This window comes from Ascidia mentula, chromosome 6 (genome assembly GCF_947561715.1).
Source record: "Ascidia mentula chromosome 6, kaAscMent1.1, whole genome shotgun sequence".
Taxonomy (NCBI): domain Eukaryota; kingdom Metazoa; phylum Chordata; class Ascidiacea; order Phlebobranchia; family Ascidiidae; genus Ascidia; species Ascidia mentula.
This window is the reverse complement of record NC_138571.1, coordinates 19,123,838-19,347,199: the sequence shown is the minus strand read 5'-3', so window position 1 is coordinate 19,347,199 and position 223,362 is coordinate 19,123,838. Positions and strand designations below refer to the sequence as shown.

The 223,362-nt window shown below is 37.3% G+C and overlaps 27 protein-coding genes, 1 long non-coding RNA gene and 2 pseudogenes across 39 annotated transcripts; 23 read left to right on the top strand and 7 right to left on the bottom strand.

Annotated features, from left to right (window-relative positions):
- Window positions 1-1,471: 1,471 nt before the first annotated feature.
- Window positions 1,472-22,910, top strand: LOC145907480 (hepatocyte nuclear factor 4-gamma-like). 3 transcript variants are annotated; one of them, XM_082994884.1, is made up of 11 exons: window positions 1,472-1,630; window positions 14,315-14,530; window positions 14,764-14,878; window positions 15,082-15,176; window positions 15,870-15,976; window positions 17,847-18,002; window positions 18,458-18,567; window positions 18,631-18,761; window positions 19,845-19,950; window positions 20,390-20,520; window positions 20,870-22,910. In XM_082994884.1, exons 1-11 carry the CDS (start codon window positions 1,582-1,584, stop codon window positions 21,142-21,144), a joined length of 1,491 nt encoding a protein of 496 aa, XP_082851010.1. In that variant the 5' UTR covers window positions 1,472-1,581; the 3' UTR covers window positions 21,145-22,910. The 3 variants fall into 3 exon arrangements, with proteins under 3 accessions (XP_082851010.1, XP_082851009.1, XP_082851008.1); XM_082994883.1 differs by lacking the exon at window positions 1,472-1,630 and adding an exon at window positions 8,801-8,976; XM_082994882.1 differs by lacking the exon at window positions 1,472-1,630 and adding an exon at window positions 12,884-13,011.
- Window positions 22,911-24,469: 1,559 nt separating this feature from the next.
- Window positions 24,470-27,328, top strand: LOC145906098 (uncharacterized). Its single transcript, XM_082993482.1, has 4 exons — window positions 24,470-24,567; window positions 25,112-25,482; window positions 25,589-25,752; window positions 25,978-27,328. The coding sequence occupies exons 1-4, from the start codon at window positions 24,498-24,500 to the stop codon at window positions 27,152-27,154; spliced, it is 1,782 nt and encodes a 593-aa protein (XP_082849608.1). The 5' UTR covers window positions 24,470-24,497; the 3' UTR covers window positions 27,155-27,328.
- A 6,553-nt stretch (window positions 27,329-33,881) lies between these two features.
- LOC145906517 (uncharacterized) lies at window positions 33,882-37,956 on the top strand. Its single transcript, XM_082993949.1, has 7 exons — window positions 33,882-34,027; window positions 34,338-34,495; window positions 34,911-35,129; window positions 35,459-35,585; window positions 36,134-36,324; window positions 36,884-37,030; window positions 37,506-37,956. The coding sequence occupies exons 1-7, from the start codon at window positions 33,935-33,937 to the stop codon at window positions 37,753-37,755; spliced, it is 1,185 nt and encodes a 394-aa protein (XP_082850075.1). The 5' UTR covers window positions 33,882-33,934; the 3' UTR covers window positions 37,756-37,956.
- A 122-nt stretch (window positions 37,957-38,078) lies between these two features.
- LOC145906741 (ras-related protein O-RAL-like) lies at window positions 38,079-43,355 on the bottom strand. Of its 2 annotated transcripts, none has more exons than XM_082994195.1 (5): window positions 43,090-43,284; window positions 42,408-42,616; window positions 42,062-42,161; window positions 41,717-41,806; window positions 38,079-39,234 (listed from the first exon to the last, which is right to left on the bottom strand). In XM_082994195.1, the coding sequence occupies exons 1-5, from the start codon at window positions 43,201-43,203 to the stop codon at window positions 39,127-39,129; spliced, it is 621 nt and encodes a 206-aa protein (XP_082850321.1). In that variant the 5' UTR covers window positions 43,204-43,284; the 3' UTR covers window positions 38,079-39,126. The 2 variants fall into 2 exon arrangements, with proteins under 2 accessions (XP_082850321.1, XP_082850320.1); XM_082994194.1 differs by lacking the exon at window positions 38,079-39,234 and adding an exon at window positions 40,568-41,381 and having other exon boundaries at window positions 43,090-43,355.
- Window positions 43,335-44,427, bottom strand: LOC145906742 (actin-related protein 2/3 complex subunit 3-like). The gene has a single exon (XM_082994197.1). It carries the CDS (start codon window positions 44,391-44,393, stop codon window positions 43,854-43,856), a length of 540 nt encoding a protein of 179 aa, XP_082850323.1. The 5' UTR covers window positions 44,394-44,427; the 3' UTR covers window positions 43,335-43,853.
- A 513-nt stretch (window positions 44,428-44,940) lies between these two features.
- LOC145906130 (coiled-coil domain-containing protein 148-like) lies at window positions 44,941-51,671 on the top strand. The gene is made up of 14 exons (XM_082993540.1): window positions 44,941-45,111; window positions 45,331-45,399; window positions 45,566-45,631; window positions 45,691-45,818; window positions 46,150-46,239; window positions 46,503-46,668; window positions 46,791-46,906; window positions 47,378-47,635; window positions 48,012-48,192; window positions 48,879-49,001; window positions 49,328-49,458; window positions 49,829-49,946; window positions 50,291-50,431; window positions 50,842-51,671. The coding sequence occupies exons 1-14, from the start codon at window positions 44,989-44,991 to the stop codon at window positions 51,007-51,009; spliced, it is 1,878 nt and encodes a 625-aa protein (XP_082849666.1). The 5' UTR covers window positions 44,941-44,988; the 3' UTR covers window positions 51,010-51,671.
- A 1,296-nt stretch (window positions 51,672-52,967) lies between these two features.
- On the bottom strand, window positions 52,968-55,196 carry LOC145907404 (uncharacterized). Its single transcript, XM_082994820.1, has 4 exons — window positions 55,032-55,196; window positions 54,105-54,320; window positions 53,387-53,593; window positions 52,968-53,150 (listed from the first exon to the last, which is right to left on the bottom strand). Exons 1-4 carry the CDS (start codon window positions 55,194-55,196, stop codon window positions 52,968-52,970), a joined length of 771 nt encoding a protein of 256 aa, XP_082850946.1.
- Window positions 55,197-57,511: 2,315 nt separating this feature from the next.
- On the top strand, window positions 57,512-59,224 carry LOC145907403 (uncharacterized). Its single transcript, XM_082994819.1, has 4 exons — window positions 57,512-57,709; window positions 58,194-58,409; window positions 58,849-59,055; window positions 59,189-59,224. The coding sequence occupies exons 1-4, from the start codon at window positions 57,545-57,547 to the stop codon at window positions 59,222-59,224; spliced, it is 624 nt and encodes a 207-aa protein (XP_082850945.1). The 5' UTR covers window positions 57,512-57,544.
- Window positions 59,225-59,377: 153 nt separating this feature from the next.
- Window positions 59,378-61,474, top strand: LOC145907402 (uncharacterized). The gene is made up of 3 exons (XM_082994818.1): window positions 59,378-59,611; window positions 60,038-60,244; window positions 60,591-61,474. The coding sequence occupies exons 1-3, from the start codon at window positions 59,378-59,380 to the stop codon at window positions 60,780-60,782; spliced, it is 633 nt and encodes a 210-aa protein (XP_082850944.1). The 3' UTR covers window positions 60,783-61,474.
- Window positions 61,475-62,588: 1,114 nt separating this feature from the next.
- LOC145906569 (uncharacterized) lies at window positions 62,589-64,522 on the top strand. Its single transcript, XM_082994003.1, has 4 exons — window positions 62,589-62,753; window positions 63,428-63,643; window positions 63,900-64,106; window positions 64,340-64,522. The coding sequence occupies exons 1-4, from the start codon at window positions 62,589-62,591 to the stop codon at window positions 64,520-64,522; spliced, it is 771 nt and encodes a 256-aa protein (XP_082850129.1).
- A 1,536-nt stretch (window positions 64,523-66,058) lies between these two features.
- Window positions 66,059-71,041, top strand: LOC145905309 (cytochrome P450 3A11-like). The gene is made up of 15 exons (XM_082992472.1): window positions 66,059-66,129; window positions 66,246-66,357; window positions 66,426-66,475; window positions 66,622-66,718; window positions 67,152-67,231; window positions 67,477-67,611; window positions 68,192-68,258; window positions 68,374-68,458; window positions 68,686-68,810; window positions 68,970-69,039; window positions 69,175-69,335; window positions 69,582-69,670; window positions 69,856-69,993; window positions 70,179-70,335; window positions 70,744-71,041. The coding sequence occupies exons 1-15, from the start codon at window positions 66,059-66,061 to the stop codon at window positions 70,828-70,830; spliced, it is 1,524 nt and encodes a 507-aa protein (XP_082848598.1). The 3' UTR covers window positions 70,831-71,041.
- A 161-nt stretch (window positions 71,042-71,202) lies between these two features.
- Window positions 71,203-75,553, top strand: LOC145906560 (uncharacterized). The gene is made up of 5 exons (XM_082993994.1): window positions 71,203-71,304; window positions 73,723-73,914; window positions 74,500-74,715; window positions 74,804-75,010; window positions 75,371-75,553. Exons 2-5 carry the CDS (start codon window positions 73,750-73,752, stop codon window positions 75,551-75,553), a joined length of 771 nt encoding a protein of 256 aa, XP_082850120.1. The 5' UTR covers window positions 71,203-71,304; window positions 73,723-73,749.
- A 1,068-nt stretch (window positions 75,554-76,621) lies between these two features.
- On the top strand, window positions 76,622-85,331 carry LOC145905308 (cytochrome P450 3A11-like). 3 transcript variants are annotated; one of them, XM_082992471.1, is made up of 15 exons: window positions 76,622-77,414; window positions 77,881-77,992; window positions 78,052-78,101; window positions 78,348-78,444; window positions 78,695-78,774; window positions 78,880-79,014; window positions 79,422-79,488; window positions 79,546-79,636; window positions 82,953-83,074; window positions 83,228-83,297; window positions 83,488-83,648; window positions 83,723-83,811; window positions 84,266-84,403; window positions 84,568-84,724; window positions 84,891-85,331. In XM_082992471.1, exons 1-15 carry the CDS (start codon window positions 77,344-77,346, stop codon window positions 84,978-84,980), a joined length of 1,530 nt encoding a protein of 509 aa, XP_082848597.1. In that variant the 5' UTR covers window positions 76,622-77,343; the 3' UTR covers window positions 84,981-85,331. The 3 variants fall into 3 exon arrangements, with proteins under 3 accessions (XP_082848597.1, XP_082848596.1, XP_082848595.1); XM_082992470.1 differs by lacking the exon at window positions 82,953-83,074 and adding an exon at window positions 80,056-80,180 and having other exon boundaries at window positions 76,624-77,414; XM_082992469.1 differs by lacking the exons at window positions 82,953-83,074; window positions 83,228-83,297; window positions 83,488-83,648; ... (2 more) ...; window positions 84,568-84,724; window positions 84,891-85,331 and adding exons at window positions 80,056-80,180; window positions 80,324-80,393; window positions 80,541-80,701; ... (2 more) ...; window positions 81,622-81,778; window positions 81,931-82,897 and having other exon boundaries at window positions 76,634-77,414.
- Window positions 85,332-86,630: 1,299 nt separating this feature from the next.
- On the top strand, window positions 86,631-89,368 carry LOC145906626 (universal stress protein Sll1388-like). Its single transcript, XM_082994079.1, has 4 exons — window positions 86,631-86,843; window positions 87,838-87,927; window positions 88,240-88,346; window positions 89,090-89,368. The coding sequence occupies exons 1-4, from the start codon at window positions 86,789-86,791 to the stop codon at window positions 89,288-89,290; spliced, it is 453 nt and encodes a 150-aa protein (XP_082850205.1). The 5' UTR covers window positions 86,631-86,788; the 3' UTR covers window positions 89,291-89,368.
- A 3,281-nt stretch (window positions 89,369-92,649) lies between these two features.
- On the top strand, window positions 92,650-96,540 carry LOC145907399 (uncharacterized). The gene is made up of 9 exons (XM_082994816.1): window positions 92,650-92,675; window positions 93,112-93,240; window positions 93,422-93,566; window positions 93,930-94,058; window positions 94,442-94,503; window positions 94,741-94,871; window positions 95,304-95,420; window positions 95,900-96,035; window positions 96,339-96,540. The coding sequence occupies exons 1-9, from the start codon at window positions 92,650-92,652 to the stop codon at window positions 96,538-96,540; spliced, it is 1,077 nt and encodes a 358-aa protein (XP_082850942.1).
- A 426-nt stretch (window positions 96,541-96,966) lies between these two features.
- On the bottom strand, window positions 96,967-103,819 carry LOC145906494 (multicopper oxidase mco-like). 2 transcript variants are annotated; one of them, XM_082993922.1, is made up of 16 exons: window positions 103,742-103,819; window positions 103,467-103,571; window positions 102,520-102,880; window positions 101,953-102,137; window positions 101,588-101,689; window positions 101,348-101,479; window positions 100,957-101,150; window positions 100,419-100,571; window positions 100,076-100,280; window positions 99,484-99,734; window positions 99,184-99,280; window positions 98,705-98,840; window positions 98,259-98,413; window positions 98,005-98,110; window positions 97,534-97,621; window positions 96,967-97,454 (listed from the first exon to the last, which is right to left on the bottom strand). In XM_082993922.1, exons 3-16 carry the CDS (start codon window positions 102,626-102,628, stop codon window positions 97,397-97,399), a joined length of 1,971 nt encoding a protein of 656 aa, XP_082850048.1. In that variant the 5' UTR covers window positions 102,629-102,880; window positions 103,467-103,571; window positions 103,742-103,819; the 3' UTR covers window positions 96,967-97,396. The 2 variants fall into 2 exon arrangements, with proteins under 2 accessions (XP_082850048.1, XP_082850049.1); XM_082993923.1 differs by lacking the exons at window positions 102,520-102,880; window positions 103,742-103,819 and having other exon boundaries at window positions 103,467-103,586.
- Window positions 103,820-103,834: 15 nt separating this feature from the next.
- On the top strand, window positions 103,835-117,307 carry LOC145906495 (cytochrome P450 3A11-like). Of its 3 annotated transcripts, none has more exons than XM_082993926.1 (15): window positions 103,835-104,096; window positions 112,935-113,049; window positions 113,112-113,161; window positions 113,410-113,506; window positions 113,870-113,949; window positions 114,119-114,253; window positions 114,313-114,379; window positions 114,603-114,687; window positions 114,768-114,898; window positions 115,300-115,369; window positions 115,538-115,698; window positions 115,921-116,009; window positions 116,231-116,368; window positions 116,569-116,725; window positions 116,796-117,307. In XM_082993926.1, exons 1-15 carry the CDS (start codon window positions 104,026-104,028, stop codon window positions 116,877-116,879), a joined length of 1,530 nt encoding a protein of 509 aa, XP_082850052.1. In that variant the 5' UTR covers window positions 103,835-104,025; the 3' UTR covers window positions 116,880-117,307. The 3 variants fall into 3 exon arrangements, with proteins under 3 accessions (XP_082850052.1, XP_082850050.1, XP_082850051.1); XM_082993924.1 differs by lacking the exons at window positions 112,935-113,049; window positions 113,112-113,161; window positions 113,410-113,506; ... (9 more) ...; window positions 116,569-116,725; window positions 116,796-117,307 and adding exons at window positions 104,245-104,359; window positions 104,429-104,478; window positions 104,877-104,973; ... (9 more) ...; window positions 108,856-109,012; window positions 109,083-109,658 and having other exon boundaries at window positions 103,892-104,096; XM_082993925.1 differs by lacking the exon at window positions 103,835-104,096 and adding an exon at window positions 112,571-112,685.
- LOC145906496 (uncharacterized) lies at window positions 106,503-112,920 on the bottom strand. 2 transcript variants are annotated; one of them, XR_014402824.1, is made up of 3 exons: window positions 112,611-112,920; window positions 112,105-112,237; window positions 106,503-106,618 (listed from the first exon to the last, which is right to left on the bottom strand). It is a non-coding gene; the product is annotated as an uncharacterized LOC145906496 (long non-coding RNA). The 2 variants fall into 2 exon arrangements; XR_014402823.1 differs by lacking the exon at window positions 106,503-106,618 and adding an exon at window positions 109,674-109,796.
- A 1,927-nt stretch (window positions 117,308-119,234) lies between the features above and the next one.
- On the top strand, window positions 119,235-124,303 carry LOC145905409 (cytochrome P450 3A11-like; annotated as a pseudogene). The gene is made up of 15 exons (XR_014402737.1): window positions 119,235-119,328; window positions 119,553-119,667; window positions 119,735-119,784; window positions 119,979-120,075; window positions 120,282-120,361; window positions 120,977-121,111; window positions 121,171-121,237; window positions 121,387-121,471; window positions 121,537-121,667; window positions 121,825-121,894; window positions 122,112-122,272; window positions 122,581-122,669; window positions 123,165-123,302; window positions 123,367-123,523; window positions 123,594-124,303. The product of XR_014402737.1 is annotated as a cytochrome P450 3A11-like (transcript).
- A 291-nt stretch (window positions 124,304-124,594) lies between these two features.
- Window positions 124,595-128,859, top strand: LOC145905410 (cytochrome P450 3A11-like). Its single transcript, XM_082992598.1, has 15 exons — window positions 124,595-124,732; window positions 124,957-125,071; window positions 125,139-125,188; window positions 125,385-125,481; window positions 125,689-125,768; window positions 126,126-126,260; window positions 126,320-126,386; window positions 126,536-126,620; window positions 126,680-126,810; window positions 126,968-127,037; window positions 127,263-127,423; window positions 127,725-127,813; window positions 128,116-128,253; window positions 128,316-128,472; window positions 128,543-128,859. The coding sequence occupies exons 1-15, from the start codon at window positions 124,662-124,664 to the stop codon at window positions 128,624-128,626; spliced, it is 1,530 nt and encodes a 509-aa protein (XP_082848724.1). The 5' UTR covers window positions 124,595-124,661; the 3' UTR covers window positions 128,627-128,859.
- Window positions 128,860-130,370: 1,511 nt separating this feature from the next.
- On the top strand, window positions 130,371-135,177 carry LOC145907398 (cytochrome P450 3A11-like; annotated as a pseudogene).
- Window positions 135,178-146,480: 11,303 nt separating this feature from the next.
- On the top strand, window positions 146,481-152,385 carry LOC145906243 (cytochrome P450 3A8-like). The gene is made up of 15 exons (XM_082993670.1): window positions 146,481-146,551; window positions 147,591-147,705; window positions 147,776-147,825; window positions 148,038-148,134; window positions 148,481-148,560; window positions 149,150-149,284; window positions 149,500-149,570; window positions 149,722-149,802; window positions 149,967-150,097; window positions 150,316-150,385; window positions 150,633-150,793; window positions 151,062-151,150; window positions 151,305-151,442; window positions 152,067-152,223; window positions 152,299-152,385. Exons 1-15 carry the CDS (start codon window positions 146,481-146,483, stop codon window positions 152,383-152,385), a joined length of 1,533 nt encoding a protein of 510 aa, XP_082849796.1.
- Window positions 152,386-153,035: 650 nt separating this feature from the next.
- On the top strand, window positions 153,036-157,735 carry LOC145907397 (cytochrome P450 3A11-like). The gene is made up of 15 exons (XM_082994815.1): window positions 153,036-153,136; window positions 153,367-153,481; window positions 153,547-153,596; window positions 154,042-154,138; window positions 154,347-154,426; window positions 154,625-154,753; window positions 154,903-154,969; window positions 155,035-155,119; window positions 155,497-155,627; window positions 155,872-155,941; window positions 156,222-156,382; window positions 156,565-156,650; window positions 156,832-156,969; window positions 157,127-157,283; window positions 157,361-157,735. Exons 1-15 carry the CDS (start codon window positions 153,066-153,068, stop codon window positions 157,448-157,450), a joined length of 1,527 nt encoding a protein of 508 aa, XP_082850941.1. The 5' UTR covers window positions 153,036-153,065; the 3' UTR covers window positions 157,451-157,735.
- A 404-nt stretch (window positions 157,736-158,139) lies between these two features.
- Window positions 158,140-164,347, top strand: LOC145906242 (cytochrome P450 3A4-like). The gene is made up of 15 exons (XM_082993669.1): window positions 158,140-158,394; window positions 158,471-158,582; window positions 158,650-158,699; window positions 159,244-159,340; window positions 159,631-159,710; window positions 160,083-160,217; window positions 160,278-160,344; window positions 160,573-160,663; window positions 160,719-160,846; window positions 161,291-161,363; window positions 161,697-161,857; window positions 162,102-162,190; window positions 162,630-162,767; window positions 163,035-163,191; window positions 163,756-164,347. The coding sequence occupies exons 1-15, from the start codon at window positions 158,324-158,326 to the stop codon at window positions 163,837-163,839; spliced, it is 1,533 nt and encodes a 510-aa protein (XP_082849795.1). The 5' UTR covers window positions 158,140-158,323; the 3' UTR covers window positions 163,840-164,347.
- A 3,401-nt stretch (window positions 164,348-167,748) lies between these two features.
- LOC145906078 (galanin receptor type 1-like) lies at window positions 167,749-174,627 on the bottom strand. Its single transcript, XM_082993460.1, has 4 exons — window positions 174,104-174,627; window positions 170,530-170,659; window positions 169,080-169,316; window positions 167,749-168,731 (listed from the first exon to the last, which is right to left on the bottom strand). The coding sequence occupies exons 1-4, from the start codon at window positions 174,574-174,576 to the stop codon at window positions 168,093-168,095; spliced, it is 1,479 nt and encodes a 492-aa protein (XP_082849586.1). The 5' UTR covers window positions 174,577-174,627; the 3' UTR covers window positions 167,749-168,092.
- Window positions 174,628-177,064: 2,437 nt separating this feature from the next.
- Window positions 177,065-191,713, top strand: LOC145905781 (uncharacterized). The gene is made up of 18 exons (XM_082993067.1): window positions 177,065-177,148; window positions 177,344-177,465; window positions 177,891-178,069; window positions 178,491-178,696; window positions 178,945-179,085; window positions 179,403-179,589; window positions 179,985-180,084; window positions 180,294-180,392; window positions 180,555-180,645; window positions 180,783-180,956; window positions 186,897-187,058; window positions 187,385-187,574; window positions 187,813-187,968; window positions 188,459-188,643; window positions 188,986-189,169; window positions 189,369-189,481; window positions 189,696-189,789; window positions 190,274-191,713. The coding sequence occupies exons 2-18, from the start codon at window positions 177,363-177,365 to the stop codon at window positions 190,397-190,399; spliced, it is 2,490 nt and encodes an 829-aa protein (XP_082849193.1). The 5' UTR covers window positions 177,065-177,148; window positions 177,344-177,362; the 3' UTR covers window positions 190,400-191,713.
- A 451-nt stretch (window positions 191,714-192,164) lies between these two features.
- LOC145906065 (uncharacterized) lies at window positions 192,165-199,987 on the bottom strand. Its single transcript, XM_082993443.1, has 15 exons — window positions 199,393-199,987; window positions 198,981-199,141; window positions 198,049-198,774; window positions 197,609-197,781; window positions 197,164-197,291; window positions 196,517-196,710; window positions 196,023-196,226; window positions 195,425-195,575; window positions 195,105-195,199; window positions 194,850-194,979; window positions 194,400-194,480; window positions 193,862-194,087; window positions 193,365-193,468; window positions 193,111-193,233; window positions 192,165-192,823 (listed from the first exon to the last, which is right to left on the bottom strand). The coding sequence occupies exons 1-15, from the start codon at window positions 199,873-199,875 to the stop codon at window positions 192,431-192,433; spliced, it is 3,372 nt and encodes a 1,123-aa protein (XP_082849569.1). The 5' UTR covers window positions 199,876-199,987; the 3' UTR covers window positions 192,165-192,430.
- A 1,780-nt stretch (window positions 199,988-201,767) lies between these two features.
- Window positions 201,768-209,782, top strand: LOC145905985 (centromere/kinetochore protein zw10 homolog). Its single transcript, XM_082993360.1, has 18 exons — window positions 201,768-201,961; window positions 202,264-202,398; window positions 202,712-202,891; window positions 203,171-203,321; window positions 203,549-203,674; window positions 203,905-204,041; window positions 204,207-204,312; window positions 204,477-204,598; window positions 204,771-204,843; window positions 205,154-205,269; window positions 205,687-205,850; window positions 206,223-206,306; window positions 206,495-206,566; window positions 207,020-207,189; window positions 207,616-207,746; window positions 208,215-208,382; window positions 208,993-209,165; window positions 209,513-209,782. Exons 1-18 carry the CDS (start codon window positions 201,857-201,859, stop codon window positions 209,634-209,636), a joined length of 2,337 nt encoding a protein of 778 aa, XP_082849486.1. The 5' UTR covers window positions 201,768-201,856; the 3' UTR covers window positions 209,637-209,782.
- Window positions 209,783-211,283: 1,501 nt separating this feature from the next.
- Window positions 211,284-214,720, top strand: LOC145906281 (glutathione synthetase-like). 2 transcript variants are annotated; one of them, XM_082993699.1, is made up of 9 exons: window positions 211,284-211,472; window positions 211,705-211,850; window positions 211,911-211,980; window positions 212,264-212,691; window positions 212,756-212,825; window positions 213,082-213,270; window positions 213,473-213,554; window positions 213,813-213,999; window positions 214,058-214,720. In XM_082993699.1, the coding sequence occupies exons 1-9, from the start codon at window positions 211,344-211,346 to the stop codon at window positions 214,179-214,181; spliced, it is 1,425 nt and encodes a 474-aa protein (XP_082849825.1). In that variant the 5' UTR covers window positions 211,284-211,343; the 3' UTR covers window positions 214,182-214,720. The 2 variants fall into 2 exon arrangements, with proteins under 2 accessions (XP_082849825.1, XP_082849824.1); XM_082993698.1 differs by having other exon boundaries at window positions 211,705-211,859.
- A 770-nt stretch (window positions 214,721-215,490) lies between these two features.
- On the top strand, window positions 215,491-219,641 carry LOC145905993 (sodium-coupled neutral amino acid transporter 7-like). Its single transcript, XM_082993367.1, has 8 exons — window positions 215,491-215,872; window positions 216,028-216,226; window positions 216,434-216,569; window positions 217,121-217,271; window positions 217,568-217,682; window positions 217,843-217,990; window positions 218,195-218,394; window positions 219,106-219,641. The coding sequence occupies exons 1-8, from the start codon at window positions 215,624-215,626 to the stop codon at window positions 219,294-219,296; spliced, it is 1,389 nt and encodes a 462-aa protein (XP_082849493.1). The 5' UTR covers window positions 215,491-215,623; the 3' UTR covers window positions 219,297-219,641.
- The last annotated feature ends 3,721 nt before the right edge of the window (window positions 219,642-223,362 follow it).

Below are 223,362 nucleotides of genomic sequence, written 5' to 3'. Positions count from 1 at the left end.
AAGATCTTCCTTGTAATATAGCAACCATAACAACGTGCAACGGGCTGGAGTAGCCAAGTCGAAAACACTTTAGGCGCTACGCAAACTGTTTGATAACTAAACGGGCGGCAAGATTTTTGCTGGATTGCGCTGTTTATTGCTTTAAATGTATTTAATATTTATTCACAGTTAAAAACAAGGAATTGTTTTACTAAGAAACTTTAAAGGTACCATTGGTGGAACCGGAATTTTTTTTTTTTTATCTTACTGTACTTTTGTTTCTTCCGTCAAAGTAGTTGTTTCTTGAAAAAAACAATAACAAAAGAACGAGGTTTAGAGTTGTGACAAGGTTATGGGAATTTAACCTTTTTTGATAATATTTGCCAAGTATTTATTTGTTACGTGTAATCCCAGTTTTTTGTAATTGCTTTTGTTTCCACTTCCATAAAGTAGACAAACGAATATGGTTCCCATTTCTGTTTATGTGTAAGAGTGAAAATGAGTCAAACATTTCACATTTAAAAACGATTAGCTGCTGTATGACGTTGGTATGCCTACCATAATGTGCACAAATTAGATGTCTAAAATTTTGGCTGTTTGTAATATTTTTGTTGTACATAAAGTAAATTTTGCTGTTTAAAAAAAGAAAAAAATCATTTCATCTGTCTCTTGTAATGGAAGGTAATCCTTACCACACGGTACATAAATTAATTATAGGTACAGTGTCAATTGGATGCAAAGACAATTACAAGCCTTAGACACTGATACCTTATGTTGTCAATTTTATTTATAGGGCATGTTAGTTGGCAGAATATTCCCTGTCCGCAGGCCACTTATCATTACTGGTTCTGTTGATTGTATATTTTATTTATTTATTGTTGTTTTTTACTCTTTTGCAAAGTTTGCAAATAAAATTGGATTAATTGCTTGTATTGTATTACCCATTCTTTTATATAAACCCTACTTAATGTTAATGGTATACAAGTATAAATCTTGGAATATAGTGGGCATTTGATTGTTCTTGTCTGGTATGTTGTACCTTATTTTGGGAAAGGCTAAAATATTTATATTCTGGCACCACAAATGTTTAATAGGTACTTTTTAAGGTACGAATAATAACATCACACATAAAAGCACATTAACTTCTTTAAATATATATCTGTAAAACGCAGTGTGTTGTGCATTGAATGTGAAAACAGAATATCACAGTAAATAAACACAAAACACTTATACATTGGACCATATATTATGTGTGTAAAATGTTGTGTATATGAGATTGTGTGATCTGTTTTTTAATTTACACCAGTCAAGGTTGCAGTTAAATCACATTTGCTTGTATTTTGGGGTTCCCCTAAAACTGTGCAGAGCTTGGTTGTTTGTTAATTTATTTTCAAAAAACAACATTGTTTGGTACTTTTGGTAACCATGAATGACTTGTATAGCAAATGACATAAAAACATAATTGTAATTGAAATAATATTTTTGTAGGTTTGATTACAAGCTAGACCTGCACACTTTGCACTTAAATGATAATACCAGATTGACTTTGTTGGAAATTTTCCACACGAGGGAGTACAAGAGTCATCCTCAATTTGCATCAGCATGGAAGGCCAACTCAACACGGATGTGACAATAACTATACAATCTGATGGTAAGATTGAATAATTAATGTATATAGTTCTTACGTTGCTCCAAGGCCTGAAAACTGTTTTGTTTGCTTTTCACCTTCACAAGTCTTATTTACAAAAATATTGTTACCATATACTGAAGCTTTAATTCGGCAACTGTGTATGGCTGGATGAAAAAACTTTCTTTTCCGCAAGTTGATATAAACCGTCAGTTAGGTCCGCTCCATATAATCCTGGAGATAGACCAACGTCGTCATTTTCAACTGATGAAGACATGACCTCTTGCCGAAATGTTTTAAATGAATGAAACATGTCAGTGTTTTCAATAGTATGAGCCAGTCTCTTTATTCTCAGAGGTATTGGTAAAAATGAAGTTCTTATAATACAAAGTGGACTACAATCTATACATGCTGGTTATATACAGTTACTTTTCTTCACTATTTGCTTTTTTGATGACTAAAATTAATATTTTCTTGGTGTTTGTTTTGGATTTTTTTATAATTTTTTTGTCATAACTCCACAACCGAAAAAAAAGTTGGCTTCAACAAATCAGGAAATTTTCATTAGATGAAGTGAACTTTTCGCCTTTCCTGAGTCGCCAAACTTTCATAACTTTATCCTGCTAGGGTTCTTGCGCAACTTGTTTTCGCGGCAAAAGCTCTGCCCGCCCCACTTTGCCGTTATATTACTCAAACAAACACGAGATTGTGGCGTCAGCTGTATCGGCTCCACGCCGGCCGCTTACACAATGCTGCCATGCACCAGTGGCAAGTGACTCATTAACAAAGTACTCTTAACCATTCAGTGACATTATCGTTATGAATGCATTCAAATTATTAAGTTTATGCTAAACAATTTAGTTGTTGAGCACATTGCATAAAATGAAAAAGATCTTCAAGATATGTGCTTCTCGGGGCGCGTGCGAACATGTGGTTTTGTGACGTAAGTGCGGCTTGATAATATAATCATGTTGGTTGGTATCGACAATGCTTTCTTCAACGTTAACAACAGGAAATATTCTCGGTTAATTGCACATGAGATTCCTCTTACTTCGAAATGTTTTTGCGAGGAAGTTATTAAATTGTCTGGTGGCGAAACTTACTCATCTCACGGAAGGGCTGCGCTTTTGTTTTAACAAATAGTCTGGGCAAGAAAAATCACCACGCAATAGCTGCCTTGGCAAAAAATTTAATCATTGTCAGTTTGGACGTCTCGCTGATGTCCCGTGCCGTGTGAATGGATGACCTTTTTACAACGAGAGACAAATATTATTCACCCTGCATACAACTTTCATCACATCATAAAACGTGAGATGCGTTAAATGTGCGCCACCACATTCGGTTTGGGGATTCTGTGTATATTCTTGGATCTTGACTATATTTGTCCTCTTCCTGAAACTCACAACTGCTTAAATGTCGAAGTGATGAATATGTCAATCCCTAAACGCCCATTTGTAAGTGCTTGCATCAGTAGCGTCAGAAGCGCTAAACGTAAATGCCAAAACTGTTACTAATTTTCTGTTATGTGGTAATGGGGCAACGATATATTTTATAGTTAAGGATTACGTGGAACATCAAGTTTCACGACTTTGGTTTGAAGTAGCGTGTCTTGCGTTTTTGTATTAACATCCGTTAATGTGTCATAACATGGAACTGAGAGTTGTTCGAAACTGTTAACATTGCATCATTGTATGCACAGCTCAATGACAGATCTGACGACGGTCTACAAGCCATGCATTGCATAGTATGCAAAATGTATTACTGATGGCCATGTTGTCTGTCACTGTTTGTATCCATGAGTTATCGAGAGTAGGAGGAAATAACTCTCAGTTAACTTAATTGTGTTCAGTAAGCAATGCATGTTCATTATATATTTGCTTCCATAGTTTGTTATAAATCTTCGAATGCTCGTGTTTACGATATTACCGGTGCAGATCGGTAGAGCAGGTAGGTAGTGTATGTTTCACAGTGACTTGGTACCCAACAGGTTGACGCCAATGGCTTGCCTTGTCTGCAAAGTTAAAAGAATAGTTCCAGCATGGTTTGTTAGTTGGCAAGACTATTTTCAGGCACCAACTATTGCGCTGATGAAACCTGATACGTCAAAACAGTGGCACGGTCAGCTGCAGCTCACTGATCACCATTAGCCCATTTGCTTCTACAATGCAGAATGGTTTAAGAACATGTTGGACATTTTGTGCTTCCCCTGTCGAGTAGAGTATAAGGTTTTTGTCCGCGGCGAGGTTGTTAAATATTGTTGTTATCCCAAAGTTACCCGAATGGTTACAAGCCTGTTCGTGATAAGTTTACGTTGGTGAAAGTTATGTGCAATCCAAAAGTATTTTTTGTTGCTTGGGGTTAGCTGACTAATATGTGGTTTAAGTGGGTGTTTCATATTCTTATTGCGTTCAGTCAACTCCCCCTCCTGTGGCCATTGATTTGTCGGCCATGGGTGAAAAACCTTGTACATAGATACATGTGCTCTTAAAATATAAGGGAAGACAAAGGACACGAGCACAAAAACAAATTCGGAGACTTTCTCTATTCCCACGCAAGCCTTCGAAGTTGTCGCGTGTTGAAAGGGTTTAACAAGTTGGGATTACCACAAGTAATGTTTGCTCAAAACCTCCAATAAAATCCTTGTACGCGGTTGCTTTATTTCCCTCTTTTATGTGGATGGGAGAAACAGGGACTGGAAATCTTATAGAGTCGCGTAATATATGAAGAGTATCAGGTGTTTATCAAATGAATGAGGCGTTTTGTCAGGCGATAACATACTGTGGTAGATTGGAATATGTATCATGAAACTGTACAGTGTTATCAGCATGATTGAAAACTTATTTTGCAAACAAGCGACTAATTGAAGCTGAAGTGCTTGTAAGTCGCAATTTCATGTTAAAATAACGAGATATTACCTGCAATTATCCGCGATTCGTTGCCTTTAACACCGGGCAATTGTCATCCAATCAGAGCCCTTCGCCGAACTTGTTTTCGTCGACGTCACGACACGCCTGGCTGAGCACAGATCGCGTGCTGGTTCTTTGTTCATGTCGAAAGTTCCGTGGTATCTTTTTATCTGGACAGGTTGTGTTGTCTTGGCCTCAAACGGTAGCTGATAGTCGAAGATAACGTTGATGGTTGCGTCAGGCCAGAATTGAGGCGTTTGAACGATCGTTTGTTGCAAGGATTGAGACGTATCTTCAGATGTATTTTATAGCACGTTATGCTTGTCGTCAAGAAGTAGGTTGAGGCACAATTATCGTTTTGTTTTCATGTCAAGTTACAAGCGAGCTCTTGGCTGTTTACTTTATGCAGTACTTATTTGGAAGTTGTTCGCGTGGATTTAGGGTGAAGTCAGATCTGTAAAACCGGCTTTAAAATATTATCCGGATCGTTGAAGGTTAGTCACCATTGGAGTGATCGCCAACGTTTGTGTTTTTCTGTCACCACCAATGGTTGCAGCAATGCAGAACATGTTTCTTATAATCCTATGGGAACTCTTACCGCCTGGAATGCTTGTGGATAACAGCGACCGTATATTGCCTTAATTGTGCGCTGCAGCATTTCGGAGTGTCGCATTTTAGGCATTAAAATAACTCTCACAACAATTGCATTCTTAATTCGCAGTTTCCGCTGCCAACAAGGAAGAGAATGATTTTTGTTTTGCAAGATGGCTGTACGAGTGACGTCAGAATCACGAGTTATAAAGTGTTGCTCATATAGCCAGTGGCCATTGTTCCCGCTGACCTAAACGCATTGCCAGCGAAGATATAACGCTGTCAGCAGGATTTAATTCGTGCTGAAAGTGGTAACCACTCCTTGTCGTGACAGACGTCGCGTGCTAGTTGTTATTCGTTTTGTGTCACTGCGGCATTCTGCGGCGCCTTCGCTCGTTCTGATTAACTTCAAACGCGGATGTTGATGATATTTGTCAGATTATTGGAAAAGTAGACAAAATACTAGGAGCTTATAATTCTGAATATGAAAGCCGAAGCTCAATTTTGTCCTTGATGTAAATCTGTGTAAGTCTGCGCACTTTTTGCTGGGTTGATTTAATTTAGATGCAATGATCGTTTAATTCTTTCGTATCTGGAAAGGTATAGATTGCAGAAATTGGCGTTTTTGTAGATTTTTTTTCGTTTGCGAAATGACTCGTTGCAAACCGCCACCATGAGTGTAGACTTATTTGTGAGAATGGTCAAGTTGTCACCAAGCTTGCGCCACTAGGAGGCGCGTGCGTCCACTGGAGTTTGTGACTTGAGTGTGAAATATCACGTGGCTTTCATCAATGTTACTTTTTTGCCGCTTGTTTTTTAATGTGTCGTGTTTGAGTTTTCAAATTTTTTACTCGCCGATTGTGTGCCCTGAAGTTAAATCAAAAATGCCTTAAAACATTGACCTTCTATTCCTAAACTTGCCTCGTTCAGTAGTCGTAGTTGTTTCAGTGTTTGACGAACAACAACAATAATGTTGCCTACACTTTATGGCAAATTGCCAAAGGCTTCTCGGGAAAGCGTTCATTCGTAGCCCCGCCCACTGTAAGAAATTCCAAGGCTGCCCAGTGCTTAATTGCTTCCTATTCGGCTTCATTTCCATCCCGAAGTATTCCATATGTTCTCTGTGCGTCATGGATGTGTTAAAAGGTCATGTTTAAGATAAAAACTTACGTTTCTTTTCAAAACAGCACGGGTTGTGTAACTATGGCATCGCCAACAGTTAAAGTTTGCCTATTCAAAACGTATTTATAGAAACATAGTCCACGGAAAAGGGCCCGAAGCTAATTTCAGTGAAGATGGACTATAATCTCATGTGAATTTGTTGTGCCGCGTAAGCAGAACCCGCCGATATTTCCACTGGCGTCATCGTCAAACCGCCAGACCAACCGCGTCTCTCAGCACAGATTGCGCAAGTTTGCAACAACGAAGTTAAAAACAATGGAGAAATGCATGAGCCTTCCACATAACTAAATAAACCTAATATTTCGCAACAAGCATTTCCAACACAGCTCTGTTTTAAAGCTAGCTTTACTCAACTTACTTATGAAAACGTATGAGTTAGTTGATCAGCTTTACATACAACTGAAGGGTACCACACATTTATGCTCGTAGTGTCATGTCAAGGTCATAACACAAACAAAATATGCGGATGGACCTGGTTTTATTTTGAAGACCAAATATAACAGAATTTCAACCGAGACATTTTAACAGGAACGCTTGTGTAATTTCCCACAAATCTCGACATCTATCGATTGTGTTATGCGCCCACTTTCGCCCGTCGTTTATCCTGTTTGCTCGATCTTAAATGCAAACCTCGTAAAGATTTTACAATCTCACTTGCGCGCTCCCCGATCAGCTGAACGATATTTTCCGTCATGAGTTTATGGCATTTATGGCGGCTGTATAAAACACATGATATATGATAGAGATGTTTGGGATATACTTAACCATTTGTTACGTTTGGCGTTGAGACTTATTGTGGAAAAAAAGTGTTTTTTGTGGAATTGAACCAAATGCTCACAAAAGTTACACGTGATTGTTGATAATATATCGCTTGATTTAAAGCGTTGATTAAATGCTGTTTTGTGATCATGTCTAATGATTGACGTTGTAAATAATGCCAAACGCTAAAGGAAGGATTTACCTCGGCAGCAAACGTGGACTTTTTCCTTGTCAAAAGTGCTGCTCATTCTGACAATCTGCCGTCGGTTTATTAAGTCAATCTCAAGCGATCATTTCTCTCCTTTCACTGCGCGGGAATATCTGTCAATAGTTTTCGGTTTTCTGTTTCTAAATATATTCAGTGAACCCTTTGTTCTCACCTGGCTTTTGTTAAGCACGGCCCTTTGTAACATCGTTCATTTATTCTCGTTAGCCATAGTACGGCCGTATTTTCCGGGCGGTTCTCTATTTTATAACATTATGCTGCTTTATGCTTGCAAATGGAATAATTATGTTGCTGTTGGAGTTGGTAGCCGAAAGGAATAATCTTTATGTACGTGGTTACAGTGGCATATGTATTTTGTTTAAAAGTATTTCTCTTCACAAGACGAAATATAAATATTTAAGGTTCTGGTAAGGTTTTAATTCGAAACCAAGGGCAGCCCTGGCCCTTGTTGTACCGAATTAGGTACAGGCGCTCCCGTATGTCTAAATATATATGATGGATACTTGAACAGTGACCAGTGTAAAAATTTGTTGGTCCGTTGACATAAATATTAGAAACATTGGGTCAATTAACGTTTCAATTGATCTTTTTGGATGCGATTCGCCTGTGCTTTATCAGTTTCCATGACAACCAGGTAGAGAGAGTGTGTGCGTTCGTCTGTGCAGTTGTAGCACAAACCTGCTTTGCTCTCGATGTTTGTGAGTGTCACTGGATGGGCGAATATGAATATGATGCAGATCCAACTTGATTCCACGCAATTCTCCGTTTGTGTTGCATTGTGTCGCAGCCAGTCTGTCCCGACCCGTATCAGGTTGTTTGTTTTCGACATTTCTGTAAAACGCCTCGCCTGCTCTGCTCGGCAAACACGACCGGGTCCTGAAACAAACAGGCATAGTGTGTCAAGTGGATGATTAATCAATTGCCTGAGTAAATTTAGACAAAAGAAAAGGATGGAAGGGCCTTGCTGACTTACACACCCCCCTCTTTGCTAGATACGCCAGGTAACTCGTTCAGGTCTGAGGAAGTCCCTTGGTTTATGTGAGGGCATTCAGGATGGGAATTCTGTTGCCTGATTAAAATGTATTTTGCGTAACTATTTTTGGATGCAGGGCATTGTTCTGGACTTATCAGTGCAATTAGTTTGATTTTATCAAATCTGGAAAGTAGTTTTTATGCTGCTTAAGATTGACATATAAGTAGACAGAAACTTGCGCAGAAAAGAGAACTTTCTGTCAATTTACGTCATTATGGTAAAAGAGCTGATGGGTGACAAGGACATGTACCATTCTATGCACGTTTAAAGTCGTGTTGAAAAAATTCAGTAGACGTAATCATCTTCATATGGCGTGAAGTGAACGAGTCTTTGCATTTGTCGGCCTTACGAGTGTAATCTGCATGACTCCGGTGTTACAACTGACACAAATTTTCGGTTCAAAGTCCAATCCAACACATTTTGTTGTTGCCAATTGGGTATTTCCGCACCTTCAGAAAAAAACGATGACTTCTTACTCCATTTTTCATTCCAGCTGTATAGGCATTAGGGTCAACCTAAGCTTTGAGTTTGGTCATAGCGTGTTAAGTCTACGTCATCAAAGACGACGTCATCACAATGATGACGGAAGCCGACCGTGGTTCGGTATATTGCTTTGAGATGCCTGGCTATGCTGCTGACACACCGTACAGAGATATGCTGAATGGTATCGCAGGTAAGAGGTTATTAGTTGACATTTTTGCTTGTTTTTTGGCAACCTAAAGTCGACGATATGGTTCGTTGAACAACTTTGATCGTCGTTTTATGAACTGTGGTGGTTTGTCGCCAAAATTTACACTGTTTTTTAATACAACAAATAGTGCAGTTGGTGCTCTCAAGTGAACGAAGTGTGTGTAGATTCCTTTCAAATGAAAAACAAGACCTCGTCCTTAAAGTCGTTGAATATAATGTAATACAGGTTTATGGGGTCTTGTTTTTGCCGAAGAAAGGCAACACGGCTTCAAATAGTTAATTATTAACAAGTGATGACATTTCCCTGCCCCCACCGCCTATGTTGGCTTTGCACACAAGCTAATAATCAATGGCCCTTTATGTGACGTCACCACAGGTGACGCAGCGACTGCACTCTCACGGTGCTGAGATTTCATATGACCAAATGTATCCAGCATAGAAATCATTTGTGTACCCAGCTGCCACCTTTTCGTTCCGGTTTATTTTTATTTAAAAACGACAGAAAAACGCTCAAAACGGACGTTTTTCAAAATGTTCATGAGAGTTTTAAGTGATTGTTTATTTTGATTTTGCCGCCAGCATCGTTTTCTTAATTGGCGTTGATGAAACTGTTTGGTTGCGCGATCAAGGCAACTTGGCGGTTTCTTCATAATCCTGTGGTCAGATTAACTCACATTGCATAAGAGTTCGTTTGTTGGTGCAACAACGCGACAAACCGGCTTATGGAGTTTCTCGGGATCGATTTGTTTGTAAGTTAGACCTGATGGAAGGTGTTGCCCAGGGGTTAAAACTTGACATTACGTAAGCCACTATTGCTTGAAGTTTCATTTTTCATTAAAACACGACCATTGACCCGGGTTGTGTTGCGTAAAATTATATGTGGAGCAAACCTTCAAGTTGAAGCTGTGGTTAACAAATCACGTGACCTTCTAATCGTATGATTTTTTTTCTGGGAACTGCAAATTATTGCAGTAAAAAGTTTAAATGTTTCAATTATTTCTGTGGAAAAATGTGGTCTCTTTAGTATATTTGTGGGACTTTTACTCTGACAACTTGCAAACAGCACAATATCAAGGTTATTCTAAAGAATTTCTGGGAAGTTCTTATCGCAATAGATCTGGTTATATGGAGTCTGGCCCAATTTCCATTCGTGGCAAAACTTTGTGTTTGCGTCCGTGTTTCGGACGAAACAAACTGGTTAAAAATATCGCCAGGTTGGTGTTTGTTCTGGATTGTCAATCTGTGGGGATTAAAGTCGTTTGACCTTTTGCCATATCTTCCACTTTATGGGCGGGGTTTTCGCCAACGTGTCAGGTTGGTCACGTAACTTGCAAATATTCTTCATCTAGTTTTTCGGCTGTAACGGTTTCCAGTTTTTTTTTTTTTTTCAAAGCAGTGACTCCTTTTAAATGGTGCAGTAAATTTTTTTACTGCTTTTTACTTTTTTTACTTAGCTAAACGAATAAAAAATGTTCTTCTCGATATTAGTTGATCAAAAACCTGTTCAAACTGTAACAAATTTGGCAACTTTGAAAGGGTAAAAATATTGGAAGATACTCAAATAGGTCAATATTACAAGGCATTGTGTAACACTGCAACAGACGTTTGTGTTATGAGAGCAACATTCACTGGAAATCTCGCCGGTTTCGTTGAAATCGCATTAGCGCTCAATGCAATAATTCCTCCATTACTTCCACGTTGGTCTGACTCGCCCTGCAACATGTTTGTTTGTGGCAAAATCTTGGTCTGAATTTTGTGTCTTTACCTCGTGGAACAAACTGCAACATGATGTTGCAACATAACAGAGTTCCATACACGTTGAACGTGATTTCGGTTGTTGCTTGTTTTGCTGGCTTTGCACGTTTTGTTTAGAATGTCGAGAAATTTCTCTGTCGCTGCGGCGTTCTAGAACTGCGGTATAGCAAGATTCCACCAATCCATCACGAAGTATTGAAGTATCCCCGCCGATTAAAGGTTCCTTTACACGCTTCTCGCATTTAGTGATCGCCTCTATATCGCTGCAGCGATCTGGCGCACGCTTTTCTGAAACTTACGATAAAGATTATTGAGCAAACATAACTTTCCAGAACATGTTTAAACCCCATTTCAATTTATGTTCAACTTTATTTCCAAGTTATTTATTTCTGCTTGTTCGGCGTGTGGCAAAACTCTTACAGCGAAGTAACTGTTCAGTTATTAGCCAGATTATTAAATGTAAAACAAGCCTAAAGTTCAGCAATACAATCCGTACTTTTGTCCATTTTAAGTCACGCTTTTCGAAATTTAGTTAAGGAATGATTAAGCTTTTCCTTGGCCCAAACGATTACGTGCAGTTGTTTTAAGAACGTAATCACTTACTCCTGATCCTTTCGAGATGGTTTATCGTCGAGACTCATTGATCTGCAAAGTAAAAGGTCACCTGAACCACGAAGGGCGAGACTGCGCACAACAAGTATCGAGTCCTGTCACGCGCCAAAGAAACCGATCAGTGAAAAACATGAGAAGATTTACGGCGGGAATGAAACAAGCTAATACTCAGGCTGATATATTTACCAACAGCATCAGGTGTAGATGGAGTAGTTGTTGTGAAAGAAGCTTGTGACACAGATTACAATGCAGCCAATATGAAAAATTATAAGGTATCTGGGCGTAATAAACCCCACTGTTTATATTTCTTTGCATAAATTGTTTAAGAGAGACCTAACATCTCCAGGTACTTATTCTTGTTTGGCCAGAAATACGTAAATTTGTCCAGGGAATCTTCACAGATTTATATGTAGGTCCAATGTAACTTCTTTTGCAATGTTGAACAGAAACAGTTATAGAAGTATGATAGGCTTTCCAGAATAGGAAGCCGCTAGCGTCAAGCTTGATCATTACCACAACTGGAGGCCGTAAAGCAAAATGCTGACCATTGCACAGGTTTTTTGTACTGCAATAGACAACCACGTGTTGCAAACACCATACGTCGAAGTCCAAGTTTTGAGCGATTCAATTAGTGGTGTTTATAGAACAATGATCGGATGGATAAAACCGGCGAGCTCGCGCGTTCGTACTTAGCTTTGCCCTTCCTTTGATTGCTCTATTCCGGTGATTTTATGCAGCATTGCCCGATGCAACTCAGCTACATTAACTTACCCACATAATTTAATTTTTGCACACTTAGTAGAAGCGAGTAGTTGCTGCAGCAAGGCCAGGTTTAGTTAGAAAAAAATTTAGTGGCAGTACTAGTTTAGTTTTACTTATTGTTTTACAAAAGTCCAAATACCCTATTTCAGGTGTATGGGCCAGTCATGGTTTGAGTATAGGAATACACTCAGTTTCTCAAGAAATATTATATAACAAGATAGGCCTAGAGGCGCGTTGGTTGGTGATGACAGACTTCTTACTTATAACAAGATATGGTTATGCAACAGATAACAAGGCATACGTATCGAACGTGACAAATGACTGATTGATAAAATCAGAAGATCTGGATTTTTTCGTTAAAACTTCTATGAATTTGTTGTGCTGCTTATATAATATCAGGGAGGATTGCCGATTACAATCGCTACGTCGAGCGACAAACGATAGTTTGATCTTTAACGGTTAAATAAATAAACTCAGTTGAACTCATACAGAAAACTCTAACTCGCAAACGAAGCTTTTTCAGTCCATGTATTGCAATCATTGCAAACCTATCCTAAATGTCGCAGCATTCCGTTGTAGAAAGGGAAAGGTTAAACGCACAGTAGGAGTTCAAAATCCAACGACATCTTAACAGATTTTCACGAGGTTTTGTTGAGCTTTGACCGCTTCATGTGTTATTTGAATTTACCAAGGATGTTTGACGCAGATTTGTGTTGCAATAAACCTTCACAGTTTTCAATATAAATACTTACTGTGAGTGTAAAATATGTGTAACTGAAGGCAAATACGATGTGTGACGAGTGGGCAAGGTGCGGGCGGATGATGAATTATCGCAACTCCGCCCATTTCTACAGACACGTCCCGTTTGGATACTGGCCGGACCCGCATGGTATGGTTATTATTTATAACAGTGATTCCCAACCGGCGGAACACGAAAAGTTTAAATTATTTAAGAATCGGACATTCCTATATGGCCCGGTTCACAAACAACGAGACTAGGAAAAAACTAAATGTGCTTCAATCATTAGAGCCCTAATTTTTTTAAGGAAACGTAGGTGGTTCGTTGCAACTGTGCAGGACTTGAAAGGCGATATAATTCAGGTTGGAAACCAATGGTTTATAATCAACCACGAACCAATTGAAAATACGAGAAAGTGCTTGGATACGTAAAAATAAGTTTTACATTAGGCTTCTTTAATTTACTTTTTGTTGCAAATTTCTGTATGTGTTTACATAATGTTGCAAAGTTAAGAGACAATTTCCGATTTTCGCAGTCAGTTTCACATTTTGCAACTCATTTAGGTGTATCAGGCCACATCGTTTAAAACATCACCGTAACTAAAATGTAACCATAATTACAATTAGTTGTGCTGCATTACCGTCAACTGCACCTTTGTGTTGTCTCACAACTTCGTCCAGATCAAATCTAAACCATCTGTCTACCAGGCGCGCCAAGCTATATACCAAAACACAAGCCGAGTTCACTCTGTACCCTGAGGGTCTCCACGGTTGATTCTTTGCGGCTACTACGCGCAAAGTCCGCACGTATTCCGACCCATTCGCACCCACCGAAAGCCGTGAGGGGCGAACGTGTCTGAACTTCGAGTCCGTGTTCGATTTCTTATTCACGATCTTGGTTTTGCACAGGGCAGGAATGCGCGCGTGTTTAGAGGACAATAGAAGCAAGGTCGCTGTAGGTGTGTTGCCTGCTTACAAACAAGTGCATTACTCGGGTTCTTCTGCGCGTGCAATTTAGGCTTGGTTTCCTCTGATTCCTTCCTCTGACAAAAGCTGTTGTTTGTATCGAAGTATTGAATGTGTTCCGGATCCTGTGGTTTCGTAAACTGCCTTCAACGCATTCCAACTTTGCCTTTAAGCCGTTTTTGATTTGTTACGATAATAAACACTAAAACATGGTTCCAAACAACGCGATCCTTTCTGCAATGTCCTTTTATATGAAACTAAACAAAAGTTTTGAATCGAATCCAGTTTGGATGACTCTCTTTCTTCGATCGTTTCTTCTGAAGTCGTTTTTCTCCATTTGAAATGACTTCATCCTAATAATTTCGGATGTTGTTATCCTAAATTATTACATGACATCCAAACTCTTCAAAACTACAATTTACGTACCAACGTAGAACTCCATGTAAACCAACCCAACCACCTTTAACGCCAACCATTCCCACAACCAGATTCCCCTCCGTCGCTTCCCGGGGCCGCAGCCACCGTTTCAAGTTTTGCATTCGGCCATTCGACTCCCATCAGTCCCACCAGCAGCATGCACGGGGATGCCCCCATGATACCCATCTCTCCCGACCCCAGCGGCATGTCGGGTCACGTGATCAACGGTCACGGTAGTGATCACGATTCGAACCAGTCTGTACACGATGGGGATGGTGTGCGAGCTTGTGAGTATCTTGGAAGGTTTATTGTATATGGTATATTAAAACGCTTTCACATGGGTTTTTTTCATGTGGATTCTTTAAATATGTTGCTGCAGGTTTTACAGTGGTATTGGTTAAATCAAAGTGTTTGTCCCGTTTTAGTGAAATGCTTAACCAATGGTCCCCACTGCAACACTTTACCCGTTTAAAATAACTTTTTGTTAAAACAGCAACACTTTATAATGATGTTCTTGCAGTTTGTTCGATCTGCGGAGACCGAGCGACCGGGAAACATTACGGAGCGAACAGTTGTGATGGTTGCAAAGGATTCTTCAGGCGGAGTGTGCGAAAAAATCATCAATATCAGTGCAGGTATATTGAAAGTATGGCCACACTGCTCTTAACACAATTTCCCTTTTTATTAAGTCCCGTTTGCATTTTACGTTTTACAATTTTTTTTTAGGCTTGGTCGGTCTTAAATGACAATACAAGTTAAGAACGATAATGTGGTTTAACATTGGGTTTAAAGAAAGCACGACAAACCAGTAATTCTGATCTCAACTTGTTTGTTTTAGGTTTAGTAGGAACTGTACAGTGGACAAGGACAAACGAAACCAATGCCGGTATTGTCGCTTGCGGAAATGTTTTCGTGCAGGAATGAAGAAAGAAGGTAGGTTTAAAACTTGAAGTAAAAATATCACCCGAAAATTCAGTTCTACTAATAACAAGACGTTTCCGATAATTTTTTCCCCAAGCACCATACATTTGCCGGTACTATGTGCCGACAAAATTGGTCACAAGCCCTCGCCTTGCACTCAATTTGTTGCTTTGACACAAAATGGATCATTGGGCTTATAATAACCCCCACCATCCCTTTGCATTCAAATTGTTGCTTCGAAATGAGTCGTAATGTAGCAGTAAGCATTCAAGATCAGCCCAAAACCATCGATCCCACAACACAAACACCATTACGTGACTTCGTTCACGACACAATGTCCTTGAACCATCCCTTTATGCTGTGGTTAATATTTGAACGTAATATGAAATGACAATGATCATGTGGTTTTGTGATACCGGATGTCACGTATATTGTATTTCACACCTTAGGCATTGTGTGTTTGTATATTACGACAATCATTCTTCAATAAGCGCCTTTTTTTTCCACAACTACTTCTTCTGAACTACGATAAACACGTGATGTTTTTTTGTATTTTTGCGGTTTTATTTCTTAACTTTTTAAGGGTTTTTGTCAAAACAGTAAAAAAATGTCCAAACAAAATAAATATTAAACATTTCCATCTTTGATAATCACTGCCATAACCATCCGTTTGTGACGTAATAAACGTACGATGTTTGTGTGCAGCGGTGCAGAACGAGAGGGACAGAATCAGCACAAAGAAATCTCCCATAGAAGACTCGACGTCACTCTCAGTAACAACTTTGCTGAATGCAGACAACATGTCAAAACAGGTGAGGGAGAGATTAACCAAAATACAACTACGAAAAGTTACAGACGAAATATTGCCACAAAATATTTTAAATTCGCCCAAAACCAAGGCAGTCTGAGGTAAATTACAAGGCGAAAATAAACTCGCATAAAAACTGAGTTTAAAACCTTCGATTTTTTCCGCTTTGACCCATTTGGGTTTAATAGTTGTCGATTTAGGATGTGCAACGTACAGCTGATTACAGTTTGGCAGATAAAAATTATTTCCATAGTCTCCAAGTCAAAGTAAAATACACCATGTAGAATCACCTCCAAGTTAACCGTGGAATCTCTTATGTGGTTGTAGTTTATCAACTAATGTTCCAGGAATACTTTAGCAAAAAGAAAAAAAAGCCCAAAATTTGTTGTTAAATCTTCTTTCAATCAATCTTTTCCCAAACATTTAAATTTACTCACTTTACCCATACTTTTTGTATGTTTGTGACGTGTTTGTGCAAATAGTTCACTACCCATAGGCAACCTTTGTACCAGGTTCAATGGACTTTGATACGGAAAGGAAATGTTTAAATTGTAGGATGTCGAACACAACGTTTTACATAAACTACCAAGCATATAAATCGACGGAAAAGGAAAAAACACGACTTTATGATAAAATTTAAAAAAAATATGAAACATTACAATCGCACAAAAATGGACGTTACTATTCAGCATCAAAATTTTTTTCTTTCAAAAGTAAAACAAAAATATTGAAAAAAAAACAGTTTTTAAATTGCATCGCCGTCATTGTGTCGTAATAATGCTCATAAGCAAGGTTGCGTGCGAAGCGTGGAAGTAACAGTGTTTACCATCCGAATAGTTGACGTAAGCTAAATATTTACCAGCTCCCACACGCTTGTACGGTTACCACTTTACTTTAAGCCCCGTTGTTATCTCAAGGACAAGCGACAACTTTAACAGTTGTAAAAAAAACAGTAAAAAATGTTGCAAGATCACGTCATAGTTTTAACAGGAGTAGCAGCATCATTACTTGCAAGCTGCAGCATAAAATTATTCAAAAAAATGTTTCCCCTTGAGAAATAGATTTTGATTAAAATCCCATATTGTGCTACTAATTAAACTGTCCCATTCGTACGAATTTAATGACGTGACCGTAGTTGTTTCAAAAGGATTTCATAATTATAAACTTTTAGCACATCAAGCACTTCCTCCAAATTATCAATTGTGTCTCAAATTATCAAATTGGGAAACTTTCAAATTAACACACTTTTGTTGGCATTATTACGAACAGCGTTACCTAACATTGCATGAAACCACATACCGTGCATTAATGTTTGCTCTACAGCTTATCAAGCTCTCATCAGATTGTAAGGCACCAATTAACCTTACACAAACACACGCAATCTGAGCAATAATGGCCGATTGTTTCGCAACCAATGCTTACATTGTGTCGTAATGCCATCTCGTTAAAATCGCTGTTGTAAGATTTGTGAGTTCAGCAGATGTTAGTGTCACGTTTGACGTAACCTTGTTTACTCTAGAATGGATTCAAGTGCATCTCTTAACAATACACTAAGTTTGCACAGATTTTTCCACAAAGGCAATGTAATAATTTAGGTGCCTTTCTTCAAAAACGCCACCGTATGACTAATGTTTGGGACTGAATACCTTGTGTGCAAAACGTGCTTTTTGGTTAAAACAGAATAGAATGACGCAGTTATAATCAGTTATAACAGGTGCTCATTCTACAAAAGTGCCTACAAAAATAGTTTGATAGCTGTAACATTTTATCCGCTTTGCAAGTATTTGTTTCAAGCACTGGAAAATAGAGGTCGAATTTCACGCACAGAATCTTTCAAAATCCATAAAAACGTAACTGTGACGTCATGTTTTTAGCCATCTGCGGCGGGTGAAACGGTTGACATCACAATAGACAACAAGAAGATAGCTTCGGTGAATGACGTATGCGATTCCATGCGTCAGCAGTTATTGGTTCTGGTTGAGTGGGCAAAATATATTCCCGCCTTTTCGGAGTTACCTCTGGACGATCAGGTTGGTTTCGAAACTTGCTGTTTTATATTTTTTTATGGCGTTGTTGCGCGGACCATGCGTTAATACGGCGGTTATTGACTTGTCCGTGAGTGCCATGATAAATTTATTGTGAAAGTTTTGATATAACTGTACAAAATTTGATGAAACTGTAATGAAATTAAATTAAAATCTTACGTAAAAATTGTCGTTCTGTAATTTGATTTATAGAAGATACTGTAAAAATAATAAAAATAATAATACAGTTCATAAGCGTGTTTGTAAAACTCTCAAAAAATATCCAAATTATATTTGTGGCATTGAAATCCGCATTTCCTTAGCTCCACTAAAAACCACTGTGCGTAGAACAAGAGTTCACATAACATAACTTGCTTAAATTTACTAATGGTGGGTTCCTAAGACTTGTGGAACTTGACTAGATTCCCTCCACGTATAATCAATGTATATTTTTTGTCTAGGTGGCGCTGTTGCGAGCTCATGCCGGAGAAAATCTACTGATGGGGGTCGCGAAAAGGTCACTGCCCTATCAGGATATTCTGTTGTTGGGAAATGATTTCATAATACCGAGGTTTGTTTCGTAATTAACACGTTTATGACGTAACAGTGGATTCATTAGTTATTTTATTTTCAGGCACTGTCCTGAGGTGGAAATAAATCGAGTAGCTGTTCGAGTACTGGATGAACTCGTTCGACCTCTAAACGAACTCGCGCTCGACGATACAGAGTTCGCTTGTCTAAAAGCGATTGTCTTTTTCCATCCAGGTATAGCAGGTGTGGGATGTATTAGAACCTTTAAAGGCGCGCACTGTCCTTCAGTATTGGGCCCTGCGCTGAGCTTCGCGTACAAAGTGCCGACAATGTACCCAAAGTGCTCGGGTTTCGGTCTTGATTTTATTCCCCGTTTAATTATGTTAACCACCTGCCTAAGCAAAATTAGCCTTTTTGACCACACCGGGGTTTGAACCCAGGATATCCAGGCCACGAACCCCGATCAGTTTTTCTGCTTGTTATATAGAGCGGGAGCTTGATTGATGTTACCAACCTGCATAAAATTATGTCCTTTTAAATTGCCCCTTTGCGGCCAACGTTTCGGGCCAGATAACTTCAGACGTTGGAAACACAAAATTATGGGAAAACAATTCTTCAGTTCGTTTGACCGTTTCAATTGCTTCTGGGGATTTCTGAGTACTTGGGATCAAAATCATCACCTTTACAAATGCCAATTTCACAACCCACCGCTTGTAACTCATGGCAACGTTTATGATACATTTACATGTGGTTAGCCAGCTGTGTTGGGTACAAAGGCTACTTCCTATACAGCAACCTTTGTTCGAGGGGTTTGTTAATTCGGTGCTTCAATGCAAACAGAGCCATAGTAAGAACCCGGCCAAAAAAGGAGAAAGATATTGTTTATGTGTTACAATCAACGAAAGAGTCAAACCAAGATATTGCAAACCAGAGATTCGTTTTATTGCTTTTTACCCAAACACCTGGTTAAGAACGTACGCTTAATTAAAACTGTGTATCTGGTACATTGGCACAGTCAGGAAGAAGCCAAATCGGCCAAAGTCTTTCCAAATATGTTGAAGATTCGTAAATTTTCAAATGCTTAAAATGTGGTTTAGTTTTCAAAAAAATAATTTGTTATTTTTAACACTGCCAAAGCTTCGCGTGGCGTTGTTTTAACCAAAGTTTTCGCTCTCCAATCCTCAAAACAGTTGCCCCCACCAAAATCTTTCGTTCTTGTTACATCACTGGCGTGCTGGCGTAGCCGTAGAGCAACAATCACTAGCATGTAGGCATTGTGTTTTTCTATCGTTACGTAACAACGAAAATCTTTTACAGACGCCCGAGGTTTGAGCAACCCCACAAAGATCAAAGCGATGCGATCTCAGGTCATGTGCAACCTTGAAGATTACATCAACGACCGCCAATACGACTCGAGGGGAAGGTAACAGAATGCTCTCTATTTTGGAAAAATTGTTTTTAATCTTAGTGTGTCCGTTAAAGTATGCACACACAGCGCTTAAACAGGTCCAGTCTGGTATCAATTAGGAAAATATATATTGCCCTTTAGACAATGTCAGTGCCAAACGTTTGTTCGCGACCCTATTTTGAAATTTCTTCCCATCATGATGGTAATGCAATAATAATTAATCGTCTCATTATTAGTCATTATAGTTGGTGTCAAAATTGACATGTTTGGGAACCCCCTGGTTAAGATCCACAGACTCAAACCTAAAAGTCATCAATGAACTGTGTACATTTTTTCTTCACTCATTTCTAAACTTTGAGACCTGCAGACAGGGTTTATTATGATGGCATTTTTTGCACATATTTTCTGACTTCTTTGCCGATTCCACAAATGTTAAAAACCTCCACGGTTGCAGATTCGGGGAGATTCTCCTCCTGCTTCCGACCTTACAGAGCATCACGTGGCAAATGATCGAACAAATTCAGTTCGTCCGACTTTTCGGTGTCGCTCACGTCGACAACCTCCTGCAGGAAATGTTGCTTGGAAGTAAGTATGTTTATTGCAACCGTGAAGAATTTGTTAAACTTGGAATCAGGGAATGTTAATCAAGCTGTTGCGTATTTTAATTAACAATCTGCTTTAATTATCGTAACTGAAAATGATTTCTTTTGAAAGCCCAAAAACTCGCAATAGCTAAATTACCAAAACAGAAAAAAGCTAACGCTTTATGCAAGCTCCAGTTTCTAATCATCAAACAAAATTACATTAGAAATCGGTTAATCCTGACCGTCGCCTAAACCGTACAAATTTGTCGGACAAACCGAGTACTGTATGTGTAGTTGTGAGTCTTTACATAAAATTTCAGTCACACTAACTGACTCTAAACTACACATAGGCGACAACCAGGCCAATATGATTTCCACAAGCCTTCCAATTACCACGCAAGGAATCCCTACGACCCCCACTCACTTGCACGTTAACGGGTTTGATGCAAGTCAGAGCCCGGTCATGTGTCTTAGCGGCCAACCGAGGGATGTGAAACCATGTATTGTGAGTCCCAATGCTTCACCGCCGATGGCACAGCCTGTCATGATGGTGAGGGAAAGTCACATGGGAATGGATATCGACGGTTCAGTCACTGCTATCCAGACCAAATCAGAGATTGCATGAACACTCAACGGCCGGGACAGAATTTTCCTAATCTCAGGCCAACCTTTGGGCGCGTTTTTTTTATCAGTTTCGCCAAAAACTGTGGTCCCTATCACCCGTTATTCAACCGTGGAATCCTTTCGAAACGGAAGTCTGTTTGGTTCTTCGCGGCGCCACACCAATCTCTGTGACGTCATCATGGAGCTGAGGTGGGGTTTCAGTTCTAAATAACCTTTCGTCGTTCCGTTGCTAGGCAACCGCAGACACGGTTGAATACGCGAGCAGTCACCAGTAGCAACCGACTTGTTATATTCGTCACATGTTGTGCATGACGTCACACACGTTTATAATGCCACGCCAAGATAATTTCTTCGCTCTTTTATTGAATTTACATTTCTCTTTGATTCGTTTTTTTTATGTTTTTTGTTCTTAGGTTGCAATTATTTTGTGCCTTAAACCGTCCGATGTTGTAAATATTGTTTCCCTGATTCGGGACTTTCCCGTTTGAGCGAGTGGTTTCAAGTGGAAAGCGCCGCGAATTTTACTTGCCAAAGTTTCCATCTTTTCGCGCTTGTTTTCGTCGGTATAATTTTTAAACCGTTTCGGACTTCATGATTTCTTCTAGCAAACGGCTTCCCCGTATTGTCGGGTTTTACTTTTTCCCACAATCACGTTACTGACATTTTGCCGCAATGGTTTAAGTCGGAAGCCACCTTGGTGAGATATTGTAGCTGGTCTCCACGATGCCAGATTAGGGAATTTGAATCAAGAACACCAGCGTTTGCCACATTCGTAAAAAACTTATAATACATCAAGCTTATCTGCGTTCGCAAAAACTTGTACCACGATTTAACAATACAAATAGTACCCGAAGTTTTTTTCGTTAGAACTGAGAAACGATTTTTGATTCTCTGTATCTGGACCTGAGCGATTTCAATGAAATACACGTTTTAGTTTGTAATGAGTTACGTCATGATTAAAATCTTCTTAGTATTACCAACCATGGTGCTACCTTCTTACGTTGACCTTTGTCAGTCGATGCATTTGCCGCATTCTTTCTTCGTTATGTTAATATCTTTTCCCTGCGTTATTGCGCCCTCCGGTCGCCATGTATCCTCTTAAACGCAACCGCACGATGGCGCAAGTAACCACACGTGTTTGTGATTTTTTTCTTCTCACAAATGTAAAGTTTTTGAGCAGAAAATGATTAAATTTGGGGGCTTGGAATCAATCACATGAATAGAATCGAAAAGAACTAATTTCAAAAATAATGTTATTTTAAATTCAAGTTCCTGCCGTTTTGTCTTAAATGATTTCCGCACCTCTAAAATAGCGGGGAATAATTATCGTGAGCGGAACCGAAAGATGCCATGTTTGTTAAAAGTATGACTGTCTTTTTATAACATCGAAATCCTTGTTCAGTTTTGTTATTCTCGCACTAACCTGATCTCTTGTGCCATATAACGCTTATCACAGCAGAGTTTCCGGAAACATTTTAACGTTAATAGTGTACGGATCTACAAAATGTTCTCTGAAACACTGTTAGTGGTAAGCGGTCGTCGATACGACGCACTATAAAAACGTTTCTTTTGTAAAAAAAGTGCACTGTTTATTACGCTCAGTCGCTATATCGGAAAAATTGATCATTCCTATCATTATTACGTCACAACTCCGTCCAAATGTTTCAATTTTTCGCGGGAACTCTTGCGATGACGTCATTGTTTTCACACCGCTTCATTTGCCTTTTTGTTTGTTTTTTTCATGCAATTACGTAATTGAACCGAAGACGTTCTGGTTTTAAGCTCATCCAGTGTTAGATCAAGGATAGAATTTGACGTAGAAATCTGTTTGAACTTCAATATTTTCTCGCTTCAGCATTTATTAAATAACTGTGGCTAGGTTTGAAGCACACGTTTGTCGTCCTAACTGTGAGGGCAACATAACTTGAAGATTATTCACACGTTTTTTTCATGTTAGTTTTATTTCCCTGAAGAAGCTTGGGTCGTTTCTGCACGATTCTACTTTTCCGGATGATCAAACGAAACGTCAGAAAAATACGCTTCATTTTTTGTATTTTAAACGGAGGAAATCGTATCGTGGTAAATGACATGTAGACTCCAAAAACCAAGAACAGAAACAGTTTTCAGCATATCGCGTCAAGAGTCGCCATGGGCTAACGGCCTTATGATCGTTGGCTCCTTTTGCTACAGGCTGAAATAATAAAGCAATCACGACGCCTCGCACCAAAATATCACAGCGTGCTTGGATAATTGGCCACTTTGTCGAAAACGAGTATTTTCCAGCCGTAGGCAACGAACTGTAAGTTGAGTTCAGATTCGTGAAGCTCAAGTTACTGTTTTTCAGGCTGCACGCTTGAAGAATTTCTGCATCGCAGCAGCTTCTCTAATTTGTGGTTTGGGACGGGGAGACGTTTTGATGCAACAGATGCTGTTTAAGTGAGTTCAGATTCAGCTGAGTTGATTTGCAGCTTTACTGATGCTCTTTAGTAGGCGAAATAAATATATCAGAAACAAACATGTGACTGACAAAAATTTAGGTGTTACACAAAAAAGTGGTTGTTGCTGTGTTTTAAAGCGAGAGAAACTGAAGCATTTTGACCTTTAGCATATGCAGCAGAGCCTGTAACCACGTGAAGTTACAGTGCTATTTACAAACACTGGCGCACCCACCCAAGTATCAGTCAGAATTTGATAGCTTGGGCTTTTGGAAATGTATACTTTTTTGTTCAATTATTATCAAAATGTTTCCTGTTAAACACGCTTAGTCGTTTTTTTGCTTTATGTTTCAAACCGTCAACTTTATCTTATAGAATGTTCGGCCGCAACCAAAATTTCAGGTTGGATATGCCGCTGATTTCGTTGCTCTGTGAAAGGAAAAAGTTTCAGTTACAAATCATTGCAGAAGAGATTGTGAAATGTTTGGGAAAACCGCTCTATGGTCTATGGTCTCCGAAATGAACGGGAAGCAATCTTAATGATAAGCGGCAACCAATACTTCCTATAGAAAAGCTCGAGCTGGCGCCAGCTTTTTGCTCACAGTACAAAGTATGTGAGGCCAGTCGTGACAATGCACATTCTGTAGCCTCTGGGAAAACGGATAATAATGATAGCTTTCCTTCGATCAATGGCTGTAATTTGCCTGTAGCGCTTGGTGACAAGTGGTTGAACCACTGTAGCTTAGTAAGTTCATTGATAGCAAAATAATACCTCCTCAGTCAGAAGTTAGTAGCAAAAGGCCGAGATACGAATTTGTTTCATTGTAACTGTTTTTAAGCCGCTTTTCAAACTTCTAAATGACTGTAACTGTAACTTTCTTCCTTAATTTCAGCAAAATTTGAATGTATTTAGCTCAACATGCAAAGCGTGAAAGGTTACTTTCTGGTACTTCTTTTCCTCACGAGCGTCGCGTTCTATCCAGTAACAGGTAAAACTGTGTTATGTAAACCATATGCTCGATGGTCTGATAGCGGCGTCGAAAGTATTGACAGGAAAATCGTTTCTAAATTGAGAGTTTAACAAATTGACGTCGTTACTGGTTAAAATCTGTGAACCTCAAAAGCTTTGCCGCTTTTAACAACAAGGAATTGATTCGTAGTTTTGACATTTTGAGTTAATTTTGTTTGAAGATTACGTAAAAGTTGTGTGTATGGAACAACATTATGTTTGATTGTTTACAACTGATTACTTGGCAAAGTTGGAAAAGCTCTGCTGTACCATTTTCATAATTCCCGCAGGTGTTTCTACAGCAATATATTTTACAATTATTTACCAGCATATGCTAATGGAGGTTCCAATATGGGACAAACAAAATGCTACCGTATTTAAATGTTGAGTATCCGCCTATTGTTTAATCATCCATGGTTTGTGGCAGGCCAACATAACTCTTTTGCCAGCCATACGTATATTGTGGTCACTTGGTTTGTCTGAGAAATTGAAAACTAAACAAAATCAATGTTAACCCCATTTAGGCAAGGAAGATGCCTTGAAGGTGTGCCGTCGTCAACGAGGTTTCAATGTAACGGATCAGCAATCTTGTTGCAACGTCACAGTTGAACACTTCCGCGAAAACTGGTCTAAAGAGGGGAACTACCTAACTGAATACCTTGCGGACTTACATGATTGGGGATGCCTCCAGTTTAAGAAGGAATGTTCAAAGCCTGCGTTCCGCTTCACTGAATTTACGAAGTTGGTCTACTCGCTTTACTGTAACGTCACTCAATTTGAGGAGAGCTGTAGTGACGTCATAAAAGAAATTGCGCCTCCCAGCGCCGGAAATGGTGCGCCTCGCTTGCGCTCGGTAAAGTTAAGAGATGAACTTTTGGCAACACCTTGTGTTCAGGTGATGAATTTTTTAATATTTTGTTTTATAGAGGGTTCTAATCCTTCGTTGCCAATGAATCAAATCTCCGGTGTATTTTTATGAATCGAATTAAACTATTTTTCAGGTCCAACTTTACAGAGAGGTGACGGCGGCAAAGGGAAGCCCCTACGGGTACTTTCACGAAATCAAGCGGGAGTTTGTTCCGTTTTGTGATTTTACTTGGTGCGGACTTGATTCACAAAACGTGGGGGAGAACCTCGTGAATGCCTGGCTGTGCATGAACTACCGGTACGCGATTTTGGTTGTAAAAAACTTTGCCTTGGAACATATAGCATTTTGCTGAAACTGGCTTTTGTGTTCTACCTTTAGACTTAATAATACAACCGGGATGTTTTTTGATGTAGTCACAAATCAAAATTAAACAATAATTCTAAACACGTTCTCCGTTTTTAAACACTTTATTATTCTTCTATTAAAACTATGCCATGATTAATTGGTGTATTTGGACAACAGATGCCGGACCAACATCATTGTGGTAATCGCCGTCTGTTCTCTTCTGGCCATCATGAGTTTCATCGTTAACTTGACCACTCTGGTAGTTCACATTCTCGAGAAGAAATTACGGAACAGTCAGGGAGTGTTCAAGCTCTCCTTGTCTATGGCAGATCTCATTTGCGCTGTCTTCATTTACCCCACGTTTGCAAACAGTCTCGCCAAGGTCACTATGAGTCGCGAGGTCATGGGTGGTCCCGCCAACTCGAGTTCCGTGCTGCCATCTGGCGGAAGGTACGATTCAGTCGCCCGACTGCCAGGTGGCGATGCGTGGAGTCATTTCGATCAGCCCTACTTGGACTTCACTGGTTTCTTCACCTCACTGTACCTCACTACAACCATTTACACACTCGGAATGGCGAGCGTGGAACGGATCAAGTTCTTTCGTGACTATTTAGCTTTTTCGAGAGACAAGGCGAAAATGTTTGCATTGAAAGCTACCCTGGTGTGCTGGATTGCCGGATTAGTTGTCGCGATTCCGTCGCTATTTGTGAATCGATACAGTCTTATAGCTTCCATATTGGTGCTTTCTTCAGGCGAAACTGCGGTTTATTTGTACATCATAGCGTATGGATTTCCCATCTTGGCCATGTGGGTAGCTTCTCTCGTGGCGTTGTGTCAGAGTTTGCGTCGATCCAAACCCTGGAGACACGCGTGCGTTGCTGTGACCAATGACATGCAGAAGACGTTGTCGGAGGAAAATCGCCAATCTCGAACCCTCAACATTATGGTGGGCGTCTTTTCTTCATTCTTAATCCTTGGCTGTGTGTCCATGATAACCGGGATCGTCACACAATCGGCAAATTCTGACGACCCGGACAAAATAGATCACCAAAAAGCTGCCACCGCTGCTTCGTTTGAATTTGTCGCCATTTTGCTTCTGGTAAGCAATAATCTCTGGAACTTTTTCATTTACTACGGACGTGAACCCAGCTTCAAACTGGCTGTTAACAACCTTTATTCCGGAGTTTGTTTTGGAAGAAGCGAATCGAACCAACGAGCCCAAAAGCACCACCGCATGGAGGAAGCAGCTCCACCTAGCGACTCACAGATAGCGAGTGATGAGGACGCGACTGTGGTGGTGAATTCCTCCACATCTGCAGCGGGAGGATCGCCAGTCAACACCTCGAAAATGTAGAGATTAAGGTCAATTTAGAATGCTGTGTTTTGCCAATAATCAAAAACTAGAATCCATTTGCAGAACTTCTCACATAATAACTCGGCTACTTACTGTTCACCTACCTGGGACCGTACGTCATACGACCGTAATGTTCTTGTGGTGTTTTGCGTGGAGTTTTGAATACAGGAACCCAATTTAGCTGCTTCTGTCTGAATAGTTTTATTTGAAGTTTATATTTTGCCTTTTCGTTTTAGTTGATTAGAATTTCACCACAGTCAGTATGGTTTTGTCGCACTCATCCGATGACGACATTCTTGTTCAGTTTTAGAAAATATAACACACGACTGCGTTTATACCGGGCGGTCATGGATAAACTGTAATGAAACTTGGCTGTACTCTATGAACCCTTGAGAAAACCAAATTTGACCGTAAAGGATATTTTTTCGAGAGTTTTTACCACAATAAACTTCGTCAATTGAACAAGATTTTTATCAACTGTAATGGTTTTTTCAATGCGAAAAACAACAATAAAAAAACAGTAAAGTTTGTGAAATATAAACGAGTTTTATAAATTGCTGCGTCATGTTTACAAATAAGCGTACGACAGAAAATAGATTCATTACCATTGTTGGATGCGTAAGGGTGTTAACATTATGAAACATAATTTATGCAGGACCGAGGATTAATAAATTGCACAAGTTCCAAATAAAAAAGCTCAACAGTTAGAAACCTTTAGGAGGTTTCTGAAGGTTTATTATCGAAAGAAATGTTGTTCAAGCTCAATATGTAAATAGAAATACGGCGGCTCAAACAGAAGGTACAAATATACACCCTGTCATATAAGAAATGATTTAGCAAGGTGGCTCGTTTCAAAATAACGATCAATCCACTATTTCAGATCGATTATTACTGAAAGTTATGTGGCATGTTCGCATAATATCAAAGCCATCATGCTGGTGTTGATCATTCCTTGGAAATGTTTTGTTTCACCTAACTCAAATAATACCAAAATCCGACCTTTTATTTGTCTTCGTGGTAAATTATGGGGTCTCCAATTGAGGTCAGGGCCCGATTTGGCCCAATGGGTCAATGTGCCTGGAACCAAACCCTGTTGCTGAAGGCAGTCACCATTCCCCTCCACTGATGATGGATACCATGGTCAATGGTGATGCTTGTTAAACAGCATTGTAGCTCGAGATTTGTGTTTCGAACGAAAGATTATATGAGTGAAGGCAACGCGTCAAAAGCATAACGGGTGAAATGAAGCAAACCCGCATAAGCGCAATGACAAGAAAGCAGAGCTTCGAATAACGCGAAAGCACAGTGTTCATATATATTTACTTCGTACAACGTTAACCACGAAGATTAGGACCCTTCGAGAATGATTGATTGGAAAGTAGTATCTTTTGCACACTTTCAGAAATTACATCTGGAATGAAGCATTTACATCTGACAGCTTTGTGCATTTTCGGATGTAAAACCTAATATTTCTCGGAATTAGTTCAATTTCTATTAAACAGTTTCAAATTTCCATTGGAAGCCCTGCAGTTTTGGTTCTTTGGTCCAGTAGGTGCGCAGCGCCTCCATGCGGTAGTAAAGCTTGCAGAAAACAAATCCCAAGGTGGCGATCACGCACGCCGAAAAAGCGATGACAAGAAGACTGTTAAAAGTGAAATTTTTGCGCAGGAATTGATAATATTCCTCCTTGTTCCATTCCTGGGTAAAATAGTTCAAAAAATTAATATATATCTATAGTGGTTATGAATAGAAAAAGTTAATTTACTATGATTTTGTGTCGTTTTGCAAAGAACACTTAAAATTAGAAACACATTTGGAAAACATTATCTACACTCTTAGTAACACCATTTCATATCCCTTTTTCGTGAAGAAATAGTGGCCATATTACAACAGAAAATGCCACATCAACAACAATGTATGGTTAGAAAAACTAATTCATAATTCATAAATTTATTTTAGTACAATTTATTTTAGTACATTTACGCGGTCAACGAAGTGCGTAACGAAAACCGAACAGCTTGAAATTGTATCGAATAGTTGGTTGCGATATTTGATGATTCATCCACTATGGTTCCTACCGTTTGGTCCAGGATGTTTCCTTGAGTGTAAATGTTTGGAGTTTGATCCTGGAGAGACATGGACGAACCAATCGTGTTGATGTCCATCCAAGTGGCTGAATTTCCAAATTTAGGCCTAATTTAACATGTGTTTATACAAACTTATAGCTGATATCTAAGCAAAACAGATGTAAAAACAAAATTAAACAAATTTTTGTTTTGTCATTCCAACGTAAGAAATTTGAAAATTTGGCTTTTAAAGTTTGTGTCGCATTGCAATCGTTTTAATCACAACCTAACTTTATATTGAAAAAAGAACATGGGTTTTGACCAGAGCGAAACACGATAAATTATAGATATTTGCATTTTTTCTGCTGAAAGAAAAACAACAGTTGGGCGAACCCGAAAACAAGGGCATATTTCGATGCTTTTTCACTTAAAAAACGAAAAGATTTGTAATTTCTATATAAAATGCCACAACAATATCTCAACAACTGAAATATATATGTTACAAGCAATAAGTAAAGAATGACCTAAAGTCAAAATAGTGGCCCTGTCTGCAGCTTACTTCCGTATGTTACACCAGGAAAGAAGTCAAACATCTTTCTACATCTATAAACGTAGCTCGTGGACGAACCATCCACTGGACAACAACAAATCTTTCAATGCTGTGAACGGCATTGGTCACGTCAGGCACAAGAATTGTATAAAGTTCCCCGCTCTGATTATCCAACAAAATCCTTGGTAGTTTTGCAAACCAACGCTACCCAACAAGAGAAAAGCGAAATGCTGAAAGTACAAACAAATATATCCTTAAAAACTGACGCAGGTCGATAGCTACTCTTGAGTTCCCTGGGTACTGATACGTAAAAGACTGATCCGCCGGTCAACATCTAACAGCACAGACTGATTTCTGCAGTATGACAAGTTCACTAATGTTTGATTTAACAATTTCCACGAAAGATGTGTTTTGCAAAAAGGCTCTTGCAAATGTCAACAAAACGAAACTAATTCAAGTTGCTGCATAGGACGCATTGCTAATGCTGCTTCTGTGCCAAGCAAATGCCGTGCCCACCCATGCTTATGCATTATATATGTGCGCTTTTATACTGCCACCTAATCTTCAAATGGCAACAAAAGGGGTTAAGCTGGTGGCCCGGGTCTCTCTGTTTCTGATTCGTAAACGTGTCGCTTTTGTAAAAATCCAGCTGTTTTTTTTTGACGAATTCACTCACAGTTCGTTGAAACTGCTCTTTTCTGGTATCTTGTCACCATGGAAGAATACCGATATGATAATTTCTTTTAAACACAAGATTCGCGAGGTCACAATTTGCGCCATGGAAACCACTTTATAATTTTACCACGTAAACCATATTTACACAGTGTTTAAACTGAACCCGAAGTCTGTGTGTGCTTCCTTCGTATTCCGGTTTTTAATTACGTATTTGTTGATGCGTAAAACAGCGGTAATTCCCGTTGAGCTAACTTAAATTGTGCTGTTTTGACACGTGGAAAGAGCAGCCGGGTTTTCTGCAGGATTATGTGGCGCAATACTAAATGACTGCTGAGTTTATATTGATTTCCATCGGTGATTAGCCGCTGAATCTATAAGGCCCGATATCTTCTAATGTACATTTTCACAATGTTTCCACAGAGCAGTGTTCCCCGGGCAAAAAAATAGCAACACTGCCACAGAACAAATATAGATCAATTTTCGAAATAATTTATATACCAAAATACTGCCAACCTCCAAAGTTGGTTTTCAAACCGTTTGAAATCTCAACGACTCGACATACGCCTAAATAGTCAAAGTGTTTAAACGCCTTCCGTTCATTAGAACGTATTCCATGGTTAAAATCGTATTTCGGCATTTCCATTAAGACTCGCGTGCCAAGTTGGAAAAGCAAGGTGTTTATCAATGGCACAAGTGATTTACGAGTTTATATTCAAACCTATGCCACACACAAAAATATTAAATTTCTTCAATACATCAGACATACAAAAATATTGGCATGCGAAGTTATCAACATTTTGACATACTTTGTAAACTGAAACTTCGCACACCATTGGTTGCCGGCTCTTGAACAACAAAATTCAAACACTTATTGTGACGTATTACATGCATCACGTGCCGCCGTATCAGTCTGTGGTTTCTTATCTGCTATTGTTTCCGGTGAACTGCTTTTGACAGACTGCTACGTCACAAGTGCTATGTGTGTGACGTAATATTACGCCAAGCCGTCGTGAAAATGTAACAAAAACTTGGAAATGTTTTTGCACCAAAATTTACCATTACCTCAAAATACGACTGTCGACGTTTTGCTAACACCAAGAAGATTTGTAAAGTTCAAACCTTACGACTGGCACTCAATACTCCCCAATGCAATAAGAAAACTAAATAAAAAGTTCTCATTGAATTTCCCCAGGCAACGTCGACTTTATAACGTGAGCCCTTCACGTCCCGTCTGTCGTTTAAATCTCTTTAAGAAAGTGGAGCAACGTTAACTGCCGACCAGGCGTTCCGTCTGGAGGGAATACACAACTGGGGCACAATTTAATGACGTAATAATGCGAGACAGCGATGTCTGCTTAAGACAACTGTCACCCACACACTGATATGACTCGAAAACTACGATGCTTTACAGTGAGTGGAGGATCGTTACCTGCTTTAACCAAAGCATTTAATATTTTTTTTAACAAAGTTTTTCAAGATATCATTCGAGTTTTTCAGTTACTCAAGTAAGATGTAGATCTTCGATTTTCAATGAATTTTACGCTTAATTTTATTAAAAGGATTAATTTATGGAAACTTCAATGGTAAAAAAAGTTGAATGTTAATTTGTTTATTTTATTGATTGTTGTCGTTTCCAGCTAATTCCGACTTCTACCATTTAGGTTTCGAGTCAACAAAAGCTAGAAATCCAATACAGCCAATGTGCGGTTTAATGTGAAAATCATAGAGGATCCCCAAAGGTGCTTCGCGATACACTGATGGTGCGGCGATTCAATGTTGTTGGAATGCCGCAAGCTTAGTACGGGACTTTGGAGAAATTTTGTTTCCACAGCAAACTGCATAACCTTCCGAATTATCGTAATGCGCAAGCAAATTCATCGTAAAAAACGGTCAACATTTTTAGGGTGTGCATTCATTCCATTTTGTTAGAGATGAGTGCGTCACCGGTGCGTGGAAGTTGGCAAAACTTATTGCTGTAAATCATTTCGTTTCAAAACATCTTAAAATAACCATTAATGACATTTTAAAACTGCTTTAAACCATTTATGCGCTCATCGACCCATTGACTTCACTTTTAACCTGTTAATGAAAAGGCATTTTTCATTTTGTGCACCGCAAAAACATAGCCCAGCTGTGCGCAAACCACATCCGTGGCAAAACATATTACCTCATATCAACATGCCTTCGTTACTTTTGTTTAAATACGCACTTAGCAATTTTAAGATTGCATGTTAATTATATCAATGGCAATATGTGGCTGGATTCAGTATTGGTAACTGAACAGTCTCCGAATTTAACAAATTCTCAATATTAGTTTTATAACATTGGGGATATTTTGCGCAAATTTGCTTTTTCTATAGGTTTCGTAATGTATTGAATCCGAAATGCATCTATACGCTTGCTATCTACGTTTCGCCCATGTACAACAACACCCGGTATCGTATACCTGGCGAAAGCGCGTGCAGAAAATTGAGAGCTAGGATTTCGCTAGAAAGCGCAATTACGAAGTTGAATCCAAAACAATTGCATCGTGAACTTTCGTCAACTTTCATCCAATTTCAAACAAAGGAAGTTGAGCGAAGGAAGGAATTTAGAAGGGCGGAGAGACGGTGTCGCCCTGGCATCAGTAATTACGGTGCCAGTTACCGACAATACGACGTCTGGCACCTCGAACGCCACGTAGCAAAAGGTTTGCGCCCCAGGCAACTGTGGCGTGCTCTTTTTAGGAGATTCTGCCTGCAGCAACACGTGTAACTGATGTAAGGCGATGGTGGGATGAGAATGAGTGGCTGTAGGTTTGTGACAGTGTTTGCTTTAAATTTACAAGGGAAACTATTCAATGTTGTGTTCCGCTTGTAGTATATTGGCAACGCAGGTGTCCTGGTTGAATCAGTTGAGTAAATTGCCATTTGACAGCCTCGCTTTTGAGTAGTTCAGGCAGTCTGTAATTGTGACTGTGTAGAAAATGTATTGGCGTTATGCTTGTAGTATATTGCGATACGTTCTTGTTGATATTAAAACGCATATGGAAGCAAACAACAACAAAATTATCATTTGGCCGCCTCGCTTTTTTGAGTAATGCAGCCAGTCTGTAATTGTGACAACAGATTAGATAAAAACGCACCGATGATTTGGAAACAAACGGTGCATTTAAATGAGGCTAATTTGATTGAATATTAAATTTTATTGCTCTTTAGCACGGCATATTCTTGCCTATAATTCAATTTATCTTCCATTGTGCAATGTGCACCGAATGTAAATAAGTACCAAATAGTAACGTTTGTCCAGGCAAACAACAATAGTACGATTAAACATATGATAGCACTGCATTTAGCAATAGTTACATCATTATCGCATACTAACCAGTGTTCTGGCCGCAACGACCAAAGGATTATTTGCAAACATAATTTCAACATTTTGCTCGTTCACAGAACACCAAAATATCAGGTGAAAAATATATTAGAATTCTGCTGTTGTGGATTAAGAATCATGAAATATTTGTTCGGTTTCGCCGCTTGGGCATTTCTCTACGTCATCAACAATGTCGTCGTCACGGCAACCAACCCGTCGCCTTACTTATTGGTGAGTTAAATGCAACGTTTACTAATTTCAGCATATTTGTCGTATATTTGTCCTAGCTACTGATGAATTACCTTTTTCATCCCGCCTGACAGAATAACACAATTTAATTCAAATTTAAAGATCATTTTTTTGTATCGAATTCTAACCGCCGTTGATATGCAAAGGGCAAGAAACAATCAGAAGTCTTGTGCGTAAACCTTGTTGCTAGCTTTTAAATAGTTTCGTGAAACACACAAAATTATCAAAAATCCCCAGCCCATTTCGACGACTACGTTGTCATTTTCAACTTTGCATTTTTCGTGTCTACCAGAACCGGGCTTACTGCGCGTGCAAATGTTGCGATGAGAAACCGGACTCTTGTAAAATGCACGATTCCATAAAGAACCTTGAATGCACCAAAGATCAATGCAGTGAGAATCTATGCAGATTATGGAGAGACGCCAAGTGCAAGACCAGCTGTTTCTGCCAGTAAGAATACTCAATACCCGCATACAGTTTAAGGCTTTGAGAATATTTCCTGTCTCAGAGCTGGAAAAGTTTGATTTTTACCTCAATTTTTGGAAAAAATTATCCTACAGTTCATAAATTTGCTCCCTATATTGAATAACAGATCTGCTAGCAACACTAAAAATTGCTTATGTTTAACAATTATATCACGCAATACAATTAATTAAATATAAACGCTTTCCACGAAGCAGAAACAAGGTCACGTATTATGTTGTAAACTAAACTGTGTTGCGTTTTACCCGCTATACCTGCATGGCAATGCAAAGGATTTTTACTTAAACTTTAGCAATTGCCCGAAAACGTTACTGGGATGTAAAAAAGGGATGCCTTATTTAACATTGGGTAAAGTATTTAAACTCTGTAAACTTTCCCACAGGAAATGTCAAGGAACATTGCTGAGCAAAGACCAATACAAGTGCGCCCTCTATAACGGCGTTCCGGATGGCTGCAGTTGCCCGGAACCGGAAACCATTAGTTGTGAAATCCCGGAGGAGCAATCGGGAAGACCTGAGGACAATCCGGAGGTGAAGGAAGTCATGCAGAAGTTTGAGAAGTACAAAGATGACGTGTATTGTGTCCTTCCCTGTTACTGCAAGTAAGTCGGGGGTTCGAATTCCATTAGGGTCGGACGTCCTTTTATTCCCGCTGATATTATCGTTTCAATTTATTAAAGTTTTGTTGGTGAATCAACACAAAATTTAACTTGCATGTAATCCGTTCTGTCAAATCTAAACGTTAATTTTGGTACAATATGCAGAGAGTTGTTTTTCAATAAATTAGCATGGAGTTAATGATGAATTTTGTGAGCTGCATACAGAAGGTCACTGTTTCACCCATAAGGTTTCATCAGTGCAGCTTGGCGTGACTATGGACGATCTTACGACCAAACGACTTCGACTTTTTTCAGTCGCTATATTTTTGCAGACAATGTAAAGACAGCATACCTGAAGGTTACGGATCGGAATGTTCAAAAGCAGGCGAACCAAGAAGTGAATGCGATTGCTCAAACACAACATGTCCCACCTCAGACGAAATCAACAAGTTTAAAAATGTAAAAGTCTATTAGTTACAAAACTGAACAACAATATCTATGCGCCCCCTGGGCTCTTGTGGGCCCCGATGTACCGCGCCGGCCGCACCCCCTCTTGTGGGGCCTGCTCTTAAATCAAAATAGTGTAACGTATCTGACACCCAAATAAACCATTGGCCATACTGGGAAAATCTGGACCCACAGGATGCTTAGGTGTATTTTGGGATGAAGAAAAGTAGCAAGTTCGATATATACCCTGGAATAGGATTCCTTCCACTCAAATCAAACCAGAGTAACATCGTACTAGGGCCCTATAGGAGAAAAAAAGGTGCCGGTATGAGGACCTTTTCTTTTTGGATATCACGTGAAATTATGGAACAACTCCACCTTTATGATAGAAATCCCCTAGTTTTGAGGCAGACACTGGTGTTCGTGGGTCCCTTTTGCTATACATGGGCTCCTAGATTGGCAAAGCCCTGGTGTACTGCACCGACTGCACACCCTCTCGTGGAACATGCTTTGTATAAGGCACATATCGGGGGGTTAAACCGAATTCTCTTACGTCACAGTTACTCAAGGAAACGGAAGACGTGGACGTGGAAGCAGTGAAACTTTCTCTGGAGGAAAACGCGAAGAAAACGCGACAAGAGACGGACGAATTGAACGAACGTCTGAAACCTTTGCTTGAAACGGGGAAAGCCCAACCCTTGACACCGACTGAATACAAGCAAGCCAAGTGTAGACTGCAGTGCTTATGCGAGTAAGTTGGTTATGTGAGGAAATACTTGTAATAGAACAAATACATTTACTACTGTGGCTACGATCAGATACGTAGCTCATACAGTTTTAAACCAGTGTGAAACGTTACTTTTCAATACCGATATTCAAATCTAAAATCCTCACCCCCGAAATTTAATTTGTAAATATTATGTTTATGTCAGAATGCGATGAGAAACTAAGCTCTTACATTAGATGAGCATTCTAAGACTTCAAAATCAATCCCCCCCCCCCCAACCTTGCAAACACAAAATTACCCCCTGGCTAAAACCCCCTGGGTTAAACGAAGCCTCAAAACGTGGTTTCGAATCGATGCCAAGAAAAGCAGGACTATTTTCAAGCATTTTGCACTGTGATAAAAATTTGAGAGAAAAAAATTTTGCGTTTCCGATTGATGTGTTTTTATGTTTCGATAAAAATTGTTAACAATGGTTTGTATGGCGAACTTATTTACGCACATAATAAGCACGAAAACACATTCTGGTACGAGTAAAACTATTGAAAAAATTGCTTGTTTCTCACTCTGTACACCTTCTATCTAGCAAATGTCGAGCCGGTTCACCATCTATGGACAAGAACTGTGATAAACTAGTTGCCACTAGGGAGGAATTCTGCCCTGAATGTCCGGAGGATTTATCCTGTCCTGAGTCGGACGAGGAGACGGGATGCAAGATGTTCTGCTTCTGCGAGTAAGATCCAGTTATAAGCAATTGATTATTTCGACTCCAGGCGTTTTGATTTTCGTTAGAACCAATACGCAAACCACCAACAAACCCTGAATAATTGTGTACTTTTCCTGAATTTAACTTTTTTCCCACGTCACTTGTGCGTGACGCAAGTTGAAAATTAACATCTAAAACAGCATCATAAGAGACCTCGTGTCTACAAGCACCGTTGATTTTAAGAAAACATGTTTCGCTGAAAACAGTATTATTATTTCTTATTCAAATACATTGTTAATTGGGAACTTTGCCACAGCAATACCGAGTCAGGAATTAAGATATCGTAAATTTCCTCCCAATCTTGATACATTATTTTTTTTCATCATATTAGTTGTGAACTAACGGTAATAGTAAAAACTTGACAGGTATAGAAAACTTGACATTTACATAACTTACCAAAAACTCTAGTCCTTTATTAACATTTTCACGTTTCGCGTTGCAGTGTTTGCAAATACGACGCCCGCATGCCACCAGTGTTGCTCAACAAATGCGAGGAGGTCGCTAACTCTGACCTTGACGTGGAAGCTTGCAAATGCTCGGAGAACATGGACTGTAATGTATTGGATCAAATAGGACAGGCTCAACGTGCTGTCATGGAGAAAGTAGACAAGGAAGCGAAAAAGGGAAAAGAAGAGAAAAAGGACAAGAAAGGCAAAATCAAGGAGAAGAGCAAGTTGTGGGACGAATTGTGAAGATCTTTTTTTTTCATAAAAATATTTGTAATCTTATTTAATTATTTTTTTACCTTGCCGACTTTTGGATGCGATTTTTTGACTAAAGAAACAGACCCGACATATTTTTGAAATTATAATGCAACTGTTTATATTTTACACCTTTTGTACGAGAATTCTGTATTTCTGTTGCATTTCATATTATGGTGATACAAAGTGACTTTTAAACGTGACTGAATTATGATTGTTTTCAATTTAACGCCTGACCTCCAGTTTCTGTTCTAAATTATGTTCTTTTCATACCAAGGTTGCAATCCATAAACTCAAATACAGACGCGTTTAAACTCGAAACAAAAATACGCATGTATTTTACAGCAACGATATACGGAAATGAAAGCGGAAAGAGTGTTTGTAGTTAGAGATGAATTTACCATGGAAGGTTTCAACAGTTCGTATAGGAATGCAAATTTACCACAGATGGGTAAAATTCCCTATGGCTTTTCTCTCGTATGTTGATATATTTTCCACCGCAATTGAACGATTTTGTGCCACCAAGAAAACCACATAGCGTTCATTAAATTATACATAAAGGCTAACTTTTATCTCGGGGAACTTGGTTCAGTGAAATACCACCAAGATCATCAAAGTATTAAAACATGGCTAACAAGATCCAGTAAGGTTTATGCATTTCTACACGCCAAGAAGCTACAAGTCGAAAACAGGGTCTTAGAATGAAGAAACTAAACTCCTCATCAAAACCAACTCTCAATAAAACAACGCAGAATAAAAATAAGACGGTCGTTTTGCATAAAAACACGTTCATATGCATTGAAGTCATTCCAGTCCCATACAGCCTTTGCACCAAGCAAACGTCGGCACTCGGTACCTTAATAGTACGACACCAGCTTAATGCACATAGATATCGTATAACGATCGACACGTGTACTTGCACTGTTGTACGTTTGGTCAACTTGCTTTGAAATGACTTTGTTCACAAATACAAGTGATCAATGGTGGCGTGAACGTGTATATGATATTTACAAAGCAAAAATTAAGGGTAGTATTGCTTCGAACATTGCTAAATAGTTTCAAAGGTAGTTAAAATGTGTTTACAATGTAACATTACTTTGTAAGTAATGTGTTATATGTCAAGCTAACATGTTTTAGTAGAAATGAGTTTCGTTGATCGCTTTGCGTCAGTCACCAAATGACAGGGGGTGAGGACTAAAACCATTACAAGTGGAGGATAATAACCAACCCCACAAATGATTTAAAAAAGCGTCTACGCAGGACACCAGCGCGGCGTGGGATGTTTGAGTATTGTTTTACCACAGGCGGGACTCGAACCCAGGACCTCTTCACTTGCAAGTCGGCTGTCGAAGGTCTTGGAAGTTACAAGATGGCGCACGAACATCCTGTGGTTGATTTCTTGTCGCTCTCCGGTTTCTCAACTTGTTTCGCTTTTTCTTTTTCGATCATTCGCATCAAATCGTAAAATACCTGAAAAAGTAAGGTTGTGGCGTCATAATAAACGTTGGCGATGACGTAGAAAGAGAGTTTTTGTTTACAGTGACGATTGTGTCGTAATAAACGATGTGCTATAGGATTTCATTGTGACGAAATAATGTAAACGCTGCGGTTTTGGCGATGACGCATTTCACGACAAATTCTACATATTTAATAGAAATAGCACAGAACGATTTTGCTGCACAGGTGAGAAAATTGAGACAGATTTTTAATTTACAAAGCGAGGCTGCTCAATGAACGACTATATACTGTTTACACACCAAATATTGGGTGTTAAAGAGGGAAAGCTATTTTTTAGCAGAAGTCCGAAAATCCTTTCATTACTTCCTGCATGGCAACGTCCGTGTGACGTAAAGATGGTGCCGAACTAATGCAAAACATTACGATCTACTCTGAGATAATAACCTGAATACTGTTTGCCATGTTTTACAGACTACCATGTCAAGCTAGACTTGTTAAAAGGAAAATACCAGAGGACTACCAAATATCGACATGCAAAGACCGACGGCAAAGTTGTGGTTTCATGTTCAAGTGGCCACTTGCATGTATTTGCAATGCGTCAACCACTCACATGAACTGAAAGCATTTCTTCATTAAAACCCGTCGAGAAACCGGATTTTTATTTCTAATAACTGTGATTTAGAGTCATGCTACATACAAAAGTAAGTTTAGCATACAAAAAAAAAATAGCGTTTCTAATGCTACAAATACTAATACTGCCACTGCCTACATAAAGCAGCGAAGGCATCGCCTAAAAAATACAGTCAATTTGGAATAAAGTGAAACGATGGTCTAGAGTAACTGTTGCTATGCTATTGGGATTGAGCGAGGTGGTCGAAAGACAACCATCAGCCATTCCTCGACTAACAGGTACTTCCTTATACGCCTTTATGACATCATCGAAGTGTCACAATGAGTGAGTTTGCACGGTAGTTGAAGTTGTTTGTCATAACTTCTGTATTGTTTGAACTAGCGACACAGATGATGGCTTTTGTGAGGAACATTTTATATATGTATACGATTCATTATGTGTCTTGTACTGTCTGTGAAAATATTCTGTTTCTGTAAGATTCAATCGTTTGGAAGCGAAGAGCCTTAAAGAAAACTGGGCTCCAAATGTGGAAACGTTTTTGTTTAAAATTTTGTATCCTAAATCAACTTGCTATTAAAAACTTAGTTTGCTTTTACAACTATCCTAAATACATCTATGGAAAACTAACGAAGCTGCAAGTACAAATGTTCTTTACTCAAATAGAATAAACCCTATGTTGTGAGCCACAATAATCTGGTTAAAATCAAATTTCTAATAGTTGCAGTTTAATATTAAATGCTTACAAACATCGCTGTTTTGCGAAAGGTCATCAACATTTTGTTAGAAGTGGAAAATATCACAAAAAGGTGTCACAAAAAAATTATGCTTGGCTTTACAATAATCGCAGCATGAGCAATAAAAAAAAAAGATAACGACACAAAATAAGCTTCACAAATAATTGGAAAAAGTAAAATAAAAGCAAAGTGAAATACATGCAAAGCAATGACTTCCATGAGATAATGCACGGACTGCCAGCTATATTTATGTGTGTACGTTGATATCCCAAGTTACATAGAATTTTTAAATATGATTTCCCATACACGAACTTGGTATATTTGTGACTTTTAATTTACACAATATTTTGTGTACACAAAAACCCCTATATATAGATTCAAATTGCTTCTGCGTTACTCATTTTGATGGTCATTTGCAACGATTTACCATGATATTAATCAATAAAACTAAATCATATTGCTATATCTCTAATATGCAGCTGACAATTTATTACAGGCCCACAATAAATTTCATTATTTACACTTTTTAGTACATTTATGTGGCAATAAATATGGAAGCTGTAAATTTAACCAAATTCATTCCTTATTTACTTATTTACACACGAACCCCAGCAGATGGCATTACTCAATCACTTTTACTAGGAATTTAAAAACAGGCAACTTGTTTACAAAATAGTGCAGCGTTTTTTGCATTGCGCCATACACCCCGTCTTCTCTGTACCGCCATCTGCTGGCCGCTGTTCGACTGTTTTATTCTTTTCCGCTTTGATAAGTTTGAGCAAATCAAAAAAGGCCTGGAAACAGAAAAATGAAAAGCAAAACAAAATGAATGAAAGATGAAGCATTCCAAAATAAAGTATATATACATGTGTATGTAAACACAAAATAGCCATGCTTGGACATAAAAAATAAATGAAAATAAAATAAATTTGCTATCATACAAAGCCAAGTCGATTTGATGTTTAAAAAACAAGGCTGCCATATTATAATTCAAGAACAGACTGCATTAAAATTATTGACTTAACTTTTTAATTAAATGAAAAAGCAGATTTTTGATACAAACATAACTGCTATATGCCACTAATAGCTAATACACTTGGATGCATATATATTTTACATATTTGCTCACCTTGTCAACGTTACTCCTTGTTTTGGCGGAGGTTTCAACATACTGAACACCCATTTTCTCAGCTAGCGCTTGAGCATCTTGTTGGCTTACCTGAAGAAACATTATCAAAAGTATTAAACAGTCTTGCAACAAAATTAAATCCAGCATTGGTCAGTTTCTAAACTGTTGCTGGATTAAAATACTGCTGTTTTGAGTACTTATCAATAATTAATTAGTTGACCCAAATGGAAACATTGATTTTTAGCTTATTGAGTAACTGCACATCTTTAATTTACATCCATAGATTTACAACAGAAACAGTATTTATACTTCTGGGAAACAGTAAAGCTTTATAGTTTTCTCAACCTGTCGATTTGATTCCAGATCTGACTTATTTCCAACAAGGAGAAATGGTATTGTGCTGGCAGTACTTGAATCAACTGCTTTGACACGAAGGATTTGGTCCCTGAAAAACACAAAATTTATATCAAGGAACTGATGAGTACAATTTGCAAAATATATTCATGCAACATACAAAGACCCAACAAACACATAAGTTGACCAAAAAATTTTAACTCCATATTACTTGTTATACAGTAGAATGTAGAACAACATGCCTTGCAGCAAGAACAACACAGTCAATTATCTGTAAACTTTAAACGGACAACCAACATACGCAAAACAATTAGCAAGGTTTATTCATAAAATATACCTGAACTCTTGTGTTTCGTCAAAGGATGAGCTGTCGGTAATAGAAAACACACATAGGAATCCTTCTCCGCTGCGAAAGTAATTGTCTCTTATAGCAGCATAGTCCTCCTGACCAGCGGTATCGAGAATGTCAATTTGTGCATCTTCCGCATCAAGAACAACTTTCTTTCTGTAACTGTCAGCTTTCGTTGGTTCGTAATCTTCGACAAACTGTAAGTAATATTATAACTGCGGTCAGAATCGTTATTAACTTACATTACAACTAATATTTTTTAATAATTATATATAGGCAGGTGCAAAGATGTTAATAGTGCCAAAATATAGTGGTTTCCACATCAACAATAAAAATCACTAAAACCGGATTGACCCCAAAAACAGTATAAAACAAAAATATTTAGACAAACCAAAAAACGACACATTTACATAAAACTGTATTGTGAACTGCAGTCTTTAAACTAATAGAAAATATAGGCAGGTGCAAGGGTAGAATGGTACATTTTATAAATGTTGCATGGAACGTTTTTATATTCATGAGTAAACCAAAAACCTGTGGTAAAAATCCACTAAAACCAGATTCTCCACACATACAGTTTTGAAACAAAATGATTTCAACAAACCTGAATACAGTGCATTTACATAAAATATTTATTTTTCAGTACTGTGAACATATAATGTGTACCCACCTCATCGTACATAAACTGCAGAGTGAGAGCCGACTTTCCAACGCCGCCACTTCCAACCATTATAACCTTGTGCAAACTCGTTTGGCCGGCATTTTGTTTCTTGTTAGCAGCCATTCTTGTGATTCACCTCTCACGGTCCACAATGTACACACTTTCAGATTATCCTTTGCTTACTCAGGTGAAAAGGTGAACGTCACAAACAGAATATGTATGTACAACTATCACTTTATCCACTCCTACAAAGCCTGCATACAAATTGAATTCATCAAGTGAAAAATTATGCACTGAAATAGAGAGACATAAGAAAGATATTTGAAATATTGTTGACGCAGAATGCTTTGAACCAAAAACATGAAAGTATGCAGTATGAGGGCATTAGAATGTCCATTATATTTCCAATTGCTAATTAAACCATAAATTAGAAAGACATTATCAGTGGAATAACAGCTGTAGATCATACAATAGATTTACAGAGATAACTAAATAGAAAATTAACCTAACAATGTAAGTCAACTTGTGTGGAACCACAATATGCTAAGTTTCAAATAGTTTATGCATCAAGAATGTTTTATCGCTGCAAAATATAGCAGACATGATTCTTATTGCTATGAATATATTCATTTAAAAGGTCATTATGATTGTAATTAATCCAAATGTAGAATGCCATGGAAAAGATCACAAAGCAACATATACAAAAAGAGTCATTAGAAAACCCCCAGCTTGGTTATATAAAGGATAATGGATTGTAGCTAAAGTCAACATTCTTAGCGTCCAGGAGCAGAAAGACTCTTCTCCATAAACTTCCTCTTCGAGAAGCACATCCACCATTTGCTCGGTTTTCCCGACTCATCGATCACACGATCTAGCAAGCGCTCTCCGGTTTCATGACGTAGCTGCTGGAGGTAAGCCTTCATCTGATCGGCCTCCTGTCGGCTTTTTGGTTTGGAATACATGTTGTTGAGTGGAAATCCAGGGTCTCCTGGGATGTCGAATGGGGAGACAGCCAGAGTGTAGAGTTCTTTTCTTCCTTGCTCCCTTGTGGCACATTTTGTCAGTTTCTTGAGACACTCCTGGATGTAAAGAGTGATGTAGATCAGAGTGCGATCGGCATCAGTCTTGATTTCGTAGTTACGAAAGAAGATGTTGGCCCGAAAAAATCCAATGGTTTCATCGACAATATCCTGGCTTTCTTTTGGTGGAAGCCTCGGAGCTGGACCCTTGAATTTGCTCAGGCACCGAAGAGGGACCAGAGCCAAATTGCCAACAGATGTATTGAAAGTGCTTGCAGCGTGATAAGCTGGCATGTTGTTGAATTTACAATGTTATCACTACGATCTAAATCCTACAGAAACAAATTGAAATAATGAACAAACTCAGACAAATGGATGATATGATAATTTATTTTTACAGCTACTAGGATAGAAATATTCTTTTTTTCAAATGTAACACAAAATATAACTTGCATTATTCAAATTTGACTGCACCTGATAAATATTACCATTTAAAGTACAATACAGTAGAACTTTACTGCTGCCAATTAATAACACACACTTTCTCTGTCATTTTCAACAGAACTCATCAAGCATCTCATTTATAACCAAGAATAAATAGACAAACCAACTTTTCGGGCGGGGCTTCCGTGACCAAAGGGAAAATTACCTCCCGAAGCTAAAGTGACGTAAAAGTAAAATCGCTACAGCGAACAGTTAAGTGTCCAGGTAGCGCTAAAGAGCACGTTGCTATGTACATATTTTAAGGGAAATCCCCGATCTTTACTTGAAGTTCAGTTTAAACTTAAACAATGTTTTTGTTAAATGTGGTTCCACCTCTTCTGCATTTTACTTGGGCACACATACAGAAATTAAATACCCCGCAGGTTGTTTCAATATCAGAATATTAATGAGTGGTAGAGACATGAAAAGTTTTGTGGTAAGTCACAGAACTCGGTATCAAGATTCTGAAGAACAGAAACATCTTGTTACAAGGGCCATGGGAGGGTTGGCAAGTGATAGATATCGGAGAGTAAGTTGCAAATTTGTTTGCAAAGAATATAATACAACAATAAAAGTGAAGCAATCTTGTAAAAGTATTTATCAGGAAACAATTTACCAAAAAAAACAAATAAAAAATATACGTTTGCTTGTTGTGACTTGTCTCTGCTATAATTGATTATTCTTTTGATATTTTATGGTGAAGTTTTTGATATATGGATGCATGCTAATTGCTCGTATCTGTTTGCAGTTGGATTATGAAACAGCCAAACAGAAAGCGGATCACTTCAAACAAAAAGCTAATGTTTCTAAGACAAAGGTACAAAGAATTATTTTTTTAACTGTACCTTTTTTTTAAATTTTCACTTTGTTTGAAACATTTTTTTAAAAATCAATTTTTTCACTAATTGTTGGTCAACAAATCGTTCCTTTGATAACACTGCCTCCAATGTTGTCAACACGGCCTCCAATATTTCTTAAACCAGGTTGAGGAGATAAAAGCAAGGGCAGGACAAACTCAAGAACAATCACTCATTAAACAACACAACATGGTAAGCACACCACTTGCGATATGTATGCTACTGTCCGTATCATGTTTGTATTATCCAAGATATGGCAAGACTCGTTCACCAGCATGTCCCAGCATGACCAAGCTGAAGTAGAGTTTGACAACACCCTGGAACAATTCTTTAAAACAGCAGAAATTCTTGATAAGGAGTTGGCAAAGGATTTCAAAAGGTTTATTTATTCATTAAAATCACAAAAACTATCATCATGTTCTTGTTACAAACAGTTTTTAGTTGATACTTGTTCTCCTGTTTTCTATGCATTTTTAATTTATTTTCTGGGCCCCTTTTTACCATTTGCATATAAAAACCTTGCCAACTAGTTAAACCTAAAATAAAAATATATTAATATTATCGGTTTGATGAACTAAGCCCACAAAAACATTCTTATCATATCATTGGTTTTCATAAATTAAGCTTTACAAAGCAGCAACCTCAAAGTCTGAACCCTAAATTAGTCCAACTTATTATTATAATTTTTTTTTTATCTAAATTTGATACAGTTGTGTGGAAAGTACTGAAGAAGAAATTGGAAAGTTTGAGGAAGCTGTGATAAGACCTTTGAACACCTTTAGAAGTGACCTTTTATTCAGGTTATTCTAGTTTTTTGAATGATTTGAAAACTCTAGTTTCACCATTTTTTACTTGCTGCACGTTTAACGAAAATCTTTTTGTAAGAGACCTTCCACCACAACTAATCCCATACCTGAGTATCGTGGTACTGGCTACTCTAAAAAGGAATTTTGGGTTCTCTTGTCAGTATCACTTGCGAAAAACTACACAAACCCCAAAAATGATTAGAATGCCTTTGCTGAACTGAACAACATCAAGATCTGATTTAAATTCCAATATTCAGAACACATCAACTTCTCAAAGGAGCGCCCCTGCAAGACGACGATGACGTCACTGCCATACGAGAACAGATATCTTCGGTTCAGAAGCAGAGTGAGGCAGTGTATGGATGGTTGAACCAACAAAGGATGATTTTGGCTGATTCAAATGAAAGGATGCCTGGTTTTAAGGTACAACAGGGTTCAATTTGTTGTAGTTTTAAAACAGACAGTATTTATTGCACTAAATAAACCAAATAATTCCACACCAGTTTTAATCTACCAACACGCAAGCACAATGTTACTTTTTACAGGAAAGAGACGTAGCGATGCCGCCGCTAGATCGCGCTATACCCGTCGATGTTTTTTTCACCGAATGCCCGATTGATGACGTCAGGAATTCTGTTTTGCAGCAGTTCGTCAACATGCAGTAAGAACGTAGTGTTTCCTTAATTGTCGATGTGTAATTTGACCCCCTTGGGTGTTCTTGGTTACGAGTCCTTGAGAGGGAAAGTATGCTGGTGTGGTACATTTTCGATGACTACATATTGTTGGGAACCAAGCATTTACGATATAAATCCCTTAGTTTCAAAACAAACAATGGTGCCACTTAGGCTGTAACCCCTTCTCGTGGGGTCTGTTGGTTGATCATGTAGTTGCAGGCATTTTGTTTTGTGCTAATCCTAATCGCTTAGATTAGATTGGACTTTGTTTGCCTTCGTACCAAAAGGTCTTGCACGAGCACATTTTTCTTTGTTACAGATAGTTTGCCTACGTAACAAAACGTAAATATCCGAACCGTTTTTATTCTGTAGTTGGGCGACCAAATTTCGGACAAAATTGGTACCTATTGTAAAACATCTCTTGAGAGTTTTTGTTGACGGTTTCCTTAACTTTACAGTGATCAATACACCCAAAAATTTAACCAAGAAAACGTGCGTTTGGATGAAATCGAGTCATTCCTGGATAACCTTCCTCGACCTTGGAATCCAGTTGATACGTGGACTTTCCACGCGGTCAGCGAGATTTATCATCGATTCGCGCCAGAACATTTAAAGCGAAAACTAACCGAGTTACTTCCCGATATTTTGAGAAGACTTCTTCCTGGTCGCAGCCGTTGGGATATTTTCGAGATGGACGCTGTTGTTATGAAGCTAAGGTGAGCTATGTGGTACACGTCAAAGTGTTTATATGTTATTATGTATCACTGCTGTCTGATATAATTTCCTAATATGGTAAACGCTTAAAAAAAATCATTTCTAGCTCGTGGTAATAAATGTCATCAAGCGAAACAAAGGGTAATGTCATGAAGACCACAGGGACCAACCTGTTCTACTTGGTAGTGCAAACGGATCTCTCTTTACTTGTCAGCTATTCAAAATTACTCACAAAGATAGGCGATCTTTTATTATGAAAGATACAGAAATATAAATTTCGCCATAATCGCGTCGCCAATTTCGGTTCTAATATAAATAAACGAAACAAATTGTTCCAGAACTGGAAACATTCCAATAAATTTTTCATATCATTTTCAGATTCGCGAAAGCCCGGCTTGCTTCCATTGTGGATTGTTACCAGCGCGATTACGATAATCTTCATTCGAAGGCGGTGGCGGTTTTTGCCGACGCTTCAAACTCATACAGGAAATCTATGGGAAAAGAAGCGGCCAAACACCACCAGAGACTTGTGTGCGAGAGACTCCATCGGGAACTTGCGGTAATTTGTTCTCTGCAATCTTCGGGTGTATTTGGTCGCGTTGCTGTCGTAATACTTACTTAATGCAGCTTCTGGGTGATTTATTTCACATTAGTTTCACCAAAGGAAAATAAAAAAAACTTTATTGGCGCTGGATAAGATGAAAAAACCCAGTGGACTTAACTAATTTAATTGGGCCATTAGTGTCGCAGTTTGGTTAGCAGCTATATTCCCTATAATGTCTTGGTACCATACGACAGAAAAGACTGATACAGCTTACCCGTATATTTCGCTTTTAAAGTTTTCGGTGTATTGGACATATAAGTGACAGTAGCACCACAACCATGCGAAGGAATGCATGGTTAATTGTTTTCTGTACATAAGGTGTCCGAGTTCAACATATAAGAAAATCATAGTCGATCCGTAAGGCCCCAATATTGGGGTTCCTTTACATCCAAAACATTTTGCACATAATTCTGAGAACATAGAGACTGTCCCATGCTGTTAAAAACATTGACATGTTTTCTATATTTTAAGCGGTATTATCAGCATTATGAGTAAATCCGTTAATAGTGCTCCTAATTTTGCCCAAAACACAGAAGCAAGAAACTAATCTGAAACATAGATCCACCGATATCTTGGTTCACTGATCCAGTAAAGTTTAAACTACTGATTTGCCAATGTTATAAATTTTCTTATCGATGCAGGAGATGCGCAACATCCAGTCTGAAATGATGAGGATTGAATTTTATCTTGCGGAGGAGCAGAGGTTGAAGGAGGAAGTGATAAAAGAAAGAGAGAGACAGAAGATGGAAGTCAAGCGGAAACAGGTGGATAATTGTGAATATGGTGGAAACTTTCTTTGTTGCAACGTCACCAAGTGTCACATGTGGTTTAGAAAATATTGTCTAAGTAATTTTGCTAAATACTGCATCGGAAAAATCTACATTCTTGTAGATTTTCTTTTTCGCTAAAAAAAACGTTTAAAACCATTCTGTTTAAAAGATAGAATTTTTTTTAAAGTAACTTTGCTAAACACCTCGTTGGAAAAATGCACTTTTCGCTAAAACTTTTACTTAATAACGTTCAAATATCCAACAAGTTATGATAATTCTATTTGAACATATTTTATTGAGTTGCCGAAATTTTTGCTCAGATCCACCAGAAAGTTGCGGAGTTTCAACAACGAAAGACGCGAGAAAACGATTTGAGAAGGAAAGAAAATGAAAGAAGACTGAATGAGTTGAAAACCGAGATGGAAAAACAAAGGAAACACGATCGAGTCAGGTCTGAAAATTAACACGCTTTTTTCTTTTGTGTGTGAAGTGATGTTTCACATTAAAAATCCCTTTTCGCGGTTCCCATCGTGTGTCTATGTGATAACAGAATGAAGAAATTGATCAATTTAAACCAAAAGCCCCCTGGCGTGCTTTCGATCGCGCACCGTATCGATATGAAAAAAAACATTTTTTGGGCAGTTGGAGAAACCGATGATGCATTTTTTGGCGAAATAAAATTTTTCAAAAAAAATCCACCATCTGGGTCTGCAGATCGCTTTGTTAATTTTAATATATAAACCTATCGTGTGTCATGTTTATTGTTGCAATTAAATTTTGTATATATAATATTTTTTAAATGCGTAACTTATCTCGTTTAGAGTAAAACACAGGGAAATGATCCACAAGGAAAGACTCGAGGAAGCTGCGAAGATGATCAAGATGAAAGATGAGGAGGAGAGGAAGCGACAAGAAAGACTTGAAGAGTTGAGGAGCAAAGTATGATCGATGTTTTACGATTTAGTATTTTAACCTATTGTGGAAACTCGAAAGTAAGTAACATACGATCAGCGCCAGTATATGGTCTTTTACTTGTTTAACAGAAATATTGCTTTCTTTCTGTAAAAAAAACTGACCCTGTTCCAGAAAAATAATATATTGACTCGCAAAGACAGATCCGCCGGTCACCGACCTGCACACACTGATTCCTGCAGTCATTTTTGACGTTTTCTCTAGGATACTTTGCACCTATTAATAATTTTTTCATATTATTTTATTGAATGTTTTGATGTATAGGTAGTTACATATGACGTTTTAAATGTCTTTTCTACGCATTATATCAGGTTTCAGTCCAGGCAGAGGCAGATCCGAGTCGCATGGTTCAAGATACGACGGCAAGTAAAGCCAGGTTCGGGGTTGGGACGAATCAGGACGTCGACATCCAGGCACCGTTGTTCCGACTACACGGTTACAACCAAACCCAGGTGATATGTTGTTGTTGATTGACTTCCTGGCTTTACAACTTTCTGTGGGATTTTTATGATGCGTAATTTTCAAGCTTTGTTATTTTCAAGTGTAACCGTATTTGGTAAAATGTTGACAGAATATCTTGGGTGTTTCTTTTGCAACAAAGTTTGGACAAGGAATTCGACGTCAAAAAATACGTTTAAACGCAAACGAAATTAAAGTGAAAAAAATGGATTTTTCGATAAATGTTTACCTTTTTTAAGGTATTTTTCCATAATAAATACCATTGCCCTTTTGCACGCAATTGTTAACACGCAAAATCTACTGACATTACGACATCAATATTCTTCTGTTTCATCACACAGACTTAATGTATTTCACACAATTGCCTTTATATGACGTCATACATATATCTGTACTGCTTTAGATTGGCCAGGACAAACGACTTCGTGCAGAGGAAGCTTTGCGGAAAGCTGGTTTATTGAACAGCGAATACGCCAGGCAAGTCCTCTCCACCATGGTCCCGCCCACTGTGCCACGCCCAGATGCTTTCTCCAACGCCATCCAATCAGCGTTCAAGAATGTCGACACGTGACCGTGCCACTGTGTTTTTATCACGCGATGCCTGCAATCAATTTTGTTTATGTTATTTATTATTATTTGTATTTTCTTGTATCCGCATTCTTACATTCTGCAAACGGCACGACTTCTTCTGCAAGTCTGAATTTGTATGCGATTTTAACAGGGGTGCGTCGTTATGCGTGCCATCATTTAAACAAGTCAGGCGTATAAATTCAAGTACTTTATTTTCACGACGTTTCCTCTGCCATACAGCAAGACATTATGGGGTTTACAAAAGCAAAATGCAAAGTAACTTTAACAACCCAATCCTTAAGGCATAATTGTTGTATACTGAGCCGCATGCCAGATATTAACATGACAGAAGCTGTGTGACCTCTCTTCAGTGGTTACTGTCTCTCTCGACAAGTCTGTCACTCAAAACATGTCGGAAATTATAGAAAGAGCTTGGTATAATTTTGCTGAGATTTAAACGCATTTAACAAAATAAAACCGTCAGTTAGTAAAACTTTCAACGCGGTTTACTCGGCCAACTTACGAGGTAGCGGCATGTTTTTTTTTAAAATGTTATAGTTGGTATATGCTAAAGAACCACCTGACAGCTAGGTCGGCATTTGTGATCGTCAATATCATTAGTGTGTGCAACATAGAAGTTTATTTTTCTTTCCGTTTCCTTGACGTATATTGCGTATTTCCTTGTCTTTTTCATTTTTTGCGAGTGTTTTTTTTTCATGTGTTTTATCTACTCTACGCCTTCGCATAAATAAACAATTTACTGCCGTAGGATCCGTTCTCGTTGAAGATCTAGGAGCGCTGCACCAACATCACAACGTGCGATTGACCATCAGCAAGATCTACGATGATTCAACAAGCGCAACCTTCAGTAGATGCCGACCATCTCCCCATATACACTACCACGATTGGACTGTCCTTGGCACGTTTCAAGTCTGTCGATATGAATCAAAGGAAACGTGTTGAGAACCGATCGTTTGCGTTTCGATGGGTTGTGCTTTGGCCAGCACGACCGGGTGACCATGACTTTGGCATAAAGTTTGTTATTGTAGTCACGACCAACAACGTGACGTAACAATATCAGAGATTATCTACGATTATACATATACATGTGTGCTTGTTGTGTAGAGACTGTATACACATGTGAAGAGACTGTATCTGTGTTATTGACAATCTATCACTTGTTTGTGTTGTAGTGCGGAGGGATTAAGTTACACGTGTAAATGCACAGGAAGCATAATTTCTTAAAAAAATTATATAACGCAAGTTGTCGAAGAGCAAACCTAAGTCACTTGTCTTCCTGTTGTTTTAGATATAGCCTATATATTTTGCCTATAATTCGGTATCGTCAGTATCACTAAAAACAACGCTTATTCAAATAGAATTCTTCGACACATTGATAATAAATCAGATGCCAAGTCCTTGTTACCATAAGACAGTCGGAAGATTCCCATGCATGTTTTTAAGTAGTTATGTAACGGAAATACGTACTCATCTTTATAAACATTTGGACAGACTATAACTGATGTGACTGACCTTCAGGGTGTGTCTGGCTATATGTCGTGTTGTTAAGTTCATGTGCAAACACAATCAAAAGTCGTTTACGAGCAAACACAATCCTGTTCAAGCATGTTAACAGGTTAGTGCTTCAAAACAAACAGTAAAGCACATGTAACTGCTACGAAATTCATTTTTCAAACGTTTCGATTGTAACTACACTCATTTTCAGGAATTTTTTAGCATTTACATGGGCTTTACTGTCTATTTCCAGGTTAACAAAACCGTGAGTAACCTAAGGTTAGTGCTGTTCAGAGGTTCAGACTGGTCAATTATTCTGTTTTATTTTGACCGTTGACCGCCATTATCACATACAAGTGATCAGCACAACAATTAAAATGACACCGCCAGCAAATGCAAGATGCATGTTACTTTGTTAATAGGCGAACCATGGGAATTAGCAAGTCACTTTTTCCACACTTGAACCTCAGAAATAGCCGACTGAAAGACACGATCTCGACATTGCAAAACGAACGCGATTTCTTTGGCTTCAATTAACTTCATGCTTTTCGACATGGCTTCGTTAATGGTTGTTGAACAATAGACTTCTTTGCCATGATCATCAACGTAACCACCAATCCAGTTTTCCTGGCGAGGTGAAAAAAAAAAAAACAATATTACGTTTGGGTTTGGATCAGGGCAAGAACAGTTAAAAGAGGAAGGCCAAAGCCGATATGGTTATCATAGTAAAGCAAATGGCGATTACCTCAGAGTACTGAAAATGAACGCAGTAGTGTTCGAAATGTTTGAGAGCTGCAATGTTCAGATAGAACGGTTGCGATACCACTCTAACCTTATTTGAAATAAGAAAATCACTGACCGACCTTTGGTGTGAAAGGTTCCAACGAGCAATGTGGGGAAGATATTACACAAATCCCACCATCATCGACAAGAGTAGGCAGGAGTTCAAGCATTGTGCGTGGATGGGTTAGTCGGTCCAGGACGTTGCTGATTACCACACATCCAAAAGTACCGAAACTTTTAGGCAGATCATGAGCATCTCCATGCATGAAAGTGCACCTGGTTCGATCCTGGAAGGCAAAATCATCAGTCAGTGTTAAAGTGTTAACTTCCATAAGGTTTAGTTAAATGTAACCGGCTTAAAAAGTCAAGGCATAGATAGACCCCAAGTATCTGCAACGTCGTGAAATTCAAGGAGTCGACGTATAAATTTATATGAATAGGCAAACATTTTAACCTTTTTTGAACTCAACGCCAATTTTTTTTCCATTGTATTGATATATTGGTGTCAAGATTATTGTGCTGTTTTGGGTCTTTTAAGGGGTTAAACGTATTGGGGACCTGATGGTTGACGGTAACTTCATAGTCACCACAAAGTGTGAAAGTATTGCTTGGCTATATTTAGTTCACAAGTTCGTTGTAATTCAAACCAAAGCTGCACCGATGAGACCAAATAGGTCGAAATATTACCCGTGTCAACAACACTTAAAACGTTATTGACTCTATTGATTTACATGTTTTTATATGGAGGGACAGATTTCGTGGAACTGTTTTACTGTGATATGCCACAAGTCAACTTACAGTTGAGTCTGGTATTTTCGCCATCAATTCTATCTCCAGTTCTCCTTCAGTGCAGGCATGTATTGGATGTTTTCCGTGTTTCTTCAATTCCTCGCATATTTCTATGAAACCTTTCGAACAATCAACGCCAACAACTTCATCAAACTTTTCCGCCAGTTGAAAGGTGATCCCCCCAACGCAACACCCGATATCCAGCGCACGCTTGTTAGTGCAAGTCTACATTGGAAAGGTCTTAAAATAACGGATGCATAGTGGCACATATATCTGATCTTATAAAAGTACTAGCGGAAGTTGGTTCCGCTCTTTCTACGCATAGAAACGTAGGCTAACATTTTGCTTAATTTTGACGTCAGTTTTTGCACTGACGGTAAAACTGACCGTCAGCGCCAACAAGTGTCTAAATGTCTATAGATTATAGGGTTACTATGGGTCAGGTGTTTATTGATTAAATTTGCTTCATGAAGAAATGGAAATTTTCTTAAATGTCAGAGATTTCACGTGATATTGCATGGGACGCCTGGGATTTCTAAAAAAATCATTAAAGAGAGGGAATAAATATTTCTTCCTGAAATTTGGTCTACAGGAAAAAAGTGTGTTAATTTATTAATTTTTTTCAGTACATATAACTTATATTGTGATTTTCTCAATTGAGGTATTGTCATTCTTCATTAAACCATAGCTGACCATCATGGATTGTGCTCAACCACACGTGGCAAACCTACTACAGATCTAATGCATTACTTGCTTTAACGGCAGTCCGTTGTGGCTCGATAAAGAATGGGAAAAACTTTATCGAGAAAATCACAACATATATAAACATACACGGAAATGTGCTAAATTTATATGAGATGATTATGGTTTTTGGGGCCACCATTAAATTGTTTGACTTTCGGGTTTGAACTGACCTTTATATGGACAAAAGCTTACCTCGTCAAAAGCATCGAAACACAATTTCGTCAGATTCTTCACGTAGTCGAAGTTTCCTGGTGGTACAAAGTTGGGGAAGTTGTTTCTTAGGTAAGGAGCGCCGTAATGCATTCCAGCGTATTGGTTTATCCAACCTGAATGCTTCTTGGCATAATAGGATTCCATTTTGTGCTACAATCTAGCAACAGCAATCGTTACGTAAATGGTGAAATTTATTGAGTTTCATCACATATAGATTTTTAGATGTTTGTAACAAACGTCACTGATGTAATTAAACAAATATATTTCCCATTTCAGAATGGGACTTACTACCGAGTTTAGCCTTCAAGTTATTGCAATTACGACCAACAACTTTACGTAACATCGATAAAAATAATCTTCACAACGTAATATGAGTAAAATGACAAATATATATCTTATTTTAAATCACCTCCTGATCCTGTGAACAGACTGTATCTATGTGACTGATCATCTACCAGTTGTGTTGCAGTGTTGAGTTTTAGTAACTCGTGTAAATGCACAGACAGCAAGCCTTGTCCAGAAAGTTATATAAGTTTCTGATATGCTTATCTTGCTTGAACAGACCTAAGCTGCCGCACAGATAGAAGACCATGTAGAGAGATTAACCGGGGCGATAAAGATGAGCAATATATCCGTTACTTAACTTTCTTGAGAAAGTACGCTTCCTGTGCATTTACACGTGTAACTTAATCCCCCCGCACTGCAACACAACTGGTAGATGGTCGATCGCACAGGTTGTCACACGTGTAAACATATTTCCCACAGAAAGTTTTGTAAAAAGTGAAAAAGGATGCTGATACGGAGTGTAAAGAGCAAACGAGACTGTTGTTTTATCGGTAAAGGGAAACACTTAACTAACAATCGAATTATCGCATATGGTTTTTGCAACAGATGTAGATTTGTTCTTGGTGATGCCGAAGCTCTTCCCTATGATATCGGTACATTCGGATGTGTCGTGATAAGCAACTTGATTGATCGACTCCATAATCCACGGGCAATGTTAGAACATTTACATGAACTTGTGGATGATGATCAAGTTTCACTTTGCAAACACATCGCTGTAACTCATAGCAACGTACGTGTTAAATTTTCCTGATGTTTGGACACGTACGACATAAGAGCAATTCCTTTCTGCTAGCCCGCGATTATAAAGTTAGTTAGTTTTTTTTTATTTGCAAACTAAAAAACAAACAATGTAAATAAATATAGCAATAAAAACTAAATGTTTTTGCGGGTAATGCAGACATGGAGGACAATAAAGTACTTTATTTCCAGCCAGCACCACTGTGGTGTACAACTAATTGTTTTAGCTGCTTTGTAGAGGCATGTTTTTTCATATGTTATAGTTGGTAAATGCTAAAGAACCAACTCACAGCTTGGTCGGCATTTGTGATCCTCAATATAAGTGTGTACATCATAGAAGTTCATTTTCCTGCGCAATGTTTAGCAGTTTTGCTTTAAACCAACAAAAAATAACTCGAAAAATATTCTGTAATAAGCTCCCGTGCCACTTTCCAACCTGTCAGAAGCCAAATTTGTTGTTCTGTGTTTTACACCACTGGGTTATATGTTAAAGTAACTTTTTTGAAAGTTGATGAAGTTTGCACGGAAAATCGTTAGGACGCCATGGCTTGACTGGAGGGCACTGCAACGATTTACAATTACCGAGCTGAAATATTCTACGTCAACACCATAAAGGCAATTCGCTGAGTTGCGCAATAAGTTCAATGTATGTGTGTTTAAGCAAATCCTGTTTCCCATGTAAACTGTTATGTACAAGCTGCAGACAGATGGCCACTGTTTCAACCTAAAAGGTCTCATCAGTGCAATATATATATGTTAAGGTGTTAGATTCTGATATGGCGTAAATTATTTCCTATGTTCTGGCTAATTCTACTTATGCAAGCTGCTTATGTAAAAAGGATAAAAGTTAACGTTGCCTGCCTCGGTACACATTAAGGACAGGGGTAAGGCATGATTTGAACAAGAATTGTTCAGTGGCAACGTTGTAGCATCTTTAGAAGAAGTTATATTGTGGGAAAGACCGTTGCAACTGTGGCGATATAACGCATTGTTCAACGATCAGACCATTTCAACGGTTCTACTCGATGCAATTCTGACTCTATTTTTACACAGAACGTTTAAACTGGATTTGCTGTTTGATGTCTGTTCAAGTTTTGCCGTATTTATGGAAAGATCTAAACGGAGTTTTCAGAATAAAGAACAAGCATTCTACATTATCTTGAAATGCTATTGGGGATGAGTAGATTAAGATAAAGTGGGAATATTGTCTTCGATTATAAATTACAGCGAAAACGTGGCAAGTCATTTTCAAAAATAAGTTGGATAGCCAACGTGTGTTTAATTGTACAGTAACCAGTACGAATAAACCCCACAATTAAATTGTATACTCAACTTTGATATTGTCTGATATATTTGTGGGTTTTTGTAGCACAGTCATCAATCACCAAAAATTAGTAACTTAGTTTAAAATGGAGTCAGTTTTAGCCAAGAACCATCGGGATTGGTTGAACCAGTATGCCTGCATGCATTACGGGGCTTCTTACCTCAGACACAGATACAGCAAATTTGTGCCTGCAGAAAACTTTGATTATATACAGAAGCTCTCGAAGTTGTGCATGGATTCCTACGACCAGGCAAGAAACTTTAGATCAAACTTTTTGTGAGCTGCAGACAGATGGCCACTGTTTCGACCTAAAAGGTCTCACCAGTGCAGCTTGGTGTGACTCTTAGACAACTTTGCCGATCAAACCGCACTGATGAAACCTTATAGGTCGAAACAGCCACACCTTCAATAAGCAGCTCACAGATTTAAGATCATTGACTCCATGCTCATTTATCAAAGTTTTATGTACATTTTTTTTCTTTATCAATAACTTTTAATCTCAGATATTTCCCTCATTGTATAGAGAGCAGGCTCAACAAGCTTTTAACAAACAGTATATGTACATTAGTGCTAAAAGCGTAGGTTTTTCCGTTGGTACATACATGTACCGTTATAACGATGTGTTATATAAAAATTATTTGCTTCTCTTAAAAATAATTGCTACTTCCGACCTTCATTTTAACAAACAGATCCAACACACCTAAGACACAGTTAGAATGCACCTTTTTACGCAGACTTGCACTAACAAGCGTGCGCTCGATCTCGGGTGTTGCGTTGGGGGGATCACCTTCCAACTGGCGGAAAAGTTTGATGAAGTTGTTGGCGTTGATTGTTCGAAAGGTTTCATAGAAATATGCGAGGAATTGAAGAAACACGGGAAATATCCAATACATGCCTGCACTGAAGGAGATCTGGAGATGGAATTGATGGCGAAAATACCACAAACATTAGTACGTCGGTAGTTTTGGATTAGGTTTCTATCGTACTTAACGATAAAGGCTAAAAATTTTAGGTTAAAATGCAAATCCATAGGATACGACAAATACATTTATGTATTTGAAATATGTATTTTCTTGATATACGTTTTAACAACACTGAAATCGCTATATAAGCACATCATAGCAACATTAGCAACTACATTGCCGTATATTGGTTCGACCAGAGCCCATACGTTTAACTAGAGGGGCCATGAATAGGAAAAAGGGGCCTACGAACAACCTATGTTTGCCTCAAGACTAAGGGAGTTCTGTCGTAAAGGTTGGGTAACGCCATAATTTCATTAGTTGTCATAAACAGAAGGACCTCGCATTGGCATATTCTTTTTCTTTCAAATTCCCTTGGTTTGAACAAAGACATACAATCGTATACGTATACATATTACCTGCATAGGATCGTAACAGATGTAGATTTGTTCTTGGTGATGCCGAAGCTCTTCCCGACGATATTGGGACGTTCGGATGTGTTGTGGTAAGCAACTTGATTGATCGACTCCATAATCCACGGGCAATGTTGGAACATTTACATGAACTTGTGGATGATGACGGGATTTGTGTGATCGCGTGTCCGTATTTCTTTTTGGAAACCTTCACACCAAAGGTAGAATATTGCTGGTGAAGTTGATCAGGAAATGCTTTATGTTTTTGGAAACAATGCCCCGAGCCATCCAGACTTTTTATCACATTATCAGCAATAAAAGTGTGATTTTATAACTAAGAGGTCAATTCTACAGGACTCCAATGTTTCTCTGTGGAAAACTTGTCTCTAACCGAATTGTTTCTCAAATTATGATAGGTTGCCACCGCAATTTAAGTCCGTTATAACCGTTATAACAATGTGTTACATAAAAATTATTTGCTTCTCATAAAAATAATTGCAACGGCCGACCTTCATTTTAACTAATAGATCCAACACAGTTAGAATGCACCTTTTTACGCAGACTTGCACCAACAAGAGTGCGCTCGATCTCGGGTGTTGCGTTGGGGGAATCACCTTCGAACTGGCGAAAAAGTTTGATGAAGTTGTTGGCGTCGATTGTGCAAAGGGTTACATAGAAATATGCGAGGAGTTAAAGATACACGGAAAACACCCAATACATGCTTTTGCTGAAGGAGAATTGGAGATAGAATTGATGGCAACTATTCCACAAACAATAGTACGTCGACAGTTTTAGATTAGGTTACTAGAGTACTTAACGATAAAGGCTAAAAATTTCCTCTGGCTATGACAAATTAATACATCTCGATAGTTCAAATACGCATTCTCTCGATATACGTTTTAACGTTGCTAAAATCGCCATGCCGGTTCATCATTGCAACTTTGGCAACTACATTGCTATATTGGTCCGACCAAGGCCCATAAGTTAATCTAGGAGCCCATGAATAGCAAAAAAGGGCCCACGAACGCCATTATTTGCTTTAAAACTAAGGGTGTTTTAAAGGTTGGGTTCCGCCATAATTTCATGAGATCTCAAAAACAAAAGGTCCTCGAACCGAGGACTTCTTATTCCTCTCAAAGGCCCTGGGTTTGACCAAAGATATACATTCACAACATACATAAAGTAGTTTTTTCACCTGCACAGAATCGTAACAGATGTAGATTTGTTCTTGGTGATGCCGAAGCTCTTCCCGACGATATTGGTACGTTCGGATGTGTCGTGATAAGCAACTTGATTGATCGACTCCATAATCCACGGGCAATGTTGGAACATTTACATGAACTTGTGGATGATGACGGGATTTGTGTGATCGCGTGTCCGTATTTCTTTTTGGAAACCTTCACACCAAAGGTAAAATATTGCTGGTGAAGTTGATCAGGAAATGCTTTATGTTTTTTGGAGACAATGCCCCGAGCCATCCAGACTTTTTATCACATTATCAGCAATAAAAGTGTAATTTTATAACTAAGAGGTCAATTCTACAGGACTCCAATGTTTCACTGTGGAAAACTTGTCTCTAACCAAATTGTTTCTCAAATTATGATAGGTTGCCACCGCAATTTAAGTCCAGAGCCAACGACAAATGCATTTTATCAAACAAAAAATGTGTTAATGTAATTAGACCTTGAATAGGCGGAGTCCTTCTCTCTGCAATGCCTTTCTCAAACAAAGCTAAATTATCCGATACATTTACCAGGAGAACTGGCTTGGTGGATATTTGAACGTGGATGGCAAAGTCGTCGATTGCTCAACCGTGGTTAAAAGTTTAATGTCAAAACGTATGACAATGGTGGAAACATTGGATATGGCATTCATCAACCAATATCGCAGCCGAAACTTTGAGACTGCAATATCAGATGTCCAAGTATGGAAGAAAATAACTCCATAAAGACAACTTCAAGTTTTGAATAAATGGATCAATAACGGTCCTGTCTATAGCAATTATTTTTTTGTGTCCAATCCTTTAAATATATCATTCGTTTTAAAACGTTGCCACTTAAAATGAAAACACAATTGCGCGTTTTAGTTGCTGGAATTATCTTGGTTACTTGCGAACTGAGAAATGTACATGACCAGCTCTGAGTAAGAACTTTGAAGTGTTTTCAAAAATGACATGACCTATATTACACATGTCAAGAAAGGATTTGAATGGTTCAGCATGTATCTGTCTTGACTAATGTTACTGCAAAGTTTTAATATAATATTATTTTGACTCTCAATCAGGAGCAGTCCATATGACCATCAGTATGAATTAAAACGATCTGCCATCTGTTTTTGAATTATTGTTCATTAAAAGTTATCCACTGTCATCCCACAATGTCCGTACCGCACCTAAATGCATTGGATTTTAGCAATTAATAATCGTAACATATAATGTCAAAATGCTGTACTCACTGCTTTCGGCTCTTTTTAATTGTTTTCGTTCAAGTTTTTCGTCACATTGATTGGTGCAAATCATGTTGTTTCTATTAATTGTTTTGTAACTTCAAAATAGTTTGATACAAAACAACTATAAAAAATTCGTTGCACACCACAGTGATGCTGGCTGAAAATAAAGGGCTTCATTGTCCTCCATGTCTGCGCCACTCGCAAAAACTTTTTTATTGCTATTTTCATTTACATTGTTTTTTTGTTTGCGGAATAAAAAAAAAACTTCAGGGGAGCCGTTTGTCATGACCACGAATACAGAACAGCTACGTCACAGTTATTAGCAAAGAGGAATTGCTCTCATATCGTATACGTGTTCAAACCTCAGAGGGTGCAGTGACGTCACGTACGTTGCTATGAGATACATCGATGTGTTTGCAAAGTCAAACTTGCAAAACCTTATGCGTTAATTCGATTGTTAGTTACAAGTGTCACCTTTTTACGTAAAAAACAAAACTCTTCGCATTCCAGCATCCTTTTTCACCCTTTACAAAACTTTCTACGGGAAATATGCAGTTTACACGTGTTATATGATCTGTGTAATTGACCATCAACCAGTTGTGTTGCAGTGTGGGGAGACTAAGTTACACGTGTAAATGCACAGAAAGCATACTTTCTCAGGAAAGTAATGTAACGGATATGCTCATCATTAGATCGCCCCTTGGACAGACTGCATCTGTGTGGCCTCCTATATCTGTGTGGCCGTTACATGGACTTTACTGTTTGTTTTGAAGCACTAACAAGTTAACTTGCTTGAACAGGAACATGTTTGCTCATAAATGTCCATTGTGTTTACACATGTACTTAACAGCACAGTGCGACGCCACAGATAGGAGACCACGCCCAGATGGTCAGTCACAGAAGCAGATACAGTCTGTCCAAAGATGGATAAAGATGAGCAAATATTCGTTACATAACATTCATGAGTAATTCTGCTGTCTGTGCCGTTACACGTGTGTCATGAACCCCCGCAACGCAACACAATTGTTAGATGGTCAGTTATACAGGTATCCGCAACTGTTGGTTAACTGCGTTGTTGTGTTGTTTTATTGCGATACTGATGATGCCTGCACAGACAGGCGAAATATATATGTCGTAAAAACTTTAAACAGACAGACGGCTCAGGATTATTTATCATACTTTCCGAAAAGGATTTTTTTAATTATGATAGTAACGTTTGTTACAACATCTAAAAATTTATATTTGATGAAACTCATTAAATTTCACCATTTACGTAAAGAGTGCTGTTGCTAGATTGTAGCACAAAATGGAATCCTATTACGCCAAGAAGCATTCAGGCTGGATAAACCAATACGCTGGAATGCATTACGGCGCTCTTTACCTCAGAAACAACTTCCCCGACTTTGTGCCACCAGGAAACTTCGACTACGTGAAGAATCTGACGAAATTGTGCTTCGATGCTTTTGAAGAGGTAAGCTTTTGTTCATAAAAACGTCAGTGCAAACTCGAAAGTCAAACATTTCAATGGGGGTCCCAAAAACCACAATCCTAAATTTAAAACATTTTCGTGTATATATACACATATATATTAAAGTCTCATTCTTTATCAAGCCACAACTGCCCACCTTTCAGGCAAGTAAGTATTAGATCTATAGCAGGTATGTATCATGTGGTTGAGATCAATTCAGTTGGCCAGCTTTGATTTAATAAAGAATGACCGAAACCCAGTTGAGAAAGTCATAATACACATGTATACTGAAAACGTTTAAAATTATTACCGCAAGATTCCTGCAGACCAACATTTAGGAAGAAAAATTTAGCGCTTTTTGGTGACGAACTTTTTAAAAATCCCAGCCGTCCCATGCAATAATACGTAAATTCTCTGACATTTAAGAAAAATTTCCATTTCTTCATGAAGCAAACACCTGACCCATAGTAACCCTATAATCTAAAGATATTCAGACACTATAGTTGGCGCTGACGGTCTGCTTTGTAGTTAGTGCAAAAACTGACGTCAAAATTAAGCAAAATGTTAGCCTACGTTTCTATGCATAGAAAAACCCGAACCAACTTCCGCTAGTACTTTTGTAAGATCAGATATATGTGCTACTATGCATCCGTTACGTAAAAACCTTTCCAATGTAGACTTGCACTAACAAGCGTGCGTTGGATCTCGGATGTTGCGTTGGGGGAATCACCTTCCAACTGGCGGAAAAGTTTGATGAAGTTGTTGGCGTTGATTGTTCGAAAGGTTTCATAGAAATATGCGAGGAATTGAAGAAACACGGAAAACATCCAATACATGCCTGCACTGAAGGAGAACTGGAGATGGAATTGATGGCGAAAATACCAGATTCAATTGTAAGTTGGCCATTTCTGAGGTACATGCTTTTCTTTATATTTTGAGGGACAGGTTTCAAGGAACTACTTCAGTCTAACAAGCCACAAGTCAACATATAGAAACAAATTTTGCGTTGAGTTAACAAAAACCGTTTCAAGTGTTCTCTATGCTTTACGCATGTCTCATTTTCAAAAACATACCTGATATTTTAAGCCGGTTACATTCAACTTAAACCTATAGAAGTTAACACTTTAACACTGACTGTGGATTTTCCAGGATCGAACCAGATGTACTTTTATACATGGAGATGCTCATGAACTGCCTAAAAGTTTCGGTACTTTTGGATGTGTGGTAATCAGCAACGTCCTGGACCGACTAACTCATCCACGTACAATGCTGGAACTCCTGCCTACTCTTGTGGATGATGGTGGGATTTGTGTAATATCTTCCCCACATTGCTCGTTGGAACCTTTCACACCAAAGGTCAGTGATTTTCTTATTTCAAATCAGGTTAGAGTGGTATCGCAACCGTTCTATGTAAACATTGCCACATAGCAGCTCTCAAGCATTTCGAACACTACTGCGTTCATTTTCAATACTCTAAGGTAATGGCCATTTTCTTTACAATGATAAGCATATCAGCTTTGGCCTTCATGCTTTGAATGTTCTGGCCCTGATCCAAACCTAAATGTAATTTTGTTTTTTCACCACGTCAGGAAAACTGGATTGGTGGTTACGTTGATAATCAAGGCAAAGAGGTATATTGTTCAACAACCATTAACGAAGTCATGTCGAAAAGCATGAAGTTAATTGAAACAAAAGACATCGCATTCGTTTTGCAATATCGTGGCCGTAACTTTGAGACGGCTATTTCTGAGGTTCAAGTGTGGAAAAAGTGACTTGCTAATTCCTATGGTTCGCCCATGCATTTGTTGACGGTGGTATTTTAATTGTAGTGTCGATCACGTCTATGTAGCCTAGTAATAACGTTTAATTTTCAAAATAAAACAGAATAATTGACCTGAGTCTCAACATCTGAACAGCACTATAGGTTATAACATCAGGAACATAACTCACGATTTTAAAATCTTCAAAACAAACTGTAAAGCCCATTGCATTTCACATGTGTATACATAAACTCGTATATAGTCTTGAAGATTGTTGTTGTCGTTGTTGTGACGTAAGGCCGTTGGTCGCAAATACAATAATTTAAAGGGCAAACTTTGTATTAGTTTGTTTCAATATCTGTAACGTTCTGTACCATATCAGAAAATGTATGACGTTATATAGGCCTACCCATATTAGGTTAATTTTTGGCGCCCGGTGAACGAGTCTTGAGCGAGTCAGTGAGCATCGGACCGTAACTGTTTCAGCGCAAGCATCCGGGTTACAAGCTTGTCATATAGGCTTAGCAAATTAACTGCACAAGATGAGAGCAATAGGAGTCCACCCTGTGCTACAGCAGCCCATTTACCTGAGCCCTTTGGAGTCAGACAATCATCGCAATCATGTCTTTTAACGCCCGCCAGAAAGATGATATACCTTGTTCGCTGAGATGTCGGTCGTATACGAATATTTGTACACTCATTGTTGTTACGTACGCTGATTGGTCGAATTAACGGCGAAATAAGTTGACATCAATGGTAATCTACCTAAACAACAGGATTTAAAATACCCTATGCTATACCAACCATTTCATCTGACCTTCCTAAAGTCTAACAATCATCGGCGGGGTTGTCTTTCAATGTCCAGTGTAGATGCTACACCTTTCACGCTGAAAAGTCGGTCGTAACTAGCCAGATAGGGAGGAAAGAGGCATAAAATCTTTCGTCCATAAAAATCATCAGTTTAAAATGAAGTAAAAGCTTCGTTGTTGTGAAGTAGCGGCACCAAACTAACGTCTGCGTGCCGGATTCGGCCTCAAACGTTCCTTGTAAAACAATGAACTGACAAAGTAATTAAGCTAGGGTAATATCGTAAATGCGCATAATCGTTGTTGGTGTAACATACGTCACAGAAACCAGTGTTTGTATTGCGTAATGTTTTGCGTGTGTAACATACGTCACAGAGGCCAGCGCTTGCATAATCCCACAATGTGACCCAAATGATTGAGCCATCGAATATTCTCGAGTAAAGTGATTCATTCAACATCCTGTTTACCACATAAAATGTCCTCCTATGCTTATGTCACATCACACCTATGTTCTTGTATTATATTACTTCAAGCGCCTCATGATGTCACGTGACATTAACGATATCCGAAAAAAAATCTTTCGCGCAAATATCAAACTTTCCAATCTGGCAAATGCGAGACGCACGAACAAGTTAATCATTAAAGCGTACCGGAAAACAAACGTGTATCGAAGACAGCAATGTTGAAGTTCCTAATTACATTAGCTACCTACAGGGCATGACACAGCCGTCAAGCCTTTGAGATGTATGGACCACTGGATATTCTGTCTTGGGAGACTTGGGCTCTGCTAATCACCGCTGTGTTGGCTTTGAGGTTAGTGGGTTATGCATAGTTAAAATAATATCTTCCACTAGGCTTAATGTGTATGTGTTCTTGTGGAAACATTGGCTTACAACCTTAGCAAAATATGTCTTTGCGTTTTGTTTTAGATATTATGTGTATCAAAATTTCCAGCTCTTAAGGAAATTGGGAATTCCCCATAATCCTCCAAGCATTCTTAAGCTTGGGAATCTCAATGAAATGAGAGAAGATCCTGACTCGGTAAAGTGCAAAAATGTGTCTGATTTCATTGCTAACTGTTTTCTTTTTAAAAATATTTTTTTAAACAGTTTTTTAAAAAGGACCTTGAGCGAAAAAAGAAATTTGGTTATGTTTATGGGTAAGTGTGCTCACAACAATTTTGTGTGTACATAATTCTCCTAAAACCAATCTGAAAAATCAATTATTTGAGTAGCATACACCCAGTAAGAATATCTAGTTAATATATTTTGCACACACATTTATTTTAAATTGTAAAACTTATAGATTATACATTGGTTTGACACCAAGAATTGTTGTCAGTGATCCAGAACTTTTGAAGCAAATTCAAATCAAAGAAAGTCAGGCTTTTCGGGATCGCCAGGTGATTTTTTAGGTTTGACTTTACTTAAACCAGGGGTCTGGACTGTGGGGGACAGTAAGCATTGTCAGGGGGTCTGTGACAAATTTTAAATGTTCATGTTACGTGATTAATAAAGTGCTATTTTCTATTTTGAACATTTTTACAATTTGCCTGGAAAATTGCAAAATCGCTGAAAGCGCATCACAGCCTTGTTATTGTCAAACAAAAACACATTGGTGTGTCCACCAAAAAATCAGTAGGAGCAGATTATTGTAAATCCCAAGGGGGTCCGCCAGGATTAAAAAGTTAAGAACCACTGTGTTAACGTATGTTGTATTTTTGAAAAATTTGCACTTTGATTTCTTTATGATTTTAGATTGAATAAATTTTTTTTGTCAAGATTCTGAATAAACAAATATTGTAACAGCTAAGAGTATCAATTGTATAATTCCAGAGAACTTTCAGCCGAATGGGAGGGAAAGAGATGAACACGTCATTGACATCAGCACAAGGAGACCACTGGAAGCGTTTAAGGTAATTCTGTCTCATTAATTCTTGCATTTCATTCAAAATGCTTTGAAGGAAATACAATTTTTTTTGTCTCTGTGACTGTAGATATTTGGATACGTGTGCTTTATGCCAAATACATACAAGTGATCAAATTTTATTCCCAGTTCAGGTGATTTTAATTACTTCAATTGTAAACTATTTCAGTATAAAATGTACAAGGCTTGAACTACTTTGTTTTATTGAGTTTTCTAATGTACAATTTCTTGCAGGAACACATTATCACCTGTGTTTTCTTCTGCCAATCTCAAGGAAATGATTGGAATTGTTGAGAGATGCACTGATAAAATGGTGAAGTATCTGGAAAAGTCTGTAACAGACACAGATGGAAAAGTTTTTCTGAAAGAGTAAGTCTTGTAACGGAGAAATGGAGAATGGTTTCAGCAACACTTTGTCACTTAGTTTGTAATATGTGCTTTAAATTGCGGTGTCATCATAGGCGTCGATTTTTTTTGTAACTGATAAAAAAAGCAGGGGGGGTGGGTAAAGTCGTTTTTCCAAGGGATTAGTGCCAGAAAAAAGTTATAATGCATTTACCACTGTAACAGCAATCCATGGGTGTAATACACACACTTGAATTTTTAGGCATGTCACGCATTTAGCAAATGAAGAAACCTGTCAGACAGTTAAACCATGATCTCTATTACATCATAATTACCCCGTAATGTACAGTGGAAAATATAGAGTACCTTTCGTCGGAAAGTTGATGTTATTTATTATTTCTAAAAAAACAGGGGGCATGCCCCCCGGGGAATTGACGCCTATGGCTGTTAGGCCCCAATGACATCATATTCACTATATAAGTGCTACTAATTTTATTGAGCGCCCTTGCCGATACAATACATTGTATCAGAAGTGGGATTTTAACCCACCCCTCTATTTGGAGAACAAAACAGGCTAATAAAGAACATAAATTCATATTTTTAGTTTTCTTGGAAAGTTGTCCATGGATGTCATTTGTTCGTCTGCCTTTAATGTTGACGTGCACACACAGGTGACAATGAAATTGTATCTGTATGTCAACCGTCACAGAGTATTAACAATTTTAATACAGTTTACAAAAAAGTTGCAATATCCAAAATATGTATAGCTACTTTTGTTAATTATAGGATGAGGAAGACTCCAAGGTGTTGAAAATGGGACGTAAACTATTTGACAACGAATTAGCTGGAAAACTTTTGATCCCCTTTATATGTGAGTGCTTGGGGATGATTTATCTCAAACACAAAGTTATTATTGTGACTCCACCAATGCATGTAAAAATATTTTCTATATTTGAAACAAGCTTGTTTTTTAAAAAAATTTGCAGCACTTCTTTGTTGTTTGCCAAATAATTTTTGGAAAAATTCAATGGTTATCTTAAAAAAAATATTTGAAACCTTAAATTATTTGGTTATTAGTATACTTTCTAATTTCTGTAGTTATTTTTCCCTCATTGGAAACAGTGGCACAGTACTTTGGAGTGTCAATATTTGAAAAAAGTTCGATTAAATACTTTTCTGGATTGTTGGATCATGTGATTAAAAATAAAGAGGAATATAAAACTGTAAGTAAAGTTCGAAATGTTTTTTTGTCAATTAAATAACCTCAGTTTCCACAATACCAGGTGGCCACAAGGTTGGGAACCACTGAGTATGCTGATAATTATTTATTTTATATATTGTCAAAAGTGTTTTTAACAATCTTTAAAAAATACATTTTGCAGAGGGCCGATCTGATGAGTTTTATGCTAAATGCTAAAATATCAGAAGAAGAAGCAAAGACAGTTGCTAAAGGTAACCTTTTTTCCCTAACCATGAATGGACAACAAGTTGCCCAATTTTTTCATGTGGGTTGCAAATTTACAATGTTTGTCTGCACATGTAAAATTTATTTAGCAGTGTGGTAATCAATCTTCTTATATTTGCAAGGTTTGACAAGGAATGAAATAGTGGGCAACAGCATTCTGATGATTCTCGCCGGTTTTGAGACGACCGGTAACACCATGATGTTTGTTGCTTATAATCTTGCCAGCTACAAAGATGAGCAGGACAAAGCAAGGGCAGAAATACAACAAGCTGTTGAAAATCATGTGAGCTTTGATCATTAAAGTTAATAGCAACACTGAAAAAAAACTATCTTTATGCTGTTTAACCAACTTTGTTTTGGGCACAAATACTGTCTTCTTTCAAACAACAGATGGTTATCATAATTATCATTATGCTGTAAGCAGGCAATATAGCATAACCTTCTAAGACTTACTTTTGCGTATATATATCAAGTTTGTCAAAAAGCTGCATATTTTGATTTGTCAGTAACTGAAAGTTGTTGTAATTAGGGTCATCTGACATATGAAGTCTTGTTCAATCTGAAGTTCTTGACACATTGTATCCACGAGACACTTAGAATCTACCCAGCTTTTGTGAGGTAAGCTACTTATTGAACATTTAAATTATTGCAACATATGTCTTTAGTTGATTTTAAAATAGTGTATTTGGCGAGTCACCACAAAGTAAAGGTTAACGTTTCTCAAACAACATTATCAACAATCACCAAAGCTGCACTAATGGAGCTTAAAACCATGGAAGTTTTTCATGAACATTCTTGTATAGGAATTCCCGTTACTGTGAGAAGGAGATTACCATCAATGGACTGACAATTCCTGCTGGCGTCCATGTTGATATTCCTAGTTATGGTATGGGAAGAGATGAAGAGTATTGGGATGAACCACTGGTTTTTAAACCAGACAGGTTGCTTGATTTCTGGTGTTTTGTGTTTAAATTTGATTTATACACAATATATCAACAAACCATGTTGAAAAGGATAAAGAAATTTTGTGTTAGCTAGACAAGATGGGTTTGTGGTGTTTCATGGTTTGCAGTGTTTTGTTTTAAACTCATTTCTGCTCTTATTGAAGAGAAATTATTTTAAACAGAATGAAGGATATGAACAAAATTGACCCAATGGTGTTCCAACCATTCGGAGCTGGTCCGAGGAACTGCATTGGAATGAGATTTGCGTTAATGGAAATGAAAATGGCCCTTGCAAAAATTCTGCTTGCATATGAACTTGATGTTTGTTCTGAAACACCGGTAGGTTGGTATTTTAGTTGAAGTTTGGCTTTATTAGGAAATTTTATTCAGAATATAGGAAGTAATATTTATATAGTTATGGGCATGGACTATGTTTATTTGAAAAATTCTTGTCCTTGATTTCATGCATATTTTTTCATCATCTTTCGTATCATTGGCACAACCAACTATCTAATATTTGCAAGTTTGGTTTATTTAACAAGGACAACTTGTGGCTGCATTTTTACAAAAAAAATTTGCCGTTACATATGCGCCATAGAGTTATGATATGTGGGGGCAATGTTTAAAACCCAAAACGTTTACTCAAGAAAGCCCGTAAAACATTTGCCTCCCACCAAATTTTCTGGCTGAGTACACCACTGTTTATCACCTGTGTAACTTATTTCTACATGTCAATATTTTTGTCAGAAACCTCCAGTGGACATCACATTCAAAGCAAGTGTCCAATCAAAGGTTCCCATTCCTCTCAAACTCACTCCTTTATTAAAAGATTAGACAAATACTTGTCAGAATTATCCATATTGACGTTTTGGCAAATTTACTCTAATGTTTTTTTTAATTGAAAGCTGCGTTACAAATATTTCTGAAGTTGATGTGTCAAACACAAAACACCACAAATTATGAAAGAATATCTCAACAGAAAAAAATCTATTTTTTGTGCGCTCGTTCTATCGCAATTTTATGCTTTGCAATAAAGTTCCCTATAAAGAAAAGCAGGTACCATTGTATCGGAGAGTTCAAAAACATTTGCACCACAATTCGGACGCATGGAAATCATCAATTTTACAGTCAACAAATTTACGGTAAATGTTTTTATAGCTCCATTACGCCAAAAACGTTTTTTGTTCTACTTGTCTATTCTTCTTAGGTAGTCAACAGAAAAGCGAGGTTAAAGTTATGACATCACACCCCAAAAGACGTCCTGTGATATCACTGAGCAAAGAAACGCACCATCCCCGTCTTATCGAAGTAATGTTGTTGCTGTTAAACCCTTTGGTCTTCCGATATTCAGGGACAAATAAGCCTTTGGTTTGTGACGTCACAGTGACATATTTTGTATAACTTGTCCTGACCTTTGAGGTAACGTAATTAATGGATTCTCCTATGTTTGAAACTATTCGATATCTGCAATATAAGGCGCCTTCTATCTAAACAATGCATTTTTTTTGACGCGAGCGCCTTGCGTGACGTCAAATTCGGTACAGCAAAAAGTTTTACGAACCGAAAAACTTTGGAAATATGTTTGTTGTAGATTTTCCTTTAATCTTACGCAAAAATGTCATGACCGTGTTATATGCACTTTAAACCCCCACGCACACTGCAACACAACTGGTAGATTGTCAATAACACAGATACAGTCTCTTCACATGTGATATACAACAAGCACACATATATATGTATAATCTCTGATATTGTTGCGTCACGTTGTTGGTCGTGATTACAATAACAAACTTTATGCCAAAGTCATGGTCACCCGGTCGTGCTGGCCAAAGCAAAACCCCATCGAAACGCAAACGCCATCTCGGTTCTCAAAACGTTTCCTTTAATCCCTTATCAACAGACTTGAAATGTCCCGAGGACAGTCCAAACGTGGTGGTTTCGGTTGGAGACGGTCGGGATCGTATGGAGGTTGCGCTTGTTGAATCATCGTATGTCTTGCTGATGGTCAATCGCACGCTGTGATGTCGGTGTGCAGCGCTCCTAGGTCTGAAACGACAACGGATCCTTCCGCAGTAAATTGTTTATTTAGGCGCAGAGTGCACACAGTGGTGTAGATAAAAACACTCGCAAAAGAATAAAAAGTACAAGGAAATGCGCGATATACGACAAGGAAACGGAAAGAATAGGACTTCTATGTTTTACACACATATATTGAGGATCACAAATGCCGGCCTAGCTGTTTAGCAACTATAACATGTGAAAAAATATGCCGCTACCTCGTAAGTTGGCTGAGTAACCCGCGTTCAAAGTTTGGTAACTGGCGATTTTGTTTTGTTAAATTCGCTTAATGCAAAGCAATTCGTTGCATACCGCAGTGGTGCTGGCTGAAAATAAAGTACTTCATCGTCCTCCATATCTGCATCACCCGCAAAAACATTTAGTTTTTGTTGCTATTTTTTCTTTTACATTGTTTTTTTGTTTGCGGAATAAAAACTAACTAACTGTATGGTCGCGGTTTGTGTTAATTTAAGAACGCCGTGTGTCATGTTCACGTCATTCCGTTCAAAACCAACACAGAACAGCTACGTCACAGTAATTAGAGGGATTGCTCTAAAGTCGTGCGTGTCCAAACATCAGGAAAGTTTAACGCTCGCCTACAATGACGTCACGTACGTTGCTATTAGTTACAGCGATGTGTTTGCAAAGTCAAACTTGCAAAACCTTGTGCGTTAATTCGATTGTTAGCTACAAGTGTCACCGTTTTCTGGTAAAACAAAACTCGCGTCGGCTCTGTACATTCCATATCAGCATTTATTTTCACCCTTTACATAACTTTCTATGGGAAATATGCTGCTTACACCTGTTACATGATCTGTGTGATTGGTCAACTGCCTGTTGTGTTGCAGTGCGGGGGTATTAACTTACACGTGTAAATGCACAGGAAGCATACTTTCTCAGAAAAGTTATGTAACGGATATGCTCATCATTAGATCGCCCCTTGGACTCCTATATCTGTGCAGCAGTTACATGGACTTTACTGTTTATTTTGCACTAACTGTTAACTTGCTTGGACAGGATAATTTTTGCTCCTAAAAGACCATTGTGTTTACACATGAACTTAACAGCACACTGCGATGATTGACCATCTATCAGTTGTGTTGCAGTGTGGGGAGACTAAGCTACGCGTGGTAATGCACAGGAAGCATACTTTCTCACGAAAGCAATGTAACAGTTACATATACTCATCATTCATTATCGCTCCTAGGACAGACTGCATCTGTGTGGCGATCTCTGTACATGGTCTCTTATCTGTGTAGCAGTTTTAGTCTGTCCAAGTAGCGACTTAAAGATAAGCATATATCCGTTACTTGTAAAACTTTCTGGACAAAGTTTGCTGCCTGTGCATTTACACGCGTTACTTAAACCTAACACTGCAAAACAACTGGTAGATGATCAGTCACGCAGTCTGTTCACAGGATCAGGTGGTGATTTAAAATGAGCATATCTATATATATATTCAAGTTCACTCATATATAGTTTTTGAGATTATTTTTATCTGTGTTAAAGTTGTTGGTCGTAATTAAAATTACTTTAAGCGAAAACTCGGCAGTAAGTCCCTTTCTAAAGAGGAAAAGATATTTGTTTAATTACATCAGTGACGTTTGTTACAAACATCTAACAGTTGATATGTGATGAAACCCAATAAATTTCACCATTTACGTATAGATTGCTGTTGCTAGATTGTAGCACAAAATGGAATCCTATTATGCCAAAAAGCATTCAGGTTGGATAAACCAATACGCTGGAATGCATTACGGCGCTCCTTACCTCAAAAACAACTTCTCCAACTTTGTGCCACCAGGAAACTTCGACTACGTGAAGAATCTGACGAAATTGTGTTTCGATGCTTTTGACGAGGTAAGCTTTTTTCCATAAAAACGTCAGTTCAAACTCGAAAGTCAAACATTTTCACGGGGGTCCCAAAAACCAGAATCCTAAAATAAATTAAAAACACATTTTTATATATACATACTGCTGATTTTCTCTAGAAAGTTTTTTTATTCTTTATCAAGCCGTAGCTGATTACCTTTAAAGCAAGTGATGCGTTAGATCTGTAGTATAGGTTTGTCACATTTGGTTGAGATCAATTCCTGATGGCCAGCTATGGTTTATCAAAGAACTGTGAAAATCACAATGTAAGTTATATATACTGAAAACGTTTAAATATAAATCCCAGGTTTCTCATGCAATATTACGTGAAACTTTTTTCTATTTCCAACTGAACCAAGAGAATGGCAACGTCATAATCTATTAACATGCAGACACTAGATGGCGCTGACGGTCCTTTAGCGTCAGTGCTAAAAAACTGACGTCATAATTGAGCAAACTGTTAGCCTACGTTTCTAAGCATAGAAAGAGCCGAACCAACTTCCGCTAGTACCTTTATATGACCAGATGCATGTGCTACTATGCATCCGTTATGTAAAAACCTTTCCAATGTAGACTTGCACTAACATGCGTGCGTTGGATCTCGGGTGTTGCGTTGGGGGGATCACCTTTCAACTGGCGGAAAAGTTTGATGAAGTTGTTGGCGTTGATTGTTCGAAAGGTTTCATAGAAATATGCGAGAAATTGAAAAAACACGGGGAACATCCAATACATGCATGCACAGAAGGAGATCTGGAGATAGAATTGATGGCGAAAATACCAGACTCAATTGTAAGTTGACTTGTGGCAGATCAAAGTGAAACAGTTCCACGAAACCTTTTTGAAGTTAACACTTTTAACACTGACTGTGGATTTCCAGGATCGAACCAGATGCACTTTCATGCATGGAGATGCTCATGATCTGCCTAAAAGTTTCGGTACTTTTGGATGTGTGGTAATCAGCAACGTCCTGGACCGACTAACCCATCCACGTACAATGCTGGAACTCCTGCCTACTCTTTTGGATGATGGTGGGATTTGTGTAATATCTTCCCCACATTGCTCGTTGGAACCTTTCACACCAAAGGTCGGTGATTTTCTTATTTCAAATCAGGTTAGAGTGCTGGTATCGCAACCGTTCTATCTAAACATTTCCACTTGTACGCTGTGGGGAACGCATAACAAAATAGCCGTTGAAAATGCTATCCTTTGTTGACTGTTTTGTTGCGAAAAACTTTTTATACAAAATAGGAGTTGATTAAACGAATAGGAAGGCCAAAGTTAATTTGCTAATCATAATGGCTCAAACGTTCCAAACACCACTGCATTTATTATCAATACTGTAAAGTAATCACCATTTGCTCTATATCAGCTTTGGCCTTCCTGCTTTGAATGTTCTAGCCCTAATCCAAACCCAAATGTAATATTGTTTTTTTCATCACGTCAGGAAAACTGGATTGGTGGTTACGTTGATAATCATGGCAAAGAGGTCTATTCTTCAGCAACCATTAACGAAGCCATGTCGAAAAGCATGAAGTTAATTGAGACAAAAGAAATTGCATTCGTTTTGCAATATCGAGATCGTGTCTTTGAGACGACCATTTCTGAGGTTCAAGTGTGGAAAAAGTGACTTGCTAATTCGCATAGTTCGCCTACTTACGAAGTAACAAGCCCAGTGCATTTGCTGATGATGTTATTGTAATTGATGTGCGATCACTTGTATGTTGTGGTTATGATGTTCAATGATCAAAATAAACCAGGAGATTGGAACTGAATCAGAACCTCTGAACAGCTCTCCTGTTAACTTGCTGGAACATGATCCTGTTTGCTACAAAGCGACCATTGTGTTTACACATATTACAATAACAAATATTGCCCACGGTTTCTCAATGGGAAATGTGCAGTATTTTAGTTGAACAACGTTTCAAAAACATCAAGTACAAATATAGTAAAATATATGACGTCATATACCAACATTAGTTCAATTCTTAGCGCCCTGTGGTCGAGTCTTGTGAGGTTCGAGGCCGCAATTGTTTCAACGCAAGCTTCCGGGTCATAAATCAAATCAAGTCATGTGCATTTTGCGCAAAACGAACAACTACGCAGATTGCAGCCCATAGGAGGTGATGGGTTGCGACAGGTTGCATGTGACTGAGAGTGGCCACCCGGCAATCGCCAACTCGGTTCTCGGAACGTTTCCTTTGATTCATATCGACAGACCTTAAACGTCCCGAGGACAGTCCAATCGTGCTGGTGAAGTAAGTCGGAGATGATGGGGATCACGTCAATCTCAAACACAACAAGCCACAATTTGTGTAAGAATATTTATTTGAAATAATTTTAATGTTTTTTGTACTTTTGTTTCATCGCAAATTTTATGCTTTTCAATAAAACTCACAACAAAGAAAAAGCAAGTACCATAGTGTGTGATTGTCCTACCGTAAACTAGAATCCTTTATGTAAGAAAAAAATCATGGTAACTGTTTATATAGTACCATTACGTCAGACAACTTATTTACTGTACTTATTTATTTGTTACGTAGTTGGTAAACTTTCAAGCTTCGCGCCAAACATTTGTTCACCCATGACGAATCACATGACCTTGTTTGTCTCGTTGGAAGTTTTGCAGCCACCGTGGAAGAAGTGACGAGTGTTTTGCTTTCCGTTCAGTAATTTCATGTTGTAGGAAGTCACGTTTCTCTTAGATCATGGTACTGGAGTTGGTTTGGTCACGTACACATTTCTAATGTTTTCTAATGAAGTTGTATCTTGTTATTTGCGCACAAAATCTATCGTATAGTGTCAGTGTCATAAACTGATTAACTTCTTATGATTTCACAATTCTTGTTGGTCAACAAATCAGCTTTAAGCCACCCGAAAGGTTGCGATGGCGTAATAGTGACGCAACGATTGCATCATCATTTCCAAGCAGTTGCATCAGCGTTGTTGCGTGATGTCACTGATGACGTACACTCGAAACCGTCTGGGCCATATACAGTTAGGATTCAAACCCGGCTACGCTCCCTGTGTATTTGTAAGGCTGTCCACATCATTTTCGCAATCCTGGAAGAGATACAGAATGTTGTTTTTCTCAAACTTGGCGATCACGTGCATTCGAAACCAAACCAAATCTATGTTTTGACCAGAACAAGATATTTTGCAAGTTTTTCTTATTTATGCATTATCAGCCCAAGTGTAGAGTCCTTTCCGTTGGTTTTGAATTACGTCTGGCAACATTTTACTGCACGAAACGTCCAGTTGGAATCGTTCATATCGCGTCACGTGACCATGTCCGTCACGAGATGTGACGTATGACGTAAACAAAAAAGTTACCGAGCCCGGAATGTTTGACCGTCCATAAAAGACCGCCGGTCCAATCAAGTCCTCAGACCTTATTGAAATTGCTTCTGAACCGAAGAAATGTATGGACCACTGGATATTCTGTCTTGGGAAACTTGGGCTTTGCTAATCACTGCTGTGTTGACTTTGAGGTTAGTGGTTTAAAAAGTAAAAAATATATATTTTACCATTTTGCCTATTGCATTGCATATGTACAATTACTCCAGAAAAGTAGTGGACACACTTTGCGACTTGCGGGTTGGAACTGTTAACAAATTTTTATTGGCCAATAGCCCATGTGATTATAAAGTGTACTAAGAAGTGTTTGCACTACAGTGTATGAGCTAACCTCTTTATAATGATTAACTTTTATAAGTTGCAACTCAGCAGTAAAATAACATGCACTAACATTACCTTAAAATTTAGTTAAATGGCACTTTCACCAGTGTTTAGTGCTTTGGGTACATAATTTTATATCTCCTGTTAGAGTTACATCATAGAAACCCTTTCTTTGCATCTTTTTATTATTAAGTATGCACAGAACAAATGAATAAAATGCTGTGTAGTATTTGTTGCATCTTGTGCAACTTTTTCAATTTTTCATCAATAATTTTTCAGATATTATGTGCACCAAAGATTTCAGTTGTTAAGGAAATTGGGAATTCCCCATAATCCACCAAGCATTCTTAAGCTTGGAAATCTCAATGAAATGAGAGAAGATCCTGACTCGGTAAAATACTGAAAACTTTGTTTATCTTCCATTGCTAACTTATTCCTTTGCGCCAACAGTTTTTCAAAAAGGACCTGGAACGTAAAGAAAAATTCGGCTATGTTTATGGGTAAGTGTTTAGTGTACACTGTTTAGATACCAGATTGGTATAAAAAAATATGGTCCATTGAGGATTTGTGAAAATTTATTAATGGTCCACACAGAAAGCTCTAAAATTAACATGCGAAAAACACTCTGACAATTCCAGCAATTAATGTTCCCTAAAAAAACCCTTACTGCAAATTACCAACTTTCCAATCTGGTATATACAATACTTCCATAAGTTGCATACTGATTTTCAGTCTAAAACTTGCAGATCCTATATTGGTTTAACTCCAAGAATTGCCATCAGTGACCCTGTAATTTTGAAGCAAATTCAAATCAAAGAGAGTCAGATTTTTCGGGATCGTCAGGTAAATTATGTGCAATGTATTGTATTATTTCTGCATACTTTGTCTTGTTATATAGAAGTATTTCTTTGTGCATTCTTGTCATTTTTATGCTTTCCTAGATGAAAATTAATCAAATTGAGTTACAAAATAGAGCATAGTGTTTTCGCTCCAGTATTTTTTGCCAACTTACGCTAAAATTAATCCACTTACCACAGGCAATAAAATCGCTCAACAGTAATCAGTTATGTTCCCATTATTTCTCTTATTCCAGAGATCTTTCAGTCGAATGGGAGGAAAAGAAATGAACACATCATTGACATCAGCACAAGGAGACCACTGGAAGCGTTTAAGGTAATTCTGTCTCATTAATTCTTGCATGTAATCAACCAGTAAAATTCACGTAAAAGTTCTGTATAAATGAAAAACTATTCTACAATTCCGCTAAAACATTTGCAGGAATACGTTGTCGCCGGTATTTTCAACCGCAAAACTCAAGGAAATGATCGGAATTGTGGAAAGATGCACTGACAAAATGGTTAAAAACCTTGAGAAAAATTCCAAGGAAAATGATGGGAAAGTTTTCCCGAAAGAGTAAAAAACTGTAGTTGTAACTCTAGAAATTTGACTTGAAAACATCTGATAACAACTGGGATGAAACCTAGTTGCCCACATCCAAACATCTCCTCTTGACCTGTTTAGCTTGGGTGTACAATAGAGTGTGTTTGACACGGGGTGTCTGGACTAAGTCTGAATATATAGTGAAGTCCATATGAGATACTGAAGTGGAGTTATGTTGAATGAGCAAACATATCAACAGTTGTTTGTTGTGGAATAAATTTCTTTTACAACCCATTTGACAATTTATGACAACAATAAATAATCAGTTTCTTCTGAATCCAAATCTTTTTTGTTTTGGGATATCCCCATGTTTTGCATCTGTTTATGTATTACCAAAATAAGCTAGCATGAACGTGCAACATAAAGTTACTTGTGTTTAGTTTTCTTGGAAAGTTGTCCCTGGATGTCATATGTTCGTCTGCCTTTAATGTTGACGTGCACACACAGGTGACATTGAAATTCTTTCTAGAAAAACTAACAATATAACTGAAATTGTGTTAATAGGATGAAAACAATGAAAACTCACAGATGTTAAAGATGGGACGCAAGCTTTTTGATGTTCGGTTCGCTGGAAAACTTTTGTTTTCTTTCGTTTGTAAGTTGAATTATTTTAGCTGTAGTAAGTGTGCAAATTTATTGGTTTCACTCAACATATACATAACACAGATTTTTTAAAACTTTATGTAATTTAAAGTGACCTGGAGACTGTGCTCACTGTTTCAATTCCTATCATGTTTCGATTTTGACGTTAAAATATGTAAAATCTGTCCTTTGTAACAAGTTGCACTGATTCCTCTTAACAGTGTGCACTGCCTGCAGCTAATGAGCTGACCAATGGATCATTATTGACTCATTTTACTTTTTGTGTCATTCCAGTATGTTTGCAACACATTAAAAGTAACATGAAACGTCATTTACAAGAAATTTTAGCTACCAAATTTTCAAGTATTGTCTTCCATTTTTTGTTGCAGAAAATAAAAGAGCAAATTTTAGTAAATTTAAATCTCTTTGCAGTCATGTTCCCATCACTGGAAAAATTGGCTGAATATTGTGGAGTAATGATATTTCCAAAAGACTCAGTTAAATATTTTGCTGGACTTGTAGATCAAGTAATAAAAAAGAAGGACGATGACAAAGCAGTAAGTATTGTGTTCGGTTTAAAACACTATGTTTGTGGACTGTTTTTAAGGAAGTGTATGGCCTGTTGATTTCATAGTAAATTTTGCATTCCTGCTGCAAACTGTTTACTAAATCAGATATTTTAATTTAAACTTTGTTACAGAGAGTTGATCTAATGCGTTTAATGTTAAATGCCAAAATTCCTGATGCTGAAGCAAAGAAAGCTGTTAAAGGTATTTGGTCTAAAAAATACATCTTTTTTATTATTATATGAAATACTTTAGTTTTTATTTGAAGTTTTATGATAAAAACCATTGTTTTAATTGATCAACATCTCAGTAATGTAATTTTCAAAACCATGCATTATTGCATTTTTTTAGGTTTGACAAGAAATGAAATAGTGGGCAACAGCATTCTGATGATTCTCGCCGGCTTTGAGACGACCGGTAACACCATGATGTTTGTTGCTTATAATCTTGCCAGCTACAAAGATGAGCAGGACAAAGCAAGGGCAGAAATACAACAAGCTGTTGAAAATCATGTAAGCTTTGATCTTTGACGTTAATAGCAACACTGAAAAACTCACTTCAACCTGTTTAACCAAATTATATTTAGGGTGGTTTGACATATGAAGCCCTATTGGAACTGAAGTTCTTGACTCAATGCATCCATGAAACTCTGAGAATCTACCCAGCTATTATCAGGTAGGCTAATTATCAGAACTTAAGATTATTTTACTTTCAGCCAAAACTTTGCCTGGAGCTAGCTTGAGTACATTTGTGACAATACAACTTAAGCTGTTTCTGAAATTGCCAAGCCAACATAATGTACTTTGACTTTAATTTGATGAAAAGTAGGTTTAGTTTAAGTAGTTCTTAACCTGAACTTGCACATCATTAGAGAAAAATTTATTTTTAACAGCCTGGTTATTTGGTAAAATTTAGGCTAAAATGTACTGAAATTAACATATAGTTAAAATTTCATTGGGCAAAATGATGCACTTTATACCAGAAGATTCCATTAATGTGAAAATGATATTTATTTTGTGTCGGTAATATATTTCACATAGACCCACATTTCGCAACACACTTTGTTGAAAAAACTTATTTAACAAAAATGTTGTTTTTGCTGACCTTGCATTTACAATTGTTTGTAAAGGAACTCCCGTTACTGTGAGAAGGAGATCACCATCAATGGAGTGACAATTCCTGCCGGCGTCCATGTTGATATTCCAAGTTATGGCATGGGAAGGGATGAAGAATATTGGGATGAACCACTGGTTTTTAAACCAGACAGGTTGGTTCATTAGTGATATTTTTGGTTTAAACTGTGTAAAATTGCCATATAAACCACATTAAAAATGGACTTTTTGAAACTAGTTTTTTTGTCTAGTCAGCTGCATTGGCTCTGGTGCTTATACAACTTTTTTGTATTTGCTTCAAATATTTTGTGATTTAACAGAATGGAAGATATGAATAAAATTGACCCAATGGTGTTCCAACCATTCGGAGCTGGTCCGAGGAACTGCATTGGAATGAGATTTGCGCTAATGGAAATGAAAATGGCACTTGCAAAGATTCTGCTTGCTTATGAACTTGATGTTTGTTCTGATACACCGGTAAATTTCTGTGAAAAATTTGAAACCATGATGTTATCCAACCAAAATTCAAGTAAAAACCCATCATGTCTTCAATTGCTTTCAAAAAATGAGCCTTTAGTTTAATATTTTTGTTATCTGTGTTATTTAACTGTGTTAATATTTTCATCCAGAAACCTCCAATTGATATAACATTCAAAGCAAGTGTTCAACCAAAAGTGCCGATTCCCCTCAGAATCACACCTCTACAACCTGAAGAGTAAAAACTACTGTGAAAGCTGGTTGCTTTTTTCTTGTGTATGGGTAAACATGAATTGTGGTACAGTAGCTGTATTTTCAATTTTGTAGGAAGTTTATAAAGCAGTTTTCTAAAATTGTATCTTAATTGTATTTTTAGTGTAAATTTTTTAATTGTTCGTGTGTTTGTTACTAATTAGTGTTCATCATGTTTTAAAATCTACCTGATTTTGTGATATTTTAACAGCAAGTTAAAGCTGCAGATAATTGGGATTTGACGTGATTTTTTTAATGTTCCATTCCATTGTTGTTCTCGCTTTTGTTTCAACGTTTCTGAATCGTTTGTTTCTGATGATAGAACTGCATAAAAATATTGTACGTTTCAGATCCTTTGTGAAATCTATGAAAGCAATAAGATTCAAAGTTACAATTGGTTATTTATATTCGTAAAAATTATTTAGTAATGAATATATTTTTTGTGAAGTCCTATAGGAAGTTTTTTTGCCTGAAAACTTTGTGTTGTGGGCTGCATTTTTTTGTGCCCGCTGTGTGGCGCAAGAGGTTTATCTTACGAGCCAATTGTTGCTTACGAGCACATGGTATTTGAATTTCTAACTTATTCTAGACTAAAATCCTGCCAATCATGCCATTGCATGAAATATTACTGCGCTATTCTAGACTATAACTTGTGAGGCAAAAATAAAAGTTAAATATTAAAAATATTACTTTTGTTTGTCCTACATACGATATAACGGCGGAGTTAATTTATTCTAACATAGAATGGCAATGTCTCGGTATACATTTCAATCACCTACTTACTTGACCCTGTGTAGTCACTACAAAGTGGAGGTCTTGCTTGGTTATTAAGCTAGCAAGATCGCTGTAAGCCACCAAAGCTTTTATCCAATGAACTTGCCCATAAGTTCGTGTTGTGTGTTGTTGCATCACAAAGGGGCAGTCATGTTCCCATCACTGGAAAAATTAGCTGAATATTGTGGAGTAATGATATTTCCAAAAGACTCAGTTAAATATTTTGCTGGACTTGTAGATCAAGTAATAAAAAAGGACGATGACAAAGCAGTAAGTATTGTATTCGGTTTAAAACATTATGTTTATCGACTTTAAAACAGATTTTTAAGAAAAGTGTATGTCCTGTTGATTTCATAGTAAATTTTACATTGCTGCTGCAAACTGTTCACTAAATCAGATATTTTAATTTAAACTTTGTTACAGAGAGTTGATCTAATGCGTTTGATGTTAAATGCCAAAATTCCTGATGCTGAAGCAAAGAAAGCTGTTAAAGGTATTTGGTCTAAAAAATACGTCTTTTTTATTATTATATGAAATACTTTAGTTTTTATTTGAAGTTTTATGATAAAAACCATTGTTTTAATTGATCAGCATCTCAGTAATGTACTTGTGAAGTTGGTTCAACATACATTTCAGGATATATGTAACAATTTTCAAAACCATGCATTATTTCATTTTTTTAGGTTTGACAAGAAATGAAATAGTGGGCAACAGCATTCTGATGATTCTCGCCGGCTTTGAGACGACCGGTAACACCATGATGTTTGTTGCTTATAATCTTGCCAGCTACAAAGATGAGCAGGACAAAGCAAGGGCAGAAATACAACAAGCTGTTGAAAATCATGTAAGCTTTGATCTTTGATGTTAAAAGCAACACTGAAAAACTCACTTCAACCTGTTTAACCAAATTATATTTAGGGTGGTTTGACTTATGAAGCCCTATTGGAACTGAAGTTCTTGACTCAATGCATCCATGAAACTCTTAGAATCTACCCAGCTATTGTCAGGTAGGCTAATTATCAGAACTTAAGATTATTTGACTTTCAGCCAAAACTTTGCCTGGGGCTAGCTTGAGTACATTTGTGACAATACAACTTAAGCTGTTTCTGAAATTGCCAAGCCAACATAATGTACTTTGACTTTAATTTGATGAAAAGTAGGTTTAGTTTAAGTGGTTCTTAACCTGAACTTGCACATCATTAGAGAAAAAAATATTTTTAACAGCCTGGTTATTTGGTAAAATTTAGGCTAAAATGTACTGAAATTAACATATAGTTAAAATTTTATTTGGCAAAATGATGCACTTTGTACCAGAAGATTCCATTAATGTGAAAATGATATTTATTTGGTGTCGGTAATATATTTCACATAGACCCACATTTCGCAACACACTTTGTTGAAAAAACTGATTTAACAAAAATGTTGTTTTTGCTGACCTTGCATTTACAATTGTTTGTGAAGGAACTCCCGTTACTGTGAGAAGGAGATTGCCATTAATGGAGTGACAATTCCTGCTGGCGTCCATGTTGATATTCCCAGTTATGGAATGACAAGAGATGAAGAATATTGGGATGAACCACTGGTTTTTAAACCAGACAGGTTGGTTCATTAGTGATATTTTTGGTTTAAACTGTGTAAAATTGCCATATAAACCACATTAAAAATGGACTTTTTGAAACAACATTTTTGTCTAGTCAGCTGCATTGGCTCTGGTGCTTATACAACTTTTTTGTATTTGCTTAAAATATTTTGTGATTTAACAGAATGGAAGATATGAATAAAATTGACCCAATGGTGTTCCAACCATTCGGAGCTGGTCCAAGGAACTGCATTGGAATGAGATTTGCGTTGATGGAAATGAAAATGGCACTTGGAAAAATACTGCTTGCTTATGAACTTGATGTTTGTTCTGATACACCGGTAAATTTGTGTGAAAAATTTGAAACCATGATTTTATCCAACCAAAATTGAAATAAAAAACCATCATGTCTTCAATTGCTTTTAAAAAATGAGACTCTAAGAGTCTTTAGTTTAACTTGTGTTGATATTTTTTGTGTTATTTAACTGTGTTAATATTTTTTTTCAGAAACCTCCAATTGATATTACATTCAAAGCAAGTGTTCAACCAAAAGTCGCGATTCCCCTCAGAATCACACCTCTAGAACCTGAAGAGTAAAATCTATTGTGAAAGCTGGTTGGTTTTTTCTTGTGTGTGGGTAAACATGAATTGTGGTACAGTAGCTGTATTTTTAATTTTGTGGGAGGTATATAAAGCAGTCTTTTTAAATTATAACTTGATTGTGTTTTTAGAGATTGAATTTTTTTAATTGTTTGTGTATTTGTTACTAATTAGTGTTCATCATATTTTAAAATCTACCTGATTTTGTGACATTTTTTGATAGCAGGTTATAGCTGCAGATAATTATGATTTGACGTGATTTTTTAATGTTCCATTCCATTCTTGTTTCAACGTTTGTGAATCGTTTGTTTCTGATAATAGAACTGCACACAAATTTTGTACGTTTCAGATCCTTTGTGAAATCTTTTGTAACAAGAAGATTTAAAGTTACGATTGGTTATTTATATTCGTAAAAATAATTTAGTGATGAATATTTTTTGTGAAGTCCTATAGGAAGTTTTTTTGCCTAAAAACTTTGTGTTGTTGGCTGAATTTTTTTGTGCCCGCTGTGTGGCGCAAGAGGTTTATCATGAAAAATGTTGTGCATTCTATTCATGATGGGTGGTTCCCCGCCTTTTTCTGAAGATTTTGTGCCAACCAATTCTTGCTTACGAGCACACGGTATTTGAATTTCTAACTTATTCTAGACTAGAACTCTTTTTCTCACAAGATTGAATTTCATTTGACAGATGGTACAAGTAGCACAGATATTTGCAAGGCAAAATAAAAGTTAAATAGCGCTTGCTAAACTCCCAATGCTCGTACAGTTTATTTCTAGAGTCAAATACGCGCGTCACTAAAAATAACGCGGTTTTCTGCAACACAATAATCCAACATGACTAACCAACAAAACTCACCGAACTGTGGCGTAAAGCAAGCCTTAACTTCTTTGATTTACAATTCAAATGAGCATTAACTATGTTAAATGCCACCTTATTCAAAATTCAATCTATAAAAGCAGAAGGTTAATCAGAGCACATGTAACACCACCAAACACAACAACTAACTAACGAAAAGAAAGCCCGCCTTCACATCAAGACAATGGTATTGTACTGACCAACAAACATTATTACGTAACTATAATGACTGTGCTCCCAGCACCCGTAAACAAAACAATGGCGGCGAGAATCTACACATATTATTTTGGCTCCACTTTGCTTATTATCATAAATATTGCTTCGCAATAGAAAAACGATTGGCGAAAATACGATATAACGGCGGAGTTAATTCATTCTTACCACAAGGTGGCACTGTCTCGGTATACATTTCAATCATCTACTTACTTGACCCTGTGTAGTCACTACAAAGTGGAGATCTTGCTTGGTTATTAAGCTAGCAAGATCGCTGTAAGCCACCAAAGCTTTTATCCAATGAACTTGCCCATAAGTTCGTGTTGTGTGTTGTTGCATCACAAAGGGGCCAATTACGTCGTACTAATAAACAGAAATAAGAAATTTCAACGCACATGACATAGCAAACTGTATCATCGGACTTTCATTTTTTACATTCTTTGCTAATGCAGATTCAAACACCTAAATCCGGATATTGTAGATCTTATAGTTATACCTGTGTATATGAACTTAGTTCAAAAAACCATGTTCCCTAAACATGATGCTTGATTAAAATCATCAGTAAGATATCAAAACCTTTACACTGTTAATATACACGGTGCGGCAGACGGACATAAATATGTTATAACTACCGTACAAGGCGTAACATGGGCTGGTTAATAATCAACTAGTCGACAGTGCTTAAAAAAACGGCTCCCATTAACATGCCTTCATTCTCAACCACAGGAAAGCAGCATGAAGGTACTTATTGCAATCGACGAAAGCAACTACGCCGAAAAGGCCTTTGACTGTAAGTTGTGCATTTCATTAAAATATTTTTGATTCAGTGTTTTATATATATATATGAGATTTGATTGGGGTGAAAATAGGTAGCAGAAGTATAGAGTGTTTTTGCCTTGCGGGATGTTAGACCTACTTTGCAAAAACAAAAACTATAGCGATGTTAAACCCTGAAGAAGTCTCGTTGTTTGGCAAAAGAAACGTCGCAAAGATAAACTACGTTAACGTATATGCCCGAAGATCAGTTCTATTGTAAATTGCAACATGCCTGGCACCAACAACAGCACAAAAAAAAACAAATCAGAAAGATGCTTTATTTAATGATCAAAAAAGTGCAGATGCCAAATCTCCGAGACTATCTTGAAAGTGTAATTTATTATTGTAACGTAAAGATAATTTGCCGAATAGTTGTTTAACAGCCTCTTTGATTTAGAATAACACCAATGAATTTAAAACGTGGATAACGAACCGCATGCAAACAGCAAAGTCCTGCATTTGACGTCAGCTATATTATGATCAAACAAACAAACGTACAATGTGAATTGTTTGCTCACGTAGCCGCATTGTTTGTTCAACAAACAATACCGCATCATCCAAAATCGTACTGTGCACAGATATTTACAACTTGTTTGTCCACTTAATCATATCCAGCGTTAACCCAATTACCAGCAGTGTACACGTAGTACACTGGACATTGGTCACGTAGCATATCCATATCACGAGCTTGCAAGCAAACGGATGGAAGTCCCATCAGTACAAAAGTCGAACACAAACAAGACATTGTGGGCAACCTTAATTTGAGTATAGAAATGTTTACATAAAGCATATATCTTCATCGTGATTACCAGGACTGACCCTAGATTATTGCACAAGCATCTAAAATACTGGTTTACAGAAAATATGTATTGTACCTATACGGCATCATCAGTATAGCCTACTCTTATCAAAATATTTTGAGTACTAATGCATTTTGTCTATAAAACCATATTTGTTTGCACACCTAGGGTACTTTGACAGTCTCCACAAAACTGGTAACCAGGTAATCTTGGCCCACATCGGGGATCACCCACAACTTCCATCATTTGTGTGTTACGGTGAGTGGTAATAGACGATCATAATTTTGATTGCGAATCGTTTCCTGTGCAAGCTGCTATATGATGCCGTGGTGCAAGATTAGTTTTCATAACTTTTTTAAACCCACGTGCTATTTGAAGCATTCCGACATGCCATGATTATTACTGATCGGTTTGCATGCAGTTACCTACAAGCGTATAAATAAATATTTTTTATGTTTTTAAGTCTAATCAAACACGTTAAGGTTTGGCACATGTTTGTGATGAAAAACTGCGAATTATGAACACTGTCCGATAGATCAAATGTGATTCAAAGTTTTGTCACACTTGCAGAGGAAGCTGTGTTTCCATACGAGGAATACCAAGCGAGATTCAAAGCGTGTCACAAGAAGGTGGGAGAACTCAGGGAGAGATATGAAAAGAAAGCAATGTTCAGACAGGTAAGCCCTACGAGAAGGAGTGCAGTCGGTGCAGACACCAGGATCCACACGAGTCTAGGGAACCCTTAAATGTCGCAAAGGGCCCATGAATACCGTCGTTTTTTCAAAAATTTGGGTATTTCTATTGTAAAAACGACGTTTCTGTTGCTATCCAATCGACCTTTATCAGGAAAGAGTTTTGAATTGAGTTATACATACACCTTTTATGAAGTTTGTACCTCCATAAACATCGAAATTGTACGTATGCTTACGGAGGTATACAACATGTGTATAGAGTTCTTGTCCGTACACAGACCTATGTCTGATAACAAGATGTTCAAAAGCACGCACTGGTTATTGTAAATGGTTTATTTTGGGTTCACATACAAATGTTAACGGCCTTGGTAATGTGGCCTACTTTTCGGCTATATTTCTGGCCTTTAATTCATGCATTTAAAAAAACCTTCAATCGTGACAAGTCCACTCATTATTCAAAACAGTAACCGTACTCGTTTAAAGTTTCCAAGGACGTCGCGTAACGATTTAAACAAAAAATGTTTTTTTTTGCAATGGAAACTGTAAATATTGGAACAAATCGTCCCGATCGATTTACAATTGGTCGCAAGTGCTGTAAATCTTTCAAAACGCGAAAAGGTTTGAAAACCACTGATTTATTTGGGCAAGTCAAGTGCAATGTTGGTGCATATACTCTTATCTTATGTAACGAACTCTTACGTAATATGAACCAACATTAAATTTTCTAGGCCTCGTGCGACTTCAAGTTTGAAGTAAGACAGGGGAACCCCGGCGAGGCACTGGTTGATATAATCAAAGAAGCTGACGTCAGCATGGTTGTCATAGGAACGCGTGGTCAAGGAGCTATCCGTCGAACAGTTTTGGGTTCTGTGAGCGATTATATCGTCCATCATTCTAAGGTTCCAGTTCTGGTGTGTCATAAGAAGTAGCTGACACCACATTATATGGACGTTGTGGAAGTGCTTCCTTAATTATTTGCCTGGCCATCTCTGCACAGTGTTAATTAAGTCCCGTGACCATTGTATCGTTTTATATTGTTATCCAAAAAACATGAACATTGGGTCAAAAAACAGTGATTCGCAAACTTTTTCTACGCGCGTATTATTTGGAGGTTTCAATAAATTATTATTTGAATGGAAATATCAATAAATTCTCACTCGAAAATACACAATGAAAGGAAAAAATATAGAAGCGAAGAAGCCGTAATATTCATTGAGGTTTTGGTTCGTCGCTGTTGTTTAATACCTATAGTAATACTCAACGAATCGTATCACCACCACTGTTGACAATTCCTTCAATTGCCGGCGTACCAGATGTACCTGATTTCCAGCGATGCAAATTTCTATAAGTTTGCGTGGCATTTTATTTCACCTTTCGGTAATCGGGTTACAATCAAGACAATTTTATCTCTATATTTCCTGGGCAGGTTCATGCAATCAAAGTCGCTCTAAAACAGGTTACACGAAGGTATAAGTTCTAATCAAAGGTAATTAACCGTTTATTAGCTGCGATATTTTGGGCACTACCACTTTACCTCATTAACGTGATGACCCCAAGCCTGCGTGGGTTGCTACGATGTTGTATTGGCTGCGTTTGCTCGTTGGTTAAGGTTATATTACGATATTACAGATGGATCCGTTGTCACGCTTTTCAAATACCGAGGCTTGGCTCTTGTATAATTCCATAGATAAGAACTTCAGATTGCTCTGTAAAAAGGTTTGTGAATTATTCACGTAGTCTGCAACTTGACTGCAACACTTCCTGTAGATCTGTGTTTAATCTACTTATCACAAGCCTCTGGAATTTTAATCTCCTCTCCGCAGTTGAACGTACAGCCGTGATAAATATGTGACCTGTTGATTGAAGTATGCAAAACAAATAGTATTTGCTCCATTGGTTATTTATAAACACATTAAATATCCAGTCACAAAATAAAAGAAGCTACTGGTATTGATTGCCAATTATCCCAGCAGAAAAACAATTCGAATTCCTGTAAGGCCGATGTTGGGATAATTCCGCAAACTTTTATGTCAAAATCAGTGAATTTAGGTGACGGACAGGCCAGGAAGTTGCCTTGACAACCTGCAAGCCGAATCACGCGTTAATTCCAAACCAGGGTTCGTATTCTCGTCAACGCGTTTTCAATTAACGGAATTCGAAATACATGGCAGGCGTTTGGTGGTTATGCTGGGCGCTTGTTATAAACGAACAGAATAACCACATTTCAAAACCGCAACGCATTTTGCAATTTGTAAACAAGGTTATCACTATATGGTTTCAACGCACGATCGATATCATCGCAGAGAGTAAACGAGGGTGGAGATCAGTCAAAATCATTTTTCACCTTTTACATTACATTTTGCAGAACAAGTAAAATGGAGCCAATAATATGAATTGTGTATAAGCTGCAGATAGATGGCCACTGTTTCGACCTAAAAGGTCTCATCAGTGCAGCTGGTGTGACTTTCAGAAGTCTTTGCTTTGTCGTTAGGTCAGCAAAGTCGTCTGAAAGTCACAACAGCTGCACTGATAAGACCTTTCAGGTCGAAACAGTGGCCATCTGTCTGCAGCTTGTGTTTTAACGGAGAAAGTTCTTTTTGTTGCTTCCGCTATCACGTTTGTCTTCCCAGCCAACCCCGCAGTTGAAACCACCAAAGTGACGTGGGTTGGCATATCAGTACACGGAGACAGGTTAAATGTGAGTTTACGTGGCGGTGAATTCGTTTTAAACACCCAGCCTGAAACAAAAATTATAAATAAAAAACAATAACCTTTCGTTATTCTTCCAAACCACGCATGTTGTTCGTGGCAAGGTTTTATAGCCAGGATCGTCTGAAGGCGATCACGGTGTCAACCGAAGAGTATTTGATTTAGGTTTGCATCGGAAATTGATACTGAAAGCTTCAATTATAGTTTTTGAATCTTTAATGTATTGAGACTGACCCACAGTTATACGGACAAACAGCTGTATCAACATACTTGTAAATACGCCAAACTAAACGCAGCTCTACCACTGTGGTCGCCGAACATAAAGTTGGTCCTTAACAACTTGTGGTCATGGTACATACATTTTTTTTCTTGGTTTATTTAAAGGTTAGTGAGGCTCTTACCTCGCAAAAGGCCAAATTTCGAAGAAATGATTATTATTGCCAGTCATAACCAGACTAGTTCGGGAAGGAAGTCATATTTCCTTTCAGGGATGCAGAATAAATAGTATTTCAGGCATATAGAATTTCTTTGAGATTGACGTACGGCTTTCAAAACGCATTTAAATGTGCGTCGTGGGAATGTTGAGTAGGAAGTAACGTTTATCTTGTGATCTTCGGTGCGATTGTGAAAATATTCAACTGTTTGTTTGCTTGATCTCGAAAGTCCCGAACTTCCAACGAAACACTTTTTTTATGAGTTTCTATACGTTAGGAAAACGTTGCTGGGTATGTCAGTTGTGACAGCTCCATATATGTGTGCTACTCTGTGGAAGTTCCTGTCAAATTCGTCCAGCCACGAGGCTTATTTCGTACAAACATTTGGTAACAAACGCTTTCCGCGTCAACTCATAGGAATGTTCGGCTCAGTAACATAGCACTTGTCGACCATATGCATTTTTAGGGAAGAGTAAGCTTGGTGCTTGTTCGAATGGAATTATGTCGCGATCGAAGGAAAAAAGCAGTTGTTTAGACAAGAAGTTTAAAGTTAAGATGAGATTGTTTGGGTTGAAGGTTGGTTTCAGGCTTTCCTCACGTGAAAGTCATGTCAGCATTGTTCCTTTGGTCGGTTTTTATTTACAACTTATAAAGTTTAATTAAATGCTAGAAAGTGCGTTTTTTGGATATGATTGACAGGAGCCAGCGTCAATTAGATGAAATAGACTTCGGTCTGGGGCGAATAGGTTTCAGAGGGCGCAGAGTTTTTTTGAAGTGCAACAAAACAATTAAACCTTGACTTGGGTGCAAAAGGGCCTCGCGCGTCGTTCACTACGATTGACATCAAGCGAGCGATTAACCCAAAAAACTGTTCGTTACCCAGTCGAGATTCTGAGTTTATGCGCAGAACTCCTGTGTGGATGTAAACCTTAAGCTCATATTGAAGACAACTTTAAAAGGTTTTTAAGTCAAATCAAATTTTGAAGTCTATATTACAGGTAAAACCACTCCTGTCTGGCTCAGCTAAAACCGGCTTTAAATAATTAATCAACATTTGCTTGTGGCTGCAAGCGAGCTGTCGAATCTATCCAAGATCCCGCCAACCGGTCACTTTTCTGTAATAAGAATTTTCGAAGAAGTTGAAGATGTGTAACATTACCTTGAGACACAGGTGAGTTAAACTGGCGTTTGTAATCGAGCTTTTTGCACTTGCATCGAATTGAAATTTGCAACTCAAAGAAAGTGTTTTAGAAACGCAAGAGTCGCATAGCAAAATGTAACACTTTTTGAAGCTTGATTATAGCCTTTGTCAAAAGAGATTTCAAGAATGGACAACTTACCGTGTCATTTCAACTGATGATGGCATAAGTTCTTGCCGAAACGTTTTTAATAAGTAAAACATGTCAATGTGTTCAACAGTATGAGCCAGTCTCTTTAATCTCTTTTGTATTCTTACAAGAATTATTATTACCTTACGATCTCATTTAACTTGTCCAATAGCTAAACCATCGGTTTAAGGGTTCTGCACTCTGTTTGTGGCAAATTACTGCCGATTTCCCAGCACTCCGCAGTCAGCGAATAACTTCCTTATTGTTTACATTGTCCAGGAGTTATGGAGCACCGGACAGCGTCACTTCCATGGTTATTGTGGCCTTTTTTCTCGGGTTACTTGCGATTATCGGGATAATCGGAAACGTCATCACTATTATCGTCATCACAAGATCAAGGAAACTCAAGTAATGGCGTCATCTTATGATTGCGTTTACGTCACCAATTCTTGCAGTGATTTCATTACAATTCATTTTTACCAAATCACCGGACTGTAAACGTTGTTTGAAACTTAACCGGGACGAAAGTGTAAAATGGTTTGAGAACTACAGCTGATGGGAACTTTTCACTCTGCCTATATATTTGCAGATCTGTTTTCAATACGATGATCATTAGTTTGTGTTGTTCCGATCTCATGTCGTCCATTATAAGCTTCGTACGTCTCTATTGTTTCACCTGGGATTCATGCGAAGACCCGTGGTTGGACGTCAAAGCAACGCACAAGGCCTGTAGTGTACGTTACAACCATTACTTTATATGTGGTATTATTCTCTAAAATACAAGTTCACTATAGTTGCAACCATTACTTTAGATATGGTATTATTGACACGGGGTCAATGGTCCATGCCAGTATAAAGTGGACAAAGAGTGTTTGCACCACAATTTATGAACAAATCTGTTTACAATAATTTACGTTTAAAGCTGAAACCGAACAACAAAAAAGCATGCACAATAATTAAATCAAACTTCTTCACCTAGTAAAACTTCCTTAAGGATTTCCGTTATTTGCGTACGTTGCCATATGTTTAACTTAAGTTCAAAGACAAACACTGTTACACTTTCATAATATGTTATTTATTATTTACTTCGTGAAAAGATTGGATGGAGAATAACAAATTGGATGACGTTCAACACAGCAGTCCACATTACTGGGTTCGCCGCGATGAGGTTCGTTTCTATCAAACGACCGAGCTTGTTTCCTAAATTTACCATCACTAGAACAAGGGTAAGTTAATAAGCAACCACCATTGTGATTAATTGTTGTCCTCAGGTGGTCTGTATGAAGGTTTCGTGGATGAGCAAAAGAAGAAGCTTTCTCGCTGAAACTTTACGTATATTTTACACATATTTTGAGTAGTGACCACACTTATATTTTTTAACATTCTGGGTGAAAGTCTGTCCGCGCTCCAATTTTTAACCAAGGTCATGACAAACGCATTTGCAGCCCGTGTAATGATCACACGAATAAGCAAAGAAACTTTCTTATTAAAACTTCGCGTATATTTTAATAGTAGGGGGTTCCGCGCACTTGCTGATTATAGAAAAGATTTCCGTGACAGCAAGATGGCCAGGAAACGTTTGGAATAAATCTGACTTGTGATTTTCCAGGTTTTTATCGTTTCGTCCTGGACCATCACATTCGTCTGTGGATTTGTCCTCGTGTTTTTCAGGTATAAGTTGTCCAACATTTGCGACTTTAAATACATATGAGTCTCCAGAACAAATATACAAATTATAACAGCATACTATTTGTTTTCACATGTGTTACATTATATGCGTTATATTTGCAACAATGTGTCTAAAGCAGTCTTACATGCAAGCGCCCGACATACGGCACAAGCTCATTTAATATTAATGCCTGAAATAGGCCTGGTACAAAATAAATCATTCTAAGACGTGCTTCACAGGAATCTTCGAAGCCACAGGATGTTGGTCTACAGCGTTATTTACATTTCCCTGTCCGTGCTCATGACTTTATTGAGCGTCGCTACTGCGATTCTCATCTACAAGCAAAGAAATCGTAGAAAGAGTTTTAGAGGTATGACCAATCACAGCAAGTCTTCATATTCATAAAATTCACTTGAAACTATTCAATTGTTGCCTGAAAACTTGGTCGTTAGAATAAGGAGACTTGTACCAAGGATCGTGGGTTCAAATCTCACCGATAGCGAGATACGTATCTCGATCTGTCCACACAACTGACGTGAAACTCATTGCAGCGAATGTTTCAGTCCTTTCCATGAAAATCCACAATGCACTAAAATATGCCGCCTGTGGACAAAACGGTAATAAACTGTGGAGTGATAAAATGAGGTCTGAGAATTTGAATATCGCGATATGGTTACGACTGCAATACCAACTTTATGAGTTATAAACGTAAAGTGGATTTAACATCATGAATAAAACGGCATGAGGTGGGGTGATAACCACGTGGTGTATTCTCTACGTCACCACTTCTGTGTTAATTCAGGCATGAGAAAGGAAATCAGCGATGCAGAACGGAGGAAAAGATGCCGGGAGACTCGTCACGTGATTCAACTTCTACTCATCGTCGGATCTTTCTTGATGGGTTACATTCCTAGGGCTGGTCAGTACAATATCGTATAGAACAGGATTTCTCAAACTGCCTGAAAAATTTTTGCGACGCCCTCTGGTACAGAATAATATTTCTATCGTCGCACGAATTGTCAACTGGATGAACTGAATGGTTTCTCAATGATTTTTACTAACAATGACGAACTTGAAAATTGATTTCACAAATATAATGTTTCTGTTGCTGCCAGGCATATTGCAATTTAGTAGTCTGTTTTTCTGGCAAAATAAAAACCGTAACTTTATTCACCGACGTTTCGCCTGTTATCCAACAAGGCTTCCTCAAGGTAATGGTTGTTGGATAACAGGCGAAACGTCGGTGAATAAACGTTACGTTTTAATGTGCCAGAAGAACAGACTATTAAATTACAACTGATTGCAACTGATGATGGCACAGGTTCTTGCCGAAACGTTTTAGTAAATTAAACATATCGATGTTTTTTTCACAAACAATATCAAACGTTTTTTTTACAGTTTTCATATTGCGGATCATAGAGAGACCGAAGGTAGTAAAAATCCAAATGGCAAACTGGGCTTTCGCTGTTATCCAGTACTTCTGCTTGAGAGTCAGTGAATGCTTGAACCCTGTGTTTTACAACATCGGGTGTAGGTACGTATTATCATCTTCCTTGTTGCCAAGGCCAAGTGCTTGTATTCCTTCTACCTCAACGTTGTTGTACAGCAACAAACTGTACAACCTGTAAACAATATACTGGGCCATATAACTTTGCGTTTATTTGGGTGCCTTATATGCCAACATTTCATTTCCAATATTTCTTAAACGTTTCAATAGTTGTTCATTTGCCGGTTAGGTTGTCATGCAAAATAACATGATTTAATTACATGCACCTTTCTTCCAACATCTAAGCTGTGTTTGAATCATAATAAGAGACATATCACTGTTTATTTGCAGAGATCTTTTCAAAGAAACCCGACGCACACTGCTCATATGTTGCTATACATGTGGATGCGCCGATCGGTTGCCCGTCGACCCAGATATTCAGATTTCATACAGCAGCCGTCGAGTTAACCAGTTAACACAAAACAATAAGCCGTTAACGGACCGCGAGACAATTGTCACCGGGATCCAACGAAACAATAAACTAATCAAATAATTTCTGTTTTATTGACTGTTATTGAGCTGGTTAGATTTAGGATACTGAATTATTGCGACTTATTTTTGTTACAAAAATCGATCAAATATATATGAAGTATTCACCGATTTGACGTTATTTATATTTGAATAAAATCAACTTTCATTTAATCTGTCGCTTTTTTACCGAAAAATATTTGGCCAAGTTAAAGGCGGGCATGTGAGTAAAATATCTACACTAAAATAATACAAAACATTTTGGTGACATAAACGTCTGTTCCTTCTTGATTTTGCGTAACAGGTAAATTTGTTCTGTCAACTACTAACATTGTGCATTGTGACAACCCCCTACCACAGTTTTCTACACCTGCAACATGTTTCTTCATCACCACTTTCTCTGTGGCAGTTCTAGATTCATAAACCAAAAATAACGATTAACGTCGGTTGTAATAAAATGGCTTTCGTCATTTTACGATTTCCGGTTACCAGTTATATTGTCTGGGTCAAAGCAACCTGTTTGGCCACGAAACCAGAAAATAATGCTCAAGACCAGTTTAACAACAAATACAGGTTTCAGTAAAATACTCTCCGCGAAAAAAAATGCAATTGTAAATTGTTCAACAAAATATATTAGTGTAACGCTGTATGTTGATGTCATGATTCAATGACTTGGACTGGTCTCAGAGTCAATGGAACCCATTGGGAGTGCTTTTCAGTCTGGGTTTAGACCAAGAATACAAGGTTGCTTCTCACGCCACATAATGTTGTCAGTACAATGTTGTATTAAACAGATGGAAAGATACAAACGTTCAAATAGACTCTGTGACGTTCAACGCGCAACAGAAAGTAGCACTTTGGGGACACCTTGTGGTCGTATATTAGACACGAAGTTCTTGGGCAAGAAGGAAGAATGCAAGCAGTGTGAGGATCCAATACCTGCCATCGTAACATAAAACAAAAGGATGGTTTTGTGGTCAAACGACTAGATCGCCGGAAAACTGTACTGATGGAATACCTGTCATTGTGTTGGGATGTTGATGTGTTGCACTGACCCGGAAGCGCGTTCCCAGACTTCGGGTTCACCGCTGTCTTTTCACCTTGATCTGAAAACAGAAATACAGGAGGTCGGGAGATTTCTGTCAATTATGACAGACGTGTGAGTGAAAATATTTGTTGTTCAGCTCAGTTATATGAACCAGATGACCAATGTTGCTATGACGTCTTATTATTTGACCATCTTGATATGACGTCACATTATTTGACCATACTGCTATTATGTCACTTTACCTGACCATCTTAATACGACGTGACAACATGTTTCAGTGACGTCACTTAAAACATGCGACAATACCAATCTTTATGGAGTAAATAACATACCAGTCATAACTGGGCGCCAACATTAACGGCGTGACGTCATCTATATATGTCATAGTCAACATTTTATGATTTTAGTGTGATGTAAAACTAGAGATAGAGATATTTGTACCTGGATCGATGATGTCCACTAACATCATCATCCCCTGGTCCTCGTGGCGGAGGAAGTGACAATGCACGACCACTATGTCAGTAAACTTGTGAACGATGAATTGGATCTATAACAAAATATATGTTGGTAATTAAAAAGCACCAGAGAAATGTCGTTGGTTTCTTCCTTTTGAGAAAATGCTTAAAGTCGACGCTATAATATCCAAGCATGTTTACAAATTTTAAGACAATAATTAATCTAATGTTCGAGCTTACCGTGATATTAGATAGCGGAGGTACCATAAGTGTATCCCTGTAGTCACCGTGTAGTGAATATCCGATTGTTCCTTCCAAATTCTTGTCCCACAACTCGTGGTGTCGGTAAGAAATTAATGTGTCGTTAGATGGCGCTACATTGCTGTGCTTCTTGTCTATGTCACAATACTCATAAAAATAAAAATAAATACTCATGTCAATTTGGGCGGGCGATATATTAATTAGACGCCCGACCCATATATAACGAAAAACACCTGATTGGGATTCGAGCCCAGGATATCCTGGGTTCAAACCCCGGTGTGGTCAAAGAAATAGTAATCCTGGAAACACAGATATTCCATTGGGATTCTTAAGCAGAAAGTGCTTGGTTCGAATTATTTAACGTTACCTCAAGAAAATTAAAGCTTTGGCCAGAATTATCACTTGTTGACATAAGGGGAATTTACCAAACGCTTGGTGTTGATGATGACAAACTCGGTTTTTCAGTGTCGTATTTTGAGAGAAAAGAAGCCATGGTTTCCGTCGTTGGTCGCTTTCAATAAGTTGACCGATCGGTCCAATGTACGGTTCGTATTTAACAACCTTAACAGCATGAACCACAGTGAAAACAAACTTTGTAATATAAGTTCTTGGTGTAATTTAGTTTGGTAACTAAAACGGAAAACAGTTCAGAATGCTCTACAGCTATTTATTAACATGAAAAAACTTTTACGCTTCTTAATAAAAGCGTTATCGGTTCTTATATAATTAGGGCCAATTGATCCAAGAAAAAATATTACAGCCAACTCTGCAGCATTGTGTTACTTTCAAATCATTTCTGTGGTTCCAGGGACGTTTCACAAACAACCCAGTATAAATAAAAACGAATTTAAAATATTTGTGTGATTGAAAAAACATCAACTGTCGACTATTAAATCAACCCAACCTTAAAGTGGTTAACGTGGATGTGGATTGGATGACCATCTTTCGCATCTGTGTTGAGGAAATTCCACTGTACGTGTTCGTTGACGTTTACGAGATGTCTGGAACATAATTATACAAAAAAATACAACTGTGTTCATTGCACTTAACTGCAAACCAATTAAAAGCGACCAACAATGGCCAGAAATAGAAAACTCTTTGGTGCGAAAACTTCAATACTTTCAATAGGAATGCCAAAGCTAACACACTGAATATTATCAAAATATCTAAGCATAAAAAACAATATGCAACAATCCCAACCTACCTGAAATAATGTTCTCCCGCAAAGTATTCCCTATTCAAGGTCATTTGAGGACCAATCTCGATACTGAAACTGGTTTCAAGGTCATTTCTCGTCTCGAAGTTGACATAATAAGGTCTGGTTGGCAAAGGAACATCGCCGATACTCCCATTCTGAGCCGATCCCTCAACGATAATCGTTAGTAAAGTAGCGTTAATCCTTCGAGTTTTGTTTCCAAGCGATCCCGTGTTTGCTTCTAGAGCTCTTGACCTTATCTGTGAGAAAGGAATTTAAAAAAATTTGCTGTTCAAACGACTTTGGGGTGAATTGCTACACGTGGACTCAAAGTCGAAAAGAGAATCAATATCGCTCCCGGTGAGGTTTGAACTAACGACCTTCGTGTTTCTCCATTTAAGCGACAGTGTACATCTATAAGCGTTATACCTTGGCCAGAAATGTTTGTTGGTATATGAGTTGTTTACAATGGCGAAAAATTCATTAACAGGCTGACATAAGGGAAATGAATTGCAACAAATGTGCGCCTTGGTTACATCTCCAACGTATTACTCATAACAGGTTTAGAGACAAACAACCACACTCAGTGATAAAAACTAACCTCATGCGTCCCAGGGACTTTACATTGAACCAACCAATCAGTCCTTCCGCCTGGCACTATGAGGGTTTTCCCCTGTCTTGGAACCCGTGGTTGGTCGAGATAGACTCCATCCAAAGCAATTTCCAGGCACTCACAGTCGGTCTCTCCTGTGGCGCTGTTGACCATTTCCAATTCCAGAACCGCGCTGCCTCCAGCGTTCACCATCCTACGGAACGAAGATCTGTTACTTTGTGGGTTGAAAACACAGAGTTTTGGTTACGATTGAAAAATGGAAGTTTTTCAATGGCAACCACTTCAATTAGGGTTCTGGGCATTACAATGGTTTTAACTTTTTCTGAACAACCTTAATCTCTTGGTCTGTCCCGCTGAAATCGTGAGAAGAGGGTTGAGTTGGCCGTTGGTGGTAAAGTGGTTTAACCCACTTCTGGCTTCCAACCAATCTTCGAAACTCTGATGTGGTTTGAGATCCGGACAATCCGGTCGCCTGGATCTAACTCTAAAAACGTGGGTCTTGAAAATAAAATGACTCATTCCTAAGAAACGACACACACAACATATTTTGACTTTTTTCAGAGTTATTTAAAGGAATGTTTTTAGAGACGAATTGGCTAGCGTAATACGATAATTTGTTTTTTGTTTTGTTAGTGCAATAGCTGAAAATTCATGCAGTTTGTTGTGAAAACAAAAGCCCTAAAAACGACTCGCAATTTAGGAACGCCTGCTCTCACAAAAACATCCAAACATGAGATTCGCCTTGTCCAACAGCGAGAACAAGGTATGTGTGTGTTCTTACGTTACAACCTAACATTTTGGAACGCTAAAATTGTCCAACACTGTTAACATATTAATGAATTAATCCTACAACAGCAAAACCACCTTACCCGCGGACTGTGTCGTTGTAGAGATTTTGTATCTTCACAAAAGGATCGTTCAAGTTCTGGTAAAGTAATGTTGGCTGGAAAATCAACTGGACGTCGTGCTCGCAGTTAAAAGGACACGTAACAGATTTCAATTGGTCGCTTGTGTTCTCTTCACTGTCTTGCACTATCAGCATACCGGCCATACCACTGTTAGCCTGAAAAGAATATGTTAAGTTAACGATAATATCGAATACGTATAACACCGAAGTTTATGAAACTTTTTACAAATAGACAAAAACGGTTGCCTGGACTTAAGCAAAACGATTAAAATTTTGATTCTGTTTTTTCTAGTTTCTGTGTATCTGTTTGCTAATAATGTATTACCGTTGAAAAGTTAGTGCAATACCGGTACCTGTATAATGGTTGAACCATGCAGATGTGGATGGTACCAGTAAGTCCCTACAGGCTGGTCGTCTTCAATCTTATATGAGTACAAGTAGCTATGACCGGGTTTGATGCGTATTAAGACGTTATCACCGGGAACCTTTGAATTAATAAACAAGCTTGAACGTGAAACTGCCGTCATAAAATACGGGTTCTACTCCGGTTTTCTACCCAAGTAATGAAGAAAGATACAAATACTCTGCCCCACCTTCGAGTCAATGTGCATTCCGTGCAAATGTAGGTTGGTACTGTCCGGAAATCTGTGTTCGTTCATCTTCCCACCTTTGTCAGCGTCGTCCAAGTGGTTTTCCTGTAATATTAAAGCAGGGATTTACAAAACAGTCTCTGGATACAACTTGTGATAAAACAGTGCAACTTTGGTTTGCATGCTGTGGTTATGCAGTGAATTTGTGGTTAACTCAACATGTCAAATATTTACAGCGCCAGTCTGAACGTAGCTACTGTAGTAGCCGATTAAATCAAGCCTTCCTCTTCCAGTTTAACTTATGCTTATGAAATTATGTTGCGCCCCTTCCACAATTTATGAGGTTGCCGTAACCTTGTCACACCAACCAGTAAAATTTCGAGACGGTCTCCTTGTTTCACCCAAATAGTTGGGGCAGGGATTAATTTGTTGAAAGTTCGTCGTTCCACCGACAACCAATCGACCGTGAGTTCACCTCTCACAGCTTGAAGCGTCACGCGCCATTTGTTACTCGAAGACTGCATCGAGCTCGGCTGTCGGAGTAGTTGCCCTCCTATGCATGCACATTTGGTCAAGTATCAATTTAAGAATAAAGCTGAACTCATTCTGCGAATGCCGATACGATTACAATAGAAAACCAAAACAATTAAGTTGAATACGACCTAGCAGTGTAGTTACATGGAAGCGAAAAAATGTTTATTTTTTATTGAAACGCCCAAGCAAAGCTACTTTTTGTACAGTTTACGGCTTTCTTGTTATTCTGTAACGTTTACTTATGCTTAATTTCTGCAATGCAATGTTTAAAATAAATTGTTTCATGGAACATCCTATCAGAACTGTGAACTGTAGTCCGAAGTAATAATTGCACTTCACAGTTTCTCGGCTCAGGTTGGTCTAAAATATGGCCCCAATGCGTAGTTTCAACTTTGACTCACCCGTAAAGCAACAAACAGTTGTTGCGGAAATCTTGACGAAAAGCTGCAAACTCAGAGCGACAAGAAACAAATTCGCAAATTCGAAAGCAATCTTTGTCATTTTCAACATTATGTTCAAAATATCTGTTTGTTGAACAAAAATACTCTGTGCCCTGTTAATTACACTGGCAAAGCCCAGGCCCCCCAAAAAATGTCTGAATCGTGGTTTCGGTCACGTTTACTAATTTAGGTTTGTGGAAAAAAATTCCCGAAAACGAAAATACGCTTGGTTTGCAACCAGGAATCTCGACGATCTGTCCGACGTTTTGGATACGCATGGATGCACAGGGACGTTTTTCTGATGGTTCGGAGATGAAAAATCCTTGATCAAAATAAAATATTTTCATACCGTTGTAAAATATTCTTTGCAGGACGAGTTTTTTGCAACTTTGTCAAGAGGAAATATTAATAAATACTTATAGGCAGGGTTAGAATCAAAATTAACTAAAAAATAAGCAGGCAGCCTTTTTTACGCCAAAAATAACTGTTTCTGCGTTAAAATATTTGCCTATCTGACCGTATTGGATTAAATTACATGTTGCTGTAAAAAAATGTGGAAAACATAAACGACTTTAATCATTTACAAAACAGGGGAATCACCGTATTAACAACCTATCTTATTACTTTTATGACGTCATTGTATTTCCACAGCAAGTAATTATAACTTTTTAGGCGTAAAACTTTACTTTATGTTATTGCGGGAGTGACGTGCGGTGTCGTGTTTTTATCAATTTCATATTGTTGAACGCTCAACGCAGATCAAACATTACATTACGTACTATTGCCCTTGAGTAAACACAAACGTTGCTAACTGCCATATATGGATTTCAGCCTTCATCGTACTTCTATGCGGTAACCTGTTACACTCCAATAAAACGTAAGGTTGGCAAATATTTGAAGCTACTAACCTGCTTGTAACAGCGCATAATATCTTGCTTGGCGGGTTTTGATTACGTTGTTGTGACTCGTGACCGGCGGCCATCTTGCTTAGATTAGCCATCCTGACTTAAAACCTAGATGCAGTTTGTGTTGAAGATGTTGCAACTTACCTTCAATAAGGAAGGTGCCTGTATCTGTGTGCATACAAATTATGCTAAAAGAAATCACAAGGCAGGGTTACTCAGATCGTGAACCCAAGAACATTAAAAATTAAATTATTATTATTATTGACTCCCAATATTACCTATGTATTAATAATATTGTTTGGGAAATTCCTGTTAAACCCATGGGGTTTTATGAATCTTTCAGTTGAATATTCCTGAGCAGGAGCCAAAAAACAGCAGATTGGCAAATTACAACAGTAATAAGAAAACTGTCATCGAGCAGCTGTTTTGTATCAACGGTTTGTTGGCTTTGTTGCAGGCTGTGTGCAAAGCTTGGTTATGGGTACCTTTATGTGAAAAATATTCACTACTTGCCTTGTACATTTCCCTAGAACTAGTTTAAAACATTGTATTACTTACCAAGATGTATACACCCCTTGACATTTTGTCTTTGGAAACTTGGATTCTAATTGGAACCTTGTTAGTGTTGGCAAGGTGAATGGGCTGAAAAGTTCTGTTTTGAAAATATGTGGTTGCTTTACAACAATCTGATTTTAAAATTCCAAAGGGTTCACAGCATCACTATTTAATTACTACACCATTGTTGAACCTTAAAGGAATACAATCTATTTATGCTTTCCAGGTATTATCTGCACAGAAAATGGCAGTTTCTTGCCAAGTACAACATTCCTCATCATCCCCCAGGAGTTTTGAAGTTTGGAACTCTGATGTACACATTTGGAAAAAATCCCAAAAGTGTATGATGAACTGTGAAATACAATTTTTTTCAATATTGTATTAAACCATTTGAAAATTGTACTTTTCAGTTTTTTACTACAGATCTGGAAGTAAAAGCAAAGTTTGGAAAGGTTTATGGGTAAGCACCAACACAGCTTTATGGTGTTTTTTCACAAAACCTTTGGCTAAAAATAAATTATTATTAACACAACCAAAAGAAAATGCTTCATGTTATGTATTTCTGTTTTCTTTGCAAAAACTAGGCATAATACAGTTGTGTCCATAAGATTACTCTTTATTATTTCTATGCAAAAACTAGGCATAATACAGTTGTGTCCATAAGATTACTCTTTATTATTTCTATGCAAAAACTAGGCATAATACAGTTGTGTCCATAAGATTACTCTTTATTATTTCTATGCAAACACTAGGCATAATACAGTTGTGTCCATAAGTTAGCTGTTTATTTTTTAGTAAAGTAGCACAGGTTAACTCATTAAATATCAAGATACAAATTTTTATTTCAACAAAATAAAGAGCTTATTCCGGGACTTCTCCAATCGTTGTGATCAGTGACCCAGATATCTTGAAGCAAATCATGATCAAGGAGTTCAATACTTTTTGTGATCGACAGGTACAATATATTACATAGTGCTATTCTTGCTGCCAGATTTAAAACATTGGTAACGAAACGGTGGTTACAATAAACACTTCGTAAAGTGCCAGAAGAACAATTGTTATAGCTGCCAGGTACATGGTTAGTACTAACCTTTTCAAACACAAGCCCACCAAAACACAATCTTTTTAGTGTGCTTAATATATGTTGTTGTTCCTTTATTAGCAGAATCCTGAAAATACACTTATCTGTTAATGTGGTGTATGAAAAATCATGTTTCTTTTTTGGAATAAACAATACACTCTGTATAGCTGATAAAAAAAATTCATTTGCAAATGATTCGATCGATATGTATTGAGAATAATTGTAGATATGATCACAATGTTTTCTAAGACTAACAAGACCATGATTTTAATTTTTCAAATCTTTTAAAAAGTATGATATAAAGTGGAGACTACATGCCCAAGATTTGCCTTGGTGTAACAACAGCTATTGTTTTTAATACTTGTTTTTTTTGCAAACAGAAAGTTTTTACAAAAATGAGTGGAAAAGCTTTGAACAATGGACTGTTAAATATCAGTGGGGATAGATGGAAACGTGTCAGGTAAAATGAAGAAATCTGTGAAAAAAGTTTTGTGAAACATGAAAGAAAGAAAAGTTTACCCACAATAAAATTTCAAATGTGTTAATTATGCCATGATGCAAAAACTCCCTTTGATCAGTTACAGATAAAGCATAGAAATCCCACTTTAAACAAATATACATCTTATTCAGGCACACAATTTCCCCTGTGTTTTCCACCACAAGACTCAAAGGAATGTTTACAGTAACGGAAAAATGTGCTGATACTATGGTTGAAAATATGAAAGTTATAGCAGAAGAAAATGATGGAAAGTTTGACTCAAAAAGGTGATATATATCTATATATATTTATGCATATGTGTAGCTCTACTCACTCAGTGTCTCTTTGCTTCAGTATTTTGTCCAAGTTCACTTTGGATGCTTTGTGTTCAGCTGGTTTTGGAGTAAAGGTCGATGCCCAGGCAAGTAGTCAATATTCACTGAACTTTCAACAAACTTAATTATAGTTTGTTGCTGATGCTGCCAGGCATATTACTTAGTATTTAAAAGCTCTTGGGCAAAAAGAAAAATTTGTTTGTACGACGTTTCGGTTCAACAGACCTTTATCAGGATAATCGAAGTAAAATGCCAACACGGTGATAAATAGTCATGCACGCAAAAAGGGGCAAAAAAAGGCCAAAGAAGCACAACATGTTTAATTTTAATCAAAAGCTTCCCGGGAAAGAAAAAACTTTTAAATTATTGTTATGCCATCAACAAACTGTTGAAATAGAATAAAAATTACTGTTTACCTTGCCTGTGATTTGCTTTCAATAAGACCAGAATATATGACTGATCAATTTGATCTACCTGAATATTATTAAGGTTCATAATGAGTATTTTTTAAGTGTCTTCTTTTATAGAAAATCTTCTAATTGCAAAAAAATCTCTGTTTCAGTCTAAAGAAGATTCGAAACCAGTTCAGATGGCTAAAAAACTTTTTTCTGCAAGTCCATTTTCAAATCCACTTGTCTTTGGCTTGTGTAAGTAACTTGTCAGGATGCATTCACATCAAAAACTTTCGTTCTGTTGATTTCATTGCCTACGGAATTTTTTTATGCAGTTATATTCCCACAATTGGAAAAGGTTTTTGAAAAAATCAACTATTCCTATTATCCCAAAGATGCCTTGAAATATTTTTCAAACCTTACAGAAGCCATAATAAAGAACAGACAAAGCAAAACATCTAAACAGGTAAATGATTTTATTAAATTTCTTGTTGAAATAATAATGGATTCGTTGAATGAGAATGTTTCAAAAATGAAAATCTAAACAGGAAAAGTTAAACATCGAAATCAGTGTTTCTCAAACTTTTTTCTGTACCGTCCCCCAAACACCTTAGTCATTTAACAACGCCCAACAGAACAGACAAAAAACACAACAAATTTATTTGTTGCTTGTCAATTAACGCGATGGGTGAGGTTGGTGCAATGACAACAATTTCTCAATATTAGGTTTCATGTCGGTCAAAAACCATCGTCTCCTCAATTGTCGATATCAAGACGATTTATTTTTCCTTCTGAAAGAGTGGTGAATGCGCTGAACCTACATTCCACCATGTAGGATCTAAGATAATTACGGAAAGGTGCTCGCATACCACCTGAAATGCGGTCGCGTACCACTAGTGGTAAACGTATACCACCGGTTGGGAAACACTGACTTAGGCTATAAGAGAAAATTTGCCCTGTTACCAAGCACCCTCAATCAGTCATGTATTTCCTAGCTCCCCACAATCACCAAATTGATCTCCTGTATGACTGGGTGCTGGCTCTCACTTGTAACAATTGCTGTGCTTTAGTGCAACTTAAAGTGTGCAATTTTGACTAACGCCAAAGCTAAGATGTGTATTATTGATATACTATTACTATTAGCATATGTTTCAAACAAATCTGTGTTCATCATCAGTGCTACTGTGTTTGAAACATCTGCTCAATATGTCGATGAACAGCATTTTAGCTTTGAAAATAAAATGTCTGTGCTTTTGTTATCATTTTGCCGCTTTATAGGACAACAACATGTTGGATATCATGGCTGAGTCCCTGATCACTGACGATGAAGCAAAAGTCAAACAGAAAGGTAAAAAAAATAACTTGTTGTTTAATTCATGTAAGAGTCCAATCTAAGTAGTTTATAATTATAGGTTAATGTATTGGGTTGTCCCTTGCAAAATCTGAGTAAGTCTAAGTAAAGCTAAAGTTTTCTGAATGTAAATAAAACCTTCATTTGCTTGGTTTTCAGGTTTGACAAAATGGGAGATCACAGGTAACAGTATGTTGATGTTGTTGGCTGGATATGACACAACATCAAGTGCAATCAATATTCTTGCATACAACCTTGCTTGGCATAAAGATGTCCAGCAAAAACTCAGAGAGGAAATACAAGATATGTTTGAGAGTGATGTAAGTCTATTAAATTTAGTAAATTATATTCTGTGAAGTGAATATAAATATATTAAAGAATACAATATTTAGTTGGTGCTTTCAAATATTTTAATCATATCAAGTAACAGATAAGTTTTTTCAACGGCTATTGATTAATTTTTGGAGTTAAATAAATTCAAATTTTATTTTTTGTGTTCAACTGAAAAACATTTTCTCGATTTATGTTGCAAATTTTGTTGTATTGCAGAAGCCCCTTACTTATGAGAAAGTCAATGAGATGAAATACATCACCCAGTGCATTAATGAGTCACTGAGGCTTTATCCACCTTCACCAAGGTAGTTATACTTAAAAATTTGTATTTAGTATATTTCTGCTTTCCCTATTGTATGGAATGTTTTAAAGAATCTACACAAGGGTTCCTTGGGTCCATGGCTGACATATCAAGGGTGTTGATTTTCTTAACAATAATCCTTCCTAGTTAGTTGAGTTTACAATTGGCCCAACTGATTTAAGAAATTCTGACATATCTCAAATACATGATATGTTATCTGCTCTGCAGAAATATGAGATATTGTGAGGAAGAGATCACCATTAATGGATTGACTATTCCTAAAGGGGTTCTTGTGTCAATACCAGTATATGGGATGACAAGAGACCCAGAATATTGGGATGAACCTTCTGAATTTAAACCAGAAAGGTAGGGCACCAAATAAAAACAGATGTGCAAAAGTTAAGTTATGAATATTGTAAACATATGATTTCTATAGAGATTTTCGCCGTTCAAATTTTTGTTTTGTTAAACCTGCATTAATATCCTACTTTGAATTTAATTATGTGAAATTCGAGTATAAACTTTATTTATGCGGCTTAAATAGTAGCTTGTATGTTTAATTATAGAATGGAGGACATGAGTAAAATTGACCCCATCATCTTCCAACCATTTGGAGCTGGACCAAGAAACTGCATTGGGATTAGATTTGCATATTTAGAAATAAAGATAGCAATATGCAAATTATTGCTTAACTTTGAAATTGATGTTTGTCCTGAGACACCGGTAAGTGTATGGTTTTCTAGTACAAACAATTGTTATTGTCAAATTTTGAAAATATTTTTCACTTTTACAGAAACCACCTTTGGAACTAGTTATGAAAGCAACTGTTCGTCCAAAAGAAGACGTTTATCTCAAAGTAACGCCATTGAAAAATTAAATATACACATGTCTGTGGGGTTGACGTACTGTAACTTGTAAAGCAATTGTAAATAACTCTAAATAGTCTCAGATATATTGAACGGTGCCTTTGTAGCGTGAGCGCGGAATGAGTCTCTTGGGTTGTAATTACTCCTTCTACCTCGTTCTGCAAAGTAATCAGATCTCGGATAATTTCCCTAGTAATTATTGTGTTGTAATTCGTTAAATGCTTCATCAAAACGATACATTACAGCCTTTGCAATACGAACGTTGATTCTACCAGGTTTAAGAGAATAGCAGGATGATAGAATTATAGTGGAATAAGTAGAGTGAATATTGAGGTACACACTTGGCTTTCTAAGCTATCCCTACTGAGAGCTGATTGGTCAATAATTTCATGTGATATTATGAACAGCTTGAAACAATATAATACAGAAACATAAATACGGAAGATAATTTTACACCGGGTCACAAAGTTTTTTTTAAAACTTGGTCCACATATAAGCCTATGTAATATAGAAATGTGTGCGAATATTAACGCTACTATTTCGTGTAGTATTTCAAGTTAATAAACAAAAATAACTGGTGGTGGCCCTGTTTACACACATTTTGGGTGAGCACTGACGGAAGGCGATCGGCCAAGTGTTATCTGCGACGCATTCAAACAATTAGTATAATACAAGAGTAAAGATGTTGTGGTAAACAGGATGTGAAATGAATCGCTTTACTCGATCGAAGGTTATGTTTACACTTGGGTCGGAAGTTGCAAAATATCCAATGAATGCTTGTGCAATGCTGCTTGTGCAATGCTGTAAAGAGATGAATTATGCAATGCTGCACACAAAACATTACACATAATTGCTCGTTTTACTGGGTATGTTACACAATCAACAAGACGCTACCAATTGTAACTACCAGTACGATTGGGCTTCAAAAATCCTTGATGTTACTTCTGTTTTAGTGTGTTGTCGTAGTTGCAAATATTTTGTATTGACCGTAATTTTCAAACATTTTGCGATTCACTGCTCAAAATATATTGTTTCTTAGAACATTCCATCAGAACTGTGAACTGTGATCCAAAGTAATAATTGCTCGAATTGACTATTTCTGGCCTCGGGCTGGTCTAAAATATGGCCCCCAATGCGTAGTTTCAACTTTGACTCAACCGTAAAGCTACAAACAGTTGTGGCGGAAATCTTGACGAAAAGCTGCAAACTCAGAGCGACAACAAACAAATTTGCGAAGTCGAAAGCAATCCTTGTCATTTTCAACATTATGTTCAAAATATCTGTTTGTTGAAGATGGGTATTAAATTGGAAAAATCCTGTTTTCAAGGCCCTCTGCTGTAATGCATCTAGCGACTGTTTCGCTGTTTCCCAATGACTTGTGACTTACATAGGGACCTAGTATTCTTCAAAGTTAGAAAAAAAATTGCACTAGGATGAGACTGTACAGAGGAAGGACTTGTTGAGCCTCCCGGAAGATCTTATGACCAACAGGGGGTATAAACAGCGGGGGTGCTTTGGCGCTTTTACAGCAACTAAATTTGATGCCATTGCATAGAGAAGAATCCAGGGGGGCAAATGCCCCTAGGGGGTGGCTATACCATTTTTCTAGTGACTAGTTTTGTTTTCAGCAGCACCCACCAGCAAGTAACAACCTGATTGAAATAGCCCAAAACCCCACTAAAACTGCCCCAAACACCCTAAAATTCGCCATGACAACAACACACGCATGTGTGCTCATTCAACCGTAAAATTGACTTATATGCATCACTGGTTTGCTTTGTGACGTAAAATTTCTATTGTCACAAAGGTCTACACGGTGGCATTTCCCAGCACAGCAGAAATACCAATATGCGCCCAGAACAAAAATCCTTAGAAAATTTGTGTTTAAACTTCTGCTTCAAAAACTTATGTTTGTATGCCCTGGTAATAACCACACTGGCAAAGCTCAGGGCCCCGGAAAACTGTCTCGTGGTTTCGGTCGCTTATCAATAATTTAAGTTTGTGGAAAAAATTTCTCTCAAACGAAAATACGCTTGGTTTGCAACTAGGAATCTCGACGATCTGTCTGACGTTTTTGGATACGCATGGATGCACACGGACGTTTTTCCGGTGGTTTCGAGTTAAAAAATACTTGATCAATATAAAAAAATTTCATACCGTTGTTAAACATTTTTTTCATGACGGGCTTTTTGCAACTTCATCAAGGGAAAATATTAATAAATACTTATAGGCAGGGTTAGAATCAAAATGAACTTAAAAAGGCAGGCTGACTTTTTGACGCCAAAATATCGGATTCGTGTCAGAACTTCGTCCGATTTTAATATATTACGAATTATTAGGATGGTTTACTAACTCTTCGAAATGAACGATGCTTGTTCGTGTACACACTTGCATGTTCGTTCAACCATCAAGCATAATTGCGCATTTAAAAATGTTTTCTTTAAAACAGTAAAAGGGGTTTGATTGTAGTGGCTTTTTTAAAATAGCTGTTTCTGCGTTACAATATTTGCATATCCGACCGCATTGGATCAAATTACATATTGCTTTCAAAAAATGTGGAAAACATAAACAACTTACTTAATTTATTCATTGGCAAAACAGGGAAATCACCGTATTAACAACCTATCTTATTACTTTTATGTAGACTGACGTCATTTTTTTTCCACACCAAGTAATTATAACCTTTTTAGGCGTAAAGCTTCAACTTTATGTAATTGCGCCACGCATTGAAACAGGAAGTGAAGTGCGGGGTCGTGTTGTTATCAATCTCCAATCCTTGTTTGGAAACTTTGCGCCGATCAAACATCACATCACGTATTGCCCTTGAGTAAACACAAACGTACGTCCCTAACTGCCATATATGGATTTGAGTCGCAGTCATATTTCCACGGCGGTTACCGGCTGCACTGCAATTGAACGTAAAGTTAGCAAATATTTGAATCCACTAACCTGTTTGTAACAGCCCATAATATCTTGCTTGACGCCAAATATGGTTTTGATTGCGTTTAACTTTTGCACAAGCTATGTAACATTGTCGTGACTCGTGACCGTCGGCCATCTTGCTTATATTAGCCATCGTGACCTTAGAGTTGGATGCAGTTTGTGTTGAGGATGTTGCAACTAACTTTCATTAAGGAAGGTGTCTGTATCTATGTGCATACAAATTACCTAAAACAAATCACAAGGCAGGGTTACTATAATACTGTTTGGGAAGTTCCTGTTAAACCCACAGGGGTTTATGAATCTTTCAGTTGAATATCCCTTAGCCGGATCTAAAAAAACAGCAGGTTGGCAAACAACAACAGAAATAAGCAATATTTACAGGAAGTTGATTGAAAGTCAACGCTTTGTTGCAAGCTGTGTGCAAGCTTGGTTATGGGTACCTTTATGTGAAAAATATTCACTACTTGCCTTGTACATTTCCCTAGAACTAGTCAAAAGATTGCATTACTTACCAAGATGTATACACCCCTGGACATTTTGTCTTTGGAAACTTGGATTCTAATTGGAACCTTGTTGGTGTTGGCAAGGTGAATGGGCTGAAAAGTTCAGTTTTGAATATATGTGGTTGCGTTACAATCTGACGATAAAATTCTAAATAGTTTACAGCATCACTATTTAATTAATACACCAATAATGAACCTTAAAGATATGCATTGCAAGTAACAGTCTAATGAAAAGAACTTGTCAATGATTTGAAAAAAAGTTATTTCTTGGATGTGTTAAGCATATTTAATTGTTCACAAAATGATTCATGACAATCTATTTATGCTTTCCAGGTATTATCTACACAGAAAATGGCAGTTTCTTGCCAAGTACAACATTCCTCATCACCCCCCAGGAGTTTTGAAGCTTGGAACTCTGATGTACACACTTGGAAAAAATCCCAAAAGCGTATGAAATATCAATTTTTTGCAATATTGGATTAAACTTTTTTTGAAAATTGTATTTTTTAGTTTTTTACTAAAGATCTGGAAATGAAAGAGAAGTTTGGAATGGTTTATGGGTAAGCACCAACACAGCTTTAGGGTATTTTCACAAAACCTTTGGTTAAAAATATATCATAATTAACACAACCGAAAAAAAATGCTTGAAGTTATGTATTTCTATTTTCTCAGTATAAACAAGACATACCTGAAATACAGACAATTATTTCACTGGTGTCCATAAGTTTGCTGTTTATTTTCTTGGTAAAGTAGCACAGGTCAACTCATTAAATATCAAGTTACAAATTTATACTTTTATAAAACAAAGAACTTATACTGGGACTGCTCCATCCATTGTGATCAGTGACCCAGATATCTTGAAGCAGGTCATGATCAAGGAGTTCAATACTTTTTATGACAGACAGGTACAATATATTACATAGTGCTATTCTTGCTGCCAGATTTGGAACATTGGTAACGAAACGGTGGTTACAATAAACACGTTTATAAAGTGCCAGAAGAACAATTCTTATTGATAACAATATACTATGGCTGCCAGGTACATGGTTAGTACTAACCTTTTCAAACACATGCCCACCAAAACACAATATTTTTAATGTGCCTATTATATGTTGTTGCTTCTTGATTAGCAGAATCCTGAATAGATGTGATTTTAATTTTTCAAATACTTCCAAAAGCGTAACACATACAGTGGAGACTATTTGCCCAAGACTTGCCATGGTTTAACAATAGCTATTTGTTTTATATACTTGTTGTTTTGCAAACAGAAAATGTTTACAAAAATGAGTGGAAAAGCTATGAACAATGGACTGTTAAATATCAGTGGGGATAGATGGAAACGTGTCAGGTAAACATCGAAAAATTCGTGATAAAAGTTTTGTGAAACACAAGGGAAAGAAGTTTACCCACAATAAAATTTCAAATGTGTTAATTATGCCATGATGCAAAAACTCCCTTTGATCAGTTACAGATAAAGCATAGAAATCCAACTTTACACAAATATACATCTTATTCAGGCACACAATTTCCCCTGTGTTTTCCACCACAAGACTCAAAGGAATGTTTACAGTGACAGAAAAATGTGCTGATACTATGGTGGAAAATATGAAAGTTATAGCAGAAGAAAATGATGGAAAGTTTGACTCAAAAAGGTGATATATATATATATGCATATGTGTAGCTCTACTCACCCAGTGTCTCTTTGCTTTAGTATTTTGTCCAAGTTCACTTTGGATGCTTTGTGTTCAGCTGGTTTTGGAGTGAACGTCGATGCCCAGGCAAGTACTCAATATTCACTGAACTTTTAACAAACTTAATTATGTTCAATTTTACTCAAAAATAATTAATGTTTACCTTGCCTGTGATTTGCTTTTATTAAGACCAGAATATATGACCAATCAACTTGATCTACCTGAATATGATTTAGGTTCATAATGAGTATTTCTTAAGTGTCATCTTTTATAGAAAATCTTTTAATTGCAAAAAAAATCTACGTTTCAGTCTAAAGAAGATTCGAAACCAGTTCAGATGGCTAAAAAACTTTTTTCTGCAAGTCCATTTTCAAATCCACTTGTCTTTGGCGTGAGTAAGTAACATGTCAGGATGCATTCACATTAAAACCTTTCTTTCTGTTAATTTCACTGCCTACGGTATATTTTCATGCAGTGGTATTCCCACAATTGGAAAATGTTCTGGAGAAAATCAACTATTCCTTTTTTCCCAAAGATGCCATGAAATATTTTTCGAACCTTACAGAAGCCATAATAAAGAACAGACAAACCAAAACTTCTAAACAGGTAAATGATTTTATTAAATTTCTTGTTGAAATAATAATAGATTGGTCGAATGAAAATTTTTGAAAAATGAAAATCTAAACAGGAAAAGTTAAACATCTAAATGATACAAAAAATCAGACTTGTAACACACAAGTTTTGTGCTACTTAATTATTAACAATTTGTGGTGACAAGTGCAACTTACTTAAGTTGTACAATTTTGACTAGAAGCCAAAGCTGAGATGTGTATTAATGATATACTATCATTATAAGCATATGTTTCAAACAATCTGTGTTCATCATCAGTGCTATTATCCATCAGTGCTACTGTGTTTGAAACGTCTGCTCAATATGTCAATGAACAGCATTTTAGCTTTGAAAATAAAATGTCTGTGCTTTCGTTATCATTTTGCCGCTTTTATAGGACAACAACATGTTGGATATCATGGCTGAGTCTCTGATCACTGAGGATGAAGCAAAAGTCAAACAGAAAGGTAAAAAATAACTTGTTGTTTAATTCATGTAGGAGTCCAATCTGAGTAGTTTATAATAATAGGTTAATGTATTGGGTTGTCCCTTGCAAAATCTGAGTAAATCTAAGTAAAGCTAAAGTTTTCTAAATGCAAATAAAACCTATGTTGAATTATTTGCTTGGTTTTCAGGTTTGACAAAATGGGAGATCACAGGTAACAGTATGTTGATGTTGTTGGCTGGATATGACACAACATCAAGTGCAATAAATATTCTTGCTTACAACCTTGCTTGGCATAAAGATGTCCAGCAAAAACTCAGAGAGGAAATACAGGATATGTTTGAGAGTGATGTAAGTCTATTAAATTTAGTAAATTATATTCTGTGAAGTGAATATACTGAAGAATACCATATTTAGTTGGTGCTTTCAAAAGATTTTAATCATATCAAGTAACAGCTAAGTTTTTTCAAAGGGTATTGGTTCATTTTGGAGTTAAATAAATTCAAATTTTATTTTTTGTATTCAACTGAAATACATTTCTCGATTTATGTTGCAAATTTTGTTGCATTGCAGAAATCACTTACTTATGAGAAAGTCAATGAGATGAAATACATCACCCAGTGCATTAATGAGTCACTGAGGCTTTACCCACCTGCACCAAGGTAAAAAAATTGTATGAAGTATGTTTCTGCTTTACCTATTGTAAGGCCTTTTTTAAAGAATCTACACCAGGGTTCCTTGGGTCCATGGCTGACATAGCAAGGGTGTTCACTTGATTTTTCAAACAATAATAATTCATAGTCATTTGAGTTTCACAATTGTCCCAACTGATTTAAGAAATTCTGACACACATTAAATACATGATATGTTATCTGCTCTGCAGAAATATGAGATATTGTGAGGAAGAAATCACCATCAATGGATTGACTATTCCTAAAGGAGTTCTTGTGGCGATTCCAGCATATGGAATGGCAAGAGACCCAGAATATTGGGATGAACCTTCTGAATTTAAACCAGAAAGGTAGGACACCAAATAAAAACAGTTGTGCAAAAGTTAAGTTATAAAGATTGCAAACATATGATTTTTATGTAGTTTTTCGCCGTTCAAATTTTTGTTTTGTTAAATCTGCATTAATAGCCTACTTCTAATTTAATTACGTGGAATTTAATTATAAACTTAATTTATGCGGCTTAAATAGTAGTTTGTATGTTTAATTACAGAATGGAAGACATGAGCAAAATTGATCCAATCATCTTCCAACCATTTGGAGCTGGACCGAGAAACTGCATTGGGATTAGATTTGCATATTTAGAAGTAAAGATAGCAATATGCAAATTATTGCTTAACTTTGAAATTGATGTTTGTCCCGAAACACCGGTAAGTATATGGTTGTCTAGGATAAACAATTGTAAATGTCAAATTTTGAAAATATTTTTCACTTTTACAGAAACCACCTTTGGAACTAGTTATGGAAGCGGCTGTTCGTCCAAAAGAGGACGTTTATCTCAAAGTAACGCCATTGAAAAAATAAAGATACCCATGTCTTTGGCGTACTGTAAAGTGTAAACAATCAACAAGATGCTACTAATTGTAACTATTAGTACTAGTGGGCTTCAAAAATCCTTGATGTTACTTCTGGTTTTGTGTGTTTTCGTAGTTGCAAATATTCTGTATTGACTGTAATTTCATACATTTACTGTGTGTTGCATTACTGTATTGGAGATATTGTGTATCAGTATGTGATAAGTTATATGTGACATTGTGACAATGACAGAAACATGCATTTTGCTCCAAACTGGATTTTCTGTACCAGTGGGAGCCAAGCAACGTGATTTGTGGCTAACGCCGTGCACTCACTTGCATGTTTGTGCAAACAGCGGATTCTTGGCTCCCACTGGTACAGTAGTTTTGAATTATTTTTCCGCCCAAAATTCAGAAATAAAACAGCTTTAGCAAATTACAGAATTACAATATAAAGATTTTAATGTGTTCACTGTGGGTAACTTCATCTGTGTTGCGTCATATAAACCAATAGGTCGGAAAAAAATTACATAGCAGTGCAAATAGAGGAATAGCCGAGTATAAGCACATCTTACTACTTTAAGTCATCAGGGCCTTTGATTTCGTTCAAGTACGATTTCCAATCGAAACTTATTTTGCAGCAAAAGTCATTGCCCAGCCGAACATATATAGCCTACCATCATAACAACCCGGAATCTTTGGATTTTGCGGACAAATAATCTGCAAAATCTTGTTCATATCAGACTTTACCAACAATGTCGTTATTGCGATGTTTGAATGGCCATCGCGTCAACGCCATCGATAATGATCAGAAAATACTAAAATCACATTTAAATTGAGCACCCGACAATAGTGAAGAGCCATCGCAATATGTCAGACCAACGTGATGATGTGTGACATATTTCCCACAAATACAAATGTGAGTGTTTGAGCTTGCTACAAAGTTCTGGTTTGCCCTACACATCAAAGACCATCAGATAAAACTAACCGCATTATTATACAAAAGTATGAAAAGCATAAACAACTTACTTGTTTACTGCTATTTTTGTTGCCAGGCATACTAATTAATCAGAATTGCTCTTCTGGCACTTCGTTTCTAACGTGTTTATTGGAAACCAACGTTTCGTCTGCCATCCGGCGAGACTTCTTCAGGGTTATGTCAACAGTAAAGCATCACGCACATAAAACACTAAAAACATAGGAAAAACGCAGGAAAAACACAAGGAAAAAGGAATAGATAACACTGGCACCGCTTGCATCGTCACGTGAACCAGGTGTGTAGCGGGGCGTAACATTTACAACAAGTTGTTGTATACAGCAGGAAAATATACGCATTGCTCCTTATCGTTTATGCAATTGCATTCCTGCTGTATACAACAACTTGTTGTAAATGTTACGCCCCGCTACACACCTGGTTCACGTGACGATGCAAGCGGTGCCAGTGTTATCTATTCCTTTTTCCTTGTGTTTTTCCTGCGTTTTTCCTACGTTTTTAGTGTTTTATGTGCGTGATGCTTTACTGTTGACATAACCCTGAAGAAGTCTCGCCGGATGGCAGACGAAACGTTGGTTTCCAATAAACACGTTAGAAACTAAGTGCCAGAAGAGCAATTCTGATTAACTTACTTGTTTTATCGTTTTGCACAACAGGGGAACTACCGTTTGATAAACCTTTAACGTTCCTTCAATGGGACGTGACGTCGTTGTTTTCCGATTTCACCTTTTTAGAAATTCGTTTTAGTTTGTGTTATTGCGCCACACACTGGGTGCAAGGTCACTTTTTCTCATCAATCTCCCATCCTTGTTCGGGAACTTTGCGCAGATCAAACATCACATTACGAATTGCCACAGCCTGCTGCCATATATGGAGTTCTACCCACCGGTGTCTCGTCGGTTACGAGGTACACAAAGGCAACTGTTTGCACTACTGCTTAGTGCGAGGTCTGCAGAGAATCAGAGCATTACAGCCTTTGAAACGCGAGGTAATAGGTTGCTTGATGCCAAATATGGTTGTGAATAAGTTAGCATTGTGCACATGACAAAATGTGTGGTAACGACCTTCCTGCTTACGTCAGCCATCATGACTTATAAATGTTCTGTGATTTTTCCTGACGCAAAGATAATATATAAAAGGAAATCCCAAAGAGATTCATTCAAAGTTAAGTTGGACAAATGCAAAGTCAAGTCTAATCTAACATTTGTTATTAAGTCAATCCTTATCAGTAGTACTGCAGAATCTGTGTACATGACAAGCAAGCCAGAACCTTCGGACAAAAAATCAAAATAAGCTTTGTTTTTAGACTTTTTGTTGTGAAAATTGTTGGCTCCTTGTAATTAAAACATTGCATATTGCCAGAGAGTTGGTCACAAGGTTATAATATTTACAAGATGTTTACACCCCTTGACATTTTGTCTCTGGAAACTTGGATTCTAATTGGAACACTGTTGGTGTTAGCAAGGTGAATAATTCGAAAAGTTCCATCAATGTGAAATTAGAAGCAGCAGTTTAGAGAGCCACTATTCAGTTATTTTATCATTATTAAACCTCAAAGAACTGTTGTGCAAATAATACTTGAGACATAATATGATTTTCCTGAACAATGTTGACACTTGATATACATAACATTTTAGTTGGATATTAAATTAAACTGATTGTCCATGACAACGCATTTATTCTTTTCAGATATTATCTGCATAGAAAATGGCAATTTCTTGCCAAGTACAACATTCCCCACCACCCTCCTGGTATCATGAAGTTCGGCACTTTCACAGATGTATTTGGAAATAATCCCAAAGCAGTTCGTTATATGTTTTACTTAATGTTCAAACAATGTGTTTAAAACCAATTGATGTTTTGCTTTTCAGTTTTTTACAAAGGACCTTGAGTTGAAAGAAAAGTTTGGAATGGTTTATGGGTAATTCCCTGCTATTTAGTTGACTGTTTTAATGACCTATTTTTGCCAAAATTAAACTGTCTACATAGCAAAACAACGACATACCTTATTAGATAAAACGTAATCACTACAAAATCTACTGTTTTGTATTTGAAAATTAAAGCAGATAAATTTATTAAATATCAAAGAACAAAAAACCTGTTTCTAAATCACAGAAGTTACATGGGGACAGCTCCATCCATTGTGATCAGTGACCCAGATATCTTGAAGCAAGTCATGATCAAGGAGTTCAACAAATTTTATGACAGACAGGTACAATATACACTAAGATACTATAGGGGCAGTAATAATCTTTCAAACATGCATTGCATGTTTATTTGGATAAGAGTTTGTAATGTTTTGTTGTTCCTTGGTTTAACAGTGTAACATTTCAAATCAAAAAGCTATTTGGTTTTCTATTGTGCGTACTTAATACCAGAAGGTATTTCAGGCTTTACATTTGTATGTTTTGAAAACAGAAAACCTTCACAAAGCTGAACGGAAAAGCTCTTAACAACAGTCTGCTACATATCAGTGGTGACTGATGGAAACGTGTCAGGTAAACATGATGAAATTTAATGAAAGTATTTTTTATAACACAGTAGTATTTCATTCAAAAGTCAGGAAAAAGGGGATCCAGCTTGGCTGCAATGCCTGGACTGTGATGCCTGTAAACCTAATTGTTGTGAAATTAAGACAAGACTTGTCTTAATAGGCATGTGCCAGTGGCGGTGCGCGGGTTGCCCTGGGCTTTGCGCGCTCTACGCTTGCTTGGGTGGTTGGCTGTGTGCTGTCGCGCACGTGTTCTGTTGGTGTAGTTTTTAGTTCTCGTCCAGGTGTGTGTGCTGTTTTCTTTCGACCAATGTGTTTTTCAGTTGTTCCTTAGTTACAGTGACTTAAAGCCTCATTTAGGAAATAAACAATTTAACATCATAACACTAATGATCTGTTTTATAACTTTGTTTTTCGTAGTCACACTATCAGGTGCTCTGTGCGTGTATTTTCTTATTGTTTCAACTATTGTGTACCTACAAAGCCTTGTCTAGTGAAATCCTCTAAAACAATAATAATGAAATACATTGAAAAGAATACTTTTTAACTAAGTGCTACTGATGGATTAACCACAAATTAATAAGCAAGGACTGTACAAGTTATACCATTGATATTTTATCAGACATGCCGTTTCCCCTGTATTTTCCACATCCAAGCTCAAAGGAATGTTCGTTGTGACAGAGAAGTGTGCAGATACTTTAGTGGAGAATATTCGAATTGCTGCAGAAGAATCTGATGGAAAGTTGGACATAAAAAGGTGATAACTTTACATGAAACTGTGTGACGATTTAAATGTTTGATATTCTTGCTTTACAGTACATTGTCCAAATTTACCTTGGATGCCCTGTGTTCATCTGGCTTTGGAGTTAAGGTTGAAACGCAGGTTTGTGGTTAACTTCATCAAGTTTGTTCGGTTAAAAACTTACTTTACCAAAATATATGATATATCCGAGAATCACAAGACATTTACAAGCACTACTTTGATTAGTATCGTCCAACTACATCATTGATGTTTTAAACTTTTCATTTCAGACAAAAGAAGACGCAAAACCTATTCAGATGGCTAAAAAACTTTTTGCCATAGACCCTATGTCAAATCCACTGGTTTTTATTGTCAGTAAGTAACAAGTCAACATTCACGTTCCTCCAAATTTTTTTTATGTTTAAATTTTTTTCATGCAGTGTTATTCCCACAAATGGAAAAGCTTCTTGAAAAAATCGACTATTCCTTTTTTCCCAGAGATGCCATGGATTATTTTACAAACCTTGCAGAAGCCATAATAAAGAACAGACAAAGCAAAACCTCCAAACAGGTTAGGATTGTTTTCCATACAAAAATTACAATGCAACTAAATCTCATTAGTGACTTAAGGAGAATGCTTGGGAATAAAAAAATTATACTCTACCAACAGTACAATAAATTATGAAATATTTATATACTGTTATGAGTTTATCCTGGCTGAATTACAGGAAAACAACATGTTGGATATTATGGCAGAGTCCCTTATCACCGATGAGGAAGCAATAGCCCACAAAAAAGGTAGAAACAGTTGCAAATGTAATTAGTTTTTTTAGCAGGACAATCGAAGCAGTTCACCATAATATCTTGGCATTACTGTAAAAAATACACAATTATTGACAATGTTTATTTTTTTATTTCAACAAAATATTATTAGATATCAGATTCCTGTAACTTATAGAAATTCTGTTTCAACAGTTAAAACTTTTTTTGAATATGTGACTTGCTCCTCTTTCAGGTTTGACAAAGTTGGAGATCACTGGAAACAGCGTTGTGATGTTGTTGGCTGGATATGATACATCTTCAAGTGCATTAAACTTCCTTCTATACAACCTTGCTTGGCATAAAGATGTCCAGCAAAAACTCAGGGAAGAAATACAGGAGGTTTTTGAGAGTGATGTAAGTTTCTTAAATGTAATTTCCCTGTGAAGTAAACATATTTTTAAAAAATATGGAATACTGTGACTTTGGATTTTTGATGTTTTTGAATTTTAATGTTTATAATAATACAGATTGGTTGCTATAATTACACGCAAAAATGAGGTTTTTGTAAATTGCAGTTTCCTATGCTCAAAAATGCAATAAAATTTTTCTTTGCTAAATTATTGCTCAAAATCTTGTCGTAATATCATTTGTGGACTTATAGTTTTGCCTAAAAAAGATAAAAAACATTTTCAAACAAATCCTTAATTTTCAATGTTCGTCAGAAACCGCTTACATATGAGAAGATCAATGAATTGAAATTCGCCACCCAATGTATTAACGAGTCACTGAGACTTTATCCCCCGGCTCCGAGGTAAGTGTCTATAAGAGTTGTTGCATGTGAGTTGTTTTTATCACATTTCTGCTGCAATTTTTGTCAGTTGGTAAATTTCAAAGCAATTCAATATATTTACAAAAAAGCCATAATAATTGAGAGCTGCAGACAGGACGTACACACTGTTTCTACCTGTAAGGTTTCATCATTGCAGCCGTTGACTGTGGCAAAGTGCTAGCTTTTACACTAGTGGGTTCCCAACTTTCCGAAATGGTAATCTAAACCAATAGTTCCCAACTTACCTAAAATGGCAACACTTCTTCCAAACAAAATGTTAACACTGCTTGCTGGCATAAATTTTCCCTTCTTAGAGATGAATACCGGTATGTCGAAAGGTCATGTGATTCACTATGGTTACAAAATTCGTCCAAAGCCCTCAAGTACAATAAAACGACCTGAGAGCCTGTTCTAATGAATATGTGCTGTTATATATGCATATAATACACAGCATTCTTGATCAGTGTAATTCTGCAGAAATATGAGATATTGTGAGGAAGAAATCACCATCAATGGATTGACAATTCCTAAAGGAGCAGAGGTGGCAATACCTGTATATGGGATGACAAGAGACCCGGAATATTGGGATGAACCTTTGGAATTTAAACCAGGAAGGTTACAAATAGTTGTAAAGCATTCATGTTTTCAAAAAATGTATCTGCTGTATGTTTAATTACAGAATGGAAGACATGAGTAAAATTGATCCCATCATCTTCCAACCATTTGGAGCTGGACCGAGAAACTGCATTGGAATTAGATTTGCATATTTACAAATAAAGATAGCAATATGCAAATTATTGCTTAACTTTGAAATTGATGTTTGTCCCGAGACACCGGTAAGTATATGGTTTTCTAGTATAAACAATTGTTATTGTCAAATTTTGAAAATATTTTTCACTTTTTCAGAAACCGCCTTTGGAACTAGTTATGGAAGCGGTCGTTCGTCCAAAAGAAGACATTTATCTCAAAGTAATGCCATTGAAAAAATAAATATACCCATGTCTTTGGCGTACTGTAAAGTGTAAGCAATCAACAAGGCGCTACCAATTGTAACTACCAGTACTAGTGGGCTTCAAAAATCCTTGATGTTACTTCTGCTTTTGTGTGTTTTCGTAGTTGCGAATATTCTGTATTGACTGTAATTTCGTTCATTTACTGTGTGTTGCATCATTGTATTGGAGATATTGTGTATCAGTCTGTGACAAGTATGTGACATTGTGAAAATGACAGAAACATGCACTTTGCTCCAAACTGGATTTTCTGTGCCAGTCATTGTTTTCGATTTCACCTTTTTTGTCGTGTCGTTGTAGTTGGTGTTATTGCGCCACACACTGGGTTCAGGGTCACGTTTTCTCACCAATCTTCCATCCTTGTTTGGGAACTTTGCGCAGATCAAACATCACATTACGAATTGCCCTTGTGTAAACACGCCGCACCGGTAGCTGCCATGTATGGAGTCCTACCCACCGGTGTCTCGTCGGTTACGAGGTACACAAAGTCCACTGGTTGCACTGCTGCTTAGTGCGAGGTCTGCAGAGTATCAGAGCATTACAGCCTTTAAAACGCGACGTAATAGGTTGCTTGATGCCAAAAATAGTTGTCAATAAGTTAGCATTGTGCACATGACAAAAGTTGTGGTAACGACCTTCCTGCTTACGTCAGCCAACATGACTCATAATTGTTCTGTGATTTTGCTGATGCAAAGACAATATAAAAGGAAATCCCAAAGAGATTCATTCAAATTTAAGTTGGACAAATGCAAAATCAAGTCTAATCTATCATATGTTTTTAAGTCAATCCTTATCAGTAGTACTGCAGAATCTGTGTACATGACAAGCCAGCAAGAACCTTCGGACAAAAAAAATCAAAATAAGCTTTGTTTTTAGACTTTTTGTTGTGGAAATTGTTGACTCCTTGTAATTAAAACATCGCATATTGCCAGAGAGTTGGTCACAAGGTTATATTATTTACAAGATGTATACACCCCTGGACATTTTGTCTCTGGAAACTTGGATTCTAATTGGAACACTGTTGGTGTTAGTGAGGTGAATAATTTGAAAAGTTCCATTAATGTGAATTAGGAAGCAGCAGTTTAGAGAGCCACTATTCAATTATTTTATCATTATTAAACCTCAAAGAACTGTTGTGCAAATAATACTTGAGACATAATATGATTTTCCTGAACAATGTTGACATTTGTTATACATAACATTATAGTTGGATATTAAATCAAACTGATTGTCCATAATAACGCATTTATTCTTTTCAGATATTATCTGCATAGAAAATGGCAATTTCTTGCCAAGTACAACATCCCCCATCACACTCCAGGTATCATGAAGTTCGGCACTTTTACGGATGTTTTTGGAAATAATCCCAAAGCGGTTCGTTATATGTTTTACTTAATGTTCAAACAATGTGTTTAGAACCATTTGATGTTTTGCTTTTCAGTTTTTTACAAAGCACCTTGAGTTGAAAGAAAAGTTTGGAATGGTTTATGGGTAATTCCCTGGTATTTAGTTGACTGTTTTAATGACCTATTTTTTGCAAAAAATAATCTGTCTACAAAGCAAAACAACGACATATCTTTTTTGAAAAAACATAATCACCACAAAATCTACTGTTTGTGTCTTTAAAAATTACAGCAGATTAATTTATTAAATACCAAAGAACAAAAACTCTGTTGATAAATTACAGAAGTTACATGGGGACAGCTCCATCCATTGTGATTAGTGACCCAGATATCTTGAAGCAAGTCATGATCAAGGAGTTCAATAAATTTTATGATAGACAGGTACAACATACACTTAGCTACTATAGAGGCAGTAATAATCTTGGAAACATGCATTGCATGTTTATTTGGATAAGAGTTTTTAATGTTTTGTTGTTCCTTGGTTTAACAGTGTAACATTTAAAATCAAAAAACTATATTGGTTTTCAATTGTGCGTACTTAATACCAGAAATTATTTCAGGTTTTGCATTTGTTTGTTTTGAAAACAGAAAACCTTCACAAAGCTGAACGGAAAAGCTTTGAACAACAATCTGGTTAATATCAGTGGTGACCGATGGAAACGAGTCAGGTAATCATGATGAAATTTAATGAAAAGTATTTTTTATAACACAGTAATATTTCATGCAAAACTCAGAAAAAAGGGACTGATCCAGCTTGGCTGCAACGCCTGGACTGTGATGCCTGTAAACCTAATGATCTTTTTTATAATTTTGTTTTTCACAGTCACACAATCAGGTGCTCTGTGCATGTATCTGTTATTGTTTCAACTATTGTGTACCTACAAAGCCTTGTCTAGTGAAATCCTCTAAAACATTAGTAATGATATACATTGAAAAGAATACTTTTTAAACTAAGTGCTACTGATGAATTTAATTTTAAGTAATAAGCAAGAACTGTACAAGTTATGCCATTCATATTTTATCAGACATGCTGTTACCCCTGTATTTTCCACATCAAAGCTCAAAGGAATGTTCATTGTGACAGAAAAGTGTGCAGATACTTTAGTGGAGAATATTCGAATTGCTGCAGAAGAATCTGATGGAAAGTTGGACATAAAAAGGTGATAACTTTACATGAAACTGAGTGACGATTTAAATGTTTGATATTCTTGCTTTACAGTACATTGTCCAAATTTACCTTGGATGCTTTGTGTTCATCTGGCTTTGGAGTTAAGGTTGAAACGCAGGTTTGTGGTTAACTTCATCAAGTTTGTTCAGTCAAAAACATACTTTACCAAAATATATGATCTATCTGAGAACCACAAGACATTTATAAGCACTACTTTGATTAGTATCGTCCAACTACATCATTGATGTTTTGAACATTACATTTCAGACAAAAGAAGATGCAAAACCTATTCAGATGGCTAAAAAACTTTTTGCCATAGACCCCATGTCAAATCCACTGGTTTTTATTGTCAGTAAGTAATAAGTCAACACTCACGTTCCTCCAATTTTTTTTTTCATTTTTCTAATGCAGTGTTATTCCCACAAATGGAAAAGCTTCTTGAAAAAATCGACTATTCCTTTTTTCCCAGAGATGCCATGGACTATTTTACAAAGCTTGCAGAAGCCATAATAAAGAACAGACAAAGCAAAACCTCCAAACAGGTTAGGATTGTTTTTCATGCAGAAATTACAATGCAACTAAGTCTCATTAGTGATTAAAGGAGAATGCTTAGAAATAAAAAAATTATACTCTACCAACAGTACAATAAATTATGAAATATTTATATACTGTTATGAGTTTATCCTGGATGAATTACAGGACAACAACATGTTGGATATTATGGCAGAGTCCCTTATCACCGATGAGGAAGCAAAAGCCCACAAGAAAGGTAGTAACAGTTGCAAATGTAATTAGTTTTTATAGCAGGACAATCGAAGCAGTTCACCATAATATCTTGGCATTAATTTAAAATAGTAAAATACACAATTATTGGCAATGTTTTTTTTATTTCAAAGAAATATTATTAGATAACCTGTTCCTGTAACTTATAGAAATTCTGTTTCAACAGTTAAATTTGTTTGAATATGTGACTTGCTTGTTGCTCCCCTTTCAGGTTTGACAAAGTTGGAGATTACTGGAAACAGCGTTGTGATGTTGTTGGCTGGATATGATACATCTTCAAGTGCATTAAACTTCCTTCTATACAACCTTGCTTGGCATAAAGATGTCCAGCAAAAACTTAGGAAGGAAATACAGGAGGTTTTTGAGAGTGATGTAAGTTTCCCAAATCTAATGTCTCTGTGAAGTAAACATATGTTTAAAAAATATGGAATATTGTGTTTTTTATTCTTTTCAAATTTTAATGCTTATAATAATACAGATTGGTTGCTATTATTACACGCAAAAATAAGGTTTTTGTAAATTGCAGTTTCCTTTGCTCAAAAATGCAATTAAAATTTTCTTTACAAAATTATTGCTCAAAATCTTGTCGTAATATCATTTGTTGACTTTTAGTTTTTGCCTGAAAAATACAAAATATTTTTCAAACAAATCCTTAATTTTTAATGTTCGTCAGAAACCGCTTACATATGAGAAGATCAATGAGTTGAAATTCGCCACCCAATGTTTTAACGAGTCACTGAGACTTTATCCCCCGGTTCCGAGGTAAGTGTCTATAAGAGTTGTTGCATATGAGTTCTATTTATCACATTTCTGCTGCAATTTTTTTCAGTTGGATTATTTTAAAGCAATAGTTCCCAACATAAATTTTCCCTTCTTAGAGATGTTGAAGTTGAAAAGTCATGTGATTTGCTATGTTTATGAAATTTGTCCTAGGTCGTTTTAATGTACTTGACGACTTTGGACAAATTTCAAGTACATTAAAACGATCTGGGAGTGTACTCATGAATATGTGCTGTTATATATGCATATAATAGACAATATTCATGATCAGTGTAATTCTGCAGAAATATGAGATATTGTGAGGAAGAGATCACCATCAATGGATTGACAATTCCTAAAGGAGCAGAGGTGTCAATACCAGTATATGGGATGGCAAGAGACCCGGAATATTGGGATGAACCTTTGGAATTTAAACCAGAAAGGTTGCAAATACTTGTAAAGCATTCATGTTTTCAAAATGCATCTGCTGCATGTTTGGTTACAGAATGGAAGACATGGGTAAAATTGATCCAATCATCTTCCAACCATTTGGAGCTGGACCGAGAAACTGCATTGGGATTAGATTTGCATATTTACAAATGAAAATAGCAATATGCAAATTACTGCTTAACTTTGAAATTGATGTTTGTCCCGAGACACCGGTAAATATATGGTTTTGTAGTATAAACAATTGTAAATGTCAAATTTTGAAAATATTTTTCACTTTTTCAGAAACCACCTTTGGAACTAATTATGGAAGCGGCTGTTCGTCCAAAAGAAGACGTTTATCTCAAAGTTACTCCATTAAAAAAATAAATATACCCATGTCTTTGGCGTACTGTAAAGTGTAAGCAATCAACAAGGCGCTACCAATTGTAACTACCAGTACTAGTGGGCTTCAAAAATCCTCGATGTTACTTCTGATTTTGTCTGTTTTCGTAGTTGCAAATATTCTGTATTGACTGTAATTTCGTACATTTACTGTGTGTTGCATTGCTGTATTGAAGATATTGTGTATCAGTCTGTGACAAGTATGTGACATTGTGACAATGACAAAAACATGCATTTTGCTCCAAACTGGATTTTCTGTACCAGTGGGAACCAAGCAAATACCCACGCAACGTGATTTGTGCACTCACTTGTATGTTTGTGCAAACAGCGGATTCTTGTAGTTTTTAATTATTTTTCCACCACAATTCAGAAATAAAAGAGGTTTGGCAAAATTCAGAATTACAATTTAAAGATTTTGATGTGTTTACTGTGGGTAACTGCGTCTGTGTCGCGTTATATACACGTACGAAAACGTTAGAAAAAAATTACGTTGCAGTGCAATTAGAGGAATAGCCGAATATAAGTACATCCAACTACTTTAAACCAGGGCTTTTAAGTTCGTCCAAGTCCGATTTCCAATCGAAACTTATTTTGCAGCAAGAGTCATTGCCCAACAGATCATAGCCTACCATAATAACAACCCGGAATCTTCTGATTTTGCGGACAAGTACTCTGCAAAATCTTGTTCATATCAGACTTTACCAACAATGTCGTTATTGCGATATTTGAATGGCCATAGCGCCAACGCCACCGATAATGATCAGAAAATACTAAAATCACATTTAATTGAGCACCCGACAATAGTAAAGAGCCATCGCAAAATGTCAGACGAACGTGATAATGTGTGACATATTTCACACATTTCAAAATGTGAAGAGTATGAGCTTGCTACCAAGTTATGATTTGCCCTGCACACACATCAAACACTATTATAAAAAAACTAACCGCATTATTATACAAAAGTGTGAAAAGCATAAACAACTTACTTGTTTTATCGTTTTGCAAAACAGAGGAACCACCGTTTGATAAACCTTTCACGTTCCTTCAACGGGACGTGACGTTATTGGTTTCGATATCACCTTTTTAGGAAATTCGTTGTAGTTGGTGTTATTGCGCCACACACTGGGTTCAGGGTCACGTTTTCTCACCAATCTCCCATCCTTGTTTGGAAACTTTGCGCATATCAAACATCACATTACGAATTGCCCTTGTGTAAACACGCCGCACCGGCAGCTGCCATGTATGGAGTCCTCCCCACCGGTGTCTCGTCGGTTACGAGGTACACAAAGTCTACTGGTTGCACTGCTGCTTAGTGCGAGGTCTGCAGAGAATCAGAGCATTACAGCCTTTAAAACGCGACGTAATAGGTTGCTTGATGCCAAAAATAGTTGTAAATAAGTTAGCATTGAGCACATGACAAAAGTTGTGGTAACGACCTTCCTGCTTACGTCAGCCATCATGACTCATAATTGTTCTGTGATTTTGCTGATGCAAAGACAATAAAAAAGGAAATCCCAAAGAGATTCATTTAAAGTTAAGTTGGACAAATGCAAAGTCAAGTCTAATCTATCATATGTTATCAAGTCAATCCTTATCAGTAGTACTGCAGAATATGTGTACATGACAAGCCAGCTAGAACCTTCGGACAAAAAAATCAAAATAAGCTTTGTTTTTAGACTTTTTGTTGTGAAAATTGTTGACTCCTTGTAATTAAAACATTGCATATTGCCAGAGAGTTGGTCACAAGGTTATATTATTACAAGATGTATATACCCCTTGACATTTTGTCTCTGGAAACTTGGATTCTAATTGGAACACTGTTGGTGTTAGTGAGGTGAATAATTTGAAAAGTTCCATTAATGTAATTTCAAAAGCAGCAGTTTAGAGAGCCACTAATCAGTTATTTTATCATTAGTAAACCTTACAGAACTGCTGTGCAAATGATACTTGAGACATAATATGATTTTCCTGAATAATGTTGACACTTGATATACATAACATTTTAGTTGGATATTAAATTAAACTGATTGTCCATGACACAGCATTTATTCTTTTCAGATATTATCTGCATAGAAAACGGCAATTTCTTGCCAAGTACAACATCCCCCATCACACTCCAGGTATCATGAAGTTTGGCACTTTTACGGATGTTTTTGGAAATAATCCCAAAGCGGTTCGTTATATGTTTCACTTAATGTTCAAACAATGTGTTTAAAACCATTTGATGTTTTGCTTTTCAGTTTTTTACAAAGGACCTTGAGTTGAAAGAAAAGTTTGGAATGGTTTATGGGTAATTCCCTGTTATTTAGTTGACTGTTTTTATGACCTATTTTTCCCCAAATTAAACTGTCTACAAAGAAAAACAAAGACATACCTTTTTAGATAAAACATTATCACTACAAAATCTACTGTTTTGTATTTGAAAATTTTCAACAGATAAATTTATTAAATATCAAAGAACAAAAAACCTGTTTCTAAATCACAGAAGCTACATAGGGACAGCTCCATCCATTGTGATCAGTGACCCAGATATCTTGAAGCAAGTCATGATAAAGGAGTTCAATAAATTTTATGACAGACAGGTACAATATACACTAAGCTACTATAAGGGCAGTAATAATCTTGGAAACATGCATTGCATGTTTATTTGGATAAGAGTTTTTAATGTTTTGTTGTTCCTTGGTTTAACAGTGTAGCATTTCAAATCAAAAAGCTATTTGATTTTCTATTGTGCGTACTTAATACCAGAAATTATTTCAGGCTTTACATTTGTATTTTTTGAAAACAGAAAACCTTCACAAAGCTGACTGGAAAAGCTTTGAGCAACAGTCTGCTAAATATCAGTGGTGACCGGTGGAAACGAGTCAGGTAATCATAACAAAATTTACTGAAAAGTATTTTTATAACACAGTAGTATTTCATTCAAAAGTCAGGAAAAAGGGACTGATCCAGCTTGGCTGCAACGCCTGGAATGTAAAGCATGTAAACCTAATGATCTTTTTTATAACTTTGTTTTTCACAGTCACACAATCAGGTGCTCTGTGCGTGTATTTACTTATTGTTTCAACTATTGCGTACAAATCATTGTCTAGTGAAATCCTCTAAAACATTAATAATGAAATACTTTGAAAAGAATACTTTTTAAACTAAGTGTTACTGATGAATTTAATATAAATTAATAAGCAAGGCAAGGACTGTACAAGTTATACCATTGATATTTTATCAGACATGCTGTTTCCCCTGTATTTTCCACATCAAAGCTCAAAGGAATGTTCATTGTGACAGAGAAGTGTGCAGATACTTTAGTGGAGAATATTCGAATTGCTGCAGAAGAATCTGATGGAAAGTTGGACATAAAAAGGTGGTAACTTTACATGAAAATATGTCATGATTTAAATGTTTGATATTCTTGCTTTACAGTACATTGTCCAAATTTACCTTGGATGCTCTGTGTTCATCTGGTTTTGGAGTTAAGGTTGAAACGCAGGTTTGTGGTTAACTTCATCAAGTTTGTTCAGTAAAAAACATACTTTACCAAAATATATGATCTATCCGAGAACCACAAGACATTTATTAGCACTACTTTGATTATTATCAACCAGCTACATTATGCTACATCATTGATGTTTTATACATTACATTTCAGACAAAAGAAGACGCAAAACCTATTCAGATGGCTAAAAAACTTTGTGCCATAGACCCCATGTCTAATCCACTGTTTTTTATTGTCAGTAAGCAACTAGTCAACACTCACGTTTCTCCAATTTGTTTTTTAACTTTTAAACTTAAACTTTTTTCATGCAGTGGTATTCCCACAAATGGAAAAGCTTCTTGAAAAAATCGACTATTCCTTTTTTCCCAGAGATGCTATGGACTATTTTACAAAGCTTGCAGAAGCCATAATAAAGAACAGACAAAGCAAAACCTTCAAACAGGTTCGGATCGCTTTCCATACAAAATATACAATGCAACTGAATCTCATTAGTGATTGAAGGAGAATGCATAAGTAATGCCATGCCTTCGCATAGCAAGGCAGGATCGCCCCACTGCGCAGGCCTTTTATATTTGGCGATCACAGCTCTAATATTCTGATCATAAGGTTTCTGATCACAGGCTTCGCAGCCAATGCATTGCAGCCAAGCTGGATCGGCCACTCTTCCCGACAAGTCGGAGCGAGATCTGAAAAATCAAGCTCCCGGTGAGGTTTGAACTCACGACCCTGGGCTAACCAGGCCCAACGCTCTACCAACTGAGCTACAGGCCAAGGTACACTGGTGCGCAAGTACACAACTTGTCAGGTGACCTTTACATGCGAAGAGCGGTCGTGAGTTCAAACCTCACCGGAAGCTTGATTTTTCAGATCTTACTCCGACTTGTCGGGAAAAGTGGCTGATCCAGCTAGGCTGCAATGCCTGGGCTGCCAAGCCTGTGAACCTCATTGAAGGAGAACGTTTGGAAATAAAAAAAATTAAACTCTACCAATTGTACATTAAATGAAATATTTATATACTGTTATGAGTTTATCCTGGCTGAATTACAGGAAAACAACATGTTGGATATTATGGCAGAGTCCCTTATCACCGATGAGGAAGCAAAAGCCCACAAGAAAGGTAGAAACAGGTTACAAATGTAATTAGTTTTTATAGCAGGACAGTCGAAGCAGTTCAACATAATATCTTGGCATTACTCTAACATTTTAAAAGACACAATTATTGACAATGTTTAAATTTTTTTATTTCAAAGAAATATTATTAGATAACCGGTTCCTGCAACTTATACAATTTCTGTTTCAACAGTTAAATTTTTTTGAATATGTGACTTGCTTGTTGCTCCCCTTTCAGGTTTGACAAAGTTGGAGATCACTGGAAACAGCGTTGTGATGTTGTTGGCTGGATATGACACATCTTCAAGTGCATTAAACTTCCTTCTATACAACCTTGCTTGGCATAAAGATGTCCAGCAAAAACTTAGGGAAGAAATACAGGAGGTTTTTGAGAGTGATGTAAGTTTCCTAAATTTAAATTCTCTGTAAAGTAAACATAAGTTTAAAAAATATGGAATATTGTGACTTTGGATTTTTAATGTTTACAAATTTTAATGCTTATAATATTGCAGATTGGTTGCTATTATTACACGCAAAAATGAGGCTTTTGTAAATTGCAGTTTCCTATGCTTAAAAATGCAATTAAATTTTTCTACATAAAATAATTGCTCAAAATCTTGTCGTAATATCATTTGTGGACTTTTAGTTTTGCCTAAAAAATACAAAATATTTTTCAAACCAATCCTTAATTTTCAATGTTCGTCAGAAACCGCTTACATATGAGAAGATCAATGAATTGAAATTCGCCACCCAATGTATTAACGAGTCACTGAGACTTTATCCCCCGGCTCCGAGGTAAGTGTCTATAAGAGTTGATGCATGTGAGTTGTTTTTATCACATTTCTGCTGCAATTTTTGTCAGTTGGTAAATTCTAAAGCAATTCAATATATGTGCGAAAAAGCCATAATAATTGAGAGCTGCAGACAGGACGTACACACTGTTTCTACCTGTAAGGTCTCATCAGTGCAGCTGTTGACTGTGGCACTGTGGTACAGTGCTAGCTTTTACACTAGCGGGTTCCCAACTTACCTAAAATGGCAACACTCCTTCGTAACAAAATGTTAACACTGCTTACTGGCATAAATATTCCCTTCTTAGAGATGAATATGTTGAAGTTAAAAGTCATGTGATTTGCCATGGTTACAAAACTCGTCCAAAGCCCGCAAGTACATTAAAACGACCTGGAAGCTTGTTATAATTAATATGTGCCCTTATATATGCATATAATACACTCTATTTATGATCAGTGTAATTCTGCAGAAATACAAGATATTGTGAGGAAGAAATCACCATCAATGGATTGACAATTCCTAAAGGAGTAGAGGTGGCAATACCATCTTATGGGATGGCAAGAGACCCGGAATATTGGGATGAACCTTTGGAATTTAAACCAGAAAGGTAACATTGCATAGGGGTGAAATATAAGTGCCAAGTCTTGTGCTTACAAATAGTTAAAAGCATTAATGTTTTTAAAAAAATGTATCTGCTATATGTTTGATTACAGAATGGAAGATATGAGTAAAATTGGCCCCATCATTTTCCAACCATTTGGAGCTTGACCGAGAAACTGCATTGGGATTAGATTTGCATATTTACAAATGAAGATAGCAATATGCAAATTACTGCTTAACTTTGAATTTGATGTTTGTCCTGATACACCGGTTGGTATATGGTTTTTGTTGAAGACAAAAGTGCCTCTTTCTTGATTGTAAAATGCCATATTTTATGAATACACTGGTCTATCAGGATAAACTGATACAACGTCCAGTTTTTGTTTAGTATAAAATATGAAACAATTAATTTTATGATCGAATGTGACATAAACAAAAATCTTCTACTCTTTTACAGAAACCCCCTTTGGAGATAGTTCTGGAATCTGTCATGCGCCCAAAAGATGACGTTTACTTCAAAGTGACCCCATTAACAAAATAAATCTTCTAATTCTGTGAAGTCAGTCACTGAGAAGGACGGCGCAGTGTTGAGTGTAGAAATTATAGATGCTCCCCACTAGATCACCAAAGAATGCTTCAAATTTTGTTGGTTGTTATAAAATATACCTGCTTTTTTGCCTGTTTTGAAATTTCAAATAATAGTTTGTAGTCGCATATGTCATAGCTTCACTCACTGCAGTTGAATGATTTATTTTAAAGTGTTTCAATCAAATGTGTTTTCAGTACTTGTTGTGATTAAAACATGCACGAACAAAAAGTTACATTTTTTTAAGGGATTAGTTGATGACCACTGCTCCAAACTATACTATGTCAGGTGCTCGCAAATGTAAATAAAAATTCTGCAGGGTTATGTATAAAAGATCGAATGAGGGTAAATGAAAGCATTGCAATGCTTGCGCGACGTGTGGTTGTAAGGATTCAAACATTAAACGTCCGGACATGTTTGCCATATATGATTTTAGCCCCAGTGACTAAGTTAAATATATCTCGAAGGTGCCTTGCAAAAAGCTAAATTTACGTACATGTAGGGCGTTATTTAAAACGTCCACACAAAATATTAACACTGCCGTATATCTGACTCCTGATAAAAAGGCTACTCTCTAACCCAAAGTCAATCTGTTTAATGCATAAATAACAGTCGCACGAGTATTACAACAAAAAGTTACAAACCACGCGTACGAACTATGGACTGTTAGAAAACCAGACTCGAATGCGTGAAGGAATGACTTAATCTCTGAATGACTGTTTTTAACCAAAGATATGTGTCTTATATATAAAAAATGCATACAGGGTCGTTTGAGTTCAGACCAATCCGTGACTCATTTGAAAAGACAAGTGACCGTGGTTTAAAGAAAAGAACTTTGGCTGAATTTTGGATTTCAGTCGCCAAAGAATATCCGCAGTTATCAGCGGCTGCAATGAATGTTCTTTTGCCGCTTGGAACTACATATACTTATGTGAAAGGACGTTTCCTTCACTATCTTATATTGAAAGCAAATACAGATCAAGACTAGAAGTAGAGGACGATCTTCGACTTGCCGTCTCTCCAAGTAAACCTCGAATTGATTTGTTGTGTTCTCAACACAAAGCCCACAGAATAAATACGTTCGTTTATATACAGTTTTATGTGCTGAGTGTAGCACTATTTTGTGCAAGAAAACAGCAACTAAAAATAGCATACTAGCAGTTTTAATACTGATATTTAGTTGCTTAGTATTTTCCACAAACTTGTATGCTAACAAAATGCTTGGGTCGCGAGAATTTAGAGCAATTTTTTTAGGGTCGCGCCAAAAAGTATTTGCGGACCCCTGCACTAAGGAACTCTACGCTTACCTAAAACGTTACCTATTGCGACATACGTTGCATAACCCTTCATTTTGCCACGTTGTGAAATTCAAGTGGGTCAGTTTGCGCTAACGTAACACAATGTTTGCGAACATTGTCTCCGGCCGCCAAGGAAGTTTTTGAATAAACATCTCGAACGTTTGCTCCTTTCGTAACCTTTCGTAAGAGCGGCACACAGTACGCTATTTTTGACCCACGCGCAGTATTTCAAGCGTAGAAATTTCAGTCACACAATAGAGATTGTAAGATGCATTTAGCGAAGTTTCAAGATATTCTTTGGTGTTGTTTTGCGTTGGTTGTCGTATTGCCAACGATTGTTTAGTTTCTGTAAAGTATTAGATTCTAGTTTAAACAGATAATGACAGATTACTTTTTAGGCATACCATATCTATAGGCTATAAAAAGTATATATAAAACATATAAAAAGCACCACTCGAGGTTCCCAAACTGTGTTCACTATCACGATAGAACAGCATGATTTTTTATAACGCCAATGGGACTAAGCACGCATGCTGCTTCACGAAGGCACTGTAGGTTACCGATCTATAAAACATCACATTGGCGCCAATAGTGTTCGATTCAATAGTCTGAGAGTGAAGAGTAGTGGCGCTAATGACGCTATTGTCGCTATTGAAAATGTATACTATTGGCGCTATTGACGGCAATGAAAAGAGCTTAAACATATATTTGGAAATTCATCAATAGAAAAGGCAGTAAAAGAAAAAATGATCAAATTTGCGGTCTTTCATTACGCCATTAGCCACCATCAACATTAGCGCTAATAGCGGCATTTGGTCCTTTAGCTGTTAGTTCTTCGTAGGGAATTGCCCCTCTCTCGAAAATTGCCAGAATAAATTTCAAAAATGAATTTTCATCATTTACATGCAATTAAACATTTTGTCGAAAATTAGTATATTGCATGGCTTTCATGTGTGATCGAAAGTTTTTAATTGTACATTCTGAACAGTACTTGTAGTAAGTAAGATGATTACACCACTAGATGTTTTGTCCCTGGAAACTTGGATTCTAATAGGAACCATACTACTGCTAGCAAGGTGAACAGTTTACTTATTTGCTCACATGTTTTTGAATAAAAAAATATCCAAATTTTGTTGGGCCAGTGTCACAGATTAAGCAAGTGTTGTAGGGGTATATTTTTAGCTATGCAATATTACCAAAAATCAATAGTTTTCATAGCAATCATGTATTAATATTGGACTTCCTTTCATGAAAAAGGTTGGGTGACAACTTTTAACCTTGATATCTCACTGCTACTTACAACTGAACGCCCTGAACTGCTTTTTGATACTTTCATTGTTGATGACAATAATTGCTGTGATGTTTCAATGACAATGCCTGTGCACAATGTTAGTGGCACAGGCATTACTAGCGATAGTAGGCCCAACTAGTTGTTTGTAGCCTATGTGTTGTAACAAGTTATGAAAACATCACATATCTGTCGCGACCCACAGATAGCCTTCCCGCGACCCCCTTAGGGGTCGCGACCCCCAGGTTGGGAACCACTGGTTTAATGCATAAATAACAGTCGCACGAGTATTACAACAAAAAGTTACAAACCACGCGTACGAACTATGGACTGTTAGAAAACCAGACTCGAATGCGTGAAGGAATGACTTAATCTCTGAATGACTGTTTTTAACCAAAGATATGTGTCTTATATATAAAAAATGCATACAGGGTCGTTTGAGTTCAGACCAATCCGTGACTCATTTGAAAAGACAAGTGACCGTGGTTTAAAGAAAAGAACTTTGGCTGAATTTTGGATTTCAGTCGCCAAAGAATATCCGCAGTTATCAGCGGCTGCAATGAATGTTCTTTTGCCGCTTGGAACTACATATACTTATGTGAAAGGACGTTTTCTTCATTATCTTATATTGAAAGCAAATACAGATCAAGACTAGAAGTAGAGGACGATCTTCGGCTTGCCGTCTCTCCAAGTAAACCTCGAATTGATTTGTTGTGTTCTCAACACAGAGCCCACAGAATAAATACGTTCGTTTACAAGAAAACAGCAACTAACAATAGCATAATAGCAGTCTTAATACTGATATTTAGTTGCTTAGTATTTTTTAAAAACTTGCATGCTAACAAAATGCTTGGGTCGCGAGAATTTAGAGCAATTTTTTTAGGGTCGCGCCAAAAAGTATTTGCGGACCCCTGCACTAAGGAACTCTACGCTTACCTAAAACGTTACCTATTGCGACATACGTTGCATAACCCTTCATTTTGCCACGTTGTGAAATTCAAGTGGGTCAGTTTGCGCTAACGTAACACAATGTTTGCGAACATTGTCTCCGGCCGCCAAGGAAGTTTTTGAATAAACATCTCGAACGTTTGCTCCTTTCGTAACCTTTCGTAAGAGCGGCACACAGTACGCTATTTTTGACCCACGCGCAGTATTTCAAGCGTAGAAATTTCAGTCACACAATAGAGATTGTAAGATGCATTTAGCGAAGTTTCAAGATATTCTTTGGTGTTGTTTTGCGTTGGTTGTCGTATTGCCAACGATTGTTTAGTTTCTGTAAAGTATTAGATTCTAGTTTAAACAGATAATGACAGATTACTTTTTAGGCATACCATATCTATAGGCTATAAAAAGTATATATAAAACATATAAAAAGCACCACTCGAGGTTCCCAAACTGTGTTCACTATCACGATAGAACAGCATGATTTTTTATAACGCCAATGGGACTAAGCACGCATGCTGCTTCACGAAGGCACTGTAGGTTACCGATCTATAAAACATCACATTGGCGCCAATAGTGTTCGATTCAATAGTCTGAGAGTGAAGAGTAATGGCGCTAATGACGCTATTGTCGCTATTGAAAATGTATACTATTGGCGCTATTGACGGCAATGAAAAGAGCTTAAACATATATTTGGAAATTCATCAATAGAAAAGGCAGTAAAAGAAAAAATGATCAAATTTGCGGTCTTTCATTACGCCATTAGCCACCATCAACATTAGCGCTAATAGCGGCATTTGGTCCTTTAGCTGTTAGTTCTTCGTAGGGAATTGCCCCTCTCTCGAAAATTGCCAGAATAAATTTCAAAAATGAATTTTCATCATTTACATGCAATTAAACATTTTGTCGAAAATTAGTATATTGCATGGCTTTCATGTGTGATCGAAAGTTTTTAATTGTACATTCTGAACAGTACTTGTAGTAAGTAAGATGATTACACCACTAGATGTTTTGTCCCTGGAAACTTGGATTCTAATAGGAACCATACTACTGCTAGCAAGGTGAACAGTTTACTTATTTGCTCACATGTTTTTGAATAAAAAAATATCCAAATTTTGTTGGGCCAGTGTCACAGATTAAGCAAGTGTTGTAGGGGTATATTTTTAGCTATGCAATATTACCAAAAATCAATAGTTTTCATAGCAATCATGTATTAATATTGGACTTCCTTTCATGAAAAAGGTTGGGTGACAACTTTTAACCTTGATATCTCACTGCTACTTACAACTGAACGCCCTGAACTGCTTTTTGATACTTTCATTGTTGATGACAATAATTGCTGTGATGTTTCAATGACAATGCCTGTGCACAATGTTAGTGGCACAGGCATTACTAGCGATAGTAGGCCCAACTAGTTGTTTGTAGCCTATGTGTTGTAACAAGTTATGAAAACATCACATATCTGTCGCGACCCACAGATAGCCTTCCCGCGACCCCCTTAGGGGTCGCGACCCCCAGGTTGGGAACCACTGGTTTAATGCATAAATAACAGTCGCACGAGTATTACAACAAAAAGTTACAAACCACGCGTACGAACTATGGACTGTTAGAAAACCAGACTCGAATGCGTGAAGGAATGACTTAATCTCTGAATGACTGTTTTTAACCAAAGATATGTGTCTTATATAAAAAATGCATACAGGGTCGTTTGAGTTCAGACCAATCCGTGACTCATTTGAAAAGACAAGTGACCGTGGTTTAAAGATTGCCTTTAATACTAAAAGAACTTTGGCTGAATTTTGGATTTCAGTCGCCAAAGAATATCCGCAGTTATCAGCGGCTGCAATGAATGTTCTTTTGCCGCTTGGAACTACATATACTTATGTGAAAGGACGTTTTCTTCATTATCTTATATTGAAAGCAAATATAGATCAAGACTAGAAGTAGAGGACGATCTTCGGCTTGCCGTCTCTCCAAGTAAACCTCGAATTGATTTGTTGTGTTCTCAACACAAAGCCCACAGAATAAATACGTTCGTTTACATACAGTTTTATGTGCTGAGTGTAGCACTATTTTGTGCAAGAAAACAGCAACTAACAATAGCATAATAGCAGTCTTAATACTGATATTTAGTTGCTTAGTATTTTCCAAAAAACTTGCATGCTAACAAAATGCTTGGGCCGCGAGAATTTAGAGCAATTTTTTTAGGGTCGCGCCAAAAAGTATTTGCGGACCCCTGCACTAAGGAACTCTACGCTTACCTAAAACGTTACCTATTGCGACATACGTTGCATAACCCTTCATTTTGCCACGTTGTGAAATTCAAGTGGGTCAGTTTGCGCTAACGTAACACAATGTTTGCGAACATTGTCTCCGGCCGCCAAGGAAGTTTTTGAATAAACATCTCGAACGTTTGCTCCTTTCGTAACCTTTCGTAAGAGCGGCACACAGTACGCTATTTTTGACCCACGCGCAGTATTTCAAGCGTAGAAATTTCAGTCACACAATAGAGATTGTAAGATGCATTTAGCGAAGTTTCAAGATATTCTTTGGTGTTGTTTTGCGTTGGTTGTCGTATTGCCAACGATTGTTTAGTTTCTGTAAAGTATTAGATTCTAGTTTAAACAGATAATGACAGATTACTTTTTAGGCATACCATATCTATAGGCTATAAAAAGTATATATAAAACATATAAAAAGCACCACTCGAGGTTCCCAAACTGTGTTCACTATCACGATAGAACAGCATGATTTTTTATAACGCCAATGGGACTAAGCACGCATGCTGCTTCACGAAGGCACTGTAGGTTACCGATCTATAAAACATCACATTGGCGCCAATAGTGTTCGATTCAATAGTCTGAGAGTGAAGAGTAATGGCGCTAATGACGCTATTGTCGCTATTGAAAATGTATACTATTGGCGCTATTGACGGCAATGAAAAGAGCTTAAACATATATTTGGAAATTCATCAATAGAAAAGGCAGTAAAAGAAAAAATGATCAAATTTGCGGTCTTTCATTACGCCATTAGCCACCATCAACATTAGCGCTAATAGCGGCATTTGGTCCTTTAGCTGTTAGTTCTTCGTAGGGAATTGCCCCTCTCTCGAAAATTGCCAGAATAAATTTCAAAAATGAATTTTCATCATTTACATGCAATTAAACATTTTGTCGAAAATTAGTATATTGCATGGCTTTCATGTGTGATCGAAAGTTTTTAATTGTACATTCTGAACAGTACTTGTAGTAAGTAAGATGATTACACCACTAGATGTTTTGTCCCTGGAAACTTGGATTCTAATAGGAACCATACTACTGCTAGCAAGGTGAACAGTTTACTTATTTGCTCACATGTTTTTGAATAAAAAAATATCCAAATTTTGTTGGGCCAGTGTCACAGATTAAGCAAGTGTTGTAGGGGTATATTTTTAGCTATGCAATATTACCAAAAATCAATAGTTTTCATAGCAATCATGTATTAATATTGGACTTCCTTTCATGAAAAAGGTTGGGTGACAACTTTTAACCTTGATATCTCACTGCTACTTACAACTGAACGCCCTGAACTGCTTTTTGATACTTTCATTGTTGATGACAATAATTGCTGTGATGTTTCAATGACAATGCCTGTGCACAATGTTAGTGGCACAGGCATTACTAGCGATAGTAGGCCCAACTAGTTGTTTGTAGCCTATGTGTTGTAACAAGTTATGAAAACATCACATATCTGTCGCGAGCCACAGATAGCCTTCCCGCGACCCCCTTAGGGGTCGCGACCCCCAGGTTGGGAACCACTGGTTTAATGCATAAATAACAGTCGCACGAGTATTACAACAAAAAGTTACAAACCACGCGTACGAACTATGGACTGTTAGAAAACCAGACTCGAATGCGTGAAGGAATGACTTAATCTCTGAATGACTGTTTTTAACCAAAGATATGTGTCTTATATAAAAAATGCATACAGGGTCGTTTGAGTTCAGACCAATCCGTGACTCATTTGAAAAGACAAGTGACCGTGGTTTAAAGATTGCCTTTAATACTAAAAGAACTTTGGCTGAATTTTGGATTTCAGTCGCCAAAGAATATCCGCAGTTATCAGCGGCTGCAATGAATGTTCTTTTGCCGCTTGGAACTACATATACTTATGTGAAAGGACGTTTTCTTCATTATCTTATATTGAAAGCAAATATAGATCAAGACTAGAAGTAGAGGACGATCTTCGGCTTGCCGTCTCTCCAAGTAAACCTCGAATTGATTTGTTGTGTTCTCAACACAAAGCCCACAGAATAAATACGTTCGTTTACATACAGTTTTATGTGCTGAGTGTAGCACTATTTTGTGCAAGAAAACAGCAACTAACAATAGCATAATAGCAGTCTTAATACTGATATTTAGTTGCTTAGTATTTTCCAAAAAACTTGCATGCTAACAAAATGCTTGGGCCGCGAGAATTTAGAGCAATTTTTTTAGGGTCGCGCCAAAAAGTATTTGCGGACCCCTGCACTAAGGAACTCTACGCTTACCTAAAACGTTACCTATTGCGACATACGTTGCATAACCCTTCATTTTGCCACGTTGTGAAATTCAAGTGGGTCAGTTTGCGCTAACGTAACACAATGTTTGCGAACATTGTCTCCGGCCGCCAAGGAAGTTTTTGAATAAACATCTCGAACGTTTGCTCCTTTCGTAACCTTTCGTAAGAGCGGCACACAGTACGCTATTTTTGACCCACGCGCAGTATTTCAAGCGTAGAAATTTCAGTCACACAATAGAGATTGTAAGATGCATTTAGCGAAGTTTCAAGATATTCTTTGGTGTTGTTTTGCGTTGGTTGTCGTATTGCCAACGATTGTTTAGTTTCTGTAAAGTATTAGATTCTAGTTTAAACAGATAATGACAGATTACTTTTTAGGCATACCATATCTATAGGCTATAAAAAGTATATATAAAACATATAAAAAGCACCACTCGAGGTTCCCAAACTGTGTTCACTATCACGATAGAACAGCATGATTTTTTATAACGCCAATGGGACTAAGCACGCATGCTGCTTCACGAAGGCACTGTAGGTTACCGATCTATAAAACATCACATTGGCGCCAATAGTGTTCGATTCAATAGTCTGAGAGTGAAGAGTAGTGGCGCTAATGACGCTATTGTCGCTATTGAAAATGTATACTATTGGCGCTATTGACGGCAATGAAAAGAGCTTAAACATATATTTGGAAATTCATCAATAGAAAAGGCAGTAAAAGAAAAAATGATCAAATTTGCGGTCTTTCATTACGCCATTAGCCACCATCAACATTAGCGCTAATAGCGGCATTTGGTCCTTTAGCTGTTAGTTCTTCGTAGGGAATTGCCCCTCTCTCGAAAATTGCCAGAATAAATTTCAAAAATGAATTTTCATCATTTACATGCAATTAAACATTTTGTCGAAAATTAGTATATTGCATGGCTTTCATGTGTGATCGAAAGTTTTTAATTGTACATTCTGAACAGTACTTGTAGTAAGTAAGATGATTACACCACTAGATGTTTTGTCCCTGGAAACTTGGATTCTAATAGGAACCATACTACTGCTAGCAAGGTGAACAGTTTACTTATTTGCTCACATGTTTTTGAATAAAAAAATATCCAAATTTTGTTGGGCCAGTGTCACAGATTAAGCAAGTGTTGTAGGGGTATATTTTTAGCTATGCAATATTACCAAAAATCAATAGTTTTCATAGCAATCATGTATTAATATTGGACTTCCTTTCATGAAAAAGGTTGGGTGACAACTTTTAACCTTGATATCTCACTGCTACTTACAACTGAACGCCCTGAACTGCTTTTTGATACTTTCATTGTTGATGACAATAATTGCTGTGATGTTTCAATGACAATGCCTGTGCACAATGTTAGTGGCACAGGCATTACTAGCGATAGTAGGCCCAACTAGTTGTTTGTAGCCTATGTGTTGTAACAAGTTATGAAAACATCACATATCTGTCGCGACCCACAGATAGCCTTCCCGCGACCCCCTTAGGGGTCGCGACCCCCAGGTTGGGAACCACTGGTTTAATGCATAAATAACAGTCGCACGAGTATTACAACAAAAAGTTACAAACCACGCGTACGAACTATGGACTGTTAGAAAACCAGACTCGAATGCGTGAAGGAATGACTTAATCTCTGAATGACTGTTTTTAACCAAAGATATGTGTCTTATATAAAAAATGCATACAGGGTCGTTTGAGTTCAGACCAATCCGTGACTCATTTGAAAAGACAAGTGACCGTGGTTTAAAGATTGCCTTTAATACTAAAAGAACTTTGGCTGAATTTTGGATTTCAGTCGCCAAAGAATATCCGCAGTTATCAGCGGCTGCAATGAATGTTCTTTTGCCGCTTGGAACTACATATACTTATGTGAAAGGACGTTTTCTTCATTATCTTATATTGAAAGCAAATACAGATCAAGACTAGAAGTAGAGGACGATCTTCGGCTTGCCGTCTCTCCAAGTAAACCTCGAATTGATTTGTTGTGTTCTCAACACAGAGCCCACAGAATAAATACGTTCGTTTACAAGAAAACAGCAACTAACAATAGCATAATAGCAGTCTTAATACTGATATTTAGTTGCGTAGTATTTTTTAAAAACTTGCATGCTAACAAAATGCTTGGGTCGCGAGAATTTAGAGCAATTTTTTTAGGGTCGCGCCAAAAAGTATTTGCGGACCCCTGCACTAAGGAACTCTACGCTTACCTAAAACGTTACCTATTGCGACATACGTTGCATAACCCTTCATTTTGCCACGTTGTGAAATTCAAGTGGGTCAGTTTGCGCTCACGTAACACAATGTTTGCGAACATTGTCTCCGGCCGCCAAGGAAGTTTTTGAATAAACATCTCGAACGTTTGCTCCTTTCGTAACCTTTCGTAAGAGCGGCACACAGTACGCTATTTTTGACCCACGCGCAGTATTTCAAGCGCAGAAATTTCAGTCACACAATAGAGATTGTAAGATGCATTTAGCGAAGTTTCAAGATATTCTTTGGTGTTGTTTTGCGTTGGTTGTCGTATTGCCAACGATTGGTTAGTTTCTGTAAAGTATTATAGATTCTAGTTTAAACAGATAATGAAAGATTACTTTTTAGGCATACCATATCTATAGGCTATAAAATGTATATATAAAACATATAAAAAGCACCACTCGAGGTTCCCAAACTGTGTTCACTATCACGATAGAACAGCATGATTTTTTGTAACGCCAATGGGACTAAGCACGCATGCTGCTTCACGAAGGCACTGTAGGTTACCGATCTATAAAACATCACATTGGCGCCAATAGTGTTCGATTCAATAGTCTGAGAGTGAAGAGTAATGGCGCTAATGACGCTATTGTCGCTATTGAAAATGTATACTATTGGCGCTATTGACGGCAATGAAAAGAGCCTAAACATAAGGCAGTAAAAGAAAAAATGATCAAATTTGCGGTCTTTCATTACGCCATTAGCCACCATCAACATTAGCGCTAATAGCGGCATTTGGTCCTTTAGCTGTTAGTTCTTCGTAGGGAATTGCCCCTCTCTCGAAAATTGCCAGAATAAATTGCAAAAATGAATTTTCATCATTTACATGCAATTAAACATTTTGTCGAAAATTAGTATATTGCATGGCTTTCATGTGTGATCGAAAGTTTTTAATTGTACATTGTGAACAGTACTTGTAGTAAGTAAGATGATTACACCACTAGATGTTTTGTCCCTGGAAACTTGGATTCTAATAGGAACCATACTACTGCTAGCAAGGTGAACAGTTTGTCTTGTTTGCTCACATGTTTTTTTATAAAAAAAATATCCAAATATTGTTGGGCCAGTCACAGATTTAGCAAGTGTTATAGGGGTATATTTTTAGCTATGCAATATTACCAAAAATCAATAGTTATCATAGCAATCATGTATTAATATTGGACTTCCTTTCATGAAAAAGGTTGGGTGACAACTTTTAAAGTTACTTATTATAAATTGTTCAGAAACTTGCTTGCTTTAAGGACCTATATGGGTACTAATTTGGAGAAATCCTAATTTCAAGGCCCTCTGCAATAATGCACCTGACGACTGTTCCGCTTGTTTCCCAATGACCGTTTATGGGTCTTGTGACTTACATAGCGGCCTAATATTCTTTAAAAAAGTGAAAAAAAATTTGCTCTTGGATGAGGCTGTACAGAGCAAGGACTTGTTGAGCCTCAGACCTACAGGGGGTATAAACAGCCCTGGGGGGTTGCTTAGGCTCTTTTCCAGCAACTAACTTTGATGCCATTGCATAAAGAAGGGCACAAAAATGCAAATGATTGGGCAGTTAAACAATTTATTTTTCTGCAAAATCCAACCAGGGGGGTGGCTAAACAATTTTTCTAGAGACTAATCAAAATTTGTAGATATGGATCTTTCAAAAATGACGAATAAATGGACACTTGAATGATTCATTTTTCCACAAACACTGCCTGAAATGCATTTTGTGCTCGATTTTCACCATACCTTTCAGCAGCACCCACCACCAAGTAACTAAAACAGCCCAAAACCCCCCAAAACTGCCAAACACCCTAAAATTTGCCATAACAACAGCACATGTAGGTGCGCTCATTCATTGAGCCCTATGCATCACTGGTTTGCTCTATGATGTGCCCTTTCCATTGTGACAGAACTCTACACAGTGGGCATTTCCCATCACCAAAACTTATTTTCATGGAAATACCAATATGTGTCCTTCAGTCATTTGCTTTAAGCATCCTTAATGATACATTTAAGAAAAACTGATGTTTGTAAGTTCTTTGTATTTAATTTCCAGGTTTTATCTGCATAGGAAATGGCAGTTTCTTGCCAAGTACAACATTCCTCATTACCCACCGAGTATTATGAAGTTTGGAACCTTTAAGTACACTTTTGGAGATAACCCAAGGAAAGTACGTTTTTGAAAACAAAAATTTTTTACAAAAAAAATATGATTTTTGACTACTCTGAACATGTTCTTAGTTTTTTACCAAAGACTTGGAGTTGAAAGAGAAGTTTGGAATGGTCTATGGGCAAGCAATAGTTTAACTTCAAACAAATATTTTGATGATTGCAGTTGTAACCAATTGCTCAATTTAAAATGGCTAAAAGATGTAACTTTTTTTTCTGGGTACAAAAATTTTGTGTACCTATGTTCATAGTGTGGTATTGGCTACTTGCCCAATTAACTTGGGTTAATTTTTGTAATGTAAAGCATAGAATAATTTAATCTTTCTACCTACAGAACTTATATCGGAACCACTCCCCGCATCATCATTAGTGATCCAGACATTCTTAAGCAAATCATGATCAAGAATTTTAATAATTTTTATGACAGACAGGTATATCGTATTGCACAAATGAGAATATGCAATAATATGCCTAAAGTAGTGAAAATAACTTTTTTTAAACAATATTACATACTTATTTTTAAATAAATTGTAGAGTACCACACAATGCATGCTTCTATTTTCTTAAATTTCTTAACTATTTTAGAGTCTAGGGACTTGTTAATGGCTTTAAAACTAAAATGCTGCTTTTGAATATAAATGCCTGCTATTGTTCCTGCTTTTATCCATAGTGTTTAAGTTTGCTGACAATGGATACTGTAGCACAATTGTAGTAACTTTTAAGAGCATATTCCCCTAATGGATTTTATGCATAATATGTGAAATTTATTTCTAACAGAAATCATTTCTCAAAGTAAGTGGAAAAGCTATGAACAACGGACTTTCAAATATTGGTGGAGAAACCTGGAGACGTGTCAGGTGAAGACATGGGTTTCTTGTGTCATTTGTCCGTCACTGCCCCATGTTTTTTGAGAAATGTCAGTAAAATTTCATTTCGCAAATCCCAGCAAGCATAAAATGTGTCCTGTAGTGTGTTGTGCAAGTTTGCCTTGTAATGCTTTGGACATCATTATCGCAATTCATGGTGCTTTGTTTTTGAGGTCTTGGTAGCTTTTCAGGTTTTTCTATTTTTAAAACAACTACAGTCTTTTATGGTTGGCAAGATTGTTGTAAGTTACCAAAACTGGTGAGACATGGTGTGCCTGATGAGACCTATTAGGTCATTATTGCCTTAATTCCATATGCAGCTACAGGAACATTTTGTGATTTTTTTTGTTCTTTTACTTTTTACACATTACCATTAGATCTGACCTAGTTCAGTCTCCATATCCAGTCAGCTACTCGATAACCATTTTTGGTTCTTAGGTGCACCCTTTCATCTCACATAGGCACATATTACTGTTAGAAAATGTGTGCAATTTATGACAACAAAATATAAACGAATGTTAAATCTTGAATCTTCATTGAAACGTTTTTACTGAAAGCTAAATGGAATTTTTATGCACAGGCACACAATGTCTCCAATATTTTCGACAGCTAAACTCAGGGGAATGTTTTCAGTCACAGAAAAGTGTGCTGATATCATGGTTGAAAATCTCAAAAATATTGCAATTGAAAATGATGGAAAGTTGGATACAAAAAGGTGACTGTATTTAATTTGGTGATTTTGGAAAAATTCAGTGGCATCAAAGTCACCACCAAGGACGGATCCAGGAATTTTGTGTAGGGAGGGGCTATCCCAAGCTCATTGTGATGCATAAAAATGGCTTTTTTATGAAAAATTTTACGAGAAATTGTGTATTGATAACAGTGCTTGATAGCTATATATGCAATTTATTATTTCCTGAATTTTGGCAGTGTGTTTTCCAAGTACACTTTGGATGCTTTGTGTTCAGCTGGTTATGGAGTAAAGGTCGATACACAGGCAAGTAAACAATATTTAGCAAGTTTGTTCAATAATTTGATGCTTTCTATGTTCTAAATACTTCTCAAAATCATGTGAAATTTCAATCTAAAAGCACTTGTCACGTTGTAGCACCTCGAAAAGTTTTGATAACCAAAGGATTTTTCAGACTAAAGAGGATGCAAAGCCCATTAAAATGGCAAGGAAACTGTTTTCTAAAGGCAATATTCCAATTTCACTATTATTTTTTCTTGTCCGTAAGTAACTACATTGATTTTCATGTTCCCTAATCAACAGTAATTTCCTAATAAAATGTTTGCCATTTTAAATACCAAACTTTTTAAATTAAACACCCCTTTTTTACATATTTTTATCTGCATTGAAACGTTTTCTTCCATAGAAATTGCAGTTTTTTTCATAGAAATGTTTCCACCCGTGGAAAATCTTCTGGAGCGATTTGACATTTCAATTTTCCCAAGACAACCATTGAATTACTTCACTAGACTGACTGAAGCCATATTAAAAAGCAGAACCAGCAAGGCTTCCAAACAGGTAGTGGAATGTCCAATGTAGAATAAACTGTCATTAAAAGTAAGCATGCTAGTTATCAATGGCAAATGTGGATTCCATTTTTTAAAAAATTGGCAGCATAATTTTTATTGTAGAGATACATGATTTTATATCAACATAGCTATCACAAGTTAGAAATAATATTTAAACTCTAGTGCAACAAATGTGCATTCTTACATGTACAAATGTTCCTTTGGCAGGACCAAAACATGTTGGACATTATGGCCGAGTCCCTTATAACTGATGAAGAGGTCAAGTTACAGCAAAAAGGTAAAAAAATATGGAAAAAAAAATTATACTCATAGTGGTCTGTAATTTACGTATATGTGGATAAAATGTTTACTTACTTTAATACCTTACAAATAATCACATGCAGCTAAAAGTAGATTACAGTACATAAAGGTAACTTGGCCACAACAATATTGCATTTTCATAAAGGCAACTCTTTGCTACTGAAAGATATAAGTAGTAAATATATGTAAGGAAAAAAATATCAACATTTTGAGCTTGAATTCAGGTATGACTAAAAAGGAGATCACAGGTAACAGCATGCTGTTATTGTTGGCTGGTTACGACACAACATCAAGTGCATTAACTTTCCTTCTATACAACCTTGCTTGGCATAAAGACGTCCAGCAGAAACTCAGAGAGGAAGTTCAAGGAATGTTTGAGAGTGATGTACATGTCTTAGATTAGTAAACTAGTAATTCTTTGCTCTAATAACTAGTCAAAACCATGAGGTTTAAAGGCTGCAATGTCTGGGCTGTAAAGCCTAAACCTCATGATCTTGAAAAGCTGTGAGTCCAAGTAGGGACCAGCGCAGTGGGGCGATCCTGCCAATCATGTTTGCTTGAAACATTACTGCTTTAGTCAAAAGCTTGTAATGGTGAAAGCTTGGGTTCATTTAATGTAAAAAACAACAAAATGTTTTCATCTTGTATTGCAGAAGCCACTTACTTATGAGAAGATCAATGAGATGAAATACATCACCCAGTGCGTTAATGAGTCACTGAGGCTTTATTCACCATTTCCCAGGTAATATTATCCAAAATTGGATGAAATCAAATGAATTGTCTTGCATGTGTTGTGACCTAATAGAGTTTTACATATCACTTTATGCTGTGCCAAGTTGAAATAAATGGCATTTTTTCACTTCTTTAAATCAATAAACATTCAATTATCTGTGCAGAAATGCAAGATTTTGTGAGGAGGAGATTACGATCAATGGCCTCACTATTCCTAAAGGAATAAATGTGATTATTCCCTCTTATGGGATGGCAAGAGACCCTGAATACTGGGATCAACCTTTGGAGTTTAAACCAGAAAGGTGAAACCAAAAATTAAAGGGAATGAACATTTGAAGGTCATAATGCATTTTAAGATGCATTGGATCCATTTTTTTATTCTGACACAAATAGAAATAAACTTCTATTCTGACACAAATAGAAATAATAAAAAGATCAGTGTGAACAGTTCTTGATGTTGTATTGTGTATTAATGTTTTGATACGTTTTGTGGATTTGAATTTTAGTTGCAGTATACACATCTCTGAATAAAATATGTGACAAAAATGCCAAATTTTGGAAAATAGTTAAACCTATGTTTCTCCACCTATTTTCGTGTACCACCGAAAGTGGAACTTGGTGATTCAAAAGTGCTCCCTAATTGGGGAAGAATTATGGCAAATTTATTATACATCTTTATAAAGTCAGTGTCAATGGGATGTACAAGTCAAAGCAACCATATCTGTTTCCAAAACCTAAATTATAACCTAAGTTTAACATGATGTTATTGGTCACATGACAGTTGTCAACTCTAAAAATGCGGACAACCCTCAATCATCCATTTATTCTCCAGTGCACCTTAATAAATACAAAGGCTCCTTGATGATAACATTTTACAAATATTGTGAGCATGTTGAATGGGAATCAGAGTTTAGATTCAATTACAGAATGGAAGATATGAGCAAAATTGATCCAATCATCTTCCAACCATTTGGAGCCGGACCAAGAAGCTGCATTGGGATTAAATTTGCATATTTACAAATGAAGATAGCAATATGCAAATTACTGCTTATCTTTGAATTTGATGTTTCTCCTGAGACACCGGTCAGTTTGTAGTTTTGATTATTATAATAACGTGTATTTCTGCCTAATTGTTTAGCTTTTTTTTTCTTTTTTCAGAAGCCACCACTGGAAACAATAGTTAAAACTACAGTGCGTCCTAAAGTTGACATCCTTTACTTAAAAGCCACACTAATGAAACAATAAGACATATATTTTAAGCATTGGGTTTAAATTGTTGTGGTGATAAAACAGAATGTTTTGTCTTGGTTGGTGCTGGTTAGAGTATGACGCAATTGTAGGTGGTAATGCCCTTAATTTTCTTTATTGCATTGATTACCATTTTGTGTGCTTTGCACACATATTGTTAACTCCAATCACATATCTTTTTTATGCCTGCAAGAGTTAACACGCCAATTAGGAAAAAAACTAGTATTGTGGAATTTGTGTGTCTGTTGAATCATTGGTACTGATTAGCATTTCATAGCAGGATGATTGTGCACTTTAACCTACAAATACCAGTGGTGCTTATTGAGTGTTTTATGTGTTTGCTAGAAAAACAAAACAGTGCAATTTGGATTTGGTGATGGGTCATAAAATAAACTGAATTCAAGTTTAGCGTTGAAACCTGAATTACTTTGTAAACATACCATGACCTTGTGTAAATTATGAGTTGTAAAACTTGTACTCTGAAGTGTTTAAAAGTCATTTATTACCCAGAAGAGTGGAAGGCAATGTGTTGTGCAGCAAATTTTTTTGGGAAAGGATCCTGTCGTTTCGTAGTAATCAGAGACTTAGTTTTCATTTTATGCTGTTTCATAAAAAGGAAGTTTATTTATACAAAGGTCCAGGAGTGTATGCATTAAGCACTTGTGGTTTATTGTAACATGATTACTCCACTCAATATTTTGTCTCTGGAAACATGGATTCTTATTGTTACTCTGCTGTTGTTAGCAAGGTGAAAAGCTATCAAGTTTTAACACAATACAGGAAAATAAAAAAACAGAGTGAAAATGAATGTTAAAGACTGTTTATATATATCATGTTAAGTCAACTTCCCATTATTTCACAACACTATAAGTTTAACAGAAAATCTTAAAAAATTTAAGTTTGTAAGGGCATTACTTTAACATCAGCAACTTTATGTATATATGCTCCAAGCTTTGGCAATATTTCTATACTTCCCAGGTTTTATCTGCATAGAAAATGGCAGTTTCTTGCGAGGTACAACATTCCTCATTACCCACCGAGTATTATGAAGTTTGGAACATTGAAGCACATGGTTGGGGATAAACCCAGGGAGGTGAATTTCAACATAGGTTATTTCTGTTCAAACAAAATGTAAACTATTTTAATCGTCTGGACTAGTTTTTCACAAGGGATCTGAAGTTGAAACAGAAGTTTGGAAAGGTCTATGGGTGAGAGACAGTTCAAAGTACATTTCAATTTGTGACCAAGTAAAGTGCTGCTAGTAAAGGGTTTCCATGTGGGTTGCCCATTGTGTTTCCAGATCAATGCTCAATTAAAATTTAAGGAATTATTTGCTGTTGCACGATGCACATGAACTTTTGAAAGAACACAGCAGCTAAAAATGCATTTAACCAAAATTTATTACCTAATAATATTGCCTATTAAACAATTATTGTGTTAAGTTTGAAATTTTATTCAAAGAAAATTAGATCAATTCCCATTCAAAATCCCAGAAAGTTTTTTGCTGTTGAGCGATGCAAACACAATTTAAAATAAGATAGCAGCTAAAAATTGTATTTTTTTGCTGATGTATATAAATATTTTGCAAAAGCCTATTAAACAACAATTTTGGTAAGATTGTGATTTTAATAAAAGAATGTGTTTGCAAAACAGGAATTATGTTGGAACCACTCCACGCATCATGATCAGCGATCCAGACATTCTCAAGCAAATCATGATCAAAGAATTTAATAATTTTCCCATAAGAAAAGTAGAAAAGAATATTGTCTCAATAAAATTCACACAATTTAAAAAATATGTATTCCTATGACTAAAAATGAATGTAATAAATGCAACAATAATCATGCTATTTGATTTAGTATTTAAAAATAATTACACACCACTTTAAACAAGTAATTAATACAGGATAATCTGCCTAATAAAATGTAACATCTAACATGCACAATTTATGCAAACAGAAATTGTTTCTCAAGTTAAATGGAACAGCTTTGCAATATGGCTTGATAGAAATCAGTGGTGCTACATGGAAAAGAGTAAGGTTGGAATAATATTCATGATTTTCATTCTAAAGTGTCAAAATCAGTGAGCCTTTGTTCTTTGAGACAGCATTGTTTATATGACTTTTTGAGCAGGTCAATTAAAATGCAGTGCTACAGATTTTTACTACATTTCATATGAGACATTAAAAGTATATACGTTTAATAAACGTTACTAGCAAAATATATCTTGTTCTCAGGCACACAATGTCTCCAATATTTTCGACAGCAAAACTTAGAGGAATGTTTTCAGTCACAGAAAAGTGTGCTGATGTCATGGTTGAAAATCTCAGAAAAATTGAAAATGATGGAAAGTTTGATACAAAAAGGTGAATTTTTGGTTTAGTTTTTTTTATTTATTATATTCTAGTATAAATAATTATGACTGTACCTAATTTTAAAGCAAAGCTTTGGACTTTGGGTTAGATCGCAATTTTTTAATTTTTTAAGTCATTTATATTAATGTTGATTTTTTTAGTTTGCTTTCAAAGTATACACTTGATGCATTGTGTTCTGCTGGTTTGGGAGTTGAAGTTGGGGTACAAGTAAGCAATAAATTTTCATTTTTTCATGAATATCTGGTACATGTGGGTTCCAATATTTTTTTCAGACAAATGAGAATTCCAAAACAATCAAAATGGCAAAGAAAATTACTTCCACATCATTTTTTTCAAATCCTTTTGCCTTACTTGTCTGTAAGTACCAAGAATTTTACCAGGCTGATCCTGCCTGTAGCAAGTGCTTCTTGTGTTAATGCTAAAAGGACAATGATTGCCAGGTTATCATTTCGATGCATAGATCCACCACACATACAATAGCTGGCATATACATTTAAATATATATCCCTGCATTTCAACAGCCTTGATGTTGTTAATAGCAAGTGCTTTTTGTGTGTACTAATAATACTGAAAGCAGAGTGATCACCAGGATGAAATTTGCAGTTGTGGTTTAAATCAACACTCATGCAATACAAGATATATTTTTTAACCTGATTTGTGTTCATATGCTTAAATTTATTTTAGGCTTAGACAACTCATACCTTAAAAAGTTTCTTTGTCATTTTGTTTCATAGTATTGTTTCCACCCCTGGAAAAAGTTATGAATCTCCTCAACATATCATTTCTTCCCAAAGATGCTATAAATCATATTTCAGATCTTGCAGAGACCATGATGAACAAACGAAAAAGCAAGACTTCTGAACAGGTCCGGCATTTAAATTTTCCAATTTAAGAATGAAGTTACTATGCTGGAAACCTTTACAAAATATTGCACTAAATCATAGATTGACTAAACCATTAACTATCATGTCATTGTAAACAAAGTAATTTCACATTCACATAATTGCACACATTATGTTCCAAACAAATCTCAAGTTTATCTACAATATTTATTTTAGTTGTTTGCCATTCTGTGTGCTTTGACAATAATAATTTGTCTTTGATGGCAGGTCAACAGTATATTAGACATTATGAATGATTCGCTTATTACTGAAGAAGAAGCAAAAGTCCAGCAAAAAGGTGAAAACAAAAAGTTTAAATAAAAAGTTGTTTATGCAAAAAAACAAAGTAATACAAAAAAAAATTGACAAAATATACATTAGAACAAAACATATTGGCTGATTTAATTGTGTAGTTTTTGCAAGGACTTGCTATTTGCCATTCTAACTATGTGCAAAAAAGCCATAATGTAATGTCACTGGTACAGTTATGTTTATGCCAATATTAGCAATCCCAACAGGTTGTCAAAAAATTTTATTGATACTCAATGGTCTCATATTAATTTGTTGATTTTTTTCAGGTATGACTAAAATGGAGATCACAGGTAACAGCATGGTGTTATTATTGGCTGGTTATGACACAACATCAAGTGCATTAACTTTCCTTGTCTACAACCTTGCTTGGCATAAAGATGTTCAGCAAAAACTCAGAGAGGAAATACAAGAAACGTTTCAGAGTGATGTAAGTGTATTAGTTCAAAGTTTGAATCACAGAAATATTACAACATTGCATTTTATTGCAGCTCTTTGATTTGAATCATTCAAACTTATTCTGTAATACATAGGCTTTAGGACAAGTTTACAATTTTGCTAAATTAAATTTATTTTCCTCAACAAATAAATACTTTCTTTTCCTAGCAAAAGCTTCTTATTTATGAGAAAATTAATAAAATGAAATACATGACCCAATGCATTAATGAGTCACTGAGGCTTTATACACCATCAGTAAGGTATATTGGATGATATGATGTGTTTATTAACTACAAACAAAAACTTAATATAGGTTTTGTAATTGCTGTATTTATAACTATTGATTTTCATTAAATGTAGCATATTTAGGATATATTATTTTGTCACCTAAGTACTCATGCATCTCAAAAAAAGATTTCTGAAACAAAGTGACTTGCACAGAAATTCAAGATTTTGTGTCAAGGAAACAACAATTAATGGTCTCACTATCCCAAAAGGTGTAAATGTGGATATTCCTGCCTTTGCAATGGCAAGAGACCCAGAGTATTGGGATGATCCTTTGGAATTCAAGCCAGAAAGGTGTGCTATAGATTTCAAAACAATGATGTTTCAAGGAGAATAAAAATAGTTTGTACAAACAGACGCACAAAAATGTTTTGGTCTTAATATTTCTGTCATTTCATTTACCCAGACTAATTGAAAAAGTTGTTTGCGAGGGTTTGTATTTTCATTACAGAATGGAAGACATGAGTAAAATTGATCCGATCATCTTCCAACCATTTAGTGCTGGACCGAGAAACTGCATTGGAATGAGATTTGCTCTTTTGAAAATAAAAATAGCAATATGCAAATTGTTGCTTAACTTTGAACTTGATGTTTGTCCTGATACACCTGTCAGTTTGTGGCTATTGATGTTGAATTAAAACAGTTATACATGAATTTCATTGTATGGTGTTAATTTCTTTTTCAGAAACCACCTGTGGAAGTAATGTTAGGAATTGGAATTCGACCCAAAGTTGAAACTCTTCATCTAAAAGCTTCACCATTGGACAATAAATAATCATTAATTCCTTGCAAGGATTTTGACTAACATAATCAAATAAAAGGCGATCTCAATTAAATTTAAACCTAATGAAGATTTTATCATACAAGCGATCCCAATTTTAAACTTTTTTTTTGTTCATTTCATTTCTGATCCAAATTTTTGTTTTTTCATTTCATTTCTAATAGTTATTGCTTATATAATGATTGCCGTCACATTGTGCAAATTGATATGAGAGAGGAACAGAATTCAGTGAAATCTTTGACTTTTTGTTTCAAAACAGGGGAAGTACTATCCACCATTTGTACAAACTTTGTTTTAAATATAACAGTTTTTCAATTAAAGTTCGAGTCAAGAAATACATAACAACGCAATCTGAGAACAATGATTTTGGACGTAATATTGTTGTTGATATCTTTGAACTTAAATCCTTGATACTCTTGAATAAATCCTTGATACTCTTGTACCGTTACGCATGAGTAATTTGTAAACAGCAAGTGTGATGAAATGTGTTGCAAATCACGGAATATTGTGACTCCATTTCGTCAGCGTGTAGTGACGTACTGATTTGTATAAATGTCATGTGTTAACTTCGTAAAATGCGAATAATAACGAGTGAGCTATGAGTGCCAGTGTTTGCAGCTTTTGTATATCCAGAATCGGGATCGAACATTGATAACGATGTCAACAATGTTTTTTTTAGAGAGCTGCTAACAGGGCAACTGTTTCGACCTAATTCGTTTATCAGCGCAGCCATGGCGTGACTTACAACGATCAGCTAAATGATTTAACATTTAGTATTCGAAATTCAACCACATTGAAAATACTAAAACGCTATCTAAATGCTAAACTACAGTTTGCTATAGTTTTTGTTTTCAAAACACATTAAACATGATCACACCACTGGATATATTGTCATTGGAAACATGGACACTCATAATAATCATATTTTTTTTGATCAGGTTGGTGCAGCAAACTCTTTATACTGTGACAATATTTGTTGCAATGGGTAAAAAAACTTAATTGATTGTTTTCCAGGTATTACATCAACAGCAAATGGCAGGTAATGAGAAACTTGGGAATTCCGCACGACCCTCCATCCATATTGAACATGGGAAACCTGGGAAAACATTTTGAAAAACCAGAAATTGTAAGTGTTGAGCATTAGTTTATATATATGTCATCTACAAACACACTGATACTTTATTGCTTTGCAGTTCTTCATGAAAGACTGGGAGTTAATGAAAAAATATGGCCGTGTATATGGGTAAGTTGTTTGGATTCATAAACATGACCTATATGTGGAAGTTATATGTATGTTTATTAAACAAAAAAATACTCAACAATAGCATACAAGTACACATGGGAAAATACTAATACAACGGGCCACAGAGTTTTGCCAAACTTGATCCACATATAGTCCTATGTAACTTTGAAATATGTGCCAATATTAATGCTATAATTTAGTGTAGTATTTTAATTCAATTATACAACCAAAATAACAGGTTATTGTGTTGTTCACTACTCACTGTTAACATTCACACAGATTTCCATGTTACACAGACTTATATGTGGATGAAAGCTGCAGACAGGAGTACACACTGTTTCGACCTGTAAGGTCTCATCAGTGCAGCTGGTGACCGTGACATATGCTAGCTGTTAGACTAGCAGACACACACAGTATGTACACCTGTCTGCAGCTCTCATTGACTATTATGGCTCTTTTGCGCATGTCATATGTGGAGTTTGGCGAAAACTCTGTGTCCCAGTGTATTTGCATTTTCTGTATTCATGACCTTAATGTCATGCAGTGTTTACAATGGGCTGAACCCACGAATTGGAATCAGTGACCCTGAAGTTCTCAAAAAAATTATGATCAGAGAATCCCACAATTTCTCAGATCGAGAAGTATAAGTGGTTTTATGCATGCATATGTGTTTCATAATTATAACTGAATTATATGAAAACAAACTGCAATATTTAATTTTTTATTTTAGAGTACCTGTCTTTCTGTCATTAAAACTAACATCACTTTTGTTGAGAAAAAAATTTAACTGCCTAGAACATGTAAAATAAACATTGGCATAAAATTAACAGATCAAATCTTCTGAAATTCCTTATGCAACAACACCAGCAAAAATTTTTGTGGAAAGTGTTTTAAATAAATTTGCTTTAACTATTGGGAATTATTTTTACAGCGAAGCTTTCAAAATGTTAGTGGCAAAGTGATGGGCTCTGCTTTGGCAACAGTATCAGGGGAAAAATGGAAAAGAATAAGGTAACCATTTACCTTTCATGATAATGTTCAACTAGTGTGGCCTTGGTATAGACTTTCCACTTTTATTCTAAGCTGGTTTCATAAACACCATCGCAACTCACTTCTTAGTATGTCGCTAAGTGTTGTCAAAAAGGTGAAGATTTCAACAAACAAACACGTGCTTAGAAAAGTGTGTTGTGCAAATCTTTTGTTGTTTAAGTCTGGTTGACTGCCAAGTTGCTTATTTGCACATGAGTTTGTCCAAGTTTTCATTGGTATATTGCCTGTGGTCAGTAAACGGTAGCAAAACATGTTGGGTCATTCCTTTTCAACTAAGTTCCCTCGAATTCTAGTAACTTTAATTTGTTCACATGTAAAGTTTATGAACAACAGACACACACTTTCACCAACATTTTCATCTTCAAAACTGAAAGAAATGTTTGTTATCGTTGATCAGTGTACGGATTTATTGGTTGAAAACCTAAAACGAACAGCTGCAGAACACAATGGTGAATTTGACACCAAAGAGTGAGCATATTATTTGCCAGAAAGTATTATTTTTAAAAAAATATTTTGCGACACTTACAGTATATTTGGAAAACTTTCTCTGGATTCTATTTGTTCTGCAGCATTTGGGGTAAATGTACACAGCCAGGTATGGAGTTTAAAATTACTTTTTGTTTGCATCTGGGGGCTTATCGTAATTTATATACGGGTCAGGTTAATGTCAAATCAAACCCCAATTAATTTTGTCGTGCTCTTTAAATTTTAACTTTTATTTTGTATTGTTGACTTTGATTGAGAAATAAGAATTCTATTCACAATTCAAATTTATTATGTTCAATACGCCTTGTTTATTTTATGCAACTCATTTTTCATTCAGGATCATAATGAAAAAGAATCTAAAGTTGTGATAATGGCAAGGAAAGCATTTGACCGAAGTCTTGTAAAAAACATGTTTTTTCTCTTTTTTGGTAAGTTTATTATTCTATATTCAAATACGACGTTCACAAGCGTTTTTGTGTGTAGTGATATTTCCAGTCACTGAGAAAATTGCTGGATTTTTTGGCTACTCAATATTTGATCACGAAGTGACAGATTATTTTGCCTCGCTTACGGATCATGTAGTTCAGAAACAGAAAGAATCAGAACATCAGGTATCTAAGTGGTCAACAGAATAGAGCAACGCATAAGTAATACCATGCTTTCACATAGCAAGGGAGGATCACCCCACTGCGCAGGCCCTTTATATTTGGCGATCACAGAATAGAGCAACCAATCTTTTATTGAAATAAAGACACCCCTGTGAAATTTAAATAGATTTTGTGGCACCCAATGGCGACAAACCAATGATTTTGCACTTGAATTCTATGCAATTATCCCACCTTGCTGCTCAGTCATGCATAACCTAGCTTTTTTTCACTGAACAAACTATATACACTACAAAACTTGAAAATCTTATCCTTTATACTCAGAATTATCCTTTCAATTTGTGACTTAATCACATCTTATTTAATGCCAATTGCTTCTTGCAAAAAGAAGAGTCAATAACATTGTGTTGCTTTGCCAAAACCTCTTTATTTATATGTTGCACTTGCTAGGGAAAGATGGACATTATGCGCTCAATGTTGCAGTCAGAAGTAAGCGAAGACGAAGCAAAACATGCAACTAAAGGTATAACTATTTACATTTATGAAACATCCATACTACGAACACAAAATACATAGTAATATTTCATGCAATGGCATGATTAGGAGGATCGCCTCACTGCACAGGTCCTTGTTTGGTGATCACAGCTATCGTATTGAGATCATAAGGTTTACAGGCTTCGCAGCCCAAACCTAATGATCGTGATACGATAAGTGATTGCCAAGCAAGGACTTGTTGGAAAAACTGGCTGTTTCAGCTAGGCTGCAATGCCTGGGCTGCCAAGCCTGCAAGCCACAAAACACATGTAAATAATTTGAATCGGAATAAATATAAGGCATATTGTGTATTTTTTGGAAGGTTTGACCAGGCATGAAATTACGGGAAATAGTGTATTCATGATGATGGCTGGATATGAGACAACTTCCAGTGCCATGATCTTCCTGGCTTACAACTTGGCTTGCCACAAACAAAACCAAGAACTTGCCAGAGAAGAAATCAAAACAGTCTTGGAAGAGCATGTTAGTTAGACCTGGATCAACTTTTTGCTGGTGTCCAGCTTATGTTATTTTAAATTTGCTGATGTAAATCAGAGGCTTGTTACTTCACCATATACAAGTTTTTTTTTTATATTTGTTCTGTCTTATTATTATCTAGTTTATATTTTATTTATTCTATTGTCTTAAACTTACTCTGTGAAATTAATTTAGGAAACTTTATAGCAATATCAACCCAAAATTTTAATATTATTTCTATAATTCTCAGGGTGGATTGACATATGAAGCAATCAACCAGATGAAGTATCTGATGCAATGTTTGAATGAATCAATGCGCCTTTACCCTCCAGCAGTGAGGTGGGTAATTTACAGACTTTAAAATTTACTTATTCAATTAAGTTAAACCTACCTGATACACTTCTTGCAACCACTTATACCAACCAACCTTTGCAGTAGAAACAGTTTTGTGGTTTGGTAAAACCTGGATATCAGTTTTTTTCAAGGGTGGGCTAACTTTTTCAAAAATTGTTGATTATTAAAAAGGCCGACCAATTGGCCAGATTTGGTGGGGTTCAGCCTTTTTGGTATTTTATAGATGCCAGCGAACCTGTTGTTTTGTTTGTTAACAAGCAGATGTGTAGGCCTGTGTTTTACTTAGACCACTGTATTTCCACTGCCACTATGTTCTGCTACTACTGGATATTACAATGTTTGAATCCTACCACTGCCTACGGGCTAGTGTTGCTGATGTCTGTGTTTGATGGATTCAATAAAAGTTAAAACAGTTGTTTTCTAGAAACTCCCGGCAGTGTTCAGAAACTATAACTATCGACGGGATAACAATACTGGAAGGAATGGTTGTTGATATTCCGACTTACGGAATGGCGAGGGATGAAAAGTTTTGGGATGAACCACTTGAGTTTAAGCCAGAAAGGTGAATTGTGACTATTGATGATCTTGCAGGCCAAGTGGGAGGGCAAAGACTTCCTCTTCTTGTGACTCCATCATCTGCTGGGCACTGAACTAAGTGCTTATTTAAATGTTACAAATCTGGCACAGTTTCACAAAATTCAGCTTTTGGGGTGCATGTGTTTTGCATGAATTACTAATTAACCCCATATAAAATACCTCATAGGACTTATTTGCTTTAATTGCTAAAACTTTACTTTGGTATTTTTGCTCAAGTCTTGACATTTCACAGAATGGAAGACATGAGCAAAATTGACCCAATGGTGTTCCAACCTTTCGGAGCTGGTCCGAGGAACTGCATTGGAATGAGATTTGCACTCATGGAAATCAAACTTGCTTTCTGTAAACTATTACTTAATTTTGAACTGGATGCCTGTTCACATACACCAGTAAGTTGGTGATTTTGGCTTATTGTTATGTTTAATATACACTAAGTAGGAAAGCCAAAGCTAATATGCTGATCATTGTAAGCAAAAGTTTCAAACACTGCTGTGCCCATTATCAGTGCTGATGACAATATAATACATTTATACTATTATGTGTTTGTTTCTTGCTAATATTGTGAACTTTCAATTGTTGTAGTTTTACCCAATAGCAAAGCAAAAGTGTGGTCCGAATGAACATGACATGGGCAACTGGGCCAAAAGCCATTAAACGTGTGACAATTTGTGTTAACTTCCCATCACACAAACAAATGTTTGCTTTTCACAACAGTATAAACTCCATTTCAAATGTATTTTTTGTAAATATATTATGATTATGTAAATTTTTTTAAATATAAGTTTTGCAAAAACAATCATCTTTCAGTGACTTTAATAAGGTTTTCAAAATTATAAAGTCAACTTTAAAGTTTTTGATCCATGACGTGCAAAAAGTGGCATCAAAAAAGGTTAATTTAATGATAGAAAAATGTTACTTTTTTGGCATCTATGTGTTATTTATTTTTTATCCAGAAACCTCCTGCTGAAATTATTTTCAAATTGAGCATGAAACCAAAAGAAGAAATATATCTGAAGGCCATTCCTCTGAAGGAATAGATTCTGTTTGTGGTTTCCACTTCATCATTTCTACCTGAATCTGTACAATTTCAAATATTACTTTTGCAACTTTGTGTCAATGCTTCTAGTTTCAGAAAACATGTTTCGCTATATTAAGCAAATGTTTGAAATTGACATTTTAGTTTTCACTTTTGTCACGCCAAAGAAATGTTGCTGGTTAGGTTGATTTCTTGAAGTTGAAACATTTTAATTGCAAATCTGTACTAGGAATGATGCACTGTATTAGTTGCCAATTTTGTGTTGTTGAAATTTATGATCAATATTGTGTATTGAGATTCTTGAAAGAACTTGATTCATTTGTGTATAATTTAGTTATTTTTAATACAGATTTTATTGGAAGGGTATTGCAGCAGTGTTAAGTGTTGTACGTTATTATCTCATGTATTCTTAGTTAAAAACTCTTGGAGCCGTCTAATGAAAAAGCAACCTCTCATGGGATTGAAGGCCTGCTCACTCCAATGTGTGACAACAACAAGAACAATTATTTCCTGTGTGATGTCACGGAATGTTACTATTTGTTTACCCACGATATTCATGCACTGTTGATTGTATCACATCGTGAGTGTTTGTTTATCGCGCGTAACAAAACCTCCTGTTGACATCACCAGTTTTAAATCACGTGATCATTTTTAGCCAATCACGTTTTACTGGCAAAACTCCGGTAGCGACAGTTTTCAATTCTGATGTCGTATTTTACTGCTTACTGAAACGAAGTGTATTATTTTACTAACCAGTAGCATTAATCATGAGACAATTGTCAGTCTTGTTGATTAAATTACTCGAGGGTTAAACTGTTGCACACGTTATTATCAGAAGCAAAACAAGGCTCTGAGAGTTCTCAAAGAACAAGCAGCCAACCGACATGAACGTTTGCAACATCATCCAATTACCAGGACACGGGTGCCATGTGTCATCACACTGGCTACAAGAACTTGCAATGGTGTGTCGCTTGTTATTAAAGGGCTATTTATACGCAGACTTCGACACATCAATAAAATCACCGTTTAATTTTTTTAACAGAGGTTCATTTCTTTTTATTTATTTTTTATTGACCTTAAAAATCACCTTCACATGGGAACCGGGCTCGATAACCTCATTGGTTTTATCCACGGCTCGCATCCTGGCATAAAAGCAAGAAAAATGTTAATATTTTTCCAAAAAGGTTAGAATGACAGCCAATGCGGGGCAATTATAAAACATAATAAAAGGGCCAAACGCAAAAACCGTGGAAACAGCGGAACCGAATCGCCTAAAAGTGAGTATGTCGGACCACATCACTGTGTACCAAAACGACTAACACTGGCGTGAAGAAATGCGGTTAGCTTTTTAAGTTGTCACCAAGTTTTTTTCATACCTCATTCGTAATGTAGACTTGTTTATCAGGCGTTTAACCGTTTTGTGACTACGTCGGTATTCGACTAAAATGCCTGAGTCAACGGATTTGGTCGGGATTCGAACCCGCGCTCTCTTACGTATAGCCTACCTCATGATTTTACTTTAAATATGTAGGCTATTGTTTGACCACACCTGGATTTGAACCTGAGATTTCTGGGGTCAAACAACCCAATCAAAGTTACCGATTCCCCGTCACAATGGTAAAATCTTGTCTTCTTATTCAGTGGTTTTCCAACTGGGCGTTGCGATTCCCTGGTGCCCTCTTTTGAGTTTCTAAGGTCGTGGCTTGAAACAAAACCGTTTTAGCTGCTAAGAAAAAATGGAGGCAAAAAACAAAAAGTTCTAAAATTGTAAAGTTAGTGTGGTCCTGGTTTGATACTTACATTAGATGCGTCGCAAATGCAGTGAAGCTTTCAAAATGCAAAAAAGTTATAACGCAGCAGTTTTCTAAATGTCGAACTTTATAGTTTAGCCCCCCCTTATTGTTTATGTGCAAAGGAGATTGTAACATAAGAAATATTCCATTTTTATTGAGAAACTCTGGTTTTACCTTTAAAGATTGGAGTGTTGAGCAAAAATTAAAAAATGGCATTTGCTTTATAACCACCGTCCTAACAAGAATTCCCAGAGGAACGAAAAATCGATGACTTGATGAATGACCCGGTAATTATTTTCCGTCGTGCTCCAACACCGTGTATTGGTATCGACGGCGTCATGTTGATCCCAATGCATTTACCTTGGAACCAACACGTGATCTTTCTTCAATAGATTTCCTGTCGGGATTGTCGCCTTTGATTATTCCGGTTCATGGTAACACTTTAAAACGACACACAGGGGCGTTGATCATAATCAAACCTCATTTCTCTTCAGGCAACTTTTTGTCGACCTCCAACAAGTTTTAGGTGACATTAATATAAAAATATTGGCCCTATGTTCTGAATCTGACATCGTGTGCAGAGCAACTGTGTCAAACAAACTTTGCCTGTTTGCAAATGTTCGCTGCAATTTTTCGTGCATGTAGTTTACAATGTGCATCGACGAAACATGTTGCAACACTCTGACTAAATACGCCTTGTTTAAAATCAGATCGATCATAATATATGTTTGTAGGAGAATAGTATAATAGGAATCCGCCAACGATTTTCTATAAATGGCTCCTGCAAAGGTCTTTGTGCGCGTAAATCATATCGACCTGGTGAGGGATCACAAAATGTAACAACTCATTGTTTAGGCAGTGGTGATGGGCCTAGGTATGAAATTGAATGACCTTTTATCATTTACAAGGTCGAGGTATAATGCGTTTTCGCTGTAGGCTTAATTAAGCGATAACGTCGGTAATTGACCTACGGGTCATTAATAAAATCTTACCCCTGCTTAAACGATCAACGAATCCAGGGCTTATCAAAAAGAACGGCAGCTTTTCACTATTTAATGCTTTGCCAAATGGCTTGTTTAAATTATGCATTACGAGTTGGCTTGGTTATCAACCTCTCTCCCTATCGAAAGTTGGCAGCCAAGCCGCTGGTTGCCATGTCGGTGGTGGTCTTTCTACATGAATATTTAATAGTCGAGGTTCGCTGACGGCCTTTGCCGCATTTTGTATCAAATTTACCGACATGTATAGGCCTATGTATTCCATTTGGGCCTTAATTGGTAGATATTTTGGCCGCTTGAGGTCGCTCATCACCCTTTGCTAAATTGAATTGCCGAACACACGGTAGTTGACAGCATTGGTCAAGCGCCCGACGTCAAAAAACACACAAAACAATTAAAAATAATGAAAAAACCAAAGTATTTGTAACTCGCATGCTAAAAATCAGATTTTCTCAGAAATGTGTAAAAATTTCAAAATTTTAAACCCACAATAAAAATAATCCAAAGTTGAACACTGTGCCAACGTTTCAAATTTCCAATTTGGTGTTGCAAATCCCCAGATCCAAATCGGGCCCCGCGCCCATCTGTTCAAGCTTAAGACGCATTGACTTTGCGCAGGTATGGATTATATGGTCTTTTCCCCAGGGGAGATAACAGTCTCACAAACCCTTTACCAGAAAGTTCCCACACTCAAGAAGGTAGAGTTTTTGAGTAAGAATTTTAGGGTACACCCCAATGTCAACTTTCTCTCAGAAAGTCGATGTTTCAGTTAAAAGACATAAATCCGACATATTGGCCAAATCTGGCCCGCTATTTTTTGTATAAAATACTGTCGCCAATGTCCTGTTTGTTCATATTGTAGTTCAACACACGTTTTTTGTCCGTTTTGGTTGCGCCTCTTGTACTGTAAACACTATTTCTCGAGGACAATTTGTCCCCCAGTTATTATAATTTGTGACCCTGATGAGTTGAAAGTTGGACCGAAGGTTTACTGAAAAGAAAATTTTCATTACAACTACCGAGTAAATCTTTTTTTGAACTGAGTCGGTAGCGTAAAGAGGCAAAAAAGCTTCACTTTTCACCTTTTGCTTTATTGGAGCACATAGGTTTGTCCCTATATATATACAGTTTGTTGCCGTAGGTTTGGCGTTATGGAGAAAATGAAACAACTTGGAAAAATGTACACGATACTTCCGAATACGAGAAACGACAAAGCAAAAACAAAACAAATTCATTTTTTGTGACCAATCAACTTCTTTCCCAACTCAACCCAGACATCATTTAAATTGCAAATCCCTCAGTTGAAACGAAAAGAGAAAATGATGAGCAAGAGCTTCAAAATGGATCATCGACGCCCGGGGACCGATTACGAACGGCGGCAAACCGTTAAAGTGGGACAGGTCAATAATGATTAGTGGAACTGTGGAACATATATACTGCTTTGAAACTGTTTCATTGCCCGCTTACAAGGTCGACATTATCACAGTAGTTCCGCCAAGATCAGTTTTGTTGTCTGCTCCCTCATCTTTCAGGAGAAGTTCGTTTTCTTTGGGGTCGCTTACATCCTTTGCTCCACTTTCCGCCGCTTCCAATTTCTCCAATTCCTCGTCTATGGGATGAAAAAGCTCTTTCCCGTCGTTTCTCTGTTGCAGACTCGGCGTGAGCATCATGATGGATGTGGAAGGCTCCTGGAAGCGTTTAAAGTCCTCTCCTCCGCTTCCGGAACTTCCTCGGTATCTGGATGAGGAGATAGTGGGAGGACGAGGTTTGAGGACTTCCGGTGGTGCGTCATCGTGTCTGTTACTGCTGTTGTTTCGTGATCGAAGATGAACGCTCAAGGATCGAACGACCTGACGTGAATAAGCCTTCATGTTAACCATGGCCTCGGAGAGATACTGGCAAGTGAAAGCTCGTCGAAAATCGCTTCGGAATCGGTTTGAGACGAACGCGTACACCAGTGGGTTGACACATGAGTTGGCGTAGGAGAGACAGTGGGCCGATACTTTCAACACGAACGTTTCCGAAGTGAAGGGAAAATTTCCGAAATTGATCCAGAGGGAGATGAAATGATGGGGAAACCAATCTATGGCGAAAACGACAACCTGAAAAACAAATTTCTTTCTCTGAGAAAATCTTAAACCGAAAGCAACCTTTAGATGTAATGTCAACAACAACAACAATACACTGAATATTAAAGCTATAATATGCACTAATGATGAGCACAGGCGTGTTTGAAAAGTCTGCCTGAAAATGTCCAGCACATTAACTTAGACTTTTCTATTCAAAGTTATCAGCTCATTTTGCGCCATGCCATGATTGGTTTTATTAGATTTCATGTTAATTGCAGCAGCAACTTAGAGTTCATGTTTGGGTTTTTTTTTTCTCGTACAGTGTTTACACTCCAAAAATTCGACGGTGTAAAATAAACCAAGATTACCACAAGGACTCACCACCATCACCACAATCCTCGTAACTCGTTTGCGCGAATTGTCGGCCTTCTTGTTCCTCACGAGGGCGCTGTTATTGCGGGAGTTCTTGCACATGGCGTGGAGGACTCCAACGTAACAACTGAGGATGATGAGAAGAGGAAGAACGTATCCCAGGATGAAGATCGAGAGTTGATACCACTTGTCCAAATCCCTCATATGCCAGTTGAGGACGCACAACTGCAACCCCTCGTACTCCAACTGTTTCGTCATAAATGAATAACAGCCGAAAGTAGCTAATGAATGGATGAGGCAAAATACAAGGAAAAATTCCAAAATTAAAACAAGCGTTGGTGGTAAGTGCAGCTATGGTTGTTTGCTTTTTACTAGACGGTCATTGGGCGAAAGTTTGTATAGTGCCGTAAACGTGACTCGTAGCTGCTGACGTCACCGTTATCCTTTTGACAGGTTTTCTAAGTTGTTGTGTTGTGGTTTATGTACAGGATTAACCCCTTAGGAATCCTGTGGGTGGAATATTGTGCGAGCAAACGTTGTAGCAAGCCGCGCCCTAGTTTGTACAGACCTTGTAAGAGATAACAAAGTATGTTTAGTACATTGATAAACTCTTTGAAGCAAGGGCTGTTGCTACTGGGGGTTGGTTATATGTCGTTTCGCATGAATCACATTCTAGGGCTGAAGACAAGTTGTATTATTCCATTTATGTGACACATTCATTTAGCTATAGGCTACTGTGAACTTTGAAAATACAGTGGCCATTTCATCATGCGCACATTTCCCACATAATGAGATACAAATGCGGTTTATGATATGGTCACTTATCCCCGATCAACTAATTCGTGCGTTTCTTTGCTTTCCCAGCAATCTAATAACATTTAATGAATTGTTTTATTTAACATGATAGTTTTGCGTAGCATTTATGTGATACGTTCCTTTGACTGGATTGCTGTATTCCTTATAATTGGGCAGCCGTGGTTGTGCCCAGGCAAATACTTAAAATGAAGTTTGTGGTAAGTCAGCCCCAATAAACCAATTCGTGCCTTTGTTTGGTTTCCCAGCAATCCAATCGCGTGAGGTATTTCAAAGGCAAGTCAAGTGTTTTTGCAAAATAAGTGCGTGCGGTCATTGCAAAGGTTGCAGCAACATAATCGTGATGAAAAACTTGACGAATAACTCTCAGGTGATTAATCGCCTTTGCGATCAAGTACCACCGCAAATACCACTTTTCGGGAGAAGATTGTGACGCTCGAATCAATCATGTTTGTTATCAGGTTGGATGGTTGATGTGCTAAAGGATCAATGACCAACTTAATCGCAGGCCAAGTATCTCTTGTGGTTAAGGATGATTACGTTTCAGGTACGTAAGAGTCGATTTATCATATTTATTTACTGGATTTGAGGAAACTGCTTGATGGTATTTGAGCCATTCATCAATTTACCTCACGCAGCAATATACCTGAACTCTGGTCAAAGCAGAAGGAATTCCAATTCCGATCGAAGCCACCCAGATGAAAATTAAACCCATGGTCGCGTTTTTCCTTGTCCGAAGCTGTTTAGCGGAAGTTGCGTAGACAACAGCGAAGAACCTGCCACAAAAATGAAGCAGTTTAAAGTAAAGCGTCATAAATTCCGCGGAGAATTCATTCCCAGGTCTTGGGGTGCTTATATTGATTTTCTTGAGGCGTCCGCGCTTTTTGACTTTCCCATGCTCGGAACCCAACGCGTGAAATCAATTATCTCATGACCTGAAGGCCGACTTTAAGCTTTTCAAATTAGCTACAGTCTGCTGATGGAAATGATTACGTGAAAGGTTCATTCGTGCCGTGGCTATTATGGATAAGTCTAAAAACTAATGGGATCAAACACAATTAAAACATATTTTCCTGCGATAACATCCATTTCCGACAGTGGTCTGGGTTACGTTTCTGAGTGTTGAAATCAAGTAAATGCTGAATCTAAGCGAGAATTTGTGGCTTGTTTTATCGGCAACACATAATAAATATTAAATTCAGCAATTGAACCATTCAAGCACTGCTTTGAAACAGTTTTAATAATTAATTATTTAAATAATTAGTAATATTACTGTGCAATCAAAAATACACGATAACAGTGACAGATAAACAGCATCAGTGCGATCTTTAAAAACTGGAAGATCTACGAACACTGATCGTCTGCATTTGTTGGACACCTGACATACAAGGATAGATCTGTCCACCAAACAGAACAAGATGGTTCCAATAGTTGTTTTTGTTGTGACATTCTCTTTTAATGCTGTCATGCATTTGGTTTTACTCAACGTGTATTAAGAATCATTAAACGAAGAATCATTAAGAATCATGGAAGACGTTGTATTTTTGAAAGACAAAAAACATTCACTGCCTGTACTTCAGACAGTCCAATCTGTTGTTTATTATCGAATCGTGACTTCCGATATTAGAGGTGACGATTCGATCAGTTCCAGAGATTCAAATCTATATTTCCATTAAAGTTTACTGCACAGACCATCTTTCAATTACTCTCCTATCAATTATGCACCAGGTGGTTTTCAAAGTTAATGCATTTTCTGTCGGATTGCCAGTTCGGGTTCAAAAGTCGATTAATTCGGCGATAAAAACACGACAATGTTTTCCACTCGTTACGTGATCGGATATCAGGCTTTGTTCCGAAAAAAAGTCAACAAGTTGGGCGAAAAAATAATTAAGTTTCAACACCTGACTTCCACACAGCTTTGAACCCATGTAACGCGTAACACGAACATTCACCATTGTACTGATGTTTAGCAAACGCGACCAAAATCTGTGTAAACTCCAAAGGTTACAAGTGTTAACCTGCGGATTTCAAAGACTTTATTGGAAATTTAGCAGCAGTCTCGCAAGCTTAACGTGGCACCTGGCTCACCTCGAGACATGATGCCAAACAAGGTAAAGCGGGGCGGACGGAATGTTGTAAACACAATGCTGGTACGTGAAGTTTAGTAAACGCGCAGAGGGTGTCCCATTCCACCCGGCCGAGTGGAAGGCAACCTGCGAACTCTTACACAGGTTGCAAATCCTTGAGATTTAACGGTTGCCTCACCAACCACTCAACCACAATGTCTTTAAAAAAATTGTAAATTACCCAAACAATATACTGACCAATAAGACACAACGCACGTTGGTAATTGCAATCTACGTCAGTATTTTGTACGTTAATCAAACAGGTCAGGAAGGATCACAATTGCAATGGAAACGATTGGTACTATTGATGAGTTATTGGGCCGAAGGTTGAAGGTAAGAAATTCTCGGTTCAGTGGACTTCAATGTCACCGATGGTCATTCATGAATTATGCAACCGACAGTTAGAGAAGGTCGCTTAATATCAAATAATTGATTGAAGGCTGGTTATTTGCTACAACGAAATACTTTCACTTAGTGCTAATTGTGAGCCGGAACGACGTACCAGTAAGAATTAAACGGTTGGTGTCCCCTAGATAGTTGTGAGAAATTTAGTAATTTTTTTTCACTTATTTAAGAAATCTAACCCAGCATACGAATACACATTGGTTACTTTTTTCCTGTAAATTTAATCTTTTCGGTATCAATGTTTTTCCTTTAACCCTGCTTATGCACATAACACGAATGCAGAAGCTTTCCACCAGCTTTCACTTTAAATCGTGTGTTACTTGTTCGCAAATCCGAAGCTTAAAAACCAGGAACTTTCTTTATTCTAAAGACCGTGGTCATTGGAGCGTGGCGGCGACGAGTCTTGTTTACTGTCGGGCTCGAATGAGTGATTATTACAAAACAAACACCCGGAAATGACAAATGTTGTCAGTTTGCGAATCACCGACCTCGCGACCGCGGAGATGGTTTCGGTACAAAATTGCTTGGGAGGAGATTTGGCATCGGTCGATGTTGGACAATAAATTGCTTGCGTGGCTTGAACCTGCTTACGTCTTGTCATTAAAACTTGACGTAGCAGGACAATGCTTAATTGTGGACAGACAGCAACTGGGTTTACATTAAGTTTCATAATATGGATTTTTCTGTTCATCCACCATATGTTTGTGCGACGCAATATCGCAAACCGACCGAGCGTAAAATTTTAATGACCACAGCCTTATTGTGACCTCTGTAAGATTAAAGATTTCACCTTTGTCCATTTTTATTGTTCAAAACCTTTTTTCTCCACATCTACGTCAAAAGCTACGGATGCGGTTCAAAATCAATGGATTTTCATTACTTTGTTTTCTATGCAAAGCTTTTTAAAGTTTAATCCACGTTTTTGAATGTGAAATATGACAACAAACAAACTACCCAAATATTGAACTACGGAGAATTATTTGTTCGTCACGAATGTTGAGAAACGATTCCTCTATTCGAAACGAAACGATTAGTAGAGCCTGCAGTACACCAAGGTCTTTAGATCGTTAATAAATTAAACATGTCACGGTTTTGCACAAATACGAATGCAAAAACGATAACTTGACCCACTGGTGGGCCGCAAAACATGATACCATAAGGGTAAATTATTTGTAAATTTTCACACTTTGTAGAATGTGATTGTTAACCGTAGGTCCCAGGGGTAGGCGAAAAGCGTAAGAGCCACCTGTTTAAAATCTGATCTCGTGGTGGTAAAAGATTGCCACGTATTTATTGATATGGAAAGCAAATATTGTTGATTTATCGATCGGGTCATTGCGATTTTGCACAAACATGAATACGAACCACGATATATTTCAATAAACTCCACATTAAAACAAAATGCTGACCAATAAGACACAATGTCTCGCCGCACGAAACGTTACTATAAGTTAAGTCATTGACAAAGTCCACACTTCGTATTAACGCACCTTGTAAAGGGTGATTGTTAACGCTATGTCCCAGGAGTAGGCGAAAAGCGCAAGAGCCGCCTGTTCAAAATCTAATCTCATAGTGGTAAAAAATTGTCACCTATTTATCAAAATGGTCAGGAGAAAATATGGCCATAAAAGTTGGAGCTGGTAAAGGTTGGAAAAAACTGCTTTAGATTAAAGTCAACAAAAAGCTCACCTGTCGAAGGAAAGCGCCACCAAGGTGTAGATGCTGGCGAGCATGGCGACCTTCTGACAAACCTCACAGAAAACACACATGAAGGCCCCAAACGGCCAACCGTCCATGCTGTAGATTGTGGCTTGGAATGGAACACAGAACACCAGGAATAAGAGGTCGGCGATGGCGAGATTGAGAATGAATCGGTTGGTGTTGTTGAGTCCTTGAGGTTGATAGCGATATATCTTCAACATTACCGTTATTACCAAGGAATTTCCGACGATTCCGACGCAAAAGATGATACCAAAGAAGATTGGGACGAGGATGGCAGTGAGGATTTGCTCCTGTGAGAGTTTCGCCTCCTTGTGCAAGTCCTTCAAACTCCCAGTAGTGCTTCCGTTTACATCCTGGATGATGGATGTGTTCGTTGTGAAGGAATAAACATCAGATAGAGGAAGTCCTGTGGTCACAGAGGGAGGAGCAGTGGTGCTCATGGTCTCTGTTCAAACTTTATTTGTATTAAAGTGAAAAATTATTCTGTAATCAACGACATCTGTAATATACACAATCAGTGGTCATTTTTCGGAAAAAATCTGAACATCTCGTCATTCAAAATCACAGTGGAATATCAGAATTCATGTGCATTTGCAATAAACTTTAAATACAAAGTGCAGGTGGTGCATCTGACGATGTACAAATATCTATATGATTTGAAGTTATTGTCGTTCCCACACTCTGTGTTGTTATATATGTTTACATTATTTATGAATTTACCAGCATCGCGGCTTTTGGCCGCCATGATAAACTCGCTTGATAATCTATAGCTCGTCTCGATACATTGTGGTTTCCTGAATGCTAATTAAGTCATTCTGTCGGACTGCTGTTTGTTGCCATGTAATTCTTAACATAACAAAAAAAAGACGAAGATTTTCCTTCACCCAACATTTCGTCCAACAAACGGCGAAACTTCATCAGAGTCTTGGCGGAGCAATTGAAATATGAACCCAACGGTACACACAAATACGGTGCAGAAAAATGCTAACATCTCTTTGCACCGTCACTCTACCGCTGCCATATTTCTCATCTATATTTAATTTATTACCTGCTTGCCTACTTCATACATTGCAAACTACACATTCTACTTATAAAATCGTTCCTCAGGTATTCTTGGATTTCAAACCAACGTCTTTAATTCTACAATAGCTACAACAAATCCTGTTCACGCCTTTCTTCGGACCCGAGGTTTGTAAATTTAACTTATTTGAATTGTATGTTGTGTCTATGGAGGGTACGGCATCTTACCAGAGCATTACAACGCACAAATGTCAGACGCAAAGCACGCAGCACGCTAAAGCAGAATGAAAATCTGTCTTTGCATCGGGCGACGGTGATGCAAGGCTTAAATACACGCGTGAAAAAGGTGGCCGTATTTTGAAGGTCGCCTTTTTTCCCTCCAGCACTTTCCACGTTGGTCACGATTTCAATCCATTTAATCAATAGGATTTTGTAAGAGCGAATTTTTTATTCGTTCCGATCATTCCTGCAATATGAACCCAGCAAGGTCGGGTGCAGTCTTATAACCTTAGCGGAATAAACATAAATATACATATGCACCGCCAAATTTAACAGCATCACACACCCTTCCATGCCATATTGAAACAAACCGCATCGTAAGGAGATTAACGTGGAAAATGCAAAACCATGTAGAACACGGCTTATCTTTACCACGCCTGTCCAACGTGCCTGAGGTCATGTGGAAAACATTACACGGTTGTAAAAAGGTTTTGGTTGATCCCATGGTGGTGAACTGGCAGGTGATGACGAATTTTAAGCAGAGTGGGAAACATGTATTTGCGGGGTAAATAAGGATAAAGAATGGCTAAATCGACAAAGCAATGCCAAAGTGGAAAAGCTAACACTACTCCCATCATGTTTCGTAGCTGTCTTTGTAACTTCCTTCACTTGGTAGTTAAAGTTGCATTTAGAATTCTGAATCTAATCAACAAATTTCAACAATCTAAAGAATTAATTCTCTTTCAAATATTTTGTTTACGTTAGCTTCTGTGTTATAGAAAGACTGGAGTTGTTTCAAGAAGAATCAGAAAAACATTGCAATGTAGTTCTTAATTATGAGTGCAGCTACTGATTGACGTGCGTAATACATAATAATCTGAATCAAAATAATTTATTAAACTGGTTTCTAAATTCCTGTAGGATGCTGCTAAGTGCTCAACTTGTATAACACAATCAAGATGATGTAAAATTAAAAGGCACTCATGCAAAATTTATTAAAAATTTTCCGCCTAATCGAAATACTAGGTTAGTATTACGTCAGTGAAAACCTTACTTCCTATGTGCGGTTATGAACAATCATTTTAAGATCTCGGAAAAATATTGGGGCCTAAAACAGATATTTCCTTCCGAAACCCCGAAATATATTGGACATTTGAATAAGATTAAAATGCATCGGGAATACGTGCCATAGCCTACGCTCCGTTTTATGCGGGACAGTCCCTGTTACACTTCTTGTCCTGGTCGATATACTGAAGTGTCACATTTAACGGCAGTCAGACAGCTTGCTGTGTTGTTTATACCATCTAACAGATATACTACACTATCGTCAGTTTCTTAACCTTTATACAGACACCCTCTACGCAATAAGTTTTCTATGTTATTCTATTATGGTTATCCAAAATAGAATGTTTCTAGGTATTTCAACTATTTTTGAATTAATCCAACCAATTCAGAAAAGATATTTTTTGAAGTAAAAAGTATTGCATGGGTAAAAATATGTAATATAACACATTACTTTATTTTAAACGTACATTGGGTAAACATGCTTGGTTAGTTTGTGGATTAAGATCCAACAATTACTTACGAAAGCTCCCAAAAAATGTTAGACATCGTTGTTTCGAAAAAAATTAATTTCAACTCTCAACTTTTATCTATTTCGCTACAGCGAGTTGTTGAGTACCATCGCAACAGACGAAGCTGGTCCTGAAGTTGAAAAAAGGATTTTGCATTTTGTGTGCAGAATATATTTTGTTGCCGCTGCGTTGAACCAGGGTGAGTTAAAGCCTAAAATAATACCTGAATAGTGCCTTAAACGACAATGACAAGAGCATATGTATCTTTTATGGCAATTGCAAAACTTATGAATTTGATTTTAAACAACTCAGAAAGTTTTTTAGTGCTTGTTTATTTGATTAAGTTTGACAATTTAAGCTTCAGCATGAAACTGTATGAAATTTTATTATTTAGAAACAGAACGCCTGCAAACATGGCAATGGAAAAACAATTCATGATCAGGGATACCCACACAAGAGCTATTACTGCCATTGGATTCCATCCGATGAGAAGAGAAATTGTAGTTGGTTTCGAAGGTCATACTATTTTATGTTTATAAAGTTTTGTTTTTGCAAATAAAATGTTATTTTCAGACAGCATATAGATCCCAAAGTTAATGTCAATTGCTTAAATCATATAAACTGAGTAGGCTACAGGGACCGTTTAGTGAGGAAATTACTTTAAAACTCTTTTTTTTTTAAGGCCATTTTTGAAAGACATGCAAGAAAAAATTTGCCCTACACCCAAAAAAAATAATTTCAAGCAAAAATGTTTACATGCAACATATACAGTGATTACCAACAGACATTGTCAACTAAAGCCCTTTTGCTTTTTTAAGTTCCAGTCGAGATGTATGACAAATTATGTGACAGGGTAAAGAGTTAACTAATATAAAAACAATGAAAAAACAAACAATATATTGTCTGGCTCGTAAACAATCAAGTTGTGATTTATTGTGCAGATGGTCTCATGAAATGGTGGGAGCAAGACACTGGAAAGCTAATGTTGACAAACAATGAGCACAGCGGATGGCTTACGGATATCCGATTTTGGTGGGAGCAGAAAATTCTGTTCTCTTGCGCCAACGACGGACTTATTATTGCTTGGGGAAGTGGGGGAAACGTTGTTGATAAGATAAGGGTAAGAGAAATCAGACAAACTAGCATTTACATGTTCATTTCCTGGGTTCTAATGGTCAAATTTAATCGATAAATTTCATTTTGTTTAAAAAAGGGTTGGGACAAATAAAACTTTTTGTAAATAATTTGTATATTTATAAGTAAAATTCTTTCAAAGAAAGTATGCAACTAATGTATTATCTGTTAAACAACAATTCACCACTGTCGCTTATTAAGAGTTTTTCCGATTTTATTTATGTGTGAGGCTAAAGTCAACAATTCTTTTCATTTTGTCACAGAACCTGCTTTGTAATGATGCATTATATTTTCTTTGTAAACAAAGCTAGTGTATATATACAAGCTTTTTGGATTGAAAACACACAATGATGCAAAGCAATGTATTTCTTTCTTTATTGGCACACAAATAGTTTTGTTGTTATTAGATCGGCTACCCCATGTACACAATGTGCTTCAACCTAAGGAGGCAGCAAATTATCTGTGGCTTTAACGGCTCAGTTCAATTGTTCATGCTCGACCCCACTAGAAACTGTGGCAGTTTGATCGATCGCCGCAAACCGTATATCACAACTGAGCACAGCGATATTGTCCCTTGCGTCATATGTCATGAATCCAGGGTCTATACCGCAGGGTAGGTGGCTAAATTCTACTTTAAAAATATGTCATGGACTTACACTATAAACTTACCTTGATCATCTTTCACTTTACATAACTCCATGAGACGATTGTTGTTTGTTAAGTCTTGACTCAATTACCACAATAGTTCGAAACTTTTTCGACATTTCAAATTTTTCTGTGGAATTTAATCACTTAAATGATTATTTTTCAACTCATATCACATTTTTTAAATGTTTTCAAATATGAAATATTTGTCTGCAGATTTGATGGTAGGTTCTGTATATACGACACCACTCTCTACCCTGGTACAAAGGGGTTGAATTTAATCCACTGCAACAGGAAAGCTCATGAAGCTGGGATTAATTGCATGATTTTGGTGAAGGACAATGAAAATAATACATGGTAAAAATATGGCTGGAACTTTTTGCTTCAATAGAAATTCTGACCTTTTAATTAAGGTCATACTAGTGGTAACATTACATGTCTGTCCTAACATTAGTTCCATAACTGGCTGTTATGTGTATATCTACAATAAAAAGGCCCAAATTTTTATGGTGTCTGTATGATGCCAATAGAATTAAAATGACCTACATCGGTTGTAACGTCTAAAATCTAACATTTTTACCTTTTTGGTCTGAACTCTTCCCATGAATATTCAATTCCTTTGTCATTTCTGTCTAAAAAATATTTTATTTCAAACAAAATTGATTGATATTCAGGTTGATCACCGGCTCGTTCGATCGAACGGTGAAGATTTGGTCGCAGGATGGCAAGTTACGTCACAGACTTGAAACTATTTTCCTCAACACGATAACGAGTCTTTGTTACATTCCTCGCGCTAAAGTCGTGTGGATTGCTTCAGGGTCACAGTACGCTACTTTGTTTGACCCTAAAGCGGGGGAAAATGTGAGTTTTCTTGTAATTTTGATTCGCGTTTTATGTACGGGACCGGTAGTGTATCATGTACGAATAAGGAAAGCCTCAGTTTCGTACATGTGTGCAACATTTACCATTAAAACTACATTCTACAAACATCTTCAATTCACGGTTTTATTTTCAAAAGTACATAGTGATAAAAATACTCCAAAGAGTGGTTGGTAGTTAGCGCCAGTGCGATATTTTATGTTATATTATTAGAAAAGTTCACAAGGTACGGAACTATTGGTCAATACCAGCACCACAGGCTGATTTTCGCAGTTTTTGCAACATTTTTTGTGTTAAAATGATTAATAAATCATGCATGACGAGAAAATCTAATAGGGGAATTACCAAACATGGAATAACCCCCCTCCCGCAAACAGGTTTCAGAATTTTTGCCGACATTCCAGTCAGAATCGGACGATGAGGTTCGACACAAACTACTTAAACTCCGTTACAGCCCAGAATCCGGACAAATTGTTGGTAAAAACATTTTATTGAAAGGCCAAAACCTAAGCGCTACTTGATGATTGTTTTGGAAATTTATTAGTTTTAATTGCATCACAGCCAAATACATGTGATTACGATACACGCGTTTAGATGAAAATACTAAGCATGAATCATAGAAATCAGACCAAATCTCAAAAAAAATTGATTCCAAATTTATTTTGTTATTGATTTTATTTAAATAGCATCAACGAATCGACGTCATTTAATTGTATGGAAATACAACAGCGCAGGTTGCCTCACAGCTTTGAAGTGCAAGCATCCAATTGAAAGCGTTTCCTACAGTAAGTATTGTTAATTAATACGGCTAGGTAAAAAACGTTAATTTTGAATATTTAGGCCCCCTATAAAACCTGACCTACTTTTAATTTGTAACTGGTTTACGAGCCGTTAAAGTAGGCGTGCGACCCCCACCCCTGCCTTATAGTATTTACATCCACTTGCAGCCCGGAAAGTTCCGATGCTTTTGTTCAGCGGGGGTAGCAGAGGAAACGTATACAAGTGGGAGCGACTTCAATCAAGTCACTTCATGTACAGGTATAATTGGGCGTTAATTTTCAGTCGACCGGGGTCAAGTTCAAAAAATGTTTTTGAGTAAATAAAATTGTGTGTCATGTAATCACTGTTGTCACGTCACAACTAGTTGAAACAATTGAATTAGCCTCTTTCTTTAGCATGGAACAGCTAACCCGAAAGGAATGCTTGGACAAACTGGAAAGTATTAAAAAAGAGCGTGGGATTGGAGTGAAACCCGCACAGGTCGTAAGTCCACGTGGAACACGCCCACTGGCGGCTACTCACTACGCATTTAACACCTCCTTGGTGGCGCCATCTTCCCTGTACAAGAGGTACCAGACTCCAGACTATTTTACTACCTTGCATATGATATTACTATAGTATTACTACACTTACATTACTCAATTTTATTTTGCACAAAAAGAACTCTGAAAACAGTAAATATGCGACTCAAGGACAGATCACACCATGAGGGTTATGGGTCAGGCAAAATTACAGGCAAATTGCAAGTTTTGGTTAGACCTGGTATTCGTTTGGGCACATCAAGTACAACAAATTGATTTTACCAGCTTAGCAAACTTAAAAGATAGATGCAAGTCTGAGATATTACAATTAAAACAATAACCAAGTGTATCCGACGAAAAGAGCAATTGCGTTTCAGGAACCTTCTAGAAGGGCGGGTGTAAGCAGTCATGCTCGCCAGCCCGTTCCAATGAATGTTCCAAAGTAACAATGCTACACATTTTGATACAAGGGGTTGGTTCTCTATAGCTTGACCCTAAATAACCTATTGACCTGTGGTAACCTCGGTTGCATGGTCACACCAAGTTTTGGCGCCCCCTACGACAGGCTGTGTTGTGAAATACAAGCCTGTTCCTAGGGAAGTTCCTGCACTTAGTGAGAATGTTAGGTTGGTATCCTGGGACGACGTAGGTAACAAAATGGCGGAAGCTTTAGGAGTAGAAGAAAATGGCGTCGTTAGCACGTGAACTTGGCCAGAAGGCGGGGTTGCGTTGAAAACCGGCCTGTTCCAGCGAAGTTTCAGGCTAAGATCTGGCGCCGGGGAGTGTGTAAAACTTATGGGAACGACTGTTTGCCCTTCGCACGACGTTGACTTACCAAGGACAGGTTTTATCGCCAAAACGAAACCTATTCCTTAGAAAGTTCAAAACCAGGCGAGGGAGGGAGGTAGAGAGCCGCGGCGAAATTATGATTTTTGTGGTCAAGGTGAACATTTTTTTCACATGGTTGTAAAAATGGTTGTCTTTGCTCAAAGGACAACAGGAACTCCGCAAAATGGCCTGTTTTAAACTGTGAATAAAACACAGACCTTTTCGTGGTAAAGTTCACGTTGCCTTCGGCTGATGAGTCACGCACTTGGCAGAGAGCGAATGAGCTTTCAAGGCCGAATACGTCATAATGATGATCATGTCTTTGAAATACGAGATTTGCTCGGTTGCGTGTCTTGTTTCACGTAGGGGGACATTCAAAGAAGGACTGACTAAGACAGCAGCCCGTTCCAAAAATGTTCCAACACGTGGCCAAGAAAAAGCCGGTCGCCATGCAATGAATAGCTACCGGTATAGAGCTGGTTTTACACTTGACCTTCAGCTGCTTGCGCCAACCGCACAGAAGGAACTTTCACTGGACAAGTCTCCAAAGCAGACTTATTCCTGGGAAAGTTCATTCCGTCGACCGCTGCCGTGCAATTTAGAAGTCGTGCCTTTACTGCCCGAGGCTGCTGAACTGATGCTGGTAACGTGCCTACGAGCTGCCGGGAATTCCCCAAAACAGGCTGCTGACTTAAGGGAACAGCCTGTTCCTGGGAAAGTTCCTGTAACTCGGACACTTCATGTTTTTATGAATGGGCGTTTTCTTGAACGGTGTCATATTTGACCAGAACTTAACCCAATTACTACACCGATCAATACTGCAAAAATATGATGTTTACTTACCGTAAAACACTCGTGGTTGTGTAATCACGTTGTACAAAACCCTGGAAACAGGTCGGGTTAAAGTACCGACCGGCCTGTTCCGCAGAAGTTTCATTCAAAGTGTTACTCACAATAAAGACAGAATACATCGTACTTATAACTAAAAGCCTTCCAACTTTCAGTGTCTGTCATCTAAAACTGATTAATTGGCTTACAGTCAGTCGGCTGGTCTCGCTTTCTTGTGACCCAGTCACCATACACAATTATAAATCTGCGGTCTTTCTAATCCGCTCGGCATGACCCAATTCCCCGCCCTTGAAACAAACTCACTCACAGCGTGACATTAGTTCGAATCTGGGTCGAGCGACAAATCGCGTTTTCCGGACAACCTCAAATCCCACTGAGTCGATCTTGATATTGCTGCGAGAATCTGCGAGAATGCAAAACACCAGCGAGATTACTGAAGCGATCCCACAGCTAACGTCCGCATATCAAAAAATGGCGTCCAGTCCATAATAAAACCGCGCATGACTAACACCAGTTCGCATCGGCGTGCAGCCACTTTATATACGCTCACATCCTGTTGTCTTCGACGAAGTGGCGGCCATACCAAACGAACAATAAGCCACGAAAAAAGCGCCCGACCATTGTGACGTGTCCGCGAGGATGACGTCATCGTGTCCACTCTGGGCAAAACAAGCGAGTCGCTTACGGACATACGAGTAGCGAAAAGGTAAACAAGGCATTCCATTAAAAATGGCCGCCATACTTCGGTTCGCTTAGTTTCTCGCCGGGTTCAGCTTTCCCCTGGGTGTTAAATACCTTGCTTGCCAAACTAAAGAAACTCACGCCTCGCAGCCACTGGTTGCATTTCCATGACCTCGGTATGGCGCTTAAAACGATGACAGGCTGCAGTAGGTTACTGTGCACACAGAGCCTGTTCATTTTAAGTTCCTAACCGTACAGTCTGGTACAGTGTTGGCTTGTTACAGTTTGTGAAGTTTTGAAATCTGCCGGAAACACGCAGTGTCGATCACACAACAAATTGACTTCGTGTGTAAACATTGCGCTCAGCCGGGCTCCACGAATAGGAAGACGTAAACATAATAGCATCCTGTGCAGTATTACGCGATCCTATGCAAAAATGGCGATATTGAGTTTATGGAAAACGTTCAGATTTCTTCGCAATTAATTCTTCGCGTTGTTTTGCTTCAACTATTCGCAAAGTTATAAAATTTATCACGTTTGTATGAAAAACCTACCAATTTTCGCCAAGTTATAAAAGAATATTACCCGAAAAATACGAATATTACTGTATCTAGAATACCTTTACCGACAGATCGCCAACTAAACCGACTGAAACCTCAACCTTTGCCAACTTACCATAGAGGTGACTGAGCTCCTCACTTGACCACTGCTGGTCGAAACAACATACCAAGTGACCAGCGCACGTCGCTTATAAAGTCCCCTCCTGTCGCCTTTGTCGTTTAAGCTCACCGCCAAAGCTCGAGACTTATCAAACCTTTTCCTCGAAAATCACCACAACGGCTTGCAGGCATTGTTTGGTTTGGCGCTTTCGTGACTAAGAAGGGTCCAGACTTTACTGAGATTAATTATCACCTTACACCTACCCGTAATTTTCTTATCTCCTGCGCGCCATTGTTCTTGCACCTCTGACTGCAGCGCGATTTTGACGCTGTTGTTATCAAATAATCGAATTCCGTTCGCGATAATCTAACGTAGTCTTGTGGAGAATAAGTTTGATTTGTGGGAATATGTTTTGCACCAGTGACTGATCATTGATATCCGCTATGCTTTCTTTGAAAACATTGAAACATTTTTTATCTTTGAAAACACGAACAACGTAAAATAAAACATAGTGAAATTAGTCACGTAATATTTCCTTCAATTCCAAACGTACAAAATGAAAAACAAACCCATGTTAAAAAATGTACTTTCATGGCACTGCTTTTGCTGCTAGGCATTAAAATTAAAAAAGAATTTGGCATAAAAGTTACATAGATTTTATTCAAACCGACATTTTGCCTTCCATCAACGCAAAAAATATGTTTATTTTTTCGTGTTTATTTAACAAGAAATAAATATAACAAATCTTAAGATACTAGCACTATCATTGAGGTGTTTTTATCAACAATTTCGTGATATGTTGGGGTTCTTTGTCTTTTTTTTCTTAGATTTGATAAATTGAAATTTTAAGTGTTTTTGTTTTTAAATTTTTTGTTTTAATTTTTTGTTTCAGATAAATTTGCTGCACTTGCCATGATTTAAATCAAACGTTTTAACAATTTAATCCCAGAATGTCACAAAAATGCGTAAAAAAACACTAAAAATGGATTGTTACAAATATCAACAAGAACGTTCATCTTGTAACAGTCTCAGCTAAAATCCATCGCCCGATGATTTCGCCTCTGCTGCTGTTAACGAAAGTAGGTCACGCATGACTCGGTCCGCTTCCAAAGTCACGTGACAAGGGACGCGAGTTTTGGCGCCAAAATAACTTTTGCCAGCAAACAGATGCCGGCTCGTGAGTGACAGATGGCCTTGCATGGCTGACCGTCAACCAAGCGTGGAATTAACGACCAATGATTAAGTCGTTTGTAATGAAACGTGGACGGTTTGTTCTTTATGTTTTTTAAAATCTTCTTGTGTTTAAAATTCGCTGTATTTGTAATCCCCATGTTTATGTGATTCCGGACGTTATGTAATGCACACGTTGGCACTTCATGCTTCTCTCGCCTTGTAAAGAACGTGAATATCCACACACTTAATTGAATACAAAATCCCAATCACGCCCAGGCGACGGCAAAATACGGCGAATATCAAAGATGACGTGTCACAAAACTACCGGTAGTCGACGATGACGAATTCATTTCCGTTCGCTAACCAACAACAATAACACAACCGACAGCGGAGCGGGCCAACATGTCAGGCGCTTCGCATATGTTGAATAGCAGGCCTGCAAGCGACCGGAACGCTTTTCCGCTGTCCCGCTTTCGCGCTGCATGACATCACGGGTATTGTGACATCACACAGGAAGGGACCGCGGCGTCCTGCACAGGCGGCGTCGATGCAACGCAAACAAAATGGCGCAGGGTCGGGGCGGGATTTTTCGAGCCCAGATTTGTTTGCTCTTTGCAGCCTTGGCCGCGTGAGTTTGGGATTATCGGCGGATTTTAGGGCAACGCGGAGCCGCTAATTGACCCAGTTTGGCCCGGACGTGTGGTGTGAGAACGCAGAGCATTACCTGATGACGTCAGCTGCGCTGTGTTGTGTTCTTTTTGTCTCGTGTGTTCTGGTGTTTTAGTTTCGAGACTGCTCCAGGATTTGCGATTATTTACAAACAAAGATTTTAGTTTTTTTTATTTAATTTGAAAAAAAAAACTGCGCAGATGAACAATACACAGCGGAAATAAGATGGCATAGGCTTCGATAAAACCATAAAGGTGATAAAGCTCCCCTACCTAACACAATAAGTTTCTGTCGTCTTAATAATTTACACACAACAATATTATTGGTGTGTTGCGTTGTAAGATTCCACGCGTCCAACGTTTGTTCTTGAACCACATTTCTTGAATAAATCTAACTTACACCCAGCACAATATTATCACTGGTTACGTCATCAGGGTGTGTTACGCAAACTTTAAAACCATGAAACCAGCGATTAAAATCTTCTTGCAACGTCCTTAGAAAGGTAGAGTTGCTCATTGTTTCGTCACAAAGGGATCGATTGTTGCGCAATAAAACCTCACGAATCGAGACGTTCTAAAGCCGATTCGTGGGAATTAACGAAGTTGCTTGGGGCGTCCGCCATTTTGAAATAGGACAGCTGTAATTACTGTGTTCTTTGTTTCATTGTCGGCCACTATTTGGTGATGTTGGCTTTTTGAAAGAAGAACTGAAACATCAAAATTTTGCGTAATTCAACGTTGGTTGGTTTCGTATAATATCGACATTTGATATTTACAAGCGAGTTATTGAAACAACAAATGTATTTTGGGCTTTTTTTAATGTTGGTCACATTTCCTGTTGTTATTTCAGCTACCACAGCTCCCATTGTGAATTCCTTCTTAAACATTACCATTGAATAATACAGGCATTAGTTTTTCCGTGAATTGTACAAAAATACTTAGTATAACTTAAAATAACTAAGTTACTGGAAACACGTTTGCTTGTATTGCTTGCAAATTGTACTGATTTTAGTTTTAAGTGGAATATCCATTCATTCGCATGTAGTATGTTTGGTCTTGTCACAGCCGTTGATAAAAGCTAGCGTGATGAAACTCAAGTCATAGCAATTACCATTACTCATCATTTCAGCACCAACATCTCGTTGTTGAGATGCATATACGTTGAACACCTTGACCTTCTGGTTCTTGCGTCTGAGGATGGAAACGTCTATTTGTGGGGTTTCGACTACGCGGCTGTTAGCGCCCTCACGCGGCTGACTCCAGACAAGGAAGAAGACGAGGAAGCGAGCGAGTGAGTTCGTTAGAATATCGGGATATTAATACACGAATGTGGTGTTTTGTGAAACATTCGTTGCATAAAATGGATTAGGAAATATATACTTTCATCTTACTTGTTACTAAACATAAAATCACAGCAACCATTTAAGCTAGCTGAAGAAAGTGTGCACTGTTTGGACTTATAATGTCTCATGCAGCTGATCATTTTGGCACATTTGCTTCTACAGACTTTTAAGTTAGTTCAACAATTCAGTAAAAAAGCTGCGTTTTGGCTTTTGTAAATTTGCCGTTTCTCTGACGCAATTTGACCCAAGTTTGAGTCTCACATCCGATTATCAGCAAATACAACATTCTCTTGGAGACGAATCGAGCGGTCCCCACTCCAAGAACAACCGACCCTGGTTTAACGCGAGAAGCCGAAGAAACAATGAGTGATCGAATCAATAATAACGTCACAATCAACGACGAAGATGAGGACAAACGACAAAATATCAACGAAATTGAGGAAGAAGCCAAAGACCCAGCTGACGTAATAATGGCCTTTATGTGTAAACAAATGTGATTGTGATTTCAATTTGTTTATGACGTAACCCTCGGTAAATCGTCTTGGTTTTTGTAAATTTCAGTGGAACATAGTTTTTTTACGTGTTTTAAGCAATCTCGTTAATTATGTACAATTTGAGAGCAAATATTTTCTTACGCTTATCTCCGCTAATATGGATTGTATTTTGCGACAGAGATGACGTAACCGCATTGTTTCGTAACAGAACCCGGTTACACCCCCTGCGGACGCAATGACGCGTGACTCGGTGACCAATCGGGTAGCAGGATTCATCTGCAGGAGTGTTTTGCTCGGTCATTCAAGCTGTGTTACTGCGTTGGCGATCGTCCACAACGAGTCTCTCTATACATCAACATATCTGGTATGATTATGCGCCATCTTGTGGTCTTCGAAACGCGTGAAAAAGATAATGAAGTTTTGTGCTTTAATGGACTCGATTACAATCGTGACTGATACGTTTGTATTTGATTGAACAATTTAAATCGAAAATGCGAAGTTGGCGATGTAACTTTTAGTGAAGTAAGAACCCAATTTCGAGCGTAAATTATCATCAGCAAAGGTCCCGATGGCGACACCAAACTACGTATCCGTATGTTATCGTTATATGCGTAATTGTCACCTTGGAATCTTCACAAACCCTTTTTAATCCCTATAAGTTGGGAGGAACATTCCCTCCATCTGCATAAAGTGCTTCACACTTAACTCATCATTATTAAGCCTGGAAGAAGACGTCACAGTTTTTACGACTTCAATAAATCAACCACCCCGGGGCAATCAAACTTACCACTCGCGTCACCAACGACGCTGTGACGTCACACACATGTTATTTATGACGTCATATTACATTCCAGATCTCGGGCGGTTGGGACAGGCGCATACTGATATGGTGCCTCGAAACCGGGAAACTGGAAGACTGTTTCCGAAACACGGCGTCACGTGACAACAATACCGTCGAGGAAAGTGACCCGGATGTTGAGGTGGTTGAGGAGTTGGCTTGTGACGGAGTTATCATTGATATGGAATACTGCCCTAAAAGGTTTGCACTTTTCTCAACTACTCATATTTTAGTGTCTCACGTTAATTTTGATTATTTAAATAAAACCCGTGTGTTACATCACAATTAGTATATAGTTACTATTGTTTGCTCATCTCAATGCTCTGTTGATCTTTGTTGTGTTATGCGACGCGCGGCGTTGCTTAATCGCCATTACCACGGTGCTACATTATCAGGATATAGTTACTATTGTTTGCTCATCTCAATGCTCTGTTGATCTTTGTTGTGTTATGCGACGCGCGGCGTTGCTTAATCGCCATTACCACGGTGCTACATTATCAGGACAACTCGTAAACTCTATGAAACTCGTTTTTAATTCGCTAGGAACGAGTTTGCGTATTCGAGTAGTGACGGGATGGTCTACATCCGGGAGTTCAGCCCGGTGGGGAGCGAAATGCGCATGCGTAACACACTTCAAGGTCATGAACTTGAGATAACGGCGGTGAAATGGAACGGTGTTTATGACAAGTGGATCACTGGGTCAGAAGATGGGACCATCAAGATATGGGTAAGATTTACTGTGAGTTTTCATATGGGAATATCTCATTACATGTAGGTGGATAGGCCTATGTGCCGTTTAACTAAAAATAACTTTCTAGTTGAATCAATGCTGGTGTCTCAGAATACTTATCTTAAAGTTACTCGAGTTTCTTGTCATTAGTATCTAAATTTTGTCTCCGTATATGGTTTCCATTGTTAATTTTCAGTCTGAAGACGGGATGGCTTGTGAGCACACTCTCACCACTCAAGGCGCTGTTAGCTCGCTCTGCATTGATAAAGTGAACGGATGCATTGTGGCTGCCGTGGAAAACGTCATAAAGTAAGTTGTATGACGTTATAAATTTATTTTTACCGCCTGGGAAGGATGAACACCCGATCGAACTTTACCACAATTGCAATTTAACGTTTTGTTGAAAATTATTGCCTAAATTAAACTAAAATAAGCTATTGTGGCTTCCGGGACTCCCCCCTTGTGACTTTGTAACGTTTGGGGGAATTACCTTTTCGAAAGATTAACTCCCATGTTTTCGTAGGGTTTACGACATGGAAACTTGCAACTTGGTGCAAACGAATATCGGACATAGTGAGAACATCAGAAGCATCGTACACGTGGTGGAGAGATCGCAGGTGATTAAGAGCAGTTGTATATGATGTGGCCACTTGCATATATGTCTTGTGTATTGTATGTGTGGAATGAAACGTTAACCTGGCGATCACTGTCGTTTCAATATATAATTGCACACAAGTATTGACACAAGAAGGACTCGCTTTTAAGGATCAGCCAGGTAAAATATATGGATATATTTTTTGCGCTATGGACGTCCTTATTCATAAAGAACGTTTTGATTCTATGTGAACAATGAGCTCATGGCGCCTATGGAGAGAAATATATGTTTTTGGCGACTGTTTGAGTATTATGTGTGTGTGGAGCATACTAAATATATTCAACTGTATGCGGATTTATCTAAACAAACTGCTCGTGGAATACCCTACAATTGCGTTTATTATTTAACTTATTTTGAAAATTCGCAACATTAACCAAATACAAAATACAAGAGACAACTTTATTCACTTGTAAATACCAGCAACAATTACGTATGATTTACCGCAGTATGTCTCTGGTTCATGGGATAAAACCATACGGATTTGGAACGCTTACCGCCGTCCAGTGAGACGAAGGCAACCGAATAAGAACGAGCACGATTTGATGAACCCTCGAAGATCATCTCTCAGATAAGCATCACCTTTTTCAACATGTTCTATGCGAGTTATCAACGGTTTTGTTGCGTTTTTTACCTATATATGTGACTGCAGTCCCGTCCAACTCCTAATATTCTGTTCCACGGCCATTTGTTTTACATAGTCGGTTTTGGAAAGATTTTCTTTTGCTTGTACGAAGTAAGTTTACCGGCAGTTTCGATAAAGTTTTTGTTAGAACTAAACGCGCACACGTTATTTTGGAAAGCCTTTTAATGTGACAAACATTCCAAGCAAGCTTGAAGCATGCAGCTCATGCGAGCTAATCCAACATATTGTACCACAGTTAATATGAAAAAAGAACTTTTATTTTCTCAAAAATAACCAACCACTTACTAGCAATAACGTACATACGCAGCCCGGTAAACAGCACACAGCAAACCACGAGTGTCTGTAATTGATTAAGCCGGGCTTGGATGTAAGCACTTTGCCCTCGTTTAACCTCTCTGTGATGAATCATCGGACACGTCACGTAGGATACCAATGTTCCTGAACACAACACCGGGGATTTTCAAACTGTGTTGTGTTGCTTGCTACAGTTCGAGGCTTTTTTATAACTTCGAGTTTTTTTGATATTATGTACTGTTTTTAGAAGTATATCAATTCGAGATTGGTCTAAATTTCCAATTCCAGCCATTGCTATCGTAAGTACCAACATTCCAGTGTTTACTAAATAGCTTATGAATGTTATACCTAAACACTAGGCAAGCACTGTGCCACCCTATGTACAGCAATATTGAAATCACTTCATACAATATGCATCCTGTCCCAATATTACCTCTGATACCATTCCACTGTTTCTGAATTGAATTTTTTGTAACAAATAACCGCAGTGTTGTTATTAAAAGTGTTGTTTTACCTTCCATGTAAAGCAGGTCGACAAATCTGCGCGCATTTGGAAAGTAGGGGAGTTTTTCAGGAACTAATTATCAGGGTTCGAATTAAGTTATTGTTGCTCTGGAGTTAGTTAAACTCTGTGTAACGTGTGAATCAAAGTTTGCGGTCAACATATCTCATAAACTTGCATGGTGTACGTACGTCATATGCCCTTTAACACTTTCCGAGTATGTACGTATTAGTACTTTGCGCAGTACAAACTCAAATTCAGGGTTTATTTTAGTCTTTTATGCGACCAAAATGTGATCACAACGATTTAATTTTAAACTGGATATTTAAATCGGTCGTTAATTGCCTTCACCTTTGCGTCGTGCAAAAATGACACTATGACCTCTGACGTCAAAAATTCTGTGCAGGAAATATTATTCACTGTTTTTTATTCTTATTATTTATCTGACCCCGTTTTTTATTTGTTTGTATTTCTTTCGTTTTCTCTTAAGTTTTATTTGTAATAAACAGTTATATTTTGACATTTTTAAGTTTTGTTCCTCACATACGAATACGTTGATTTTGAACAAGATTCAATTACAACCGACCACACTTAAACATTTTTGAAACTGTTTTTGCAAAGATTTTACGTGATTGAATTCCTGACGTCTTCGCCAAACTAATTTGATATTCACCTCAAATTAAAACTAAATACATCTCTAATTATTAATTCACTAAGTCTTGAGTCTTAGTGTTGCAACATTTTTTATTATACTTTTTGCAACACATTTCACGTAAAAATCCAGTTTATTCCAGATAGGCTTTCGTTTTCAAGCTTATTTACAAAGAAATATGAACAAAATATTTCACACAATATGGCAGGATAAACACTTTACAATACTTACAATTGTACAAATATCAACACAGAGTTGAGCTTCGAGCAAAACGATTGTCCACTGGATGGCGTTGTTTCTTTTCAACTCGAATCAAACCGATTTTTTGTTATTTCGTCAAATAATAAAATAATTAAAGTAGTCTTTTACGATCCATAATAGAAGTAGAAACTGTTATGCTGATACGAATACATTTTATCAATTACAAACTATCGCTTTCACCAATGGATCGTAAAGGACATCACCAATATGTGGTAATTGCAGTAATTTTTTTTAGCTCTAAATGAAATGTTTCAATACTTTCTGTTGCTCAGTTCGTTCATTCTTCTTTCTATCTCGATCGCGTTCCTATTCGATAACTCCGAATACGCGTCCTCGTTAAATCGTTGGCGCACTCCAGCGATCGACCTTTCGCTGGGCGTGTAGCCGTTAGAGGTCGCTAACGATTCACGAGAAGCTTCCGATTGAAACCGATAACTTCGCTTTGCTTTCAACTCTGGCCTCTTTCCTGGATCGGAAGTTCCGTTGCTTTGTCGCGACTGTGGTGGTACGGATATAGCTTGTCTCGTTTTCGGCTCTGTGCTGTTTCGACTCTCAGTCGATCTCCTCTCTCGTCTTCTTCTCTCCATGAATCTTTCCTTCAGAGCTGATGGAGTGTTGGTCACTCTCAGGGCGTTGATGCGTTGCTGTAAGGAAGGAAAAGGGGTTGACTGTTGATTTCATTGCAAACTAAGTAAGAAATCAGTGAATTCGTAATATTTTAATATGTTTCTTTGAAGTGTTCTTAACCAAACAATTTATTTGCAAACTTTGCTTAAAACTTTGATCTACACAAAAAAGAAAAATACTGGCGCACATGGATCAGTGTTATCACAGAGCAGTCGCACAGCCAAATACAAATAGCGGTCTAAATATGTAGAACTATTCTGTAACATATTCAAATATACAGAAGGTTGCCCAAAAAATCACTCACTCGTTTCCCGCGTTCCAGTTTACAGAACTGTTCTTTCATCTCTTGTCTAGTTTCCTCCACCCACTGAGCTCTGAAATCGTCGCAGAAAGTTGCTATGGATTGGAGCATGATTGCAAACGGTTCCTGGAACAAAAATATGCATCAATTTCTCAGAAAAACTTCGGAAATTCCTCCCGAATAACAGGATTTTCACCAACACGTCTGAGCAAACTTTCTAAATGGTCAAAATTGCAAATCGCACGTTAATTATGTACCCTTGCTTCCGCCCTGTCAGCGGGTATGAAGTAATTCTGGAATTCTTCCGCCACAGCCAACGTGTCCTGGTATATTTGCGCCATTTCTCGCATTTTGGCGGTTGCTGAAACGTAAAAATGTTTAATTTTTTTTCAGTGATGAATTCTGGGCAGTAAAACTGATAAATCCGGTAGCTGTAGATTCGGACTGGTTCGTTACATTGCAAAGAAGCACGTTTCATTTAACAGAAGCCTTGTTTTTTCAAGTACTACTGTTCGACAAAATCATTTAATCAAAGCTGAAAGAAGCAATTTTTTTCTATAAATTGTACTAACCACCTGATCACTTTAACGATAAAACGATTCATTAAAAGACAATCTCCTGTACTGAGCTCACAGTACATGTGCGAAGTAGACGCTTACCATATGAGACCAGCGCCGAGCGCATGAGGCCCTCGACATAGGCCTATTATACTCAAAAGTAGTTTCAATTTCATCCGTTAAGTTACTGCACTTACCTTGGCCCAGAAAAGACTCCAATTTCTCCTCTGCAACTTCCGACTCCGCGGGGATCGTGCTTCCATGGATGATACTGGGGAGGAGTCGCAACTTGCAATCCTCCAACTCCAGCGCCGTCACTTCAAGGTCATCGCCAAGGTTATGCAATGGCGCCGAAGCAGCTTTCAGTATGACATCTTGTTCAGGAAGGGCCGTGTTGTCGTCCATTCTAGGACTGGTGAGTTCCTGGTGATTAATAAAGGTTTTAGTTTGTGATAAAATAGAACCAGACCTCTTAACACCTGGAAACCTCCTATTTCCGGCACAAAATTTATGGAAACATTTTTCGGCAGTTTGTATCTGTATGTTTCTACTGCACAAAAAGTGATATGTTTTGATATTGTAGGTTTTGGGTTGTTTTAATTGTGGCGATTTCGAAACAAAATAGGTAATGAAATATTATCAGCAAAAGATACATTACAACCGATTATCGAAACAAATAGTTCATAATCAGGTTTCATTACACATGTCTCAAAACGTTAATGATTTCTTCGTCACCTCAGTGGACAATTTTCCTTCAGCTTTCATCTGATCGCGAACCGTCTTCACAGTAAACTGCAGGAGGTTGAATTCCCCGCCCTTAAAAATAAGAGTTGAAAGTTTATTTCAATTCAACAAATTTACTAACCTGTGGATTGAATTTTGCCATTGTAACTACATAGACATAATTATACTAGAAACAGTTCAATTCCATAAGAGCATGCGCGAAGTAACTCCTTTAGACGTATATGTCGTTTATCTTATTTACCGCAAGGTGTCGCCCCGGTTACATTACCATCAAAGTACTAATAGGCCGTCAAATAAGCCTTAATTATGTCTGTAAGTTGCCGCGTGTTAACGCACTACATAAGACATAATGTCTACGATTTGCTATTAGAATCAGGCGTCATTTTATTGCCTAGCTTTGAAGTCAGTTAGATCATATTCTCGACATCGAAAATCACATACTTTTGACTTGACGTCTTTGAGTTTGGGCAGAATGTCCAGATGGTAGCCGTAAGCATCGCCACGCTGCGTACCTTTGTTCAAGTGGTTACCTAGCAACAGCACGGTCTCCAGGACACGTTTCAACGTCACGCTGTAACAAAAGCTCCCGGATGTCACAAGGTCAAGGTCGTTTAAAAAGTGAGACTTGTTTTAGTGAATGAACCGCGGAAAGCAAGGTAGCGTGGTTTTGTGTTTGGTTCTATTTGTTCAACTTACTTGTTAACTATGAACTGGCAAGCTTCAGTGACCGCTGCCAATTGTTCTTGTATTTCCACCATTCTGTCCGGGAATTTTTTGGCGAATATCCAACACTTCATGAAATATAAAGTTCATTTCAAAACACAACATCTATCTTCCAATATTATTTTATTCGAAATCTATATTTTGTCAATCTAACAGTGGTGGAATACAAAGAGTTTAGAACCATACTTTAAAACGGACAAAGAAACCAAAAATACTTAAGAGTAGCTGACAAATAGTGTGAAATTATATGTAAATGACAAGGATCACATCGATAGAAAAACGTGACGCCTGACCTCTAATCTTTCGTCAAGGTTAGGGATCATGGCAAGCATCAGAACAAACTGCTCGGGTTTATCCAAAATTCCCTTCGGATGAGCTTTAAGTGCGTCAGCGATTTCATCCAGCTCCTCTGGACTCGGTCGAATGTCGTAGAGAGCTTGTAATCTTCAACGTTCGTAAGATAGCGGTAAATTTTAAAGAATAGTTACGTAAATCAAAAAGCAACAAAAATTTCAATGGCAAACCACAAACTATGAATGTATGTTTTTTGGTGCATTATTTCGTAAATTTCAGTAAAGGAAGTCACAAGAGTAAGAAAAAAAATGGCATGGCTTTAAAACGACGGTGACACGACAACCGTGACGTATTAGTTATGATGTGTTGTTAAGTTCTGATCGGGGCTTTTGAGAGAAAAATCCGGTACGAGACCTTTTAAGGGGGCGCCAAGTCTCGGACGTAAGAAATCCCTAATTTTAATGAAAACAATAATATTGATGGACCCCCCTTTTGGTAGTCAAGGTTCACCTAGATTTGTGTGGAACCTAGTGTGCCGCTGTATACCACCGTCCTTTCGTAGGGCCCATTTCCAATAAAAACAGCTTAGAAACTGACCCGTCAACATCAAGTTTATCATCATCCATGTTAATGATGGTATCGTGTATTTCCTCCACTGGGAGGCGCACTGAACCCGCTCGGATTCCGACCAACCTCGATCTTTCCATGCCAAGTACCTTGAGGGTTTTCCCTGGTTCGCGGCTCCGGGACTGTCCCTTTCCCCGCGGGCTCGGAAGCGCTGCTGGTGGTCGGCTGAATAATCTTCAGTACAAAACATGGTTTGCATAAAAAATACAACTCGTGACTTTTTAAATGGCATAATTGCACAAGATGTTTTTTCTTTCAATGGAGAATTTTGAACTGACAAGTCAGATTATTTGCGAGACAGGAAAACCTCGCTGAAGAATAACTTATACAGCCCGACAACCTACAAACAAATTCCTCAGCTGCTCGCCGACTAGTTTAAGTATTTTACTTATTTCACAAAGCCAAGTTTCCGAAAAAAACATCTGCTGCCCACAAATAACCACAAAAGCCCGAACTTTTCCTACTTTTCAAATTGATCTTGGTCGAAAACAATCGAATCCTCGCATTCTTCCCAGAACACCCGGTTTTCATCGGTTGAAATTCGACGAAGTTGCCTCGAAATTTTGTTCCAGAAGAGCGACTTCAGTTGAGGGGTATTTCCCTCTTGTGGAACAGGCGAGCTTGCTAGCGCCACCGGTGACGGGGGTGGAGGACTGATCTGCGAAATTATGCGTTGATGATGTTGCTTTGTAAATAATGGCGTGAACGGTAGAACTGTAAATTGTGGAGTTACAGGACCACAATTCATCAAGTTGAAAAGGATAATATAAACTATAGTGGATCTACACATGAACAAGCAAGCTACACTGGCAGACTGTTGGCAGACAATCGCATCGGGTGTGTTTGTGTTATGCTGAAAATATCGATCTAACAAACAACTCGGCAAGTTGGATGTTTTATATCAGAAAAGTATCTTTCGCCGTTATATGAAGGCATCATCAGCTTCTGCACTTGCTTGTTCAATTAGAGTCAATGCGTCGCTTACATTTACTACTTTAAAGACAAATATAAGCAACGTTTTCTATTCGCACTTTCATACAAAATCTTAAGATTAGGGTGAGACAAGTTCAGACTAATGGCAAAGTAAAAATGATTCTTTCAATGTGATTACTGGTATAGACATGTGGTCGAATCCATCCGCTCCGTTTTCCCCTTCAACAAAACCGGATGAGTGCAAGGACATCCCTGTACTCTCCTTAGTCAGTTCCGAACCGTTTCGTTGAACCGGATCGTTTGCAACTAAAACAATGCAGATATTTTGTTGAGAACATTCACTTTTGAGAGAATCCGTCTATACTTAACATGTGAAGATCGTTACGTTTGAAAAGGCTTAGTCGCACGCCACTGTTATCTTCATACGTATGTTATAAAATAAGCCACTAACATTAATTAGGAAAATACTTATTTTAGATTCAGACTTTTTCAATATGTTTTAAATCACGGTGATCGCATTTAACTTTAGAAGATCTAAAATAGCGCATTCCCTGTCATCGCCATTCGAGGCAAATCCCTTCTTTAGAAAATCTTTTAATCAAAATATTTTTAGGAAGACATACCTTCTGTGTCCTCATCGTCCGCGAACCTCGTCTTCTTCTTGTTCTCGTTAATTCTCTGCAACTCTCGCGTCTTAGTTTGTTGTGTGACGTCATTCTTTGACGTCACGGGGTTTTGGTTTCCTCCGGAGGATGGTTGTGACTTAAGTAACGATGAGGTAGTTTGTGTTGTGACCCTGGCGACGGACAATGAGTTAAACTGTTTGTTAAAATTGAAGGATGACGTCAAATTGTCACCAAAACTTTAGTGCTGCGTGGAAAACTATAAATTGCACCTTTTAGATGCAAATGTACATCATACAATAACTGCCAAACGTACGTTTTATCGTCACGCAAGAGATTTGTTTACCGATGGACCGTTTTAAATAAACATTGTGGCATTCACGGCTTCACTAAATACGCCCAGGTCCAAGTTAAGTCGGTTTATGAGGTTTTTTTCTCACCCAGGTGGGTGTTTGTTGGGGTCGTACAGCTTCGATGTTCGCAAGATACTTTTTTCCGAGGTTTGAGTGCTCGCTACAAACGTCGGTTGACACCCATCACTCGTACCGCGAATCCCATTGTCTTCTCCATTCTTCACCTCATTGTTTTCAAACGAATTCTCGCCATTGTCTCCTCGTTTGTTTTCGGAACTTGAGTTTTCTTGATTGGATGTTTTCGGGAACGACTGTGTGGCGGTTTTCATATCTTCAGTTGCACCTTGAGGGCTTTTCAAGTCGTGAGAATGATGGACGTTCCTGGGTTTGAAGTCTCTCGTGTCCTCCGCGTCCACTTTTGGTGCACCTGGACCAGGTGCTGTTTTACGCTCAACCAGTGCTGGCTCTGTGGCACTTTTAAACGCCAAAGGACGCGATGCCGTCTCAGTTGCTCTGTTGGGATCCTGGCGCGGGCTTTTAGTGTCGCTTTTCGGCTTCGAATTCCCGAATAAAGTCTTGCGTGGTGCTGCTTTCGGTTCCGGGGAATCCCGCTTTCTTGCCTCATTTGCCAAAGGAGAAATATGTTTTTTATTCTCAGCGTGCTTCGGGGTTTCGAACACGTTTTCTTCGTGTTTCTTGGCCTTAGGGGTTTCACCGTTTGTAGTTGGGGTCTTCTTTCGGGCCGGGGGCGTGGGGGGCTTTTGCTTGGGACTGGGTGATAACTCAGTAATGATTGGGGTTGTGATCGTTTCTCTGTCTCACAAATACAAATGTTTAATGGTAGAAAAGGTAAGGTTTTTTTGTATATAAGTTACATAAAGCAACGTTTCCTGATCCTAGGTTCCATAAATAAATAGAAACGGGTGCATGTTCAGGCTCTGGTTCAGGCAAAAACGTGTTAACTTTATTCTTGCAGGGGCTGTGCGTTATCAGTATAGTATAAGACTATGCTAACGTACCGACTGAGTTCATCAGTTGTTGGTTCTGTGACGTAGCTCAAGGCTTTAGTGACACCCGCGCCGAAAAACGAGTCCTCGTTTACCGCGGCCATGACCGTTTTGGTGTCGAAAGGTGCAGATGCTCGGTTGGCGCCAAGACGTGGATGGGCTCGAATTCTTGCCTACAAAAAAAACATTTTGCTGCCTACATATAAACTTTTGAGCCTTTGGACTTGTATTAGTGATGGCAGTAAAACCAAGTGGCAAGCAAATTAGTTGCTGTATTTGGGATATAACATTCGGAAAATATTTTTCTTTTCAATATCGAAGTTAAACGTGTCATGTAAAAGAGTGCCGCCGGAAACGACGGAATTGTTAAAGAGAAACCTAAAATTTAATTGGAAAAATAACAGAGTTGGACGCCATGTTGCACCTGTATATCCGCTCCATCACAATTGTCAGTCTCGATCGAGATTTTGAGAATCGCCTTCGGTGTGACGTCACTACTTTTCGAGGGGGGTGATTTTTTAGGCGGTTTCTTTCCTGGTTCCATAGTGGGGGTTTTCCCGCCTTCGACAGCTCCCTTGTTCTTGTTTATGACTTGAGCGACGTCGGTCCAACGATAAACGTGCGCTGAATCTTCGAACTTTTCGCTGTGTGTGAGACTCTCAATGTGGCCGAGGTCCAGGAGCTTCTGAGCGTATTTCACCGCTTTCCCGCGGGAACCTTCGAACTTTGTGTAGTAAACCAACAGTCGGTTGACCAGAACCTCACCACGGAAGACATCTTTGGAGGATGGCATTATGGATGAGGCTGAGGAGGTTTCTTTTGAACAAAGTCCTCTTTTTTCCTTCTCTTCCTTGGGAAAATGCGGACTTCCGTTGTTTGAAAACAACTTTTTACCGACAGTTGCCATCACTGGGGTTGTTGTGGATCGAGGACCAAGAAATATTCAATTTTCCTGCGTATTTATTTCTATCTCGCTCTCTCAATGCATTTACCTATGCCTACAAAATCAACATTTAACAAAATTCCCAGTACCTGAACGGTATTAACATTTATTACAAAGACTTTCCTAAGAACATTTCAAGTAAATTATCTAAAACCAGGAATATTTTCGCTGGTATATAGGCTATGATGAGTAACACGCGTTATTATATAACGTCTAAGGTTACTGATGCATTTTTTTAAAAGACTGACCACTTGAAAACTTTATTGGCGCGAGTTTCGCGAGCTAAATTGTGCACCAGTACCGTAGCTACAAAAGTTATAGACCCTATAGACTGACGTATTGCAGAAACGGTATCAAATAATGATGCTAAAGCGCATCACGATCATTCGTATATAACTTGCAATGCCTATTCATGGCAGCAACTTGTCTGTGTGCACAATCTAAGTCGCATTCGGACACTCTTGTGGTTTACAGGATCCCTTTTGGCAAAAACTACTCTCAAGAATTCGTGTCGCACTTATATTAGATCGCTTGAGAAGTTGCAAATATCCACTTCGAGTTATGAGTGGGTTCGACCTCTTATCTTCAAGGCACTCAAAAATGCTTTCAACCGTTCCGCTTCGTTAGGTCGGCTTAACAATTTCGTACAAACAACAGAACTTCACTGACGTCTGATACAAAGAAAATTGAAAGAAATTCCAAGCTGCACAGTTGTTTTTATCGCTAACCGTATTGAGAATCTTTGGTTTCGACTTTATCGTTGTTCAAATTGTTTATAATACGAAAAATAATCAATTCACCGACTCTTTTATACTCTGTTATTTAACAGTGAATAAGCACAGAACCTGACAATGCTGTTTGGGCGAAATTAGCGTTGCTCTACATTTTACTATAAAATACCGCACTGGCGCTGCTGGTCTGCTATTCTTTGTGAGTAATTTTGGATATCTGACAAGTAAAGACAGATGTCTTTGTGACATTTTCTCTATTATTTAACTTTCCTGTTCCTATGTTTGTCTAAAGAATCAACCAGTAGGTTGGTTATATTGCTTGAAACCTTCGTAATCACCTTAGAGCCGACAGCTTCAAAGCGTCCGTTGTTTCTCAAACAACCTAGCGATCCTACGATGGCGTTGATTACTGCGGGCGCATTCCAGGGCGAGGACGAACAACTAAGTTTGATTGTCTGTCGATCGTTCAATGCGCGCTGTTTATGTTCGCTAACAATTAGTGAGTAACTGATATAAGGACGGGGGCTCGAGTCGTTATGGTAACGGCAAGAGGCGTCGTTACCGGCGCGGTTTACGAACTGATAATAGCAAAATCGTTTTGATACATCTGTGTGTGCTTGTTGGAACTACTTCCATACAAACTTGTTGGAAGTTGCATTGATAACCTTTTCACAAATCAGATCAACAAGCGTGCTTTTGTCCTGCAACGATAAAGATTGTAGTTCTATTAAGATATAAATAAACTATAAGTATCATTTTCTTCACAAAAACGTATATTTTCAACGGCATGACAGCTGTGTGCATTCTGTACGTTAACACGTTACTATAAGTGACTCCTTTGCCATGTTATGGCACCAAACTACCCCATAAAACATCAGTCATTGGCTCCGTAAATGAGGTATTATTTTGTCCTCGAAGCTAAAGTTGCACCTTTTCCTGTGGGCTAATTATACCGTTTGTCAATATAATTACATGATGTTGATGCCCCAAATAAAGGCACAATGATAATATTGCATGACAATTTATGTAACACTGAAATCTTACTCAAAAATACAAATATTTAAAAAAGCAGGGGAATTCCCGATTTGTTGGCGCTGTTTTTAGATTTAAATCCGATGAGCGTTTCGTTGATGGTGAGAAGTTGTTGTTGATCTTCGACTCACGTTGTTGTTGATTCGTCAGCACTGAGTGCATCAAATTAATTTGACAATAACATGTCTTCTCTCGTTGCGGAAGCCCTTGCAAGCGCTGGAAAGTTGGCCAAGGATGATTGGAGCACAAAAATCAACAAATTAAACAGCCGATCCTACGAAATAAAAGTAAGCACAAAATTGGAAGAATACAATTACTACATTCGCGGATTTGTGTACAATTTTAAAAAAATGGTTCACCCTGAATGCAAACAATATTGACATGACATGTTTACCTTTCAACAGAAACTTATTCAATAAAATTCTGTGTTTTTCATGGTGTGTTTTGAGTAAAGGCATTTTATGAGAGTTTTCCATCAGCTTTATCAATGACCTAGTTGTTTTAACTTGAATGTTTAAGGCTGTCATGAAGCTTTTATTGTTTCAGGGTCTTGTTGGTTACTATATCTTAATTCTTTCTTTTAATGAAGCGTGAACTGTGCGATGTAATTGAAGAGACTTATGGAGAATCTTTGTCATTGGAAAATGAAGCGAATGAAATTAGTGAAAAATTAAGAAAAGTAAAAGAAGATGCAGAAAATCTTCATGACTCGTTTGAAACTATGGTAGGAAGGTTGTATTTTGCAAATCTTGCTGCATTAATTTTCTTATCTAATCCATATAAATATGTTAATCCTTAGTTGAGCATTGCAGTATTACATTGTGCATTGTTTCTCTTGTATGTACATATGCGTAGATAAATTGCAAAGACATTCACACACCCATATCTTACATAACTACATGGAAATGTTTCATGCTATCACATGACAAGGCAGGGTCGCCATTTAGGAAATAAATCACTGATCCAGCGTGGCTGCAATGCCAATAAACCATACTGATCTTGCATGATTATTGTTGATGTTATTTTAAACTTTCTAGGTTTCTAAACAGCTACAAGATGCCAACAGTGAATTCGAACAACTGACTTTGCAGCACACTAAAACTTCAGCATTGGTTGCAGCATTGGAGAATCTGTACAAAGTCCACAGTTCCCTTAAAACTTATGACAACAGTCTACAGAAGAAGAATTTTTCTGACACTTTAGCTGCAATTAAAGAGGTTATTTTTGCAGTTTTTGGATTTTGGTCATTTGATAATTGAACAGTAATGTTAGCCAAACCAAGTAATCACAAATTTTTATTTAACAGGCACTTAATTATCACAAAAATTTGGCATATAATACACTTTTTTTTAAATTTGTTGTAGATTTTTTTCCGGATTTAATTGATAAAAAAATGCAAATTTATCCATGTCCCAATTATATGACAGGTTCCTTTATTATATATATAGATGACATATTGTAAAAAATCTGAAAATCTTTATTGATTTTGGTTTTAGATTGGGACTGTGTTGGATTCAGTAAAGAATACATCTTTTCACGAGACAGAAATTTACAAAACTCTTCGAGTTGAAGTTACGGTCAGAAGGGAAAATCTTAATTACGTTCTCAACCAAATTTGGAAAGACTCTGTTGCATGGAATTATTCTGGTGTGTGATGTTGTTTTTCATTAGTTGTAAATCCTGATTTTATACCTTTGCAATATGAGTAGTTTTTATTCACTAAAAGGCAATTTTTGTGTTGTGTTTTTTTACTAAAACTTACATCATATCTGAAAAATATTATCAGCTTTTTCCAGCATGTTCAGATGAAAAAGAATCAAAATGATCAGACCCAATGCAACCAAAGTATGAATATAGTTTTATTTTGTCGGCAGATGGTTCCAGTGATTGTACGGAATTGCGCATTAACCTTACTTCTAAGGATGGTCTGCTCTCATCACAAGACTTGATTTATGCGATGTACGATTCAAATCTACTTTCTTTCAAAGTTCAACAGTTAGGTAATAAGTTGTGATACTCTATAAAGGCATCAAATTGAGTGCAAATGTGTTATGAGGACTGATTTATGTAATATATGTTGGTCACTACTAACTGTGGTTATGAATAAATTGTTGCCTTTTAGCAGGAAATTTAGAAGAATTAGAAGTTTTTAGCATTTTGATGTGTTGGTGTTTTTATTCAAGTGTTTGGTGAAAATATTACGTGAAACACTTCTGTTTGTCATTTTCAGCTAAAACTGTCATGGAGAAGATTTTTACTCCATTGATTCAAGATCCATCTGTTCACCATGTTATTACAGTTACCTCTGCAGGAAAAATACTTAAAATTGGAAACAAGCACAACTCTATTAATAATTCATCTACCATGGTGGGGCCATATATATATATATGTATATATACTGGTTAAAATTTGTTGATGAAAATTGTCCTATTTATTTTGAGCAATCCACATTTTTTGGTTTTAACAAAATTGAGAAACTTAACTTGGTCTAGATTAGTTTGTTTTTAATAGGATTTTGCTCCAATCTTGCAGGAAACAGATTCCAACTTTACACCTTCCACCGTATTCAGCAAAGTTTGGGATGTTTTGAAGTTCCTGGATGAATCATTGATGAATTTGAAACTTCACAAAAACGAAGGTTATTTTTCTGTTGTAATCAGTATCTGTTTGCATGTGGAGTTTTTGGTGACACATAGTTGTGTTCTGAAGCATTATAAATGGATTTACTTTTAACTCTTGAAACCACAAAGGCTGGCCCATATTGCAGAAACAAACAATGCATTAAATAGTTTTTTGATGCAGGTCAGACTGTTATGACCTTATTTGGAAATCACATATGTGAAAAAGTAATGACTCTTTTGATTGACGAATGTTTGGAAAAATCTGTGCCCAATTCCAGAGAGCAACTACAGGATTATGATCAGGCAAGATTAATTTTACAAAACATATTTTAAACATAAAATTAAACCAACTTAAAAGCCCCTTGTTTTTTTCACCGAAGAGCATTTTGAGTTCAGTGAACATTATGTCCGACAGCTTTAACAACAAACTTAATATAACTCAGGTTGTGATTTTTATGTGGCCACTTGATTTCAGATTGCGGATTCAGTCAAAAAGTTTGAAGCTTCCTTGAAGGAAATCCAATTTCTGCCACCTGAGGAAGAGTCAGGTTTGTTACAAAAATTTTTACTTTTTTTTGCTCAGTATTACATCTGTGTACATGTACATACACTACACCAGTCATTTTCGACTTTTCTGTTCTTAAAACTTTAAAGCACTTTTTACAACATGATGATTTTACTTTAAAATCTAAACTGTAATGTATTTCCCTAAAAAAATTGGGTTACTGAACAGATCTGCTCTAAATCATGCAGATCCTTGTTTAAATTAAATTGCTTGTAGCCTTTCTGTTCATGAATAAATCTTATCCATACCAGCATTTTTATGCGAGACATTTTTATAAATTTCTAAATCGACAGGTGATCTCATCGCGTATGTATCAGACATCCACGTACATTTTGCAAACAGGAGGAGTACTTCAATAGTTGCACGTGCACGCACTATAATGGAGGAAGACATCCACGAAACCATAGAGGTAAGTTGGTTTATTGTCTTGTTTGTTCGTTCCCGTCACACCAATAATTTATTGGAATCAATGAATTTAGCAATGTCAGAAGCCTATTAATACGTCACATACTCCACAAACCACATGCATTGTTAAAAACAATTATTGGCACCTTAAACATTGCTATTGTTAATCAATTGAACTGGTATTAAGTTGAAATGAATTGTTTTGAAAAAGTTAAAAATTTTGGTCTAGTCCAAATTTTGTTTGGTATATCTTATTGTTGTGCTGCTGTTGTTGCCAGGCATGTTGCAATTGATCTACTGGAAAAAAAAACAGGGTAGTTTATTTCTCCTAAGTTTTGCCGGCCATACAGCAAAACCTTACCAGGGTTTAACACAGTAGTATCTTGTTTTTACCCAAATTAAAATGATATTTCTTGTTTAGATAACAGATGGAGGGAAGGACAAAGTGGAGGAATTCTTATCCCAGCTTCAGGAATCCACTTCCCAGAAGTCGAGTGAGGACCAAACCCTGCAAGTTATCATACCAGGGAGGGAATCACAATCAGGAACGGACACAAAAGCTAAAGATATTCTTGTCTTTCCAAGGTATATTGAGTACTTGACAATTAATATATTCCAGGCAAACTAACTACTCAATGGCCAAACATTTTTTTAAAATTCGCAGGTGTGCCGATGGTCAATAGTTAAGTGTGGTCAACTGTAGTATTTATGTAGTGTTTATACTATAGTAGGAATTAACCTATTTCCTATAATATATGTTTAAGAAACCATGGCATATACTTATACAGAATATGTTCGTTATTTTTTTCCTTTTTGTGTTATCCTATACTTCAATAAGTTTGCTATTGTATTTTTACTAATTGTGTATTTTTACAGAACGAAATTGTGACCGCAAACAAATTTATTAAAGTTCCTAATGTTAATATTGTTCACAGTTATGATAAAGTTCTGTATTAGGTGTCGTATAAGTAGCTGCACTCAAACCCTCATGGACCTGGTGTATGAGACACTCCATGAAGCTTTGACATCAAGCCCAGAATGGTAAGAATTATTATTTACGTCGAAAACTTAAAGAAAGGTATTTTCTTCGGTTGGATTACACAATCTAATTATAAAAGCGATAATTTCATAAATGTGATTTGAAACACATTTATGGTCCCCCTAAAAAATTATGAAATTTATTATGATGTAATGCAAATCATTTACACTTAAAACAATATTTATTGTAGCAGTGCAAGGTTGATGGATACAGTGGATGATGTATTCAGACTCTACCAATGCCACATTCCCAATCTACATAAGTAAGAACTTGTGTTTGTGGTTGTGAAAATTTGAATAAAGTGTTGTCCATGCTATGTCCATTTGCTTCAGTATTTTAACATAATTTCTTTAAAAATCGGATCCCATGCAGTCGTTTGGCCATTATGCGCTTCACGGTGGTTCGTCTCTGTTGTTTGGTATTTAGTAAAAAGTACCCAACGGATCGACGTTGACCGAAAGGTACCACAAAGTGGAATTTTCTGTGCCTGCTAATGTAAAAGCAAGCTTAGTGCCACAGTCAAAAGCTGCACTCGTGAGACCCTGTCTGCAGTTCTTTAAAACGTTATGAACATTTACTAAAAATTTAAAGCAAACCCAAATGCAATTTATTTTTAATTCCATTCCCAACCTGTTTTCCCGTGCAACCTGGATTGCACACTGTCCTGATTTTTTTGTATTTGATTTTTAATTTATTAATAAAAATGCTTAAACAGAGACGCACTTGAGATGTTGCCACAAGTGTCCGCTATTCACCACAACAACTGTTACTTCGTCGCCCACCACCTTCTTACCATCGGACAACAAATCATGTCGCGATTCCCTAACTTAGTGAAAGGATTAGAACTAAGGTTCGCGCACCATGTTCCCGCTCTCAGAAAGATCGGTAAGCAAGTTATGACGTCATGTAGTCCAGGAGCACCGCGCTTGTGTTTAGATGTTTGTCTATTTTAACACGTTTTCGTGACAATAATAATGACCAAAATGGGCATGTAAACACAACACATAACAAAGAAAAATCGGTAAACCAGGTACTGAATGAATTAAATCGACGATATGGTATTACCATAATGGTAAGCACTGTAGCACAAATTCATACAAGTGTCGAATAACTTATGAAATTCCAGTAATACCGATATGTGCAGAATATCTGTGCTACAACGGGATTGTGTAGACAACTATCTTATGCTACCTAAAATACGTCTGCTACATTGCCTAACCTTGTCAGGCTGTTATAAGGTCATATGAGGTCATTGCCAAAAATTGAACCAAGAACTGTCAAACTGATAAAACACGAGTTATCTTACCACAGGTGAAGAATGCTTTATGTCGCAAATGAGGCGACAGCGATCACAACTGATGGAATGCCTTCAACCACTGAAGGACTTTGCTGCCGAGACAAGCTCTGATAAGTTCCAGATGGCCGAAAAACCGATTAAACAGGTTTGAAATAAAATAACCTATAGTGATCACACACTAAGCATTGGCTCTAATACAGAATCTGCTTGGTATAAATTAGGAAAATATACTTACCCATGTCGGCATTGTCAGTCCCTTAGTCCCAAATGATGCCGACTAATCTTGTTTTCAAACTAGTGCGTGGTGTGTGTGTGTTGTTGCGGAATAAACATTGACCGCCTGTTTGTCATCTACAGGCTGTGGTTAATATCCTCATTTTCCATACTAAAAACCTATTGTAGTAGTATTTTGGAAAATTTGTTATATTTACTAAAGCTCACCTGTTAGTACTGTGCGACGGTATATACGGCAGTATCTGTGCAGGTGAAGCACATCAACTATTTCATTGAATATTTTCGTGTAAGAAGTAAACATTTTATTTGCGCGTGCTTTTTCCGTTAAACAGTATTTGAACCTAATAAAGCTTAAAACTGTGTAAAACTATCACTTCAGGTGATGTACCAACTTCATCATCTGAGGAAAGTATGGAGAGGAGTCCTTCCTCTTCCTATGTTCCTCCGGAGCATTTCTGCTCTCATTGATTCCTCCATAGCGGAGGTGGTTGCATCGGTTTGTGCCATGGAGGATATTTCATCCGACGACTCGATCCAACTTAAAACGGTCAGATGTGTGGCATTGTTATAAGGCAGGGTTTCGCAACAGTGGTGTTCGGCCCGCTTGGGGCCACCAAGCATTTCAAGGCAACCAGTGTCCACACTATATTAAAAATCCGTGTTTATAGATGAGCAGGACGCGCTGGGCTTGTGCGTTACTGTTATAGAACCATTGTTATTACGTTTGTGTTTTACCTGATTCGATGTGGCTTTAACTTATACTCAAGGTCGCCATACCGTGCTTATTTCTAACACATGTGGTTATTTTTCATTTAAACACGATTATTTTTCATGAAATATAGGTTTTCGAAAGGACCTCTGTGGCCACAAAAAAATTGTTCAAATTACCGTTGTTCGCATCCAAAAAACGACGTAATTATTCCTACATTTCAATTCAGTAAAGTTTTTTTGCAATAAATTCAGTATCGGCATCAAACAGCAACGTGGTTATGTTTAGGTCTGGGCTGATAGCAAACCTGCGTATATGTAATATGAATGTGTTTGCATGCATGTCTGTTTTCTTCAATGCAATTGATCCGTGATTCGGCACTCGTTTGCTCAATATAAATACGTATTGAATATTGTTATACGAACTTATTTGCTTTTTCTTATTCCAGGTCTGTTGCAACCTCCAAGACCAACTTCCTTCCCTCTTTGAGAAACCTGATGACGAAGAAGACACTCCGGGAATCCCCACAAATTTCCCCTTTCAGCGTTCATTGAAGAAATGGCCTCGTTTACTCGAAATTATTTTCGTCCTCGACGCCAGCATGAGAGATATCGTGGACAGGTGGCGCTCACAAGCTTTTGTTACGCCTTGTTTCAATCAGTTTAGTTGGTGGAACCCCAATTATTGTTCGGTGTGAATAATAATGAAACTATTTACGAATGTTTTTTTAACTGTGCTCTACTTTGTGCCTGATACACCATCTATAGATGCAAATATGCCAATAGGCGACCGACCATAAAAAATGGTTTAATAGGTGAAACATCATTGATTAAAGTTTACTTACATATATATATTTCTTCTATAAATAGGCAGCATGCATGTTAAAAATAAATGTGTTTTTGCTTTCTGCCAATTAGGATTTGTCGAGATGTGCAGATATTTTATTCGACAATGTTTGTATTCTTTAGATGGGCTGACGGTAAAGGTCCTCTCGCTTCCGCATTTTCTGTGGTGGAAACAAAAGGTCTCATTCGGGCATTGTTCCAGAACACCGAACGTCGAGCTGCCGCGATTTCCAGAATCCGATACTGACTTTAGCGCCACCTTGCGGTTTCATGTGGGCACTTCGGGGCGTTAAATGGCCAATTGCCTGTCGGGTGTAAACATTAGTGCGCGAACTTCTGAATTTATTTTTGTTTGGTTTCTGGCGAAATGAAATAAATGTTTGGGTGAGTTACGATGTATCGTGTGGGATGATGTCATCAACATACCGAACCTTGTCCGGTTTGTCACGGTCCAACCATCACTGTTATATATTCATTACGATCGTTAGTTTGACGTTGCTTTTTGTCAGTATGCGTGAACGTCAATAACAACCATAGTTTAGAATTGGTCCAACTATATGTTATTTATACAAACAGCCCGGCGGGGCCCCATAAACAGTTATGAGACATCTAATTCTGAATGCATTCTGCAGAGGAGGGTTAGTGACTTAACTTTGTTGCAAATGGAGGGTACTTTCTGTGATTCATTTTTTCACAAAACAACCCTACACTTTTTTTAGCCAAAATAGTGTCCAACAGGGGTCAAAATGCCCCTGGGGGAGCAATTAAAGTAGTTATCTCGAATATAATTTTGACCAGAATTCTTAGACAAGGGTCGGGACTAACAGAAAATCACAAATTGACCATACTTTCTGTGATTCATTTTTCCACAAAATCCACCTCAACATTTTGGTAGTTTTTCAGCTACATGTTCAACAGCACCCACTACCAATTTACTGCCTGATCAATAACCTGCCCCAAAATCGCTCTGGCAACAGCCTGTTCATCTGCGCTCATTCATCCAAAACACTGGCGCCCATGCATGACCCATTGCATTGTTACATACAACTAACTCTGTTACGTAGGAGTTCGAGAAGGGCATTTCCCAACCAAGAAACTCTTTTGCTTAGAAATACAGAGATACGGCCTGAAGTGTACAGCGTTAACCAAGTTGACCTATTAAGTTGTATGTTGGTATAGGGGCAGTGGTTTTTGTCAATCTAACGCCCAACATTTTAACAGCATTATAAGCAATTGCCAGCAGGCCTACAGTACCAACGTGATAAGGATTTCATAATTACCAACATAAATTAGGGCAAAAAGTTTATAGTGATACATCATCAACACTACAGCAACAGCCTATAGTTGTATAAAAAGTTCAATGCATATGTGCACCAAGAAAATCCTTTTTCCCATGCGAACAGTTAAGTTGCAGTGTAAATTGTTTCCTCTGCTTTGCGTTGTTTGTATTCGCAAATTGTTGTTTCGTTCTGCTGTACCACGAGACTCAACACGATTTTAAATCTGTACGCACAACTAATAGTATTTCCAAAGTTTAAAGAAATGTTTAAATCGGAGGGAACGACTTAGGATATTATATTACTGAGGAAGATAACAGAAAGATTATCTACCCCAAAGTGCTGTTTACGGACGAACTCGACAGCTAACAATTACAACTTAATTGAAAGTGAAGCGTTAATCTCTGCGCCTGTGTCGATTCGTAATAAGAAGCACCTATTTAGCATTAAAATTAGCCTAGTATTTTGTTCAAATTAAAAAAACGTGAACGTAACAAAAAATATAAAGGTAGCATAGAAAACGTATCAAAAAACGTTTGCATAACTGTTGGGGGTTTTCCTGGGGTGACGGTGCATCTCTACATGACTAAGCGTTTTAACCACTAGGCTCCAGGTTGTTCACTGCTGTTGTTGCTTGGTTCGAAAAGTTTGTGCTGTAGTATAGAAATAGAAGCATCATGTTCAAATTCGTGCAAGCTAAGTTCGAAAAAGTGAATGTAGATAGAGATCTTATAGAAGACGCTGTGGATTGCGCCATTTCTAATGGAATTCTGATGAAATTACATAACGGAAACAGGGAAGTTATAGTAAGTGCTTTTCCGGATTGGAAAGCCTGCAATTTTCGAGCGACCAATAGAGAATGTTTTTCGTATGCTAATGCATCAGCTAATCATTTTGGAGTGGATTACCGATAAATTCGTAAATTTTAAAACATTACTTTTCCTTTTGGGTAATGCGATTCATAAGGGAGATATTAACAAAGTCCCAAAGTACTTTGAATTCGATTTTAAAGTCATTTTTAAAAAGCCTTTTTTGCAGGGAGTAAATCATGTACCGTTTGCATTGTTTCCATCTCCGGTCAACAAAGACTTCATTAAATTTCTTACATCGCTCCAGGCTGATGTCAATAAATTGATGCAACTTGTAGTGGAGGAAAAACAGTTTATGTTGCACAGTTTGCAGGGGTTAGGAAGGTTTGGTTTGCAATTCTAATTGGATATACTTATGTTTTGTATATCTTATAGGGTAAATGATGACTTCACTCAAAGATTGATTGACATTTTTAAATGTGCAACAGCTAATGGAAGACAAATGGTAAATTTTTACATTGATTTTAAACATTTTAAACATATTCCATATTAAACAGTCATTGACTCATAAAAATCTGTGTGGTTTTTTTCAACCAAAACTTTATTGTTTGAGCCTAACAATGTATACAAAATTGAATTTGAAGGTTATATATAGTTTGTCTGTTCCTTGAATTATCACTCTTAACCTCTAGTATGTAGGTGCACATAAACTGTGTCCATGTAATGTGTTTGTTTGTGGATACCATTGTAACTACCTTGCGATTAAACTCCTCTTCTCGTATTTAAAGGCTCCTGAATTTGCTGTTGTTCGTACTGACTACATGTTTGACTATGATTCAACATCCAAGATGGCCAGTCCAAAACATATTGAAACGAACACAATGGCTGCCAGTTTTATTGGAATTGGAACAGAGAAAATGAGAAGGCTTTACCAAACAATCGTATCCAAATCTCATCTGCATGAACTGACTGAACAGTTGCCAGAAAACAAAGCTGCAGAAGTAGTGGCAAAAGCAATGCTAAATGCTTTTCAGTTGTATAAAAATCCAGATGCAGATATTGTGTTTTTGGTGAGAAAAGGGGAGAATAACGTGTACGACCAAAGACAATTGGAATATGAACTAAATTGTTTGGATGCCAACATCAAAATCAGAAGGGTTGAGTTTTGTGCTTTGCCAGGACGAACACAGTTGAAAGAAGATGGAACTTTGCTAATGTATTGTCACTCAGTAAACACTTGTTTTACATTTTTTTTGTGATAAATATATATTGCCTTTCAGTGACAACAGAGAAGTTGGGTTGCTGTACTTCCGAGATGGTTACCAACCTGAGCAATACACAACTGAAGAGGTAGCTTAATATTATTTGCTATTGGATGCACTGCTTGCAATCACAAAATGTGTGAAAAAATAATTTTTCGCCACTGTTTACAAATAGCATTTTTACCTGATTAAATTTAATAGATTAGGGGAACTGAAGTGGTTGTATAAACACATATGTCACATACATAATACATAATTGTTTGCAAATAATTGAGCCCCAGATTTTGTTGATGTTAAACTAATGATATAGTAGCAGATTAACATTGAACATGTCTGTTTACCAGGTGTGGAATGTACGCAGAGATATGGAACTAAGCAGGGCAATAAAATCTCCATCAGTCGGTCAACAGTTGTTTGGATGCAAAAAGATGCAGGAAGTCTTTGCTAGACCGGGAATGCTGGAAAAGTTTCTTGACGAAGAATCTGCAAATAAAATGAGGCAAACATTCTGTGGTTTACATTCTCTTGACATGGTTGGTACTGGTTTTGTTGCAACCAATCTATATTAAGTGTAAAATAAAATGCAGACAGTGTGCATAGTTTCAAGTTATTAAGTTTCATCAGAGCAACTGTTGACTGACAAGCTATGGTGATGAAACCTGATATGTCAAAACAGTGTGTGCTGTCTGCAACACTAGGTACTTTGCTTCTACAGAAAGCTGTTTTTTTATAAAGGACGATGAAGGAGATAGAGTGGTTCAGATGGCAATTAAAGATCCACATAGATTTGTGTTAAAACCACAGCGTGAAGGAGGAGGTAAATTTGTTCAACCTGCATTCACTTGCACTTTTTTTCATGATAGTTAAAGTTAGCCGAGGGTTCACCCAAGGTCATAGTTACTATTTCAAAGTTAAAAACATATACAATTCAAACTACATTTATACTTAAAGGACAATTTTTGAATTAATTGATATCATTGCCTATTGTCCAGCATTGCATTAAAGTGATAAGTTAGTCCTATCATTATGTAAATACTGTCAACTTTTATTCAAAAGTGTTTTTACCTTCTCACAGGAAACAACATATATGGTAATGACATTGCTGAGCTATTGAAGGAAATAGGATCAGATAGCAGAAGAAGTGGTTATATTTTAATGGACTTAATAAGGCCCAATCCTACCTCAAACTATTTAATATCAAACAGACTGGCTACAAAGACTGATGTTGTATCAGAGCTTGGAATATATGGCACCTATATTTCGTGAGTTTTCTTGAATGTTTTGTTATTTAATGAATCATAACCAATTTTACATGTTCAGGTCAAATGGTAAAATGATAGAGAACAGGATTGCTGGGCATTTGTACCGCTCTAAACCCAAGGACCAAGCAGATGGAGGTGTAGCATCCGGAGTGGCTGTGCTTGACTCTATACTACTTATATAATAGTTGCTCTGGGCTGTGTTTGGTTGTTCATTTTGAGCAAATTACATCATGCTTGTTTTTGAGTAACTGTGTAATCTATTCTGAATTCTGAAGAAATATTCCAATTTTTGAAACAGTGCAATCCATTTTATTGAAAGAATGTCACATTTCGTAGCAATGCACTTTTATCATAAAGACGGATTATTAAATTGAATGTTTTGACAAGTGTCACTATTCACAGTATTATCTTTTCTATATAGCTAAGTCTTACCTCAAAGATTGAATTTCACTGAAAATAAACCAAATAACTTTCGAATTCAGGGAAGCAAGTAAATAAATATATTAAAAATTCATTTTTCTGAAACTATTTGTGATGTAACAGTGTTTGGATTGTTATTAGAATGTGGTACGGGTGGGATTTTCCTTTACCGAGACTTTTACCCCCGCATATATTCCACAATTAACCATCAATGTGTGTTGGAATTATTCGTTTCTTTTGACTTTTATTGTGATACTACAGTAGCGAAACAAGACGTGTATAAAGTGTATGTAGCTTAAATGCCTCCTGTTGTTTGTGTTTTCCGACACTAAAAGCGCTGTGACAATCTCGAATTGTCACTGTAACCTATAATTGCAGATGTGGACGAAAATCGAACCAAACAAATAATAAAAAAAACGCCTGTTGCCAAAACTTTGAACGTGGATAACTCGGCCGTCTTCGGCATGGTTTTTACACACAGAATTGATCATCGAACAAACTTTGAGAACGACACCAAATTGATTTAAATTCGAATATGAATGTGATGCGAATACTTACTCATAACTCTTTTGAAAATCATTTTGCGAACGAAATTCATTGTGGCAAACACTCTTATGCACCTTTGCTCTGCTATCGACAAAAAATCAAACTCAACCAAATTTGGTGCAGAAACAAAATTAAGGCACCACGTCGAATGTTACCTGTAGGCCTATGCCCCTCAAACCACCTTGGGTTTGGCGTTATATATCTGTGTGCTACACGCGCTTTGAACGCATTTCGGTTGCAAACCTTGCACAAATGTTTGCGAATTCTTTCTTCAAAATAAGTTTCAAAAAATGCATGATAGGCATCCTCTTTCAGTTAAAAAATAACATTCGCAAGGACCTTACGTAGAATCCAAATCAAAATTTTGTAAGATTGTAAAAAAAATTAATTCTCTCTTGCGGTGTTGGTTTGTTATCACGTGGTCACGGTCACGTGAATAAATTGCCTGCGAGCTGCGATGCGAATGAAAACAAAGAGTGCGAACAGCTGGTTTAAGACGGTCTGAGTCTGTTGTTTGTGGGAAGTTATCTCATCCGGCAGCGTTTTTCTTATCGTGCTTACAGTTAATACTTTTTATTTGTTATAGTTTCGAGGTTTTTACGCTTGCTTTTTCGTGTTGTGTGTGTGTATATAGTGCTATGCTGCCGCTGCAACAGTAATGGCAACAATCAACGAAAACAGCAAGTTATTGATTGCCAATGGCAACGATTGCGAAATCAGCTATGATTATGAGGTAAACAACCCTTTAAAGCCTAAGGAGGGTGACGAAGAAGGACAAGTAGGAAAAACTGGAACCTTTAGTGCTGTTTTCATTGTAGTAAATGCTGCAATGGGAGCAGGACTTCTAAACATCCCACAAGCTTTCAAAAATGCAGGGGGAATTCTTCCTGGAATAACATTGGAAATGGTATAGATGTATTTTATGTAGTAAACATGTATGTACATTGTGTATCTTTGCCATGCTTTATGTGTGGTTACTTTAAAATCAAGGTGATCCTTGTGTCAAATTTGCTGTGGAATTTGTTCTGTACAAATTTTATTCATGCCAATGTATATTTCCAGTGTTTCCTTGTGTTCATTATTGGAAGTCTGATGATCCTGGGATACTGCACACATATTTACAAGCAACAAACATATCAACAAGTCATTGAAACACTTTGTGGAAAAGGTGTTGGTTTTATCACAGAAAGTTTCATTATTTTGTACATGTTTGGCACTAGTATTGCGATGATAATGATTGTTGGGGATCAATTTGATAAGGGTAAGTGTCCACCTACAATATACCTAGGTTTGTGTTATGCATTTATTTTTGTCATGCTGTTCTTCACATAATGGAATGGTAAATGTTGCTGATGTGTTCACAAAGAATGAAATAGGATTTTGTTAGATGTTACTCTATCATATTTAACTGAGATTTTGGAAGGTATAAAACCAATCGAAAACTGTATCTGCTATTTACACATTTCAGTTATGGAAGCTGCAAAAGGAATTGGTTTTTGTCACATTTGGTACATGAACAGAAAGTTTACAATGTCCATTTTTACCACAGCTGTTATCTTGCCGCTATGCATTCCCAAAGACATAAGCTTTCTACGTCATGCAAGGTAAAACTTTGTGGTTTAAATTAGGGATGCACCAAAAGTTCGGTTTGCCGTATTTATTTGGCCGAAACTAAGGTTTTTATAATTATTCGGTTTCGGCCAAATATTTTGCAAAATTCGGCCGAAACCGAAACTTTTTAATGCATCCAACTCTAATACGCAAAGTTTAGAATCATTGTTTAAACTGCACGAATGTGTTCATTTTATTTGTTTATTGTCTCCGAAATGATTAAAATCAACTTTAAGCATTTGGTACAGCAGTCGAGGTTATTCTTTCAGTGCCAATAAAAGGCTGTATGATAGGATTAGATGCAATCCAGCACATGATTTGTTTAAATTTATTCCAATTTAAAGAGATTGATACCAAAGTTAGTTTCCGTTTATTCGGCAACTTTTGCCGAATATTCAGTTTCGGCCGAATAAAAAAAATGCTGTTTCGGTGCATCACTAGTTTAAATACGTAACCTTAAACATAAATGTAATGAAGTGATAAAACAATTGTGTCTTACTGAATGCACAAAACTATCGCAACAATTAACTACTGTTACTTTCAGTGTTGTTGGAGTTTTTGCAACAATTGTAGTTATGTTGACGGTTGTAGTGAAGTTTGCTACAAGCACATACATACCAGGCCCAATCCGCCATTCACCTCAGAGTGTTTCAGAAATTCTTTCAGCTGTGCCGGCAATTTTCTTTGCTTACCAGGTAAACTTTAATACATACAGATTTATTTTGATAGACCCTTAGTTTAACGTTTAATACCAAAAAACTACTCAGATTTTTGCCATTTGTTTAAATTTGGTGCTAAAAATGAACAAATCTTGCTTCTCACAAGGACACAGGAATTATAAAAATAATGACTATTTACATTTGTTATTATATAGTTAACACTAAACTGCTAACTTTATGTGTGGATGATTTAGATTGGGTGCTACACTTAATGTGAATGAGACATTTTTGTTCCCTTGCAAAATGCCTTACATTGCAGTATTACTTCATAGTGTCATGTGAGCAGTGTTCCAGTTTATGCTTCGCTTAAAAAGAAAACTGCTGCCAACTGGGTTGTGGTCATTGCATCATCCATATTTTTATGTTCTCTCTCCTACACTTTAACAGGTGGGAAACAATGTTGCTTAAAATTTTTAGTATTGAACTTTTTTGACCAGTGTAGTGTTGAGATAAGAAAAGAATGAATTTTCCATTGTGAATACTGTGTATTAATGTAGCAATCTATACATTGGCTTGGCTTCCACTTTTAAGCACAAAAAATGTTTAGGAATTTGTGGTTACCTCACATTCGGTGATGATGTGCAAAGTGATATTCTTCAATCTTACAATGCCAAAGATATGTGGGTGATTGCTGCCAGAATATCAATCGTCATTGCCATGCTTACTTCATACCCTATTCTGCAGTTCTGTGGCAGGTATGTCCACATTACCTGTGAGTAATAGATTTGTTGTTACCCCATATTGTGGAGGATTGTATGCAGAAGTTAGCATGTATTCAAAATACTTACAAAAATGAAGTATGCTATTTTAAGTACTTATTATTCTGCAACTGGTAAATGTTTTATTTAAACGTAACATTTTTGGTGTATAGCCTAATACATTTTCATTGCATTTTCCAGGGCTGCATTTATTACCTTATGCATCAAACTAAAGTTGTTTGCAATTGAACCGATCCATAAAGTGGAACGAACTCGTCGTTACATCATTACTTTTACCTGGTTTTTCCTATCATTGGCCCTTGCTTTGTTCATTCCAAACATTGGTGAAGCCATTGCCCTGGTTGGTGGTTTTGCAGGATGTTTCATTTTGGTTTTTCCAGGTTAGTGGACAATTCATTACTATCTTAATATTCTCATTTTATCGTTGGTTTTGATTTTTTTAAACAAGTATTCAGGTGTTAGTGTTTGATTGTGGCAGTTGCTCAGAAACTACTGTGCTCAGAAACAAGTGTACTTTTTTACTTAAAATTAAAAGGTTTTGTGTATGTGACAAGCAAGCATTAGTAAATCAAATTTCACTGTGGTTGTGTAAGTTTGCAAGAAAATTGTGCAACTTCTGAGTTGCACAAGACATTTCATGCAACAGGATTAAGTTGTTATAGAAACAACAGCTAGACCTGATGAACGAGACTTTCTTTTCATCAGCACGATATGCATGTCAGATGTTTTTTAATATGCAAGTTGGTCAAATTATTCTTTACAAAGTTGCAACCACCACTGACAGTTGCCTGAACAAAAGAGTCAGCAGAATTATTCAAGTTTGAGGAAGAGAAATGGTTGGATGGGTCAGCTGTTTAACCTGTATGACAGAAAAAGTTTTATGTTTGTACACTGGTCAACAATAATAATCTTTATCAGTTATCAAGAAGATTGATAAAACAGAAAGGAAGCCAGGCTTGATGCTAAGAGAGTTTGTCAACACAGATGAAAAGAAAAATAGTAGGTTGACTTTCTATTCAGATTATATGTCACAATTTTTTTCAAAACCTGATTCAGTTGAAACTTTCATTACAATGTGTATTCATTCGCAGGTCTGTGTCTTACAATGATTGCCTACAAACTAGAAGACCTTCCAAAATGGAAAATATATTCAATGACCGCAATTGGTATTTTTTATGTAGCTGTTGGAACGTTTCTCTTTGGTGAAATAACAACTGAGGCTATAATGAATGATGTTCATGCCACTGATTCTGAATTGTCCAGTCAGTGTTATGCAAAATAGTCGGTCTGCGATATTTCCATTCTTTTCTTTTACTCTTTCAACTTCACTCGTTTGTTGTCGTTTTAAACTTATTTTTTGCGTTCATGCACTTGACGATGTTGCAATTGTTTCGTTTTGCTTGTATTGTAAGTTGTGATCATTATGTTCTTCCGTTTTTTCATAACACCACCATCAGCAATGTATTGTCACTTACATTCACGAAACGACACGGACTTCAGGAATGAAAACAGGTTTGCTTCTTCAAGCTCATTTTGTTAGGGGTTGATCTTAATTGACAGATGTTTTGTTTATCATCTATGATTGTTGAAGTGATGTAGGTTGTTAAACGGCAAAGGTTGAACAAAAGACGTTGTGTTGCTTCTTTCCCGTTCCAGTATAGCAATTGGTCGTCTGTGCCTCAAACCAGTTCGATGCATGGTTTTGCCTCGGGGTGATTTAAACGTCCGTTTACTGCTGAACTTGCAATTATTTTCATCCCAGCCAAAGGCACTTTATTGCTTTTACGATCCTGTGCCGCCTGACACGGTTGGAACCACGCGACAACAACAATGAGCCTGTGGTAAAATCTTTGTTAGTCGCCTAGTACTTTAGTTTGTTCGTTCGGCATAAAATAATCGTTTCGTTGAAATCCAACACTTTTTATATTCAAAAGTACTTGAAATGCTGTACAAACTAAATCCTCTTCAGTAGGCACTCTTTTGTAATATGAAATCGCCATCCGTTACATCAAGCAACCTAGTTGCAAAAATACTTTGAGCGTATGATGCCAAACTGAAAAGCAAAGCTACGTCCGATGGTAACATGCTTACCTGCAATCGACTTTGGCTTTTATATTTCATGTTCTGTCAAACAATTTGACAAAAAATATTTTCAATTCGGGTTAGCATACAAAAAGCCATTCTGCAAAGGCTTACCGCCAAACTGCCAGTCCTAGTGGGTGTACAAACAGGCCCCCATAAACAGTCAAGAGACATCTAATTCTAAATGCATTGTGCAGAGGAGGGTTAATGACTTTTCTTAACTTGTTTGGCATACGAAAAGCCATATCTGTTGGTCGCTTCTTTTTTAATTCTTGCATTCCACGTGTCATTGCTATCTTAAATCAATTTCTGTTTATTTTACGCAAAAGACTGCAACGTAAATTGCGAATACACATGCAATAGTTAAAATCCAATACCATAAAACACATCCTTATCACCCATGTCAAATTAATTTAAAGAACGTCATTATATATTTGTTGCTCCTTACGTTGTTTGTCCGCGTTCACGGCTGGTGGCACCAGCTAGACATGCACCGCCCACAATACGTAGCATAAGCAAAACCAGACGTGCAACAGATATTTCTACGATCACTCTAATATTGTAAATGAAAGTAGGCAAGACTTAATAAGATGGTGGAGTATTGTAACTCTTTCTGTCTATCAAGCGACAAAAGCAAGTTGTCCTATTTCTCTCCCCTATGTCCACAAACGTAAAAGAGAGTACATGCAACAGAAACAACATCACAAGAATCTTGAACATAAAACTCTCATTGTTTTCTTGGCATAAGATTTGGAGTCAATGTTTGTTAAGATGAACTGCAACATTTAACCTGAAAAAATGACTTGGATCCCGTCTGGTTTTCCATAAACTACGTCATACCATACTAAACTACGTCATACCATACTAAATTACGTCATACCATATTAAATTACGTCATACCATTCTCTGCAATTTATCTGAAGTCCCTGTAGTTTTTTAGTTGTAATTTTATGTTGTGTGTTTTTTTTTAACAAAACTGTTGGTGTCTGAAAGGTGTCATCTGACACAAATACCTCTGAAATGAGTGAAAAAGTTTACCAATAGATGGAATTTGTACAATAGTATCAACATAACATGACCAGGTATTACTGAGTATGAATGACGTACATAATCAGTCATCCAAGTATATCAAAAACGTCAGACTTAATTGATAGAAAAGTACACAGGATTGTTTGGTAGCCTAAAATATTATGCACACGAAATGCTTATAATGCCATTGAAACAAACTGTCGCCGTAACTCAAAAAAAAATTCATATGCTTCCTGCACAACATATACAATTACAGAATTTAAATTGTTTGTATTCAATACTTTCATGATACTGTAAGGATTTCCCATTCTTTACCAGCAAACGGTTGAATGCGAATAAACAGACTCAGGCTGTGGGAAGAAATCCCAAGGCGACGAATAGTCTCAGTAATAATATCAGCGTCGGAATAATATAGAGGATCAAAGATAGAACGATGATTCCCAATAGAGCAGTGTTTCTTAACCTTCTTTGGATCGCGAACCCCTAAAACATTCTTTGAAAAGCTATGGACCCCTTTGCAAGAAACACATTGCAAATGTCGAAAAATTAAAATTCGTGGACAGCGAAACCTTATGGACAAAGGAAAATACGTAGATTTTCGGAATAATTTTATTTCGTTTCATGGACCCCTTAATGTATCTTCTCGGACCCCTTGGGGGTTCATGGACCCCAGGTTAAGAACCCCTGCAATAGAGTAAGTCAAGCCGAATGCAAAGAGCCAATTAACAGGCGCACATGACTATCTATGCTTGGAATATCGGAAGCTTATTGGTTGGTTTAGTCACGTGCCGTTGTAAATCACTTGGGTTGGTATAATACAAGGACAAAGGTGTGGTTTGACATAAGCATAGGAGAACATTTTATGTGGTAAACAGGATGTTGAATGAATCACTTTACTCGAGAACATTTGATGGATAAATCACTTGGATCACATTAAGGGGTTTTTACAGTTAAGCCGGTTATTGCGAAATATTCTATTCTTTATTTAACGGGGCTTGCAAATGCTTGTGCAATGCTGCAAACGAAATGAATTATACAACACTTGTGCAATGCTGCCCACAAAACATTACGCAATACAAGTGCTGGTTTCCGTGATGTAGGATATGTTGCAATACCCACGGGGTACAATTATCACTTTGAAATGTGCTTCGCTGAAGACTTTTACATTTCTGTTCATGCACGTGTTTATTTTGGTCATGTATTTCATTCTGTGTCCACCATGACTGCCCACTCCCCAGGTCGCCTTCGCCCGCAGCATCCCACCGCATCCGCACAAAAGCAGAACACACAACCCGAAATGCACAGGGCTGTCAACACCATAAGTCCAATAGTTATACCAACGATAGCTCCAACCCTGCAAGTAAAAACAATAAATCTATTATTCACATGCAGTGGTCATCAAGGTTTTTCGAAAAGTGTTTGTGCAACTCATCCTTATTCTATACAGTTGGACGTGTTTTATGCAACTGTCAAAATGTTAAAACAGTTTTTGTAACTGTAATATACCGTAAAGGCAAAAGTTGTACTTTATTTAATTATTTCGGTCGCCCAAATTACGTTCTTACCCCAATGTCGTAGCGTGGTGAAGGTTGGTGAACATCTGTACTGGTTCCTTAAGGCTACTGTCCAACTTTGGTAGGTGAATCTTAGCATGAAAGCCTGGTAGATGCATGTTGGTTTCAATGCCTGGTTGGTGCCGGTTGGTCTTATTGTTTGGTTGGTGACTGTTGCTGTCCGAGTTTGGTTGGAGAAGGCTGGTATCCAAGTTTGGAAGGTTAAGGTTGGCGTCCGAGTTTGGTAAGTTAAGGTTGGTGTCCGCGTTTGGTTGATTAAGATTGGTGTCCAAGTTTGGTTGGTTAAAGTTGGTATCCAGGTTTGGCAGATTAAGGTTGGTGCCCAAGTATGGAAAATGAACATCAATACCAGATGCTTTGACACAAGTAAATGTGGGTATTCGTGACATGGAGCACATTTTCAAGTTGATACTCTTTTCGGTGCAACAATACTCATAAACAGCACACGGCTATATTCACGTCATTTGTTTGAGGTGCTTCCTCTTTGATATGTTGGAATTTTTTATTATTAATTTATTTTCAGAAGGGCAGTTTTTTTGAGATTGTAATGCTTGACAGCAACTGCAGCACGATAACACCATAAGAATAAAGTTTGGATCATAATAGTAGAACACCCCGTACACCACCAGGGATGCCATATAAACCTCCGTCAAGTAGCGTAGG

What these genes read in the sequence shown, in the direction of transcription:
- LOC145907480 (XM_082994882.1), top strand. Translation starts at nt 12,912, where the DNA reads ATGTGTGACGAGTGGGCAAGGTGCGGGCGGATGATGAATTATCGCAAC. An exon ending in AGTTACCTCTGGACGATCAG is followed by an intron (nt 18,003 to 18,457) that starts GTTGGTTTCGAA and finishes TTTTTTGTCTAG; the next exon opens with GTGGCGCTGTTGCGAGCTCA. An exon ending in GATTGTCTTTTTCCATCCAG is followed by an intron (nt 18,762 to 19,844) that starts GTATAGCAGGTG and finishes AATCTTTTACAG; the next exon opens with ACGCCCGAGGTTTGAGCAAC.
- LOC145907402 (XM_082994818.1), top strand. Translation starts at nt 59,378, where the DNA reads ATGCACCTTTTTACGCAGACTTGCACCAACAAGAGTGCGCTCGATCTC. An exon ending in CAACTATTCCACAAACAATA is followed by an intron (nt 59,612 to 60,037) that starts GTACGTCGACAG and finishes TCACCTGCACAG; the next exon opens with AATCGTAACAGATGTAGATT. An exon ending in TGGAAACCTTCACACCAAAG is followed by an intron (nt 60,245 to 60,590) that starts GTAAAATATTGC and finishes TACATTTACCAG; the next exon opens with GAGAACTGGCTTGGTGGATA.
- LOC145906078 (XM_082993460.1), bottom strand. Translation starts at nt 174,576, where the DNA reads ATGAGCACCACTGCTCCTCCCTCTGTGACCACAGGACTTCCTCTATCT. An exon ending in CTGCTTTGACCAGAGTTCAG is followed by an intron (nt 169,317 to 170,529) that starts GTATATTGCTGC and finishes ATGACGAAACAG; the next exon opens with TTGGAGTACGAGGGGTTGCA. An exon ending in CGAGGATTGTGGTGATGGTG is followed by an intron (nt 168,732 to 169,079) that starts GTGAGTCCTTGT and finishes TTTGTTTTTCAG; the next exon opens with GTTGTCGTTTTCGCCATAGA.
- LOC145906494 (XM_082993922.1), bottom strand. Translation starts at nt 102,628, where the DNA reads ATGTTGAAAATGACAAAGATTGCTTTCGAATTTGCGAATTTGTTTCTT. An exon ending in GCGGGAGAACATTATTTCAG is followed by an intron (nt 99,281 to 99,483) that starts GTAGGTTGGGAT and finishes ATTATGTTCCAG; the next exon opens with ACATCTCGTAAACGTCAACG. An exon ending in TCATCAACACCAAGCGTTTG is followed by an intron (nt 98,414 to 98,704) that starts GTAAATTCCCCT and finishes ATTGTGACATAG; the next exon opens with ACAAGAAGCACAGCAATGTA.
- LOC145906626 (XM_082994079.1), top strand. Translation starts at nt 86,789, where the DNA reads ATGAAGGTACTTATTGCAATCGACGAAAGCAACTACGCCGAAAAGGCC. An exon ending in CGCCGAAAAGGCCTTTGACT is followed by an intron (nt 86,844 to 87,837) that starts GTAAGTTGTGCA and finishes TTGCACACCTAG; the next exon opens with GGTACTTTGACAGTCTCCAC. An exon ending in TCCATCATTTGTGTGTTACG is followed by an intron (nt 87,928 to 88,239) that starts GTGAGTGGTAAT and finishes TCACACTTGCAG; the next exon opens with AGGAAGCTGTGTTTCCATAC.
- LOC145905308 (XM_082992470.1), top strand. Translation starts at nt 77,344, where the DNA reads ATGTATGGACCACTGGATATTCTGTCTTGGGAAACTTGGGCTTTGCTA. An exon ending in ACTTTTGTTTTCTTTCGTTT is followed by an intron (nt 79,637 to 80,055) that starts GTAAGTTGAATT and finishes ATCTCTTTGCAG; the next exon opens with TCATGTTCCCATCACTGGAA. An exon ending in ATGTTTGTTCTGATACACCG is followed by an intron (nt 84,725 to 84,890) that starts GTAAATTTGTGT and finishes ATTTTTTTTCAG; the next exon opens with AAACCTCCAATTGATATTAC.
- LOC145905781 (XM_082993067.1), top strand. Translation starts at nt 177,363, where the DNA reads ATGGCAATGGAAAAACAATTCATGATCAGGGATACCCACACAAGAGCT. An exon ending in AATTGTAGTTGGTTTCGAAG is followed by an intron (nt 177,466 to 177,890) that starts GTCATACTATTT and finishes TTTATTGTGCAG; the next exon opens with ATGGTCTCATGAAATGGTGG. An exon ending in GCCGTGGAAAACGTCATAAA is followed by an intron (nt 189,482 to 189,695) that starts GTAAGTTGTATG and finishes ATGTTTTCGTAG; the next exon opens with GGTTTACGACATGGAAACTT.
- LOC145905985 (XM_082993360.1), top strand. Translation starts at nt 201,857, where the DNA reads ATGTCTTCTCTCGTTGCGGAAGCCCTTGCAAGCGCTGGAAAGTTGGCC. An exon ending in TGTTGCATGGAATTATTCTG is followed by an intron (nt 203,322 to 203,548) that starts GTGTGTGATGTT and finishes TTTTGTCGGCAG; the next exon opens with ATGGTTCCAGTGATTGTACG. An exon ending in ACTCGATCCAACTTAAAACG is followed by an intron (nt 208,383 to 208,992) that starts GTCAGATGTGTG and finishes TTCTTATTCCAG; the next exon opens with GTCTGTTGCAACCTCCAAGA.
- LOC145907403 (XM_082994819.1), top strand. Translation starts at nt 57,545, where the DNA reads ATGGAGTCAGTTTTAGCCAAGAACCATCGGGATTGGTTGAACCAGTAT. An exon ending in GCATGGATTCCTACGACCAG is followed by an intron (nt 57,710 to 58,193) that starts GCAAGAAACTTT and finishes CTTTTTACGCAG; the next exon opens with ACTTGCACTAACAAGCGTGC. An exon ending in CGAAAATACCACAAACATTA is followed by an intron (nt 58,410 to 58,848) that starts GTACGTCGGTAG and finishes TTACCTGCATAG; the next exon opens with GATCGTAACAGATGTAGATT.
- LOC145905410 (XM_082992598.1), top strand. Translation starts at nt 124,662, where the DNA reads ATGTATACACCCCTGGACATTTTGTCTCTGGAAACTTGGATTCTAATT. An exon ending in AGCAAAAGCCCACAAGAAAG is followed by an intron (nt 127,038 to 127,262) that starts GTAGTAACAGTT and finishes CTCCCCTTTCAG; the next exon opens with GTTTGACAAAGTTGGAGATT. An exon ending in ATGTTTGTCCCGAGACACCG is followed by an intron (nt 128,473 to 128,542) that starts GTAAATATATGG and finishes TCACTTTTTCAG; the next exon opens with AAACCACCTTTGGAACTAAT.
- LOC145906517 (XM_082993949.1), top strand. Translation starts at nt 33,935, where the DNA reads ATGAAATATTTGTTCGGTTTCGCCGCTTGGGCATTTCTCTACGTCATC. An exon ending in GTCCTTCCCTGTTACTGCAA is followed by an intron (nt 35,130 to 35,458) that starts GTAAGTCGGGGG and finishes ATATTTTTGCAG; the next exon opens with ACAATGTAAAGACAGCATAC. An exon ending in AAATCAACAAGTTTAAAAAT is followed by an intron (nt 35,586 to 36,133) that starts GTAAAAGTCTAT and finishes CTTACGTCACAG; the next exon opens with TTACTCAAGGAAACGGAAGA.
- LOC145907399 (XM_082994816.1), top strand. Translation starts at nt 92,650, where the DNA reads ATGTGTAACATTACCTTGAGACACAG. An exon ending in TTTGTCCTCGTGTTTTTCAG is followed by an intron (nt 94,504 to 94,740) that starts GTATAAGTTGTC and finishes CGTGCTTCACAG; the next exon opens with GAATCTTCGAAGCCACAGGA. An exon ending in TCGTAGAAAGAGTTTTAGAG is followed by an intron (nt 94,872 to 95,303) that starts GTATGACCAATC and finishes GTGTTAATTCAG; the next exon opens with GCATGAGAAAGGAAATCAGC.
- LOC145906742 (XM_082994197.1), bottom strand. Translation starts at nt 44,393, where the DNA reads ATGCCAGCTTATCACGCTGCAAGCACTTTCAATACATCTGTTGGCAAT.
- LOC145906242 (XM_082993669.1), top strand. Translation starts at nt 158,324, where the DNA reads ATGATCACACCACTGGATATATTGTCATTGGAAACATGGACACTCATA. An exon ending in CATGTTTTTTCTCTTTTTTG is followed by an intron (nt 160,664 to 160,718) that starts GTAAGTTTATTA and finishes TTTTGTGTGTAG; the next exon opens with TGATATTTCCAGTCACTGAG. An exon ending in AGCAAAACATGCAACTAAAG is followed by an intron (nt 161,364 to 161,696) that starts GTATAACTATTT and finishes ATTTTTTGGAAG; the next exon opens with GTTTGACCAGGCATGAAATT.
- LOC145906065 (XM_082993443.1), bottom strand. Translation starts at nt 199,875, where the DNA reads ATGGCAACTGTCGGTAAAAAGTTGTTTTCAAACAACGGAAGTCCGCAT. An exon ending in GATAAACTTGATGTTGACGG is followed by an intron (nt 195,576 to 196,022) that starts GTCAGTTTCTAA and finishes CGAACGTTGAAG; the next exon opens with ATTACAAGCTCTCTACGACA. An exon ending in TCAAAGACGTCAAGTCAAAA is followed by an intron (nt 194,481 to 194,849) that starts GTATGTGATTTT and finishes CTTATTTTTAAG; the next exon opens with GGCGGGGAATTCAACCTCCT.
- LOC145905993 (XM_082993367.1), top strand. Translation starts at nt 215,624, where the DNA reads ATGGCAACAATCAACGAAAACAGCAAGTTATTGATTGCCAATGGCAAC. An exon ending in CTGGAATAACATTGGAAATG is followed by an intron (nt 215,873 to 216,027) that starts GTATAGATGTAT and finishes GTATATTTCCAG; the next exon opens with TGTTTCCTTGTGTTCATTAT. An exon ending in TGGGGATCAATTTGATAAGG is followed by an intron (nt 216,227 to 216,433) that starts GTAAGTGTCCAC and finishes TACACATTTCAG; the next exon opens with TTATGGAAGCTGCAAAAGGA.
- LOC145906243 (XM_082993670.1), top strand. Translation starts at nt 146,481, where the DNA reads ATGATTACACCACTAGATGTTTTGTCCCTGGAAACTTGGATTCTAATA. An exon ending in ACCATACTACTGCTAGCAAG is followed by an intron (nt 146,552 to 147,590) that starts GTGAACAGTTTG and finishes TTTAATTTCCAG; the next exon opens with GTTTTATCTGCATAGGAAAT. An exon ending in CCAGCAAGGCTTCCAAACAG is followed by an intron (nt 150,098 to 150,315) that starts GTAGTGGAATGT and finishes TTCCTTTGGCAG; the next exon opens with GACCAAAACATGTTGGACAT.
- LOC145906741 (XM_082994194.1), bottom strand. Translation starts at nt 43,203, where the DNA reads ATGGCTGCTAACAAGAAACAAAATGCCGGCCAAACGAGTTTGCACAAG. An exon ending in GACGAAACACAAGAGTTCAG is followed by an intron (nt 42,162 to 42,407) that starts GTATATTTTATG and finishes TGTGTTTTTCAG; the next exon opens with GGACCAAATCCTTCGTGTCA. An exon ending in ATCTGGAATCAAATCGACAG is followed by an intron (nt 41,807 to 42,061) that starts GTTGAGAAAACT and finishes ATGTTTCTTCAG; the next exon opens with GTAAGCCAACAAGATGCTCA.
- LOC145907397 (XM_082994815.1), top strand. Translation starts at nt 153,066, where the DNA reads ATGATTACTCCACTCAATATTTTGTCTCTGGAAACATGGATTCTTATT. An exon ending in TTGGGGATAAACCCAGGGAG is followed by an intron (nt 153,482 to 153,546) that starts GTGAATTTCAAC and finishes CGTCTGGACTAG; the next exon opens with TTTTTCACAAGGGATCTGAA. An exon ending in AAGTTTGGAAAGGTCTATGG is followed by an intron (nt 153,597 to 154,041) that starts GTGAGAGACAGT and finishes TTTGCAAAACAG; the next exon opens with GAATTATGTTGGAACCACTC.
- LOC145906560 (XM_082993994.1), top strand. Translation starts at nt 73,750, where the DNA reads ATGGAATCCTATTATGCCAAAAAGCATTCAGGTTGGATAAACCAATAC. An exon ending in GTTTCGATGCTTTTGACGAG is followed by an intron (nt 73,915 to 74,499) that starts GTAAGCTTTTTT and finishes TTTCCAATGTAG; the next exon opens with ACTTGCACTAACATGCGTGC. An exon ending in TGGAACCTTTCACACCAAAG is followed by an intron (nt 75,011 to 75,370) that starts GTCGGTGATTTT and finishes TCATCACGTCAG; the next exon opens with GAAAACTGGATTGGTGGTTA.
- LOC145906130 (XM_082993540.1), top strand. Translation starts at nt 44,989, where the DNA reads ATGAGTGGTAGAGACATGAAAAGTTTTGTGGTAAGTCACAGAACTCGG. An exon ending in TTGGCAAAGGATTTCAAAAG is followed by an intron (nt 45,819 to 46,149) that starts GTTTATTTATTC and finishes AATTTGATACAG; the next exon opens with TTGTGTGGAAAGTACTGAAG. An exon ending in AGAAGTGACCTTTTATTCAG is followed by an intron (nt 46,240 to 46,502) that starts GTTATTCTAGTT and finishes TCCAATATTCAG; the next exon opens with AACACATCAACTTCTCAAAG.
- LOC145906281 (XM_082993698.1), top strand. Translation starts at nt 211,344, where the DNA reads ATGTTCAAATTCGTGCAAGCTAAGTTCGAAAAAGTGAATGTAGATAGA. An exon ending in ACGGAAACAGGGAAGTTATA is followed by an intron (nt 211,473 to 211,704) that starts GTAAGTGCTTTT and finishes CCTTTTTTGCAG; the next exon opens with GGAGTAAATCATGTACCGTT. An exon ending in CAGCTAATGGAAGACAAATG is followed by an intron (nt 211,981 to 212,263) that starts GTAAATTTTTAC and finishes TCGTATTTAAAG; the next exon opens with GCTCCTGAATTTGCTGTTGT.
- LOC145905309 (XM_082992472.1), top strand. Translation starts at nt 66,059, where the DNA reads ATGTATGGACCACTGGATATTCTGTCTTGGGAGACTTGGGCTCTGCTA. An exon ending in ATGTTGACGTGCACACACAG is followed by an intron (nt 68,259 to 68,373) that starts GTGACAATGAAA and finishes TGTTAATTATAG; the next exon opens with GATGAGGAAGACTCCAAGGT. An exon ending in ATGTTTGTTCTGAAACACCG is followed by an intron (nt 70,336 to 70,743) that starts GTAGGTTGGTAT and finishes TATTTTTGTCAG; the next exon opens with AAACCTCCAGTGGACATCAC.
- LOC145907404 (XM_082994820.1), bottom strand. Translation starts at nt 55,196, where the DNA reads ATGGAATCCTATTATGCCAAGAAGCATTCAGGTTGGATAAACCAATAC. An exon ending in CGAAAATACCAGACTCAACT is followed by an intron (nt 53,594 to 54,104) that starts GTAAGTTGACTT and finishes TTTGCCTTCCAG; the next exon opens with GATCGAACCAGGTGCACTTT. An exon ending in TGGAACCTTTCACACCAAAG is followed by an intron (nt 53,151 to 53,386) that starts GTCGGTCAGTGA and finishes TCACCTCGCCAG; the next exon opens with GAAAACTGGATTGGTGGTTA.
- LOC145906495 (XM_082993926.1), top strand. Translation starts at nt 104,026, where the DNA reads ATGTATACACCCCTTGACATTTTGTCTTTGGAAACTTGGATTCTAATT. An exon ending in AAGTTTGGAATGGTTTATGG is followed by an intron (nt 113,162 to 113,409) that starts GTAAGCACCAAC and finishes TATAAAACAAAG; the next exon opens with AACTTATACTGGGACTGCTC. An exon ending in TCTGAATTTAAACCAGAAAG is followed by an intron (nt 116,369 to 116,568) that starts GTAGGACACCAA and finishes GTTTAATTACAG; the next exon opens with AATGGAAGACATGAGCAAAA.
- LOC145906098 (XM_082993482.1), top strand. Translation starts at nt 24,498, where the DNA reads ATGCAAAGCGTGAAAGGTTACTTTCTGGTACTTCTTTTCCTCACGAGC. An exon ending in TGGCAACACCTTGTGTTCAG is followed by an intron (nt 25,483 to 25,588) that starts GTGATGAATTTT and finishes ACTATTTTTCAG; the next exon opens with GTCCAACTTTACAGAGAGGT. An exon ending in TGGCTGTGCATGAACTACCG is followed by an intron (nt 25,753 to 25,977) that starts GTACGCGATTTT and finishes TTTGGACAACAG; the next exon opens with ATGCCGGACCAACATCATTG.
- LOC145906569 (XM_082994003.1), top strand. Translation starts at nt 62,589, where the DNA reads ATGGAATCCTATTACGCCAAGAAGCATTCAGGCTGGATAAACCAATAC. An exon ending in GCTTCGATGCTTTTGAAGAG is followed by an intron (nt 62,754 to 63,427) that starts GTAAGCTTTTGT and finishes TTTCCAATGTAG; the next exon opens with ACTTGCACTAACAAGCGTGC. An exon ending in CGAAAATACCAGATTCAATT is followed by an intron (nt 63,644 to 63,899) that starts GTAAGTTGGCCA and finishes TGGATTTTCCAG; the next exon opens with GATCGAACCAGATGTACTTT.